General features: G+C 35.8%; 2 protein-coding genes, 2 long non-coding RNA genes and 2 pseudogenes across 7 annotated transcripts; 3 read left to right on the top strand and 3 right to left on the bottom strand.

Moving 5' to 3' along the window:
• Nucleotides 1–156,671: 156,671 nt before the first annotated feature.
• On the bottom strand, nucleotides 156,672–270,814 carry LOC126301642 (uncharacterized). 4 transcript variants are annotated; one of them, XR_007553075.1, is made up of 2 exons: nucleotides 270,733–270,814; nucleotides 156,672–157,226 (listed from the first exon to the last, which is right to left on the bottom strand). It is a non-coding gene; the product is annotated as an uncharacterized LOC126301642 (long non-coding RNA). The 4 variants fall into 4 exon arrangements; XR_007553074.1 differs by lacking the exon at nucleotides 270,733–270,814 and adding an exon at nucleotides 253,150–253,231; XR_007553073.1 differs by lacking the exon at nucleotides 156,672–157,226 and adding an exon at nucleotides 185,369–185,485.
• LOC126301631 (NADH-ubiquinone oxidoreductase chain 5-like) lies at nucleotides 191,122–192,278 on the top strand. The gene has a single exon (XM_049991709.1). It carries the CDS (start codon nucleotides 191,556–191,558, stop codon nucleotides 191,904–191,906), a length of 351 nt encoding a protein of 116 aa, XP_049847666.1. The 5' UTR covers nucleotides 191,122–191,555; the 3' UTR covers nucleotides 191,907–192,278.
• LOC126301628 (NADH-ubiquinone oxidoreductase chain 5-like) lies at nucleotides 206,679–207,762 on the bottom strand (annotated as a pseudogene).
• LOC126301630 (NADH-ubiquinone oxidoreductase chain 5-like) lies at nucleotides 216,770–233,474 on the top strand. Its single transcript, XM_049991708.1, has 2 exons — nucleotides 216,770–217,150; nucleotides 232,755–233,474. The coding sequence occupies exons 1-2, from the start codon at nucleotides 216,979–216,981 to the stop codon at nucleotides 232,931–232,933; spliced, it is 351 nt and encodes a 116-aa protein (XP_049847665.1). The 5' UTR covers nucleotides 216,770–216,978; the 3' UTR covers nucleotides 232,934–233,474.
• On the bottom strand, nucleotides 220,550–247,870 carry LOC126301646 (uncharacterized). The gene is made up of 2 exons (XR_007553078.1): nucleotides 247,762–247,870; nucleotides 220,550–221,118 (listed from the first exon to the last, which is right to left on the bottom strand). It is a non-coding gene; the product is annotated as an uncharacterized LOC126301646 (long non-coding RNA).
• LOC126301626 (NADH-ubiquinone oxidoreductase chain 5-like) lies at nucleotides 243,218–260,150 on the top strand (annotated as a pseudogene).
• Nucleotides 270,815–288,358: the final 17,544 nt, after the last annotated feature.

Here is a 288,358-nt window from a genome sequence, read left to right as displayed (position 1 = left end):
ATTGGAGTAATGTCTCAAACAGTCTATTGTTTGATCGTTCCCAGGAAGACCAGTAGCAGTTTCCGATGCACATCTGGAGGCAATCTGTAATCTGTGGACTATCTGAGTGTAGATGAAACACAGAAATTGCATCGGGATTGAAAACAACAGTCACCATGCGCACTTTCCCCCATGGGAGTATTGTCTGAAACGTTCTACCCTTTGATCGTTTCCTGTTACACCAGTAGTAGGGTCCGATGCGCATCTGGAGGCATCCTGTAAACTGTGGACTATCAGAGTGTTGATGAAACACAGAAATTGCTTCGGGATTGAATACAACAGTCACCATGCGCACTTCCCTCCATGGGAGTAATGTCTCAAACAGTCTACGCTTTGATCGTTCCCTGGAAGACCAGTAGTGGTTTCCGATGCACATCTTTAGTCATTCTGTTATCTGTGGACTATCAGAGTGTTGATAAAACACGGAAATTGAATCGGGATTGAATACAACAGTCACCATGCGCATTTTCCTCAATGGGAGTAATGTCTCAAAGAGTTTACGCTTTGATCGTTCCCTGGAAGACCAGTAGAAGTTTCCGATGGACAGCTGGAGGCATTGTGTAATCTGTGGACTATCAGAGTGTTGATGAAACACAGAAATTGCTTCGGGATTGAATACAACAGTCACCATGCGCACTTCCCTCCATGGGAGTAATGTCTCAAACAGTCTACGCTTTGATCGTTCCCTGGAAGACCAGTAGTAGTTTCCGATGCACATCTTTAGTCATTCTGTTATCTGTGGACTATCAGAGTGTTGATGAAACACAGAAACTGCATCGGGATGGAATACAACAGTCACCATGCGCACTTCCCTCCATGGGAGTAATGTCTCAAACAGTCTACGCTTTGATCGTTCCCTGGAAGGCCAGTAGTAGTTTCCGATGCATATCTGGAGGCATTCTGTAATCTGTTTACTATCAGAGTGTTGTTGAAACACAGAAATTGCATCGGGATTGAATACAACAGTCACTATGACGGACTTTCGTCCATGGGAGTAATGTCTCAAACAGTCTACGCTTTCATCGTTCCCTGGAAGACCAGTAGTAGTTTCCGATGCACATCTGGAGGCATTCTGTAATCTGTGGACCTTCAAAGTGTTGATGAAACACAGAAATTGCATCGTGATTGAATACAACAGTCACCATGCGCACTTTCCTACATGCGAGTAATGTCTCAAACTGTCATCGATTTGATCGTTCCCTGAAGAACACTAGTAGTTTCCGATGCACATCTAAAGGAATTCTGTAATTTGTTTTCTATCCCGGTGTTTATGAAACACAGAAATTGCATCGGGATTGAATACAACAGTCACCATGCGCACATTCCTCAACAGGAGTAATGTCTCAAACAGTCTACGATTTGATCGTTCCCTGGAAGACCAGTAGTTATTTCCGATGCACATCTGGTGTCATTCTGTAATCTGTGCAATATCAGAGTGTTGATGAAACACAGAAATTGCATCGGGAATGAATACAACAGTTACCATGTGCACTTTCCTCCACTGGAGTAATATCTTAAACAGTCTACGCTTTGATCGTTCCCTGGAAGACCAGTAGTAGTTTCCGATGCACATCTGGTGGCTTTCTGTAATCTGTGGACTATCAGAGTGTTGATGAAACACAGAAATTGCATCGGGATTGAGAACAACTGTCACCATTCGCACTTTCCTCCATGGGAGTAATGTCTCAAACTGTCTACGCTTTGATCGTTCCCTGGAAGAGCAGTAGTAGTTTCCGATGCACATCTGGAGGCATTCTGTAATCTGTGGACTAACTGAGTGTTGATGAAACACAGAAATTGCATCGGGATGGAATACAACAGTCACCATGCGCACTTTCTTCCACGGGAGTAATGTCTCAAACAGTCTATGCTTTGATCGTTTCCTCGAAGACCAGTAGAAGTTTCCGATTCACATCTTGAGGCATTCTGTAATCTGTGGACCTTCAAAGTGTTGATGAAACACAAAAATTGCATCGTGATTGAATACAACAGTCACCATGCGCACTTTCCTCCATGGGTGTAATGTCTCAAACAGTCTACGCCTTGATCGATCCCTGGAAGAAAAGTAGTAGTTTCCCATGCACATCTGGAGGCATTCTGTACTGTGTGGACTATCAGAGTGTTGATGAAAGACAGAAACTGTATCGGGATTGAATATAACTGCCACCATGCGCACTTTCCTCCATGGGAGTAATGTCTCAAACAGTCTACGCCATGATCGTTCCCTGGAAGAAAAGTAGTAGTTTCCCATGCACATCTGGAGGCATTCTGAAATCTGTGGACTATCAGAGTGTTGATGAAACACAGAAATTGCATCGGGATTGAATACAACAGTCACCATGCGCACTTTCCTCCATGAGAGTAATGTCTCAAACAGATTACGCTTTGATCGTTCCCTGGAAGACCAGTAGTAGTATCCGATGGACATCTGGAGCCATTCTGTAATCTGAGGACTATGAGAGTGTTGATGAACACAGAAATTGCATCGGGATTGAATACAACAGTTACCATGGGCACTTTCCCCCATGGGAGTATTGTCTCAAACAGTCTACGCTTTGATCGCTCCCTGGAAGACCAGTAGTATTCTCCGGTGCACATCTGGAGGCATTCTGTAATCTGTGGACTATCAGAATGTTGATGAAACACAGAAATTGCATCGGGATTGAATACAACAGTCACTGTCCGCACTTTCCTGCATGGGAGTAATGTCTCAAACAGTCAACGCTTTGATCGTTCCCTGGAAGACCAGTAGTAGTTTCCGATGCACATCTGGAGGCATTCTGTAATCTGTGGACCTTCAAAGTGTTGATGAAACACAGAAATTGCATCGTGATTGAATACAACAGTCAATATGCGCACTTTCCTACATGCGAGTAATATCTCAAACTGTCATCGATTTGATCGACCCCTGAAGAACAGTAGTAGTTTCCGATGCACATCTAAAGGAATTCTGTAATTTGTTTTCAATCCGGGTGTTTATGAAACACAGAAATTGCATCGGGATTGAATACAACAGTCACCATGCGCACTTTCCTCAACGGGAGTAATGTCTCAAACAGTCTACGATTTGATCGTTCCATGGAAGACCAGTAGTTATTTCCGATGCACATCTGGTGTCATTCTGTAATCTGTGCAATATCAGAGTGTTGATGAAACACAGAAATTGCATCGGGATTGAATACAACTGTTACCATGTGCACTTTCCTCCACTGGAGTAATATCTTAAACAGTCTACGCTTTGATCGTTCCCTGAAGAACAGTAGTAGTTTCCGATGCACATCTAAAGTAATTCTGTAATTTGTTTTCTATCCGGGTGTTTATGAAACACAGAAATTGCATCGGGATTGAATACAACAGTCACCATGCGCACTTTCCTCAACGGGAGTAATGTCTCAAACAGTCTACGATTTGATCGTTCCCTGGAAGACCAGTAGTTATTTCCCATGCACATCTGGTGTCATTCTGTAATCTGTGCAATATCAGAGTGTTGATGAAACACAGAAATTGCATCGGGATTGTATACAACAGTCACCATGCGCATTTTCTTCCACGGGAGTAGTGTCTCAAACAGTCTATGCTTTGATCGTTTCCTCGAAGACCAGTAGTAGTTTCCGATGCACATCTTGAGGCATTCTGTAATCTGTGGACCTTCAAAGTGTTGATGAAACACAAAAATTGCATCGTGATTGAATACAACAGTCACCATGCGCACTTTCCACCATGGGAGTAATGTCTCAAACAGTCTATGCCTTGATCGATCCCTGGAAGAAAAGTAGTAGTTTCCCATGCACATCTGGAGGCATTCTGTAATCTGTGGACTATCAGAGTGTTGATGAAACACAGAAATTGCATCGGGATTGAATACAACAGTCACCATGCGCACTTTCCTCCATGAGAGTAATGTCTCAAACAGATTACGCTTTGATCGTTCCCTGGAAGACCAGTAGTAGTATCCGATGGACATCTGGAGGCATTCTGTAATCTGAGGACTATGAGAGTGTTGATGAAACACAGAAATTGCATCGGGATTGAATACAACAGTCACTGTCCGCACTTTCCTGCATGGGAGTAATGTCTCAAACAGTCAACGCTTTGATCGTTCCCTGGAAGACCAGTAGTAGTTTCCGATGCACATCTGTAGGCATTCTGTTATCTGTTTACCATCGGAGTGGTGTTGAAACACAGAAATTGCCTCGCGATTGAATGCAACAGTCACCATTCGGACTTTCCTCCATGGGAGTAGTGTCTCAAACAGTCTACGCTTTGATCGTTCACTGGAAGACCAGTAGTGGTTTCCGATGCACATCTGGAGGCATTCTGTAATCTGTGGACTATCAGACTGTTGTTGAAACACAGAAATTGCATCAAGATTGAATACAAAAGTCACCACGCGCTCATTCCTCAATGGGAGTTATGTCTCAAACAGTCTACGGTTTGATCGTTCCCTGGAAGACCAGTAGGAGATTCCGATGCACATCTCGAGGCAATCTGTAATCCGTGGACCTTCAAAGTGTTGATGAAACACAGAATTTGCATCGGGATTTAATACATCAGTAACCATGCGCAATTTTCTCCATGGGAGTAGTGCCTCAAACAATCTTTGCTTTAATCGTTCCCTAGAAGACCAGTAGTTGTTTCCGATGCACATCTGGTGGCATTCTGTAAGCTGTGGACTATCAGAGTGTTGTTGAAACACAGAAATTGCATCGGGATTGAATACAACAGTAACCATGCGCACTTTCCTCCATGGTAGTAATATCTCAAACAGTCTACGGCTTCATCGTTCCCTGGAAGACCAGTAGAAGATTCCAATGCACATCTGGAGGCATTCTGTAATCTGTGGAGCTTCAAAGTGTTGATGAAACACAGAAATTGCATCGCGGTTTAATACAACAGTCACCAAGCGCACTTCCCTCCATGGGAGTAATACCTCAAACAGTCTATGCTTTGATCGTTCCCAGGAAGACCAGTAGTAGTTTCCGATGCACATCTGGAGTCATTCTGTAATCTGTGGACTAACTGAGTGTTGATGAAACACAGAAATTGCATCGGGATTGAATACAACAGTCACCATGCGCACTTTCCTCCATGGGAGTAATGTCTCAAACAGTCTACTCTTTTATCGTTCCCTGGAAGACCAGTAGTAGTTTGAGATGCACATCTGGAGGCATTCTGTAATCTGTGGACCTTCAAAGTGTTGATGAAACACAGAAATTGCATCGTGAGTGAATACAAGTCACCATGCGCACCTCCCTCCATGGGAGTAATGTCTCAAACAGTCTATTGTTTGATCGTTCATAGGAAGACCAGTAGCAGTTTCCGATGCACATCTAGAGGCAATCTGTAATCTATGGACTATCAGAGTGTTGATGAAACTCAGAAATTGCATCGGGATTGAATACAACAGTCACCATGCGCACTTTCCTCCGTGGGAGTAATGTCACAACAGTCTACTCTTTGATCGTTCCCAGGAAGACCAGTAGTAGTTTCAGATGCACATCTGGAGGCATTCTGTAATCTGTGGACTATCTGAGTGTTGATGAAACACAGAAATTGCATCGGGATTGAAAACAACAGTCACCATGCACACTTTCCCACATGGGAATATTGTCTGAAACGTTCTACCCTTTGATCGTTCCCTGTTAGACCAGTAGTAGGTTCCGATGCACATCTGGAGGCATTCTGTAAACTGTGGACTATCAGAGTGTTGATGAAACACAGAAATTGCATCGGGATTGAATACAACAGTCACCATGCGCACTTCCCTCCATGGGAGTAATGTCTCAAACAGTCTACGATTTGGTCGTTCCCTGGAAGACCAGTAGTAGTCTCCGATGCACATCTTTAGTCATTCTGTTATCTGTGGACTATTAGAGTGTTGATAAAACAATGAAATTGAATCGGGAATGAATACAACAGTCACCATGCGCACTTTCCTCCATGGGAGTAATGTCTCATACAGTTTACGCTTTGATCGTTCCCTGGAAGACCAGAAGAAGTTTCCGATGCACATCTGGATTCATTGTGTAATCTGTGGACTATCAGAGTGTTGATGTAACACAGAAACTGCATCGGGATGGAATACAACAGTCACCATGCGCACTTTCCTCCATGGGAGTAATGTCTCAAACAGTTTACGCTTTGATCGTTTCCTGGAAGACCAGTAGTAGTTTCCGATGCACATCTGGAGGCATTCTGTAATCTGTGGACTAAATGAGTGTTGACGAAACACAGAAATTGCCTCGGGATTGAATACAAAAGTCACCATGCGCACTTTCCTCCACGGGAGTAATGTCTTAAACAGTCTATGCTTTGATCGTTCCCTCGAAGACCAGTATTAGTTTCCGATGCACATCTGGAGGCATTCTGTAATCTGTGGACTATCAGAGTGTTGATGAAACACAGACATTGCATCGGGATTGAATACAACAGTAACCATGCGCACTTTCCTCCATGGGAGTAATATCTCAAACAGTCTACGGCTTGATCGTTCCCTGGAAGACCAGTAGAAGATTCCAATGCACATCTGGAGGCATTCTGTAATCTGTGGAGCTTCAAAGTGTTGATGAAACACAGAAATTGCATCGCGGTTTAATACAACAGTCACCAAGCGCACTTCCCTCCATGGGAGTAATACCTCAAACAGTCAATGCTTTGATCGTTCCCAGGAAGACCAGTAGTAGTTTCCGATGCACATCTGGGGTCATTCTGTAATCTGTGGACTAACTGAGTGTTGATGAAACACAGAAATTGCATCGGGATTGAATACAACAGTCACCATGCGCACTTTCCTCCATGGGAGTAATGTCTCAAACAGTCTACTCTTTTATCGTTTCCAGGAAGACCAGTAGTAGTTTTCGATGCACATCTGGAGGCATTCTGTAATCTGTGGACTAAATGAGTGTTGACGAAACACAGAAATTGCCTCGGGATTGAATACAAAAGTCACCATCCGCACTTTCCTCCACGGGAGTAATGTCTTAAACAGTCTATGCTTTGATCGTCCCTCGAAGACCAGTATTAGTTTCCGATGCACATCTGGAGGCATTCTGTAATCTGTGGACTATCAGAGTGTTGATGAAACAAAGAAATTGCATCGGGATTGAATACAACAGTAACCATGCGCACTTTCCTCCATGGGAGTAATATCTCAAACAGTCTACGGCTTGATCGTTCCCTGGAAGACCAGTAGAAGATTCCAATGCACATCTGGAGGCATTCTGTAATCTGTGGAGCTTCAAAGTGTTGATGAAACACAGAAATTGCATCGCGATTTAATACAACAGTCACCAAGCGCACTTCCCTCCATGGGAGTAATACCTCGAACAGTCTATGCTTTGATCGTTCCCTGGAAGACCAGTAGTAGTTTCCGATGCACATCTGGAGTCATTCTGTAATCTGTGGACTAACTGAGTGTTGGTGAAACACAGAAATTGCATCGGGATTGAATACAACAGTCACCATGCGCACTTTCCTCCATGGGAGTAATACCTCAAACAGTCTATGTTTGATCGTTCCCAGGAAGACCAGTAGTAGTTTCCGATGCACATCTGGAGGCATTCTGTAATCTGTGGACCTTCAAAGTGTTGATGAAACACAGACATTGCATCGTGATTGAATACAAGTCACCATGCGCACATCCCTCCATTGGAGTAATGTCTCAAACAGTCTATTGTTTGATCGTTCCCAGGAAGACCAGTAGCAGTTTCCGATGCACATCTGGAGGCAATCTGTAATCTGTGGACTATCTGAGTGTTGATGAAACACAGAAATTGCATCGGGATTGAAAACAACAGTCACCATGCGCACTTTCCCCCATGGGAGTATTGTCTGAAACGTTCTACCCTTTGATCGTTTCCTGTTACACCAGTAGTAGGGTCCGATGCGCATCTGGAGGCATCCTGTAAACTGTGGACTATCAGAGTGTTGATGAAACACAGAAATTGCTTCGGGATTGAATACAACAGTCACCATGCGCACTTCCCTCCATGGGAGTAATGTCTCAAACAGTCTACGCTTTGATCGTTCCCTGGAAGACCAGTAGTGGTTTCCGATGCACATCTTTAGTCATTCTGTTATCTGTGGACTATCAGAGTGTTGATAAAACACGGAAATTGAATCGGGATTGAATACAACAGTCACCATGCGCATTTTCCTCAATGGGAGTAATGTCTCAAAGAGTTTACGCTTTGATCGTTCCCTGGAAGACCAGTAGAAGTTTCCGATGGACAGCTGGAGGCATTGTGTAATCTGTGGACTATCAGAGTGTTGATGAAACACAGAAATTGCTTCGGGATTGAATACAACAGTCACCATGCGCACTTCCCTCCATGGGAGTAATGTCTCAAACAGTCTACGCTTTGATCGTTCCCTGGAAGACCAGTAGTAGTTTCCGATGCACATCTTTAGTCATTCTGTTATCTGTGGACTATCAGAGTGTTGATGAAACACAGAAACTGCATCGGGATGGAATACAACAGTCACCATGCGCACTTCCCTCCATGGGAGTAATGTCTCAAACAGTCTACGCTTTGATCGTTCCCTGGAAGGCCAGTAGTAGTTTCCGATGCATATCTGGAGGCATTCTGTAATCTGTTTACTATCAGAGTGTTGTTGAAACACAGAAATTGCATCGGGATTGAATACAACAGTCACTATGACGGACTTTCGTCCATGGGAGTAATGTCTCAAACAGTCTACGCTTTCATCGTTCCCTGGAAGACCAGTAGTAGTTTCCGATGCACATCTGGAGGCATTCTGTAATCTGTGGACCTTCAAAGTGTTGATGAAACACAGAAATTGCATCGTGATTGAATACAACAGTCACCATGCGCACTTTCCTACATGCGAGTAATGTCTCAAACTGTCATCGATTTGATCGTTCCCTGAAGAACACTAGTAGTTTCCGATGCACATCTAAAGGAATTCTGTAATTTGTTTTCTATCCCGGTGTTTATGAAACACAGAAATTGCATCGGGATTGAATACAACAGTCACCATGCGCACATTCCTCAACAGGAGTAATGTCTCAAACAGTCTACGATTTGATCGTTCCCTGGAAGACCAGTAGTTATTTCCGATGCACATCTGGTGTCATTCTGTAATCTGCGCAATATCAGAGTGTTGATGAAACACAGAAATTGCATCGGGAATGAATACAACAGTTACCATGTGCACTTTCCTCCACTGGAGTAATATCTTAAACAGTCTACGCTTTGATCGTTCCCTGGAAGACCAGTAGTAGTTTCCGATGCACATCTGGTGGCTTTCTGTAATCTGTGGACTATCAGAGTGTTGATGAAACACAGAAATTGCATCGGGATTGAGAACAACTGTCACCATTCGCACTTTCCTCCATGGGAGTAATGTCTCAAACAGTCTACGCTTTGATCGTTCCCTGGAAGAGCAGTAGTAGTTTCCGATGCACATCTGGAGGCATTCTGTAATCTGTGGACTAACTGAGTGTTGATGAAACACAGAAATTGCATCGGGATGGAATACAACAGTCACCATGCGCACTTTCTTCCACGGGAGTAATGTCTCAAACAGTCTATGCTTTGATCGTTTCCTCGAAGACCAGTAGAAGTTTCCGATTCACATCTTGAGGCATTCTGTAATCTGTGGACCTTCAAAGTGTTGATGAAACACAAAAATTGCATCGTGATTGAATACAACAGTCACCATGCGCACTTTCCTCCATGGGTGTAATGTCTCAAACAGTCTACGCCTTGATCGATCCCTGGAAGAAAAGTAGTAGTTTCCCATGCACATCTGGAGGCATTCTGTACTGTGTGGACTATCAGAGTGTTGATGAAAGACAGAAACTGTATCGGGATTGAATATAACTGCCACCATGCGCACTTTCCTCCATGGGAGTAATGTCTCAAACAGTCTACGCCATGATCGTTCCCTGGAAGAATAGTAGTAGTTTCCCATGCACATCTGGAGGCATTCTGAAATCTGTGGACTATCAGATTGTTGATGAAACACAGAAATTGCATCGGGATTGAATACAACAGTCACCATGCGCACTTTCCTCCATGAGAGTAATGTCTCAAACAGATTACGCTTTGATCGTTCCCTGGAAGACCAGTAGTAGTATCCGATGGACATCTGGAGCCATTCTGTAATCTGAGGACTATGAGAGTGTTGATGAACACAGAAATTGCATCGGGATTGAATACAACAGTTACCATGGGCACTTTCCCCCATGGGAGTATTGTCTCAAACAGTCTACGCTTTGATCGCTCCCTGGAAGACCAGTAGTATTCTCCGGTGCACATCTGGAGGCATTCTGTAATCTGTGGACTATCAGAATGTTGATGAAACACAGAAATTGCATCGGGATTGAATACAACAGTCACTGTCCGCACTTTCCTGCATGGGAGTAATGTCTCAAACAGTCAACGCTTTGATCGTTCCCTGGAAGACCAGTAGTAGTTTCCGATGCACATCTGTAGGCATTCTGTTATCTGTTTACCATCGGAGTGGTGTTGAATCACAGAAATTGCCTCGCGATTGAATACAACAGTCACCATTCGGACTTTCCTCCATTTGAGTAGTGTCTCAAACAGTCTACGCTTTGATCGTTCACTGGAAGACCAGTAGTGGTTTCCGATGCACATCTGGAGGCATTCTGTAATCTGTGGACTATCAGCGTGTTGTTGAAACACTGAAATTGCATCGGGATTGAATACAACAGTCACCATGCGCACTTTCCTCCATGGGAGTAATGTCTCAAACAGTCTACGCTTTGATCGTTCCCTGGAAGACCAGTAGTAGATTCCGATGCACATCTGGAGTCATTCTGTAATCTGTGGACCTTCAAAATGTTGATGAAAGGCAGAAATTGCATCGGGATTGAATACAACAGTCACCATGCGCACTTTCCTCTTTGGGAGTAATGTCTCAAAGAGGGTTCCCCTTGTTCGGTCCCTGGAAGACCACTAGTGCTTTCCGATGCACATCTGGAGGCGTTCTGTAATCTGTGGACTATCAGAGTGTTGTTGAAACACAGATATTGCATCGGGATTGAATACAAAAGTCACCATGCGCTCTTTCCTCAATGGGAGTTATGTCTCAAACAGTCTACGGTTTGATCGTTCCCTGGAAGACCAGTAGAAGATTCCGATGCACATCTCGAGGCATTCTGTAATCCGTGGACCTTCAAAGTGTTGATGAAACACAGAATTTGCATCGGGATTTAATACATCAGTAACCATGCGCAATTTTCTCCATGGGAGTAGTGCCTCAAACAATCTTCGCTTTAATCGCTCCCTAGAAGACCAGTAGTTGTTTCCGATGCACATCTGGTGGCATTCTGTAAGCTGTGGACTATCAGAGTGTTGTTGAAACACAGAAATTGCATCGGGATTGAAAACAACAGTAACCATGCGCACTTTCCTCCATGGGAGTAATATCTCAAACAGTCTACGGCTTCATCGTTCCCTGGAAGACCAGTAGAAGATTCCAATGCACATCTGGAGGATTTCTGTAATCTGTGGAGCTTCAAAGTGTTGATGAAACACAGAAATTGCATCGCGATTTAATACAACAGTCACCAAGCGCACTTCCCTCCATGGGAGTAATACCTAAAACAGTCTATGCTTTGATCGTTCCCTGGAAGACCAGTAGTAGTTTCCGATGCACATCTGGAGTCATTCTGTAATCTGTGGACTAACTGAGTGTTGATGAAACACAGAAATTGCATCGGGATTGAATACAACAGTCACCATGCGCACTTTCCTCCAAGGGAGTAATACCTCAAACAGTCTATGCTTTGATCGTTCCCAGGAAGACCAGTAGTAGTTTCCGATGCACATCTGGAGGCATTCTGTAATCTGTGGACCTTCAAAGTGTTGATGAAACACAGAAATTGCATCGTGAGTGAATACAAGTCACCATGCGCACCTCCCTCCATGGGAGTAATGTCTCAAACAGTCTATTGTTTGATCGTTCCCAGGAAGACCAGTAGCAGTTTCCGATGCACATCTTTAGTCATTCTGTTATCTGTGGACTATCAGAGTGTTGATAAAACACGGAAATTGAATCGGGATTGAATACAACAGTCACCATGCGCACTTTCCTCCGTGGGAGAAATGTCACAACAGTCTACTCTTTGATCGTTCCCAGGAAGACCAGTAGTAGTTTCAGATGCACATCTGGACTCATTCTGTAATCTGTGGACCATCTGAGTGTTGATGAAACACAGAAATTGCATCGGGATTTAAAACAACAGTCACCATGCACACTTTCCCACATGGGAATATTGTCTGAAACGTTCTACCCTTTTATCGTTCCCTGTTAGACCAGTAGTAGGTTCCGATGCACATCTGGAGGCATTCTGTAAACTGTGGACTATCAGAGTGTTGATGAAACACAGAAATTGCTTCGGGATTGAATACAACAGTCACCATGCGCACTTCCCTCCATGGGAGTAATGTCTCAAACAGTCTACGATTTGATCGTTCCCTGGAAGACCAGTAGTAGTTTCCGATGCACATCTTTAGTCATTCTGTTATCTGTGGACTATCAGAGTGTTGATAAAACACGGAAATTGAATCGGGATTGAATACAACAGTCACCATGCGCACTTTCCTCCATGGGAGTAATGTCTCAAAGAGTTTACGCTTTGATCGTGCCCTGGAAGACCAGTAGAAGTTTCCGATGCACATCTGGAGGCATTGTGTAATCTGTGGACTATCAGAGTGTTGATGAAACACAGAAACTGCATCGGGATGGAATACAACAGTCACCATGCGCACTTTCCTCCATGGGAGTAATGTCTCTAACAGTCTACGCTTTGATCGTTTCCTGGAAGACCAGTAGTAGTTTCCGATGCACATCTGGAGGCATTCTGTAATCTGTGGACTAACTGAGTGTTGACGAAACACAGAAATTGCATCGGGATTGAATACAAAAGTCACCATGCGCACTTTCCTCCACGGGAGTAATGTCTTAAACAGTCTATGCTTTGATCGTTCCCTCGAAGACCAGTATTAGTTTCCGATGCACATCTGGAGGCATTCTGTAATCTGTGGACTATCAGAGTGTTGATGAAACACAGAAATTGCATCGGGATTGAATACAACAGTAACCATGCGCACTTTCCTCCATGGGAGTAATATCTCAAACAGTCTATGGCTTGATCGTTCCCTGGAAGACCAGTAGAAGATTCCAATGCACATCTGGAGGCATTCTGTAATCTGTGGAGCTTGAAAGTGTTGATGAAACACAGAAATTGCATCGCGATTTAATACAACAGTCACCAAGCGCACTTCCCTCCATGGGAGTAATACCTCAAACAGTCTATGCTTTGATCGTTCCCTGGAAGTCCAGTAGTAGATTCCGATGCACATCTGGAGTTATTCTGTAATCTGTGGACTAACTGAGTGTTGGTGAAACACAGAAATTGCATCGGGATTGAATACAACAGTCACCATGCGCACTTTCCTCCATGGGAGTAATACCTCAAACAGTCTATGCTTTGATCGTTCCCAGGAAGACCAGTAGTAGTTTCCGATGGACGTCTGGAGGCATTCTGTAATCTGTGGACCTTCAAAGTGTTGATGAAACACAGAAATTGCATTGTGATTGAATACAAGTCACCATGCGCACATCTCTCCATTGGAGTAATGTCTCAAACAGTCTATTGTTTGATCGTTCCCAGGAAGACCAGTAGCAGTTTCCGATGCACATCTGGAGGCAATCTGTAATCTGTGAACTATCAGAGTGTATGAAACTCAGAAATTGCATCGGGATTGAATACAACAGTCACCATGCGCACTTTCCTCCGTGGGAGTAATGTCACAAACAGTCTACTCTTTGATCGTTCCCAGGAAGACCAGTAGTAGTTTCAGATGCACATCTGGAGGCATTCTGTAATCTGTGGACTATCTGAGTGTTGATGAAACACAGAATCTGCATCGGGATTGAAAACAACAGTCACCATGTGCACTTTCCCCCATGGGAGTATTGTCTGAATCGTTCTACCCTTTGATCGTTTCCTGTTAGACCAGTAGTAGGTTCCGATGCACATCTGGAGGCATTCTGTAAACTGTGGACTATCAGAGTGTTGATGAAACACAGAAATTGCTTCGGGATTGAATACAACAGTCACCATGCGCACTTCCCTCCATGGGAGTAATGTCTCAAACAGTCTACGATTTGTTCGTTCCCTGGAAGACCAGTAGTAGTTTCCGATGCACATCTTTAGTCATTCTGTTATCTGTGGACTATCAGAGTGTTGATAAAACACGGAAATTGAATCGGGATTGAATACAACAGTCACCATGCGCACTTTCCTCCATGGGAGTAATGTCTCAAAGAGTTTACGCTTTGATCGTGCCCTGGAAGACCAGTAGAAGTTTCCGATGCACATCTGGAGGCATTGTGTAATCTGTGGACTATCAGAGTGTTGATGAAACACAGAAACTGCATCGGGATGGAATACAACAGTCACCATGCGCACTTTCCTCCATGGGAGTAATGTCTCTAACATTCTACGCTTTGATCGTTTCCTGGAAGACCAGTAGTAGTTTCCGATGCACATCTGGAGGCATTCTGTAATCTGTGGACTAACTGAGTGTTGACGAAACACAGAAATTGCATCGGGATTGAATACAAAAGTCACCATGCGCACTTTCCTCCACGGGAGTAATGTCTTAAACAGTCTATGCTTTGATCGTTCCCTCGAAGACCAGTATTAGTTTCCGATGCACATCTGGAGGCATTCTGTAATCTGTGGACTATCAGAGTGTTGATGAAACACAGAAATTGCATCGGGATTGAATACAACAGTAACCATGCGCACTTTCCTCCATGGGAGTAATATCTCAAACAGTCTACGGCTTGATCGTTCCCTGGAAGACCAGTAGAAGATTCCAATGCACATCTGGAGGCATTCTGTAATCTGTGGAGCTTCAAAGTGTTGATGAAACACAGAAATTGCATCGCGATTTAATACAACAGTCACCAAGCGCACTTCCCTCCATGGGAGTAATACCTCAAACAGTCTATGCTTTGATCGTTCCCTGGAAGTCCAGTAGTAGATTCCGATGCACATCTGGAGTCATTCTGTAATCTGTGGACTAACTGAGTGTTGGTGAAACACAGAAATTGCATCGGGATTGAATACAACAGTCACCATGCGCACTTTCCTCCATGGGAGTAATACCTCAAACAGTCTATGCTTTGATCGTTCCCAGGAAGACCAGTAGTAGTTACCGATGCACGTCTGGAGGCATTCTGTAATCTGTGGACCTTCAAAGTGTTGATGAAACACAGAAATTGCATTGTGATTGAATACAAGTCACCATGCGCACATCTCTCCATTGGAGTAATGTCTCAAACAGTCTATTGTTTGATCGTTCCCAGGAAGACCAGTAGCAGTTTCCGATGCACATCTGGAGGCAATCTGTAATCTGTGGACTATCAGAGTGTTCATGAAACTCAGAAATTGCATCGGGATTGAATACACCAGTCACCATGCGCACTTTCCTCCGTGGGAGTAATGTCACAAACAGTCTACTCTTTGATCGTTCCCAGGAAGACCAGTAGTAGTTTCAGATGCACATCTGGAAGCATTCTGTAATCTGTGGACTATCTGAGTGTTGATGAAACACAGAAATTGCATCGGGATTGAAAACAACAGTCACCATGTGCACTTTCCCCCATGGGAGTATTGTCTGAATCGTTCTACCCTTTGATCGTTTCCTGTTAGACCAGTAGTAGGTTCCGATGTGCATCTGGAGGCATCCTGTAAACTGTGGACTATCAGAGTGTTGATGAAACACAGAAATTGCTTCGGGATTGAATACAACAGTCACCATGCGCACTTCCCTCCATGGGAGTAATGTCTCAAACAGTCTACGCTTTGATCGTTCCCTGGAAGACCAGTAGTAGTTTTCGATGCACATCTTTAGTCATTCTGTTATCTGTGGACTATCAGAGTGTTGATAAAACACGGAAATTGAATCGGGATTGAATACAACAGTCACCATGCGCACTTTCCTCAATGGGAGTAATGTCTCAAAGAGTTTACGCTTTGATCGTTCCCTGGAAGACCAGTAGAAGTTTCCGATGGACAGCTGGAGGCATTGTGTAATCTGTGGACAATCAGAGTGTTGATGAAACACAGAAATTGCATCGCGATTGAATACAAAAGTCACCATGCGCACTTTCCTCCATGGGAGTAATGTCTCAAACAGTGTATGCTTTTTTATCGTCCCCTCGAAGTCTAGTATTAGTTTCCGATGCACATCTGGAGGCATTCTGTAATCTGTGGACTATCAGAGTGTTGATGAAACACAGAAATTGCATCGGGATTGAATACAACAGTCACCATTCGCACTTTCCTCCACAGGAGTAATGTCTCAAACAGTCTACGCTTTGATCGTTCCCTGGAAGACCAGTAGTAGTTTCCGATGCTCATCTGGAGGCATTCTGTAATCTGTGGACTATCCGAGTGCTAATGAAACACAGAAATTGCATCGGGATTGAATACAACAGTCACCATTCGCACTTTCCTGCTTGGGAGTAATGTCTCAAAGAGGGTACCCTTTGTTCGGTCCCTGGAAGCCCAGTAGTGCTTTCCGATGCACATCTGGAGGCGTTCTCTAATCTGTGGACTATCAGAGTGTTGTTGAAACACAGAAATTGCATCGGGATTGAATACAACAGTCACCATGCGCACTTTCCTCAATGGGAGTAATGTCTCAAACAGTCTACGGTTTGATCGTTCCCTGGAAGACCAGTAGAAGATTCCGATGCACATCTCGAGGCATTCTGTAATCCGTGGACATTCAAAGTGTTGATGAAACACAGAATTTGCCTCGGGATTTAGTACATCAGTAACCATGCGCAATTTTCTCCATGGGAGTAGTGCCTCAAACAATCTTCGCTTTAATCGTTCCCTAGAAGACCAGTAGTAGTTTCCGATGCACATCTTTAGTCATTCTGTTATCTGTGGACTATCAGAGTGTTGATAGAACACGGAAATTGAATTGGGATTGAATACAACAGTCACCATGCGCACTTTCCTCAAGGGGAGTAATGTCTCAAAGAGTTTACGCTTTGATCGTTCCCTGGAAGACCAGTAGAAGTTTCCGATGCACATCTGGAGGCATTGTGTAATCTGTGGACTATCTGAGTGTTGATGAAACACAGAAATTGCATCGGGATTTAAAACAACAGTCACCATGCACACTTTCCCACGCGGGAATATTGTCTGAAACGTTCTACCCTTTGATCGTTCCCTGTTAGACCAGTAGTAGGTTCCGATGCACATCTGGAGGCATTCTGTAATCTGTGGACTAACTGAGTGTTGACGAAACACAGAAATTGCATCGGGATTGCATACAAAAGTCACCATGCGCACTTTCCTCCATGGGAGTAATGTCTCAAACAGTCTATGCGTTGATCGTTCCCTCGAAGACCAGTATTAGTTTCCGATGCACGTCTGGAAGCATTCTGTAATCTGTGGACTATCAGAGTGTTGATGAAACACAGAAATTGCATCGGGATTGAATACAACAGTCACCATGCGCACTTTCCTCAATGGGAGTAATGTCTCAAACAGTCTACGGTTTGATCGTTCCTGGAAGACCAGTAGAAGATTCCGATGCACATCTCGAGGCATTCTGTAATCTGTGGAGCTTCAAAGTGTTGATGAAACACAGAATTTGCATCGCGATTTAATACAACAGTCACCAAGCGCACTTCCCTCCATGGGAGTAATACCTCAAACAGTCTATGCTTTGATCGTTCCCAGGAAGACCAGTAGTAGTTTCCGATGCACATCTGGAGGCATTCTGTAATCTGTGGACCTTCAAAGTGTTGATGAAACACAGAAATTGCATCGCGATTGAATACAAGTCACCATGCGCATTTCCCTCCATGGGAGTAATGTCTCAAACAGTCTATTGTTTGATCGTTCCCAGGAAGACCAGTAGCAGTTTCCGATGCACGTCTGGAGGCAATCTGTAATCTGTGGACTATCAGAGTGTTGATAAAACACGGAAATTGCATCGGGATTGAATACAACAGTCACCATGCGCACTTTCCTCCATGGGAGTAATGTCTCAAAGAGTTTACGCTTTCATCGTTCCCTGGAAGACCAGTAGAAGTTTCCGATGCACATCTGGAGGCATAGTGTAATCTGTGGACTATCAGAGTGTTGATAAAACACAGAAACTGCTTCGGGATGGAATACAACAGTCACCATGCGCTCTTTCCTCCATGGGAGTAATGTCTCAAACAGTCTACGCTTTGATCGTTTCCTGGAAGACCATTAGTAGTTTCCGATGCACATCTGGAGGCATTCTGTAATCTGTGGACTAACTGAGTGTTGACGAAACACAGAAATTGCATCGGGATTAAATACAAAAGTCACCATGCGCACTTTCCTCCACGGGAGTAATGTCTCTAACAATCTATGCTTTGATCGTTCCCTCGAAGACCAGTATTAGTTTCCGATGCACATCTGGAGGCATTCTGTAATCTGTGGACTATCAGAGTGTTGATGAAACACAGAAATTGCATCGGGATTGAATACAACAGTCACCATTCGCACTTTCCTCCACAGGAGTAATGTCTCAAACAGTCTACACTTTGATCGTTCCCTGGAAGACCAGTAGTAGTTTCCAATGCACATCTGGAGGCATTCTGTAAGCTGTGGACTATCAGAGTGTTGTTGAAACACAGAAATTGCATCGGGATTGAATACAACAGTAACCATGCGCACTTTCCTCCATGGGAGTAATATCTCAAACAGTCTACGGCTTGATCGTTCCCTGGAAGACCAGTAGAAGATTCCAATGCACATCTGGAGGCATTCTGTAATTTGTGGAGCTTCAAAGTGTTGATGAAACACAGAAATTGCATCGCGATTTAATACAACAGTCACCAAGCGCACTTCCCTCCATGGGAGTAATACTTCAAACAGTCTATGCTTTGATCGTTCCCTGGAAGACCAGTAGTAGTTTCCGATGCACATCTGGAGCCATTCTGTAATCTGTGGACTAACTGAGTGTTGATGAAACAGAGAAATTGGATCGGGATTGAATACAACAGTAACCATGCGCACTTCCCTCCATGGGAGTTATGTCACAAACAGTCTACTCTTTGATCGTTCCCAGGAAGACCAGTAGTAGTTTCAGATGCACATCTGGAGGCATTCTGTAATCTGTTTACTATCAGAGTGTTGTTGAAACACAGAAATTGCATCGGGATTGAATACAACAGTCACCATTCGCACTTTCCTCCATGGGAGTAATGTCTCAAACAGTCTACGCTTTGATCGTTCACTGGAAGACCAGTAGTAGTTTCCGATGCACATCTGGAGGCATTCTGTAACCTGTTAACTATCAGAGTGTTGATGAAACACCGAAATTGCATCGGGATTGAATTCAACAGTCACCATGCGCACTTTCCTCCATGGGAGTAATGTCTCAAACAGCCTACGCTTTGACCGTTCCCTGGAAGACCAGTAGTAGCGTCCGATGCACATCTGGAGGCATTCTGTAGTCTGTGGACTAGCAGAGTGTTCTTGAAACACAGAAATTGCATCGCGATTTAATACAACAGTCACCACGCGCTATTTCCTCCATGGGAGTAATGACACAAACAGTCTATTGTTTGATCGTTCCCAGGAAGACCAGTAGCAGTTTCCGATGCACATCTGGAGGCATTATGTAATCTGTGGACTCTCTGAGTGTTGATGAAACACAGAAATTGCATCGGGTTGAAAACAACAGTCACCATGCGCACTTTCCCCCATGGGAGTATTGTCTGAAACGTCCTACCCTTTGATCGTTTCCTGTTAGACCAGTAGTAGGTTCCGATGTGCATCTGGAGGCATCCTGTAAACTGTGGACTATCAGAGTGTTAATGAAACACAGACATTGCTTCGGGATTGAATACAACAGTCACCATGCGCACTTCCCTCCATGGGAGTAATGTCTCAAACAGTCTACGCTTTGATCGTTCCCTGGAAGACCAGTAGTAGTTTCCGATGCACATCTTTAGTCATTCTGTTATCTGTGGACTATCAGAGTGTTGATAAAACACGGAAATTGAATCGGGATTGAATACAACAGTCACCATGCGCACTTTCCTCAATGGGAGTAATGTCTCAAAGAGTTTACGCTTTGATCGTTCCCTGGAAGACCAGTAGAAGTTTCCGATGGACAGCTGGAGGCATTGTGTAATCTGTGGACCATCAGAGTGTTGATGAAACACAGAAATTGCATCGCGATTGAATACAAAAGTCACCATGCGCACTTTCCTCCATGGGAGTAATGTCTCAAACAGTGTATGCTTTGATCGTCCCCTCGAAGTCTAGTATTAGTTTCCGACGCACATCTGGAGGCATTCTGTAATCTGTGGACTATCAGAGTGTTGATGAAACACAGAAATTGCATCGGGATTGAATACAACAGTCACCATTCGCACTTTCCTCCACAGGAGTAATGTCTCAAACAGTCTACGCTTTGATCGTTCCCTGGAAGACCAGTAGTAGTTTCCGATGCACATCTGGAGGCATTCTGTAATCTGTGGACTATCCGAGTGCTAATGAAACACAGAAATTGCATCGGGATTGAATACAACAGTCACCATGCGCACTTTCCTCCTTGGGAGTAATGTCTCAAAGAGGGTACCCTTTGTTCGGTCCCTGGAAGACCAGTAGTGCTTTCCGATGCACATCGCGAGGCGTTCTCTAATCTGTGGACTATCAGAGTGTTGTTGAAACACAGAAATTGCATCGGGATTGAATACAACAGTCACCATGCGCACTTTCCTCAATGGGAGTAATGTCTCAAACAGTCTACGCTTTGATCGATCCCTGGAAGACCAGTAGTAGTTTCCGATGCACATCTTTAGTCATTCTGATATCTGTGGACTATCAGAGTGTTCATAAAACACGGAAATTGAATCGGGATTGAATACAACAGTCACCATGCGCACTTTCCTCCATGGGAGTAATGTCTCAAAGAGTTTACGCTTTGATCGTTCCCTGGAAGACCAGTAGTAGTTTCCGATGCACATCTTCAGTCATTCTGTTATCTGTGGACTATCAGAGTGTTGATAAAACACGGAAATTGAATCGGGATTGAATACAACAGTCACCATGCGCACTTTCCTCAATGGGAGTAATGTCTCAAAGAGTTTACGCTTTGATCGTTCCCTGGAAGACCAGTAGAAGTTTCCGATGGACAGCTGGAGGCATTGTGTAATCTGTGGACTATCAGAGTGTTGATGAAACACAGAAATTGCATCGCGATTGAATACAAAAGTCACCATGCGCACTTTCCTCCATGGGAGTAATGTCTCAAACAGTGTATGCTTTAATCGTCCCCTCGAAGTCTAGTATTAGTTTCCGACGCACATCTGGAGGCATTCTGTAATCTGTGGACTATCAGAGTGTTGATGAAACACAGAAATTGCATCAGGATTGAATACAACAGTCACCATTCGCACTTTCCTCCATGGGAGTAATGTCTCAAACAGTCTATGCGTTGATCGTTCCCTCGAAGACCAGTATTAGTTTCCGATGCACATCTGGAGGCAATCTGTAATCTGTGGACTATCAGAGTGTTGATGAAACTCAGACATTGCATCGGGATTGAATACAACAGTCACCATGCCACTTTCCTCCGTGGGAGTAGTGTCACAAACAGTCTACTCTTTGATCGTTCCCAGGAAGACCAGTAGTAGTTTCAGATGCACATCTGGAGGCATTCTGTAACCTGTGGACTATCTGAGTGTTGATGCAACACAGAAATTGCATCGGGATTGAAAACAACAGTCACCATGCACACTTTCCCCCATGGGTGTATTGTCTGAAACGTTCTACCCTTTGATCGTTCCCTGTTAGACCAGTAGTAGGTTCCGATGCACATCTGGAGGCATTCTGTAAACTGTGGACTATCAGAGTGTTGATGAAACACAGAAATTGCTTCGGGATTGAATACAACAGTCACCATGCGCACTTCCCTCCATGGGAGTAATGTCTCAAACAGTCTACGCTTTGATCGATCCCTGGAAGACCAGTAGTAGTTTCCGATGCACATCTTTAGTCATTCTGATATCTGTGGACTATCAGAGTGTTGATAAAACACGGAAATTGAATCGGGATTGAATACAACAGTCGCCATGCGCACTTTCCTCCATGGGAGTAATGTCTCAAAGAGTTTACGCTTTGATCGTTCCCTGGAAGACCAGTAGAAGTTTCCGATGCACATCTGGAGGCATTGTGTAATCTGTGGACTATCAGAGTGTTGATGAAACACAGAAACTGCATCGGGATGGAATACAACAGTCACCATGCGCTCTTTCCTCCATGGGAGTAATGTCTCAAACAGTCTACGCTTTGATCGTTTCCTGGAAGACCATTAGTAGTTTCCGATGCACATCTGGAGGCATTCTGTAATCTGTGGACTAACTGAGTGTTGACGAAACACAGAAATTGCATCGGGATTGAATACAAAAGTCACCATGCGCACTTTCCTCCATGGGAGTAATGTCTCAAACAGTGTATGCTTTAATCGTCCCCTCGAAGTCTAGTATTAGTTTCCGACGCACATCTGGAGGCATTCTGTAATCTGTGGACTATCAGAGTGTTGATGAAACACAGAAATTGCATCAGGATTGAATACAACAGTCACCATTCGCACTTTCCTCCACAGGAGTAATGTCTCAAACAGTCTACGCTTTGATCGTTCCCTGGAAGACCAGTAGTAGTTTCCGATGCACATCTGGAGGCATTCTGTAATCTGTGGACTATCCGAGTGCTAATGAAACACAGAAATTGCATCGGGATTGAATACAACAGTCACCATTCGCACTTTCCTCCTTGGGAGTAATGTCTCAAAGAGGGTACCCTTTGTTCGGTCCCTGGAAGACCAGTAGTGCTTTCCGATGCACATCTCGAGGCGTTCTCTAATCTGTGGACTATCAGAGTGTTGTTGAAACACAGAAATTGCATCGGGATTGAATACAACAGTCACCATGCGCACTTTCCTCAATGGGAGTAATGTCTCAAACAGTCTACGGTTTGATCGTTCCCTGGAAGACCAGTAGAAGATTCCGATGCACATCTCGAAGCATTCTGTAATCCGTGGACCTTCAAAGTGTTGATGAAACACAGAATTTGCATCGGGATTTAGTACATCAGTAACCATGCGCAATTTTCTCCATGGGAGTAGTGCCTCAAACAATCTTCGCTTTAATCGTTCCCTAGAAGACCAGTAGTAGTTTCCGATGCACATCTTTAGTCATTCTGTTATCTGTGGACTATCAGAGTGTTGATAAAACACGGAAATTGAATCGGGATTGAATACAACAGTCACCATGCGCACTTTCCTCAAGGGGAGTAATGTTTCAAAGAGTTTACCCTTTGATCGTTCCCTGGAAGACCAGTAGAAGTTTCCGATGCACATCTGGAGGCATTGTGTAATCTGTGGACTATCAGAGTGTTGATGAAACACAGAAACTGCATCGGGATGGAATACAACAGTCAGCATGCGCACTTTCCTCCATGGGAGTAATGTCTCAAACAGTCTACGCTTTGATCGTTTCCTGGAAGACCAGTAGTAGTTTCCGATGCACATCTGGAGGCATTCTGTAATCTGTGGACTAACTGAGTGTTGACGAAACACAGAAATTGCATCGGGATTGCATACAAAAGTCACCATGCGCACTTTCCTCCATGGGAGTAATGTCTCAAACAGTCTATGCGTTGATCGTTCCCTCGAAGACCAGTATTAGTTTCCGATGCACGTCTGGAAGCATTCTGTAATCTGTGGACTATCAGAGTGTTGATGAAACACAGAAATTGCATCGGGATTGAATACAACAGTCACCATGCGCACTTTCCTCAATGGGAGTAATGTCTCAAACAGTCTACGGTTTGATCGTTCCTGGAAGACCAGTAGAAGATTCCGATGCACATCTCGAGGCATTCTGAAATCTGTGGAGCTTCAAAGTGTTGATGAAACACAGAAATTGCATCGCGATTTAATACAATAGTCACCAAGCGCACTTCCCTCCATGGGAGTAATACCTCAAACAGTCTATGCTTTGATCGTTCCCAGGAAGACCAGTAGTAGTTTCCGATGCACATCTGGAGGCATTCTGTAATCTGTGGACCTTCAAAGTGTTGATGAAACACAGAAATTGCATCGCGATTGAATACAAGTCACCATGCGCATTTCCCTCCATGGGAGTAATGTCTCAAACAGTCTATTGTTTGATCGTTCCCAGGAAGACCAGTAGCAGTTTCCGATGCACATCTGGAGGCAATCTGTAATCTGTGGACTATCAGAGTGTTGATGAAACTCAGACATTGCATCGGGATTGAATACAACAGTCACCATGCCACTTTCCTCCGTGGGAGTAGTGTCACAAACAGTCTACTCTTTGATCGTTCCCAGGAAGACCAGTAGTAGTTTCAGATGCACATCTGGAGGCATTCTGTAACCTGTGGACTATCTGAGTGTTGATGCAACACAGAAATTGCATCGGGATTGAAAACAACAGTCACCATGCACACTTTCCCCCATGGGTGTATTGTCTGAAACGTTCTACCCTTTGATCGTTCCCTGTTAGACCAGTAGTAGGTTCCGATGCACATCTGGAGGCATTCTGTAAACTGTGGACTATCAGAGTGTTGATGAAACACAGAAATTGCTTCGGGATTGAATACAACAGTCACCATGCGCACTTCCCTCCATGGGAGTAATGTCTCAAACAGTCTACGCTTTGATCGATCCCTGGAAGACCAGTAGTAGTTTCCGATGCACATCTTTAGTCATTCTGATATCTGTGGACTATCAGAGTGTTGATAAAACACGGAAATTGAATCGGGATTGAATACAACAGTCGCCATGCGCACTTTCCTCCATGGGAGTAATGTCTCAAAGAGTTTACGCTTTGATCGTTCCCTGGAAGACCAGTAGAAGTTTCCGATGCACATCTGGAGGCATTGTGTAATCTGTGGACTATCAGAGTGTTGATGAAACACAGAAACTGCATCGGGATGGAATACAACAGTCACCATGCGCTCTTTCCTCCATGGGAGTAATGTCTCAAACAGTCTACGCTTTGATCGTTTCCTGGAAGACCATTAGTAGTTTCCGATGCACATCTGGAGGCATTCTGTAATCTGTGGACTAACTGAGTGTTGACGAAACACAGAAATTGCATCGGGATTGAATACAAAAGTCACCATGCGCACTTTCCTCCACGGGAGTAATGTCTCTAACAATCTATGCTTTGATCGTTCCCTCGAAGACCAGTATTAGTTTCCGATGCACATCTGGAGGCATTCTGTAAACTGTGGACTATCAGAGTGTTGATGAAACACAGAAATTGCTTCGGGATTGAATACAACAGTCACCATGCGCACTTCCCTCCATGGGAGTAATGTCTCAAACAGTCTACGCTTTGATCGTTCCCTGGAAGACCGATAGTAGTTTCCGATGCACATCTTTAGCCATTCTGTTATCTGTGGACTATCAGAGTGTTGATAAAACACGGAAATTGAATCGGGATTGAATACAACAGTCACCATGCGCACTTTCCTCCATGGGAGTAATGTCTCAAAGAGTTTACGCTTTGATCGTTACCTGGAAGACCAGTAGAAGTTTCCGATGCACATCTGGAGGCATTGTGTAATCTGTGGACTATCAGAGTGTTGATGAAACACAGAAACTGCATCGGGATGGAATACAACAGTCACCATGCGCACTTTCCTCCATGGGAGTAATGTCTCAAAACAGTCTACGCTTTGATCGTTCCCTGGAAGGTCAGTAGTAGTTTCCGATGCATATCTGGAGGCATTCTGTAATCTGTTTACTATCAGAGTGTTGTTGAAACACAGAAATTGCATCGGGATTGAATACAACAGTCACCATTCGCACTTTCCTCCATGGGAGTAATGTCTCAAACAGTCTACGCTTTGATCGTACACTGGAAGACCAGTAGTAGATTCCGATGCACATTTGGAGGCATTCTGTAACCTGTTAACTATCAGAGTGTTGATGAAACACCGAAATTGCATCGGGATTGAATTCAACAGTCACCATGCGCACTTTCCTCCATGGGAGTAATGTCTCAAACAGTCTACGCTTTGACCGTTCCCTGGAAGACCAGTAGTAGCGTCCGATGCACATCTGGAGGCATTCTGTAGTCTGTGGACTAGCAGAGTGTTCTTGAAACACAGAAATTGCATCGCGATTTAATACAACAGTCACCACGCGCAATTTCCTCCATGGGAGTAATGACTCAAACAGTCTATTGTTTGATCGTTCCCAGGAAGACCAGTAGCAGTTTCCGATGCACATCTGGAGGCATTATGTAATCTGTGGACTATCTGAGTGTTGATGAAACACAGACATTGCATCGGGATTGAAAACAACAGTCACCATGCGCACTTTCCCCCATGGGAGTATTGTCTGAAACGTTCTACCCTTTGATCGTTTCCTGTTAGACCAGTAGTAGGTTCCGATGTGCATCTGGAGGCATCCTGTAAACTGTGGACTATCAGAGTGTTAATGAAACACAGAAATTGCTTCGGGATTGAATACAACAGTCACCATGCGCACTTCCCTCCATGGGAGTAATGTCTCAAACAGTCTACGCTTTGATCGTTCCCTGGAAGACCAGTAGTAGTTTCCGATGCACATCTTCAGTCATTCTGTTATCTGTGGACTATCAGAGTGTTGATAAAACACGGAAATTGAATCGGGATTGAATACAACAGTCACCATGCGCACTTTCCTCAATGGGAGTAATGTCTCAAAGAGTTTACGCTTTGATCGTTCCCTGGAAGACCAGTAGAAGTTTCCGATGGACAGCTGGAGGCATTGTGTAATCTGTGGACTATCAGAGTGTTGATGAAACACAGAAATTGCATCGCGATTGAATACAAAAGTCACCATGCGCACTTTCCTCCATGGGAGTAATGTCTCAAACAGTGTATGCTTTAATCGTCCCCTCGAAGTCTAGTATTAGTTTCCGACGCACATCTGGAGGCATTCTGTAATCTGTGGACTATCAGAGTGTTGATGAAACACAGAAATTGCATCGGGATTGAATACAACAGTCACCATTCGCACTTTCCTCCACAGGAGTAATGTCTCAAACAGTCTACGCTTTGATCGTTCCCTGGAAGACCAGTAGTAGTTTCCGATGCACATCTGGAGGCATTCTGTAATCTGTGGACTATCCGAGTGCTAATGAAACACAGAAATTGCATCGGGATTGAATACAACAGTCACCATTCGCACTTTCCTCCTTGGGAGTAATGTCTCAAAGAGGGTACCCTTTGTTCGGTCCCTGGAAGACCAGTAGTGCTTTCCGATGCACATCTCGAGGCGTTCTCTAATCTGTGGACTATCAGAGTGTTGTTGAAACACAGAAATTGCATCGGGATTGAATACAACAGTCACCATGCGCACTTTCCTCAATGGGAGTAATGTCTCAAACAGTCTACGGTTTGATCGTTCCCTGGAAGACCAGTAGAAGATTCCGATGCACATCTCGAAGCATTCTGTAATCCGTGGACCTTCAAAGTGTTGATGAAACACAGAAATTGCATCGCGATTGAATACAAGTCACCATGCGCATTTCCCTCCATGGGAGTAATGTCTCAAACAGTCTATTGTTTGATCGTTCCCAGGAAGACCAGTAGCAGTTTCCGATGCACATCTGGAGGCAATCTGTAATCTGTGGACTATCAGAGTGTTGATGAAACTCAGAAATTGCATCGGGATTGAATACAACAGTCACCATGCCACTTTCCTCCGTGGGAGTAGTGTCACAAACAGTCTACTCTTTGATCGTTCCCAGGAATACCAGTAGTAGTTTCAGATGCACATCTGGAGGCATTCTGTAACCTGTGGACTATCTGAGTGTTGATGCAACACAGAAATTGCATCGGGATTGAAAACAACAGTCACCATGCACACTTTCCCCCATGGGTGTATTGTCTGAAACGTTCTACCCTTTGATCGTTCCCTGTTAGACCAGTAGTAGGTTCCGATGCACATCTGGAGGCATTCTGTAAACTGTGGACTATCAGAGTGTTGATGAAACACAGAAATTGCTTCGGGATTGAATACAACAGTCACCATGCGCACTTCCCTCCATGGGAGTAATGTCTCAAACAGTCTACGCTTTGATCGATCCCTGGAAGACCAGTAGTAGTTTCCGATGCACATCTTTAGTCATTCTGATATCTGTGGACTATCAGAGTGTTGATAAAACACGGAAATTGAATCGGGATTGAATACAACAGTCGCCATGCGCACTTTCCTCCATGGGAGTAATGTCTCAAAGATTTTACGCTTTGATCGTTCCCTGGAAGACCAGTAGAAGTTTCCGATGCACATCTGGAGGCATTGTGTAATCTGTGGACTATCAGAGTGTTGATGAAACACAGAAACTGCATCGGGATGGAATACAACAGTCACCATGCGCTCTTTCCTCCATGGGAGTAATGTCTCAAACAGTCTACGCTTTGATCGTTTCCTGGAAGACCATTAGTAGTTTCCGATGCACATCTGGAGGCATTCTGTAATCTGTGGACTAACTGAGTGTTGACGAAACACAGAAATTGCATCGGGATTGAATACAAAAGTCACCATGCGCACTTTCCTCCACGGGAATAATGTCTCTAACAATCTATGCTTTGATCGTTCACTCGAAGACCAGTATTAGTTTCCGATGCACATCTGGAGGCATTCTGTAATCTGTGGACTATCAGAGTGTTGATGAAACACAGAAATTGCATCGGGATTGAATACAACAGTCACCATTCGCACTTTCCTCCACAGGAGTAATGTCTCAAACAGTCTACACTTTGATCGTTCCCTGGAAGACCAGTAGTAGTTTCAAATGCACATCTGGAGGCATTCTGTAAGCTGTGGACTATCAGAGTGTTGTTGAAACACAGAAATTGCATCGGGATTGAATACAACAGTAACCATGCGCACTTTCCTCCATGTGAGTAATATCTCAAACAGTCTACGGCTTGATCGTTCCCTGGAAGACCAGTGGAAGATTCCATTGCACATCTGGAGGCATTCTGTAATCTGTGGAGCTTCAAAGTGTTGATGAAACACAGAATTTGCATCGGGATTTAGTACATCAGTAACCATGCGCAATTTTCTCCATGGGAGTAGTGCCTCAAACAATCTTCGCTTTAATCGTTCCCTAGAAGACCAGTAGTAGTTTCCGATGCACATCTTTAGTCATTCTGTTATCTGTGGACTATCAGAGTGTTGATAGAACACGGAAATTGAATTGGGATTGAATACAACAGTCACCATGCGCACTTTCCTCAAGGGGAGTAATGTCTCAAAGAGTTTACGCTTTGATCGTTCCCTGGAAGACCAGTAGAAGTTTCCGATGCACATCTGGAGGCATTGTGTAATCTGTGGACTATCTGAGTGTTGATGAAACACAGAAATTGCATCGGGATTTAAAACAACAGTCACCATGCACACTTTCCCACGCGGGAATATTGTCTGAAACGTTCTACCCTTTGATCGTTCCCTGTTAGACCAGTAGTAGGTTCCGATGCACATCTGGAGGCATTCTGTAATCTGTGGACTATCTGAGTGTTGACGAAACACAGAAATTGCATCGGGATTGCATACAAAAGTCACCATGCGCACTTTCCTCCATGGGAGTAATGTCTCAAACAGTCTATGCGTTGATCGTTCCCTCGAAGACCAGTATTAGTTTCCGATGCACGTCTGGAAGCATTCTGTAATCTGTGGACTATCAGAGTGTTGATGAAACACAGAAATTGCATCGGGATTGAATACAACAGTCACCATGCGCACTTTCCTCAATGGGAGTAATGTCTCAAACAGTCTACGGTTTGATCGTTCCTGGAAGACCAGTAGAAGATTCCGATGCACATCTCGAGGCATTCTGTAATCTGTGGAGCTTCAAAGTGTTGATGAAACACAGAATTTGCATCGCGATTTAATACAACAGTCACCAAGCGCACTTCCCTCCATGGGAGTAATACCTCAAACAGTCTATGCTTTGATCGTTCCCAGGAAGACCAGTAGTAGTTTCCGATGCACATCTGGAGGCATTCTGTAATCTGTGGACCTTCAAAGTGTTGATGAAACACAGAAATTGCATCGCGATTGAATACAAGTCACCATGCGCATTTCCCTCCATGGGAGTAATGTCTCAAACAGTCTATTGTTTGATCGTTCCCAGGAAGACCAGTAGCAGTTTCCGATGCACGTCTGGAGGCAATCTGTAATCTGTGGACTATCAGAGTGTTGATAAAACACGGAAATTGCATCGGGATTGAATACAACAGTCACCATGCGCACTTTCCTCCATGGGAGTAATGTCTCAAAGAGTTTACGCTTTCATCGTTCCCTGGAAGACCAGTAGAAGTTTCCGATGCACATCTGGAGGCATAGTGTAATCTGTGGACTATCAGAGTGTTGATAAAACACAGAAACTGCTTCGGGATGGAATACAACAGTCACCATGCGCTCTTTCCTCCATGGGAGTAATGTCTCAAACAGTCTACGCTTTGATCGTTTCCTGGAAGACCATTAGTAGTTTCCGATGCACATCTGGAGGCATTCTGTAATCTGTGGACTAACTGAGTGTTGACGAAACACAGAAATTGCATCGGGATTAAATACAAAAGTCACCATGCGCACTTTCCTCCACGGGAGTAATGTCTCTAACAATCTATGCTTTGATCGTTCCCTCGAAGACCAGTATTAGTTTCCGATGCACATCTGGAGGCATTCTGTAATCTGTGGACTATCAGAGTGTTGATGAAACACAGAAATTGCATCGGGATTGAATACAACAGTCACCATTCGCACTTTCCTCCACAGGAGTAATGTCTCAAACAGTCTACACTTTGATCGTTCCCTGGAAGACCAGTAGTAGTTTCCAATGCACATCTGGAGGCATTCTGTAAGCTGTGGACTATCAGAGTGTTGTTGAAACACAGAAATTGCATCGGGATTGAATACAACAGTAACCATGCGCACTTTCCTCCATGGGAGTAATATCTCAAACAGTCTACGGCTTGATCGTTCCCTGGAAGACCAGTAGAAGATTCCAATGCACATCTGGAGGCATTCTGTAATTTGTGGAGCTTCAAAGTGTTGATGAAACACAGAAATTGCATCGCGATTTAATACAACAGTCACCAAGCGCACTTCCCTCCATGGGAGTAATACTTCAAACAGTCTATGCTTTGATCGTTCCCTGGAAGACCAGTAGTAGTTTCCGATGCACATCTGGAGCCATTCTGTAATCTGTGGACTAACTGAGTGTTGATGAAACAGAGAAATTGGATCGGGATTGAATACAACAGTAACCATGCGCACTTCCCTCCATGGGAGTTATGTCACAAACAGTCTACTCTTTGATCGTTCCCAGGAAGACCAGTAGTAGTTTCAGATGCACATCTGGAGGCATTCTGTAATCTGTTTACTATCAGAGTGTTGTTGAAACACAGAAATTGCATCGGGATTGAATACAACAGTCACCATTCGCACTTTCCTCCATGGGAGTAATGTCTCAAACAGTCTACGCTTTGATCGTTCACTGGAAGACCAGTAGTAGTTTCCGATGCACATCTGGAGGCATTCTGTAACCTGTTAACTATCAGAGTGTTGATGAAACACCGAAATTGCATCGGGATTGAATTCAACAGTCACCATGCGCACTTTCCTCCATGGGAGTAATGTCTCAAACAGCCTACGCTTTGACCGTTCCCTGGAAGACCAGTAGTAGCGTCCGATGCACATCTGGAGGCATTCTGTAGTCTGTGGACTAGCAGAGTGTTCTTGAAACACAGAAATTGCATCGCGATTTAATACAACAGTCACCACGCGCTATTTCCTCCATGGGAGTAATGACACAAACAGTCTATTGTTTGATCGTTCCCAGGAAGACCAGTAGCAGTTTCCGATGCACATCTGGAGGCATTATGTAATCTGTGGACTCTCTGAGTGTTGATGAAACACAGAAATTGCATCGGGTTGAAAACAACAGTCACCATGCGCACTTTCCCCCATGGGAGTATTGTCTGAAACGTCCTACCCTTTGATCGTTTCCTGTTAGACCAGTAGTAGGTTCCGATGTGCATCTGGAGGCATCCTGTAAACTGTGGACTATCAGAGTGTTAATGAAACACAGACATTGCTTCGGGATTGAATACAACAGTCACCATGCGCACTTCCCTCCATGGGAGTAATGTCTCAAACAGTCTACGCTTTGATCGTTCCCTGGAAGACCAGTAGTAGTTTCCGATGCACATCTTTAGTCATTCTGTTATCTGTGGACTATCAGAGTGTTGATAAAACACGGAAATTGAATCGGGATTGAATACAACAGTCACCATGCGCACTTTCCTCAATGGGAGTAATGTCTCAAAGAGTTTACGCTTTGATCGTTCCCTGGAAGACCAGTAGAAGTTTCCGATGGACAGCTGGAGGCATTGTGTAATCTGTGGACTATCAGAGTGTTGATGAAACACAGAAATTGCATCGCGATTGAATACAAAAGTCACCATGCGCACTTTCCTCCATGGGAGTAATGTCTCAAACAGTGTATGCTTTGATCGTCCCCTCGAAGTCTAGTATTAGTTTCCGACGCACATCTGGAGGCATTCTGTAATCTGTGGACTATCAGAGTGTTGATGAAACACAGAAATTGCATCGGGATTGAATACAACAGTCACCATTCGCACTTTCCTCCACAGGAGTAATGTCTCAAACAGTCTACGCTTTGATCGTTCCCTGGAAGACCAGTAGTAGTTTCCGATGCACATCTGGAGGCATTCTGTAATCTGTGGACTATCCGAGTGCTAATGAAACACAGAAATTGCATCGGGATTGAATACAACAGTCACCATTCGCACTTTCCTCCTTGGGAGTAATGTCTCAAAGAGGGTACCCTTTGTTCGGTCCCTGGAAGACCAGTAGTGCTTTCCGATGCACATCGCGAGGCGTTCTCTAATCTGTGGACTATCAGAGTGTTGTTGAAACACAGAAATTGCATCGGGATTGAATACAACAGTCACCATGCGCACTTTCCTCAATGGGAGTAATGTCTCAAACAGTCTACGCTTTGATCGATCCCTGGAAGACCAGTAGTAGTTTCCGATGCACATCTTTAGTCATTCTGATATCTGTGGACTATCAGAGTGTTCATAAAACACGGAAATTGAATCGGGATTGAATACAACAGTCACCATGCGCACTTTCCTCCATGGGAGTAATGTCTCAAAGAGTTTACGCTTTGATCGTTCCCTGGAAGACCAGTAGTAGTTTCCGATGCACATCTTCAGTCATTCTGTTATCTGTGGACTATCAGAGTGTTGATAAAACACGGAAATTGAATCGGGATTGAATACAACAGTCACCATGCGCACTTTCCTCAATGGGAGTAATGTCTCAAAGAGTTTACGCTTTGATCGTTCCCTGGAAGACCAGTAGAAGTTTCCGATGGACAGCTGGAGGCATTGTGTAATCTGTGGACTATCAGAGTGTTGATGAAACACAGAAATTGCATCGCGATTGAATACAAAAGTCACCATGCGCACTTTCCTCCATGGGAGTAATGTCTCAAACAGTGTATGCTTTAATCGTCCCCTCGAAGTCTAGTATTAGTTTCCGACGCACATCTGGAGGCATTCTGTAATCTGTGGACTATCAGAGTGTTGATGAAACACAGAAATTGCATCAGGATTGAATACAACAGTCACCATTCGCACTTTCCTCCATGGGAGTAATGTCTCAAACAGTCTATGCGTTGATCGTTCCCTCGAAGACCAGTATTAGTTTCCGATGCACATCTGGAGGCAATCTGTAATCTGTGGACTATCAGAGTGTTGATGAAACTCAGACATTGCATCGGGATTGAATACAACAGTCACCATGCCACTTTCCTCCGTGGGAGTAGTGTCACAAACAGTCTACTCTTTGATCGTTCCCAGGAAGACCAGTAGTAGTTTCAGATGCACATCTGGAGGCATTCTGTAACCTGTGGACTATCTGAGTGTTGATGCAACACAGAAATTGCATCGGGATTGAAAACAACAGTCACCATGCACACTTTCCCCCATGGGTGTATTGTCTGAAACGTTCTACCCTTTGATCGTTCCCTGTTAGACCAGTAGTAGGTTCCGATGCACATCTGGAGGCATTCTGTAAACTGTGGACTATCAGAGTGTTGATGAAACACAGAAATTGCTTCGGGATTGAATACAACAGTCACCATGCGCACTTCCCTCCATGGGAGTAATGTCTCAAACAGTCTACGCTTTGATCGATCCCTGGAAGACCAGTAGTAGTTTCCGATGCACATCTTTAGTCATTCTGATATCTGTGGACTATCAGAGTGTTGATAAAACACGGAAATTGAATCGGGATTGAATACAACAGTCGCCATGCGCACTTTCCTCCATGGGAGTAATGTCTCAAAGAGTTTACGCTTTGATCGTTCCCTGGAAGACCAGTAGAAGTTTCCGATGCACATCTGGAGGCATTGTGTAATCTGTGGACTATCAGAGTGTTGATGAAACACAGAAACTGCATCGGGATGGAATACAACAGTCACCATGCGCTCTTTCCTCCATGGGAGTAATGTCTCAAACAGTCTACGCTTTGATCGTTTCCTGGAAGACCATTAGTAGTTTCCGATGCACATCTGGAGGCATTCTGTAATCTGTGGACTAACTGAGTGTTGACGAAACACAGAAATTGCATCGGGATTGAATACAAAAGTCACCATGCGCACTTTCCTCCATGGGAGTAATGTCTCAAACAGTGTATGCTTTAATCGTCCCCTCGAAGTCTAGTATTAGTTTCCGACGCACATCTGGAGGCATTCTGTAATCTGTGGACTATCAGAGTGTTGATGAAACACAGAAATTGCATCAGGATTGAATACAACAGTCACCATTCGCACTTTCCTCCACAGGAGTAATGTCTCAAACAGTCTACGCTTTGATCGTTCCCTGGAAGACCAGTAGTAGTTTCCGATGCACATCTGGAGGCATTCTGTAATCTGTGGACTATCCGAGTGCTAATGAAACACAGAAATTGCATCGGGATTGAATACAACAGTCACCATTCGCACTTTCCTCCTTGGGAGTAATGTCTCAAAGAGGGTACCCTTTGTTCGGTCCCTGGAAGACCAGTAGTGCTTTCCGATGCACATCTCGAGGCGTTCTCTAATCTGTGGACTATCAGAGTGTTGTTGAAACACAGAAATTGCATCGGGATTGAATACAACAGTCACCATGCGCACTTTCCTCAATGGGAGTAATGTCTCAAACAGTCTACGGTTTGATCGTTCCCTGGAAGACCAGTAGAAGATTCCGATGCACATCTCGAAGCATTCTGTAATCCGTGGACCTTCAAAGTGTTGATGAAACACAGAATTTGCATCGGGATTTAGTACATCAGTAACCATGCGCAATTTTCTCCATGGGAGTAGTGCCTCAAACAATCTTCGCTTTAATCGTTCCCTAGAAGACCAGTAGTAGTTTCCGATGCACATCTTTAGTCATTCTGTTATCTGTGGACTATCAGAGTGTTGATAAAACACGGAAATTGAATCGGGATTGAATACAACAGTCACCATGCGCACTTTCCTCAAGGGGAGTAATGTTTCAAAGAGTTTACCCTTTGATCGTTCCCTGGAAGACCAGTAGAAGTTTCCGATGCACATCTGGAGGCATTGTGTAATCTGTGGACTATCAGAGTGTTGACGAAACACAGAAACTGCATCGGGATGGAATACAACAGTCAGCATGCGCACTTTCCTCCATGGGAGTAATGTCTCAAACAGTCTACGCTTTGATCGTTTCCTGGAAGACCGGTAGTAGTTTCCGATGCACATCTGGAGGCATTCTGTAATCTGTGGACTAACTGAGTGTTGACGAAACACAGAAATTGCATCGGGATTGCATACAAAAGTCACCATGCGCACTTTCCTCCATGGGAGTAATGTCTCAAACAGTCTATGCGTTGATCGTTCCCTCGAAGACCAGTATTAGTTTCCGATGCACGTCTGGAAGCATTCTGTAATCTGTGGACTATCAGAGTGTTGATGAAACACAGAAATTGCATCGGGATTGAATACAACAGTCACCATGCGCACTTTCCTCAATGGGAGTAATGTCTCAAACAGTCTACGGTTTGATCGTTCCTGGAAGACCAGTAGAAGATTCCGATGCACATCTCGAGGCATTCTGAAATCTGTGGAGCTTCAAAGTGTTGATGAAACACAGAAATTGCATCGCGATTTAATACAATAGTCACCAAGCGCACTTCCCTCCATGGGAGTAATACCTCAAACAGTCTATGCTTTGATCGTTCCCAGGAAGACCAGTAGTAGTTTCCGATGCACATCTGGAGGCATTCTGTAATCTGTGGACCTTCAAAGTGTTGATGAAACACAGAAATTGCATCGCGATTGAATACAAGTCACCATGCGCATTTCCCTCCATGGGAGTAATGTCTCAAACAGTCTATTGTTTGATCGTTCCCAGGAAGACCAGTAGCAGTTTCCGATGCACATCTGGAGGCAATCTGTAATCTGTGGACTATCAGAGTGTTGATGAAACTCAGACATTGCATCGGGATTGAATACAACAGTCACCATGCCACTTTCCTCCGTGGGAGTAGTGTCACAAACAGTCTACTCTTTGATCGTTCCCAGGAAGACCAGTAGTAGTTTCAGATGCACATCTGGAGGCATTCTGTAACCTGTGGACTATCTGAGTGTTGATGCAACACAGAAATTGCATCGGGATTGAAAACAACAGTCACCATGCACACTTTCCCCCATGGGTGTATTGTCTGAAACGTTCTACCCTTTGATCGTTCCCTGTTAGACCAGTAGTAGGTTCCGATGCACATCTGGAGGCATTCTGTAAACTGTGGACTATCAGAGTGTTGATGAAACACAGAAATTGCTTCGGGATTGAATACAACAGTCACCATGCGCACTTCCCTCCATGGGAGTAATGTCTCAAACAGTCTACGCTTTGATCGATCCCTGGAAGACCAGTAGTAGTTTCCGATGCACATCTTTAGTCATTCTGATATCTGTGGACTATCAGAGTGTTGATAAAACACGGAAATTGAATCGGGATTGAATACAACAGTCGCCATGCGCACTTTCCTCCATGGGAGTAATGTCTCAAAGAGTTTACGCTTTGATCGTTCCCTGGAAGACCAGTAGAAGTTTCCGATGCACATCTGGAGGCATTGTGTAATCTGTGGACTATCAGAGTGTTGATGAAACACAGAAACTGCATCGGGATGGAATACAACAGTCACCATGCGCTCTTTCCTCCATGGGAGTAATGTCTCAAACAGTCTACGCTTTGATCGTTTCCTGGAAGACCATTAGTAGTTTCCGATGCACATCTGGAGGCATTCTGTAATCTGTGGACTAACTGAGTGTTGACGAAACACAGAAATTGCATCGGGATTGAATACAAAAGTCACCATGCGCACTTTCCTCCACGGGAGTAATGTCTCTAACAATCTATGCTTTGATCGTTCCCTCGAAGACCAGTATTAGTTTCCGATGCACATCTGGAGGCATTCTGTAAACTGTGGACTATCAGAGTGTTGATGAAACACAGAAATTGCTTCGGGATTGAATACAACAGTCACCATGCGCACTTCCCTCCATGGGAGTAATGTCTCAAACAGTCTACGCTTTGATCGTTCCCTGGAAGACCGATAGTAGTTTCCGATGCACATCTTTAGCCATTCTGTTATCTGTGGACTATCAGAGTGTTGATAAAACACGGAAATTGAATCGGGATTGAATACAACAGTCACCATGCGCACTTTCCTCCATGGGAGTAATGTCTCAAAGAGTTTACGCTTTGATCGTTACCTGGAAGACCAGTAGAAGTTTCCGATGCACATCTGGAGGCATTGTGTAATCTGTGGACTATCAGAGTGTTGATGAAACACAGAAACTGCATCGGGATGGAATACAACAGTCACCATGCGCACTTTCCTCCATGGGAGTAATGTCTCAAAACAGTCTACGCTTTGATCGTTCCCTGGAAGGTCAGTAGTAGTTTCCGATGCATATCTGGAGGCATTCTGTAATCTGTTTACTATCAGAGTGTTGTTGAAACACAGAAATTGCATCGGGATTGAATACAACAGTCACCATTCGCACTTTCCTCCATGGGAGTAATGTCTCAAACAGTCTACGCTTTGATCGTACACTGGAAGACCAGTAGTAGATTCCGATGCACATTTGGAGGCATTCTGTAACCTGTTAACTATCAGAGTGTTGATGAAACACCGAAATTGCATCGGGATTGAATTCAACAGTCACCATGCGCACTTTCCTCCATGGGAGTAATGTCTCAAACAGTCTACGCTTTGACCGTTCCCTGGAAGACCAGTAGTAGCGTCCGATGCACATCTGGAGGCATTCTGTAGTCTGTGGACTAGCAGAGTGTTCTTGAAACACAGAAATTGCATCGCGATTTAATACAACAGTCACCACGCGCAATTTCCTCCATGGGAGTAATGACTCAAACAGTCTATTGTTTGATCGTTCCCAGGAAGACCAGTAGCAGTTTCCGATGCACATCTGGAGGCATTATGTAATCTGTGGACTATCTGAGTGTTGATGAAACACAGACATTGCATCGGGATTGAAAACAACAGTCACCATGCGCACTTTCCCCCATGGGAGTATTGTCTGAAACGTTCTACCCTTTGATCGTTTCCTGTTAGACCAGTAGTAGGTTCCGATGTGCATCTGGAGGCATCCTGTAAACTGTGGACTATCAGAGTGTTAATGAAACACAGAAATTGCTTCGGGATTGAATACAACAGTCACCATGCGCACTTCCCTCCATGGGAGTAATGTCTCAAACAGTCTACGCTTTGATCGTTCCCTGGAAGACCAGTAGTAGTTTCCGATGCACATCTTCAGTCATTCTGTTATCTGTGGACTATCAGAGTGTTGATAAAACACGGAAATTGAATCGGGATTGAATACAACAGTCACCATGCGCACTTTCCTCAATGGGAGTAATGTCTCAAAGAGTTTACGCTTTGATCGTTCCCTGGAAGACCAGTAGAAGTTTCCGATGGACAGCTGGAGGCATTGTGTAATCTGTGGACTATCAGAGTGTTGATGAAACACAGAAATTGCATCGCGATTGAATACAAAAGTCACCATGCGCACTTTCCTCCATGGGAGTAATGTCTCAAACAGTGTATGCTTTAATCGTCCCCTCGAAGTCTAGTATTAGTTTCCGACGCACATCTGGAGGCATTCTGTAATCTGTGGACTATCAGAGTGTTGATGAAACACAGAAATTGCATCGGGATTGAATACAACAGTCACCATTCGCACTTTCCTCCACAGGAGTAATGTCTCAAACAGTCTACGCTTTGATCGTTCCCTGGAAGACCAGTAGTAGTTTCCGATGCACATCTGGAGGCATTCTGTAATCTGTGGACTATCCGAGTGCTAATGAAACACAGAAATTGCATCGGGATTGAATACAACAGTCACCATTCGCACTTTCCTCCTTGGGAGTAATGTCTCAAAGAGGGTACCCTTTGTTCGGTCCCTGGAAGACCAGTAGTGCTTTCCGATGCACATCTCGAGGCGTTCTCTAATCTGTGGACTATCAGAGTGTTGTTGAAACACAGAAATTGCATCGGGATTGAATACAACAGTCACCATGCGCACTTTCCTCAATGGGAGTAATGTCTCAAACAGTCTACGGTTTGATCGTTCCCTGGAAGACCAGTAGAAGATTCCGATGCACATCTCGAAGCATTCTGTAATCCGTGGACCTTCAAAGTGTTGATGAAACACAGAAATTGCATCGCGATTGAATACAAGTCACCATGCGCATTTCCCTCCATGGGAGTAATGTCTCAAACAGTCTATTGTTTGATCGTTCCCAGGAAGACCAGTAGCAGTTTCCGATGCACATCTGGAGGCAATCTGTAATCTGTGGACTATCAGAGTGTTGATGAAACTCAGAAATTGCATCGGGATTGAATACAACAGTCACCATGCCACTTTCCTCCGTGGGAGTAGTGTCACAAACAGTCTACTCTTTGATCGTTCCCAGGAATACCAGTAGTAGTTTCAGATGCACATCTGGAGGCATTCTGTAACCTGTGGACTATCTGAGTGTTGATGCAACACAGAAATTGCATCGGGATTGAAAACAACAGTCACCATGCACACTTTCCCCCATGGGTGTATTGTCTGAAACGTTCTACCCTTTGATCGTTCCCTGTTAGACCAGTAGTAGGTTCCGATGCACATCTGGAGGCATTCTGTAAACTGTGGACTATCAGAGTGTTGATGAAACACAGAAATTGCTTCGGGATTGAATACAACAGTCACCATGCGCACTTCCCTCCATGGGAGTAATGTCTCAAACAGTCTACGCTTTGATCGATCCCTGGAAGACCAGTAGTAGTTTCCGATGCACATCTTTAGTCATTCTGATATCTGTGGACTATCAGAGTGTTGATAAAACACGGAAATTGAATCGGGATTGAATACAACAGTCGCCATGCGCACTTTCCTCCATGGGAGTAATGTCTCAAAGATTTTACGCTTTGATCGTTCCCTGGAAGACCAGTAGAAGTTTCCGATGCACATCTGGAGGCATTGTGTAATCTGTGGACTATCAGAGTGTTGATGAAACACAGAAACTGCATCGGGATGGAATACAACAGTCACCATGCGCTCTTTCCTCCATGGGAGTAATGTCTCAAACAGTCTACGCTTTGATCGTTTCCTGGAAGACCATTAGTAGTTTCCGATGCACATCTGGAGGCATTCTGTAATCTGTGGACTAACTGAGTGTTGACGAAACACAGAAATTGCATCGGGATTGAATACAAAAGTCACCATGCGCACTTTCCTCCACGGGAATAATGTCTCTAACAATCTATGCTTTGATCGTTCACTCGAAGACCAGTATTAGTTTCCGATGCACATCTGGAGGCATTCTGTAATCTGTGGACTATCAGAGTGTTGATGAAACACAGAAATTGCATCGGGATTGAATACAACAGTCACCATTCGCACTTTCCTCCACAGGAGTAATGTCTCAAACAGTCTACACTTTGATCGTTCCCTGGAAGACCAGTAGTAGTTTCAAATGCACATCTGGAGGCATTCTGTAAGCTGTGGACTATCCGAGTGCTAATGAAACACAGAAATTGCATCGGGATTGAATACAACAGTCACCATTCGCACTTTCCTCCTTGGGAGTAATGTCTCAAAGAGGGTACCCTTTGTTCGGTCCCTGGAAGACCAGTAGTGCTTTCCGATGCACATCTCGAGGCGTTCTCTAATCTGTGGACTATCAGAGTGTTGTTGAAACACAGAAATTGCATCGGGATTGAATACAACAGTCACCATGCGCACTTTCCTCAATGGGAGTAATGTCTCAAACAGTCTACGGTTTGATCGTTCCCTGGAAGACCAGTAGAAGATTCCGATGCACATCTCGAAGCATTCTGTAATCCGTGGACCTTCAAAGTGTTGATGAAACACAGAATTTGCATCGGGATTTAGTACATCAGTAACCATGCGCAATTTTCTCCATGGGAGTAGTGCCTCAAACAATCTTCGCTTTAATCGTTCCCTAGAAGACCAGTAGTAGTTTCCGATGCACATCTTTAGTCATTCTGTTATCTGTGGACTATCAGAGTGTTGATAAAACACGGAAATTGAATCGGGATTGAATACAACAGTCACCATGCGCACTTTCCTCAAGGGGAGTAATGTTTCAAAGAGTTTACCCTTTGATCGTTCCCTGGAAGACCAGTAGAAGTTTCCGATGCACATCTGGAGGCATTGTGTAATCTGTGGACTATCAGAGTGTTGACGAAACACAGAAACTGCATCGGGATGGAATACAACAGTCAGCATGCGCACTTTCCTCCATGGGAGTAATGTCTCAAACAGTCTACGCTTTGATCGTTTCCTGGAAGACCAGTAGTAGTTTCCGATGCACATCTGGAGGCATTCTGTAATCTGTGGACTAACTGAGTGTTGACGAAACACAGAAATTGCATCGGGATTGCATACAAAAGTCACCATGCGCACTTTCCTCCATGGGAGTAATGTCTCAAACAGTCTATGCGTTGATCGTTCCCTCGAAGACCAGTATTAGTTTCCGATGCACGTCTGGAAGCATTCTGTAATCTGTGGACTATCAGAGTGTTGATGAAACACAGAAATTGCATCGGGATTGAATACAACAGTCACCATGCGCACTTTCCTCAATGGGAGTAATGTCTCAAACAGTCTACGGTTTGATCGTTCCTGGAAGACCAGTAGAAGATTCCGATGCACATCTCGAGGCATTCTGAAATCTGTGGAGCTTCAAAGTGTTGATGAAACACAGAAATTGCATCGCGATTTAATACAATAGTCACCAAGCGCACTTCCCTCCATGGGAGTAATACCTCAAACAGTCTATGCTTTGATCGTTCCCAGGAAGACCAGTAGTAGTTTCCGATGCACATCTGGAGGCATTCTGTAATCTGTGGACCTTCAAAGTGTTGATGAAACACAGAAATTGCATCGCGATTGAATACAAGTCACCATGCGCATTTCCCTCCATGGGAGTAATGTCTCAAACAGTCTATTGTTTGATCGTTCCCAGGAAGACCAGTAGCAGTTTCCGATGCACATCTGGAGGCAATCTGTAATCTGTGGACTATCAGAGTGTTGATGAAACTCAGACATTGCATCGGGATTGAATACAACAGTCACCATGCCACTTTCCTCCGTGGGAGTAGTGTCACAAACAGTCTACTCTTTGATCGTTCCCAGGAAGACCAGTAGTAGTTTCAGATGCACATCTGGAGGCATTCTGTAACCTGTGGACTATCTGAGTGTTGATGCAACACAGAAATTGCATCGGGATTGAAAACAACAGTCACCATGCACACTTTCCCCCATGGGTGTATTGTCTGAAACGTTCTACCCTTTGATCGTTCCCTGTTAGACCAGTAGTAGGTTCCGATGCACATCTGGAGGCATTCTGTAAACTGTGGACTATCAGAGTGTTGATGAAACACAGAAATTGCTTCGGGATTGAATACAACAGTCACCATGCGCACTTCCCTCCATGGGAGTAATGTCTCAAACAGTCTACGCTTTGATCGATCCCTGGAAGACCAGTAGTAGTTTCCGATGCACATCTTTAGTCATTCTGATATCTGTGGACTATCAGAGTGTTGATAAAACACGGAAATTGAATCGGGATTGAATACAACAGTCGCCATGCGCACTTTCCTCCATGGGAGTAATGTCTCAAAGAGTTTACGCTTTGATCGTTCCCTGGAAGACCAGTAGAAGTTTCCGATGCACATCTGGAGGCATTGTGTAATCTGTGGACTATCAGAGTGTTGATGAAACACAGAAACTGCATCGGGATGGAATACAACAGTCACCATGCGCTCTTTCCTCCATGGGAGTAATGTCTCAAACAGTCTACGCTTTGATCGTTTCCTGGAAGACCATTAGTAGTTTCCGATGCACATCTGGAGGCATTCTGTAATCTGTGGACTAACTGAGTGTTGACGAAACACAGAAATTGCATCGGGATTGAATACAAAAGTCACCATGCGCACTTTCCTCCACGGGAGTAATGTCTCTAACAATCTATGCTTTGATCGTTCCCTCGAAGACCAGTATTAGTTTCCGATGCACATCTGGAGGCATTCTGTAAACTGTGGACTATCAGAGTGTTGATGAAACACAGAAATTGCTTCGGGATTGAATACAACAGTCACCATGCGCACTTCCCTCCATGGGAGTAATGTCTCAAACAGTCTACGCTTTGATCGTTCCCTGGAAGACCGATAGTAGTTTCCGATGCACATCTTTAGCCATTCTGTTATCTGTGGACTATCAGAGTGTTGATAAAACACGGAAATTGAATCGGGATTGAATACAACAGTCACCATGCGCACTTTCCTCCATGGGAGTAATGTCTCAAAGAGTTTACGCTTTGATCGTTACCTGGAAGACCAGTAGAAGTTTCCGATGCACATCTGGAGGCATTGTGTAATCTGTGGACTATCAGAGTGTTGATGAAACACAGAAACTGCATCGGGATGGAATACAACAGTCACCATGCGCACTTTCCTCCATGGGAGTAATGTCTCAAAACAGTCTACGCTTTGATCGTTCCCTGGAAGGTCAGTAGTAGTTTCCGATGCATATCTGGAGGCATTCTGTAATCTGTTTACTATCAGAGTGTTGTTGAAACACAGAAATTGCATCGGGATTGAATACAACAGTCACCATTCGCACTTTCCTCCATGGGAGTAATGTCTCAAACAGTCTACGCTTTGATCGTACACTGGAAGACCAGTAGTAGATTCCGATGCACATTTGGAGGCATTCTGTAACCTGTTAACTATCAGAGTGTTGATGAAACACCGAAATTGCATCGGGATTGAATTCAACAGTCACCATGCGCACTTTCCTCCATGGGAGTAATGTCTCAAACAGTCTACGCTTTGACCGTTCCCTGGAAGACCAGTAGTAGCGTCCGATGCACATCTGGAGGCATTCTGTAGTCTGTGGACTAGCAGAGTGTTCTTGAAACACAGAAATTGCATCGCGATTTAATACAACAGTCACCACGCGCAATTTCCTCCATGGGAGTAATGACTCAAACAGTCTATTGTTTGATCGTTCCCAGGAAGACCAGTAGCAGTTTCCGATGCACATCTGGAGGCATTATGTAATCTGTGGACTATCTGAGTGTTGATGAAACACAGACATTGCATCGGGATTGAAAACAACAGTCACCATGCGCACTTTCCCCCATGGGAGTATTGTCTGAAACGTTCTACCCTTTGATCGTTTCCTGTTAGACCAGTAGTAGGTTCCGATGTGCATCTGGAGGCATCCTGTAAACTGTGGACTATCAGAGTGTTAATGAAACACAGAAATTGCTTCGGGATTGAATACAACAGTCACCATGCGCACTTCCCTCCATGGGAGTAATGTCTCAAACAGTCTACGCTTTGATCGTTCCCTGGAAGACCAGTAGTAGTTTCCGATGCACATCTTCAGTCATTCTGTTATCTGTGGACTATCAGAGTGTTGATAAAACACGGAAATTGAATCGGGATTGAATACAACAGTCACCATGCGCACTTTCCTCAATGGGAGTAATGTCTCAAAGAGTTTACGCTTTGATCGTTCCCTGGAAGACCAGTAGAAGTTTCCGATGGACAGCTGGAGGCATTGTGTAATCTGTGGACTATCAGAGTGTTGATGAAACACAGAAATTGCATCGCGATTGAATACAAAAGTCACCATGCGCACTTTCCTCCATGGGAGTAATGTCTCAAACAGTGTATGCTTTAATCGTCCCCTCGAAGTCTAGTATTAGTTTCCGACGCACATCTGGAGGCATTCTGTAATCTGTGGACTATCAGAGTGTTGATGAAACACAGAAATTGCATCGGGATTGAATACAACAGTCACCATTCGCACTTTCCTCCACAGGAGTAATGTCTCAAACAGTCTACGCTTTGATCGTTCCCTGGAAGACCAGTAGTAGTTTCCGATGCACATCTGGAGGCATTCTGTAATCTGTGGACTATCCGAGTGCTAATGAAACACAGAAATTGCATCGGGATTGAATACAACAGTCACCATTCGCACTTTCCTCCTTGGGAGTAATGTCTCAAAGAGGGTACCCTTTGTTCGGTCCCTGGAAGACCAGTAGTGCTTTCCGATGCACATCTCGAGGCGTTCTCTAATCTGTGGACTATCAGAGTGTTGTTGAAACACAGAAATTGCATCGGGATTGAATACAACAGTCACCATGCGCACTTTCCTCAATGGGAGTAATGTCTCAAACAGTCTACGGTTTGATCGTTCCCTGGAAGACCAGTAGAAGATTCCGATGCACATCTCGAAGCATTCTGTAATCCGTGGACCTTCAAAGTGTTGATGAAACACAGAAATTGCATCGCGATTGAATACAAGTCACCATGCGCATTTCCCTCCATGGGAGTAATGTCTCAAACAGTCTATTGTTTGATCGTTCCCAGGAAGACCAGTAGCAGTTTCCGATGCACATCTGGAGGCAATCTGTAATCTGTGGACTATCAGAGTGTTGATGAAACTCAGAAATTGCATCGGGATTGAATACAACAGTCACCATGCCACTTTCCTCCGTGGGAGTAGTGTCACAAACAGTCTACTCTTTGATCGTTCCCAGGAATACCAGTAGTAGTTTCAGATGCACATCTGGAGGCATTCTGTAACCTGTGGACTATCTGAGTGTTGATGCAACACAGAAATTGCATCGGGATTGAAAACAACAGTCACCATGCACACTTTCCCCCATGGGTGTATTGTCTGAAACGTTCCACCCTTTGATCGTTCCCTGTTAGACCAGTAGTAGGTTCCGATGCACATCTGGAGGCATTCTGTAAACTGTGGACTATCAGAGTGTTGATGAAACACAGAAATTGCTTCGGGATTGAATACAACAGTCACCATGCGCACTTCCCTCCATGGGAGTAATGTCTCAAACAGTCTACGCTTTGATCGATCCCTGGAAGACCAGTAGTAGTTTCCGATGCACATCTTTAGTCATTCTGATATCTGTGGACTATCAGAGTGTTGATAAAACACGGAAATTGAATCGGGATTGAATACAACAGTCGCCATGCGCACTTTCCTCCATGGGAGTAATGTCTCAAAGATTTTACGCTTTGATCGTTCCCTGGAAGACCAGTAGAAGTTTCCGATGCACATCTGGAGGCATTGTGTAATCTGTGGACTATCAGAGTGTTGATGAAACACAGAAACTGCATCGGGATGGAATACAACAGTCACCATGCGCTCTTTCCTCCATGGGAGTAATGTCTCAAACAGTCTACGCTTTGATCGTTTCCTGGAAGACCATTAGTAGTTTCCGATGCACATCTGGAGGCATTCTGTAATCTGTGGACTAACTGAGTGTTGACGAAACACAGAAATTGCATCGGGATTGAATACAAAAGTCACCATGCGCACTTTCCTCCACGGGAATAATGTCTCTAACAATCTATGCTTTGATCGTTCACTCGAAGACCAGTATTAGTTTCCGATGCACATCTGGAGGCATTCTGTAATCTGTGGACTATCAGAGTGTTGATGAAACACAGAAATTGCATCGGGATTGAATACAACAGTCACCATTCGCACTTTCCTCCACAGGAGTAATGTCTCAAACAGTCTACACTTTGATCGTTCCCTGGAAGACCAGTAGTAGTTTCAAATGCACATCTGGAGGCATTCTGTAAGCTGTGGACTATCAGAGTGTTGTTGAAACACAGAAATTGCATCGGGATTGAATACAACAGTAACCATGCGCACTTTCCTCCATGTGAGTAATATCTCAAACAGTCTACGGCTTGATCGTTCCCTGGAAGACCAGTGGAAGATTCCATTGCACATCTGGAGGCATTCTGTAATCTGTGGAGCTTCAAAGTGTTGATGAAACACAGAAATTGCATCGCGATTTAATACAACAGTCACCAAGCGCACTTCCCTCCATGGGAGTAATACCTCAAACAGTCTATGCTTTGATCGTTCCCTGGAAGACCGGTAGTAGTTTCCGATGCACATCTGGAGCCATTCTGTAATCTGTGGACTAACTGAGTGTTGATGAAACAGAGAAATTGCATCGGGATTGAATACAACAGTAACCATGCGCACTTCCCTCCATGGGAGTAATGTCACAAACAGTCTACTCTTTGATCGTTCCCAGGAAGACCAGTAGTAGTTTCAGATGCACATCTGGAGGCATTCTGTAATCTGTGGACTATCTGAGTGTTGATGAAACACAGAAATTGCATCGGGATTTAAAACAACAGTCACCATGCACACTTTCCCCCATGGGAGTATTGTCTAAAACGTTCTACCCTTTGATCGTTCCCTGTTAGACCAGTAGTAGGTTCCGATGCACATCTGGAGGCATTCTGTAATCTGTGGACTATCAGAGTGTTGATGAAACACAGAAATTGCATCGGGATTGAATACAACAGTCACCATGCGCACTTCCCTCCATGGGAGTAATGTCTCAAACAGTCTACGCTTTGATCGTTCCCTGGAAGACCGATAGTAGTTTCCGATGCACATCTTTAGCCATTCTGTTATCTGTGGACTATCAGAGTGTTGATAAAACACGGAAATTGAATCGGGATTGAATACAACAGTCACCATGCGCACTTTCCTCCATGGGAGTAATGTCTCAAAGAGTTTACGCTTTGATCGTTCCCTGGAAGACCAGTAGAAGTTTCCGATGCACATCTGGAGGCATTGTGTAATCTGTGGACTATCAGAGTGTTGATGAAACACAGAAACTGCATCGGGATGGAATACAACAGTCACCATGCGCACTTTCCTCCATGGGAGTAATGTCTCAAAACAGTCTACGCTTTGATCGTTCCCTGGAAGGTCAGTAGTAGTTTCCGATGCATATCTGGAGGCATTCTGTAATCTGTTTACTATCAGAGTGTTGTTGAAACACAGAAATTGCATCGGGATTGAATACAACAGTCACCATTCGCACTTTCCTCCATGGGAGTAATGTATCAAACAGTCTACGCTTTGATCGTTCACTGGAAGACCAGTAGTAGTTTCCGATGCACATCTGGAGGCATTCTGTAACCTGTTAACTATCAGAGTGTTGATGAAACAACGAAATTGCATCGGGATTGAATTCAACAGTCACCATGCGCACTTTCCTCCATGGGAGTAATGTCTCAAACAGTCTACGCTTTGACCGTTCCCTGGAAGACCAGTAGTAGCATCCGATGCACATCTGGAGGCATTCTGTAGTCTGTGGACTAGCAGAGTGTTCTTGAAACACAGAAATTGCATCGCGATTTAATACAACAGTCACCACGCGCAATTTCCTCCATGGGAGTAATGACTCAAACAGTCTATTGTTTGATCGTTCCCAGGAAGACCAGTAGCAGTTTCCGATGCACATCTGGAGGCATTATGTAATCTGTGGACTATCTGAGTGTTGATGAAACACAGAAATTGCATCGGGATTGAAAACAACAGTCACCATGCGCACTTTCCCCCATGGGAGTATTGTCTGAAACGTTCTACCCTTTGATCGTTTCCTGTTAGACCAGTAGTAGGTTCCGATGTGCATCTGGAGGCATCCTGTAAACTGTGGACTATCAGAGTGTTAATGAAACACAGAAATTGCTTCGGGATTGAATACAACAGTCACCATGCGCACTTCCCTCCATGGGAGTAATGTCTCAAACAGTCTACGCTTTGATCGTTCCCTGGAAGACCAGTAGTAGTTTCCGATGCACATCTTCAGTCATTCTGTTATCTGTGGACTATCAGAGTGTTGATAAAACACGGAAATTGAATCGGGATTGAATACAACAGTCACCATGCGCACTTTCCTCAATGGGAGTAATGTCTCAAAGAGTATACGCTTTGATCGTTCCCTGGAAGCCCAGTAGAAGTTTCCGATGGACAGCTGGAGGCATTGTGTAATCTGTGGACTATCAGAGTGTTGATGAAACACAGAAATTGCATCGCGATTGAATACAAAAGTCACCATGCGCACTTTCCTCCATGGGAGTAATGTCTCAAACAGTGTATGCTTTAATCGTCCCCTCGAAGTCTAGTATTAGTTTCCGACGCACATCTGGAGGCATTCTGTAATCTGTGGACTATCAGAGTGTTGATGAGACACAGAAATTGCATCGGGATTGAATACAACAGTCACCATTCGCACTTTCCTCCACAGGAGTAATGTCTCAAACAGTCTACGCTTTGATCGTTCCCTGGAAGACCAGTAGTAGTTTCCGATGCACATCTGGAGGCATTCTGTAATCTGTGGACTATCCGAGTGCTAATGAAACACAGAAATTGCATCGGGATTGAATACAACAGTCACCATTCGCACTTTCCTCCTTGGGAGTAATGTCTCAAAGAGGGTACCCTTTGTTCGGTCCCTGGAAGACCAGTAGTGCTTTCCGATGCACATCTCGAGGCGTTCTCTAATCTGTGGACTATCAGAGTGTTGTTGAAACACAGAAATTGCATCGGGATTGAATACAACAGTCACCATTCGCACTTTCCTCAATGGGAGTAATGTCTCAAACAGTCTACGGTTTGATCGTTCCCTGGAAGACCAGTAGAAGATTCCGATGCACATCTCGAAGCATTCTGTAATCCGTGGACCTTCAAAGTGTTGATGAAACACAGAATTTGCATCGGGATTTAGTACATCAGTAACCATGCGCAATTTTCTCCATGGGAGTAGTGCCTCAAACAATCTTCGCTTTAATCGTTCCCTAGAAGACCAGTAGTAGTTTCCGATGCACATCTTTAGTCATTCTGTTATCTGTGGACTATCAGAGTGTTGATAAAACACGGAAATTGAATCGGGATTGAATACAACAGTCACCATGCGCACTTTCCTCAAGGGGAGTAATGTCTCAAAGAGTTTACGCTTTGATCGTTCCCTGGAAGACCAGTAGAAGTTTCCGATGCACATCTGGAGGCATTGTGTAATCTGTGGACTATCAGAGTGTTGATGAAACACAGAAACTGCATCGGGATGGAATACAACAGTCAGCATGCGCACTTTCCTCCATGGGAGTAATGTCTCAAACAGTCTACGCTTTGATCGTTTCCTGGAAGACCAGTAGTAGTTTCCGATGCACATCTGGAGGCATTCTGTAATCTGTGGACTAACTGAGTGTTGACGAAACACAGAAATTGCATCGGGATTGCATACAAAAGTCACCATGCGCACTTTCCTCCATGGGAGTAATGTCTCAAACAGTCTATGCGTTGATCGTTCCCTCGAAGACCAGTATTAGTTTCCGATGCACGTCTGGAAGCATTCTGTAATCTGTGGCCTATCAGAGTGTTGATGAAACACAGAAATTGCATCGGGATTGAATACAACAGTCACCATGCGCACTTTCCTCAATGGGAGTAATGTCTCAAACAGTCTACGGTTTGATCGTTCCTGGAAGACCAGTAGAAGATTCCGATGCACATCTCGAGGCATTCTGAAATCTGTGGAGCTTCAAAGTGTTGATGAAACACAGAAATTGCATCGCGATTTAATACAACAGTCACCAAGCGCACTTCCCTCCATGGGAGTAATACCTCAAACAGTCTATGCTTTGATCGTTCCCAGGAAGACCAGTAGTAGTTTCCGATGCACATCTGGAGGCATTCTGTAATCTGTGGACCTTCAAAGTGTTGATGAAACACAGTAATTGCATGGCGATTGAATACAAGTCACCATGCGCATTTCCCTCCATGGGAGTAATGTCTCAAACAGTCTATTGTTTGATCGTTCCCAGGAAGACCAGTAGCAGTTTCCGATGCACATCTGGAGGCAATCTGTAATCTGTGGACTATCAGAGTGTTGATGAAACTCAGAAATTGCATCGGGATTGAATATAACAGTCACCATGCCACTTTCCTCCGTGGGAGTAGTGTCACAAACAGTCTACTCTTTGATCGTTCCCAGGAAGACCAGTAGTAGTTTCAGATGCACATCTGGAGGCATTCTGTAACCTGTGGACTATCTGAGTGTTGATGCAACACAGAAATTGCATCGGGATTGAAAACAACAGTCACCATGCACACTTTCCCCCATGGGTGTATTGTCTGAAACGTTCCACCCTTTGATCGTTCCCTGTTAGACCAGTAGTAGGTTCCGATGCACATCTGGAGGCATTCTGTAAACTGTGGACTATCAGAGTGTTGATGAAACACAGAAATTGCTTCGGGATTGAATACAACAGTCACCATGCGCACTTCCCTCCATGGGAGTAATGTCTCAAACAGTCTACGCTTTGATCGATCCCTTGAAGACCAGTAGTAGTTTCCGATGCACATCTTTAGTCATTCTGATATCTGTGGACTATCAGAGTGTTGATAAAACACGGAAATTGAATCGGGATTGAATACAACAGTCGCCATGCGCACTTTCCTCCATGGGAGTAATGTCTCAAAGAGTTTACGCTTTGATCGTTCCCTGGAAGACAAGTAGAAGTTTCCGATGCACATCTGGAGGCATTGTGTAATCTGTGGACTATCAGAGTGTTGATGAAACACAGAAACTGCATCGGGATGGAATACAACAGTCACCATGCGCTCTTTCCTCCATGGGAGTAATGTCTCAAACAGTCTACGCTTTGATCGTTTCCTGGAAGACCATTAGTAGTTTCCGATGCACATCTGGAGGCAATCTGTAATCTGTGGACTAACTGAGTGTTGATGAAACAGAGAAATTGCATCGGGATTGAATACAACAGTAACCATGCGCACTTCCCTCCATGGGAGTAATGTCACAAACTACTCTTTGATCGTTCCCAGGAAGACCAGTAGTAGTTTCAGATGCACATCTGGAGGCATTCTGTAATCTGTGGACTATCTGAGTGTTGATGAAACACAGAACTTGCATCGGGATTTAAAACAACAGTCACCATGCACACTTTCCCCCATGGGAGTATTGTCTGAAACGTTCTACCCTTTGATCGTTCCTTGTTAGACCAGTAGTAGGTTCCGATGCACATCTGGAGGCATTCTGTAAACTGTGGACTATCAGAGTGTTGATGAAACACAGAAATTGCTTCGGGATTGAATACAACAGTCACCATGCGCACTTCCCTCCATGGGAGTAATGTCTCAAACAGTCTACGCTTTGATCGTTCCCTGGAAGACCGATAGTAGTTTCCGATGCACATCTTTAGTCATTCTGTTATCTGTGGACTATCAGAGTGTTGATAAAACACGGAAATTGAATCGGGATTGAATACAACAGTCACCATGCGCACTTTCCTCCATGGAAGTAATGTCTCAAAGAGTTTACGCTTTGATCGTTCCCTGGAAGACCAGTAGAAGTTTCCGATGCACATCTGGAGGCATTGTGTAATCTGTGGACTATCAGAGTGTTGATGAAACACAGAAACTGCATCGGGATGGAATACAACAGTCACCATGCGCAATTTCCTCCATGGGAGTAATGTCTCAAGCAGTCTACGCTTTGATCGTTCACTGGAAGACCAGTAGTAGTTTCCGATGCACATCTGGAGGCATTCTGTAACCTGTTAACTATCAGAGTGTTGATGAAACACCGAAATTGCATCGGGATTGAATTCAACAGTCACCATGCGCACTTTCCTCCATGGGAGTAATGTCTCAAACAGTCTACGCTTTGATCGTTCCCTGGAAGACCAGTAGTAGCGTCCGATGCACATCTGGAGGCATTCTGTAGTCTGTGGACTAGCAGAGTGTTCTTGAAACACAGAAATTGCATCGCGATTTAATACAACAGTCACCACGCGCAATTTCCTCCATGGGAGTAATGACTCAAACAGTCTACGCTTTGATCGTTCCCTGGAAGACCAGTAGTAGTGTCAGATGCACATCTGGAGGCATTCTGTAATCTGATGAGTATCTGAGTGTTGATGAAACACAGAAATTGCATCGGGATTGAAAACAACAGCCACCATGCGCACTTTCCTCCATGGGAGTAATATCTCAAACAGTCTACTCTTTGATCGTTCCCAGGAAGACCAGTAGTATTTTCCGATGCACATCTGGAGGCATTCTGTAATCTGTGGAGTATCTGAGTGTTGATGAAACACAGAAGTTGCATCGGGATTGAAAACAACAGTCACCATGCACACTTTCCCCCATGGGAGTTTTGTCTGAAACATTCTACCCTTTGATCGTTCCCTGGAAGACCAGTAGTAGCGTCCGATGCACATCTGGAGGCATTCTGTAGTCTGTGGACTAGCAGAGTGTTCTTGAAACACAGAAATTGCATCGCGATTTTATACAACAGTCACCTCGCGCAATTTCCTCCATGGGAGTAATGACTCAAACAGTCTACGCTTTGATCGTTCCCTGGAAGACCAGTAGTGGTTTCCGATGCACATCTGGAGGCATTCTGTAATCTGATGAGTATCTGAGTGTTGATGAAACACAGAAATTGCATCGGGATTGAAAACAACAGTCACCATGCGCACTTTCCTCCATGGGAGTAATGTCTCAAACAGTTTACTCTTTGATCGTTCCCAGGAAGACCAGTAGTAGTTTCCGATGTACATCTGGAGACATTCTGTAATCTGATGAGTATCTGAATGTTGATGAAACACAGAAATTGCATCGGGATTGAAAACAACAGTCACCATGCACGCTTTCCTCCACGGCAGTAATGTCTCAAACAGTCTATGCCTTGATCGTTCCCTCGAAGACCAGTAGTAGTTTCCGATGCACATCTGGCGGCATTCTGTAATCTGTGGACTATCAGAGTGTTGATGAAACACAGAAATTGCATCGGGATGGAATACAACAGTCACCATGCGCACTTTCCTCCATGGGAGTAATCTCTCAAACAGTCTACGTTTTGATCGTTTCCTGGAAGACCAGTAGTAGTTTCCGATGCACATCTGGAGGCATTCTGTAATCTGTGGACTAACTCAGTGTTGACGAAACACAGAAATTTCATCGGGACTGAATACAAAAGTCACCATGCGCACTTTCCTCCACGGGAGTAATGTCTCAAACAGTCTATGCTTTGATCGTTCCCTCGAAGACCAGTATTAGTTTCCGATGCACATCTGGAGGCAATCTGTAATCTGTGGACTATCAGAGTGTTGATGAAACACAGAAATTGCATCGGGATGGAATACAACAGTCACCATGCGCACTTTCCTCCATGGGAGTAATGTCTCAAACAGTCTACGCTTTGATCGTTTCCTGAAAGACCAGTAGTAGTTTCCGATGCACATCTGGAGGCATTCTGTAATCTGTGGACTAACTGAGTGTTGACGAAACACAGAAATTGCATCGGGACTGAATACAAAAGTCACCATGCCCACTTCCCTCCACGGGAGTAATGTCTCAAACAGTCTATGCTTTGATCGTTCCCTCGAAGACCAGTATTAGTTTCCGATGCACATCTGAAGGCAATCTGTAATCTGTGGACTATCAGAGTGTTGTTGAAACACTGAAATTGCACCGGGATTGAATACAACAGTGACCATGCGCACTTTTCTCCATGGGAGTAATATCTCAAACAGTCTACGATTTGATCGTTCCCTGGAAGACCAGTAGTAGTTTCCGATGCACATCTCGAGGCATTCTGTAATCTGTGGACCTTCAAAGTGTTGATGAAACACAGACATTGCATCGTGATTGAATACAACAGTCACCATGCGCACTTTCCTACATAGGAGTAATGTCTCAAACTGTCATCGATTTGATCGTTCCCTGCAGAACAGTAGTAATTTCCGATGCACATCTAAAGGCATTCTGTAATTTGTTTTCTATCCGGGTGTTTATGAAACACAGAAATTGCATCGGGATTGAATACAACAGTCACCATGCGCACTTTCTCTAGGGGAGTAATATCTTAAACAGTCTACGCTTTGATCGTTCCCTGGAAGACCAGTAGTAGTTTCCGATGCACATCTGGTGGCTTTCTGTAATCTGTGGACTATCAGAGTGTTGATGAAACACCGAAGTTGCATCGGGATTGAATACAACAGTCACCATTCGCACTTTCCTCCATGGAGTAATGTCTCAAACGGTCTACGCTTTGATCGTTCCCTGGAAGACCAGTAGTAGTTTCCGATGCACATCTGGAGGCATTCTGTAATCTGTGGACTAACTGAGTGATGATAAGACACAGAAATTGCATCGGGATTGAATACAACAGTCACCATGCGCACTTTCTTCCATGGGAGTAATGTCCCAAACAGTCTATGCTTTGATCGTTTCCTCGAAGACCAGTAGTAGTTACCGATGCACATCTTGAGACATTCTGTAATCTGTGGACCTTCAAAGTGTTGATGAAACACATAAATTGCATCGTGATTGAATACAACAGTCACCATGCGCACTTTCGTCCATGGGAGTAATGTCTCAAACAGTCTACGCCTTGATCGTTCCTTGGAAGAAAAGTAGTAGTTTCCCATGCACATCTGGAGGCATTCTGTAATGTGTGGACTATCAGAGTGTTGATGAAAGACAGAAATTGTATCGGGATTGAATACAACAGCCACCATGCGCACTTTCCTCCATGGGAGTAATGTCTCAAACAGTGTACGCCTTGATCGTTCCCTGGAAGAAAAGTAGTAGTTTCCCATGCACATCTGGAGGCATTCTGTAATCTGTGGACTATCAGAGTTTTGTTGAAACACAGAAATTGCATCGCTATTTAATACAACAGTCACCAAGCGTACTTTCATCTATGATAGTAATGGCTCAAACAGTCTACGCTTTGATCGTTAGCTGGAAGACCAGTAGTAGTTTCCGAAGCACATCTGTAGGCATTCTGTAATCTGTGGACTATCAGAGTGTTGATGAAACACAGAAATTGCATCGAGATTGAATACAACAGTCACCACGCGCACTTTCCTAAATGAGAGTAATGTCTCAAACAGATTACGCTTTGATCGTTCCCTGGAAGACCAGTAGTAGTATCCGATGCACATCTGGAGGCATTCTGTAATCTGAGGACTATGAGAGTGTTGATGAACACAGAAATTGCATCGGGATTGAATACAACAGTCACCATGCGCACTTTCCCCCACGGGAGTCTTGTCTCAAACAGTCTATGACTTGATCGTTCCCTCGAAGACCAGTAGTAGTTTCCGATGCACATCTGGAGGCATTGTGTAATCTGTAAACCTTCAAAGTGTTGATGAAACACAGAAGTTGCATCGTGATTGAATGCAACAGTCACCATGCGCAGTTTCCTCCATGGGAGAAATGTCTCAAACAGTCTATGCTTTGATCGTTCCAGGAAGACCAGTAGTAGTTTCCGATGCACATCTGGAGGCAATCTGTAATCTGTGGACTACCAGAGTGATGATGAAACACAGAAATTGCATCGGGATTGAATACAACAGTCACCATTCGCACTTTCCTCCATGGGAGTAATGTCTCAAACAGTCTACGTTTTGATCGTTCCCTGGAAGACCAGTAGCAGTTTCCGATGCACATCTGGAGGCATTCTGTAATCTGTGGACTATCAGAGTGTTGATGAAACACTGAAATTGCATCGGGATTGAATACAACAGTCAATATGCGCACTTTCTCCATGGGAGTAATGTCACAAACTGTCATCGATTTGATCGCTCCCTGAAGACCAGTAGTAGTTTCCGATGCACATCTGGAGGCATTCTGTAATCTGTGGTCCATCCGGGTGTTGATGAAACACAGAAATTGTATCGGCATTGAATACAACAGTCACCATGCGAACATTCCCCCATGGGAGTAATGTCTCAAACAGTCTGCGCCTTAATCTATCCCTGGAGGACCAGTAGTAGTTTCCGATGCACATCTGGAGTCACTATGTAATCTGTGGACCTTCAAAGTGTTGATGAAACACAGAAATTGCATCGTGATTGAATACAACAGTCACCATGCGCACTTTCCTCCATGGGACTAATGTCTCTAACGGTCTACGCTTTGATCGTTCCCTGGATGACCAGTAGTGGTTTCCGATGCACATCTGGAGCCATTCTGTAAACTGTGGACTATCAGAGTGTTTTTGAAACACAGAAATTGCATCGGAATTAAATACAACAGTCACCATGCGCACTTTTCCCCACGGGAGTAATGTCTCAAACAGTCTATTATTTGATCGTTCCCTCAAAGACCAGTAGTAGTTTCCGATGCACATCTGGAGTCATTATGTAATCTGTGGACCTTCAAAGTGTTGATGAAACACAGAAATTGCATCGTGATTGAATACAACAGTCACCATGCGCACTTTTCTCCATGGCAGTAATGTCTCAAACAGTCTATGCTTTGATCGTTCCCAGGAAGACCAGTGGTAGTTTCCGATGCACATCTGGAGGCATTCTGTAATCTGTGGACTACCAGAGTGATGATGAAACACAGAAATTGCATCGTGATTGAATACAACAGTCACCATGAGCACTTTCTTCCACGGGAGTAATGTCTCAAACAGTCTATGTTTTGATCGTTTCCTCGATGACCAGTAGTAGTTCCCGATTCACATCTGGAGGCATTCTGTAATCAGTGGACCTTCAAAGTGTTGATGAAACACAGAAATTGCATCGTGATTGAATACAACAGTGACCATGCTCACTTTCCTCCATGGGAGTAATGTCTCAAACAGTCTACGCTTTGATCGTTCCCTGGAAGGCCAGTAGTAGTTTCCGATGCACATCTGGAGGTATTCTGTAATCAGTGGCCTATCCGGGTGTTGATAAAAGACAGAAATTGCATCGGGATTGAATACAACAGTCCCCATGCGCACTTTCCTCCATGGGAGTAATGTGTCAAAGAGTCTACGCTTTGATCGTTCCTTGGAAGACCAGTAGTAGTTTCGATTCACATCTGGAATCATTCTGTAATCTGTGGTTCCTCAAAGTGTTGATGAAACACAGATATTGCATCGGGATTGAATACAACAGTCACCATACGCACTTTCCTCAATGGGAGTAATATCTCAAACTGTCATCGATTTGATCGTTCCCTGAAGACCAGTAGTAGTTTCCGATGCACATCTGGAGGCATTGTGTAATCTGTGGTCTATCTGGGTGTTGATGAAACACAGAAATTGCATCGGGATTGAATACAACAGTCAGAATGCGCACTTTCCACCATGGGAGTAATATCTCAAACAGTCTACGGTTTGATCGTTCCCTGGAAGACCAGTAGTTGTTTCCGATGCACATCTGGTATCATTCTGTAATCTGTGCACTATCAGAGTGTTGATGAAACACAGAAATTGCATCGGGATTGAATACAACAGTCACCATTCGCACTTTCCTCCATGGGAGTAAAGTCGCAAACAGTCTACGCTTTGATCGTTCCCTGGAAGACCAGTAGTAGTTTCCGATGCACATCAGCAGGCATTCTGAAATCTGTGGACTAACAGAGTGTTGATGAAACACAGAAATTGCATCGGGATTGAATACAACAGTCACCATACGCACTTTCTTCCACGGGAGTAATGTCTAAAACAGTCTATGCTTTGATCGTTTCCTCGAAGACCAGTAGTAGTTTCCGATGCACATCTGGAGGCATTCTGTAATCTGTGGACCTTCAAAGTGTTGATGAAACACAGAAATTGCATCGTGATTGAATACAACAGTCACCATGCGCAATTTCTTCCATGGGAGTAATACCTCAAACAGTCTATGCTTTGATCGTTCCCAGGAAGCCTAGCAGTAGTTTCCGATGCACATCTGGAGACAATCTGTAATCTGTGGACTATCAGAGTGTTGATGAAACACAGAAATTGCATCGGGATTGAAAAAAACAGTCACCATCCGCACTTTCTTCCACGGGAGTAATTTCTCAAACAGTCTATGATTTGATCGTTCCCTCGAAGACCAGTATTAGTTTCCGATGCACATCTGGAGGCAATCTGTAATCTGTGGACTATCAGAGTGTTGATGAAACACAGAAATTGCATCGGGATTGAATACAACAGTCACCATCCGCACTTTCTTCCACGGGAGTAATTTCTCAAACAGTCTATGCTTTGATCGTTTCCTCGATGACCAGTAGTAGTTTCCGATGCACATCTGGTGGCATTCTGTAATCTGTGGACTATCAGAGTGTTGATGAAACACAGAGATTGAATGGGGATTGAATACAACAGTCCCCATGCGCACTTTCCTCATGGGAGTAATGTCTCAAACAGTCTACGCTTTGATCGTTCCCTGGAAGACCAGTAGTACTTTCCGATGCACATCTGGAGGCATTCGGTAATCTGTGGACTATTAGAGTGTTGTTGAAACACAGAAATTGCACCGCGATTTAATTCAACAGACACCATGCGCACTTTCCTCCATGGGAGTAATGACTCAAACAGTCTACGCTTTGATCGTTCCCTGGAAGACCAGTAGTAGTTTCAGATGCACATCTGGAGGCATTCTGTTATCTGATGAGTATCTGAGTGTTGATGAAACACAGAAATTGCATTAGGATTGAAAACAACAGTCACTATGCGCACTTTCCTCGATGGGAGTGATGTCTCAAACAGTCTATTCTTTGATCGTTCCCAGGAAGACCAGTAGCAGTTTCCGATGCACATCTGGAGGCAACCTGTAATCTGTGGACTATCAGAGTGTTGATGAAAGACAGAAATTGCTTCGGGATTGAATACAACAGTCACCATGACCACTTTCCTCCATGGGAGTAATTCTCAAACAGTCTACGCCTTGATCGTTCCCTGGAAGACCAGTAGTAGTTTCCGATGCACATCATGAGGCATTCTGTAATCTGTGGACTATCAGAGTGTTGATGAAACACAGAGATTGAATGGGGATTGAATACAACAGTCCCCATGCGCACTTTCCTCCATGGGAGTAATGTCTCAAACAGTCTACGCTTTGATCGTTCCCTGGAAGACCAGTAGTACTTTCCGATGCACATCTGGAGGCATTCGGTATTCTGTGGACTAACAGAGTGTTGTTGAAACACAGAAATTGCACCGCGATTTAATTCAACAGACACCATGCGCTCTTTCCTCCATGGGAGTAATGACTCAAACAGTCTACGCTTTGATCGTTCCCTGGAAGACCAGTAGTAGTTTCAGATGCACATCTGGAGGCATTCTGTTATCTGATGAGTATCTGAGTGTTGATGAAACACAGAGATTGAATGGGGATTGAATACAACAGTCCCCATGCGCACTTTCCTCCATGGGAGTAATGTCTCAAACAGTCTACGCTTTGATCGTTCCCTCGAAGACCAGTAGCAGTTCCGATGCACATCTGGAGGCAATCTGTAATCTGTGGACTATCAGAGTGTTGATGAAAGACAGAAATTGCTTCGGGATTGAATACAACAGTCACCATGACCACTTTCCTCCATGGGAGTAATTCTCAAACAGTCTACGCCTTAATCGTTCCCTGGAAGACCAGTAGTAGTTTCCGATGCACATCTGGAGGCATTCTGTAATCTCTGGACTATCAGAGTGTTGATGAAACACAGAAATCGCTTCGGGATTGAATACAACAGTCACCATGCGCACTTCCCTCCATGGGAGTAATGTCTCAAAGAGTATACGCTTTGATCGTTCCCTGGAAGACCAGTAGTAGTTTCCGATGCACATCTGGAGGCATTCTGTAGTCTGTGGACGTTCAGAGTGTTGATGAAACGAAGAAATTGCATCGGGATTGAATACAACAGTGACCATGCGCACTTTCCTCCATGGGAGTAATGTCTCAAACAGTCTACGGTAGATCGTTCCCTGGAAGACCAGTAGTTGTTTCCGATGCACATCTGGTGGCATTCTGTAGTCTGTGGACTATCAGAGTGTTGTTGAAACACAGAAATTGCATCAGGATTGAATACAACAGTTAGAAACGGCACTTTCCTCCTTGGGAGTAATATCTCAGTCTACGCTTTGATCGTTCCCTGGAAGACCAGTAGTAGTTTCCGTTGCATATCTGGAGGCATTCTGTAATCTGATGATTATCTGAGTGTCGATGAAACACAGAAATTGCATTGAGATTGAATGCAACAGTCACCATGCACACTTTGCTCCATGGGAGTAATGTCTCAAGCAGTCTATTCTTTGATCGTTCCCATGAAGACCAGTAGTAGTTTCCGATGCACATCTGGAGGCAATCTGTAATCTGTGGACTATCAGAGTGTTGATGAAACTCAGACATTGCATCGGGATTGAATACAACAGTCACCATGCGCACTTTCCTCCGTGGGAGTAATGTCACAAACAGTCTACGCTTTGATCGTTCCCAGGAAGACCAGTAGTAGTTTCCGATGCACATCTTGAGGCATTCTGTAATCTGTAGACTATCTTAGTGTTGATGAAATACAGAAATTGCATCGGGATTGAAACTACAGTCATCATGCACACTTTCCCCCATGAGAGTAATGTCTCAAACATTCTATGCTTTGATCGTTCCCAGTTAGACCAGTAGTGGTTTCCGATGCACATCTGGAAGCATTCTGTAATCTGTGGACTGTCAGAGTGTCGATGAAACACAGAAATTGCTTCGGGTTTGAATACAACAGTCACTATGGGCCCTTTCCTCCATGGGAATAATGTCTCAAACAGTCTACGCTTTGATCGTTCCCTGGAAGACGAGTAGTAGTTTCCGATGCACATCTGGAGTCATTTTGTTATCTGTGGACTATCAGAGTGTTGATGAAACACAGAGATTGAATGGGGATTGAATACAACAGTCCCCATGCGCATTTTCCTCCATGGGAGTAATGTCTCAAACAGTCTACGCTTTGATCGTTCCCTGGAAGACCAGTAGTACTTTCCGATGCACATCTGGAGGCATTCTGTAATCTGTGGACTATCAGAGTGTTGATGAAACACAGAAATTGTTTCGGGATTGAATACAACAGTCACCATGCGCACTTCCCTCCATGGGAGTAATGTCTCAAAGAGTATACGCTTTGATCGTTACCTGGAAGACCAGTAGTAGTTTCCGATGCACATCTGGAGGCATTCTGTAATCTGTGGACTATCAGAGTGTTGATGAAACAAAGAAATTGCATCGGGATTGAATACAACAGTCACCATGCGCACTTTCCTCCATGGGAGTAATGTCTCAAACCGTCTGCGCATTGATCGTTCCCTGGTAGACCAATAGTAGTTTCCGATGCACATCAGGAGGCATTCTGTAATCTGTGGACTATCAGAGTGTTGATGATACACAGAAATTACATCGGGATTGAATACAACAGTCACCATGCGCACTTTCCTCCATGGGAGTAATGTCTCAAAGAGTATACGCTTTGATCGTTCCCTGGAGGACCAGTAGTAGTTTCCGATGCACATCTGGAGGCATTCTGTAATCTGTGGACATTCAGAGTGTTGATGAAACAAAGAAATTGCATCAGGATTGAATACAACTGTAAAAAAGGCCACTTTCATCCTTGGGAGTAATATCTCAGTCTACGCTTTGATCGTTCCCTGGACGACCAGTAGTAGTTTCCGATGCACATCTGGAGGCATTCTGTAATCTGATGATTATCTGAGTGTTGATGAAACACAGAAATTGCATTGAGATTGAATGCAACAGTCACCATGCACACTTTGCTCCATGGGAGTAATGTCTCAAGCAGTCTATTCTTTGATCGTTCCCAGGAAGACCAGTAGTAGTTTCCGATGCACATCTGGAGGCAATCTGTAATCTTTGGACTATCAGAGTGTTGATGTAACTCAGACATTGCATCGGGATTGAATACAACAGTCACCATGCGCACTTTCCTCCGTGGGAGTAATGTCACAAACAGTCTACGCTTTGATCGTTCCCAGGAAGACCAGTAGTAGTTTCCGATGCACATCTTGAGGCATTCTGTAATCTGTAGACTATCTTAGTGTTGATGAAATACAGAAATTGCATCGGGATTGAAACAACAGTCATCATGCACACTTTCCCCCATGAGAGTAATATCTCAAACATTCTATGCTTTGATCGTTCCCAGTTAGACCAGTAGTGGTTTCCGAAGCACATCTGGAAGCATTCTGTAATCTGTGGACTGTCAGAGTGTCGATGAAACACAGAAATTGCTTCGGGTTTGAATACAACACTCACTATGGGCACTTTCCTCCATGGGAATAATGTCTCAAACAGTCTACGCTTTGATCGTTCCCTGGAAGACGAGTAGTAGTTTCCGATGCACATCTGGAGTCATTCTGTTATCTGTGGGCTATCAGAGTGTTGATGAAACACAGAGATTGAATGGGGACTGAATACAACAGTCACCATGCGCACTTCCCTCCAAGGCAGTTATGTCTCAAACAGTTTACGCTTTGATCGTTCCCTGGAAGACCAGTAGTAGTTTCCGATGCACATCTGGAGGGAATCTGTAATCTGTGGACTATCAGAGTGTTGATGAAACTCAGAAATTGCATCGGGATTGAATACAACAGTCACCATGACCACTTTCCTCCATGGGAGTAATTCTCAAACAGTCTACGCCTTGATCGTTCCCTGGAAGACCAGTAGTAGTTTCCGATGCACATCTGGAGGCATTCTGTAATCTGTGGACTATCTGAGTGTTGATGAAACACAGAAATTGCATCGGGAATGAATACAACAGTCACCAAGCGCACTTTCCCCTATGGGAGTAATGTCTCAAACATTCTACGTTTTGATCGTTCCCTGTTAGACCAGTAGTAGTTTCCGATGCACATCTGGAGGCATTCTGTAATCTGTGGACTATCAGAGTGTTGATGAAACACAGAAATTGTTTCGGGATTGAATACAACAGTCACCATGCGCACTTCCCTCCATGGGAGTAATGTCTCAAAGAGTATACGCTTTGATCGTTACCTGGAAGACCAGTAGTAGTTTCCGATGCACATCTGGAGGCATTCTGTAATCTGTGGACCATCAGAGTGTTGATGAAACAAAGAAATTGCATCGGGATTGAATACAACAGTCACCATGCGCGTTTTCCTCCATGGGAGTAATGTCTCAAACCGTCTGCGCTTTGATCGTTCCCTGGTAGACCAATAGTAGTTTCCGATGCACATCAGGAGGCATTCTGTAATCTGTGGACTATCAGAGTGTTGATGAAACACAGAAATTACATCGGGATTGAATACAACAGTCACCATGCGCACTTTCCTCCATGGGAGTAATGTCTCAAACAGTCTACTCTTTTATCGTTCCCTGGAAGACCAGTAGTAGTTTCCGATGCACATCTGGAGGCATTCTGTAATCTGTGGACTATCAGAGTGTTGTTGAAACACAGAAATTGCAGCGGGATTGAATACAAGAGTCACCATGCGCACTTTCCTCCATGGGTGTAATGTCTCAAACAGTCTACGGTTTCATCTTCCCCTGGAAGACCAGTAGTTGTTTCCGATGCACATCAGGTGGCATTATGTAGTCTGTGGACTATCAGAGTGTTGATGAAACACAGAAATTACATCGGGATTGTATACAACAGTCACCATGCGCACTTTCCTACATGGGAGTAATGTCTCAAACAGTCTACGCTTTGATCGTTCCCTGGAAGACCAGTAGTAGTTTCCGATGCGCATCTGGAAGCATTCTGTAATCTGTGGACTATGAGAGTGTTTATGAACGCAGAAATTGCATCGGGATTGAATACAACAGTTACCATGCGCACTTTCCCCCATGGGAGTAATGTCTGAAACAGTCTATGATTTGATCGTTCCCTCGAAGACCAGTAGTAGTTTCCGATGCACATATGGAGGCATTCTGTAATCTGGGACTTTCAAAGTGTTGATGAACACAGAAATTGCACCGGGATTGAATACAACAGTCACCATGACCACTTTCCTCCATGGGAGTAATTCTCAAACAGTCTACGCCTTGATCGTTCCCTGGAAGACCAGTAGTAGTTTCCGATGCACATCTGGAGGCATTCTGTAATCTGTGGACTAACTGAGTGTTGATGAAACATAGAAATTGCATCGGGATTGAATACAACAGTCACCACGCGCACTTTCTTCCACGGGAGTAATGTCTCAAACAGTCTATGTTTTGATCGTTTCCTCGATGACCAGTAGTAGTTTCCGATGCACATCTGGAGGCATTCTGTAATCTGTGGACTATCAGAGTGTTGATGAAACACAGAAATTACATCGGGATTGAATACAACAGTCACCATTCGCACTTTCATCCATGGGAGTAATGTCTCAAACAGTCTACGCTTTGATCGTTCCCTGGAAGACCAGTAGCAGTTTCCGATGCACATCTGGAGGCTTTCTGTAATCTGTGGACTATCAGAGTGTTGATGAAGCAAAGAAATTGCATCGGGATTGAATACAACAGTCACCATGCGCACTTTCCTCCATGGGAGAAATGTCTCAAACAGTCTACGCTTTGATCGTACCCTGGAGGACCAGTAGCAGTTTCCGATGCACATCTGGAGGCATTGTGTAATCTGTGGACTATCAGAGTGTTGATGAAACACAGAAATTACATCGGGATTGAATACAACAGTCACCATGCGCACCTTCCTACATAGGAGTTATGTCTCAAACAGTCTACGATTTGATCGTTCCCTGGAAGACCAGTATTAGTTTCCGATGCTCATCTGGAAGCATTCTATAATCTGTGCACTGTCAGAGTGTTGATGAAACACAGAAATTGCATCGTGATTGAATACATCAGTCACCATGCGCACTTTCCTCCATGGGAGTAATGTCTGAAACAGTCTATGATTTGATCGTTCCCTCGAAGACCAGTAGTGGTTTCCGATGCACATCTAGAGGTATTCTGTAATCTGTGGTCTATCCGGGTGTTGATAAAAGACAGAAATTGAATCGGGATTGAATACAACAGTCACCATGCGCACTTTCCTCCATGGGAGTAATGTCTCAAACAGTCTACTCTTTTATCGTTCCCTGGAAGACCAGTAGTAGTTTCCGATGCACATCTGGAGGCATTCTGTAATCTGTGGACTATCAGAGTGTTGTTGAAACACAGAAATAGCAGCGGGATTGAATACAAGAGTCAGCATGCGCACTTTCCTCCATGGGAGTAATGTCTCAAACTGTCATCGGTTTGATCGTCCCCTGAAGACCAGTAGTAGTTTCCGATGCACATCTGGAAGCATTCGGTAATCTGTGGACTATCAGAGTGTTGCTGAAACACAGAAATTGCATCGCAATTTAATTCAACAGCCACCATTCGCTCTTTCCTCCATGAGAGTAATGACTCAAACAGTCTACGCTTTGATCGATCCCTGGAAGACCAGTCGTAGTTTCAGATTCACATCTGGAGGCATTCTGTAATCTGATGAGTATCTGAGTATTGATGAAACACAGAAAATGCATTGGGATTGAAAACAACAGTCACCATGCGCACTTTCCTCCATGGGAGTGATGTCTCAAACAGTCTATTCTTTGATCGTTCCCAGGAAGACCAGTAGCAGTTTCCGATGCACATCTGGAGGCAATCTGTAATCTGTGGACTATCAGAGTGTTGATGAAACTCAGAAATTGCATCGGGATTGAATACAACAGTCACCATGACCACTTTCCTCCATGGGAGTAATTCTCAAACAGTCTACGCCTTGATCGTTCCCTGGAAGACCAGTAGTAGTTTCCGATGCACATCTGGAGGCATTCTGTAATCTGTGGACTATCTGAGTGTTGATGAAACACAGAAATTGCATCGGGATTGAATACAACAGTCACCAAGCGCACTTTCCGCTATGGGAGTAATGTCTCAAACATTCTACGTTTTGATCGTTCCCTGTTAGACCAGTAGTAGTTTCCGATGCACATCTGGAGGCATTCTGTAATCTGTGGACTATCAGAGTGTTGATGAAACACAGAAATTGTTTCGGGATTGAATACAACAGTCACCATGCGCACTTCCCTCCATGGGAGTAATGTCTCAAAGAGTATACGCTTTGATCGTTACCTGGAAGACCAGTAGTAGTTTCCGATGCACATCTGGAGGCATTCTGTAATCTGTGGACTATCAGAGTGTTGATGAAACAAAGAAATTGCATCGGGATTGAATACAACAGTCACCATGCGCACTTTCCTCCATGGGAGTAATGTCTCAAACCGTCTGCGCATTGATCGTTCCCTGGTAGACCAATAGTAGTTTCCGATGCACATCAGGAGGCATTCTGTAATCTGTGGACTATCAGAGTGTTGATGATACACAGAAATTACATCGGGATTGAATACAACAGTCACCATGCGCACTTTCCTCCATGGGAGTAATGTCTCAAACAGTCTACTCTTTGATCGTTCCCTGGAAGACCAGTAGTAGTTTCCGATGCACATCTGGAGGCATTCTGTAATCTGTGGACTATCAGAGTGTTGTTGAAACACAGAAATTGCAGCGGGATTGAATACAAGAGTCACCATGCGCACTTTCCTCCATGGGACTAATGTCTCAAACAGTCTACGGTTTCATCTTCCCCTGGAAGACCAGTAGTTGTTTCCGATGCACATCAGGTGGCATTATGTAGTCTGTGGACTATCAGAGTGTTGATGAAACACAGAAATTACATCGGGATTGTATACAACAGTCACCATGCGCACTTTCCTACATAGGAGTAATGTCTCAAACAGTCTACGCTTTGATCGTTCCCTGGAAGACCAGTAGTAGTTTCCGATGCGCATCTGGAAGCATTCTGTAATCTGTGGACTATGAGAGTGTTTATGAACGCAGAAATTGCATCGGGATTGAATACAACAGTTACCATGCGCGCTTTCCCCCATGGGAGTAATGTCTGAAACAGTCTATGATTTGATCGTTCCCTCGAAGACCAGTAGTAGTTTCCGATGCACATATGGAGGCATTCTGTAATGTGAGACTTTCAAAGTGTTGATGAACACAGAAATTGCACCGGGATTGAATACAACAGTCACCATGACCACTTTCCTCCATGGGAGTAATTCTCAAACAGTCTACGCCTTGATCGTTCCCTGGAAGACCAGTAGTAGTTTCCGATGCACATCTGGAGGCATTCTGTAATCTGTGGACTAACTGAGTGTTGATGAAACATAGAAATTGCATCGGGATTGAATACAACAGTCACCACGCGCACTTTCTTCCACGGGAGTAATGTCTCAAACAGTCTATGTTTTGATCGTTTCCTCGATGACCAGTAGTAGTTTCCGATGCACATCTGGAGGCATTCTGTAATCTGTGGACTATCAGAGTGTTGATGAAACACAGAAATTACATCGGGATTGAATACAACAGTCACCATTCGCACTTTCATCCATGGGAGTAATGTCTCAAACAGTCTACGCTTTGATCGTTCCCTGGAAGACCAGTAGCAGTTTCCGATGCACATCTGGAGGCATTCTGTAATCTGTGGACTATCAGAGTGTTGATGAAGCAAAGAAATTGCATCGGGATTGAATACAACAGTCACCATGCGCACTTTCCTCCATGGGAGAAATGTCTCAAACAGTCTACGCTTTGATCGTACCCTGGAGGACCAGTAGTAGTTTCCGATGCACATCTGGAGGCATTGTGTAATCTGTGGACTATCAGAGTGTTGATGAAACACAGAAATTACATCGGGATTGAATACAACAGTCACCATGCGCACCTTCCTACATAGGAGTTATGTCTCAAACAGTCTACGCTTTGATCGTTCCCTGGAAGACCAGTATTAGTTTCCGATGCTCATCTGGAAGCATTCTGTAATCTGTGCACTGTCAGAGTGTTGATGAAACACAGAAATTGCATCGTGATTGAATACATCAGTCACCATGCGCACTTTCCTCCATGGGAGTAATGTCTGAAACAGTCTATGATTTGATCGTTCCCTCGAAGACCAGTAGTGGTTTCCGATGCACATCTAGAGGTATTCTGTAATCTGTGGTCTATCCGGGTGTTGATAAAAGACAGAAATTGAATCGGGATTGAATACAACAGTCACCATGCGCACTTTCCTCCATGGGAGTAATGTCTCAAACAGTCTACGCTTTGATCGTTCCCTGGAAGACCAGTAGTAGTTTCCGATGCACATCTGGAGGCATTCTGTAATCTGTGGACTATCAGAGTGTTGTTTAAACACAGAAATAGCAGCGGGATTGAATACAAGAGTCAGCATGCGCACTTTCCTCCATGGGAGTAATGTCTCAAACTGTCATCGGTTTGATCGTCCCCTGAAGACCAGTAGTAGTTTCCGATGCACATCTGGAAGCATTCTGTAATCTGTGGTCTATCCGGGTGTTGATGAAACACAGAAATTGCATTGGGATTGAATACAACAGTAACCATGCGCACTTTCCTCCATGGGAGTAATATCTCAGTCTACGCTTTGATCGTTCCCTGGAAGACCAATAGTAGTTTCCGATGAACATCTTGACGCACTCTGTAATCTGTGGACCTTCAAAGTGTTGATGAAACACAGAATTTGCCTCGGGATTGAATACAACAGTCACCATGCGCACTTTCCTCCATGGGAGTAATGTCTCAAACAGTCTACGCTTTGATTGTTGCCTGGAAGAACAGTAGTATTTTCCGATGCACATCTGGAGGCATTCTATAATCAGTGGACTATCAGAGTGTTGATGAAACACAGAAATTACATCGGGATTGAATACAACGGTCACCATGCGCACTTTCCTCCATGGGAGTAATGTCTCAATTGTCATCGATTTGATCGTTTCCTCGAAGACCAGTAGTAGTTTCCGATGCACATCTGGAAGCACTATGTAATCTGTTTTCTATCCGGGTGTTGATGAAACACAGAAAGTGTATCGGCATTGAATACAACAGTCACCAATGCGATCTTTCCTCCTTGGAGTAATGTCTCAAACAGTCTACTCCTTGATCGTTCCCTGGAGGACCAGTAGTAGTTTCCGATGCACATCTGGAGCCATTCTGTAAACTGTGGACTGAAACACAGAAATTGCATCGCGAATTAATACTACACACACCATGCGCACTTTCCTCCATGGGAGCAATGACTCAAACAGTCTACGATTTGGTCGTTCCCTGGAAGACCAGTAGTAGTTTCCGATGCACATCTGGAGGCATTCTGTAATCTGATGAATATCTGAGTGTTGATGAAACACAGATATTGCATTGGAATTGAATACAACAGTCACCATGCGCACTTTCTTCCATGGGAGTAATGTCTCAAACATTCTGCGCTTTGTTCGATCCCTGTTAGACCAGTAGTGGATTCCGATGCACAACTGGAGGCATTCTGTAATCTGTGGACTATCAGAGTGTCGATGAAACACAGAAATAGCTTCGGGATTGAATACAACAGTCACCATGCGTACTTTCCTCCATGGGAGTAATGTCTGCACAGTCTATGCTTTGATCGTTCCCTCGAAGACCAGTAGTAGTTTCCGATGCACATCTGGAGGCATTCTGTAATCTGTAGACCTTCAAAGTGTTGATGAACACAGAAATTGCATCGGGATTGAATACAACAGTCACCATTCGCACTTTCATCCATGGGAGTAATGTCTCAAACAGTCTACGCTTTGATCGCTCCCTGGAAGACCAGTAGCAGTTTCCGATGCACATCTGGAGGCATTCTGTAATCTGTGGACTATCAGAGTGTTGATGAAGCAAAGAAATTGCATCGGGATTGAATACAACAGTCACCATGCGCACTTTACTCCATGGGAGAAATGTCTCAAACAGTCTACGCTTTGATCGTACCCTGGAAGACCTGTAGTAGTTTCCGATGCACATATGGAGGCATTGTGTAATCTGTGGACTATCAGAGTGTTGATGAAACACAGAAATTACATCGGGATTGAATACAACAGTCACCATGCGCACCTTCCTACATAGGAGTTATGTCTCAAACAGTCTACGCTTTGATCGCTCCCTGGAAGACCAGTAGCAGTTTCCGATGCACATCTGGAGGCATTCTGTAATCTGTGGACTATCAGAGTGTTGATGAAGCAAAGAAATTGCATCGGGATTGAATACAACAGTCACCATGCGCACTTTCCTCCATGGGAGAAATGTCTCAAACAGTCTACGCTTTGATCGTACCCTGGAAGACCAGTAGTAGTTTCCGATGCACATATGGAAGCATTCTGTAATCTGTGGACTGTCAGAGTGTTGATGAAACACAGAAATTGCATCGTGATTGAATACAACGGTTACCATGCTCACTTTCCCCCATGGGAGTAATGTCTCATACAGTCTATGATTTGATCGTTCCCTCGAAGACCAGTAGTATTTTTCGATGCACATCTGGAGGCATTCTGTAATCTGTGGTTCATCAAAGTGTTGATGAAACCCAGAAATTGCATCGTGATTGAATACAACAGTCACCATGGGTACTTTCCTCCATGGGAGTAATGTCTCAAGCAGTCCACTCTTTTATCGTTCCCTGGAAGACCAGTAGTAGTTTCCGATGCACATCTGGAGGCATTCTGTAATCTGTGGACTATCAGAGTGTTGTTGAAACACAGAAATAGCAGCGGGATTGAATACAAGAGTCACCATGCGCACTTTCCTCCATGGGAGTAATGTCTCAAACAATCTACGGTTTCATCGTCCCTGGAAGACCAGTATTTGTTTCCGATGCACATCAGGTGGCATTCTGTAGTCTGTGGACTATCAGAGCGTTGTTGAAACACAGAAATTGCATCGGGATTGAATACAAAAGTAACCATGTGCACTTTCCTCCATGGGAGTAATATCTCAGTCTACGCTTTGATCGTTCCCTGGAAGACCAATAGTAGTTTCCGATGAACATCTTGAGGCATTCTGTAATCTGTGGACCTTCAAAGTGTTGATGAAACACAGAATTTGCCTCGGGATTGAATACAACAGTCACCATGCCCACTTTCTTCCATGGGAGTAATGTCTCAAACAGTCTACGCTTTGATCGTGCCCTGGAAGAACAGTAGTAGTTTCCGATGCACATCTGGAGGCATTCTGTAATCTGTGGACTATCAGAGCGTTGATGAAACACAGAAATTACATCGGGATTGAATACAACGGTCACCATGCGCACTTTCCTCCTTGGCAGTAATGTCTCAATTGTCATCGATTTGATCGTTCCCTAAAGACCAGTAGTAGTTTCCGATGCACATCTGGAAGCACTCTGTAATCTGTGGTCTATCCGAGTGTTGATGAAACCCAGAAAGTGTATCGGCATTGAATACAACAGTCACCAATGCGATCTTTCCTCCTTGGAGTAATGTCTCAAACAGTCTACTCCTTGATCGTTCCCTGGAGGACCAGTAGTAGTTTCCGATGCACATCTGGAGCCATTCTGTAAACTGTGGACTATCAGAGTGTTGTTGAAACACAGAAATTGAATCGCGATTTAATACAACACACACTATGTGCACGTTCCTCCATGGGAGTAATGACTCAAACAGTCTACGATTTGATCGTTCCCTGGAAGACCAGTAGTAGTTTCCGATGCACATCTGGAGGCATTCTGTATTCTGATGAATATCTGACTGTTGATGAAACACAGAAATTGCATTGGGATTGAATACAACAGTCACCATTCGCACTTTCATCCAAGGGAGTAATGTCTCAAACAGTCTACGCTTTGATCGCACCCTGGAAGACCAGTAGCAGTTTCCGATGCACATCTGGAGGCATTCTGTAATCTGTGGACTATCAGAGTGTTGATGAAGCAAAGAAATTGCATCGGGATTGAATACAACAGTCACCATGCGCACTTTCCTCCATGGGAGAAATGTCTCAAACAGTCTACGCTTTGATCGTACCCTGGAAGACCAGTAGTAGTTTCCGATGCACATATGGAGGCATTGTGTAATCTGTGGACTATCAGAGTGTTGATGAAACACAGAAATTACATCGGGATTGAATACAACAGTCACCATGCGCACCTTCCTACATAGGAGTTATGTCTAAAACAGTCTACGCTTTGATCGTTCCCTGGAAGACAAGTATTAGTTTCCGATGCTCATCTGGAAGCATTCTGTAATCTGTGGACTGTCATAGTGTTGATGAAACACAGAAATTGCATCGTGATTGAATACAACAGTTACCATGCACACTTTCCCCCATGGGAGTAATGTCTCATACAGTCTATGATTTGATCGTTCCCTCGAAGACCAGTAGTATTTTTCGATGCACATCTGGAGGCATTCTGTAATCTGTGGTTCATCAAAGTGTTGATGAAACCCAGAAATTGCATCGTGATTGAATACAACAGTCACCATGGGTACTTTCCTCCATGGGAGTAATGTCTCAAACAGTCTACTCTTTTATCGTTCCCTGGAAGACCAGTAGTAGTTTCCGATGCATATCTGGAGGCATTCTGTAATCTGTGGACTATCAGAGTGTTGTTGAAACACGGAAATAGCAGCGGGATTGAATATAAGAGTCACCATGCGCACTTTCCTCCATGGGAGTAATGTCTCAAACAGTCTACGGTTTCATCGTCCCTGGAAGACCAGTAGTTGTTTCCGATGCACATCAGGTGGCATTCTGTAGTCTGTGGACTATCAGAGTGTTGTTGAAACACAGAAATTGCATCAGGATTGAATACAAAAGTAATCATGTGCACTTTCCTCCATGGGAGTAATATCTCAGTCTACGCTTTGATCGTTCCCTGGAAGATCAATAGTAGTTTCCGATGAACATCTTGATGCATTCTGTAATCTGTGGACTATCAGAGTGTTGATGAAACACAGAAATTACATCGGGATTTAATACAACAGTCACCATGCGCACTATCCTCCATGGGAGTAATGTCTCAAACTGTCATCGGTTTGATCGTCCCCTGAAGACCAGTAGCAGTTTCCGATGCACATCTGGATGCATACTGCAATCTGTGGTCTATCCGGGTGTTGATGAAACACAGAAATTGCATTGGGATTGAATACAACAGTAACCATGCGCACTTTCCTCCATGGGAGTAATATCTCAGTCTACGCTTTGATCGTTCCCTGGAAGACCAATAGTAGTTTCCGATGAACATCTTGAGGCATTCTGTAATCTGTGGACCTTCAAAGTGTTGATGAAACACAGATTTTGCTTCGGGAATGAATACAACAGTCACCATGCGCACTTTCCTCCACGGGAGTAATGTCTCAAACAGTCTACGCTTTGATCTTTGCCTGGAAGATCAGTAGTAGTTTCCGATGCACATGTGGAGGCATTCTGTAATCTGTGGACTATCAGAGTGTTGATGAAACACAGAAATTATATCGGGATTGAATACAACGGTCACCATGTGCCCTTTCCTCCATGGGAGTAATGTCTCAATTGTCATCGATTTGAACGTTCCCTGAAGACCAGTCGTAGTTTCCGATGCACATCTGGAAGCACTCTGTAATCTGTGGTCTATCCGGGTGTTGATCAAACATAGAAAGTGTATCGCCATTGAATACAACAGTCACCAATGCGATCTTTCCTCCTTGGAGTAATGTCTCAAACAGTCTACTCCTTGATCGTTCCCTGGAGGACCAGTAGTGGTTTCCGATGCACATCTGGAGCCATTCTGTAAACTGTGGACTATCAGAGTGTTGTTGAAACACAGAAATTGAATCGCGATTTAATACAACACACACCATGTGCACTTTCCTCCATGGGAGTAATGACTCAAACAGTCTACGATTTGATCGTTCCCTGGAAGACCAGTAGTAGTTTCCGATGCACATCTGGAGGGATTCTGTAATCTGATGAATATCTGAGTGTTGATGAAACACAGAAATTGCATTGGGATTGAATACAACAGTCACCATGCGCACTTTCCTCCATGGGAGTAATATCTCAACCAGTCTACGGTTTCATCGTCCCTGGAAGACCAGTAGTTGTGTCCGATGAACATCAGGTGGCATTCTGTAGTCTGTGGACTATCAGAGTGTTGTTGAAATACAGAAATTGCATCAGGATTGAATACAACAGTAACCATGTGCACTTTCCTCCATGGGAGTAATATCTCAGTCTACGCTTTGATCGTTCCCTGGAAGACCATTAGTAGTTTCCGATGAACATCTTGAGGCATTCTGTAATCTGTTGACCTTCAACGTGTTGATGAGACACAGAATTTGCCTCGGGATTGAATACAACAGTCACCATGCGCTCTTTCCTCCATGGGAGTAATGTCTCAAACAGTCTACGCTTTGATCGTTCCCTGGAAGACCAATAGTAGTTTCCGATGCACATCTGGAGGCATTCTGTAATCTGTGGAATATCAGAGTGTTGATGAAACACAGAAAATACATCGGGATTGTATACAACAGTCACCATGCCCACTTTCCTACATAGCAGTAATGTCTCAAACAGTCTACGCTTTGATCGTTCCCTGGAAGACCAGTAGTAGTTTCCGATGCACATCTGGAAGCATTCTGTAATCTGTGGACTAACTGAGTGTTGATGAAACATAGAAATTGCATAGGGATTGAATACAACAGTCACCACGCGCACTTTCTTCCACGGGAGTAATGTCTCAAACAGTCTATGCTTTGATCGTTTCCTCGATGACCAGTAGTAGTTTCCGATGCACATCTGGAGGCATTCTGTAATCTGTGGACTATCAGAGTGTTGATGAAACACAGAAATTACATCGGGATTGAATACAACAGTCACCATTCGCACTTTCATCCATGGGAGTAATGTCTCAAACAGTCTACGCTTTGATCGCTCCCTGGAAGACCAGTAGCAGTTTCCGATGCACATCTGGAGGCATTCTGTAATCTGTGGACTATCAGAGTGTTGATGAAGCAAAGAAATTGCATCGGGATTGAATACAACAGTCACCATGCGCACTTTCCTCCATGGGAGAAATGTCTCAAACAGTCTACGCTTTGATCGTACCCTGGAAGACCAGTAGTAGTTTCCGATGCACATATGGAGGCATTGTGGAATCTGTGGACTATCAGAGTGTTGATGAAACACAGAAATTACATCGGGATTGAATACAACAGTCACCATGCGCACCTTCCTACATAGGAGTTATGTCTCAAACAGTCTACGCTTTGATCGTTCCCTGGAAGACCGGTATCAGTTTCCGATGCTCATCTGGAAGCATTCTGTAATCTGTGGACTGTCAGAGTGTTGATGAAACACAGAAATTGCATCGTGATTGAATACAACAGTTACCATGCACACTTTCCCCCATGGGAGTAATGTCTCATACAGTCTATGATTTGATCGTTCCCTCGAAGACCACTAGTATTTTTCGATGCACATCTGGAGGCATTCTGTAATCTGTGGTTCATCAAAGTGTTGATGAAACCCAGAAATTGCATCGTGATTGAATACAACAGGCACCATGGGTACTTCCCTCCATGGGAGTAATGTCTCAAACAGTCTACTCTTTTATCGTTCCCTGGAAGACCAGTAGTAGTTTCCGATGCACATCTGGAGGCATTCTGTAATCTGTGGACTATCAGAGTGTTGTTGAAACACAGAAATAGCAGCGGGATTGAATACAAGAGTCACCATGCGCACTTTCCTCCATGGGAGTAATGTCTCAAACAGTCTACGCTTTGATCGTTCCCTGGAAGAACAGTAGTAGTTTTCGATGCACATCTGGAGGCATTCTGTAATCTGTGGACTATCAGAGTGTTGATGAAACACAGAAATTACATCGGGATTGAATACAACGGTCACCATGCGCACTTTCCTCCATGGCTGTAATGTCTCAATTGTCATCGATTTGATCGTTCCCTAAAGACCAGTAGTAGTTTCCGATGCACATCTGGAAGCACTCTGTAATCTGTAGTCTATCCGAGTGTTGATGAAACCCAGAAAGTGTATCGGCATTGAATACAACAGTCACCAATGCGATCTTTCCTCCTTGGAATAATGTCTCAAACAGTCTACTCCTTGATCGTTCCCTGGAGGACCAGTAGTAGTTTCCGATGCACATCTGGAGCCATTCTGTAAACTGTGGACTATCAGAGTGTTGTTGAAACACAGAAATTGAATCGCGATTTAATACAACACACACCATGTGCACGTTCCTCCATGGGAGTAATGACTCAAACAGTCTACGATTTGATCGTTCCCTGGAAGACCAGTAGTTGTTTCCGATGCACATCTGGAGGCATTCTGTAATCTGATGAATATCTGAGTGTTGATGAAACACAGAAATTGCATTGGGATTGAATACAACAGTCACCATGCGCACTTTCCTCCATGGGAGTATTATTTCAACCAGTCTACGGTTTCATCGTCCCTGGAAGACCAGTAGTTGTTTCCGATGCCCATCAGGTGGCATTCTGTAGTCTGTGGACTATCAGAGTGTTGATGAAACACAGAAATTACATCGGGATTTAATACAACGGTCACCATGCGCACTATCCTCCATGGGAGTAATGTCTCAAACTGTCATCGGTTTGATCGTCCCCTGAAGACCAGTAGTAGTTTCCGATGCACATCTGGATGCATACTGCAATCTGTCGTCCATCCGGGTGTTGATGAAACACAGAAATTGCATTGGGATTGAATACAACAGTAACCATGCGCACTTTCCTCCATGGGAGTAATATCTCAGTCTACGCTTTGATCGTTCCCTGGAAGACCAACAGTAGTTTCCGATGAACATCTTGAGGCATTCTGTAATCTGTGGACCTTCAAAGTGTTGATGAAACACAGAATTTGCTTCGGGATTGAATACAACAGTCACCATGCGCACTTTCCTCCACGGGAGTAATGTCTCAAACAGTCTACGCTTTGATCGTTGCCTGGAAGAACAGTAGTAGTTTCCGATGCACATCTGGAGGCATTCTGTAATCTGTGGACTATCAGAGTGTTGATGAAACACAGAAATTATATCGGGATTGAATACAACGGTCACCATGCGCCCTTTCCTCCATGGGAGTAATGTCTCTATTGTCATCGATTTGAACGTTCCCTGAAGACCAGTCGTAGTTTCCGATGCACATCTGGAAGCACTCTGTAATCTGTGGTCTATCCGGGTGTTGATCAAACCCAGAAAGTGTATCGCCATTGAATACAACAGTCACCAATGCGATCTTTCCTCCTTGGAGTAATGTCTCAAACAGTCTACTCCTTGATCGTTCCCTGGAGGACCAGTAGTAGTTTCCGATGCACATCTGGAGCCATTCTGTAAACTGTGGACTATCAGTGTGTTGTTGAAACACAGAAAATGAATCGCGATTTAATACAACACATACCATGTGCACTTTCCTCCATGGGAGTATTGACTCAAACAGTCTACGATTTGATCGTTCCCTGGAAGACCAGTAGTAGTTTCCGATGCACATCTGGAGGCATTCTGTAATCTGATGAATATCTGAGTGTTGATGAAACACAGAAATTGCATTGGGATTGAATACAACAGTCACCATGCGCACTTTCCTCCATGGGAGTATTATCTCAACCAGTCTACGGTTTCATCGTCCCTGGAAGACCAGTAGTTGTTTCCGATGCCCATCAGGTGGCATTCTGTAGTCTGTGGACTATCAGAGTGTTGTTGAAACACAGAAATAGCATCAGGATTGAATACAACAGTAACCATGAGCACTTTCCTCCATGGGAGTAATATCTCAGTCTACGCTTTGATCGTTCCCTGGAAGACCATTAGTAGCTTCCGATGAACATCTTGAGGCATTCTGTAATCTGTGGACCTTCAAAGTGTTGATGAAACACAGAATATGCCTCGGGATTGAATACAACAGTCACCATGCGCACTTTCCTCCATGGGAGTAATGTCTCAAACAGTCTACTCTTTGATCGTTCCCTGGAAGAACAGTAGTAGTTTCCGATGCACATCTGGAGGCATTCTGTAATCTGTGGACTATCAGAGTGTTGATGAAACACAGAAATTACATCGGGGTTTAATACAACGATCACCATGCGCACTATCCTCCATTGGAGTAATGTCTCAAACTGTCATCGGTTTGATCGTCCCCTGAAGACCAGTAGTAGTTTCCGATGCACATCTGGATGCATACTGTAATCTGTGGTCCATCCGGGTGTTGATCAAACCCAGAAAGTGTATCGCCATTGAATACAACAGTCACCAATGCGATCTTTCCTCCTTGGAGTAATGTCTCAAACAGTCTACTCCTTGATCGTTCCCTGGAGGACCAGTAGTAGTTTCCGATGCACATCTGGAGCCATTCTGTAAACTGTGGACTATCAGAGTGTTGTTGAAACACAGAAATTGAATCGCGATTTAATACAACACACACCATGTGCACTTTCCTCCATGGGAGTAATGACTCAAACAGTCTACGATTTGATCGTTCCCTGGAAGACCAGTAGTAGTTTCCGATGCACATCTGGAGGCATTCTGTAATCTGATGAATATCTGAGTGTTGATGAAACACAGAAATAGCATTGGGATTGAATACAACAGTCACCATGCGCACTTTCCTCCTTGGGAGTAATATCTCAACCAGTCTACGGTTTCATCGTCACTGGAAGGCCAGTAGTTGTGTCCGATGCACATCAGGTGGCATTCTGTAGACTGTGGACTATCAGAGTGTTGTTGAAACACAGAAATTGCATCAGGATTGAATACAACAGTAACCATGTGCACTTTCCTCCATGGGAGTAATATCTCAGTCTAAGCTCTGATCGTTCCCTGGAAGACCATTAGTAGTTTCCGATGAACATCTTGAGGCATTCTGTAATCTGTGGACCTTCAAAGTGTTGATGAAACACAGAATTTGTCTCGGGATTGAATACAACAGTAACCATGCGCTCTTTCCTCCATGGGAGTAATGTCTCAAACAGTCTACGCTTTGATCGTTCCCTGGAAGAACTGTAGTAGTTTCCGATGCACATCTGTAGGCATTCTGTAATCTGTGGACTATCAGAGTGTCGATGAAACACAAAAATTGCTTCGGGATTGAATACAACAGTCACCATGCGTACTTTCCTCCATGGGAGTAATGTCTCAAACAGTCTACGGTTTGATCGTTCCCTGGAAGACCAATAGTAGTTTCCGATGCACATCTGGAGGCATTCTGTAATCTGTGGAATAACAGAGTGTTGATGAAACACAGAAATTACATCGGGATTGTATACAACAGTCACCATGCCCACTTTCCTAAATAGGAGTAATGTCTCAAACAGTCTACGCTTTGATCGTTCCCTGGAAGACCAGTAGTAGTTTCCGATGCACATCTGGAGGCATTCTGTAATCTGTGGACTATCAGAGTGTTGATGAAACACAGAAATTACATCGGGATTGAATACAACGGCCACCATGCGCACTTTCCTCCATGGGAGTAATGTCTCAATTGTCATCGATTTGATCGTTCCCTAAAGACCAGTAGTAGTTTCCGATGCACATCTGGAAGCACTCTGTAATCTGTGGTCTACACGGGTGTTGATGAAACCCAGAAAGTGTATCGGCATTGAATACTACAGTCACCAATGCGATCTTTCCTCCTTGGAGTAATGTCTCAAACAGTCTACTCCTTGATCGTTCCCTGGAGGACCAGTAGTAGTTTCCGATGCACATCTGGAGCCATTCTGCAAACTGTGGACTATCAGAGTGTTGTTGAAACACAGAAATTGAATCGCGATTTAATACAACACACACCATGTGCACGTTCCTCCATGGGAGTAATGACTCAAACAGTCTACTCTTTTATCGTTCCCTGGAAGACCAGTAGTAGTTTCCGATGCACATCTTTAGGCATTCTGTAATCTGATGAATATCTGAGTGTTGATGAAACATAGAAATTGCATTGGGATTGAATACAACAGTCACCGTGCGCCCTTTCCTCCATGGGAGTATTATCCCAACCAGTCTACGGTTTCATCGTCCCTGGAAGACCAGTAGTTGTTTCCGATGCCCATCAGGTGGCATTCTGTAGTCTGTGGACTATCAGAGTGTTGTTGAAACACAGAAATTGCATCAGGATTGAATACAACAGTAACCATGAGCACTTTCCTCCATGGGAGTAATATCTCAGTCTACGCTTTGATCGTTCCCTGGAAGACCATTAGTAGTTTCCGATGAACATCTTGAGGCATTCTGTAATCTGTGGACCTTCAAAGTGTTGAAGAAACACAGAATTTGCCTCGGGATTGAATACAACAGTCACCATGCGCACTTTCCTCCATGGGAGTAATGTCTCAAACAGTCTACGCTTTGATCGTTCCCTGGAAGAACAGTAGTAGTTTCCGATGCACATCTGGAGGCATTCTGTAATCTGTGGACTATCAGAGTGTTGATGAAACACAGAAATTACATCGGGATTTAATACAACGGTCACCATGCGCACTATCCTCCATGGGAGTAATGTCTCAAACTGTCATCGGTTTGATCGCCCCTGAAGACCAGTAGTAGTTTCCGATGCACATCTGGATGCATACTGTAATCTGTGGTCCATCCGGGTGTTGATGAAACACAGAAATTGCATTGGGATTGAATACAACTGTCACCATGCGCACTTTCCTCCACGGGAGTAATGTCTCAAACAGTCTACGCTTTGATCGTTGCCTGGAAGAACAGTAGTAGTTTCCGATGCACATCTGGAGGCATTCTGTAATCTGTGGACTATCAGAGTGTTGATGAAACACAGAAATTATATCAGGATTGAATACAATGGTCACCATGCGCCCTTTCCTCCATGGGAGTAATGTCTCAATTGTCATCGATTTGAACGTTCCCTGAAGACCAGTCGTAATTTCCGATGCACATCTGGATGCACTCTGTAATCTGTGGTCTATCCGGGTGTTGATGAAACCCAGAAAGTGTATCGCCATTGAATACAACAGTCACCAATGCGATCTTTCCTCCTTGGAGTAATGTCTCAAACAGTCTACTCCTTGATCGTTCCCTGGAGGACCAGTAGTAGTTTCCGATGCACATCTGGAGCCATTCTGTAAACTGTGGACTATCAGAGTGTTGTTGAAACACAGAAATTGAATCGCGATTTAATACAACACACAGCATGTGCACTTTCCTCCATGGGAGTAGTGACTCAAACAGACTACGATTTGATCGTTCCCTGGAAGACCAGTAGTAGTATCCGATGCACATCTGGAGGCATTGTGTAATCTGATGAATATCTGAGTGTTGATGAAACACAGAAATTGCATTGGGATTGAATACAACAGTGACCATGCGCACTTTCCTCCATGGGAGTAATATCTCAGTCTACGCTTTGATCGTTCCCTGGAAGACCAATAGTAGTTTCCGATGAACATCTTGAGGCATTCTGTAATCTGTGGACCTTCAAAGTGTTGATGAAACACAGAATTTGCCTCGGGATTGAATACAACAGTCATCATGCGCACTTTCCTCCACGGGAGTAATGTCTCAAACAGTCTACGCTTTGATCGTTGCCTGGAAGAACAGTAGTAGTTTCCGATGCACATCTGGAGGCATTCTGTAATCTGTGGATTATCAGAGTGTTGATGAAATACAGAAATTACATCGGGATTGAATACAACGGTCACCATGCGCCCTTTCCTCCATGGGAGTAAAGTCTCAATTGTCATCGATTTGATCGTTCCCTGAAGACCAGTCGTAGTTTCCGATGCACATCTGGAAGCACTCTGTAATCTGTGCTCTATCCGGGTGTTGATGAAACCCAGAAAGTGTATCGCCATTGAATACAACAGTCACCAATGCGATCATTCCTCCTTGGAGTAATGTCTCAAACAGTCTACTCCTTGATCGTTCCCTGGAGGACCAGTAGTAGTTTCCGATGCACATCTGGAGCCATTCTGTAAACTGTGGACTATCAGAGTGTTCTTGAAACACAGAAATTGAATCGCGATTTAATACAACACACACCATGCGCACTTTCCTCCATGGGAGTAATGACTCAAACAGTCTACGATTTGATCGTTCCCTGGAAGACCAGTAGTAGTTTCCGATGCACATCTGGAGGCATTCTGTAATCTGATGAATATCTGAGTGTTGATGAAACACAGAAATTGCATTGGGATTGAATACAACAGTCACCATGCGCACTTTCCTCCATGGGAGTAATGTCTCAAACAGTCTACGCTTTGATCGTTCCCAGGAAGACCAGCATTAGTTTCCGATGCTCATCTGGAAGCATTCTGTAATCTTTAGACTGTCAGTGTGTTGATGAAACACAGAAATTGCATCGTGATTGAATACAACAGTTACCATGCGCACTTTCCCCCATGGGAGTAATGTCTCATACAGTCTATGATTTGATCGTTCCCTCGAAGACCAGTAGTATTTTTCGATGCACATCTGGAGGCATTCTGTAATCTGTGGACCTTCAAAGAGTTGATGAAACACAGAAATTGCATCGTGATTGAATACATCAGTCACCATGCGCACTTTCCTCCATGGGAGTAATGTCTGAAACAGTGTATGATTTGATCGTTCCCTCGAAGACCAGTAACGGTTTCCGATGCACATCTAGAGGTATTCTGTAATCTGTGGTCTATCTGGGTGTTGATAAAAGACAGAAATTGCATCGGGATTGAATACAACACTCACCATGCGCACTTTCCTCCATGGGAGTAATGTCTCAAACAGTCTACGCTTTGATCGTTCCCTGGAAGACCAGTAGTAGTTTCGATTCACATCTGGAGGCATTCTGTAATCTGTGGTTCATCAAAGTGTTGATGAAACCCAGCAATTGCATCGTGATTGAATACAACAGTCACCATGGGTACTTTCCTCCATGGGAGTAATGTCTCAAACAGTCTACTCTTTGATCGTTCCCTGGAAGACCAGTAGTAGTTTCCGATGCACATCTGGAGGCATTCTGTAATCTGTGGACTATCAGAGTGTTGTTGAAACACAGAAATAGCAGCGGGATTGAATACAAGAGTCACCGTGCGCACTTTCCTCCTTGGGAGTAATGTCTCAAACAGTCTACGGTTTCATCGTCCCTGGAAGACCAGTAGTTGTTTCCGATGCACATCAGGTGGCATTCTGTAGTCTGTGGACTATCAGAGTGTTGTTGAAACACAGAAATTGCATCAGGATTGAATACAACAGTAACCATGCGCACTTTCCTCCATGGGAGTAATATCTCAGTCTACGCTTTGATCGTTCCCTGGTAGACCAATAGTAGTTTCCGATGAACATCTTGAGTCATTCTGTAATCTGTGGATCTTCAAAGTGTTGATGAAACACAGAATTTGCCTCGGGATTGAATACAACAGTCACCATGCGCACTTTCCTCCACGGGAGTAATGTCTCAAACAGTCTACGCTTTGATCGTTGCCTGGAAGAACAGTAGTAGTTTCCGATGCACATCTGGAGGCATTCTGTAATCTGCGGACTATCAGAGTGTTGATGAAACACAGAAATTACATCGGGATGAATACAACGGTCACCATGAGCTCTTTCCTCCATGGGAGTAATGTCTCAATTGTCATCGATTTGATCGTTCCCTGGAAGACCAGTAGTAGATTCCGATGCACATCTTTAGTCATTCTGTTATCTGTGGACTATCATAGTGTTGTTGAAACACAGAAATTGCATCGCGATTTAATACAACACACACCATGCGCACTTTCCTCCATAGGAGTAATGACTCAAACAGTCTTCGATTTGATCGTTCCCTGGAAGACCAGTAGTAGTTTCCGATGCACATCTGGAGGCATTCTGTAATCGGATGAATATCTGAGTGTTGATGAAACACAGAAATAGCATTGGGATTGAATACAACAGTCACCATGCGTACTTTCCTCAATGGGAGTAATGTCTCATACAGTCTACGGTTTGATCGTTCCCTGGAAGATCAATAGTAGTTTCCGATGCACATATAGAGGCATTCTGTATTCTGTGGACTATCAGAGTGTTGATGAAAAACAGAAATTACATCGGGATTGTATACAACAGTCACCATTCGCACTTTCCTACATTGGAGTAATGTCTCAAACAGTCTACGCTTTGATCGTTCCCTGGAAGACCAGTAGTAGTTTCCGATGCACATCTGGAAGCATTCTGTAATCTGTGGACTATGAGAGTGTTGATGAATACAGAAATTGCATCGGGATTGAATACAACAGTTACCATGCGCACTTTCCCCCATGTGAGTAATGTCTGAAACAGTCTATGATTTGATCGTTCCCTCGAAGACCAGTAGTAGTTTCCGATGCACATCTGGAGGCATGCTGTAATCTGTAGACCTTCAAAGTGTTGATGAAACACAGAAATTGCATCGGGATTGAATACAACAGTCACCATGACCACTTTCCTCCATGGGAGTAATTCTCAAACAGTCTACGTCTTGATCGTTCCTGGAAAACCGGTAGTAGTTTCCGATGCACATCTGGAGGCATTCTGTAATCTGTGGACTAACTGAGTGTTGATGAAACATAGAAATTGCATCGGGATTGAATACAACAGTCACCACGCGCACTTTCTTCCATGGGAGTAATGTCTCAAACAGTCTATGCTTTGATCGTTTCCTCGATGACGAGTAGTAGTTTCCAATGCACATCTGGAGGCATTCTGTAATCTGTGGACTATCAGAGTGTTGATGAAACACAGAAATTGCACCGGGATTGAATACAACAGTCACCATTCGCACTTCCTTCCATGGGAGTAATGTCTCAAACAGTCTACGCTTTGATCGTTCCCTGGAAGACCAGTAGTAGTTTCCGATGCACATCTGGAGGCATTCTGTAATCTGATGAATATCTGAGTGTTGATGAAACACAGAAATTGCATTGGGATTGAATACAACAGTCACCATGCGCACTTTCCTCCGTGGGAGTAATGTCTCAAACAGTCTACGCTTTGATCGTTCCCAGGAAGACCAGTACTAGTTTCCGATGGACATCTGGAGGCAATCTGTAATCTGTGGACTAACAGAGTGTTAATGAAACTCAGAGATTGCATCTGGATTGAATACAACAGTCACCATGGGCACTTTCCTCCGTGGGAGTAATGTCACAAACAGTCTACGCTTTGATCGTTCCCAGGAAGACCAGTAGTAGTTTCCGATGCACATCTGGAGGCATTCTGTAATCTGTGGACTATCTGAGTGTTGATGAAACTCAGAGATTGCATCTGGATTGAATACAACAGTCACCATGGGCACTTTCCTCCGTGGGAGTAATGTCACAAACAGTCTACGCTTTGATCATTCCCTGGAAGACCAGTAGTAGTTTCCGATGCACATCTGGAGGCATTCTGTAATCTGATGAATATCTGAGTGCTGATGAAACACAGAAATAGCATTGGGATTGAATACAACAGTCACCATGCGTACTTTCCTCAATGGGAGTAATGTCTCAAACAGTCTACGGTTTGATAGTTCCCTGGAAGACCAATAGCAGTTTCCGATGAACATCTAGAGGCATTCTGTAATCTGTGGACTATCAGAGTGTTGATGAAAAACAGAAATTACATCGGGATTGTATACAACAGTCACCATGCGCACTTTCCTACAGAGGAGTAATGTCTCAAACAGTCTACGTTTGGTCGTTCCCTGGAAGACCAGTAGTAGTTTCCGATGCACATCTGGAAGCATTCTGTAATCTGTGGACTATGAGAGTGTTGATGAATACAGAAATTGCATCGGGAATGAATACAACAGTTACCATGCGCACTTTCCCCCATGGGAGTAATGTCTGAAACAGTCTATGATTTGATCGTTCCCTCGAAGACCAGTAGTAGTTTCCGATGCACATCTGGAGGCATGCTGTAATCTGTAGACCTTCAAAGTGTTGATGAAACACAGAAATTGCACCGGGATTGAATACAACAGTCACCATTCGCACTTCCTTCCATGGGAGTAATGTCTCAAACAGTCTACGATTTGATCGTTCCCTGGAAGACCAGTTGCAGTTGCCGATGCACATCTGGAGGCATTCTGTAATCTGTGGACTATCAGAGTGTTGATGAAGCAAAGAAATTGCATCGGGATTGAAAACAACAGTCACCATGCGCACTTTCCTCCATGGGAGAAATGTCTCAAACAGTCTACGCTTTGATCGTACCCTGGAAGACCAGTAGTAGTTTCCGATGCACATCTGGAGGCATTGTGTAATCTGTGGACTATCAGAGTGTCGATGAAACACAGAAATTGCATCGTGATTGAATACAACAGTTACCATGCGCACTTTCCCCCATAGGAGTATTGTCTCATACTGTCTATGATTTGATCGTTCCCTAAAAGACCAGTAGTATTTTTCGATGCACATCTGGAGGCAATCTGTAATCTGTGGGCTATCAGAGTGTTGATGAAACTCAGAAATTGCATCGGGATTGAATACAACAGTCACCATTCGCAATTTCCTCCGTGGGAGTAATGTCTCAAACAGTCTACGCTTTGATCGTTCCCTGGAAAACCAGTAGTAGTTTCCGATGCACATCTGGAGGCATTCTGTAGTCTGTGGACTATCAGAGTGCTGTTGAAACACAGAAATTGCATCGGGATTTAATACAACAGTTACCATGCGCACTTGCCCCCATGGGAGGAATGTCTGAAACAGTCAATGATTTGATCGTTCCCTCGAAGACCAGTAGTAGTTTCCGATGCACAACTGGAGGCATTCTGTAATCTGTAGACCTTCAAGGTGTTGATGAAACACAGAAATTGCATCGGGATTGATTACAACAGTCACCATGACCACTTTCCTCCATATGAGTAATTCTCAAACAGTCTACGCATTGATCATTCCCTGGAAGACCAGTAGTAGTTTCCGATGCACATCTGGAGGCATTCTGTAATCTGTGGACTAACTGAGTGTTGATGAAACATAGAAATTGCATCGGGATTGAATTCAACAGTCACCACGCGCACTTTCTTCCACGGGAGTAATGTCTCAAACAGTCTATGCTTTGATCGTTTCCTCGATGACCAGTAGTAGTTTCCGATGCACATCTGAAGGCATTCTGTAATCTGTGGACTATCAGAGTGTTGATGAAACACAGAAATTGCATCGGGATTGAATGCAACAGTCACCATGCGCACTTTCCTACATAGGAGTTATGTCTCAAACAGTCTACGCTTTGATCGTTCCCTGGAAGACCAGTAGTAGTTTCCGATGCTCATCTGGAAGCATTCTGTAAACTGTGGACTGTCAGAGTGACGATGAAACACAGAAATTGCATCGTAATTGAATACAAGAGTTACCATGCGCACTTTCCCCCATGGGAGTAATGTCTCATACAGTCTATGATTTGATCGTTCACTCGAAGACCAGTAGTATTTTTCGATGCACATCTGGAGGCATTCTGTAATCTGTGGACCTTCAAAGTGTTGATGAAACACAGAAATTGCATCGTGATTGAATACATCAGTCACCATGCGCACTTTCCTCCATGGGAGTAATGTCTGAAACAGTCTATGATTTGATCGTTCCCTCGAAGACCAGTAGTAGTTTCCGATGCACATCTGGAGGTATTCTGTAATCTGTGGTCTATCTGGGTGTTGATGAAAGACAGAAATTGCATCGGGATTGAATACAACAGTCACAATGCGCCCTTTCCTCCATTGGAGTAATGTCTCAAACAGTCTACGCTTTGATCGTTCCCTGGAAGACCAGTAGTAATTTCGATTCACATCTGGAGGCAATCTGTAATCTGTGGTTCTTCAAAGTGTTGATCAAACACACACATTGCATCGGGATTGAATACAACAGTCACCATGGGTACTTTCTTCCATGGGAGTAATGTCTCAAACAGTCTACTCTTTTATCGTTCCCTGGAAGACCAGTAGTAGATTCCGATGCACATCTGGAGGCATTCTGTAATCTGTGGACTATCAGAGTGTTGTTGAAACACAGAAATTGCAGCGGGATTGAATACAAGAGTCACCATGCGCACTTTCCTCCATGGGAGTAATGTCTCAAACAGTCTACGGTTTCATCGTCCCCTGGAAGACCAGTAGTTGTTTCTGATGCACATCAGGTGGCATTCTGTAGTCTGTGGACTATCAGAGTGTTGTTGAAACACAGAAATTGCATCAGGATTGAATACAACAGTAACCATGCGCACTTTCCTCCATGGGAGTAATATCTCAGTCTACGCTTTGATCGTTCCCTGGATGACCAATAGTAGTTTCCGATGAACATCTAGAGGCATTCTGTAATCTGTGAACCTTCAAAGTGTTGATGAAACACAGAATTTGCCTCGGGATTGAATACAACAGTCACCATGCGCACTTTAACCCATGGGAGTGATGTCTCAAACAGTCTACGCTTTGATCGTTCCCTGGAAGAACAGTAGTAGTTTCCGATGCACATCTGGAGGCATTCTGTAATCTGTGGACTATCAGAGTGTTGATGAAACACAGAAATTACATCGCGATTTAATACAACACACAATATGCGTACTTTCCTCCATGGGAGTAATGACTCAAAGAGTCTACGATTTGATCGTTCCCTGGAGTACCAGTAGTAGTTTCCGATGCACGTCTTTAGGCATTCTGTTATTTGTCTACTATCAGAGTGTTAAGGAAACACAGAGATTGAATCGGGATTGAATACAACAGTCACCATGCGCACTTTCCTCCAAGGGAGTAATGTCTCAAAACAGTTTACGCTTTGATAGTTCCCTGGAAGACCAGTAGTAGTTTCCGATGAACATCTGGAGGCATTCTGTAATCTGTGGACTATCAGAGTGTTGACAAAACACAGAAACTGCATCGGGATTGAATACAACAGTCACCATGCGCACTTTCCTCCATGGGATTAATGTCTCAAACAATCTACGCTTTGATGGTTCCCAGGAAGACCAATAGTAGTTTCCGATGCACATCTGGAGGCATTCTATAATCTGTGAAGTAACTGAGTGTTGATGAAGCACAGAAATTGCATCGGGATTGAATACAACTGTCACCATGCGCACTTTCCTCCACAGGAGTAATGTCTCAAACAGTTTATGCTTTGAACGTTCCCTCGTAGGATAGTAGTAGTTTCCGATACACATCTGGAGGCATTCTGTAATCTGTGTCCTTCAAAGTGTTGATGAAACACAGAAATTACATCGTGATTGAATACAACAATCACCATGGTCACTTTCCTACATGGGAGTTATGTCTCAAGCAGTCTACGCCTTGATCGTTCGATGGAAGACCAGTAGTAGTTTCCGATGCACATCTGGAGGCATTCTGTAATCTGTGGACTATCTGAGTGTTGATGAATCACAGAAATTGCTTCGGGATTGAATACAACAGTCACCATGCGCACTTTCCTCCATTGGAGTAATGTCTCAAACACTTTACGCTTTGATCGTTCCCTGGAAGACCAGTAGTAGTGTCCGATGCACATCTGGAGGCATTCTGTAATCTGTGGACTATCAGAGTGTTGATGAAACAAAGAAATTGCATCGGGATTGAATACAACAGTCACCATGCGCACTTTCCTCCGTGGGAGTAATGTCTCATACAGTCTACGCATTGATCGTTCCATGGAAGACCAGTAGTAGTTTCTGATGCACATCTGGAGGAATTTTGTAATCTGTGGACTATAAGAGTGTTGATGAACACAGAAATTGCATCGGGATTGAATACAACAGTTACCATGCACACTTTCCTACATAGGAGTAATGTCTCAACAGTCTACGCTTTGATCGTTCCCTGGAAGACCAGTAGTAGTTTCCGATGCACGTCATTAGGCATTCTGTTATGTGTTTACTATCAGATTGTTGTTGAAACACAGAAATTGCATCGGGATTTAATACAACAGTCACCATGCGGACTTCCTTCCATGGGAGTAATGTCTCAAACAGTCAACGCTTTGATCGATCCCTGGAACACCAGTAGTAGTTTCCGAACACATCTGGAGGCATTCTGTAATCTGTGGACTATCAGAGTGTTGTTGAAACACTGAAATTGCATCGGGATTGAATACAACAGTCACCATGCGCACTTTCATCCATGGGAGTAATGTCTCAAGAAGTCTACGCTTTGATCGTTCCCTGGAAGACCAGTAGTAGTTTCCGATGCACATCTGGAGGCATTCTCTAATTTGTGGACTATCAGAGTGTTGATGAAACACAGAAATTGCATCGGGATTGAATACAACAGTCACCATGCGCACTTTCCTACATAGGAGTAATGTCTCAAACAGTCTACGCTTTGATCGTGCCCTGGAAGACCAGTAGCAGGTTCAGGTGCACAACTGAAAGAATTCTGTAATCTGTGGACTATCAGAGTGTTGATGAAACACAGAAATTGCATCGGGATTGAATACAACAGTCACCATGCGCACATACCTCCATGGGAGTAAAGTGTCAAACAGTCTACGCTTTGATCGTTCACTGGAAGACCAGTAGTAGATTCCGATGCACATCTGGAGGCATTCTGTAATCTGTGGACCTTCAAAGTGTTGACGAAACGCAGAAATTGCATCGGGATTGAATACAGCATGCACCATGCGTACATTTCTACATTGGAGTAATGTCTCAAACTGTCATCGCATTGATCATTCCCTCAAGACCAGTAGTAGTTTCCGATGCACATCTGGAGGCCTTCTGTAATCTGTGGACTATTCGAGTTCTAATGAAACACAGAAATTGCATCGGGATTGAATACAATAGTCACCATGCGTACTTTCCTCCATGGGAGTAATGTCTCAAACAGTCTAAGCTTTGATCGTTCCCTTGAAGACCAGTAGTAGTTTCGATTCACATATGGAGGCATTCTGTAATCTGTGGAGCTTCGAAGTGTTGATGAAACACAGAAATTGCATCGGGATTTAATACGACAGTCACCATGCGCACTTTCCTCCATTGGAGTAATGTCTCAAATTTTCAACGCCTTTATCGTTCCCTGGAAGACCAGTAGTGGTTTCCGATGCACGTCTGGTGGCATTCTGTAAGCTGTGGACTATCAGAGTAGTCTTGAAACACAGAAATTGCATCGGGATTGAATACAACAGTAACCGTGCGCACTTTCCTCCATGGGAGTAATATCTTAAATAGTCTACTTTTTGATCGTTCCCTGGAAAACCAGTAGTAGTTTCCGATGCACATCTCGAGGCATTCTGTAATCTGTGGACCTTCAAAGTGTTGATGAAACACAGAAAATGCATCGGGATTGAATAAACAGTCACCATGCGCACTTTCCTCCAGGGGAGTAACGTCTCAAACTGTCATCGATTTGATCGTTCCCTGAAGACCAGTAGTAGTTTCCAATGCACATCTGGAGGCATTCTGTAATTTGTGGTCTATCCGGGTGTTGATGAAACACAGAAATTGCATCGGCATTGATTACAACCGTCACCATGCGAACTTTCCTCCATGGGAGTAATGTCTCAAACAGTGTACGCCTTGATCGTTCCCTGGTAGAAAAGTAGTAGTTTCCGATGCACATCTGGAGGCATTCTGTAATTTGTGGTCTATCCGGGTGTTGATGAAACACAGAAATGGCATCGGGATTGAATACAACAGTCACCATGCGCACTTTCTTCCACGGAAGTAATGTCTCAAACAGTCTATGCTTTGATCGTTTCCTCGAAGACCAGTAGTAGTTTCCGATGCACATCTGGAGGCATTCTGTAATCTGTGGACCTTCAAAGTGTTGCTGAAACACAGAAATTGCATCGTTATTGAATACAACAGTCACCATGCGCATTTTCCTCCATGGGAGTAATACCTCAAACAGTCTACACTTTGATCGTTCCCAGGAAGACCAGTAGTGGTTTCCGATGCACATCTGGTGGCATTCTCTAATCTGTGGACTATCAGAGTTTTGATGAAACACAGACATTGCATCGGGATTGAATACAACAGCCACCATTCGCCTTTTCCTCCATGGGAGTAATGTCTCAAAGAGTCTACGGTTTGATCGTTCCCTGGAAGACCAGTAGTTGTTTCCGATGCACATCTGGTGGCGTTCTGTAATCTGTGGACTATCAGGGTGTTGATGAAACACAGAAATTGCATCGGGATTGAATAGAACGGTCACCATGCGGACTTTCCTCCATGGGAGTAATGTCTCAAACAGTCTATTCTTTGATCGTTCCCAGGAAGACCAGTAGTAGTTTCCGATGCATATCTGGAGGCAATCTGTAATCTGTGGACTATCAGAGTGTTGATGAATCACAGAAATTGCTTCGGGATTGAATACAACAGTCACCATGCGCACTTTCCTCCATGGGAGTAATGTCTCAAACAGTCTACGTTTTGATCGTTCCCTGGAGGACCAGTAGTAGTTTCCGATGCACGTCTTTAGGCATTCTGTTATCTGTTTACTATCAGAGTGTTTTTGAAACACAGAAATTGCCTCGGGATTGAATACAACAGTCACCATGCGGACTTCCCTCCATGGGAGTAATGTCTCAAACAGTCAACGCTTTGATCGATACCTGGAAGACCAGTAGTAGTTTCCGATGCACATCTGGAGATATTCTGTAATCTGTGGACTATCAGAGTGTTGTTGAAACACTGAAATTGCATCGGGATTGAATACAACAGTCACCATGCGCACTTTCATCCATGGGAGTAATGTCTCAAGAAGTTTATGCTTTGATCGTTCCCTGGAAGACCAGTAGTAGTTTCCGATGCACATCTGGAGGAATTCTGTAGTCTGTGGACTATCAGAGTGTTGATGAAACACAGAAATTGCATCGGGATTGAATACAACAGTCACCATGACCACTTTCCTCCATGGGAGTAATGTCTCAAACAGTCTACGCTTTGATCGATCCGTGGAAGACCAGTAGTAGTTTCCGATGCACATCTGGAAGCATTCTGTAATCTGTTCACTATCAGAGTGTTGTTGAAACACAGAAATTGCATCGGGATTGAATACAACAGTCACCATGCGGACTTTCCTCAATGGGAGTAACATCTCAAACAGTCTAAGCTTTGATGGTTCCCTGGAAGACCACTAGTAGTTTCCGATGCACATCTGGTGGCATTCTGTAATCTGTAGACTATCAGAGGGTTGTTGAAACACAGAAATTGCATCGGGATTGAATACAACAGTCACAATGCGCCCCTTCCTCCATGGGAGTAATGTCTCAAACAGTCTAAACTTTGATCGTTCCCTGGAAGACCAGTAGTAGTTTCGATTCACATATGGAGGCATTCTGTAAGCTGTGGACCTTCAAAGTGTTGATGAAACACAGAAATTGCATCGAGATTGAATACAACAGTCACAATGCGCACTTTCCTCCTTGGGAGTAATGTCTCAAAGAGTCTACGCTTTGATCGTTCCCTGGAAGACCAGTAGTAGATTCCGATGCACATCTGGCAGCATTCTGTAATCTGTGAACTATCAGAGTGTTGTTGAAACACAGAAATTGCAATCGGGATTGAATACAACAGTCACCATGCGCACTTTCCTCCATGGGAGTAAAGTTTCAAACAGTCTACGCTTTGATCGTTCCCTGGAAGAGGAAATTGTGCATGGTGACTGTTGCATTCAATCCCGATGCAATTTCTGTGTTTCATCAACACTCTGATAGTCCACAGATTACAGAATGCCACCAGATATACATCGGTAACTACTACTGGTCTTTCAGGGAATGATCAAAGCGTAGACTGTTTGACACACTACTTCCGTTTGGGAAAGTGCGCATGGTGACTATTGTATTCAATCCCGATGCAATTTCTGTGTTGCATCAACACTCTCACAGTCCACATATTACAGAATGAAACCAGATGTGCATCGGAAACTACTACTGGTCTCCCAGGGAACGATCAAAGCGCAAACTGTTTGAGACATTACTCCCTTGGAGGAAAGTGCGCATGGTGACTGTTGTATTCAATCCAAATGCAATTTCTCTGTTTCATCAACACTCTGATAGCCCACAGATTACAGAATGCCACCAGATGTGCATCGGAAACTACTACTGGTCTTCCAGGAAACTATTAAAGCGAGGACTCTTTCAGATATTACTCCCATGGCGGAAAGTGTGGATGGTGACTGTTGTATTCAATCCCGATGCAATTTCTGTGTTTCATCAACACTCTGATAGTCCACAGATAACTGAATGCCCCCAGATGTGCATCGGAAATTACTACTGGTCTTCCAGGGAACGATCAAATCGTAGACTGTTTGAGACATTACTCCCATGGAGGAAAGTGCGCATCGTGTCTGTTGTATTGAAACCCGATGCCATTTCTGTGTTTCATCAACAATCTGATAGTCCACAGATTACAGAATGCCCCCAGATGTGCATCGGATACTACTACTGGTCTTCCTGGGAACGATCAAAGCGTAGACTGTTTCAGACGTTACTCCATGGAGGAAATTGCGGATGGTGACTGTTGTATTCAATCCCGATGCAATTTCTGTGTTTCATCAACACTCTGATAGTCCACAGATAACAGATTGCCTCCAGAAGTGCATCGAAAACTACTACTGGTCTTCCTGGGAACGATAGAAGCGTAGACTGTACCAGACATTACTCCGATGGAGGAAATTGCGGATTGTGACTGTTGTATTCAATCCCGATGCAATTTCTGTGTTTTATCAACACTCTGATAGTCCACAGAATACAGATTGTCTCCAGATGTGCATCGGAAACTACTACTGGTCTTCTTGGGTACGATCAAAGCGTAGACTGTACCAGACATTACTCCCATTGAGGAAAGTACGGATTGTGACAGTTGTAATCACTCCCGATGCAATTTCTGTGTTTCATCAACACTTTGAAGGTCCACAGATTACAGAATGCCTCCAGATGTGCATCGGAAGCTACTACTGGTCTTCCAGGGAACGATCAAAGCGTAGACTGTTTTAGACATTATTCCCATGGAGAAAAGTGCGGATTGTGACTGTTGTATTTAATCCCGATGCAATTTCTGTGTTTCATCAAGTCTCTGATAGTCCACAGATTACAGAATGCCACCAGATGTGCAATGGAAACTACTACTGGTCTTCCAGGGAACGATAAAAGAGTAGACTGTTTGAAACATTACTCCCATGGAGGAAAGTGCCCATGGTGACTGTTGTATTCAATCCCGATGCAATTTCTGTGTTTCATCAACACTTTGAAGAACCACAGATTACAGAATGCCTCCAGATGTGAATCGAAACTACTACTGGTCTTCCAGGGAACGATCAAAGCGTAGACTGTTTGAGACATTACTCCCATGAGGGTAAGTGTGCATGGTGACTGTTGCATTCAATCCCGATACAATTTCAGTGTTTCAACAACATTCTGATAGTCCACAGATTACAGAATGCCACCAGATGTGCATCGGAAACTACTACTGGTCTAACAGGGAACGATCTTAGCGATGACAGTTTGAGACATTACTCCCATGGAGAAATGTACGCATGGTGCCTGTTGTATTCAATCCCGATGCAATTTCTGTCTTTTATCAACACCCGGATAGACCACAGATTACAGAGTACCTGAAGATGTGCATCGAAAACTACTACTGGTCTACCAGGGAACGATCAAAGCGTAGACTGTTTGAGACATTACTCCCATGGAGGGAAGTGCGCATGGTGACTGTTGTATTCAATCCCGATGCAATTTCTGTGTTCATCAACTCTCTGATAGTCCACAGATTACAGAATGCCTCCAGATGTGCATCGGAAACTACTACTGGTCTTCCAGGGAACGATCAAAGCGTAGACTGTTAGAGCCATTACTCCCTTGGAGGAAAGTGTGCATGGTGACTGTTGAATTCAATCCCGATGAAATATCTGTGTTTCATCAACACTTTGAAGGTCCACAGATTACAGAATGCCTCCAGATGTGCATCGGAAACTACTACTGGTCTTCCAGGGAACGATCAAAAGGTAGACTGTTGCAGACGTTACTCCCATGGAGGAATGTGCAGATGGTGACTGTTGTATTCAATCCCGATGCAATTTTTTGTGTTTCGTCAACACTCTGATAGTCCACAGCTTACAGAATGCCTCCAGATGTGCGTCTGAAACTACTACTGTTCTTCCAGGGAACGATCAAAGCATAGACTGTTTGAGACATTACTCCCATGGAGGAATGTGCGCATGTTGACTGTTATATTCAATCCCGATGCAATTTCTGTGTTTATCAACTCTCTGATAGTCCACAGATTACAGAATGCCTCCACATGTGCATCGGAAACTACTAATGGTCTTCAGGGAACGATCAAAGCGATGACAGTTTGAGACATTACTCCCATGGAGAAATGTACGCTTGGTGCCTGTTGTATTCAATCCCGGTGCAATTTCTGTCTTTTATCAACACCCGGATAGACCACAGATTACAGATTACCTCAAGATGTGCATCGGAAACTACTACTGGTCTTCCAGAGAACGATCAAAGTGTAGACTGTTTTAGACATTACTCCCATGGAGGAAAGTGGTCATGGAGACTGTAGTATTCAATCCCGATGTAATTTCTGTGTTTCATCAACACTCTGATAGTCCACAGATTTCAGAATGCCTCCAGATGTGCATCGGAAACTACTACTGGTCTAACAGGGAACGATCTTAGCGATGACAGTGTGAGACATTACTCCCAGGGAGAAATGTACGCATGGTGCCTGTTGTATTCAATCCCGATGCAATTTCTGTCTTTTATCAACACCCGGAGAGACCACAGATTACAGAATACCTCCAGATGTGCATCGGAAACTACTACTGGTCTTCCAGGGAACGATCAAAGCGTAGACTGTTTGAGACATTACTCCCATGGAGGAAAGTGCGCTTGGTGACTGTTGTACTCAATCCCGATGCAATTTCTGTGTTCATCAACTCTCTGATAGTCCTAAGATTACAGAATGCCTCCAGATGTGCATCGGAAACTACTACTGGTCTTCCAGGGAGCGATCAAAGCGTAAACTGTTTGAGACATTACACCCATGGGGGAAAGTGTGTATGGTGACTGTTGTATTCAATCCCGATGCAGATTCTGTGTTTCTTCAACACTCTGATAGCTCACAGGTTACAGAATGCTACCAGATGTGCATCGGAAACTACTACTGGTCTTCCAGGGAACGATTAAAGCGAGGACTGTTTCAGACATTACTCCCATGGCGGAATTTGCGGATGGTGACTGTTGTATTCAATGCCGATGCAATTTCTGTGTTTCATCCACACTCTGATAGTCCACAGATTACAGATTGTCCCCAGATGTGCATCGAAAACTATTAATGGTATTCCTGGGACCGATCAAGGCGTAGACTGTTTCAGACATTACTCCCATGGAGGAATGTGCGCATGGTGTCTGTTGTATTAAATCCCGATGCAATTTCTATGTTTCATCAACACCCTGATAGTCCACAATTTACAGATTGCCTCCAGATGTGCATCGGAAACTACTACTGGTATTCCTGGGAACGATTAGAGCGTAGACTGTTAGACACATTACTCCCATGGAGGCAAGTGTGCATGGTGACTGTTGTATTCAATCCCGATGCAATTTCTGTGTTTCATCAACACTCTGATAGTCCACAGATAACAGATTGCCTCCAGAAGTGCATCGAAAACTACTACTTGTCTTCCTGGGAACGATCAAAGCGTAGACTGTTTGAGACATTAATCCTGTGGAATAAAGTGTGCATGGTGCCTGTTGTATTCAATCCCGATGCAATTTCTGTGTTTCATCAACACTCTGATAGTCCACAGAATACAGAATGCCACCAGATGTGCATCGGAAACTAATACTGGTCTTCCAGGGAAGGATCATAGGGTAGACTGTTTCAGACGTTACTCCCATGGAGGAATGTGCGGATGGTAACTGTTGTATTGAATCCCGATGGAATTTCTGTGTTTCATCAACACTCTGATAGTCCACAGCTTACAGAATGCCTCCAGATGTGCATCGGAAACTACTACTTTTCTTCTTGGAACGATCAAAGCGTAGACTGTTTGAGACATTATTTCCATGGAGGAAAGTGCGCATGGTGACTGTTGTATTCAATCCCGAGGCAATTTCTGTGTTTCATCAACACTTTAAAGGTCCACAGATTACAGAATTCCTCAAGATGTTCACTGGAAACTACTATTGGTGTTCCAGGGAACGATCAAAGCGTAGACTGAGATACAACTCCCATGGAGGAAAGTGCGCATGGTTACTGTTGTATTCAATCCTGATGCAATTTCTGTGTTTCAACAACACTCTGATAGTCAACAGATTACAGAATGCCTCCAGATGTGCATCGGAAACTACTACTGGTCTTCCAGGGAACGATAAAAGAGTAGACTGTTTGAGACATTACTCCCATGGAGGAAAGTGACCATGGTGATTGTTGTATTCAATCCCGATGCAATTTCTGTGTTCATCAACTCTCTGATAGTCCACAGATTACAGAATGCCTCAAGATGTGCATCGGAAACTACTACTGGTCTTCAGGGAACGATCAAAGCGATGACAGTTTGAGACACTACTCCCATGTAGGAAAGTGCGCGTGGTGACTGTTGTATTCAATCCCGTTGCAATTTCTGTGTTTATCAACTCTCTGATAGTCCACAGATTACAGAATGCCTCCACATGTGCATCGGAAACTACTAATGGTCTTCAGGGAACGATCAAAGCGATGACAGTTTGAGACATTACTCCCATGGAGGAAAGTGGTCATGGTGACTGTTGTATTCAATCCGGATGTAATTTCTGAGTTTCATCAACACTCTGATAGTCCACAGATTACAGAATGCCACCAGATGTGCATCGGAAACTACTACTGGTCTAACAGGGAACGATCATAGCGATGACAGTTTGAGACATTACTCCCATGGAGAAATGTACACTTGGTGCCTGTTGTATTCAATCCCGATGCAATTTCTGTCTTTTATCAACACCCGGATAGACCACAGATTACAGAGTACCTGAAGATGTGCATCGAAAACTACTACTGGTCTTCCAGGGAACGATCAAAGCGTAGACTGTTTGAGACATTACTCCCATGGAGGGAAGTGCGCATGGTGACTGTTGTATTCAATGCCGATGCAATTTCTGTGTTCATCAACTCTCTGATAGTCCACAGATTACAGAATGCCTCCAGATGTGCATCGGTAACTACTACTGGTCTTCCAGGGAACGATCAAAGCGTAGACTGTTAGAGACATTACTCCCTTGGAGGAAAGTGTGCATGGTGACTGTTGAATTCAATCCCGATGAAATTTCTGTTTTTCATCAAAACTCTGATAGTCCACAGATTACAGATTGCCTCCAGAAGTGCATCGGAAACTACTACTGGTCTTCCAGGGAACGATCAAAAGGTAGACTGTTGCAGACGTTACTCCCATGGAGGAATGTGCAGACGGTGACTGTTGTATTCAATCCCGATGCAATTTTTTGTGTTTCGTCAACACTCTGATAGTCCACAGCTTACAGAATGCCTCCAGATGTGCGTCGGAAACTACTACTGTTCTTCCAGGAACGATCAAAGCATAGACTGTTTGAGACATTACTCCCATGGAGGAATGTGCGCATGTTGACTGTTATATTCAATCCCGATGCAATTTCTGTGTTTATCAACTCTCTGATAGTCCACAGATTACAGAATGCCTCCACATGCGCATCGGAAACTACTAATGGTCTTCAGGGAACGATCAAAGCGATGACAGTTTGAGACATTACTCCCATGGAGAAATGTACGCTTGGTGCCTGTTGTATTCAATCCCGGTGCAATTTCTGTCTTTTATCAACACCCGGATAGACCACAGATTACAGATTACCTCAAGATGTGCATCGGAAACTACTACTGGTCTTCCAGAGAACGATCAAAGTGTATACTGTTTGAGGCATTACTCCCATGGAGGAAAGTGGTCATGGTGACTGTAGTATTCAATCCCGATGTAATTTCTGTGTATCATCAACACTCTGATAGTCCACAGATTTCAGAATGCCTCCAGATGTGCATCGGAAACTACAACTGGTCTAACAGGGAACGATCTTAGCGATGACTGTGTGAGACATTACTCCCAGGGAGAAATGTACGCATGGTGTCTGTTGTATTCAATCCCGATGCAATATCTGTCTTTTATCAACACCCGGAGAGACCACAGATTACAGAATACCTCCAGATGTGCATCGGAAACTACTACTGGTCTTCCAGGGAACGATCAAAGCGTAGACTGTTTGAGACATTACTCCCATGGAGGAAAGTGCGCTTGGTGACTGTTGTATTCAATCCCGATGCAATTTCTGTGTTCATCAACTCTCTGATAGTCCTAAGATTACAGAATGCCTCCAGATGTGCATCGGAAACTACTACTGGTCTTCCAGGGAGCGATCAAAGCGTAAACTGTTTGAGACATTACACCCATGGGGGAAAGTGCGCATGGTGACTGTTGTATTCAATCCCGATGCAGATTCTGTGTTTCATCAACACTCTGATAGCTCACAGGTTACAGAATGCTACCAGATGTGCATCGGAAACTACTACTGGTCTTCCAGGGAACGATTAAAGCGAGGACTGTTTCAGACATTACTCCCATGTCGGAAATTGCGGATGGTGACTGTTGTATTCAATGACGATGCAATTTCTGTGTTTCATCCACACTCTGATAGTCCACAGATTACAGATTGTCCCCAGATGTGCATCGGAAACTATTACTGGTATTCCTGGGACCGATCAAGGCGTAGACTGTTTCAGACATTACTCCCATGGAGGAATGTGCGCATGGTGACTGTTGTATTAAATCCCGATGCAATTTTTATGTTTCATCAACACTCTGATAGTTTACAATTTACAGATTGCCTCCAGATGTGCATCGGAAACTACTACTGGTATTCCTGGGAACGATTAGAGCGTAGACTGTTAGACACATTACTCCCATGGAGGCAAGTGTGCATGGTGACTGTTGTATTCAATCCCGATGCAATTTCTGTGTTTCATCAACCCTCTGATAGTCCACAGATAACAGATTGCCTCCAGAAGTGCATCGAAAACTACTACTTGTCTTCCTGGGAACGATCAAAGCGTAGACTGTTTGAGACATTAATCCTGTGGAATAAAGTGTGCATGGTGCCTGTTGTATTCAATCCCGATGCAATTTCTGTGTTTCATCTACACTCTGATAGCCCACAGAATACAGAATGCCACCAGATGTGCATCGGAAACTAATACTGGTCTTCCAGGGAAGGATCAAAGGGTAGACTGTTTCAGACGTTACTCCCATGGAGGAATGTGCGGATGGTAACTGTTGTATTGAATCCCGATGGAATTTCTGTGGTTCATCAACACTCTGATAGTCCACAGCTTACAGAATGCCTCCAGATGTGCATCGGAAACTACTACTTTTCTTCCAAGAACGATCAAAGCGTAGACTGTTTGAGACATTATTTCCATGGAGGAAAGTGCGCTTGGTGACTGTTGTATTCAATCCCGAGGCAATTTCTGTGTTTCATCAACACTTTAAAGGTCCACAGATTACAGAATTCCTCAAGATGTTCACTGGAAACTACTATTGGTGTTCCAGGGAACGATCAAAGCGTAGACTGAGATACAACTCCCATGGAGGAAAGTGCGCATGGTTACTGTTGTATTCAATCCTGATGCAATTTCTGTGTTTCAACAACACTCTGATAGTCAACAGATTACAGAATGCCTCCAGATGTGCATCGGAAACTACTACTGGTCTTCCAGGGAACGATAAAAGAGTAGACTGTTTGAGACATTACTCCCATGGAGGAAAGTGACCATGGTGATTGTTGTATTCAATCCCGATGCAATTTCTGTGTTCATCAACTCTCTGATAGTCCACAGATTACAGAATGCCTCAAGATGTGCATCGGAAACTACTACTGGTCTTCAGGGAACGATCAAAGCGATGACAGTTTGAGACACTACTCCCATGTAGGAAAGTGCGCGTGGTGACTGTTGTATTCTATCCCGTTGCAATTTCTGTGTTTATCAACTCTCTGATAGTCCACAGATTACAGAATGCCTCCACATGTGCATCGGAAACTACTAATGGTCTTCAGGGAACGATCAAAGCGATGACAGTTTGAGACATTACTCCCATGGAGGAAAGTGGTCATGGTGACTGTTGTATTCAATCCGGATGTAATTTCTGAGTTTCATCAACACTCTGATAGTCCACAGAGTACAGAATGCCACCAGATGTGCATCGGAAACTACTACTGGTCTAACAGGGAACGATCATAGCGATGACAGTTTGAGACATTACTCCCATGGAGAAATGTACGCTTGGTGCCTGTTGTATTCAATCCCGATGCAATTTCTGTCTTTTATCAACACCCGGATAGACCACAGATTACAGAGTACCTGAAGATGTGCATCGAAAACTACTACTGGTCTTCCAGGGAACGATCAAAGCGTAGACTGTTTGAGACATTACTCCCATGGAGGGAAGTGCGCATGGTGACTGTTGTATTCAATCCCGATGCAATTTCTGTGTTCATCAACTCTCTGATAGTCCACAGATTACAGAATGCCTCCAGATGTGCATCGGTAACTACTACTGGTGTTCCAGGGAACGATCAAAGCGTAGACTGTTAGAGACATTACTCCCTTGGAGGAAAGTGTGCATGGTGACTGTTGAATTCAATCCCGATGAAATTTCTGTTTTTCATCAAAACTCTGATAGTCCACAGATTACAGATTGCCTCCAGAAGTGCATCGGAAACTTCTACTGGTCTAACAGGGAACGATCTTAGCAATGACTGTGTGAGACATTACTCCCAGGGAGAAATGTACGCATGGTGTCTGTTGTATTCAATCCCGATGCAATATCTGTCTTTTATCAACACCCGGAGAGACCACAGATTACAGAATACCTCCAGATGTGCATCGGAAACTACTACTGGTCTTCCAGGGAACGATCAAAGCGTAGACTGTTTGAGACATTACTCCCATGGAGGAAAGTGCGCTTGGTGACTGTTGTATTCAATCCCGATGCAATTTCTGTGTTCATCAACTCTCTGATAGTCCTAAGATTACAGAATGCCTCCAGATGTGCATCGGAAACTACTACTGGTCTTCCAGGGAGCGATCAAAGCGTAAACTGTTTGAGACATTACACCCATGGGGGAAAGTGCGCATGGTGACTGTTGTATTCAATCCCGATGCAGATTCTGTGTTTCATCAACACTCTGATAGCTCACAGGTTACAGAATGCTACCAGATGTGCATCGGAAACTACTACTGGTCTTCCAGGGAACGATTAAAGCGAGGACTGTTTCAGACATTACTCCCATGGCGGAAATTGCGGATGGTGACTGTTGTATTCAATGACGATGCAATTTCTGTGTTTCATCCACACTCTGATAGTCCACAGATTACAGATTGTCCCCAGATGTGCATCGGAAACTATTACTGGTATTCCTGGGACCGATCAAGGCGTAGACTGTTTCAGACATTACTCCCATGGAGGAATGTGCGCATGGTGACTGTTGTATTAAATCCCGATGCAATTTCTATGTTTCATCAACACTCTGATAGTCCACAATTTACAGATTGCCTCCAGATGTGCATCGGAAACTACTACTGGTATTCCTGGGAACGATTAGAGCGTAGACTGTATGAGACATTACTCAAATGGAGGAAAGTGCGCATGGTGACTGTTGTAATCAAACCCGATGCAATTTCTGTGTATTCATCAACACTTTGAAGGTCCACAGATTAAAGAATGCCTCCACATGTGCATCGGAAACTACTACTTGTCTTCCAGGGAGTGATCAAAGTGAAGACTGCTTGAGACATTTCTCCCATGGAGGAAAGTGCGGATGGTGACTGTTGTATTCAATCTCGATGCAATTTCTGTGTTTTATCATCACTCTGATAGTCCACAGATTACAGAATGCCACCAGGTGTACATCGGGAACTACTACTGGTATTCCTGGGACCGATCAAGGCGTAGACTGTTTCAGACATTACTCCCATGGAGGAAAGTGGTCATGGTGACTGTTGTATTCAATCCGGATGTAATTTCTGAGTTTCATCAACACTCTGATATTCCACAGATTACAGAATGCATGCAGATGTGCATCGCAAAGTTCTTCTGGTCTTCCAGGGAACGATCAAAACTTAGACTGTTTGAAACATTATTCCCATGGAGGAAAGTGTGCATGGTGACTGTTGTATTCAATCCCTATGAAATATCTGTGTTTCATCAACACTTTGAAGATCCACAGATTACAGAATGCCTCCAGATGTGCATCGGAAACTACTACTGGTCTTCCAGGGAACGATCAAAGGGTAGACTGTTTCAGACGTTACTCCCATGGAGGAATGTGCGGATGGTGACTGTTGTATTCAATCCCGATGCAATTTTTTGTGTTTCGTCAACACTCTGATAGTCCACAGCTTACAGAATGCCTCCAGATGTGCATCGGAAACTACTACTGGTCTTCCAGGGAACGATCAAAGCGTAGACTGTTTGAGAAATTAATCCTGTGGAGGAAAGTGAGCATGGTGCCTGTTGTATTCAATCCCGATGCAATTTCTGTGTTTCATCAACACTCTGATAGTCCACAGAATACAGAATGCCACCAGATGTGCATCGGAAACTACTACTGGTCTTCCAGGGAACGATCAAAGCGTAGACTGTTTGAGACATTACTCCCGTGGAGGAAAGCGTGCATGGTGACTGTTGTATTCAATCCCGATGCAATTTCTGTGTTTCATCAACACTTTGAAGGTCAACAGATTTCAGAATGCCTCCAGATATGCATCGGAAACTACTACTGGTCTTCCTGGGAACGATCAAAGCATAGACTGTTTGAGACATTACTCGAATGTAGGAAAGCGCGCATGGTGAGTGTTGTATTCAATCCCGATGCAATTTCTGTGTTTCATCAATACTCTGATACTCCTCAGATTACAGAATGACTCCAGATGTGCATCGGAAACTACTACTGGTCTTCCAGGGAACGATCAAAGCGTAGACTGTTTGAGACATTACTCCAATGGAGGAAAGTGCGCATCGAGTCTGTTGTATTCAAACCCGATGCCATTTATGTGTTTCATCAACAATCTGATAGTCCACAGATTACAGAATGCCACCAGATGTGCATCGGAAACTACTACTGGTCTTCCAGGGAACGATCAAAGCGTAGACTGTTTCAGACGTTACTCCCATGGAGGAATGTGCGGATGGTGACTGTTGTATTCAATCCCGATGCAATTTCAGTGTTTCAACAACATTATGATAGTCCACAGATTACAGAATGCCACCGAAAGTGCATCGGAAACTACTACTGGTCTTCCAGGGAACTATCAATGTGTAGACTGTTTGAGACATTACTCCCATGGAGGAAGGTGCACATGGTGACTGTTGTATTGAATCCCGAGGCAATTTCTGTGTTTCATCAACACTCTGATAGTCCACAGATAACAGATTGCCTCCAGAAGTGCATCGAAAACTACTACTGGTCTTCCTGGGAACGATCAAAGCTTAGACTGTTTGAGACATTATTCAGATGGAGGAAAGTGTGCATGGTGACCGTTGTATTCAATCCCGATGCAATTTCTGTGTTTCATCAACACTTTGAAGGTCCACAGATTACAGTATACCTCCAGATGTGCATGGGAAACTACTACTGGTCTTCCAGGGAACGATCAAAGGGTAGACTGTTTCAGACGTTACTCCCATGGAGGAATGTGCGGATTGTGACTGTTGTATTCAATCCCGATGCAATTTCTGTGTTTCATCAACACTCTGATAGTCCACAGATTACAGATTGTCTCCAGATGTGCATCGGAAACTACTACTGGTCTTCCTGGGACCGATCAACGCGTAGACCGTTTGAGACATTCCTCCCATGGAGGAAAGTGCTGATAGTGACTGTTGTATTCAATCCCGATGCAATTTCTGTGTTTCATCAACACTCTGATAGTCCACAGATTTCAGAATACCACCAGATGTACATCGGGAACTACTACTGGTCTTCCAGGGAACGATCAAAGCGTAGACTGTTTGAGAAATTAATCCTGTGGAGGAAAGTGAGCATGGTGCCTGTTGTATTCAATCCCGATGCAATTTCTGTGTTTCATCAACACTCTGATAGTCCACAGACTACAGAATGCCTCCAGATGTGCATCGGAAACTACTACTGGTCTTAAAGGGAACGATCAAAGCGTAGACTGTTAGAGACATTACTCCCATGGAGGAAAGTGTGCATGGTGACTGTTGTATTCAATCCCGATGCAATTTCTGTGTTTCATCAACACTCTGATAGTCCACAGATAACAGATTGCCTCCAGAAGTGCATCGAAAAATACTACTGGTCTTCCTGGGAACGATCAAAACTTAGACTGTTTGAGACATTATTCTCATGGAGGAAAGTGTGCATGGTGACCGTTGTATTCAATCCCGATGCAATTTCTGTGTTTCATCAACACTTTGAAGGTCCACAGATTACAGAATGCCTCCAGATGTGCATCGGAAACTACTACTGGTCTTCCAGGGACCGATCAAAGCGTAGACTGTTTGAGACATTACTCCCATGGAGGAAAGTGTGCATGGTGACTGTTGTATTCAATCCCGATGCAATTTCTGTGTTTCATCAACACTTTCAAGGTCAACAGATTACAGAATGCCTCCAGATGTGCATCGGAAACTACTACTGGTCTTCCAGGGAACGATCAAAGCGTAGACTGTTTGTGACATTACTCCCGTGGTGGAAAGTGCGGATGGTGACTGTTGTATTCAATCCCAATGCAATTTCTGCGTTAAATCAACACTCCGATAGTCCACAGATTACAGATTGCCTCCAGATATGCATCGGAAACTACTACTGGTCTTCCTGGGAACGATCAAAGCATAGACTGTTTGAGACATTACTCCCATGTAGGAAACCGCGCATGGTGACTGTTGTATTCAATCCCGATGCAATTTCTGTGTTTCATCAACACTCTGATACTCCACAGATTACAGAATGCCTCCAGATGTGCATCGGAAACTACTACTGGTCTTCCTGGGTACGATCAAAGCGTAGACTGTACCAGACATTGCTCCCATTGAGGAAAGTGCGGATTGTGACAGTTGTATTCACTCCCGATGCAATTTCTGTGTTTCATCAACACTTTGAAGGTCCGCAGATTACAGAATGCCTCCAGATGTGCATCGGAAACTCCTACTGGTCTTCCAGGGTACAATCAAAGCGTAGACTGTTTTAGTCATTACTCCCATGAAGGAATGTGCGGATGGTGACTGTTGTATTCAATCCCGATGCAATTTCTATGTTTCATCAACACTCTGATAGTCCACAATTTACAGATTGCCTCCAGATGTGCATCGGAAACTACTACTGGTATTCCTGGCAACGATTAGAGCGTAGACTGTATGAGACATTACTCAAATGGAGGAAAGTGCGCATGGTGACTGTTGTATTCAATCCCGATGCAATTTCTGTGTTTCATCAACACTCTGATAGCTCACAGGTTACAGAATGCCACCAGATGTGCATCGGAAACAACTACTGGTCTTCCAGGGAACGATTAAAGCGAGGACTGTTTCAGACATTACTCCCATGGCGGAAATTGCGGATGGTGACTGTTGTATTCAATCCCGATGCAATTTCTGTGTTTCATCAACACTCTGATAGTCCGCAGATTACAGAATGATACCAGATGTGCATCGGAAACTACTACTGGTCTTCCAGGGAACGATCAAAGCGTAGACTGCTTGAGACATTACTCCCATGGAGGGAAGTGCGCATGGTGACAGTTGTATTCAATCCCGATGCAATTTCTGTGTTTCATCAACACTCTGATAGTCCACAGATTACAGAATGATACCAGATGTGCATCGGAAACTACTACTGGTCTTCCTGGGAACGATCAAAGCTTAGACTGTTTGAGACATTATTCAGATGGAGGAAAGTGTGCATGGTGACCGTTGTATTCAATCCCGATGCAATTTCTGTGTTTCATCAACACTTTGAAGGTCCACAGATTACAGAATGCCTCCAGATGTGCATGGGAAACTACTACTGGTCTTCCAGGGAACGATCAAAGGGTAGACTGTTTCAGACGTTACTCCCATGGAGGAATGTGCGGATGGTGACTGTTGTATTCAATCCCGATGCAATTTCTGTGTTTCATCAACACTCTGATAGTCCACAGATTACAGATTGTCTCCAGATGTGCATCGGAAACTACTACTGGTCTTCCTGGGACCGATCAACGCGTAGACCGTTTGAGACATTCCTCCCATGGAGGAAAGTGCGGATAGTGACTGTTGTATTCAATCCCGATGCAATTTCTGTGTTTCATCAACACTCTGATAGTCCACAGATTACAGAATACCACCAGATGTACATCGGGAACTACTACTGGTCTTCCAGGGAATGATCAAAGCGTAGACTGTTTGACACAATACTCCCGTTTAGGAAAGTGCGCATGGTGACTATTGTATTCAATCCCGATGCAATTTCTGTGTTTAATCAACACTCTGACTGTCCACATATTACAGAATGCCACCAGATGTGCGTCGGAAACTACTACTGGTCTTCCAGGAAACGATTAAAGCGAGGACTGTTTCAGACATTACTCCCATGGCGGAAAGTGTGGATGGTGACTGTTGTATTCAATCCCGATGCAATTTCTGTGTTTCATTAACACTCTGATAGTCCACAGATAACAGAATGCCACCAGATGTGCATCGGAAACTACTACTGGTCTTCCAGGGAACGATCAAAGCGTAGACTGTTTGAGAAATTAATCCTGTGGAGGAAAGTGAGCATGGTGCCTGTTGTATTCAATCCCGATGCAATTTCTGTGTTTCATCAACACTCTGATAGTCCACAGATTACAGAATGCCTCCAGATGTGCATCGGAAACTACTACTGGTCTTAAAGGGAACGATCAAAGCGTAGACTGTTAGAGACATTACTCCCATGGAGGAAAGTGTGCATGGTGACTGTTGTATTCAATCCCGATGCAATTTCTGTGTTTCATCAACACTCTGATAGTCCACAGATAACAGATTGCCTCCAGAAGTGCATCGAAAAATACTACTGGTCTTCCTGGGAACGATCAAACCTTAGACTGTTTGAGACATTATTCCCATGGAGGAAAGTGTGCATGGTGACCGTTTTATTCAATCCCGATGCAATTTCTGTGTTTCATCAACACTTTGAAGGTCCACAGATTACAGAATGCCTCCAGATGTGCATCGGAAACTACTACTGGTCTTCCAGGGACCGATCAAAGCGTAGACTGTTTGAGACATTACTCCCATGGAGGAAAGTGAGCATGGTGACTGTTGTATTCAATCCCGATGCAATTTCTGTGTTTCATCAACACTTTGAAGGTCAACAGATTACAGAATGCCTCCAGATGTGCATCGGAAACTACTACTGGTCTTCCAGGGAACGATCAAAGCGTAGACTGTTTGTGACATTACTCCCGTGGTGGAAAGTGCGGATGGTGACTGTTGTATTCAATCCCAATGCAATTTCTGCGTTTCATCAACACTCCGATAGTCCACAGATTAAAGATTGCCTCCAGATATGCATCGGAAACTACTACTGGTCTTCCTGGGAACGATCAAAGCATAGACTGTTTGAGACATTACTCCCATGTAGGAAACCGCGCATGGTGACTGTTGTATTCAATCCCGATGCAATTTCTGTGTTTCATCAACACTCTGATACTCCACAGATTACAGAATGCCTCCAGATGTGCATCGGAAACTACTACTGGTCTTCCTGGGTACGATCAAAGCGTAGACTGTACCAGACATTGCTCCCATTGAGGAAAGTGCGGATTGTGACAGTTGTATTCACTCCCGATGCAATTTCTGTGTTTCATCAACACTTTGAAGGTCCGCAGATTACAGAATGCCTCCAGATGTGCATCGGAAACTCCTACTGGTCTTCCAGGGTACAATCAAAGCGTAGACTGTTTTAGTCATTACTCCCATGAAGGAGTGTGCGGATGGTGACTGTTGTATTCAATCCCGATGCAATTTCTATGTTTCATCAACACTCTGATAGTCCACAATTTACAGATTGCCTCCAGATGTGCATCGGAAACTACTACTGGTATTCCTGGGAACGATTAGAGCGTAGACTGTATGAGACATTACTCAAATGGAGGAATGTGCGCATGGTGACTGTTGTATTCAATCCCGATGCAATTTCTGTGTTTCATCAACACACTGATAGCTCACAGGTTACAGAATGCCACCAGATGTGCATCGGAAACAACTACTGGTCTTCCAGGGAACGATTAAAGCGAGGACTGTTTCAGACATTACTCCCATGGCGGAAATTGCGGATGGTGACTGTTGTATTCAATCCCGATGCAATTTCTGTGTTTCATCAACACTCTGATAGTCCGCAGATTACAGAATGATACCAGATGTGCATCGGAAACTACTACTGGTCTTCCAGGGAACGATCAAAGCGTAGACTGCTTGAGACATTACTCCCATGGAGGGAAGTGCGCATGGTGACAGTTGTATTCAATCCCGATGCAGTTTCTGTGTTTCATCAACACTCTGATAGTCCACAGATTACAGAATGCAACCAGATGTGCATCCGAAACTACTACTGGTCTTTCAGGGAACGATCAAAGCGTAGACTCTTTGAAACATTACTCCTGTGGAGCAAAGAGCACATGGTGCCTGTTGTATTCAATCACGATGCAATTTCTGTGTTTCATCAACACTCTGATAGTCCACAGAATACAGAATGCCACCAGATGTGCATCGGAAACTAGTACTGGTCTTCCAGGGAACGATCAAAGCGAAGACTGTTTGTGACATTACTCCCGTGGAGAAAAGTGCGCATGGTGACTGTTGTATTCAATCCCGATGCAATTTCTATGTTTCACCAACACTCTGATAGTCCAAAGATTATAGAATGCCACCAGATGTGCATCGGAAACTACTACTGGTCTTCCAGGGAACGATCAAAGCGTAGACTGTTTGTGACATTACTCCCGTGGAGGAAAGTGCGCATGGTGACTGTTGTATTCAATCCCGATGCAATTTCTGTGTTTCCTCAACACTTTAAAGGTCAACACATTACAGAATGCCTCCCGATGTGCATCTGAAACTACTACTGGTCTTCCAGGGAACGATCAAAGCGTAGACTGATTGAGACATTACTCCCGTGGTGGAATGTGCGGATGGTGACTGTTGTATTCAATCCCAATGCAATTTCTGTGTTTCATCAACACTCTGATAGTCCACAGATTACAGATTGCCTCCAGATATGCATCGGAAACTACTACTGGTCTTCCTGGGAACGGTCAAAGCATAGACTGTTTGAGACATTACTCCCGTGGAGGATAGTGTGCATGGTGACTGTTGTATTCAATCCCAATGCAATTTCTGTGTTTCATCAAAACTCAGATAGTCCACAGATTACAGAATGCCCCCAGATGTGCATCTAAAACTACTACTGGTCTTCCAGGGAACGATCAAAACTTAGACTGTTTGAAACATTATGCCCATGGAGGAAAGTGTGCATGGTGACTGTTGTATTCAATCCCTATGAAATATCTGTGTTTCATCAACACTTTGAAGGTCCACAGATTACAGAATGCCTCCAGATGTGCATCGGAAACTTCTACTAGTCTTCCAGGGAACGATCAAAGGGTAGACTGTTTCAGACGTTACTCCCATGGAGGAATGTGCGGATGGTGACTGTTGTATTCAATCCCGATGCAATTTTTTGTGTTTCGTCAACACTCTGATAGTCCACAGCTTACAGAATGCCTCCAGATGTGCATCGGAAACTACTACTGGTCTTCCAGGGAACGATCAAAGCGTAGACTGTTTGAGAAATTAATCCTGTGGAGGAAAGTGAGCATGGTGCCTGTTGTATTCAATCCCGATGCAATTTCTGTGTTTCATCAACACTCTGATAGTCCACAGAATACAGAATGCCACCAGATGTGCATCGGAAACTACTACTGGTCTTCCAGGGAACGATCAAAGCGTAGACTGTTTGAGACATTACTCCCATGGCGGAAAGTGTGGATGGTGACTGTTGTATTCAATCCCGATGCAATTTCTGTGTTTCATTAACACTCTGATAGTCCACAGATAACAGAATGCCAACAGATGTGCATCGGAAACTACTACTGGTCTTCCAGGGAACGATCAAAGCGTAGAATGTTTGAGAAATTAATCCTGTGGAGGAAAGTGGGCATGGTGCCTGTTGTATTCAATCCCAAAGCAATTTCTGTGTTTCATCAACACTCTGATAGTCCACAGATTACAGAATGCCTCCAGATGTGCATCGGGAACTACTACTGGTCTTAAAGGGAACGATCAAAGCGTAGACTGTTAGAGACATTACTCCCATGGAGGAAAGTGTGCATGGTGACTGTTGTATTCAATCCCGATGCAATTTATGTGTTTTATCAACACTCTGATAGTCCGCAGATAACAGATTGCCTCCAGAAGTGCATCGAAAACTACTACTGGTCTTCCTGGGAACGATCAAACCTTAGACTGTTTGAGACATTATTCCCATGGAGGAAAGTGTGCATGGTGACTGTTGTAGTCAATCCCGATGCAATTTCTGTGTTTCATCAACACTTTGAAGGTCAACAGATTACAGAATGCCTCCAGATGTGCGTCGGAAACTACTACTGGTCTTCCAGGGACCGGTCAAAGCGTAGACTGTTTGTGACATTACACCCGTGGTGGAAAGTGCGGATGGTGACTGTTGTATTCAATCCCAATGCAATTTCTGTGTTTCATCAACACTCTGATAGTCCACAGATTACAGATTGCCTCCAGATATGCATCGGAAACTACTACTGGTCTTCCTGGGAACGATCAAAGCATAGACTGTTTGAGACATTACTCCCATGTAGGAAACCGCGCATGGTGACTGTTGTATTCAATCCCGATGCAATTTCTGTGTTTCATCAACACTCTGATACTCCACAGATTACAGAATGCCTCCAGATGTGGATCGGAAACTACTACTGGTCATACTGGGTTCGATCAAAGCGTAGACTGTACCAGACATTGCTCCCATTGAGGAAAGTGCGGATTGTGACAGTTGTATTCACTCCCGATGAAATTTCTGTGTTTCATCAACACTTTGAAGATCCGCAGATTATAGAATGCCTCCAGATGTGCATCGGAAACTACTACTGGTCTTCCAGGGTGCAATCAAAGTGTAGACTGTTTCAGTCATTACTCCCATGAAGGAATGTGCGGATGGTGACTGTTGTATTCAATCCCGATGCAATTTCTATGTTTCATCAACACTCTGATAGTCCACAATTTACAGATTGCCTCCAGATGTGCATCGGAAACTACTACTTGTTTTCCTGGGAACGATTAGAGCGTAGACAGTATGAGACATTACTCAAATGGAGGAAAGTGCGGATGATGACTGTTGTAATCAAACCCGATGGAATTTCTGTGTTTCATCAACACTTTGAAGGTCCACAGATTACAGAATGCCTCCAGATGTGCATCGGAAACTACTACCTGTCTTCCAGTGAGCGATCAAAGTGTAGACTGCTTGAGACTTTACTCCCATGGAGGAAAGTGCGGATGGTGACTGTTGTATTCAATCTCGATGTAATTTCTGTGTTTTATCATCACTCTGATAGTCCACAGATTACAGAATGCCACTAGATGTACATCGGGAACTACTACTGGTCTTCCAGGGAACGATCAAAGCGTAGGGTATTTGCGACATTACTCCCGTGGAGGAAAGTGCGCATGGTGACTGTTGTATTCAATCCCGATGCAATTTCTGTGTTTCATCAACACTCTGATAGCTCACAGGTTACAGAATGCCACCAGATGTGCATCGGAAACAACTACTGGTCTTCCAGGGAACGATTAAAGCGAGGACTGTTTCAGACATTACTCCCATGGCGGAAATTGCGGATGGTGACTGTTGTATTCAATCCTGATGCAATTTCTGTGTTTCATCAACACTCTGATAGTCCGCAGATTACAGAATGATACCAGATGTGCATCGGAAACTACTACTGGTCTTCCAGGGAACGATCAAAGCGTAGACTGTTTGAGACATTACTCCCATGGAGGGAAGTGCGCATGGTGACTGTTGTATTCAATCCCGATGCCATTTCTGTGTTTCATCAACACTCTGATACTCCACAGATTACAGAATGCCTCCAGATGTGGATCGGAAACTACTACTGGTCATACTGGGTACGATCAAAGCGTAGACTGTACCAGACATTGCTCCCATTGAGGATAGTGCGGATTGTGACAGTTGTATTCACTCCCGATGAAATTTCTGTGTTTCATCAACACTTTGAAGGTCCGCAGATTATAGAATGCCTCCAGATGTGCATCGGAAACTACTACTGGTCTTCCAGGGTGCAATCAAAGCGTAGACTGTTTCAGTCATTTCTCCCATGAAGGAATGTGCGGATGGTGACTGTTGTATTCAATCCCGATGCAATTTCTATGTTTCATCAACACTCTGATAGTCCACAATTTACAGATTGCCTCCAGATGTGCATCGGAAACTACTACTGGTATTCCTGGGAACGATTAGAGCGTAGACAGTATGAGACATTACTCAAATGGAGGAAAGTGCGCATGGTGACTGTTGTAATCAAACCCGATGGAATTTCTGTGTTTCATCAACTCTTTGAAGGTCCACAGATTACAGAATGCCTCCAGATGTGCATCGGAAACTACTACCTGTCTTCCAGTGAGCGATCAAAGTGTAGACTGCTTGAGACTTTACTCCCATGGAGGAAAGTGCGGATGGTGACTGTTGTATTTAATCTCGATGTAATTTCTGTGTTTTATCAACACTCTGATAGTCCACAGATTACAGCATGCCACCAGATGTACATCGGGAACTACTACTGGTCTTCCAGGGAACGATCAAAGCGTAGAGTATTTGGGACATTACTCCCGTGGAGGAAAGTGCGCATGGTGACTGTTGTATTCAATCCCGATGCAATTTCTGTGTTTCCTCAACACTTTAAAGGTCAACACATTACAGAATGCCTCCCGATGTGCATCTGAAACTACTACTGGTCTTCCAGGGAACGATCAAAGTGTAGACTGATTGAGACATTACTCCCGTGGTGGAATATGCGGATGGTGACTGTTGTATTCAATCCCAATGCAATTTCTGTGTTTCATCAACACTCTGATAGTCCGTAGATTACAGATTGCCTCCAGATATGCATCGGAAACTATTACTGGTCTTCCTGGGAACGGTCAAAGCATAGACTGTTTGAGACATTACTCCCATGTAGGAAAGTGCGCATGGTGACTGTTGTATTCAATCCCGATGCAATTTCTGTGTTTCATCAACACCCTGATGCTCCACAGATTACAGAATGCCTCCAGATGTGCATCGGAAACTACTACTGGTCATCCAGGGAACGATCAAAGCGTAGACTGTTTGAGACATTACTCCCGTGGAGTATAGTGTGCATGGTGACTGTTGTATTCAATCCCAATGCAATTTCTGTGTTTCATCAAAACTCAGATAGTCCACAGATTACAGAATGCCCCCAGATGTGCATCGCAAACTACTACTGGTCTTCCAGGGAACGATCAAATCGTAGACTGTTTGAGACATTACTCCCATGGAGGAAAGTGCGCATCTTGTCTGTTGTATTCAAACCCGATGCCATTTCTGTGTTTCATCAACAATCTGATAGTCCACAGATTACAGAATGCCCCCAGATGTGCATCGGAAACTACTACTGATCTTCCTGGGAACGATCAAAGCGTAGACTGTTTCAGACGTTACTCCATGGAGGAAATTGCGGATGGTGACTGTTGTATTCAATCCCGAAGCAATTTCTGTGTTTCATCAACACTCTGATAGTCCACAGAATACAGATTGTCTCCAGATGTGCATCGAGAACTACTACTGGTCTTCCCGGGAACGATCAAAGCGTAGACTGTACCAGACATTACTCCCATTGAGGAAAGTGCGGATTGTGACAGTTGTATTCACTCCCGATGCAATTTCTGTGTTTCATCAACACTTTGAAGGTTCCCAGATTACAGAATGCCTCCAGATGTGCATCGGAAACTACTACTGGTCTTCCAGGGAACGATCAAAGCGAAGACTGTTTTAGACATTATTCCCATGGAGAAAAGTGCGGATTGTGACTGTTGTATTCAATCCCGATGCAATTTCTGTGTTTCATCAACACATGATAGTCCACAGATTACAGAATGCCACCATTTGTGCATCGGAAGCTACTACTGGTCTTCCAGGGAACGATCAAAGCGATGACAGTTTGAGACATTACTCCCATGGTGAAATGTAAGCATGGTGCCAGTTGTATTCAATCCCGAAGCAATCTCTGTTTTTTATCAACACCAGGATAGATCACAGATTACCGAATACCTCCAGATGTGCATCGGAAATTACTACTGGTCTTCCAGGGAACGATGAAAGCGTAGACTGTTTGAGACATTACTACTATGTTGGAAAGTGCGCATGGTGACTGTTGTATTCAATCCCGATGCAATTTCTGTGTTTCATCAACACTTTGAAGAACCACAGATTACAGAATGCCTCCAGATGTGAATCGATACTACTACTGGTCTTCCAGGGAACGATCAAAATGTAGACTGTTTGAGACATTACTCCCATGGAGGAAATTGCGCATGGTGACTGTTGTATTCAATCCCGATGCAATTTCAGTGTTTCAACAACATTCTGATAGTCCACAGATTACAGAATGCCACCGGATGTGCATCGGAAACTACTACTGGTCTTCCAGGGAACTATCAAAGCGTAGACTGTTTGAGACATTACTCCCATGGAGGAAGGTGCACATGGTGACTGTTGTATAGAATCCCGATGCAATTGCTGTGTTTCATCAACACTCTGATAGTCCACAGATTACAGAATGTCTTTAGATGTGCATCGGAAACTACTACAGGTCTTAAAGGGAACGATCAAATCGTAGACTGTTAGACACATTACTCCCATGGAGGAAAGTGTGCATGGTGACTGTTGTATTCAACCCCGATGCAATTTCTGTGTTTAATCAACACTTTAAAGGTCAACACATTACAGAATGCCTCCCGATGTGCATCTGAAACTACTACTGTTCTTCCAGGGAACGATCAAAGTGTAGACTGTTTGAGACATTAATCCCGTGGTGGAATGTGCGGATGGTGACTGTTGTATTCAATCCCAATGCAATTTCTGTGTTTCATCAACACTGTGATAGTCCATAGATTACAGATTGCCTCCAGATATGCATCGGAAACTATTACTGGTCTTCCTGGGAACGGTCAAAGCATAGACTGTTTGAGACATTACTCCCATGTAGGAAAGTGCGCATGGTGACTGTTGTATTCAATTCCGATGCAGTTTCTGTGTTTCATCAACACTCTGATAGTCCACAGAATACAGATTGTCTCCAGATGTGCATCGAAAACTACTACTGGTCTCCCCGGGAACGATCAAAGCGTAGACTGTACCAGACATTACTCCCATTGAGGAAAGTGCGGATTGTGACAGTTGTATTCACTCCCGATGCAATTTCTGTGTTTCATCAACACTTTGAAGGTTCCCAGATTACAGAATGCCTCCAGATGTGCATCGGAAACTACTACTGGTCTTCCAGGGAACGATCAAAGCGAAGACTGTTTTAGACATTATTCCCATGGAGAAAAGTGCGGATTGTGACTGTTGTATTCAATCCCGATGCAATTTCTGTGTTTCTTCAACACTTGATAGTCCACAGATTACAGAATGCCACCATATGTGCATCGGTAGCTACTACTGGTCTTCCAGGGAACGATCAAAGCGATGACAGTTTGAGACATTACTCCCATGGAGAAATGTAAGCATGGTGCCAGTTGTATTCAATCCCGATGCAATTTCTGTTTTTTATCAACACCCGGATAGACCACAGATTACCGAATACCTCCAGATGTGCATCGGAAATTACTACTGGTCTTCCAGGGAACAATGAAAGCGTAGGCTGTTTGAGACATTACTACTATGTAGGAAAGTGCGCATGGTGACTGTTGTATTCAATCCCGATGCAATTTCTGTGTTTCAACAACACTCTCATAGTCCACAGATTACAGAATGTCTCCAGATGTGCATCGGAAACTACTACTGGTCTTCCAGGGAACGATAAAAAAGTACACTGTTTGATACATTACTCCCATGGAGGAAAGTGCCCATGGTGACTGTTGTATTTAATCCCGATGCAATTGCTGTGTTTCATCAACACTCTGATAGTCCACAGATTACAGAATGCCTCCAGATGTGCATCGGAAACTACTACAGGTCTTTAAGGGAACGATCAAATCGTACACTGTTAGACACATTACTCCCATGGAGGAAAGTGTGCATGGTGACTGTTGTATTCAATCCCGAAGCAATTTCTCTGTTTCATCAACACTCTGATAGTCCACAGATAACAGATTGCCTCCAGAAGTGCATCGAAAACTACTAAAGGTCTTCCTGGGAACGATCAAAGCGTAGACTGTTTGAGACATTACTCCCATGGAGGAAGGTGCACATGGTGACTGTTGTAATTAATCCCGATGCAATTGCTGTGTTTCATCAACACTCTGATAGTCCACAGCTTACATAATGCCTCCAGATGTGCATCGGAAAGTACTACTGGTCTTAAAGGGAACGATCAAAGCGTAGACTGTTAGACACATTACTCCCATGGAGGAAAGTGTGCATGGTGACTGTTGTATTCCATCCCGATGCAATTTCTGTGTTTCATCAACACTCTGATAGTCCACAGATAACAGATTGCCTTCAGAAGTGCATCGAAAACTACTACAGGTCTTCCTGGGAACGATCAAAGCTTAGACTGTTTGAGACATTATTCCCATGGAGGAAAGTGTGCATGGTGACTGTTGTATTCACTCCCGATGCAATTTCTGTGTTTCATCAACACTCTGATAGTCCACAGATTACAGAATGCCACCAGATATACATCGGTAACTACTACTGGTCTTTCAGGGAATGATCAAAGCGTAGACTGTTTGACACACTACTCCCGTTTAGGAAAGTGCGCATGGTGACTATTGTATTCAATCCCGATGCAATTTCTGTGTTGCATCAACACTCTGACAGTCCACATATTACAGAATGAAACCAGATGTGCATCGGAAACTACTACTGGTCTTCCAGGGAACGATCAAAGCGTAAACTGTTTGAGACATTACTCCCTTGGAGGAAAGTGCGCATGGTGAATGTTGTATTCAATCCCGAAGCAATTTCTCTGTTTCATCAACACTCTGATAGCCCACAGATTACAGAATGCCACCAGATGTGCATCGGAAACTACTACTGGTCTTCCAGGAAACGATTAAAGCGAGGACTGTTTCTGATATTACTCCCATGGCGGAAAGTGTGGATGGTGACTGTTGTATTCAATCCCGATGCAATTTCTGTGTTTCATCAACACTCTTATAGTCCACAGATAACTGAATGCCCCCAGATGTGCATCGGAAACTACTACTGGTCTTCCAGGGAACGATCAAATCGTAGCCTGTTTGAGACATTACTCCCATGGAGGAAAGTGCGCATCGTGTCTGTTGTATTGAAACCCGATGCCATTTCTGTGTTTCATCAACAATCTGATAGTCCACTGATTACAGAATGCCCCCAGATGTGCATCGGAAACTACTACTGGTCTTACAGGGAACGATCAAAGCATAGACTGTTTGAGAATTACTCCCATGGAGGATAGTGCGCATGTTGACTGTTGTATTCAATCCCGATGCAATATCTGTGTTTCATAAACACTTTGAAGGTCCACAGATTACAGAATGCCTCCAGATGTGCATCGGAAGCTACTACTGGTCTTCCAGGGAACGATCAAAGGGTAGACTGTTTCAGACGTTACTCCCATGGAGGAATGTGCGGATGGTAACTGTTGTATTGAATCCCGATGGAATTTCTGTGTTTCATCAACACTCTGATAGTCCACAGCTTACAGAATGCCTCCAGATGTGCATCGGAAACTACTACTTTTCTTCCAGGAACGATCAAAGCGTAGACTGTTTGAGACATTATTTCCATGGAGGAAAGTGCGCATGGTGACTGTTGTATTCAATCCCGAGGCAATTTCTGTGTTTCATCAACACTTTGAAGGTCCACAGATTACAGAATTCCTCAAGATGTTCACTGGAAACTACTATTGGTGTTCCAGGGAACGGTCAAAGCGTAGACTGAGATACAACTCCCATGGAGAAATGTACGCATGGTGCCTGTTGTACTCAATCCCGATGCAATTTCTGTCTTTTATCAACACCCGGATAGACCACAGATTACAGAGTACCTAAAGATGTGCATCGAAAACTACTACTGGTCTTCCAGGGAACGATCAAAGCGTAGACTGTTTGAGACATTACTCCCATGGAGGGAAGGGCGCATGGTGACTGTAGTATTCAATCCCGATGTAATATCTGTGTTTCATCAACACTCTGATAGTCCACAGATTTCAGAATGCCTCCAGATGTGATTCGGAAACTACTACTGGTCTAACAGGGAACGATCTTATCGATGACAGTGTGAGACATTACTCCCAGGGAGATATGTACGCATGGTGCCTGTTGTATTCAATCCCGATGCAATTTCTGTCTTTTATCAACACCCGGAGAGACCACAGATTACAGAATACATCCAGATGTGCATCGGAAACTACTACTGGTCTTCCAGGGAACGATCAAAGCGTACACTGTTTGAGACATTACTCCCATGGAGAAAAGTGCGCATGGTGACTGTTGTATTCACTCCCGATGCAATTTCTGTGTTTCGTCAAACTTTGAAGGTCACAGATTACAGAATGCCTCCAGATGTGCATCGGAAACTACTACTGGTCTTCCAGGGTACAATCAAAGCGTAGACTGTTTCAGACATTACTCCCATGAAGGAATGTGCGGATGGTGACTGTTGTATTCAATCCCGATGCAATATCTATGTTTCATCAACACTCTAATAGCCCACAGATTACAGAATGCCACCAGATGTGCATCGGAAACTACTACTGGTCTTCCAGTAAACGATTAAAGCGAGGACTGTTTCAGATATTACTCCCATGGCGGAAAGTGTGGATGGTGACTGTTGTATTCAATCCCGATGCAATTTCTGTGTTTCATCAACACTCTGATGGTCCACAGTTAACTGAGTGCCCCCAGATATGCATCGGAAACTACTACTGGTCTTCCAGGGAACGATCAAATCGTAGACTGTTTGAGACATTACTCCCATGGAGGAAAGTGCGCATCGTGTCTGTATTATTGAAACCCGAAGCCATTTCTGTGTTTCATCAACAATCTGATAGTCCACAGATTACAGAACGCCCTCAGATGTGCATCGGAAACTACTACTGGTCTTCCTGGGAACGATCAAAGCGTAGACTGTTTCAGACGTTACTCCATGGAGGAAATTGCGGATGGTGACTGTTGTATTCAATCCCGATGCAATTTCTGTGTTTCATCAACACTCTGATAGTCCACAGATAACAGATTGCCTCCAGAAGTGCATCGAAAACTACTACTGGTCTTCCTGGGAATGATCAAAGCGTAGACTGTACCAGACATTACTCCCATGGAGGAAATTGCGGATGGTGACTGTTGTATTCAATCCCGATGCAATTTCTGTGTTTCATCAACACTCCGATAGTCCACAGAATACAGATTGTCTCCAGATGTGCATCGGAAACTACTACTGGACTTCTTGGGTACGATCAAAGCGTAGACTGTACCAGACATTACTCCCATTGAGGAAAGTGCGGATTGTGACAGTTGTATTCACTCCCGATGCAATTTCTGTGTTTCATCAACACTCTGAAGGTCCACAGATTACAGAATGCCTCCAGATGTGCATCGGAAGCTACTACTGGTCTTCCAGGGAACGATCAAAGCGTAGACTGTTTTAGACATTATTCCCATGGAGAAAAGTGCGGATTGTGACTGTTGTATTTAATCCCGATGCAATTTCTGTGTTTCATCAACTCTCTGATAGTCCACAGATTACAGAATGCCACCAGATGTGCAATGGAAACTACTACTGGTCTTCCAGGGAACGATAAAAGAGTAGACTGTTTGAGACATTACTCCCATGGAGGAAAGTGCCCATGGTGACTGTTGTATTCAATCCCGATGCAATTTCTGTGTTTCATCAACACTTTGAAGAACCACAGATTACAGAATGCCTCCAGATGTGAATCGAAACTACTACTGGTCTTCCAGGGAACGATCAAAGCGTAGACTGTTTGAGACATTACTCCCATGAGGGTAAGTGTGCATGGTGACTGTTGCATTCAATCCTGATGCAATTTCAGTGTTTCAAGAACATTCTGATAGTCCACAGATAACAGAATGCCTAAAGATGTGCATTGGAAACTACTGCTGGTCTTCCAGCGAACGATCAAAGCGTAGACTGTTTGAGACATTACTCCCATGGAGGAAGGCGCACATGGTGAATGTTGTATTGAATCCCGATGCAATTGCTGTGTTTCATCAACACTCTGATAGTCCACAGATTACAGAATGCCTATAGATGTGCATCTGAATCTACTACTGGTCTTAAAGGGAACGATCAAAGCGTAGACTGTTAGACACATTACTCCCATGGAGGAAAGTGTGCATGGTGACTGTTGTATTCAATCCCAATGCTATTTCTGTGTTTCATCAACACTCTGATAGTCCACAGATAACAGATTGCCTCCAGAAGTGCATCGAAAACTACTACTTGTCTTCCTGGGAATGATCAAAGCGTAGACTGTTTGAGACATTAATCCTGTGGAGGAAAGTGAGCATGGTGCCTGTTCTATTCAATCCCGATGCAATTTCTGTGTTTCATCAACACTCTGATAGTCCACAGAATACAGAATGCCACCAGATTTGCATCGGAAACTACTACTGGTCTTCCAGGGAACGATCAAAGGGTAGACTGTTTCAGACGTTACTCCCATGGAGGAATGTGCGGATGGTAACTGTTGTATTGAATCCCGATGGAATTTCTGTGTTTCATCAACACTCTGATAGTCCACAGCTACAGAATGCCTCCAGACGTGCATCGGAAACTACTACTTTTCTTCCAGGAACGATCAAAGCGTAGACTGTTTGAGTCATTATTTCCACGGAGGAAAGTGAGCATGGTGACTGTTGTATTCAATCCCGAGGCAATTTCTGTGTTTCATCAACACTTTGAAGGTCCACAGATCACAGAATTCCTCAAGATGTTCACTTGAAACAACTATTGGTGTTCCAGGGAACGGTCAAAGCGTAGACTGAGATACAACTCCCATGGAGGACAGTGCGCATGGTTACTGTTGTATTGAATCCTGATGCAATTTCTGTGTTTCAACAACACTCTGATAGTCCACAGATTACAGAATGCCACCAGATGTGCATCGGAAACTACTACTGGTCTAACAGGGAACGATCTTAGCGATGACAGTTTGAGACATTACTCCCATGGAGAAATGTACGCATGGTGCCTGTTGTATTCAATCCCGATGCAATTTCTGTGTTCATCAACTCTCTGATAGTCCACAGATTACAGAATGCCTCCAGATGTGCATCGGTAACTACTACTGGTCTTCCAGGGAACGATCAAAACTTAGACTGTTTGAAACATTATTCCTGTGGAGGAAAGTGTGCATGGTGACTGTTGTATTGAATCCCGATGAAATATCTGTGTTTCATCAACACTTTGAAGCTCCACAGATTACAGAATGCCTCCAGATGTGCATCGGAAACTACTACTGGTCTTCCAGGGAACGATCAAAGGGTAGACTGTTTCAGACGTTACTCCCATGGAGGAATGTGCAGATGGTGGCTGTTGTATTCAATCCCGATGCAATTTTTTGTGTTTCGTCAACACTCTGATAGTCCACGGCTTACAGAATGCCTCCAGATGTGCGTCGGAAACTACTACTGTTCTTCAAGGGAACGATCAAACCGTAGACTGTTTGAGACATTACTCCCATGGAGGAATGTGCGCATGTTGACTGTTGTATTCAATCCCGATGCAATTTCTGTGTTTATCAACTCTCTGATAGTCCACAGATTACAGAATGCCTCCACATGTGAATCGGAAACTACTAATGGTCTTCAGGGAACGATCAAAACGATGACAGTTTGAGACATTACTCCCATGGAGAAATGTACGCTTGGTGCCTGTTGTATTCAATCCCGGTGCCATTTCTGTCTTTTATCAACACCCGGATAGACCACAGATTACAGATTACCTCAAGATGTGCATCGGAAACTACTACTGGTCTTCCAGGGAACGATCAAAGTGTAGACTGTTTGAGACATTACTCCCATGGAGGAAAGTGGTCATGGTGACTGTAGTATTCAATCCCGATGTAATTTCTGTGTTTCATCAACACTCTGATAGTCCACAGATTTCAGAATGCCTCCAGATGTGCATCGGTAGCTACTACTGGTCTTCCAGGGAACGATCAAAGCGATGACAGTTTGAGACATTACTCCCATGGAGAAATGTAAGCATGGTGCCAGTTGTATTCAATCCCGATGCAATTTCTGTTTTTTATCAACACCCGGATAGACCACAGATTACCGAATACCTCCAGATGTGCATCGGAAATTACTACTGGTCTTCCAGGGAACAATGAAAGCGTAGGCTGTTTGAGACATTACTACTATGTAGGAAAGTGCGCATGGTGACTGTTGTATTCAATCCCGATGCAATTTCTGTGTTTCAACAACACTCTCATAGTCCACAGATTACAGAATGTCTCCAGATGTGCATCGGAAACTACTACTGGTCTTCCAGGGAACGATAAAAAGGTACACTGTTTGATACATTACTCCCATGGAGGAAAGTGCCCATGGTGACTGTTGTATTTAATCCCGATGCAATTTCTGTGTTTCATCAACACTTTGAAGAACCACAAATTACAGAATGCCTCCAGATGTGAATCGATACTACTACTGGTCTTCCAGGGAACGATCAAAATGTAGACTGTTTGAGACATTACTCCCATGGAGGAAATTGCGCATGGTGACTGTTGTATTCAATCCCGATGCAATTTCAGTGTTTCAACAACATTCTGATAGTCCACAGATTACAGAATGCCACCGGATGTGCATGGGAAACTACTACTGGTCTTCCAGGGAACTATCAAAGCGTAGACTGTTTGAGACATTATTCCCATGGAGGAAGGTGCACATGGTGACTGTTGTATTGAATCCCGATGCAATTGCTGTGTTTCATCAACACTCTGATAGTCCACAGATTACAGAATGCCTCCAGATGTGCATCGGAAACTACTACAGGTCTTTAAGGGAACGATCAAATCGTACACTGTTAGACACATTACTCCCATGGAGGAAAGTGTGCATGGTGACTGTTGTATTCAATCCCGAAGCAATTTCTCTGTTTCATCAACACTGCTGATAGTCCACAGATAACAGATTGCCTCCAGAAGTGCATCGAAAACTACTAAAGGTCTTCCTGGGAACGATCAAAGCGTAGACTGTTTGAGACATTACTCCCATGGAGGAAGGTGCACATGGTGACTGTTGTAATCAATCCCGATGCAATTGCTGTGTTTCATCAACACTCTGATAGTCCACAGATTACATAATGCCTCCAGATGTGCATCGGAAACTACTACTGGTCTTAAAGGGAACGATCAAAGCGTAGACTGTTAGACACATTACTCCCATGGAGGAAAGTGTGCATGGTGACTGTTGTATTCCATCCCGATGCAATTTCTGTGTTTCATCAACACTCTGATAGTCCACAGATAACAGATTGCCTTCAGAAGTGCATCGAAAACTACTACAGGTCTTCCTGGGAACGATCAAAGCTTAGACTGTTTGAGACATTATTCCCATGGAGGAAAGTGTGCATGGTGACTGTTGTATTCACTCCCGATGCAATTTCTGTGTTTCATCAACACTCTGATAGTCCACAGATTACAGAATGCCACCAGATATACATCGGTAACTACTACTGGTCTTTCAGGGAATGATCAAAGCGTAGACTGTTTGACACACTACTCCCGTTTAGGAAAGTGCGCATGGTGACTATTGTATTCAATCCCGATGCAATTTCTGTGTTGCATCAACACTCTGACAGTCCACATATTACAGAATGAAACCAGATGTGCATCGGAAACTACTACTGGTCTTCCAGGGAACGATCAAAGCGTAAACTGTTTGAGACATTACTCCCTTGGAGGAAAGTGCGCATGGTGAATGTTGTATTCAATCCCGAAGCAATTTCTCTGTTTCATCAACACTCTGATAGCCCACAGATTACAGAATGCCACCAGATGTGCATCGGAAACTACTACTGGTCTTCCAGGAAACGATTAAAGCGAGGACTGTTTCTGATATTACTCCCATGGCGGAAAGTGTGGATGGTGACTGTTGTATTCAATCCCGATGCAATTTCTGTGTTTCATCAACACTCTTATAGTCCACAGATAACTGAATGCCCCCAGATGTGCATCGGAAACTACTACTGGTCTTCCAGGGAACGATCAAATCGTAGCCTGTTTGAGACATTACTCCCATGGAGGAAAGTGCGCATCGTGTCTGTTGTATTGAAACCCGATGCCATTTCTGTGTTTCATCAACAATCTGATAGTCCACTGATTACAGAATGCCCCCAGATGTGCATCGGAAACTACTACTGGTCTTACAGGGAACGATCAAAGCATAGACTGTTTGAGAATTACTCCCATGGAGGATAGTGCGCATGTTGACTGTTGTATTCAATCCCGATGCAATTTCTGTGTTTCATAAACACTTTGAAGGTCCACAGATTACAGAATGCCTCCAGATGTGCATCGGAAGCTACTACTGGTCTTCCAGGGAACGATCAAAGGGTAGACTGTTTCAGACGTTACTCCCATGGAGGAATGTGCGGATGGTAACTGTTGTATTGAATCCCGATGGAATTTCTGTGTTTCATCAACACTCTGATAGTCCACAGCTTACAGAATGCCTCCAGATGTGCATCGGAAACTACTACTTTTCTTCCAGGAACGATCAAAGCGTAGACTGTTTGAGACATTATTTCCATGGAGGAAAGTGCGCATGGTGACTGTTGTATTCAATCCCGAGGCAATTTCTGTGTTTCATCAACACTTTGAAGGTCCACAGATTACAGAATTCCTCAAGATGTTCACTGGAAACTACTATTGGTGTTCCAGGGAACGGTCAAAGCGTAGACTGAGATACAACTCCCATGGAGAAATGTACGCATGGTGCCTGTTGTATTCAATCCCGATGCAATTTCTGTCTTTTATCAACACCCGGATAGACCACAGATTACAGAGTACCTAAAGATGTGCATCGAAAACTACTACTGGTCTTCCAGGGAACGATCAAATCGTAGACTGTTTGAGACATTACTCCCATGGAGGGAAGGGCGCATGGTGACTGTAGTATTCAATCCCGATGTAATATCTGTGTTTCATCAACACTCTGATAGTCCACAGATAACAGATTGCCTCCAGAAGTGCATCGAAAACTACTACTGGTCTAACAGGGAACGATCTTATCGATGACAGTGTGAGACATTACTCCCAGGGAGATATGTACGCATGGTGCCTGTTGTATTCAATCCCGATGCAATTTCTGTCTTTTATCAACACCCGGAGAGACCACAGATTACAGAATACATCCAGATGTGCATCGGAAACTACTACTGGTCTTCCAGGGAACGATCAAAGCGTACACTGTTTGAGACATTACTCCCATGGAGAAAAGTGCGCATGGTGACTGTTGTATTCACTCCCGATGCAATTTCTGTGTTTCGTCAAACTTTGAAGGTCACAGATTACAGAATGCCTCCAGATGTGCATCGGAAACTACTACTGGTCTTCCAGGGTACAATCAAAGCGTAGACTGTTTCAGACATTACTCCCATGAAGGAATGTGCGGATGGTGACTGTTGTATTCAATCCCGATGCAATATCTCTGTTTCATCAACACTCTAATAGCCCACAGATTACAGAATGCCACCAGATGTGCATCGGAAACTACTACTGGTCTTCCAGTAAACGATTAAAGCGAGGACTGTTTCAGATATTACTCCCATGGCGGAAAGTGTGGATGGTGACTGTTGTATTCAATCCCGATGCAATTTCTGTGTTTCATCAACACTCTGATAGTCCACAGTTAACTGATTGCCCCCAGATATGCATCGGAAACTACTACTGGTCTTCCAGGGAACGATCAAATCGTAGACTGTTTGAGACATTACTCCCATGGAGGAAAGTGCGCATCGTGTCTGTATTATTGAAACCCGAAGCCATTTCTGTGTTTCATCAACAATCTGATAGTCCACAGATTACAGAACGCCCTCAGATGTGCATCGGAAACTACTACTGGTCTTCCTGGGAACGATCAAAGCGTAGACTGTTTCAGACGTTACTCCATGGAGGAAATTGCGGATGGTGACTGTTGTATTCAATCCCGATGCAATTTCTGTGTTTCATCAACACTCTGATAGTCCACAGATAACAGATTGCCTCCAGAAGTGCATCGAAAACTACTACTGGTCTTCCTGGGAATGATCAAAGCGTAGACTGTACCAGACATTACTCCCATGGAGGAAATTGCGGATGGTGACTGTTGTATTCAATCCCGATGCAATTTCTGTGTTTCATCAACACTCCGATAGTCCACAGAATACAGATTGTCTCCAGATGTGCATCGGAAACTACTACTGGACTTCTTGGGTACGATCAAAGCGTAGACTGTACCAGACATTACTCCCATTGAGGAAAGTGCGGATTGTGACAGTTGTATTCACTCCCGATGCAATTTCTGTGTTTCATCAACACTCTGAAGGTCCACAGATTACAGAATGCCTCCAGATGTGCATCGGAAGCTACTACTGGTCTTCCAGGGAACGATCAAAGCGTAGACTGTTTTAGACATTATTCCCATGGAGAAAAGTGCGGATTGTGACTGTTGTATTTAATCCCGATGCAATTTCTGTGTTTCATCAACTCTCTGATAGTCCACAGATTACAGAATGCCACCAGATGTGCAATGGAAACTACTACTGGTCTTCCAGGGAACGATAAAAGAGTAGACTGTTTGAGACATTACTCCCATGGAGGAAAGTGCCCATGGTGACTGTTGTATTCAATCCCGATGCAATTTCTGTGTTTCATCAACACTTTGAAGAACCACAGATTACAGAATGCCTCCAGATGTGAATCGAAACTACTACTGGTCTTCCAGGGAACGATCAAAGCGTAGACTGTTTGAGACATTACTCCCATGAGGGTAAGTGTGCATGGTGACTGTTGCATTCAATCCTGATGCAATTTCAGTGTTTCAAGAACATTCTGATAGTCCACAGATAACAGAATGCCTAAAGATGTGCATTGGAAACTACTGCTGGTCTTCCAGCGAACGATCAAAGCGTAGACTGTTTGAGACATTACTCCCATGGAGGAAGGCGCACATGGTGAATGTTGTATTGAATCCCGATGCAATTGCTGTGTTTCATCAACACTCTGATAGTCCACAGATTACAGAATGCCTATAGATGTGCATCGGAATCTACTACTGGTCTTAAAGGGAACGATCAAAGCGTAGACTGTTAGACACATTACTCCCATGGAGAAAAGTGTGCATGGTGACTGTTGTATTCAATCCCAATGCTATTTCTGTGTTTCATCAACACTCTGATAGTCCACAGATAACAGATTGCCTCCAGAAGTGCATCGAAAACTACTACTTGTCTTCCTGGGAACGATCAAAGCGTAGACTGTTTGAGACATTAATCCTGTGGAGGAAAGTGAGCATGGTGCCTGTTCTATTCAATCCCGATGCAATTTCTGTGTTTCATCAACACTCTGATAGTCCACAGAATACAGAATGCCACCAGATTTGCATCGGAAACTACTACTGGTCTTCCAGGGAACGATCAAAGGGTAGACTGTTTCAGACGTTACTCCCATGGAGGAATGTGCGGATGGTAACTGTTGTATTGAATCCCGATGGAATTTCTGTGTTTCATCAACACTCTGATAGTCCACAGCTACAGAATGCCTCCAGACGTGCATCGGAAACTACTACTTTTCTTCCAGGAACGATCAAAGCGTAGACTGTTTGAGTCATTATTTCCATGGAGGAAAGTGCGCATGGTGACTGTTGTATTCAATCCCGAGGCAATTTCTGTGTTTCATCAACACTTTGAAGGTCCACAGATCACAGAATTCCTCAAGATGTTCACTTGAAACAACTATTGGTGTTCCAGGGAACGGTCAAAGCGTAGACTGAGATACAACTCCCATGGAGGACAGTGCGCATGGTTACTGTTGTATTGAATCCTGATGCAATTTCTGTGTTTCAACAACACTCTGATAGTCCACAGATTACAGAATGCCACCAGATGTGCATCGGAAACTACTACTGGTCTAACAGGGAACGATCTTAGCGATGACAGTTTGAGACATTACTCCCATGGAGAAATGTACGCATGGTGCCTGTTGTATTCAATCCCGATGCAATTTCTGTGTTCATCAACTCTCTGATAGTCCACAGATTACAGAATGCCTCCAGATGTGCATCGGTAACTACTACTGGTCTTCCAGGGAACGATCAAAACTTAGACTGTTTGAAACGTTATTCCCATGGAGGAAAGTGTGCATGGTGACTGTTGTATTGAATCCCGATGAAATATCTGTGTTTCATCAACACTTTGAAGCTCCACAGATTACAGAATGCCTCCAGATGTGCATCGGAAACTACTACTGGTCTTCCAGGGAACGATCAAAGGGTAGACTGTTTCAGACGTTACTCCCATGGAGGAATGTGCAGATGGTGGCTGTTGTATTCAATCCCGATGCAATTTTTTGTGTTTCGTCAACACTCTGATAGTCCACGGCTTACAGAATGCCTCCAGATGTGCGTCGGAAACTACTACTGTTCTTCAAGGGAACGATCAAAGCGTAGACTGTTTGAGACATTACTCCCATGGAGGAATGTGCGCATGTTGACTGTTGTATTCAATCCCGATGCAATTTCTGTGTTTATCAACTCTCTGATAGTCCACAGATTACAGAATGCCTCCACATGTGCATCGGAAACTACTAATGGTCTTCAGGGAACGATCAAAACGATGACAGTTTGAGACATTACTCCCATGGAGAAATGTACGCTTGGTGCCTGTTGTATTCAATCCCGGTGCCATTTTTGTCTTTTATCAACACCCGGATAGACCACAGATTACAGATTACCTCAAGATGTGCATCGGAAACTACTACTGGTCTTCCAGGGAACGATCAAAGTGTAGACTGTTTGAGACATTACTCCCATGGAGGAAAGTGGTCATGGTGACTGTAGTATTCAATCCCGATGTAATTTCTGTGTTTCATCAACACTCTGATAGTCCACAGATTTCAGAATGCCTCCAGATGTGATTCGGAAACTACTACTGGTCTAACAGGGAACGATCTTAGCGATGACAGTGTGAGACATTACTCCCAGGGAGAAATGTACGAATGGTGCCTGTTGTATTCAATCCCGATGCAATTTCTGTCTTTTATCAACACCCGGAGAGACCACAGATTACAGAATACCTCCAGATGTGCATCGGAAACTACTACTGGTCTTCCAGGGAACGATCAAAGCGTACACTGTTTGAGACATTACTCCCATGGAGAAAAGTGCGCTTGGTGACTGTCGTATTCAATCCCGATGCAATTTCTGTGTTCATCAACTCTCTGATAGTCCTAAGATTACAGAATGCCTCCAGATGTGCATCGGAAACTACTACTGGTATTCCTGGGACCGATCAAGTCGTAAACTGTTTCAGACATTACTCCCATGGAGGAATGTGCGCATGGTGACTGTTGTATTCACTCCCGATGCAATTTCTGTGTTTCGTCAAACTTTGAAGGTCACAGATTACAGAATGCCTCCAGATGTGCATCGGAAACTACTACTGGTCTTCCAGGGTACAATCAAAGCGTAGACTGTTTCAGACATTAGTCCCATGAAGGAATGTGCGGATGGTGACTGTTGTATTAAATCCCGATGCAATTTCTACGTTTCATCAACACTCTGATAGTCCACAATTTACAGATTGCCTCCAGATGTGCATCGGAAACTACTACTGGTATTCCTGGGAACGATTAGAGCGTAGACTGTATGAGACATTACTCAAATGGAGGAAAGTGCGCATGGTGACTGTTGTAATCAAACCCGATGCAATTTCTGTGTTTCATCAACACTTTGAAGGTCCACAGATTAAAGAATGCCTCCAGATGTGCATCGGAAACTACTACTTGTCTTCCAGGGAGCGATCAAAGTGAAGACTGCTTGAGACATTACTCCCATTTAGGAAAGTGCGGATGGTGACTGTTATATTCAATCTCGATGCAATTTCTGTGTTTTATCATCACTCTGATAGTCCACAGATTACAGAATGCCACCAGATGTACATCGGGAACTACTGCTGGTATTCCTGGGACCGATCAAGGCGTAGATTGTTTCAGACGTTACTCCCATGGAGGAAAGTGGTCATGGTGACTGTTGTATTCAATCCGGATGTAATTTCTGAGTTCATCAACACTCTGATAGTCCACAGATTACAGAATGCCTCCAGATGTGCATCGGAAACTACTACTGGTGTAACAGGGATCGATCTTAGCGATGACAGGTTGAGACATTACTCCCATGGAGAAATGTACGCATGGTGCCTGTTGTATTCAATCCCGATGCAATTTCTGTCTTTTATCAACACCCGGATAGACCACAGATTACAGAGTACCTAAAGATGTGCATCGAAAACTAGTACTGGTCTTCCAGGGAACGATCAAAGCGTAGACTGTTTGAGACATTACTCCCATGGAGGGAAGTGCGCATGGTGACTGTTGTATTCAATCCCGATGCAATTTCTGTGTTCATCAACTCTCTGATAGTCCACAGATAACAGAATGCCTCCAGATGTGCATCGGTAACTACTACTGGTCTTCCAGGGAACGATCAAAGCGTAGACTGTTAGAGACATTACTCCCTTGGAGGAAAGTGTGCATGGTGACTGTTGAATTCAATCCCGATGCAATTTCAGTTTTTCATCAACACTCTGATAGTCCACAGATTACAGATTGCCTCCAGAAGTGCATCGAAAACTACTACTGGTCTTCCAGGGAACGATCAAAACTTAGACTGTTTGAAACATTATTCCCATGGAGGAAAGTGTGCATGGTGACTGTTGTATTCAATCCCTATGAAATATCTGTGTTTCATCAACACTTTGAATGTCCACAGATTACAGAATGCCTCCAGATGTGCATCGGAAACTACTACTGGTCTTCCAGGGAACGATCAAATGGTAGACTGTTTCACACGTTACTCCCATGGAGGAATGTGCGGATGGTGACTGTTGTATTCAATCCCGATGCAATTTTTTGTGTCTCGTCAACACTCTGATAGTACACAGCTTACAGAATGCCTCCAGATGTGCATCGGAAACTACTACTGTTCTTCCAGGGAACGATCAAATCGTAGACTGTTTGAGACATTACTCCCATGGAGGAATGTGCGCATGTTGACTGTTGTATTCAATCCCGATGCAGTTTCTGTGTTTATCAACTCTCTGATAGTCCACAGATTACAGAATGCCTCCACATCTGCATCGGAAACTACTAATGGTCTTTAGGGAACGATCAAAGCGATGACAGTTTGAGACATTACTCCCATGGTGAAATGTACGCTTGGTGCCTGTTGTATTCAATCCCGGTGCAATTTCTGTCTTTTATCAACACCCGGATAGACCACAGATTACAGAATACCTCAAGATGTGCATCCGAAACTACTAGTGGTCTTCCAGAGAACGATCAAAGCGTAGACTGTTTGAGACATTACTCCCATGGAGGAAAGTGGTCATGGTGACTGTAGTATTCAATCCCGATGTAATTTCTGTGTTTCATCAACACTCTGATAGTCCACAGATTTCAGAATGCCTCCAGATGTGCATCGGAAACTACTACTGGTCTAACAGGGAACGATCTTAGCGATGACAGTTTGAGACATTACTCCCAGGGAGAAATGTACGCATGGTGCCTGTTGTATTCAATCCCGATGCAATTTCTGTCCTTTATCAACACCCGGAGAGACCACAGATTACAGAATACCTCCAGATGTGCATCGGAAACTACTACTGGTCTTCCAGGGAACGATCAAAGCGTAGACTGTTTGAGACATTACTCCCATGGAGGAAAGTGCGCATGGTGACTGTTGTATTCAATCCCGATGCAATTTCTGTGTTCATCAACTCTCTGATAGTGCTAAGATTACAGAATGCCTCCAGATGTGCATCGGAAACTACTACTAGTCTTCCAGGGAGCGATCAAAGCGTAAACTGTTTGAGACATTACACCCATGGGGGAAAGTGCGCATGGTGACTGTTGTATTCAATCCCGATGCAATTTCTGTGTTTCATCCACACTCTGATGGTCCACAGATTACAGATTGTCCCCAGATGTGCATCGGAAACTACTACTGGTATTCCTGGGACCGATCAAGGCGTAGACTGTATCAGACATTACTCCCATGGAGGAAAGTGCGCATGGTGACTGTTGTATTCCCTCCCGATGCAATTTCTGTGTTTCGTCAATCTTTGAAGGTCACAGATAACAGAATGCCTTCAGATGTGCATCGGAATCTACTACTGGTCTTCCAGGGTACAATCAAAGCGTAGACTGTTTCAGACATTACTCCCATTAAGGATTGTGCGGATGGTGCCTGTTGTATTCAATCCCGATGCAATTTCTGTCTTTTATCAACACCCGGATAGACCACAGATTACAGAGTACCTAAAGATGTGCATCGAAAACTAGTACTGGTCTTCCAGGGAACGATCAAAGCGTAGACTGTTTGAGACATTACTCCCATGGAGGGAAGTGCGCATGGTGACTGTTGTATTCAATCCCGATGCAATTTCTGTGTTCATCAACTCTCTGATAGTCCACAGATAACAGAATGCCTCCAGATGTGCATCGGTAACTATACTGGTCTTCCAGGGAACGATCAAAGCGTAGACTGTTAGAGACATTACTCCCTTGGAGGAGAGTGTGCATGGTGACTGTTGAATTCAATCCCGATGCAATTTCAGTTTTTCATCAACACTCTGATAGTCCACAGATTACAGATTGCCTCCAGAAGTGCATCGAAAACTACTACTGGTCTTCCAGGGAACGATCAAAACTTAGACTGTTTGAAACATTATTCCCATGGAGGAAAGTGTGCATGGTGACGGTTGTATTCAATCCCTATGAAATATCTGTGTTTCATCAACACTTTGAAGGTCCACAGATTTCAGAATGCCTCCAGATGTGCATCGGAAACTACTACTGGTCTTCCAGGGAACGATCAAAGTTTAGACTGTTTCACACGTTACTCCCATGGAGGAATGTGCGGATGGTGACTGTTGTATTCAATCCCGATGCAATTTTTTGTGTTTCGTCAACACTCTGATAGTCCACAGCTTACAGAATGCCTCCAGATGTGCATCGGAAACTACTACTGTTCTTCCAGGGAACGATCAAATCGTAGACTGTTTGAGACATTACTCCCATGGAGGAATGTGCGCATGTTGACTGTTGTATTCAATCCCGATGCAATTTCTGTGTTTATCAACTCTCTGATAGTCCACAGATTACAGAATGCCTCCACATCTGCATCGGAAACTACTAATGGTCTTCAGGGAACGATCAAAGCGATGACAGTTTGAGACATTACTCCCATGGTGAAATGTACGCTTGGTGCCTGTTGTATTCAATCCCGGTGCAATTTCTGTCTTTTATCAACACCCGGATAGACCACAGATTACAGAATACCTCAAGATGTGCATCGGAAACTACTACTGGTCTTCCTGAGAACGATCAAAGCGTAGACTGTTTTAGACATTACTCCCATGGAGGAAAGTGGTCATGGTGACTGTAGTATTCAATCCCGATGTAATTTCTGTGTTTCATCAACACTCTGATAGTCCACAGATTTCAGAATGCCTCCAGATGTGCATCGGAAACTACTACTGGTCTAACAGGGAACGATCTTAGCGATGACAGTTTGAGACATTACTCCCAGGGAGAAATGTACGCATGGTGCCTGTTGTATTCACCCCGAAGCAATTTCTGTCTTTTATCAACACCCGGAGAGACCACAGATTACAGAATACCTCCAGATGTGCATCGGAAACTACTACTGGTCTTCCAGGGAACGATCAAAGCGTAGACTGGTTGAGACATTACTCCCATGGAGGAAAGTGCGCATGGTGACTGTTGTATTCAATCCCGATGCAATTTCTGTGTTCATCAACTCTCTGATAGTGCTAAGATTACAGAATGCCTCCATATGTGCATCGGAAACTACTACTAGTCTTCCAGGGAGCGATCAAAGCGTAAACTGTTTGAGACATTACACCCATGGGGGAAAGTGCGCATGGTGACTGTTGTATTCAATCCCGATGCAATTTCTGTGTTTCATCAACACTCTGATAGCTCACAGGTTACAGAATGCTACCAGATGTGCATCGGAAACTACTACTGGACCTCCAGGGAACGATTAAAGCGAGGACTGTTTCAGACATTACTCCCATGGCGGAAATTGCGGATGGTGACTGTTGTATTCAATGCCGATGCAATTTCTGTGTTTCATCCACACTCTGATGGTCGACACATTACAGATTGTCCCCAGATGTGCATCGGAAACTACTACTGGTATTCCTGGGACCGATCAAGGCGTAGACTGTTTCAGACATTACTCCCATGGAGGAAAGTGCGCATGGTGACTGTTGTATTCCCTCCCGATGCAATTTCTGTGTTTCGTCAAACTTTGAAGGTCACAGATTACAGAATGCCTCCAGATGTGCATCGGAAACTACTACTGGTCTTCCAGGGTACAATCAAAGCGTAGACTGTTTCAGACATTACTCCCATTAAGGATTGTGCGGATGGTGACTGTTGTATTAAATCCCGATGCAATTTCTATGTTTCATCAACACTCTGATAGTCCACAATTTACAGATTGCCTCCAGATGTGCATCGGAAACTACTACTGGTATTCCTGGGAACGATTAGAGCGTAGACTGCATGAGACATTACTTAAATGGAGGAAAGTGCGCATGGTGACTGTTGTAATCAAACCCGATGCAATTTCTGTGTTTCATCAACACTTTGAAGGTCCACAGATTACAGAATGCCTCCAGATGTGCAACTGAAACTACTACTGGTCTTCCAGGGAACGATCAAAGCGTAGACTGTTTGAGACATTACTCCCGTGGTGGAAACTGCGGATGGTGACTGTTGTATTCAATCCCAATGCAATTTCTGTGTTTCATCAACACTCTGATAGTCCACAGAATGCAGAATGCCACCAGATGTGCATCGGAAACTACTACTGGTCTTCTAGGGAACGATCAAAGCGTAGACTCTTTGAGACATTACTCCCGTTGAGAAAAGTGCGCATGGTGACTGTTGTATTCAATCCCGATGCAATTTCTATGTTTCATCAACACTCTGATAGTCCAAAGATTATAGAATGCCACCAGATGTGCATCGGAAACTACTACTTGTCTTCCAGGGAACGATCAAAGCGTAGACTATTTGAGACATTACTCACGTTGAGGAAAGTGCGCATGGTGAAAGTTGTATTCAATCCCTATGCAATTTCTGCGTTTCATCAACACTTTGAAGGTCAACAGATTACAGAATGCCTCCAGATGTGCATCGGAAACTACTACTGGTCTTCCAGGGAACGATCAAAGCGTAGACTGTTTGAGACATTACTCCCGTGGTGGAAACTGCGGATGGTGACTGTTGTATTCAATCCCAATGCAATTTCTGTGTTTCATCAACACTCTGATAGTCCACAGATTACAGATTTCCTCCAGATATGCATCGGAAACTACTACTGGTCTTCCTATGAACGGTCAAAGCATAGACTGTTTGAGACATTACTCCCATGTAGGAAAGTGCGCATGGTGACTGTTGTATTCAATCCAGATGCAATTTCTGTGTTTCAACAACACTCTGATGATCCACAGATTACAGAATGCCTCCAGATTTGCATCGGAAACAACTACTGGTCATGCAGGGAACGATCAAGGCGTAGACTATTCAGACGTTACTCCCATGGAGGAAATTGCTGATGGTGACTGTTGTATTCAATCCCGATGCAATTTCTGTGTTTCATCAACACTCTGATTGTCCACAGAATACAGATTGTCTCCAGATGTGGATCGGAAACTACTACTGGTCATCCAGGGAACGATCAAAGCGTAGACTGTTTGAGACATTACTCCCTTGGAGGAAAGTGCTCATGGTGACTGTTGTATTCATTCCCGATGCAATTTCTGTGTTTCATCAACACTCTGATAGTCCACAGATTACAGAATGCCTCCAGATGTGCATCGGAAACTACTACTGGTCTTCCATGGAACGATCAAAGCGTAGACTGTTTCAGACGTTACTCCCATGGAGGAAATTGCGGATGGTGACTGTTGTATTCAATCCCGATGCAATTTCTGTGTTTCATCAACACTCTGATAGTCCACAGAATACAGATTGTCTCCAGATGTGCATCGGAAACTACTACTGGTCTTCTTGGGTACGATCAAAGCGTAGACTGTCCCAGACATTACTCCAATTGAGGAAAGTGAGGATTGTGACAGTTGTATTCACTCCCGATGCAATTTCTGTGTTTCATCAACACTTTGAAGGTCCACAGATTACGGAATGCCTCCAGATGTGCATCGGAAACTACTACTGGTCTTCCAGGGAACGATCAAAGCGTAGACTCTTTTAGACATTATTCCCATGGAGAAAAGTGCGGATTGTGACTGTTGTATTTAATCCCGATGCAATTTCTGTGTTTCATCAACACTCTGATAGTCCACAGACAACAGATTGCCTACAGAAGTGCATCGAAAACTACTCTTGGCCTTCCTGGGAACGATCAAAGCGTTGACTGTTTGAGACATTACTCACGTTGAGGAAAGTGCGCATGGTGACTGTTGTATTCAATCCCTATGCAATTTCTGCGTTTCATCAACACTTTGAAGGTCAACAGATTACAGAATGCCTCCAGATGTGCATCGGAAACTACTACTGGTCTTCCAGGGAACGATCAAAGCGTAGACTGTTTGAGACATTACTCCCGTGGTGGAAACTGCGGATGGTGACTGTTGTATTCAATCCCAATGCAATTTCTGTGTTTCATCAACACTCTGATAGTCCACAGAATGCAGAATGCCACCAGATGTGCATCGGAAACTACTACTGGTCTTCTAGGGAACGATCAAAGCGTAGACTGTTTGAGACATTACTCCCGTTGAGAAAAGTGCGCATGGTGACTGTTGTATTCAATCCCGATGCAATTTCTATGTTTCATCAACACTCTGATAGTCCAAAGATTATAGAATGCCACCAGATGTGCATCGGAAACTACTACTGGTCTTCCAGGGAACGATCAAAGCGTAGACTATTTGAGACATTACTCACGTTGAGGAAAGTGCGCATGGTGACTGTTGTATTCAATCCCTATGCAATTTCTGCGTTTCATCAACACTTTGAAGGTCAACAGATTACAGAATGCCTCCAGATGTGCATCGGAAACTACTACTGGTCTTCCAGGGAACGATCAAAGCGTAGACTGTTTGAGACATTACTCCCGTGGTGGAAACTGCGGATGGTGACTGTTGTATTCAATCCCAATGCAATTTCTGTGTTTCATCAACACTCTGATAGTCCACAGATTACAGATTTCCTCCAGATATGCATCGGAAACTACTACTGGTCTTCCTATGAACGGTCAAAGCATAGACTGTTTGAGACATTACTCCCATGTAGGAAAGTGCGCATGGTGACTGTTGTATTCAATCCAGATGCAATTTCTGTGTTTCAACAACACTCTGATGATCCACAGATTACAGAATGCCTCCAGATTTGCATCGGAAACAACTACTGGTCATGCAGGGAACGATCAAGGCGTAGACTATTCAGACGTTACTCCCATGGAGGAAATTGCTGATGGTGACTGTTGTATTCAATCCCGATGCAATTTCTGTGTTTCATCAACACTCTGATTGTCCACAGAATACAGATTGTCTCCAGATGTGGATCGGAAACTACTACTGGTCATCCAGGGAACGATCAAAGCGTAGACTGTTTGAGACATTACTCCCTTGGAGGAAAGTGCTCATGGTGACTGTTGTATTCATTCCCGATGCAATTTCTGTGTTTCATCAACACTCTGATAGTCCACAGATTACAGAATGCCTCCAGATGTGCATCGGAAACTACTACTGGTCTTCCATGGAACGATCAAAGCGTAGACTGTTTCAGACGTTACTCCCATGGAGGAAATTGCGGATGGTGACTGTTGTATTCAATCCCGATGCAATTTCTGTGTTTCATCAACACTCTGATAGTCCACAGAATACAGATTGTCTCCAGATGTGCATCGGAAACTACTACTGGTCTTCTTGGGTACGATCAAAGCGTAGACTGTCCCAGACATTACTCCAATTGAGGAAAGTGAGGATTGTGACAGTTGTATTCACTCCCGATGCAATTTCTGTGTTTCATCAACACTTTGAAGGTCCACAGATTACGGAATGCCTCCAGATGTGCATCGGAAACTACTACTGGTCTTCCAGGGAACGATCAAAGCGTAGACTGTTTTAGACATTATTCCCATGGAGAAAAGTGCGGATTGTGACTGTTGTATTTAATCCCGATGCAATTTCTGTGTTTCATCAACACTCTGATAGTCCACAGACAACAGATTGCCTACAGAAGTGCATCGAAAACTACTCTTGGCCTTCCTGGGAACGATCAAAGCGTTGACTGTTTGAGACATTACTCACGTTGAGGAAAGTGCGCATGGTGACTGTTGTATTCAATCCCTATGCAATTTCTGCGTTTCATCAACACTTTGAAGGTCAACAGATTACAGAATGCCTCCAGATGTGCATCGGAAACTACTACTGGTCTTCCAGGGAACGATCAAAGCGTAGACTGTTTGAGACATTACTCCCGTGGTGGAAACTGCGGATGGTGACTGTTGTATTCAATCCCAATGCAATTTCTGTGTTTCATCAACACTCTGATAGTCCACAGATTACAGATTTCCTCCAGATATGCATCGGAAACTACTACTGGTCTTCCTATGAACGGTCAAAGCATAGACTGTTTGAGACATTACTCCCATGTAGGAAAGTGCGCATGGTGACTGTTGTATTCAATCCAGATGCAATTTCTGTGTTTCAACAACACTCTGATGATCCACAGATTACAGAATGCCTCCAGATGTGCATCGGAAACAAGTACTGGTCATGCAGGGAACGATCAAAGCGTAGACTATTCAGACGTTACTCCCATGGAGGAAATTGCTGATGGTGACTGTTGTATTCAATCCCGATGCAATTTCTGTGTTTCATCAACACTCTGATTGTCCACAGAATACAGATTGTCTCCAGATGTGGATCGGAAACTACTACTGGTCATCCAGGGAACGATCAAAGCGTAGACTGTTTGAGACATTACTCCCTTGGAGGAAAGTGCTCATGGTGACTTTTGTATTCATTCCCGATGCAATTTCTGTGTTTCACCAACACTCTGATAGTCCACAGATTACAGAATGCCTCCAGATGTGCATCGGAAACTACTACTGGTCTTCCATGGAACGATCAAAGCGTAGACTGTTTCAGACGTTACTCCCATGGAGGAAATTGCGGATGGTGACTGTTGTATTCAATCCCGATGCAATTTCTGTGTTTCATCAACACTCTGATAGTCCACAGAATACAGATTGTCTCCAGATGTGCATCGGAAACTACTACTGGTCTTCTTGGGTACGATCAAAGCGTAGACTGTCCCAGACATTACTCCAATTGAGGAAAGTGCGGATTGTGACAGTTGTATTCACTCCCGATGCAATTTCTATGTTTCATCAACACTTTGAAGGTCCACAGATTACGGAATGCCTCCAGATGTGCATCGGAAACTACTACTGGTCTTCCAGGGAACGATCAAAGCGTAGACTGTTTTAGACATTATTCCCATGGAGAAAAGTGCGGATTGTGACTGCTGTATTTAATCCCGATGCAATTTCTGTGTTTCATCAACTCTCTGATAGTCCACAGATTACAGAATGCCTCCAGATGTGGATCGGAAACTGCTACTGGTCTTCCAGGGAACGATAAAAGAGTACACTGTTTGAGACATAACTCCAATGGAGGAAAGTGACCATGGTGACTGTTGTATTTAATCCCGATGCAATTTCTGTGTTCCATCAACACTTTGAAGAACCACAGATTACAGAATGCCTCCAGATGCGAATCTAAACTACTACTGGTCTTCCAGGGAACGATCAAAGCGTAGACTGTTTGAGACATTATTCCCATGGAGGAAGGTGCACATGGTGACAGTTGTATTGAATCCCGATGCAATTTCTGTGTTTCATCAACACTCTGATAGTCCACAGATTACAGAATGCCTCCAGATGTGCATCGGAAACTACTACTGGTGTTAAAGCGAACTATCAAAGCGTAGACTGTTAGAGACATTACTCCCATGGAAGAAAGTGTGCATGGTGACTGTTGTATTCAATCCCGATGCAATTTCTGTGTTTCATCAACACTCTGATAGTCCACAGATAACAGATTGCCTCCAGAAGTGCATCTAAAACTACTCTTGGCCTTCCTGGGAACGATCAAAGCGTTGACTGTTTGAGACATTACTCCCATGGAGGAATGTGCGGATGGTGACTGTTGTATTCAATCCCGATGCAATTTCTGTGTTTCATCAACACTCTGATAGTCCACAGATTACAGATTGTCTCCAGATGTGCATCGGAATGTACTACTGGTCTTCCTGGGACCGATCAACGCGTAGACCGTTTGAGACATTCCTCCCATGGAGGAAAGTGCGGATGGTGACTGTTGTATTCAATCCCGATGCAATTTCTGTGTTTCATCAACACTCTGATAGTCCACAGAATACAGATTGTCTCCAGATGTGCATCGGAAACTACTACTGGTCTTCTTGGGTACGATCAAAGCGTAGACTGTACCAGACATTACTCCCATTGAGGAAAGTGCGGATTGTGACAGTTGTATTCACTCCCGATGCAATTTCTGTGTTTCATCAACACTTTGAAGGTCCACAGATTACAGAATGCCTCCAGATGTGCATCGGAAACTACTACTGGTCTTCCAGGGAACGATCAAAGCGTAGACTGTTTTAGACATTATTCCCATGGAGAAAAGTGCGGATTGTGACTGTTGTAATTAATCCCGATGCAATTTCTGTGTTTCATCAACTCTCTGATAGTCCACAGATTACAGAATGCCACCAGATGTGCAATGGAAACTACTACTGGTCTTCCAGGGAACGATAAAAGTGTAGACTGTTTGAGACATTACTCCCATGGAGGAAAGTGCCCATGGTGACTATTGTATTCAATCCCGATGCAATTTCTGTGTTTCATCAACACTTTGAAGAACCACAGATTACAGAATGCCTCCAGATGTGAATCGAAACTACTACTGGTCTTCCAGGGAACGATCAAAGCTTAGACTGTTTGAGACATTACTCCCATGGAGGAAAGTGCGCATGGTGACTATTGTATTCAATCCCGATGCAATTTCTGTTTTTCATTAGCACTCGGATAGTCCACAGATTACAGAAGGCCTCCAGATGTGCATCGGAAACTACTACTGGTCTTGAGGGAATGATCAATGCGATGACAGTTTGAGACATTACTCCAATGTAGAAATGTACGCATGGTGCATGCTGTATTCAATCCCGATGCAATTTCTGCGTTTCGTCAACACTTTGAAGGTGTCTTAATTTAATAAAATTAATATTTATTACATTTGATAATGATATAATTATTATTTTGATCATTTCAGGGGTTAGTTTATTTAAAATACCGGTTTTGGGGACCGATGATGGAAGCTTTTCCACCTCTGAAGTTTTAAAAGTGGGGGCTGGACTTATTTCCGGTTTACAAGACCGGCGTTTTTTTTAAACTATTAAAACTAATGTTTATATTCTCTATTTTTACTTCTTTATTGATTTATTTTGCTGGTGTTTATGTTTTTTCTTCTAAATGTAAACATTTATTAATGGTTCTTTTGAGATTAGAATATATTGTTCTTTCTTTATTTATGTTAGTTATTGTTTTTCTTATTGAGTTTGATTATGATTATTTTTTTCCTGTTATTTTTTTAGTTTTTTCTGTTTGTGAGGGTGCTTTAGGTCTTTCTATTTTAGTTTCAATAATTCGTTCTCATGGTAATGATTTTTTTAATTCTTTTGGTTTATCTTTATGTTAAAGTATTTATTTATAACTATTTTTTTGATCCCTCTTTGTTTATTAAATAATTGTTGATGGTTGGTTCATTCTTTAATGTTTCTGTCTGGTTTTGTTTTTATAATTTGTGTTTATTCATATGCTGATTTGAATATAATTAGATATTATTTTGGTATTGATTATTTTTCTTTTAGTTTAATTTTACTTAGTTTTTGGATTTGTTCTTTAATAATCACTGCTAGAGGTTCAGTTTATTTAAGTTCATATCATTCTAATTTTTTTGTTTTTATCGTTTTGATTTTAATAATTATGCTTTATTGTTCATTTGCTACATTAAGTCTTCTTTCTTTTTATATTTTTTTTGAGGCTAGATTAGTTCCTACTTTACTTTTAATTTTGGGTTGGGGTTATCAACCTGAGCGTTTACAGGCTGGTGTTTATTTAATTTTTTATACTTTGGTTGCTAGATTACCTTTATTATTAGTTTTATTATTAGTTTTATGATTTTTCTAATACTTTATATTTTCCTTTATTGGTTGATTTTGGTTCTTATTATTTTATGTATTATGTATTTATAATTTTGGCTTTTTTAGTTAAGATACCTATGTTTTTGGTTCATTTATGACTTCCTAAGGCTCATGTAGAGGCCCCTATTTCAGGTAGAATAATTCTTGCTGGTGTTTTATTAAAGTTAGGTGGTTATGGTATTTTTCGTGTTATAAAGGTTATTTCTTATTTGGGTTTAAAGTTTAATTATTTTTGATTGTCTTTAGGTTTATCTGGGGGTGTTATTGTAAGATTTATTTGTTTTCGTCAGGTTGATTTAAAGTCTTTAATTGCATATTCTTCTGTTGCTCATATAAGAATGGTTATTGGTGGATTGATGACTATGAATTGATGAGGTTGTGTAGGTTCTCTTTCTCTAATGGTTGGTCATGGTTTATGTTCTTCTGGTTTATTTTGTTTATCTAATATTATTTATGAACGTTTAGGTAGACGAAGATTATTAATTAACAAGGGTATAATTAATTTGATGCCAAGAATGGCTTTATGATGATTTCTTTTAAGATCATCAAATATGGCTGCTCCTCCTTCTTTAAATTTGGTAGGTGAAATTAGATTATTAAATAGAATTATATCTTGATCTTCTTTTAGATTCTTTGCTTTGATTTTTTTATCTTTTTTTAGAGCTGTTTATACTTTGTATATATATTCTTCTTCTCAGCATGGGAATTATTATTCTGGTGTTTATACTTGTTCTCTTGGTTATTTTCGTGAATATCATCTTTTACTTTTACATTGATTGCCTTTAAATATTCTCTGTTTAAAGGGTGAATATTTCTTTGTTTAGTTTGCTTAAGTATTTTAATTAAAAATATTGTTTTGTGGAATCAATGATATGAAGTTTTTCATCTTAGGCCGTGAATTTATTTTCTATTAGTTCTTTGAGTTTTTTTTCTTTGTTTATTTCGAGAACTATAATTTTTATTTTAGGTATTTATTATTTAATAATTGATTATAGAGTTTTTGTTGAGTGAGAGCTTTTCAATTTAAATGGTTCTATAGTTGTTATAACTTTAATTTTGGATTGAATATCTCTTATTTTTATATCTTTTGTTATATATATTTCTTCTTTGGTTATTTATTATAGAGAGGATTATATATCTGGTGAAAAGAATATAAATCGTTTTATTATTATTGTTTTAATATTTATTCTTTCTATAGGTTTTTTAATTATTAGTCCTAATTTAATTAGAATTTTATTAGGTTGAGATGGTTTAGGTTTAGTTTCTTATTGTTTAGTTATTTATTATCAAAATGTAAAATCTTATAGTGCTGGTATATTAACTGCACTTTCTAATCGTATTGGTGATGTTGCTATTTTAATTTCTATTGCATGAATGTTAAATTTTGGTGGTTGAATTTATATTTATTATTATGATTTTATTTCTAATTCTTTTGAAATAAAGCTCATTACTATATTAATTGTTTTAGCAGCTATAACTAAGAGAGCTCAGATTCCTTTCTCTTCATGACTTCCTGCTGCTATAGCAGCTCCTACTCCTGTTTCTGCTTTAGTTCATTCTTCTACTCTTGTTACTGCTGGTGTTTATTTATTAATTCGTTTTAGACCAATATTGGATACTTATAATTGTGGTTGATTTTTACTTTTAATTGGTTGTATAACTATATTTATGGCTGGATTGGGCGCTAATTTTGAGTTTGATTTAAAGAAGATTATTGCTCTTTCTACTTTAAGACAACTTGGTTTAATAATAAGAATTTTGGCTATAGGTTATCCAAAGCTTGCATTTTTTCATTTATTGGCTCATGCTTTATTTAAGGCATTATTATTTATATGTGCAGGTACAATAATTCATAATTTGAAGGATTCTCAGGATATTCGTTTTATAGGATCAATTGTTAATTTCATACCTTTAGCTTCAGTTTGTTTTAATGTTTCTAGTTTATCTTTGTGTGGAATACCTTTTTTAGCGGCATTTTATTCAAAGGATTTAATTCTTGAGATGGTTTGTTTAAGATGACTTAATTGTTTAATTTTTTTTCTTTATTTTTTTTCTACTGGTTTAACTGCTTCTTATTCTTTTCGTTTGTTTTATTATTCAATATCTGGTGATAATAATTTTTATTCTAGATTTTCTTTTGATGATAAGGGTTATTATATTTCATTTGGAATAATTGGTCTATTGTTTGTTGCTGTTTTTGGTGGTAGTCTTTTATCTTGATTAATTTTTCCTATTCCTCATGTGATTGCTTTACCTTATTATTTAAAGTTTTTAACTATTACAGTTGTTATTTTAGGTGCTTATTTAGGTTATCTTATTTCTAATTTTGATTTTTCTCATAATTTATTTTCTTTAAGTATACTTTCTTTTGTTAGATTTGCTGGTTCTATATGATTTATACCTTTTCTTTCAACTAAGTTTATTAGATATATTCCTTTAAAAATAGGTTATTATTCATCTAAGTCATTTGATAATGGTTGAGGTGAATTACTTGGTGGTCAAGGTTTATATAGATTATTTATTTATTTAATTGGTTATATTCAAGGTTGATATGATTCTAATTTCAAGATTTATCTTTTAACTTTTATTTTTTGAATATTTATTTTGGTAATATTGTTTTTCGTTTACTTAAATAGCTTATAATTAGAGCGTGACACTGAAGATGTTAAGGAAGTATTTTTAATTTTAAGTAATTATAAATATAGATATATTATTTTTACAGTGAAAATGTAATGTTTTATTTAAACTATATAAATTTTAGAAATGTTAACGGAGTTTAACCGCTAATAAAAAAAGTTAGCAGCTTTCATATTGGCTTTACATTTCCTTAATTGGAACTATTATAGTTCAATTATATTATTAACAGTAATACGCCTCTTTTTGGCTTCAATTAATAAGAATAAGGGTAGTACATACCAATCTTCCAGGTCGAAACTGACTGCAATATTTCGCTTCTTATTCTATTTAAGGTTGATTGATAATATCAATACTTTTTGAATGCAACCCAAATGTTATATTTAACTACAACCCTTTATTCTGCTCATTGTAATGCTCCTTGGTTTCATTCATGGTATAGTCCTCCTAATAGAACTAGAATAAAAAATATTGTTGATACTGTTCAGATTATAATGTCTGAAGTTTTAAAAATAATTACAATTGGTAGAATTAGTGCAATTTCTACATCAAAAATTAAAAAGATTACTGCGATTAGGAAGAATCGTATTGAGAATGGTATTCGTGCTGATCTTTTTGGATCAAACCCACATTCAAATGGTGATCTTTTTTCTCGATCAATAATTAATTTTTTTTGATAGTGTTGTTGCCAGGATTATAACAATTATTGGAATAATAAATCTAATGAAAACTCTTGTTGATAGAATTAGAATTGTTTTTCTTGATTTATATCAAGCTTTCTGATTGGAAGTCAAATGTACTATTTATACTAGAAAAACAATTATCTACCTCATCAATAAATAGAGATATATAAGAATAATCATACTACGTCTACGAAGTGTCAGTATCATGCTGCTGCTTCAAATCCAAAGTGATGTCTTGGTGAAAATTGATTTATTGAGTGTCGAAGTAGACATGTTTAAAAAAAGATTGTTCCAATAATTACGTGTAAACCATGGAATCCTGTTGCAACAAAGAATGTTGATCCATAAACTGCATCTGCAATGGTAAAAGGTGCTTCTCAATATTCATATGCTTGAAGTATTGTAAAGTATAGTCCTAATAACACTCTGAAGAATAATCCTTGTAGTGCTTGAGTATGATTAGATTCCATTAAACTATGATGTGCTCATGTTACTGTTACTCCTGATGCTAAAAGAATAGCTGTATTAAGTAATGGAATTTGTATAGGGTTAAAGGGTTGAATTCCTATTGGAGGTCATAGTATTCCTAGTTCAATTGTTGGTGCTAATCTTCTTCTAAAGAATGCTCAAAAAAAAAAGAAACGAAAAATAATACCTCTGATGCAATAAATAAAATTATTCCTCATCGTAATCCAATTGATACAAATCCTGTATGTAATCCTTGATATGTTCCTTCTCGTACTACATCTCGTCATCATTGAATTATAGTTAGTAGGGTAATTCCAAATCCAATTATGAATAAGTTAATATTAAATAGGTGGAATCATTTTGCTAGTCCTGATACTAGGACTATTGCTCCAATTGCTCCTGTTAATGGTCAAGGTCTATAGTCTACTAAGTGGAATGGGTGGTTTGAGTGAGTTGTTAACATAGGTTTAATATACTTCTCTAGAATATAGAGTTCTTAGAATTGAGAAAACATAGGCTTGAATTATTGCTACTGCTGATTCTAGAATTAATAGAAGTATTTGTCCAATAATTAGTAATGAGATTAAGTTTATTGCTATAGATGGTCCTGTGTTTCCTAATAAGGTTAATAACAAGTGTCCTGCAATTATATTTGCTGCCAACCGTACTGCTAATGTACCTGGTCGAATAACATTACTAATTGTTTCAATTAGTACTATAAATGATATTAATGCAGGCGGTGTACCTTGTGGTACAAGGTGTGTAAATATATGATTAGTATGGTTAATTCATCCAAATAATATAAATCTTAGCCATATAGGTAGGGCAATTGCAAATGTTAATGCTAAATGTCTTGTTCTAGTAAAAATATAAGGGAATAATCCTATGAAATTGTTAAATAATATTATAATAAAAATTGAGATGAAAATGAATGTTGTTCCATTAAATGATTTTGGTCCAAGAAGTGTTTTAAATTCATTACGTAAGGTTAAAATTAGTTTATTTCAGATAATGTTAATTCGTGATGGTGTAAGTCAAAATAGTGATGGGATTAATAATAGTCCTAGAAATGTTCTAGTTCAATTTAATGATAAATTAAAGATGTTAGTTGATGGGTCAAATGTTGAGAATAGATTTGTTATCATTTTCAATTTAAGTTTTTTATTTCAATTGTTCCTTTTTCTGCTCTTTTAATAAGGTTAGGTTTAAATGAGAAGAAGTTTATTTGATTAAACAAGATTAATGTAGCTGAAAATATAATGAATAGTGAGAATCATATAAGAGGGGATATTTGAGGGATTTGGATATAATTTCCCCATCAGAAGTAGTCGTTAATTTACTATTATTTGGTTTAAGAGACCATTACTTACTTTCAGTCATCTGATGAATTTCAAGGTGTACTAATTTTTTTTAGTTACTTTAGATTGACACTCTAATGTTATTTATTTTAACTAACTCCTTAAATTATCTTAGATAATCACTTAATAAATAAATTTACTGAAGTTCTTTCAATTACAATTGGTATAAATCTGTGGTTTGCTACACAGATTTCTGAGCATTGTCCAAAGAATAATCCAGGTCGATTTATTGTGAATGTTCCTTGATTTAACCGACCTGGCGTTGCATCAATTTTAACCCCTAATGCAGGAACTGCTCATGAGTGTAGAACATCTGCTGCTCTTGTTAATACTCTTACTTCTGTATTTATTGGTAGGATTGTTCGGTTATCTACATCTAGTAGTCGGAATCCATCATTTTCTAGGTCTTGTTCTGGTGTTATATAAGTGTCAAATTCTACGTCTATGAAGTCTGAATATTCATATCTTCAATATCATTGTCGTCCAATGGTTTTAATTGTCATTATTGCATCTACTGAATCATCAAGTAAATATAATAGTCGTAATGATGGAAGGGCAATAAAAATTAATGTAATTGCTGGTAAAGCTGTTCAGATTGTTTCAATTAAATGTCCATGAAGTATATTACGGTTAGTATAGGCAATAAATAATATATAACTTAGGGCATAACCTACAATTACTGTAATTAATAATAATACGACCATAGTATGATCATGAAAGAATGATAATTGCTCCATTAATGGTGAAGCTCCATCTTGAAGAGATAAATTTGATCATGTTGCCATTAATAAATATTTTCTAATAAAAGGTCAAACCTTTATTTGTAGAGCTTAAATCTACTGCACTAATCTGCCATATTAGAATCTAGAGATTAATGGTAATTCTGAGTAACTATGTTCTGCAGGAGGGTTATTTTGTAGTCATTCTGTTGATCTTCTTATGTTAGCTCTAAATATAATTGCTCGGTTTGTAATCATTCTTTCTCATATAATTACAATGAATATAATGATTCCTACAATAGAAATTGTAGACCCAATTCTTGATACTACGTTTCATGATGTATATGCGTCTGGGTAGTCAGAGTATCGTCGAGGTATTCCTGCTAATCCTAGGAAGTGTTGAGGAAAGAATGTTAAATTTACTCCAATGAATATAATTGTAAATTGGATTTTTAATCATGTATTATTTATAGTTAATCCTGTAAATAGTGGATATCATTGAATGACACCTCCTATAATTGCAAATACTGCTCCTATAGATAATACATAATGAAAGTGGGCTACTACATAATATGTATCATGTAATACAATATCAAGTGATGAATTTGCTAATACTAATCCTGTTAATCCACCAATTGTAAATAGGAAAATAAATCCTAGAGCTCATAATAATGGTGGATTGTACTTGAATTTAGTTCCATATAATGTAGCTAATCATCTAAATACCTTAATTCCTGTAGGTACAGCAATAATTATTGTTGCTGATGTAAAATATGCTTGTGTGTCAACATCCATTCCTACTGTAAATATATGATGTGCTCATACAATAAATCCTATTAGTCCAATTGATAGTATAGCATAAATTATACCTAATGTTCCAAATGATTCAATTTTTCCTCTTTCTTGACATACAATATGTGAAATAATTCCGAACCCCGGTAGAATTAAAATATAAACTTCTGGGTGTCCAAAGAATCAAAATAGATGTTGATATAGAATTGGGTCACCCCCTCCTGCAGGGTCAAAGAATGATGTATTTAAATTTCGATCTGTTAATAATATAGTAATAGCTCCTGCTAAAACTGGAAGTGAAAGAAGGAGAAGTAATGCTGTAATAGCTACAGATCATACAAATAAAGGTGTTTGATCTAAAGTTATACTTTCTGATCGTATATTAATTGCTGTTGTAATGAAATTCACTGCACCAAGAATAGATGATACACCTGCTAAGTGCAGTGAAAAAATAGCTAGATCTACAGGTGCACCCCCGTGTGCAATAGCTCCTGCTACAGGAGGGTAAACTGTTCATCCTGTACCAGCACCATTATCTACTATAGAAGATGTAAGAAGAAGGGTTAGTGAAGGTGGTAGTAATCAAAAACTTATATTATTTATTCGTGGAAATGCTATATCTGGTGCACCAATTATTAGTGGAACAAGTCAATTACCAAATCCACCAATTATAATAGGTATTACTATAAAGAAAATTATTACGAATGTGTGAGCTGTAATAATAACATTATAAATCTGGTCATCCCCAATTAGAGATCAGGGGTTGGCCAAGTTCAGCACGAATAAGTATTCTTATTGATGTTCCTACTATTCCTGCTCATGCTCCAAATATGAAGTATAAAGTACCAATGTCCTTATGGTTTGTTGAGAATAATCATTTTTGCGGTAAGATGGCTGAATTTTAGGTGGTAGACTGTAAATCTACTTATGAGATGTTTTCTCTCTTATCATATTTAGGTCTTATATTCAATTATGATTCTAGACTGCAATTCTAGAGGTGTAAAATTTTACTAAGGCCTAAAAGATTATTCTTTTAATTATAACTTTGAAGGTTATTAGTTTGATTAACTTAAGTCCTTAGTATAATGAAATTAAGGTTGATGTTGAAATCAATCCTATTGTTGAAATTATTACTGTTATAGGAAGAATGATTCTTGATTTTTGGGACTTTATCTTTATAGATCACGAATTTTCTGTGTATGATATAATTAGAGCTGAGAATCTAATACGTATATAGTAGTAGAGTGTAATTGTAGTTAATACAACTATAATAGTTATAATAGTTGTTATATTGTTTTCTATTAATGATTGTATTACAATTCATTTTGGTAAGAATCCAAGGAATGGTGGTAGTCCACCTAAAGATAATAAAGATAAGAATATTATGAATTTAATTTCGGTTTTTATATTTCTGGCTGAATAAATTTGATTTATGAAAAATAAATTTATTTGCTTAAATAATAAAACTATAATTAATCTTAATAGTGAGTAAATAATGAAGTATAGTTCTCAGATGTTTTCTCTGACTGTTAATGATCTAATTATTCAACCTAGATGTCTGATTGATGAATATGCTAAAAGTTGTCGTAAGGATGTTTGATTTAAACCTCCTATTGCCCCAATAATAATTCTTAAGATAATAATTGTTCAAATAAAAGTTCTTAATTGAATACAATAAGATAAGACCATTATTGGGGCGATTTTTTGTCATGTTATTAATGTTAAACAATTATTTCATCTTGATGCTCCTATAACTTCTGGAAATCAGAAATGGAAAGGTGCAGCTCCAATCTTTAATAATAGTCTAGATCTAATTATTATTGATGGGATAAATTCTGTTTCCCATCCCATGGGATATTTTATTTGAATCAGCAAAATTGAAAATAATAATATTGTCGATGCTATTGCTTGGACAATAAAATATTTAATTGATGATTCATTTATTATTATATTTTTATTTCTTGTTAGGAGCGGAATAAATGAAAGTAAGTTGATCTCAAGTCCTATTCAAACCCCAAATCAGGAATTTGATGAAATGGACAGGATCGTTCCTATCATTAATGTTGATAGGAAGAGAAGTTTTGTAGAGTTGTTGGTCATTAAAAAGGAGAGGATTGATACCTCTATAAATGGGGTATGAACCCATTAGCTTGTTTAGCTTACCTTTTTACATTAAGGTGTATGATGCACGTTAGTTTTTGATACTAAAGGAGGTAGTTTAATTCTATCTTATGTAATTTTAATGAAGGTAATTTTATTTACTTTATTTACCCTATCAAGGTAACCCTTTAATCAGGCACTTCATTTATTTAATATATAAATCGAAAGTTTTTTTTTGAAATTCTTTTATGTATTATTTTGTTTAATTAGGATTAATTTATCCTGCTCATTTTATTTTATATATATATATATATATAATAAATAATTTATATTAATATATTACATTTAATTGAAATTAAAGTATTATAAGTTCATCTTACCATTATCAATTGATTATTTTAATGCAATTATTTACCTAGGATTATAGCTACTTATGTTTTTAGCTTAAAATAGGTTATTATAATATAATATATATAATAATATGTAATTTAATATTTAATATTATTATAATTGGATATAATAAATAAAATTATTAATTTAAATATAAAATATTATAATTAATATAAATAATTATATTAATTATAATAATATAATTATGTAAATTATCTATAATTAGATTATTTAACTAATATATATGAAAGTTAACTTAATATAAAAAAGAATTCATATTAATAACATATTATATTAAATTACATAATTGTATAAAATATATTTATTATATTATTTAATCTTTCTTTATTTATTAGTGAAAAGAAAGATTAAATAAGAAAGAATATAATACATTTATTGCTATACATGTTCCATATTAATCTTTAATTATATATAATAGAGAAGTTGTTGTGGTCATACATAGGGGCGTTTCTTTTTTTTTGTTAATGTTTGTGGTTTTTTTCTTTTTTTTCTTTAAATATTTGAATCTTTTATTTTTTCCTGAATTAATAGATTTAAAATTTTCTTATTTTTTATTTTTAAAAGTTTTATTCTTGCTTGTTTATTCACTTTTTCTTTGTATTATATGTAAGTTTTGTTAGACTAAATGTTCTTTTTGCAGTAATTTGATTTAATTATCAAGTGATTTTGGATTTAGCAATTGATTTAGTATCGGCATAATTCGTGCCAGCAGCCGCGGTTATACGATTGATACAAGTGAATATTATTGGTTAAAACTGTTGTTTATATTATTAGGGTTGAAATATAAATTTGTAAGGTGAAATGTTAAAATTTATTTGTGGCCCTTTTTATGAATCTGTGAAATTTAAATAATAAACTAGGATTAGATACCCTATTATTTTAAATGTTAATTATATTTACCAGGGTACTATTAGTTAAGGTCTTTAAACCCAAAGAATTTGGCGGTATCTCATTCCATTCAGAGGAACCTACCCCATGATTGATAATACACGATTTACTCTACTTAATTTATTTGTTTGTATATCTCCGTTATCAGAGAATCTTTTTAGAGTTATAATTCTCAAGATTTATAATTATAAAATATTTCAGGTCAAGGTGCAGCTTATAGTTAAGAGGAGGTGGGTTACAATAGATTTTTGTTTATAACGGATTTGATAGTGAAATACTGTTAATGAAGGTGGATTTGATAGTAATTTAATTTATTTAATTTAACTGATATTGGCTCTGAGATGTGTACACATCGCCCGTCGCTCTCATTATTGATTATTCTATTTTATTTTAAAGTAGCTTCAATTTAGATGAGATAAGTCGTAACATAGTAGATGTACTGGAAAGTGTATCTAGGAAGAGTTTCAAGATATAACTTATTAGTAAAGTGTTTCATTTACACTGAAAATTTTTCTGTGCAAATCAGGATATGTTGATTATTTATTTTATTATATTTATTTTTTGTTTATTTAATTATTTAATATAAATAATTTTATTGTATTTTTGTCTTAGTATATTTTATAGAATTGATTTTTTAAATTATAGTTTATTGGTAATGTAAGTGTTTTATGAAATATTATTTTAAATTTTTTTAAGTAGATTTTATTTATTGTACCTTTTGTATCAGGGTTTATCAAAATTTTAGTATTTATTTTACTTGCCTCTATTTGGGTTGATTTATAAATAATTTATAGTTAATGTATCATAATTATTATTAAATTATTTATAGAAATGAGATGTTAATCGTTTCCCAAGATATCTAGTTTCTTAAGAAAAAATTTAATTTTTTTAATTTATTTGTTTTTATTTAATTTTTTAAGTAAAAATATTAACTTATTTATTCTTTAAGGGATAAGCTTTGAAGTTAATAACCTATAATTTATTTTATAGAAATATAATAGTAAGCTTTAAACCAGCTATCTTTAAGATTACGTTTTAGTTCATTATTTTTTATTTTGATTTTATAAATATTTTAGGTTTTTTATTAAGATTATTAATTTAATTTTAAAATTTTTGTAATAATGATAGAATTAGTATATTTATTTGTATGAAATTTTTACCTTGTGAACTTATTATAAGGAACTAGGCAAAATTGATTTCCGAGTGTTTATCAAAAACATGTCCTCTTGTTTATATTTTGAGGTCTGGCCTGCTCACTGAGCGTATTTTTAAAGAGCCGCGGTATTTTGACCGTGCAAAGGTAGCATAATCATTAGTCTCTTAATTAGTGGCTGGAATGAATGGCTTGACGAGAAATCAACTGTCTCTTAATAAATTTTTGAATTTAACTTTTGAGTCAAAAGGCTTAAATTCTTCTTTAGGACGAGAAGACCCTATAGAGCTTGACATTTTACTTTTATATAGTTTTTTGTTTGTCTTTCTATATTTAATGATGATGTTTTGTTGGGGTGACATGAAAATAGATAAACTCTTCATTATTATATCATTTATTTATGTTTGTTATTTTGATCCATAATTTATGATCATAAGATTAAGTTACCTTAGGGATAACAGCGTAATTGTTTTTGAGAGCTCATATCGACAAAGCAGATTGCGACCTCGATGTTGGATTAAGAAAAATTTTGGGTGCAGGAGCCCAATGATTAGGTCTGTTCGACCTTTAAATTCTTACATGATCTGAGTTCAGACCGGCGTGAGCCAGGTCGGTTTCTATCCTAAGATTGTTAATCCATATTAGTACGAAAGGACCATATGGTTAAAATATTTTTTGTTATATTGATTAATATTAATTTATTTACTATTTTGACAGATTAATGTGTTGAATTTAGAATTCATTTATGTAGATTTTTTCTACAAATAGTATTTATCCTTTATGATTTATTTATATTTATTTTGAATTTTCTTTTATTGGTTATTTGTGTTTTAATTAGTGTTGCCTTTTTAACTTTATTAGAGCGTAAGGTTTTAGGTTATATTCAGATTCGAAAGGGTCCAAATAAGGTAGGTTTTGTTGGAATTCCTCAGCCATTTAGAGATGCTATTAAGTTAATTTGTAAGGAGCAGCCAATTCCTATTATATCTAATTACCTACTTTATTATTTTTCCCCTGTTTTTAATTTAATGAATTCTTTAGCCGTTTGAGTAATTTTTCCTTATTTAACTTATATGTGTTCTTTTTCTTATGGATTTTTATTTTTTTTTATGATGTACTAGATTAGGTGTTTATACTGTTATAATTGCTGGTTGATCTTCTAATTCAAATTATTCATTATTAGGTTCTCTTCGTTCTGTTGCTCAAACAATTTCTTATGAAGTTAGTTTAGCTTTAATTTTATTGTCTTTAATTATTTTAATTGGTAGTTTTAATATGTTTGATTTTATAAACTATCAGCTTTATTGTTGATTTATTATTATTTCTTTTCCTTTAGCTTTAGCTTGTTTTGCTTCTTGCTTAGCTGAAACTAATCGTACTCCTTTTGATTTTGCTGAAGGGGAATCTGAGTTAGTTTCAGGATTTAATATTGAGTATGGTGCGGGTGGTTTTACTTTAATTTTTTTAGCTGAATATACTAGAATTGTCTTCATAAGAATGTTATTGGCTTTAATTTTTTTGGGCGGTGATTTTTATTCTTTTATATTTTTTATTAAGCTTGCTATTATATCTTTTGGTTTTATTTGGGTTCGTGGAACATTACCACGGTTCCGTTATGATAAATTAATGTACTTGGCTTGAAAAAGTTTTTTACCTTTATCTTTGAATTTTTTATTTTCTTTGTTGGTTTAAAGATTTTATTTATCTCATTTGTTTAGTGAAATTTTTTGAGAAAAGTTAATAGAAGAGTTAAACTTCTAATTTTATGTTTTCAAAACATATGCTTTTCCTAAGCTAATTAACTTTATTCCTTAATTAATTTATCTCATGCGTTTGCGACATGGACATTAATTAAGAAATATGTGAAGTAAATAATTGTTAAGATTTGACCTGTTATAATATAAGGTTCTTCAACAGGTCGTTTACCAATTCACGTTAGTAAGCATACAACAACTACTATAATTCAGAATAAAATTTGATTAATAGGGTAAAATTGAATGCCTCGGAATGGTGTTTTATTATAAAATGGTAAAATTATTAAGATTCTAATTTATAAAAATAATGCAATAACACCTCCTAACTTATTAGGGATAGATCGTAGAATTGCATATGCAAATAGGAAATATCATTCTGGTTGAATGTGAACTGGTGTTACTAATGTGTTGGCAGGTACAAAGTTATCTGGATCTCCTAATAGGTAAGGATTAATTAAACATAGTATAATTAATAATGATGTTATTATTACAAATGTAATAGAATCCTTAAAGGTAAAGTATGGATGGAATGGAATTTTTTCAATATCTCCATTTAATCCAAGAGGATTATTAGATCCTGTTTGGTGAAGAAAAAATAAATGAATTGCTGCTATAGCAGCAATAATAAATGGTAATACAAAATGGAATGTGAAGAATCGATTTAATGTTGCATTATCAACAGCGAATCCTCCTCATACTCATTGGACTAAATCTGTTCCTAAGTATGGGATTGCTGATAATAAATTAGTAATTACTGTTGTACCTCAAAAAGATATTTGGCCTCAGGGTAAGACATATCCTATAAATGCAGTTGCTATAACTAAAAATAAAATCACTGTACCAATTATTCAGGTATGTATATATATATAAGATCCATAGTAAATTCCCCGTCCTACATGTAAGTAAATACAAATAAAAAATATAGATGCTCCATTTGCGTGTAAGGTTCGGATAATTCAACCATTATTTACGTCTCGGCAGATGTGTACTACACTACTGAATGCTATTTCAATATTTGATGTATAATGTATAGCTAAAAATAGTCCAGTTACGATTTGAATTACCAAACATAACCCTAATAGAGATCCAAAATTTCATCAAAATGAAATATTTGTTGGGGCAGGTAAGTCAATTAAAGAGTTATTAATAATTTTAATTAAAGGATGTCTTAATCGTAAGGGTTTATTCATTAGTAATTATCTTATTTTACGAATAGGTCCCTGATTAATATTGGTGATTTTAACAACTGCTAGTAGTGCTAAAAATAAATGAATTATTATTATTATTGTAATAATGAATGTTGGTCTATTATATAATTTTTCTAAAGATATTGTTATTTCTTGATAATTGATTGAATTATCTATATTTATAGTTTCAGTGTTTTTGAAAAAGTCTATAAATATAGATATATCTAGAATAATTAATATTAATATGATAAATACTCACATTATTAATGTAATAATTATAGTGATTGATTTAGGCTGAAATATTTCGTTTGATGCAATTCTTGTAATGTAAATAAATAATACTAGTATACCACCAAGAAATGTTAAAAATAAAATATATGATAATCAATATCTTTCTATTATTGTTCCTGTTATTAATCCAACTAGGAAGGTTTGAAGGATAATAAAAAGCATTATTGATATTGGGTGTCTTAATTTAATAAAATTAATATTTATTACATTTGATAATGATATAATTATTATTTGATCATTTCAGGGGTTAGTTTATTTAAAATACCGGTTTTGGGGACCGATGATGGAAGCTTTTCCACCTCTGAAGTTTTAAAAGTGGGGGCTGGACTTATTTCCGGTTTACAAGACCGGCGTTTTTTTTAAACTATTAAAACTAATGTTTATATTCTCTATTTTTACTTCTTTATTGATTTATTTTGCTGGTGTTTATGTTTTTTCTTCTAAACGTAAACATTTATTAATGGTTCTTTTGAGATTAGAATATATTGTTCTTTCTTTATTTATGTTAGTTATTGTTTTTCTTATTGAGTTTGATTATGATTATTTTTTTCCTGTTATTTTTTTAGTTTTTTCTGTTTGTGAGGGTGCTTTAGGTCTTTCTATTTTAGTTTCAATAATTCGTTCTCATGGTAATGATTTTTTAATTCTTTTGGTTTATCTTTATGTTAAAGTATTTATTTATAACTATTTTTTTGATCCCTCTTTGTTTATTAAATAATTGTTGATGGTTGGTTCATTCTTTAATGTTTCTGTCGGGTTTTGTTTTTATAATTTGTGTTTATTCATATGCTGATTTGAATATAATTAGATATTATTTTGGTATTGATTATTTTTCTTTTAGTTTAATTTTACTTAGTTTTTGGATTTGTTCATTAATAATCACTGCTAGAGGTTCAGTTTATTTAAGTTCATATCATTCTAATTTTTTTGTTTTTATGGTTTTGATTTTAATAATTATGCTTTATTGTTCATTTGCTAGATTAAGTCTTCTTTCTTTTTATATTTTTTTTGAGGCTAGATTAGTTCCTACTTTACTTTTAATTTTGGGTTGGGGTTATCAACCTGAGCGTTTGCAGGCTGGTGTTTATTTAATTTTTTATACTTTGGTTGCTAGATTACCTTTATTACTAGTTTTATTTAAGGTTTATGATTTTTCTAATACTTTATATTTTCCTTTATTGGTTGATTTTGGTTCTTATTATTTTATGTTTTATGTATTTATAATTTTGGCTTTTTTAGTTAAGATACCTATGTTTTTGGTTCATTTATGACTTCCTAAGGCTCATGTAGAGGCCCCTATTTCAGGTAGAATAATTCTTGCTGGTGTTTTATTAAAGTTAGGTGGTTATGGTATTTTTCGTGTTATAAAGGTTATTTCTTATTTGGGTTTAAAGTTTAATTATTTTTGATTGTCTTTAGGTTTATCTGGGGGTGTTATTGTAAGATTTATTTGTTTTCGTCAGGTTGATTTAAAGTCTTTAATTGCATATTCTTCTGTTGCTCATATAAGAATGGTTATTGGTGGATTGATGACTATGAATTGATGAGGTTGTGTAGGTTCTCTTTCTCTAATGGTTGGTCATGGTTTATGTTCTTCTGGTTTATTTTGTTTATCTAATATTATTTATGAACGTTTAGGTAGACGAAGATTATTAATTAACAAGGGTATAATTAATTTGATGCCAAGAATGGCTTTATGATGATTTCTTTTAAGATCATCAAATATGGCTGCTCCTCCTTCTTTAAATTTGGTAGGTGAAATTAGATTATTAAATAGAATTATATCTTGATCTTCTTTTAGATTCTTTGCTTTGATTTTTTTATCTTTTTTTAGAGCTGTTTATACTTTGTATATATATTCTTATTCTCAGCATGGGAATTATTATGTTCTTCACAGTGTTATTAGGACTATACTTTACAATACTTCAAGCATATGAATATTGAGAAGCACCTTTTACCATTGCAGATGCAGTTTATGGATCAACAATCTTTGTTGCAACAGGATTCCATGGTTTACACGTAATTATTGGTACAATCTTTTTATCAACATGTCTACTTCGACACTCAATAAATCAATTTTCACCAAGACATCACTTTGGATTTGAAGCAGCAGCATGATACTGACACTTCGTAGACGTAGTATGATTATTCTTATATATCTCTATTTATTGATGAGGTAGATAATTGTTTTTCTAGTATAAATAGTACATTTGACTTCCAATCAGAAAGCTTGATATAAATCAAGAAAAACAATTCTAATTCTATCAACAAGAGTTTTCATTAGATTTATTATTCCAATAATTGTTATAATCCTGGCAACAACACTATCAAAAAAATTAATTAATGATCGAGAAAAAAGTTCACCATTTGAATGTGGGTTTGATCCAAAAAGATCAGCACGAATACCATTCTCAATACGATTCTTCCTAATCGCAGTAATCTTTTTAATTTTTGATGTAGAAATTGCACTAATTCTACCAATTGTAATTATTTTTAAAACTTCAGACATTATAATCTGAACAGTATCAACAATATTTTTTATTCTAGTTCTATTAGGAGGACTATACCATGAATGAAACCAAGGAGCATTACAATGAGCAGAATAAAGGGTTGTAGTTAAATATAACATTTGGGTTGCATTCAAAAAGTATTGATATTATCAATCAACCCTAAATAGAATAAGAAGCGAAATATTGCAGTCAGTTTCGACCTGGAAGATTGGTATGTACTACCCTTATTCTTATTAATTGAAGCCAAAAAGAGGCGTATTACTGTTAATAATATAATTGAACTATAATAGTTCCAATTAAGGAAATGTAAAGCCAATATGAAAGCTGCTAACTTTTTATATTAGCGGTTAAACTCCGTTAACATTTCTAAAATTTATATAGTTTAAATAAAACATTACATTTTCACTGTAAAAATAATATATCTATATTTATAAATACTTAAAAGTAAAAATACTTCCTTAACATCTTCAGTGTCACGCTTTAATTATAAGCTATTTAAGTAAACGAAAAACAATATTACCAAAATAAATATTCAAAAAATAAAAGTTAAAAGATAAATCTTGAAATTAGAATCATATCAACCTTGAATATAACCAATTAAATAAATAAATAATCTATATAAACCTTGACCACCAAGTAATTCACCTCAACCATAATCAAATGACTTAGATGAATAATAACCTATTTTTAAAGGAATATATCTAATAAACTTAGTTGAAAGAAAAGGTATAAATCATATAGAACCAGCAAATCTAACAAAAGAAAGTATACTTAAAGAAAATAAATTATGAGAAAAATCAAAATTAGAAATAAGATAACCTAAATAAGCACCTAAAATAACAACTGTAATAGTTAAAAACTTTAAATAATAAGGTAAAGCAATCACATGAGGAATAGGAAAAATTAATCAAGATAAAAGACTACCACCAAAAACAGCAACAAACAATAGACCAATTATTCCAAATGAAATATAATAACCCTTATCATCAAAAGAAAATCTAGAATAAAAATTATTATCACCAGATATTGAATAATAAAACAAACGAAAAGAATAAGAAGCAGTTAAACCAGTAGAAAAAAAATAAAGAAAAAAAATTAAACAATTAAGTCATCTTAAACAAACCATCTCAAGAATTAAATCCTTTGAATAAAATGCCGCTAAAATAAGTATTCCACACAAAGATAAACTAGAAACATTAAAACAAACTGAAGCTAAAGGTATGAAATTAACAATTGATCCTATAAAACGAATATCCTGAGAATCCTTCAAATTATGAATTATTGTACCTGCACATATAAATAATAATGCCTTAAATAAAGCATGAGCCAATAAATGAAAAAATGCAAGCTTTGGATAACCTATAGCCAAAATTCTTATTATTAAACCAAGTTGTCTTAAAGTAGAAAGAGCAATAATCTTCTTTAAATCAAACTCAAAATTAGCGCCCAGTCCAGCCATAAATATAGTTATACAACCAATTAAAAGTAAAAATCAACCACAATTATAAGTATCCAATATTGGTCTAAAACGAATTAATAAATAAACACCAGCAGTAACAAGAGTAGAAGAATGAACTAAAGCAGAAACAGGAGTAGGAGCTGCTATAGCAGCAGGAAGTCATGAAGAGAAAGGAATCTGAGCTCTCTTAGTTATAGCTGCTAAAACAATTAATATAGTAATGAGCTTTATTTCAAAAGAATTAGAAATAAAATCATAATAATAAATATAAATTCAACCACCAAAATTTAACATTCATGCAATAGAAATTAAAATAGCAACATCACCAATACGATTAGAAAGTGCAGTTAATATACCAGCACTATAAGATTTTACATTTTGATAATAAATAACTAAGCAATAAGAAACTAAACCTAAACCATCTCAACCTAATAAAATTCTAATTAAATTAGGACTAATAATTAAAAAACCTATAGAAAGAATAAATATTAAAACAATAATAATAAAACGATTTATATTCTTTTCACCAGATATATAATCCTCTCTATAATAAATAACCAAAGAAGAAATATATATAACAAAAGATATAAAAATAAGAGATATTCAATCCAAAATTAAAGTTATAACAACTATAGAACCATTTAAATTGAAAAGCTCTCACTCAACAAAAACTCTATAATCAATTATTAAATAATAAATACCTAAAATAAAAATTATAGTTCTCGAAATAAACAAAGAAAAAAAACTCAAAGAACAAATAGAAAATAAATTCACGGCCTAAGATGAAAAATTTCATATCATTGATTCCACAAAACAATATTTTTAATTAAAATACTTAAGCAAACTAAACAAAGAAATATTCACCCTTTAAACAGAGAATACTTAAAGGCAATCAATGTAAAAGTAAAAGATGATATTCACGAAAATAACCAAGAGAACAAGTATAAACACCAGAATAATAATTCCCATGCTGAGAATAAGAATATATATACAAAGTATAAACAGCTCTAAAAAAAGATAAAAAAATCAAAGCAAAGAATCTAAAAGAAGATCAAGATATAATTCTATTTAATAATCTAATTTCACCTACCAAATTTAAAGAAGGAGGAGCAGCCATATTTGATGATCTTAAAAGAAATCATCATAAAGCCATTCTTGGCATCAAATTAATTATACCCTTGTTAATTAATAATCTTCGTCTACCTAAACGTTCATAAATAATATTAGATAAACAAAATAAACCAGAAGAACATAAACCATGACCAACCATTAGAGAAAGAGAACCTACACAACCTCATCAATTCATAGTCATCAATCCACCAATAACCATTCTTATATGAGCAACAGAAGAATATGCAATTAAAGACTTTAAATCAACCTGACGAAAACAAATAAATCTTACAATAACACCCCCAGATAAACCTAAAGACAATCAAAAATAATTAAACTTTAAACCCAAATAAGAAATAACCTTTATAACACGAAAAATACCATAACCACCTAACTTTAATAAAACACCAGCAAGAATTATTCTACCTGAAATAGGGGCCTCTACATGAGCCTTAGGAAGTCATAAATGAACCAAAAACATAGGTATCTTAACTAAAAAAGCCAAAATTATAAATACATAAAACATAAAATAATAAGAACCAAAATCAACCAATAAAGGAAAATATAAAGTATTAGAAAAATCATAAACCTTAAATAAAACTAATAATAAAGGTAATCTAGCAACCAAAGTATAAAAAATTAAATAAACACCAGCCTGCAAACGCTCAGGTTGATAACCCCAACCCAAAATTAAAAGTAAAGTAGGAACTAATCTAGCCTCAAAAAAATTTAAAAAGAAAGAAGACTTAATCTAGCAAATGAACAATAAAGCATAATTATTAAAATCAAAACCATAAAAACAAAAAAATTAGAATGATATGAACTTAAATAAACTGAACCTCTAGCAGTGATTATTAAAGAACAAATCCAAAAACTAAGTAAAATTAAACTAAAAGAAAAATAATCAATACCAAAATAATATCTAATTATATTCAAATCAGCATATGAATAAACACAAATTATAAAAACAAAACCCGACAGAAACATTAAAGAATGAACCAACCATCAACAATTATTTAATAAACAAAGAGGGATCAAAAAAATAGTTATAAATAAATACTTTAACATAAAGATAAACCAAAAGAATTAAAAAAATCATTACCATGAGAACGAATTATTGAAACTAAAATAGAAAGACCTAAAGCACCCTCACAAACAGAAAAAACTAAAAAAATAACAGGAAAAAAATAATCATAATCAAACTCAATAAGAAAAACAATAACTAACATAAATAAAGAAAGAACAATATATTCTAATCTCAAAAGAACCATTAATAAATGTTTAAGTTTAGAAGAAAAAACATAAACACCAGCAAAATAAATCAATAAAGAAGTAAAAATAGAGAATATAAACATTAGTTTTAATAGTTTAAAAAAAACGCCAGTCTTGTAAACCGGAAATAAGTCCAGCCCCCACTTTTAAAACTTCAGAGGTGGAAAAGCTTCCATCATCGGTCCCCAAAACCGGTATTTTAAATAAACTAACCCCTGAAATGATCAAAATAATAATTATATCATTATCAAATGTAGTAAATATTAATTTTATTAAATTAAGACACCCAATATCAATAATGCTTTTTATTATCCTTCAAACCTTCCTAGTTGGATTAATAACAGGAACAATAATAGAAAGATATTGATTATCATATATTTTATTTTTAACATTTCTTGGTGGTATACTAGTATTATTTATTTACATTACAAGAATTGCATCAAACGAAATATTTCAGCCTAAATCAATCACTATAATTATTACATTAATAATGTGAGTATTTATCATATTACTATTAATTATTCTAGATATATCTATATTTATAGACTTTTTCAAAAACACCGAAACTATAAATATTGATAATTCAATCAATTATCAAGAAATAACAATATCTTTAGAAAAATTATATAATAGACCAACATTCATTATTACAATAATAATAATAATTTATTTATTTTTAGCACTACTAGCAGTTGTTAAAATCACCAATATTAATCAGGGACCTATTCGTAAAATAAGATAATTACTAATGAATAAACCCTTACGATTAAGACATCCTTTAATTAAAATTATTAATAACTCTTTAATTGACTTACCTGCCCCAACAAATATTTCATTTTGATGAAATTTTGGATCCGTATTAGGGTTATGTTTGGTAATTCAAATCGTAACTGGACTATTTTTAGCTATACATTATACATCAAATATTGAAATAGCATTCAGTAGTGAAGTACACATCTGCCGAGACGTAAATAATGGTTGAATTATCCGAAACTTACACGCAAATGGAGCATCTATATTTTTTATTTGTATTTACTTACATGTAGGACGGGGAATTTACTATGGATCTTATATATATATATATATACATACCTGAATAATTGGTACAGTGATTTTATTTTTAGTTATAGCAACTGCATTTATAGGATATGTCTTACCCTGAGGCCAAATATCTTTTTGAGGTACAACAGTAATTACTAATTTATTATCAACAATCCCATACTTAGGAACAGATTTAGTCCAAGGAGTATGAGGAGGATTCGCTGTTGATAATGCAACATTAAATCGATTCTTCACATTCCATTTTGTATTACCATTTATTATTGCTGCTATAGCAGCAATTCATTTATTTTTTCTTCACCAAACAGGATCTAATAATCCTCTTGGACTAAATGGAGATATTGAAAAAATTCCATTCCATCCATACTTTACCTTTAAGGATTCTATTACATTTGTAATAATAACATCATTATTAATTATACTATGTTTAATTAATCCTTGCCTATTAGGAGATCCAGATAACTTTGTACCTGCCAACCCATTAGTAACACCAGTTCACATTCAACCAGAATGATATTTCCTATTTGCATATGCAATTCTACGATCTATCCCTAATAAGTTAGGAGGTGTTATTGCATTATTTTTATCAATTAGAATCTTAATAATTTTACCATTTTATAATAAAACACCATTCCGAGGCATTCAATTTTACCCTATTAATCAAATTTTATTCTGAATTATAGTAGTTGTTGTATGCTTACTAACGTGAATTGGTAAACGACCTGTTGAAGAACCTTATATTATAACAGGTCAAATCTTAACAATTATTTACTTCACATATTTCTTAATTAATGTCCATGTCACAAACGCATGAGATAAATTAATTAAGGAATAAAGTTAATTAGCTTAGGAAAAGCATATGTTTTGAAAACATAAAATTAGAAGTTTAACTCTTCTATTAACTTTTCTCAAAAAATTTCACTAAACAAATGAGATAAATAAAATCTTTAAACCAACAAAGAAAATAAAAAAATTCAAAGATAAAGGTAAAAAACTTTTTCAAGCTAAGTACATTAATTTATCATAACGGAACCGTGTTAATGTTCCACGAACCCAAATAAAACCAAAAGATATAATAGCAAGCTTAATAAAAAATATAAAAGAATAAAAATCACCGCCCAAAAAAATTAAAGCCAATAACATCCTTATGAAGACAATTCTAGTATATTCAGCTAAAAAAATTAAAGTAAAACCACCCGCACCATACTCAATATTAAATCCTGAAACTAACTCAGATTCCCCTTCAGCAAAATCAAAAGGAGTACGATTAGTTTCAGCTAAGCAAGAAGCAAAACAAGCTAAAGCTAAAGGAAAAGAAATAATAATTAATCAACAATAAAGCTGATAGTTTATAAAATCAAACATATTAAAACTACCAATTAAAATAATTAAAGACAATAAAATTAAAGCTAAACTAACTTCATAAGAAATTGTTTGAGCAACAGAACGAAGAGAACCTAATAATGAATAATTTGAATTAGAAGATCAACCAGCAATTATAACAGTATAAACACCTAATCTAGTACAACATAAAAAAAATAAAAATCCATAAGAAAAAGAACACATATAAGTTAAATAAGGAAAAATTACTCAAACGGCTAAAGAAATCATTAAATTAAAAACAGGGGAAAAATAATAAAGTAGGTAATTAGATATAATAGGAATTGGCTGCTCCTTACAAATTAACTTAATAGCATCTCTAAATGGCTGAGGAATTCCAACAAAACCTACCTTATTTGGACCCTTTCGAATCTGAATATAACCTAAAACCTTACGCTCTAATAAAGTTAAAAAGGCAACACTAATTAAAACACAAATAACCAATAAAAGAAAATTCAAAATAAATATAAATAAATCATAAAGTATCAATACTATTTGTAGAAAAAATCTACATAAATGAATTCTAAATTCAACACATTAATCTGTCAAAATAGTAAATAAATTAATATTAATCAATATAACAAAAAATATTTTAACCATATGGTCCTTTCGTACTAATATGGATTAACAATCTTAGGATAGAAACCGACCTGGCTCACGCCGGTCTGAACTCAGATCATGTAAGAATTTAAAGGTCGAACAGACCTAATCATTGGGCTCCTGCACCCAAAATTTTTCTTAATCCAACATCGAGGTTGCAATCTGCTTTGTCGATATGAGCTCTCAAAAACAATTACGCTGTTATCCCTAAGGTAACTTAATCTTATGATCATAAATTATGGATCAAAATAACAAACATAAATAAATGATATAATAATGAAGAGTTTATCTATTCTTCATGTCACCCCAACAAAACATCATCATTAAATATAGAAAGACAAACAAAAAACTATATAAAAGTAAAATGTCAAGCTCTATAGGGTCTTCTCGTCCTAAAGAAGAATTTAAGCCTTTTGACTCAAAAGTTAAATTCAAAAATTTATTAAGAGACAGTTGATTTCTCGTCAAGCCATTCATTCCAGCCACTAATTAAGAGACTAATGATTATGCTACCTTTGCACGGTCAAAATACCGCGGCTCTTTAAAAATACGCTCAGTGAGCAGGCCAGACCTCAAAATATAAACAAGAGGACATGTTTTTGATAAACAGGCGGAAATCAATTTTGCCTAGTTCCTTATAATAAGTTCACAAGGTAAAAATTTCATACAAATAAATATACTAATTCTATCATTATTACAAAAATTTTAAAATTAAATTAATAATCTTAATAAAAAACCTAAAATATTTATAAAATCAAAATAAAAAATAATGAACTAAAACGTAATCTTAAAGATAGCTGGTTTAAAGCTTACTATTATATTTCTATAAAATAAATTATAGGTTATTAACTTCAAAGCTTATCCCTTAAAGAATAAATAAGTTAATATTTTTACTTAAAAAATTAAATAAAAACAAATAACTTTAAAAAATTAAATTTTTTCTTAAGAAACTAGATATCTTGGGAAACGATTAACATCTCATTTCTATAAATAATTTAATAATAATTATGATACATTAACTATAAATTATTTATAAATCAACCCAAATCGAGACAAGTAAAATAAATACTAAAATTTTGATAAACCCTGATACAAAAGGTACAATAAAAAAAATCTACTTAAAAAAATTTAAAATAATATTTCATAAAACACTTACATTACCAATAAACTATAATTTAAAAAATCAATTCTATAAAATTTACTCAGACAAAAATACAATAAAATTATTTATATTAAATAATTAAATAAACAAAAAATAAATATAATAAAATAAATAATCAAGATATCCTGATTTGCACAGAAAAATTTTCAGTGTAAATGAAACACTTTACTAATAAGTTATATCTTGAAACTCTTCCTAGATACACTTTCCAGTACATCTACTATGTTACGACTTATCTCATCTAAATTGAAGCTACTTTAAAATAAAATAGAATAATCAATAATGAGAGCGACGGGCGATGTGTACACATCTCAGAGCCAATATCAGTTAAATTAAATAAATTAAATTACTATCAAATCCACCTTCATTAACAGTATTTCACTATCAAATCCGTTATAAACAAAAATCTATAAGCTATAAGCTAACTATAAGCTGCACCTTGACCTGAAATATTTTATAATTATAAATCTTGAGAATTATAACTCTAAAAAGATTCTCTGATAACGGAGATATACAAACAAATAAATTAAGTAGAGTAAATCGTGTATTATCAATCATGGGGTAGGTTCCTCTGAATGGAATGAGATACCGCCAAATTCTTTGGGTTTAAAGACCTTAACTAATAGTACCCTGGTAAATATAATTAACATTTAAAATAATAGGGTATCTAATCCTAGTTTATTATTTAAATTTCACAGATTCATAAAAAGGGCCACAAATAAATTTTAACATTTCACCTTACAAATTTATATTTCAACCCTAATAATATAAACAACTGTTTTAACCAATAATATTCACTTGTATCAATCGTATAACCGCGGCTGCTGGCACGAATTATGCCGATACTAAATCAATTGCTAAATCCAAAATCACTTGATAATTAAATCAAATTACTGCAAAAAGAACATTTAGTCTAACAAAACTTACATATAATACAAAGAAAAAGTGAATAAACAAGCAAGAATAAAACTTTTAACAATAAAAAATAAGAAAATTTTAAATCTATTAATTCAGGAAAAAATAAAAGATTCAAATATTTAAAGAAAAAAAAGAAAAAAACCACAAACATTAACAAAAAAAAAAGAAACACCCCTATGTATGACCACAACAACTTCTCTATTATATATGATTAAAGATTAATATGGAACATGTATAGCAATAAATGTATTATATTCTTTCTTATTTAATCTTTCTTTTCACTAATAAATAAAGAAAGATTAAATAATATAATAAATATATTTTATACTATTATGTAATTTAATATAATATGTTATTAATATGAATTCTTTTTTTATATCAAGTTAACTTTCATATATATTAGTTAAATAATCTAATTATAGATAATTTACATAATTATATTATTATAATTAATATAATTATTTATATTAATTATAATATTTTATATTTAAATTAATAATTTTTTTTATTATATCCAATTATAATAATATTAAATATTAAATTACATATTATTATATATATTATATTATAATAACCTATTTTAAGCTAAAAACATAAGTAGCTATAATCCTAGGTAAATAATTGCATTAAAATAATCAATTGATAATGGTAAGATGAACTTATAATACTTTAATTTCAATTAAATGTAATATATTAATATAAATTATTTAATATATATATATATATATATAAAAAATAAAATGAGCAGGATAAATTAATCCTAATTAAACAAAATAATACATAAAATTATTTAAAAAAAAAACTTTCGATTTATATATTAAATAAATGAAGTGCCTGATTAAAGGGTTACCTTGATAGGGTAAATAAAGTAAATAAAATTACCTTCATTAAAATTACATAAGATAGAATTAAACTACCTCCTTTAGTATCAAAAACTAACGTGCATCATACACCTTAATGTAAAAAGGTAAGCTAAACAAGCTAATGGGTTCATACCCCATTTATAGAGGTATCAATCCTCTCCTTTTTAATGACCAACAACTCTACAAAACTTCTCTTCCTATCAACATTAATGATAGGAACGATCCTGTCCATTTCATCAAATTCCTGATTTGGGGTTTGAATAGGACTTAAGATCAACTTACTTTCATTTATTCCGCTCCTAACAAGAAATAAAAATATAATAATAAATGAATCATCAATTAAATATTTTATTGTCCAAGCAATAGCATCGACAATATTATTATTTTCAATTTTGCTGATTCAAATAAAATATCCCATGGGATGGGAAACAGAATTTATCCCATCAATAATAATTAGATCTAGACTATTATTAAAGATTGGAGCTGCACCTTTCCATTTCTGATTTCCAGAAGTTATAGGAGCATCAAGATGAAATAATTGTTTAACATTAATAATATGACAAAAAATCGCCCCAATAATGGTCTTATCTTATTGTATTCAATTAAGAACTTTTATTTGAACAATTATTATCTTAAGAATTATTATTGGGGCAATAGGAGGTTTAAATCAAACATCCTTACGACAACTTTTAGCATATTCATCAATCAGACATCTAGGTTGAATAATTAGATCATTAACAGTCAGAGAAAACATCTGAGAACTATACTTCATTATTTACTCACTATTAAGATTAATTATAGTTTTATTATTTAAGCAAATAAATTTATTTTTCATAAATCAAATTTATTCAGCCAGAAATATAAAAACCGAAATTAAATTCATAATATTCTTATCTTTATTATCTTTAGGTGGACTACCACCATTCCTTGGATTCTTACCAAAATGAATTGTAATACAATCATTAATAGAAAACAATATAACAACTATTATAACTATTATAGTTGTATTAACTACAATTACACTCTACTACTATATACGTATTAGATTCTCAGCTCTAATTATATCATACACAGAAAATTCGTGATCTATAAAGATAAAGTCCCAAAAATCAAGAATCATTCTTCCTATAACAGTAATAATTTCAACAATAGGATTGATTTCAACATCAACCTTAATTTCATTATACTAAGGACTTAAGTTAATCAAACTAATAACCTTCAAAGTTATAATTAAAAGAATAATCTTTTAGGCCTTAGTAAAATTTTACACCTCTAGAATTGCAGTCTAGAATCATAATTGAATATAAGACCTAAATATGATAAGAGAGAAAACATCTCATAAGTAGATTTACAGTCTACCACCTAAAATTCAGCCATCTTACCGCAAAAATGATTATTCTCAACAAACCATAAGGACATTGGTACTTTATACTTCATATTTGGAGCGTGAGCAGGAATAGTAGGAACATCAATAAGAATACTTATTCGTGCTGAACTTGGCCAACCCGGATCTCTAATTGGGGATGACCAGATTTATAATGTTATTATTACAGCTCACGCATTCGAAATAATTTTCTTCATAGTAATACCTATTATAATTGGTGGATTTGGTAATTGACTTGTTCCACTAATAATTGGTGCACCAGATATAGCATTTCCACGAATAAATAATATAAGTTTTTGATTACTACCACCTTCACTAACCCTTCTTCTTACATCTTCTATAGTAGATAATGGTGCTGGTACAGGATGAACAGTTTACCCTCCTCTAGCAGGAGCTATTGCACACGGGGGTGCATCTGTAGATCTAGCTATTTTTTCACTGCACTTAGCAGGTGTATCATCTATTCTTGGTGCAGTGAATTTCATTACAACAGCAATTAATATACGATCAGAAAGTATAACTTTAGATCAAACACCTTTATTTGTATGATCTGTAGCTATTACAGCATTACTTCTCCTTCTTTCACTTCCAGTTTTAGCAGGAGCTATTACTATATTATTAACAGATCGAAATTTAAATACATCATTCTTTGACCCTGCAGGAGGGGGTGACCCAATTCTATATCAACATCTATTTTGATTCTTTGGACACCCAGAAGTTTATATTTAAATTCTACCGGGGTTCGGAATTATTTCACATATTGTATGTCAAGAAAGAGGAAAAATTGAATCATTTGGAACATTAGGTATAATTTATGCTATACTATCAATTGGACTAATAGGATTTATTGTATGAGCACATCATATATTTACAGTAGGAGTGGATGTTGACACACGAGCATATTTTACATCAGCAACACTAATTATTGCTGTACCTACAGGAATTAAGGAATTTAGATGATTAGCTACATTATATGGAACTAAATTCAAGTTCAATCCACCATTATTATGAGCTCTAGGATTTATTTTCCTATTTACAATTGGTGGATTAACAGGATTAGTATTAGCAAATTCATCACTTGATATTGTATTACATGATACATATTATGTAGTAGCCCACTTTCATTATGTATTATCTATAGGAGCAGTATTTGCAATTATAGGAGGTGTCATTCAATGATATCCACTATTTACAGGATTAACTATAAATAATACATGATTAAAAATCCAATTTATAATTATATTCATTGGAGTAAATTTAACATTCTTTCCTCAACACTTCCTAGGATTAGCAGGAATACCTCGACGATACTCTGACTACCCAGACGCATATACATCATGAAACGTAGTATCAAGAATTGGGTCTACAATTTCTATTGTAGGAATCATTATATTCATTGTAATTATATGAGAAAGAATGATTACAAACCGAGCAATTATATTTAGAGCTAACATAAGAAGATCAACAGAATGACTACAAAATAACCCTCCTGCAGAACATAGTTACTCAGAATTACCATTAATCTCTAGATTCTAATATGGCAGATTAGTGCAGTAGATTTAAGCTCTACAAATAAAGGTTTGACCTTTTATTAGAAAATATTTATTAATGGCAACATGATCAAATTTATCTCTTCAAGATGGAGCTTCACCATTAATGGAGCAATTATCATTCTTTCATGATCATACTATGGTCGTATTATTATTAATTACAGTAATTGTAGGTTATGCCCTAAGTTATATATTATTTATTGCCTATACTAACCGTAATATACTTCATGGACATTTAATTGAAACAATCTGAACAGCTTTACCAGCAATTACATTAATTTTTATTGCCCTTCCATCATTACGACTATTATATTTACTTGATGATTCAGTAGATGCAATAATTACAATTAAAACCATTGGACGACAATGATATTGAAGATATGAATATTCAGACTTCATAGACGTAGAATTTGACACTTATATAACACCAGAACAAGACCTAGAAAATGATGGATTCCGACTACTAGATGTAGATAACCGAACAATCCTACCAATAAATACAGAAGTACGAGTATTAACAAGAGCATCAGATGTTCTACACTCATGAGCAGTTCCTGCATTAGGGGTTAAAATTGATGCAACGCCAGGTCGGTTAAATCAAGGAACATTCACAATAAATCGACCTGGATTATTCTTTGGACAATGCTCAGAAATCTGTGGAGCAAACCACAGATTTATACCAATTGTAATTGAAAGAACTTCAGTAAATTTATTATTTAAGTGATTATCTAAGATAATTTAAGGAGTTAGTTAAAATAAATAACATTAGAGTGTCAATCTAAAGTAAGTAAAAAAAATTAGTACACCTTGAAATTCATCAGATGACTGAAAGTAAGTAATGGTCTCTTAAACCAAATAATAGTAAATTAACGACTACTTCTGATGGGGAAATTATATCCAAATCCCTCAAATATCCCCTCTTATATGATTCTCACTATTCATTATTTTTTCAGCTACATTAATCTTGTTTAATCAAATAAACTTCTTCTCATTTAAACCTAACCTTATTAAAAGAGCAGAAAAAGGAACAATTGAAATAAAAAACTTAAATTGAAAATGATAACAAATCTATTCTCAACATTTGACCCATCAACTAACATCTTTAATTTATCATTAAATTGAACTAGAACATTTCTAGGACTATTATTAATCCCATCACTATTTTGACTTACACCATCACGAATTAACATTATCTGAAATAAACTAAATTTAACCTTACATAATGAATTTAAAACACTTCTTGGACCAAAATCATTTAATGGAACAACATTCATTTTCATCTCAATTTTTATTATAATATTATTTAACAATTTCATAGGATTATTCCCTTATATTTTTACTAGAACAAGACATTTAGCATTAACATTTGCAATTGCCCTACCTATATGGCTAAGATTTATATTATTTGGATGAATTAACCATACTAATCATATATTTACACACCTTGTACCACAAGGTACACCGCCTGCATTAATATCATTTATAGTACTAATTGAAACAATTAGTAATGTTATTCGACCAGGTACATTAGCAGTACGGTTGGCAGCAAATATAATTGCAGGACACTTATTATTAACCTTATTAGGAAACACAGGACCATCTATAGCAATAAACTTAATCTCATTACTAATTATTGGACAAATACTTCTATTAATTCTAGAATCAGCAGTAGCAATAATTCAAGCCTATGTTTTCTCAATTCTAAGAACTCTATATTCTAGAGAAGTATATTAAACCTATGTTAACAACTCACTCAAACCACCCATTCCACTTAGTAGACTATAGACCTTGACCATTAACAGGAGCAATTGGAGCAATAGTCCTAGTATCAGGACTAGCAAAATGATTCCACCTATTTAATATTAACTTATTCATAATTGGATTTGGAATTACCCTACTAACTATAATTCAATGATGACGAGATGTAGTACGAGAAGGAACATAACAAGGATTACATACAGGATTTGTATCAATTGGATTACGATGAGGAATAATTTTATTTATTGCATCAGAGGTATTATTTTTCGTTTCTTTTTTTTGAGCATTCTTTAGAAGAAGATTAGCACCAACAATTGAACTAGGAATACTATGACCTCCAATAGGAATTCAACCCTTTAACCCTATACAAATTCCATTACTTAATACAGCTATTCTTTTAGCATCAGGAGTAACAGTAACATGAGCACATCATAGTTTAATGGAATCTAATCATACTCAAGCACTACAAGGATTAATCTTCACAGTGTTATTAGGACTATACTTTACAATACTTCAAGCATATGAATATTGAGAAGCACCTTTTACCATTGCAGATGCAGTTTATGGATCAACATTCTTTTTTGCAACAGGATTCCATGGTTTACACGTAATTATTGGAACAATCTTTTTATCAACATGTCTACTTCGACACTCAATAAATCAATTTTCACCAAGACATCACTTTGGATTTGAAGCAGCAGCATGATACTGACACTTCGTAGACGTAGTATGATTATTCTTATATATCTCTATTTATTGATGAGGTAGATAATTGTTTTTCTAGTATAAATAGTACATTTGACTTCCAATCAGAAAGCTTGATATAAATCAAGAAAAACAATTCTAATTCTATCAACAAGAGTTTTCATTAGATTTATTATTCCAATAATTGTTATAATCCTGGCAACAACACTATCAAAAAAATTAATTAATGATCGAGAAAAAAGATCACCATTTGAATGTGGGTTTGATCCAAAAAGATCAGCACTAATACCATTCTCAATACGATTCATCCTAATCGCAGTAATCTTTTTAATTTTTGATGTAGAAATTGCACTAATTCTACCAATTGTAATTATTTTTAAAACTTCAGACATTATAATCTGAACAGTATCAACAATATTTTTTATTCTAGTTCTATTAGGAGGACTATACCATGAATGAAACCAAGGAGCATTACAATGAGCAGAATAAAAGTAAAAATACTTCCTTAACATCTTCAGTGTCACGCTCTAATTATAAGCTATTTACGTAAACGAAAAACAATATTACCAAAATAAATATTCAAAAAATAAAAGTTAAAAGATAAATCTTGAAATTAGAATCATATCAACCTTGAATATAACCAATTAAATAAATAAATAATCTATATAAACCTTGACCACCAAGTAATTCACCTCAACCATAATCAAATGACTTAGATGAATAATAACCTATTTTTAAAGGAATATATCTAATAAACTTAGTTGAAAGAAAAGGTATAAATCATATAGAACCAGCAAATCTAACAAAAGAAAGTATACTTAAAGAAAATAAATTATGAGAAAAATCAAAATTAGAAATAAGATAACCTAAATAAGCACCTAAAATAACAACTGTAATAGTTAAAAACTTTAAATAATAAGGTAAAGCAATCACATGAGGAATAGGAAAAATTAATCAAGATAAAAGACTACCACCAAAAACAGCAACAAACAATAGACCAATTATTCCAAATGAAATATAATAACCCTTATCATCAAAAGAAAATCTAGAATAAAAATTATTATCACCAGATATTGAATAATAAAACAAACGAAAAGAATAAGAAGCAGTTAAACCAGTAGAAAAAAATAAAGAAAAAAAATTAAACAATTAATTCATCTTAAACAAACCATCTCAAGAATTAAATCCTTTGAATAAAATCCCGCTAAAAAAGGTATTCCACACAAAGATAAACTAGAAACATTAAAACAAACTGAAGTTAAAGGTAAGAAATTAATAATTGGTCCTATAAAACGAATATCCTGAGAATCCTTCTAATTATGAATTATTGAACCTGACATATAAATAATAATGCCTTAAATAAAGCATTAGCCAATAAATGAAAAAATGCAAGCTTTGGATAACCTATAGCCAAAATTCTTATTATTAAACCAAGTTGTCTTAAAGTAGAAAGAGCAATAATCTTCTTTAAATCAAACTCAAAATTAGCGCCCAATCCAGCCATAAATATAGTTATACAACCAATTAAAAGTAAAAATCAACCACAATTATAAGTATCCAATATTGGTCTAAAACGAATTAATAAATAAACACCAGCAGTAACAAGAGTAGAAGAATGAACTAAAGCAGAAACAGGAGTAGGAGCTGCTATAGCAGCAGGAAGTCATGAAGAGAAAGGAATCTGAGCTCTCTTAGTTATAGCTGCTAAAACAATTAATATAGTAATGAGCTTTATTTCAAAAGAATTAGAAATAAAATCATAATAATAAATATAATTTCAACCACCAAAATTTAACATTCATGCAATAGAAATTAAAATAGCAACATCACCAATACGATTAGAAAGTGCAGTTAATATACCAGCACTATAAGATTTTACATTTTGATAATAAATAACCAAACAATAAGAAACTAAACCTAAACCATCTCAACCTAATAAAATTCTAATTAAATTAGGACTAATAATTAAAAAACCTATTGAAAGAATAAATATTAAAACAATAATAATAAAACGATTTATATTCTTTTCACCAGATATATAATCATCTCTATAATAAATAACCAAAGAAGAAATATATATAACAAAAGATATAAAAATAAGAGATATTCAATCCAAAATTAAAGTTATAACGACTATAGAACCATTTAAATTGAAAAGCTCTCACTCAACAAAAACTCTATAATCAATTATTAAATAATAAATACCTAAAATAAAAATTATAGTTCTCGAAATAAACAAAGAAAAAAAACTCAAAGAACAAATAGAAAATAAATTCACGGCCTAAGATGAAAAACTTCATATCATTGATTCCACAAAACAATATTTTTAATTAAAATACTTAAGCAAACTAAACAAAGAAATATTCACCCTTTAAACAGAGATTATTTAAAGGCATCAATGTAATAGTAAAAGATGATATTCACGAAAATAACCAAGAGAACAAGTATAAACACCAGAATAATAATTCCCATGCTGAGAATAAGAATATATATACAAAGTATAAACAGCTCTAAAAAAAGATAAAAAAATCAAAGCAAAGAATCTAAAAGAATATCAAGATATAATTCTATTTAATAATCTAATTTCACCTACCAAATTTAAAGAAGGAGGAGCAGCCATATTTGATGATCTTAAAAGAAATCATCATAAAGCCATTCTTGGCATCAAATTAATTATACCCTTGTTAATTAATAATCTTCGTCTACCTAAACGATCATAAATAATATTAGATAAACAAAATAAACCAGAAGAACATAAACCATGACCAACCATTAGAGAAAGAGAACCTACACAACCTCATCAATTCATAGTCATCAATCCACCAATAACCATTCTTATATGAGCAACAGAAGAATATGCAATTAAAGACTTTAAATCAACCTGACGAAAACAAATAAATCTTACATTAACACCCCCAGATAAACCTAAAGACAATCAAAAATAATGAAACTTTAAACCCAAATAAGAAATAACCTTTATAACACGAAAAATACCATAACCACCTAACTTTAATAAAACACCAACAAGAATTATTCTACCTGAAATAGGGGCCTCTACATGAGCCTTAGGAAGTCATAAATGAACCTAAAACATAGGTATCTTAACTAAAAAAGCCAAAATTATAAATACATAAAACATAAAATAATAAGAACCAAAATCAACCAATAAAGGAAAATATAAAGTATTAGAAAAATCATAAACCTTAAATAAAACTAATAATAAAGGTAATCTAGCAACCAAAGTATAAAAAATTAAATAAACACCAGCCTGCAAACGCTCAGGTTGATAACCCCAACCCAAAATTAAAAGTAAAGTAGGAACTAATCTAGCCTCAAAAAAAATATAAAAAGAAAGAAGACTTAATCTAGCAAATGAACAATAAAGCATAATTATTAAAATCAAAACCATAAAAACAAAAAAATTAGAATGATATGAACTTAAATAAACTGAACCTCTAGCAGTGATTATTAAAGAACAAATCCAAAAACTAAGTAAAATTAAACTAAAAGAAAAATAATCAATACCAAAATAATATCTAATTATATTCAAATCAGCATATGAATAAACACAAATTATAAAAACAAAACCCGACAGAAACATTAAAGAATGAACCAACCATCAACAATTATTTAATAAACAAAGAGGGATCAAAAAAATAGTTATAAATAAATACTTTAACATAAAGATAAACCAAAAGAATTAAAAAAATCATTACCATGAGAACGAATTATTGAAACTAAAATAGAAAGACCTAAAGCACCCTCACAAACAGAAAAAACTAAAAAAATAACAGGAAAAAAATAATCATAATCAAACTCAATAAGAAAAACAATAACTAACATAAATAAAGAAAGAACAATATATTCTAATCTCAAAAGAACCATTAATAAATGTTTACGTTTAGAAGAAAAAACATAAACACCAGCAAAATAAATCAATAAAGAAGTAAAAATAGAGAATATAAACATTAGTTTTAATAGTTTAAAAAAAACGCCGGTCTTGTAAACCGGAAATAAGTCCAGCCCCCACTTTTAAAACTTCAGAGGTGGAAAAGCTTCCATCATCGGTCCCCAAAACCGGTATTTTAAATAAACTAACCCCTGAAATGATCAAAATAATAATTATATCATTATCAAATGTAATAAATATTAATTTTATTAAATTAAGACACCCAATATCAATAATGCTTTTTATTATCCTTCAAACCTTCCTAGTTGGATTAATAACAGGAACAATAATAGAAAGATATTGATTATCATATATTTTATTTTTAACATTTCTTGGTGGTATACTAGTATTATTTATTTACATTACAAGAATTGCATCAAACGAAATATTTCAGCCTAAATCAATCACTATAATTATTACATTAATAATGTGAGTATTTATCATATTAATATTAATTATTCTAGATATATCTATATTTATAGACTTTTTCAAAAAAACCGAAACTATAAATATTGATAATTCAATCAATTATCAAGAAATAACAATATCTTTAGAAAAATTATATAATAGACCAACATTCATTATTACAATAATAATAATAATTTATTTATTTTTAGCACTACTAGCAGTTGTTAAAATCACCAATATTAATCAGGGACCTATTCGTAAAATAAGATAATTACTAATGAATAAACCCTTACGATTAAGACATCCTTTAATTAAAATTATTAATAACTCTTTAATTGACTTACCTGCCCCAACAAATATTTCATTTTGATGAAATTTTGGATCCGTATTAGGGTTATGTTTGGTAATTCAAATCGTAACTGGACTATTTTTAGCTATACATTATACATCAAATATTGAAATAGCATTCAGTAGTGTAGTACACATCTGCCGAGACGTAAATAATGGTTGAATTATCCGAACCTTACACGCAAATGGAGCATCTATATTTTTTATTTGTATTTACTTACATGTAGGACGGGGAATTTACTATGGATCTTATATATATATACATACCTGAATAATTGGTACAGTAATTTTATTTTTAGTTATAACAAGAAATAAAAATATAATAATAATGAATCATCAATTAAATATTTTATTGTCCAAGCAATAGCATCGACAATATTATTCTTTTCAATTTTGCTGATTCAAATAAAATATCCCATGGGATGGGAAACAGAATTTATCCCATCAATAATAATTAGATCTAGACTATTATTAAAGATTGGAGCTGCACCTTTCCATTTCTGATTTCCAGAAGTTATAGGAGCATCAAGATGAAATAATTGTTTAACATTAATAACATGACAAAAAATCGCCCCAATAATGGTCTTATCTTATTGTATTCAATTAAGAACTTTTATTTGAACAATTATTATCTTAAGAATTATTATTGGGGCAATAGGAGGTTTAAATCAAACATCCTTACGACAACTTTTAGCATATTCATCAATCAGAAATCTAATTATATTAATTATAATAATATAATTATGTAAATTATCTATAATTAGATTATTTAACTAATATATATGAAAGTTAACTTAATATAAAAAAAAGAATTCATATTAATAACATATTATATTAAATTACATAATTGTATAAAATATATTTATTATATTATTTAATCTTTCTTTATTTATTAGTGAAAAGAAAGATTAAATAAGAAAGAATATAATACATTTATTGCTATACATGTTCCATATTAATCTTTAATTATATATAATAGAGAAGTTGTTGTGGTCATACATAGGGGCGTTTCTTTTTTTTTTGTTAATGTTTCTGGTTTTTTTCTTTTTTTTCTTTAAATATTTGAATCTTTTATTTTTTCCTGAATTAATAGATTTAAAATTTTCTAATTTTTTATTTTTAAAAGTTTTATTCTTGCTTGTTTATTCACTTTTTCTTTGTATTATATGTAAGTTTTGTTAGACTAAATGTTCTTTTTGCAGTAATTTGATTTAATTATCAAGTGATTTTGGATTTAGCAATTGATTTAGTATCGGCATAATTCGTGCCAGCAGCCGCGGTTATACGATTGATACAAGTGAATATTATTGGTTAAAACAGTTGTTTATATTATTAGGGTTGAAATATAAATTTGTAAGGTGAAATGTTAAAATTTATTTGTGGCCCTTTTTATGAATCTGTGAAATTTAAATAATAAACTAGGATTAGATACCCTATTATTTTAAATGTTAATTATATTTACCAGGGTACTATTAGTTAAGGTCTTTAAACCCAAAGAATTTGGCGGTATCTCATTCCATTCAGAGGAACCTACCCCATGATTGATAATACACGATTTACTCTACTTAATTTATTTGTTTGTATATCTCCGTTATAAGAGAATCTTTTTAGAGTTATAATTCTCAAGATTTATAATTATAAAATATTTCAGGTCAAGGTGCAGCTTATAGTTAAGAGGAGGTGGGTTACAATAGATTTTTGTTTATAACGGATTTGATAGTGAAATACTGTTAATGAAGGTGGACTTGATAGTAATTTAATTTATTTAATTTAACTGATATTGGCTCTGAGATGTGTACACATCGCCCGTCGCTCTCATTATTGATTATTCTATTTTATTTTAAATTAGCGTCAATTTAGATGAGATAAGTCGTAACATAGTAGATGTACTGGAAAGTGAATCTAGGAAGAGTTTCAAGATATAACTTATTAGTAAAGTGTTTTATTTACACTGAAAATTTTTCTGTGCAAATCAGGATATCTTGATTATTTACTTTATTATATTTATTTTTTGTTTATTTAATTATTTAATATAAATAATTTTATTGTATTTTTGTCTTAGTATATTTTATAGAATTGATTTTTTAAATTATAGTTTATTGGTAATGTAAGTGTTTTATGAAATATTATTTTAAATTTTTTTAAGTAGATTTTATTTATTGTACCTTTTGTATCAGGGTTTATCAAAATTTTAGTATTTATTTTACTTGTCTCGATTTGGGTTGATTTATAGTTAATGTATCATAATTATTATTAAATTATTTATAGAAATGAGATGTTAATCGTTTCCCAAAATATCTAGTTTCTTAAGAAAAAATTTAATTTTTTAAAGTTATTTGTTTTTATTTAATTTTTTAAGTAAAAATATTAACTTATTTATTCTTTAAGGGATAAGCTTTGAAGTTAATAACCTATAATTTATTTTATAGAAATATAATAGTAAGCTTTAAACCAGCTATCTTTAAGATTACGTTTTAGTTCATTATTTTTTTTTTTGATTTTATAAATATTTTAGGTTTTTTATTAAGATTATTAATTTAATTTTAAAATTTTTGTAATAATGATAGAATTAGTATATTTATTTGTATGAAATTTTTACCTTGTGAACTTATTATAATGAACTAGGCAAAATAGATTTCCGCCTGTTTATCAAAAACATGTCCTCTTGTTTATATTTTGAGGTCTGGCCTGCTCACTGAGCGTATTTTTAAAGAGCCGCGGTATTTTGACCGTGCAAAGGTAGCATAATCATTAGTCTCTTAATTAGTGGCTGGAATGAATGGCTTGACGAGAAATCAACTGTCTCTTAATAAATTTTTGAATTTAACTTTTGAGTCAAAAGGCTTAAATTCTTCTTTAGGACGAGAAGACCCTATAGAGCTTGACATTTTACTTTTATATAGTTTTTTGTTTGTCTTTCTATATTTAATGATGATGTTTTGTTGGGGTGACATGAAGAATAGATAAACTCTTCATTATTATATCATTTATTTATGTTTGTTATTTTGATCCATAATTTATGATCATAAGATTAAGTTACCTTAGGAATAACAGCGTAATTGTTTTTGAGAGCTCATATCGACAAAGCAGATTGCGACCTCGATGTTGGATTAAGAAAAATTTTGGGTGCAGGAGCCCAATGATTAGGTCTGTTCGACCTTTAAATTCTTACATGATCTGAGTTCAGACCGGCGTGAGCCAGGTCGGTTTCTATCCTAAGATTGTTAATCCATATTAGTACGAAAGGACCATATGGTTAAAATATTTTTTGTTATATTGATTAATATTAATTTATTTACTATTTTGACAGATTAATGTGTTGAATTTAGAATTCATTTATGTAGATTTTTTCTACAAATAGTATTGATACTTTATGATTTATTTATATTTATTTTGAATTTTCTTTTATTGGTTATTTGTGTTTTAATTACTGTTGCCTTTTTAACTTTATTAGAGCGTAAGGTTTTAGGTTATATTCAGATTCGAAAGGGTCCAAATAAGGTAGGTTTTGTTGGAATTCCTCAGCCATTTAGAGATGCTATTAAGTTAATTTGTAAGGAGCAGCCAATTCCTATTATATCTAATTACCTACTTTATTATTTTTCCCCTGTTTTTAATTTAACGATTTCTTTAGCCGTTTGAGTAATTTTTCCTTATTTAACTTATATGTGTTCTTTTTCTTATGGATTTTTATTTTTTTTATGTTGTACTAGATTAGGTGTTTATACTGTTATAATTGCTGGTTGATCTTCTAATTGAAATTATTCATTATTAGGTTCTCTTCGTTCTGTTGCTCAAACAATTTCTTATGAAGTTAGTTTAGCTTTAATTTTATTGTCTTTAATTATTTTAATTGGTAGTTTTAATATGTTTGATTTTATAAACTATCAGCTTTATTGTTGATTTATTATTATTTCTTTTCCTTTAGCTTTAGCTTGTTTTGCTTCTTGCTTAGCTGAAACTAATCGTACTCCTTTTGATTTTGCTGAAGGGGAATCTGAGTTAGTTTCAGGATTTAATATTGAGTATGGTGCGGGTGGTTTTACTTTAATTTTTTTAGCTGAATATACTAGAATTGTCTTCATAAGAATGTTATTGGCTTTAATTTTTTTGGGCGGTGATTTTTATTCTTTTATATTTTTTATTAAGCTTGCTATTATATCTTTTGGTTTTATTTGGGTTCGTGGAACATTACCACGGTTCCGTTATGATAAATTAATGTACTTAGCTTGAAAAAGTTTTTTACCTTTATCTTTGAATTCTTTTATTTTCTTTGTTGGTTTAAAGATTTTATTTATCTCATTTGTTTAGTGAAATTTTTTGAGAAAAGTTAATAGAAGAGTTAAACTTCTAATTTTATGTTTTCAAAACATATGCTTTTCCTAAGCTAATTAACTTTATTCCTTAATTAATTTATCTCATGCATTTGCGACATGGACATTAATTAAGAAATATGTGAAGTAAATAATTGTTCAGATTTGACCTGTTATAATATAAGGTTCTTCAATAGGTCGTTTACCAATTCACGTTAGTAAGCATACAACAACTACTATAATTCAGAATAAACTTTGATTAATAAGGTAAAATTGAATGCCTCGGAATGGTGTTTTATTATAAAATGGTAAAATTATTAAGATTCTAATTGATAAAAATAATGCAATAACACCTCCTAACTTATTAGGGATAGATCGTAGAATTGCATATGCAAATAGGAAATATCATTCTGGTTGAATGTGAACTGGTGTTACTAATGGGTTGGCAGGTACAAAGTTATCTGGATCTCCTAATAGGTAAGGATTAATTAAACATAGTATAATTAATAATGATGTTATTATTACAAATGTAATAGAATCCTTAAAGGTAAAGTATGGATGGAATTTAATTTTTTCAATATCTCCATTTAGTCCAAGAGGATTATTAGATCCTGTTTGGTGAAGAAAAAATAAATGAATTGCTGCTATAGCAGCAATAATAAATGGTAATACAAAATGGAATGTGAAGAATCGATTTAATGTTGCATTATCAACAGCGAATCCTCCTCATACTCATTGGACTAAATCTGTTCCTAAGTATGGGATTGCTGATAATAAATTAGTAATTACTGTTGCACCTCAAAAAGATATTTGGCCTCAGGGTAAGACATATCCTATAAATGCAGTTGCTATAACTAAAAATAAAATCACTGTACCAATTATTCAGGTATGTATATATATATAAGATCCATAGTAAATTCCCCGTCCTACATGTAAGTAAATACAAATAAAAAATATAGATGCTCCATTTGCGTGTAAGGTTCGGATAATTCAACCATTATTTACGTCTCGGCAGATGTGTACTACACTACTGAATGCTATTTCAATATTTGATGTATAATGTATAGCTAAAAATAGTCCAGTTACGATTTGAATTACCAAACATAACCCTAATAGGGATCCAAAATTTCATCAAAATGAAATATTTGCTGGGGCAGGTAAGTCAATTAAAGAGTTATTAATAATTTTAATTAAAGGATGTCTTAATCGTAAAGGTTTATTCATTACTAATTATCTTATTTTACGAATAGGTCCCTGATTAATATTGGTGATTTTAACAACTGCTAGTAGTGCTAAAAATAAATAAATTATTATTATTATTGTAATAATGAATGTTGGTCTATTATATTATTTTTCTAAAGATATTGTTATTTCTTGATAATTGATTGAATTATCAATATTTATAGTTTCGGTGTTTTTGAAAAAGTCTATAAATATAGATATATCTAGAATAATTAATATTAATATGATAAATACTCACATTATTAATGTAATAATTATAGTGATTGATTTAGGCTGAAATATTTCGTTTGATGCAATTCTTGTAATGTAAATAAATAATACTAGTATACCACCAAGAAATGTTAAAAATAAAATATATGATAATCAATATCTTTCTATTATTGTTCCTGTTATTAATCCAACTAGGAAGGTTTGAAGGATAATAAAAAGCATTATTGATATTGGGTGTCTTAATTTAATAAAATTAATATTTATTACATTTGATAATGATATAATTATTATTTTGATCATTTCAGGGGTTAGTTTATTTAAAATACCGGTTTTGGGGACCGATGATGGAAGCTTTTCCACCTCTGAAGTTTTAAAAGTGGGGGCTGGACTTATTTCCGGTTTACAAGACCGGCGTTTTTTTTAAACTATTAAAACTAATGTTTATATTCTCTATTTTTACTTCTTTATTGATTTATTTTGCTGGTGTTTATGTTTTTTCTTCTAAACGTAAACATTTATTAATGGTTCTTTTGAGATTAGAATATATTGTTCTTTCTTTATTTATGTTAGTTATTGTTTTTCTTATTGAGTTTGATTATGATTATTTTTTTCCTGTTATTTTTTTAGTTTTTTTCTGTTTGTGAGGGTGCTTTAGGTCTTTCTATTTTAGTTTCAATAATTCGTTCTCATGGTAATGATTTTTTTAATTCTTTTGGTTTATCTTTATGTTAAAGTATTTATTTATAACTATTTTTTGATCCCTCTTTGTTTATTAAATAATTGTTGATGGTTGGTTCATTCTTTAATGTTTCTGTCGGGTTTTGTTTTTATAATTTGTGTTTATTCATATGCTGATTTGAATATAATTAGATATTATTTTGGTATTGATTATTTTTCTTTTAGTTTAATTTTACTTAGTTTTTGGATTTGTTCTTTAATAATCACTGCTAGAGGTTCAGTTTATTTAAGTTCATATCATTCTAATTTTTTTGTTTTTATGGTTTTGATTTTAATAATTATGCTTTATTGTTCATTTGCTAGATTAAGTCTTCTTTCTTTTTATATTTTTTTTTGAGGCTAGATTAGTTCCTACTTTACTTTTCATTTTGGGTTGGGGTTATCAACCTGAGCGTTTGCAGGCTGGTGTTTATTTAATTTTTTATACTTTGGTTGCTAGATTACCTTTATTATTAGTTTTATTTAAGGTTTATGATTTTTCTAATACTTTATATTTTCCTTTATTGGTTGATTTTGGTTCTTATTATTTTATGTTTTATGTATTTATAATTTTGGCTTTTTTAGTTAAGATACCTATGTTTTTGGTTCATTTATGACTTCCTAAGGCTCATGTAGAGGCCCCTATTTCAGGTAGAATAATTCTTGCTGGTGTTTTATTAAAGTTAGGTGGTTATGGTATTTTTCGTGTTATAAAGGTTATTTCTTATTTGGGTTTAAAGTTTAATTATTTTTGATTGTCTTTAGGATTATCTGGGGGTGTTATTGTAAGATTTATTTGTTTTCGTCAGGTTGATTTAAAGTCTTTAATTGCATATTCTTCTGTTGCTCATATAAGAATGGTTATTGGTGGATTGATGACTATGAATTGATGAGGTTGTGTAGGTTCTCTTTCTCTAATGGTTGGTCATGGTTTATGTTCTTCTGTTTTATTTTGTTTATCTAATATTATTTATGAACGTTTAGGTAGACGAAGATTATTAATTAACAAGGGTATAATTAATTTGATGCCAAGAATGGCTTTATGATGATTTCTTTTAAGATCATCAAATATGGCTGCTCCTCCTTCTTTAAATTTGGTAGGTGAAATTAGATTATTAAATAGAATTATATCTTGATCTTCTTTTAGATTCTTTGCTTTGATTTTTTTATCTTTTTTTAGAGCTGTTTATACTTTGTATATATATTCTTATTCTCAGCATGGGAATTATTATTCTGGTGTTTATACTTGTTCTCTTGGTTATTTTCGTGAATATCATCTTTTACTTTTACATTGATTGCCTTTAAATATTCTCTGTTCAAAGGGTGAATATTTCTTTGTTTAGTTTGCTTAATTATTTTAATTAAAAATATTGTTTTGTGGAATCAATGATATGAAGTTTTTCATCTTAGGCCGTGAATTTATTTTCTATTTGTTCTTTGAGTTTTTTTTCTTTGTTTATTTCGAGAACTATAATTTTTATTTTAGGTATTTATTATTTAATAATTGATTATAGAGTTTTTGTTGAGTGAGAGCTTTTCAATTTAAATGGATCTATAGTTGTTATAACTTTAATTTTGGATTGAATATCTCTTATTTTTATATCTTTTGTTATATATATTTCTTCTTTGGTTATTTATTATAGAGAGGATTATATATTTGGTGAAAAGAATATAAATCGTTTTATTATTATTGTTTTAATATTTATTCTTTCTATAGTTTTTTTAATTATTAGTCCTAATTTAATTTGAATTTTATTAGGTTGAGATGGTTTAGGTTTAGTTTCTTATTGTTTAGTTATTTATTATCGAAATGTAAAATCTTATAGTGCTGGTATATTAACTGCACTTTCTAATCGTATTGGTGATGTTGCTATTTTAATTTCTATTGCATGAATGTTAAATTTTGGTGGTTGAAATTATATTTATTATTATGATTTTATTTCTAATTCTTTTGAAATAAAGCTCATTACTATATTAATTGTTTTAGCAGCTATAACTAAGAGAGCTCAGATTCCTTTCTCTTCATGACTTCCTGCTGCTATAGCAGCTCCTACTCCTGTTTCTGCTTTAGTTCATTCTTCTACTCTTGTTACTGCTGGTGTTTATTTATTAATTCGTTTTAGACCAATATTGGATACTTATAATTGTGGTTGATTTTTACTTTTAATTGGTTGTATAACTATATTTATGGCTGGATTGGGCGCTAATTTTGAGTTTGATTTAAAGAAGATTATTGCTCTTTCTACTTTAAGACAACTTGGTTTAATAATAAGAATTTTGGTTATAGGTTATCCAAAGCTTGCATTTTTTCATTTATTGGCTCATGCTTTATTTAAGGCATTATTATTTATATGTGCAGGTTCAATAATTCATAATTTGAAGGATTCTCAGGATATTCGTTTTATAGGACCAATTGTTAATTTCATACCTTTAACTTCAGTTTGTTTTAATGTTTCTAGTTTATCTTTGTGTGGAATACCTTTTTTAGCGGGATTTTATTCAAAGGATTTAATTCTTGAGATGGTTTGTTTAAGATGAATTAATTGTTTAATTTTTTTTCTTTATTTTTTTTCTACTGGTTTAACTGCTTCTTATTCTTTTCGTTTGTTTTATTATTCAATATCTGGTGATAATAATTTTTATTCTAGATTTTCTTTTGATGATAAGGGTTATTATATTTCATTTGGAATAATTGGTCTATTGTTTGTTGCTGTTTTTGGTGGTAGTCTTTTATCTTGATTAATTTTTCCTATTCCTCATGTGATTGCTTTACCTTATTATTTAAAGTTTTTAACTATTACAGTTGTTATTTTAGGTGCTTATTTAGGTTATCTTATTTCTAATTTTGATTTTTCTCATAATTTATTTTCTTTAAGTATACTTTCTTTTGTTAGATTTGCTGGTTCTATATGATTTACACCTTTTCTTTCAACTAAGTTTATTCGATATATTCCTTTAAAAATAGGTTATATTCATCTAAGTCATTTGATTATGGTTGAGGTGAATTACTTGGTGGTCAAGGTTTATATAGATTATTTATTTATTTAATTGGTTATATTCAAGGTTGATATGATTCTAATTTCAAGATTTATCTTTTAACTTTTATTTTTTGGATATTTATTTTGGTAATATTGTTTTTCGTTTACTTAAATAGCTTATAATTAGAGCGTGACACTGAAGATGTTAAGGAAGTATTTTTACTTTTAAGTATTTATAAATATAGATATATTATTTTTACAGTGAAAATGTAATGTTTTATTTAAACTATATAAATTTTAGAAATGTTAACGGAGTTTAACCGCTAATATAAAAAGTTAGCAGCTTTCATATTGGCTTTACATTTCCTTAATTGGAACTATTATAGTTCAATTATATTATTAACAGTAATACGCCTCTTTTTGGCTTCAATTAATAAGAATAATGGTAGTACATACCAATCTTCCAGGTCGAAACTGACTGCAATATTTCGCTTCTTATTCTATTTAAGGTTGATTGATAATATCAATACTTTTTGAATGCAACCCAAATGTTATATTTAACTACAACCCTTTATTCTGCTCATTGTAATGCTCCTTGGTTTCATTCATGGTATAGTCCTCCTAATAGAACTAAAATAAAAAATATTGTTGATACTGTTCAGATTATAATGTCTGAAGTTTTAAAAATAATTACAATTGGTAGAATTAGTGCAATTTCTACATCAAAAATTAAAAAGATTACTGCGATTAGGAAGAATCGTATTGAGAATGGTATTCGTGCTGATCTTTTTGGATCAAACCCACATTCAAATGGTGATCTTTTTTCTCGATCATTAATTAATTTTTTTGATAGTGTTGTTGCCAGGATTATAACAATTATTGGAATAATAAATCTAATGAAAACTCTTGTTGATAGAATTAGAATTGTTTTTCTTGATTTATATCAAGCTTTCTGATTGCAAGTCAAATGTACTATTTATACTAGAAAAACAATTATCTACCTCATCAATAAATAGAGATATATAAGAATAATCATACTACGTCTACGAAGTGTCAGTATCATGCTGCTGCTTCAAATCCAAAGTGATGTCTTGGTGAAAATTGATTTATTGAGTGTCGAAGTAGACATGTTGATAAAAAGATTGTTCCAATAATTACGTGTAAACCATGGAATCCTGTTGCAACAAAGAATGTTGATCCATAAACTGCATCTGCAATGGTAAAAGGTGCTTCTCAATATTCATATGCTTGAAGTATTGTAAAGTATAGTCCTAATAACACTGTGAAGAATAATCCTTGTAGTGCTTGAGTATGATTAGATTCCATTAAACTATGATGTGCTCATGTTACTGTTACTCCTGATGCTAAAAGAATAGCTGTATTAAGTAATGGAATTTGTATAGGGTTAAAGGGTTGAATTCCTATTGGAGGTCATAGTATTCCTAGTTCAATTGTTGGTGCTAATCTTCTTCTAAAGAATGCTCAAAAAAAAGAAACGAAAAATAATACCTCTGATGCAATAAATAAAATTATTCCTCATCGTAATCCAATTGATACAAATCCTGTATGTAATCCTTGATATGTTCCTTCTCGTACTACATCTCGTCATCATTGAATTATAGTTAGTAGGGTAATTCCAAATCCAATTATGAATAAGTTAATATTAAATAGGTGGAATCATTTTGCTAGTCCTGATACTAGGACTATTGCTTCAATTACTCCTGTTAATGGTCAAGGTCTATAGTCTACTAAGTGGAATGGGTGGTTTGAGTGAGTTGTTAACATAGGTTTAATATACTTCTCTAGAATATAGAGTTCTTAGAATTGAGAAAACATAGGCTTGAATTATTGCTACTGCTGATTCTAGAATTAATAGAAGTATTTGTCCAATAATTAGTAATGAGATTATGTTTATTGCTATAGATGGTCCTGTGTTTCCTAATAAGGTTAATAATAAGTGTCCTGCAATTATATTTGCTGCCAACCGTACTGCTAATGTACCTGGTCGAATAACATTACTAATTGTTTCAGTTAGTACTATAAATGATATTAATGCAGGCGGTGTACCTTGTGGTACAAGGTGTGTAAATATATGATTAGTATGGTTAATTCATCCAAATAATATAAATCTTAGCCATATAGGTAGGGCAATTGCAAATGTTAATGCTAAATGTCTTGTTCTAGTAAAAATATAAGGGAATAATCCTATGAAATTGTTAAATAATATTATAATAAAAATTGAGATGAAAATGAATGTTGTTCCATTAAATGATTTTGGTCCAAGAAGTGTTTTAAATTCATTATGTAAGGTTAAATTTAGTTTATTTCAGATAATGTTAATTCGTGATGGTGTAAGTCAAAATAGTGATGGGATTAATAATAGTCCTAGAAATGTTCTAGTTCAATTTAATGATAAATTAAAGATGTTAGTTGATGGGTCAAATGTTGAGAATAGATTTGTTATCATTTTCAATTTAAGTTTTTTATTTCAATTGTTCCTTTTTCTGCTCTTTTAATAAGGTTAGGTTTAAATGAGAAGAAGTTTATTTGATTAAACAAGATTAATGTAGCTGAAAATATAATGAATAGTGAGAATCATATAAGAGGGGATATTTGAGGGATTTGGATATAATTTCCCCATCAGAAGTAGTCGTTAATTTACTATTATTTGGTTTAAGAGACCATTACTTACTTTCAGTCATCTGATGAATTTCAAGGTGTACTAATTCTTTTTAGTTACTTTAGATTGACACTCTAATGTTATTTATTTTAACTAACTCCTTAAATTATCTTAGATAATCACTTAATAAATAAATTTACTGAAGTTCTTTCAATTACAATTGGTATAAATCTGTGGTTTGCTCCACAGATTTCTGAGCATTGTCCAAAGAATAATCCAGGTCGATTTATTGTGAATGTTCCTTGATTTAACCGACCTGGCGTTGCATCAATTTTAACCCCTAATGCAGGAACTGCTCATGAGTGTAGAACATCTGATGCTCTTGTTAATACTCGTACTTCTGGAGTGCAGGCTTTCATGGCCGGAATAGTCTTCAGTTAAAACTTCCGGGCTGAGAGGCCATGGTCGATGTATAATATTTCCACCTGACGTTTCGTCTCCAGTTGCGGGAGACATCTTCCGAGGTCGTCCGGCTACTGCCACTGAGGCTCCAGGTACTCTCGCATTTTGTTGAACACCGAAGATTATCACAAGAAGATTAGTGACCTTTTGGATCCCACTACGTATAAAAAGCTTCAGAAGGATCCTACAAACAAAATTTTGAGAAATACCAATCAACTGGTAAAACAATCTTCTCTTTCTTCGGATGATAAAAAACAACTCTGCAAAACGGAAGCTTATCCTCCCAGGCTATATGGACTCCCGAAGGTACATAAAGCACAGGTACCGTTAAGACCGATTGTGAGTGCTATAGGATCTCCAACACAAGAGGTGGCCAGATATCTCGCCTGCTTGCTGCAACCATACATTGGCAGAACTGACAGTTATATTAAAAACTCGGCACATTTTATTGAAAAACTGAGGGAGATTAACGTTAGCTCAAGTGATATTCTTGTGAGCTTCGATGTAGTGTCATTGTTCACCATGGTGCCTGTAAACGAAGCTATTTCATATATAGCAGATATTTTCCCGACTGACTTAGTGGCTTTATTTAGACACTGCCTGACGACAACTTATTTCCAGTACAACAACGAGTTTTACGAACAGATCGACGGGGTGGCGATGGGAAGCCCTCTCAGCCCAGCAGTTGCCAATTTATTTATGGAGATCTTCGAACAGCGAGCGCTGCAGACTGCCAGTAAAAAGCCAGCTAAATGGTACCGCTATGTTGATGACACATTTGTAGTGTGGACTCATGGTGAAGAAGAGCTGGATGTCTTCTTGGTGCACCTGAACAGTATTAACCCGAAGATACAGTTTACGATGGAGAAAGAGAGCAACGGTCAACTCAATTTCCTGGATGTGTCGGTAATTAAACGGGTGGATGGGACGCTGGGCCACAAGGTATATAGAAAGAACACTCACACGGATCGATACCTCCACAAGGAATCAAACCATCATCCTAGGCAAAAGAGAGGTGTCATGAAAACCTTGGTGGACAGAGCCAACAAAATCTGCGAGCCGGCTTACTTGCAAGACGAATTATATCACTTACGTTCGGCCTTCATGAAAAACGGATATACCAGCAAGGAAATTGATCGAGCGCTCCATCAAAGGAGAAAAGAAGCCAGAATTCCAGAGCAACAACGGTCACCTACTGGAAAAGTTTTCTTACCGTTCATTAATAAAGTCACGGACCGCATCGGCAAAGTTTTGGCTAAACATGGGATCGAAACTATCTTCAGACCCACCAAGAAGATTAAGGAATATTTAAGAACTGCAAAAGACGCTCGACACCCCCTAGCAACACCTGGGGTATACAAAATTCCATGCAGTTGTGGACAAGTATACATTGGAACAACAAAAAGAAGTGTAAACACCCGCTTAGCCGAACATAAGAGAAACTGTCGCTTAGGACACATCGAAAAATCGGCCGTAGCTGAGCATGTTTTTCGAGATGGGAACCACGAAATTAAATTTAATGAGACTAGCGTTCTAGCACGAACATCCCATTATCATGCACGCATGTATAGGGAAGCAATAGAGATCCACAAACACCACAACAATTTTAATAGAAAAGAGGAAGTTTTAAAATTGGACAAAATATGGATGTCGACGTTGCGCAAGAAGAATGACAATCGATTACTCTTAATCGAGAATAATGACGCCTCCAAAGATAGGCATACTGTCGGCATCACGTGACGAATGGTGGTGCCCTCTATGCGCTCTATAAATGCGAGAGTACCTGGAGCCTCAGTGGCAGTAGCCGGACGACCTCGGAAGATGTCTCCCGCAGCTGGAGACGAAACGTCAGGTGGAAATTTTATACATCGACCACGGCCTCTCAGCCCGGAAGTTTTAACTGAAGACTCGTACTTCTGTATTTATTGGTAGGATTGTTCGGTTATCTACATCTAGTAGTCGGAATCCATCATTTTCTAGGTCTTGTTCTGGTGTTATATAAGTGTCAAATTCTACGTCTATGAAGTCTGAATATTCATATCTTCAATATCATTGTCGTCCAATGGTTTTAATTGTAATTATTGCATCTACTGAATCATCAAGTAAATATAATAGTCGTAATGATGGAAGGGCAATAAAAATTAATGTAATTGCTGGTAAAGCTGTTCAGATTGTTTCAATTAAATGTCCATGAAGTATATTACGGTTAGTATAGGCAATAAATAATATATAACTTAGGGCATAACCTACAATTACTGTAATTAATAATAATACGACCATAGTATGATCATGAAAGAATGATAATTGCTCCATTAATGGTGAAGCTCCATCTTGAAGAGATAAATTTGATCATGTTGCCATTAATAAATATTTTCTAATAAAAGGTCAAACCTTTATTTGTAGAGCTTAAATCTACTGCACTAATCTGCCATATTAGAATCTAGAGATTAATGGTAATTCTGAGTAACTATGTTCTGCAGGAGGGTTATTTTGTAGTCATTCTGTTGATCTTCTTATGTTAGCTCTAAATATAATTGCTCGGTTTGTAATCATTCTTTCTCATATAATTACAATGAATATAATGATTCCTACAATAGAAATTGTAGACCCAATTCTCGATACTACGTTTCATGATGTATATGCGTCTGGGTAGTCAGAGTATCGTCGAGGTATTCCTGCTAATCCTAGGAAGTGTTGAGGAAAGAATGTTAAATTTACTCCAATGAATATAATTGTAAATTGGATTTTTAATCATGTATTATTTATAGTTAATCCTGTAAATAGTGGATATCATTGAATGACACCTCCTATAATTGCAAATACTGCTCCTATAGATAATACATAATGAAAGTGGGCTACTACATAATATGTATCATATAATACAATATCAAGTGATGAATTTGCTAATACTAATCCTGTTAATCCACCAATTGTAAATAGGAAAATAAATCCTAGAGCTCATAATAATGGTGGATTGAACTTGAATTTAGTTCCATATAATGTAGCTAATCATCTAAATACCTTAATTCCTGTAGGTACAGCAATAATTATTGTTGCTGATGTAAAATATGCTCGTGTGTCAACATCCATTCCTACTGTAAATATATGATGTGCTCATACAATAAATCCTATTAGTCCAATTGATAGTATAGCATAAATTATACCTAATGTTCCAAATGATTTAATTTTTCCTCTTTCTTGACATACAATATGTGAAATAATTCCGAACCCCGGTAGAATTAAAATATAAACTTCTTGGTGTCCAAAGAATCAAAATAGATGTTGATATAGAATTGGGTCACCCCCTCCTGCAGGGTCAAAGAATGATGTATTTAAATTTCGATCTGTTAATAATATAGTAATAGCTCCTGCTAAAACTGGAAGTGAAAGAAGGAGAAGTAATGCTGTAATAGCTACAGATCATACAAATAAAGGTGTTTGATCTAAAGTTATACTTTCTGATCGTATATTAATTGCTGTTGTAATGAAATTCACTGCACCAAGAATAGATGATACACCTGCTAAGTGCAGTGAAAAAATAGCTAGATCTACAGATGCACCCCCGTGTGCAATAGCTCCTGCTAGAGGAGGGTAAACTGTTCATCCTGTACCAGCACCATTATCTACTATAGAAGATGTAAGAAGAAGGGTTAGTGAAGGTGGTAGTAATCAAAAACTTATATTATTTATTCGTGGAAATGCTATATCTGGTGCACCAATTATTAGTGGAACAAGTCAATTACCAAATCCACCAATTATAATAGGTATTACTATAAAGAAAATTATTACGAATGCGTGAGCTGTAATAATAACATTATAAATCTGGTCATCCCCAATTAGAGATCCGGGTTGGCCAAGTTCAGCACGAATAAGTATTCTTATTGATGTTCCTACTATTCCTGCTCATGCTCCAAATATGAAGTATAAAGTACCAATGTCCTTATGGTTTGTTGAGAATAATCATTTTTGCGGTAAGATGGCTGAATTTTAGGTGGTAGACTGTAAATCTACTTATGAGATGTTTTCTCTCTTATCATATTTAGGTCTTATATTCAATTATGATTCTAGACTGCAATTCTAGAGGTGTAAAATTTTACTAAGGCCTAAAAGATTATTCTTTTAATTATAACTTTGAAGGTTATTAGTTTGATTAACTTAAGTCCTTAGTATAATGAAATTAAGGTTGATGTTGAAATCAATCCTATTGTTGAAATTATTACTGTTATAGGAAGAATGATTCTTGATTTTTGGGACTTTATCTTTATAGATCACGAATTTTCTGTGTATGATATAATTAGAGCTGAGAATCTAATACGTATATAGTAGTAGAGTGTAATTGTAGTTAATACAACTATAATAGTTATAATAGTTGTTATATTGTTTTCTATTAATGATTGTATTACAATTCATTTTGGTAAGAATCCAAGGAATGGTGGTAGTCCACCTAAAGATAATAAAGATAAGAATATTATGAATTTAATTTCGGTTTTTATATTTCTGGCTGAATAAATTTGATTTATGAAAAATATATAGGAGGTATATATTTATAATAATATTAAATATTAAATTACATATTATAATATATATTATATTATAATAACCTATTTTAAGCTAAAAACATAAGTAGCTATAATCCTAGGTAAATAATTGCATTAAAATAATCAATTGATAATGGTAAGATGAACTTATAATACTTTAATTTCAATTAAATGTAATATATTAATATAAATTATTTATTATATATATATATATAAAAATAAAATGAGCAGGATAAATTAATCCTAATTAAACAAAATAATACATAAAAGAATTTCAAAAAAAAACTTTCGATTTATATATTAAATAAATGAAGTGCCTGATTAAAGGGTTACCTTGATAGGGTAAATAAAGTAAATAAAATTACCTTCATTAAAATTACATAAGATAGAATTAAACTACCTCCTTTAGTATCAAAAACTAACGTGCATCATACACCTTAATGTAAAAAGGTAAGCTAAACAAGCTAATGGGTTCATACCCCATTTATAGAGGTATCAATCCTCTCCTTTTTAATGACCAACAACTCTACAAAGCTTCTCTTCCTATCAACATTAATGATAGGAACGATCCTGTCCATTTCATCAAATTCCTGATTTGGGGTTTGAATAGGACTTGAGATCAACTTACTTTCATTTATTCCGCTCCTAACAAGAAATAAAAATATAATAATAAATGAATCATCAATTAAATATTTTATTGTCCAAGCAATAGCATCGACAATATTATTATTTTCAATTTTGCTGATTCAAATAAAATATCCCATGGGATGGGAAACAGAATTTATCCCATCAATAATAATTAGATCTAGACTATTATTAAAGATTGGAGCTGCACCTTTCCATTTCTGATTTCCAGAAGTTATAGGAGCATCAAGATGAAATAATTGTTTAACATTAATAACATGACAAAAAATCGCCCCAATAATGGTCTTATCTTATTGTATTCAATTAAGAACTTTTATTTGAACAATTATTATCTTAAGAATTATTATTGGGGCAATAGGAGGTTTAAATCAAACATCCTTACGACAACTTTTAGCATATTCATCAATCAGACATCTAGGTTGAATAATTAGATCATTAACAGTCAGAGAAAACATCTGAGAACTATACTTCATTATTTACTCACTATTAAGATTAATTATAGTTTTATTATTTAAGCAAATAAATTTATTTTTCATAAATCAAATTTATTCAGCCAGAAATATAAAAACCGAAATTAAATTCATAATATTCTTATCTTTATTATCTTTAGGTGGACTACCACCATTCCTTTGATTCTTACCAAAATGAATTGTAATACAATCATTAATAGAAAACAATATAACAACTATTATAACTATTATAGTTGTATTAACTACAATTACACTCTACTACTATATACGTATTAGATTCTCAGCTCTAATTATATCATACACAGAAAATTCGTGATCTATAAAGATAAAGTCCCAAAAATCAAGAATCATTCTTCCTATAACAGTAATAATTTCAACAATAGGATTGATTTCAACATCAACCTTAATTTCATTATACTAAGGACTTAAGTTAATCAAACTAATAACCTTCAAAGTTATAATTAAAAGAATAATCTTTTAGGCCTTAGTAAAATTTTACACCTCTAGAATTGCAGTCTAGAATCATAATTGAATATAAGACCTAAATATGATAAGAGAGAAAACATCTCATAAGTAGATTTACAGTCTACCACCTAAAATTCAGCCATCTTACCGCAAAAATGATTATTCTCAACAAACCATAAGGACATTGGTACTTTATACTTCATATTTGGAGCATGAGCAGGAATAGTAGGAACATCAATAAGAATACTTATTCGTGCTGAACTTGGCCAACCCGGATCTCTAATTGGGGATGACCAGATTTATAATGTTATTATTACAGCTCACGCATTCGTAATAATTTTCTTTATAGTAATACCTATTATAATTGGTGGATTTGGTAATTGACTTGTTCCACTAATAATTGGTGCACCAGATATAGCATTTCCACGAATAAATAATATAAGTTTTTGATTACTACCACCTTCACTAACCCTTCTTCTTACATCTTCTATAGTAGATAATGGTGCTGGTACAGGATGAACAGTTTACCCTCCTCTAGCAGGAGCTATTGCACACGGGGGTGCATCTGTAGATCTAGCTATTTTTTCACTGCACTTAGCAGGTGTATCATCTATTCTTGGTGCAGTGAATTTCATTACAACAGCAATTAATATACGATCAGAAAGTATAACTTTAGATCAAACACCTTTATTTGTATGATCTGTAGCTATTACAGCATTACTTCTCCTTCTTTCACTTCCAGTTTTAGCAGGAGCTATTACTATATTATTAACAGATCGAAATTTAAATACATCATTCTTTGACCCTGCAGGAGGGGGTGACCCAATTCTATATCAACATCTATTTTGATTCTTTGGACACCCAGAAGTTTATATTTTAATTCTACCGGGGTTCGGAATTATTTCACATATTGTATGTCAAGAAAGAGGAAAAATTGAATCATTTGGAACATTAGGTATAATTTATGCTATACTATCAATTGGACTAATAGGATTTATTGTATGAGCACATCATATATTTACAGTAGGAGTGGATGTTGACACACGAGCATATTTTACATCAGCAACACTAATTATTGCTGTACCTACAGGAATTAAGGAATTTAGATGATTAGCTACATTATATGGAACTAAATTCAAGTTCAATCCACCATTATTATGAGCTCTAGGATTTATTTTCCTATTTACAATTGGTGGATTAACAGGATTAGTATTAGCAAATTCATCACTTGATATTGTATTACATGATACATATTATGTAGTAGCCCACTTTCATTATGTATTATCTATAGGAGCAGTATTTGCAATTATAGGAGGTGTCATTCAATGATATCCACTATTTACAGGATTAACTATAAATAATACATGATTAAAAATCCAATTTACAATTATATTCATTGGAGTAAATTTAACATTCTTTCCTCAACACTTCCTAGGATTAGCAGGAATACCTCGACGATACTCTGACTACCCAGACGCATATACATCATGAAACGTAGTATCAAGAATTGGGTCTACAATTTCTATTGTAGGAATCATTATATTCATTGTAATTATATGAGAAAGAATGATTACAAACCGAGCAATTATATTTAGAGCTAACATAAGAAGATCAACAGAATGACTACAAAATAACCCTCCTGCAGAACATAGTTACTCAGAATTACCATTAATCTCTAGATTCTAATATGGCAGATTAGTGCAGTAGATTTAAGCTCTACAAATAAAGGTTTGACCTTTTATTAGAAAATATTTATTAATGGCAACATGATCAAATTTATCTCTTCAAGATGGAGCTTCACCATTAATGGAGCAATTATCATTCTTTCATGATCATACTATGGTCGTATTATTATTAATTACAGTAATTGTAGGTTATGCCCTAAGTTATATATTATTTATTGCCTATACTAACCGTAATATACTTCATGGACATTTAATTGAAACAATCTGAACAGCTTTACCAGCAATTACATTAATTTTTATTGCCCTTCCATCATTACGACTATTATATTTACTTGATGATTCAGTAGATGCAATAATTACGATTAAAACCATTGGACGACAATGATATTGAAGATATGAATATTGAGACTTCATAGACGTAGAATTTGACACTTATATAACACCAGAACAAGACCTAGAAAATGATGGATTCCGACTACTAGATGTAGATAACCGAACAATCCTACCAATAAATACAGAAGTACGAGTATTAACAAGAGCATCAGATGTTCTACACTCATAAGCAGTTCCTGCATTAGGGGTTAAAATTGATGCAACGCCAGGTCGGTTAAATCAAGGAACATTTACAATAAATCGACCTGGATTATTCTTTGGACAATGCTCAGAAATCTGTGGAGCAAACCACATATTTATACCAATTGTAATTGAAAGAACTTCAGTAAATTTATTTATTAAGTGATTATCTAAGATAATTTAAGGAGTTAGTTAAAATAAATAACATTAGAGTGTCAATCTAAAGTAACTAAAAAAAATTAGTACACCTTGAAATTCATCAGATGATTGAAAGTAAGTAATGGTCTCTTAAACCAAATAATAGTAAATTAACGACTACTTCTGATGGGGAAATTATATCCAAATCCCTCAAATATCCCCTCTTATATGATTCTCACTATTCATTATATTTTCAGCTACATTAATCTTGTTTAATCAAATAAACTTCTTCTCATTTAAACCTAACCTTATTAAAAGAGCAGAAAAAGGAACAATTGAAATAAAAAACTTAAATTGAAAATGATAACAAATCTATTCTCAACATTTGACCCATCAACTAACATCTTTAATTTATCATTAAATTGAACTAGAACATTTCTAGGACTATTATTAATCCCATCACTATTTTGACTTACACCATCACGAATTAACATTATCTGAAATAAACTAAATTTAACCTTACATAATGAATTTAAAACACTTCTTGGACCAAAATCATTTAATGGAACAACATTCATTTTCATCTCAATTTTTATTATAATATTATTTAACAATTTCATAGGATTATTCCCTTATATTTTTACTAGAACAAGACATTTAGCGTTAACATTTGCAATTGCCCTACCTATATGGCTAAGATTTATATTATTTGGATGAATTAACCATACTAATCATATATTTACACACCTTGTACCACAAGGTACACCGCCTGCATTAATATCATTTATAGTACTAATTGAAACAATTAGTAATGTTATTCGACCAGGTACATTAGCAGTACGGTTGGCAGCAAATATAATTGCAGGACACTTATTATTAACCTTATTAGGAAACACAGGACCATCTATAGCAATAAACTTAATCTCATTACTAATTATTGGACAAATACTTCTATTAATTCTAGAATCAGCAGTAGCAATAATTCAAGCCTATGTTTTCTCAATTCTAAGAACTCTATATTCTAGAGAAGTATATTAAACCTATGTTAACAACTCACTCAAACCACCCATTCCACTTAGTAGACTATAGACCTTGACCATTAACAGGAGCAATTGGAGCAATAGTCCTAGTATCAGGACTAGCAAAATGATTCCACCTATTTAATATTAACTTTTTCATAATTGGATTTGGAATTACCCTACTAACTATAATTCAACGATGACGAGATGTAGTACGAGAAGGAACATATCAAGGATTACATACAGGATTTGTATCAATTGGATTACGATGAGGAATAATTTTATTTATTGCATCAGAGGTATTATTTTTCGTTTCTTTTTTTTGAGCATTCTTTAGAAGAAGATTAGCACCAACAATTGAACTAGGAATACTATGACCTCCAATAGGAATTCAACCCTTTAACCCTATACAAATTCCATTACTTAATACAGCTATTCTTTTAGCATCAGGAGTAACAGTAACATGAGCACATCATAGTTTAATGGAATCTAATCATACTCAAGCACTACAAGGATTATTCTTCACAGTGTTATTAGGACTATACTTTACAATACTTCAAGCATATGAATATTGAGAAGCACCTTTTACCATTGCAGATGCAGTTTATGGATCAACATTCTTTGTTGCAACAGGATTCCATGGTTTACACGTAATTATTGGAACAATCTTTTTATCAACATGTCTACTTCGACACTCAATAAATCAATTTTCACCAAGACATCACTTTGGATTTGAAGCAGCAGCATGATACTGACACTTCGTAGACGTAGTATGATTATTCTTATATATCTCTATTTATTGATGAGGTAGATAATTGTTTTTCTAGTATAAATAGTACATTTGACTTCCAATCAGAAAGCTTGATATAAATCAAGAAAAACAATTCTAATTCTATCAACAAGAGTTTTCATTAGATTTATTATTCCAATAATTGTTATAATCCTGGCAACAACACTATCAAAAAAATTAATTAATGATCGAGAAAAAAGATCACCATTTGAATGTGGGTTTGATCCAAAAAGATCAGCACGAATACCATTCTCAATACGATTCTTCCTAATTGCAGTAATCTTTTTAATTTTTGATGTAGAAATTGCACTAATTCTACCAATTGTAATTATTTTTAAAACTTCAGACATTATAATCTGAACAGTATCAACAATATTTTTTATTCTAGTTCTATTAGGAGGACTATACCATGAATGAAACCAAGGAGCATTACAATGAGCAGAATAAAGGGTTGTAGTTAAATATAACATTTGGGTTGCATTCAAAAAGTATTGATATTATCAATCAACCTTAAATAGAATAAGAAGCGAAATATTGCAGTCAGTTTCGACCTGGAAGATTGGTATGTACTACCCTTATTCTTATTAATTGAAGCCAAAAAGAGGCGTATTACTGTTAATAATATAATTGAACTATAATAGTTCCAATTAAGGAAATGTAAAGCCAATATGAAAGCTGCTAACTTTTTATATTAGCGGTTAAACTCCGTTAACATTTCTAAAATTTATATAGTTTAAATAAAACATTACATTTTCACTGTAAAAATAATATATCTATATTTATAAATACTTAAAAGTAAAAATACTTCCTTAACTTCTTCAGTGTCACGCTCTAATTATAAGCTATTTAAGTAAACGAAAAACAATATTACCAAAATAAATATTCAAAAAATAAAAGTTAAAAGATAAATCTTGAAATTAGAATCATATCAACCTTGAATATAACCAATTAAATAAATAAATAATCTATATAAACCTTGACCACCAAGTAATTCACCTCAACCATTATCAAATGACTTAGATGAATAATAACCTATTTTTAAAGGAATATATCTAATAAACTTAGTTGAAAGAAAAGGTATAAATCATATAGAACCAGCAAATCTAACAAAAGAAAGTATACTTAAAGAAAATAAATTATGAGAAAAATCAAAATTAGAAATAAGATAACCTAAATAAGCACCTAAAGTAACAACTGTAATAGTTAAAAACTTTAAATAATAAGGTAAAGCAATCACATGAGGAATAGGAAAAATTAATCAAGATAAAAGACTACCACCAAAAACAGCAACAAACAATAGACCAATTATTCCAAATGAAATATAATAACCCTTATCATCAAAAGAAAATCTAGAATAAAAATTATTATCACCAGATATTGAATAATAAAACAAACGAAAAGAATAAGAAGCAGTTAAACCAGTAGAAAAAAAATAAAGAAAAAAAATTAAACAATTAATTCATCTTAAACAAACCATCTCAAGAATTAAATCCTTTGAATAAAATCCCGCTAAAAAAGGTATTCCACACAAAGATAAACTAGAAACATTAAAACAAACTGAAGTTAAAGGTATGAAATTAACAATTGATCCTATAAAACGAATATCCTGAGAATCCTTCAAATTATGAATTATTGAACCTGCACATATAAATAATAATGCCTTAAATAAAGCATGAGCCAATAAATGAAAAAATGCAAGCTTTGGATAACCTATAGCCAAAATTCTTATTATTAAACCAAGTTGTTTTAAAGTAGAAAGAGCAATAATCTTCTTTAAATCAAACTCAAAATTAGCGCCCAATCCAGCCATAAATATAGTTATACAACCAATTAAAAGTAAAAATCAACCACAATTATAAGTATCCAATATTGGTCTAAAACGAATTAATAAATAAACACCAGCAGTAACAAGAGTAGAAGAATGAACTAAAGCAGAAACAGGAGTAGGAGCTGCTATAGCAGCAGGAAGTCATGAAGAGAAAGGAATCTGAGCTCTCTTAGTTATAGCTGCTAAAACAATTAATATAGTAATGAGCTTTATTTCAAAAGAATTAGAAATAAAATCATAATAATAAATATAATTTCAACCACCAAAATTTAACATTCATGCAATAGAAATTAAAATAGCAACATCACCAATACGATTAGAAAGTGCAGTTAATATACCAGCACTATAAGATTTTACATTTTGATAATAAATAACTAAACAATAAGAAACTAAACCTAAACCATCTCAACCTAATAAAATTCTAATTAAAGTAGGACTAATAATTAAAAAACCTATAGAAAGAATAAATATTAAAACAATAATAATAAAACGATTTATCTTCTTTTCATCTGATATATAATCCTCTCTATAATAAATAACCAAAGAAGAAATATATATAACAAAAGATATAAAAATAAGAGATATTCAATCCAAAACTAAAGTTATAACAACTATAGAACCATTTAAATTGAAAAGCTCTCACTCAACAAAAACTCTATAATCAATTATTAAATAATAAATACCTAAAATAAAAATTATAGTTCTCGAAATAAACAAAGAAAAAAACTCAAAGAACAAATAGAAAATAAATTCACGGCCTAAGATGAAAAACTTCATATCATTGATTCCACAAAACAATATTTTTAATTAAAATACTTAAGCAAACTAAATAAAGAAATATTCACCCTTTAAACAGAGAATATTTAAAGGCAATCAATGTAAAAGTAAAAGATGATATTCACGAAAATAACCAAGAGAACAAGTATAAACACCAGAATAATAATTCCCATGCTGAGAATAAGAATATATATACAAAGCATAAACAGCTCTAAAAAAAGATAAAAAAATCAAAGCAAAGAATCTAAAAGAAGATCAAGATATAATTCTATTTAATAATCTAATTTCACCTACCAAATTTAAAGAAGGAGGAGCAGCCATATTTGATGATCTTAAAAGAAATCGTCATAAAGCCATTCTTGGCATCAAATTAATTATACCCTTGTTAATTAATAATCTTCGTCTACCTAAACGTTCATAAATAATATTAGATAAACAAAATAAAACAGAAGAACATAAACCATGACCAACCATTAGAGAAAGAGAACCTACACAACCTCATCAATTCATAGTCATCAATCCACCAATAACCATTCTTATATGAGCAACAGAAGAATATGCAATTAAAGACTTTAAATCAACCTGACGAAAACAAATAAATCTTACAATAACACCCCCAGATAAACCTAAAGACAATCAAAAATAATTAAACTTTAAACCCAAATAAGAAATAACCTTTATAACACGAAAAATACCATAACCACCTAACTTTAATAAAACACCAGCAAGAATTATTCTACCTGAAATAGGGGCCTCTACATGAGCCTTAGGAAGTCATAAATGAACCAAAAACATAGGTATCTTAACTAAAAAAGCCAAAATTATAAATACATAAAACATAAAATAATAAGAACCAAAATCAACCAATAAAGGAAAATATAAAGTATTAGAAAAATCATAAACCTTAATTAAAACTAGTAATAAAGGTAATCTAGCAACCAAAGTATAAAAAATTAAATAAACATCAGCCTGCAAACGCTCAGGTTGATAACCCCAACCCAAAATTAAAAGTAAAGTAGGAACTAATCTAGCCTCAAAAAAAATATAAAAAGAAAGAAGACTTAATCTAGCAAATGAACAATAAAGCATAATTATTAAAATCAAAACCATAAAAACAAAAAAATTAGAATGATATGAACTTAAATAAACTGAACCTCTAGCAGTGATTATTAAAGAACAAATCCAAAAATTAAGTAAAATTAAACTAAAAGAAAAATAATCAATACCAAAATAATATCTAATTATATTCAAATCAGCATATGAATAAACACAAATTATAAAAACAAAACCCGACAGAAACATTAAAGAATGAACCAACCATCAACAATTATTTAATAAACAAAGAGGGATCAAAAAAATAGTTATAAATAAATACTTTAACATAAAGATAAACCAAAAGAATTAAAAAAATCATTACCATGAGAACGAATTATTGAAACTAAAATAGAAAGACCTAAAGCACCCTCACAAACAGAAAAAACTAAAAAAATAACAGGAAAAAAATAATCATAATCAAACTCAATAAGAAAAACAATAACTAACATAAATAAAGAAAGAACAATATATTCTAATCTCAAAAGAACCATTAATAAATGTTTACATTTAGAAGAAAAAACATAAACACCAGCAAAATAAATCAATAAAGAAGTAAAAATAGAGAATATAAACATTAGTTTTAATAGTTTAAAAAAAACGCCGGTCTTGTAAACCGGAAATAAGTCCAGCCCCCACTTTTAAAACTTCAGAGGTGGAAAAGCTTCCATCATCGGTCCCCAAAACCGGTATTTTAAATAAACTAACCCCTGAAATGATCAAAATAATAATTATATCATTATCAAATGTAATAAATATTAATTTTATTAAATTAAGACACCCAATATCAATAATGCTTTTTATTATCCTTCAAACCTTCCTAGTTGGATTAATAACAGGAACAATAACAGAAAGATATTGATTATCATATATTTTATTTTTAACATTTCTTGGTGGTATACTAGTATTATTTATTTACATTACAAGAATTGCATCAAACGAAATATTTCAGCCTAAATCAATCACTATAATTATTACATTAATAATGTGAGTATTTATCATATTAATATTAATTATTCTAGATATATCTATATTTATAGACTTTTTCAAAAACACCGAAACTATAAATATTGATAATTCAATCAATTATCAAGAAATAACAATATCTTTAGAAAAATTATATAATAGACCAACATTCATTATTACAATAATAATAATAATTCATTTATTTTTAGCACTACTAGCAGTTGTTAAAATCACCAATATTAATCAGGGACCTATTCGTAAAATAAGATAATTACTAATGAATAAACCCTTACGATTAAGACATCCTTTAATTAAAATTATTAATAACTCTTTAATTGACTTACCTGCCCCAACAAATATTTCATTTTGATGAAATTTTGGATCCCTATTAGGGTTATGTTTGGTAATTCAAATCGTAACTGGACTATTTTTAGCTATACATTATACATCAAATATTGAAATAGCATTCAGTAGTGTAGTACACATCTGCCGAGACGTAAATAATGGTTGAATTATCCGAACCTTACACGCAAATGGAGCATCTATATTTTTTATTTGTATTTACTTACATGTAGGACGGGGAATTTACTATGGATCTTATATATATATACATACCTGAATAATTGGTACAGTGATTTTATTTTTAGTTATAGCAACTGCATTTATAGGATATGTCTTACCCTGAGGCCAAATATCTTTTTGAGGTGCAACAGTAATTACTAATTTATTATCAGCAATCCCATACTTAGGAACAGATTTAGTCCAATGAGTATGAGGAGGATTCGCTGTTGATAATGCAACATTAAATCGATTCTTCACATTCCATTTTGTATTACCATTTATTATTGCTGCTATAGCAGCAATTCATTTATTTTTTCTTCACCAAACAGGATCTAATAATCCTCTTGGACTAAATGGAGATATTGAAAAAATTCCATTCCATCCATACTTTACCTTTAAGGATTCTATTACATTTGTAATAATAACATCATTATTAATTATACTATGTTTAATTAATCCTTACCTATTAGGAGATGCAGATAACTTTGTACCTGCCAACCCATTAGTAACACCAGTTCACATTCAACCAGAATGATATTTCCTATTTGCATATGCAATTCTACGATCTATCCCTAATAAGTTAGGAGGTGTTATTGCATTATTTTTATCAATTAGAATCTTAATAATTTTACCATTTTATAATAAAACACCATTCCGAGGCATTCAATTTTACCCTATTAATCAAATTTTATTCTGAATTATAGTAGTTGTTGTATGCTTACTAACGTGAATTGGTAAACGACCTGTTGAAGAACCTTATATTATAACAGGTCAAATCTGAACAATTATTTACTTCACATATTTCTTAATTAATGTCCATGTCGCAAATGCATGAGATAAATTAATTAAGGAATAAAGTTAATTAGCTTAGGAAAAGCATATGTTTTGAAAACATAAAATTAGAAGTTTAACTCTTCTATTAACTTTTCTCAAAAAATTTCACTAAACAAATGAGATAAATAAAATCTTTAAACCAACAAAGAAAATAAAAAAATTCAAAGATAAAGGTAAAAAACTTTTTCAAGCTAAGTACATTAATTTATCATAACGGAACCGTGGTAATGTTCCACGAACCCAAATAAAACCAAAAGATATAATAGCAAGCTTAATAAAAAATATAAAAGAATAAAAATCACCGCCCAAAAAAATTAAAGCCAATAACATTCTTATGAAGACAATTCTAGTATATTCAGCTAAAAAAATTAAATTAAAACCACCTGCACCATACTCAATATTAAATCCTGAAACTAACTCAGATTCCCCTTCAGCAAAATCAAAAGGAGTACGATTAGTTTCAGCTAAGCAAGAAGCAAAACAAGCTAAAGCTAAAGGAAAAGAAATAATAATAAATCAACAATAAAGCTGATAGTTTATAAAATCAAACATATTAAAACTACCAATTAAAATAATTAAAGACAATAAAATTAAAGCTAAACTAACTTCATAAGAAATTGTTTGAGCAACAGAACGAAGAGAACCTAATAATGAATAATTTGAATTAGAAGATCAACCAGCAATTATAACAGTATAAGCACCTAATCTAGTACAACATAAAACAATATTTCTGTGCAAATCAGGATATCTTGATTATTTATTTTATTATATTTATTTTTTGTTTATTTAATTATTTAATATGAATAATTTTATTGTATTTTTTTGAGAAAAGTTAATAGAAGAGTTAAACTTCTAATTTTATGTTTTCAAAACATATGCTTTTCCTAAGCTAATTAACTTTATTCCTTAATTAATTTATCTCATGCGTTTGCGACATGGACATTAATTAAGAAATATGTGAAGTAAATAATTGTTAAGATTTGACCTGTTATAATATAAGGTTCTTCAACAGGTCGTTTACCAATTCACGTTAGTAAGCATACAACAACTACTATAATTCAGAATAAAATTTGATTAATAGGGTAAAATTGAATGCCTCGGAATGGTGTTTTATTATAAAATGGTAAAATTATTAAGATTCTAATTGATAAAAATAATGCAATAACACCTCCTAACTTATTAGGGATAGATCGTAGAATTGCATATGCAAATAGGAAATAACATTCTGGTTGAATGTGAACTGGTGTTACTAATGGGTTGGCAGGTAAAAAGTTATCTGCATCTCCTAATAGGTAAGGATTAATTAAACATAGTATAATTAATAATGATGTTATTATTACAAATGTAATAGAATCCTTAAAGGTAAAGTATGGATGGAATGGAATTTTTTCAATATCTCCATTTAGTCCAAGAGGATTATTAGATCCTGTTTGGTGAAGAAAAAATAAATGAATTGCTGCTATAGCAGCAATAATAAATGGTAATACAAAATGGAATGTGAAGAATCGATTTAATGTTGCATTATCAACAGCGAATCCTCCTCATACTCATTGGACTAAATCTGTTCCTAAGTATGGGATTGCTGATAATAAATTAGTAATTACTGTTGCACCTCAAAAAGATATTTGGCCTCAGGGTAAGACATATCCTATAAATGCAGTTGCTATAACTAAAAATAAAATCACTGTACCAATTATTCAGGTATGTATATATATATAAGATCCATAGTAAATTCCCCGTCCTACATGTAAGTAAATACAAATAAAAAATATAGATGCTCCATTTGCGTGTAAGGTTCGGATAATTCAACCATTATTTACGTCTCGGCAGATGTGTACTACACTACTGAATGCTATTTCAATATTTGATGTATAATGTATAGCTAAAAATAGTCCAGTTACGATTTGAATTACCAAACATAACCCTAATAGGGATCCAAAATTTCATCAAAATGAAATATTTGCTGGGGCAGGTAAGTCAATTAAAGAGTTATTAATAATTTTAATTAAAGGATGTCTTAATCGTAAGGGTTTATTCATTAGTAATTATCTTATTTTACGAATAGGTCCCTGATTAATATTGGTGATTTTAACAACTGCTAGTAGTGCTAAAAATAAATAAATTATTATTATTATTGTAATAATGAATGTTGGTCTATTATATTATTTTTCTAAAGATATTGTTATTTCTTGATAATTGATTGAATTATCAATATTTATAGTTTCGGTGTTTTTGAAAAAGTCTATAAATATAGATATATCTAGAATAATTAATATTAATATGATAAATACTCACATTATTAATGTAATAATTATAGTGATTGATTTAGGCTGAAATATTTCGTTTGATGCAATTCTTGTAATGTAAATAAATAATACTAGTATACCACCAAGAAATGTTAAAAATAAAATATATGATAATCAATATCTTTCTATTATTGTTCCTGTTATTAATCCAACTAGGAAGGTTTGAAGGATAATAAAAAGCATTATTGATATTGGGTGTCTTAATTTAATAAAATTAATATTTATTACATTTGATAATGATATAATTATTATTTTGATCATTTCAGGGGTTAGTTTATTTAAAATACCGGTTTTGGGGACCGATGATGGAAGCTTTTCCACCTCTGAAGTTTTAAAAGTGGGGGCTGGACTTATTTCCGGTTTACAAGACCGGAGTTTTTTTTAAACTATTAAAACTAATGTTTATATTCTCTATTTTTACTTCTTTATTGATTTATTTTGCTGGTGTTTATGTTTTTTCTTCTAAACGTAAACATTTATTAATGGTTCTTTTGAGATTAGAATATATTGTTCTTTCTTTATTTATGTTAGTTATTGTTTTTCTTATTGAGTTTGATTATGATTATTTTTTTCCTGTTATTTTTTTAGTTTTTTCTGTTTGTGAGGGTGCTTTAGGTCTTTCTATTTTATTTTCAATAATTCGTTCTCATGGTAATGATTTTTTTAATTCTTTTGGTTTATCTTTATGTTAAAGTATTTATTTATAACTATTTTTTTGATCCCTCTTTGTTTATTAAATAATTGTTGATGGTTGGTTCATTCTTTAATGTTTCTGTCGGGTTTTGTTTTTATAATTTGTGTTTATTCATATGCTGATTTGAATATAATTAGATATTATTTTGGTATTGATTATTTTTCTTTTAGTTTAATTTTACTTAGTTTTTGGATTTGTTCTTTAATAATCACTGCTAGAGGTTCAGTTTATTTAAGTTCATATCATTCTAATTTTTTTGTTTTTATGGTTTTGATTTTAATAATTATGCTTTATTGTTCATTTGCTAGATTAAGTCTTCTTTCTTTTTATATTTTTTTTGAGGTTAGATTAGTTCCTACTTCACTTTTAATTTTGGGTTGGGGTTATCAACCTGAGCGTTTGCAGGCTGGTGTTTATTTAATTTTTTATACTTTGGTTGCTAGATTACCTTTATTATTAGTTTTATTTAAGGTTTATGATTTTTCTAATACTTTATATTTTCCTTTATTGGTTGATTTTGGTTCTTATTATTTTATGTTTTATGTATTTATAATTTTGGCTTTTTTAGTTAAGATACCTATGTTTTTGGTTCATTTATGACTTCCTAAGGCTCATGTAGAGGCCCCTATTTCAGGTAGAATAATTCTTGCTGGTGTTTTATTAAAGTTAGGTGGTTATGGTATTTTTCGTGATATAAAGGTTATTTCTTATTTGGGTTTAAAGTTTAATTATTTTTGATTGTCTTTAGGTTTATCTGGGGGTGTTATTGTAAGATTTATTTGTTTTCGTCAGGTTGATTTAAAGTCTTTAATTGCATATTCTTCTGTTGCTCATATAAGAATGGTTATTGGTGGATTGATGACTATGAATTGATGAGGTTGTGTAGGTTCTCTTTCTCTAATGGTTGGTCATGGTTTATGTTCTTCTGGTTTATTTTGTTTATCTAATATTATTTATGAACGTTTAGGTAGACGAAGATTATTATTTAACAAGGGTATAATTAATTTGATGCCAAGAATGGCTTTATGATGATTTCTTTTAAGATCATCAAATATGGCTGCTCCTCCTTCTTTAAATTTGGTAGGTGAAATTAGATTATTAAATAGAATTATATCTTGATATTCTTTTAGATTCTTTGCTTTGATTTTTTTATCTTTTTTTAGAGCTGTTTATACTTTGTATATATATTCTTATTCTCAGCATGGGAATTATTATTCTGGTGTTTATACTTGTTCTCTTGGTTATTTTCGTGAATATCATCTTTTACTTTTACATTGATTGCCTTTAAATATTCTCTGTTTAAAGGGTGAATATTTCTTTGTTTAGTTTGCTTAAGTATTTTAATTAAAAATATTGTTTTGTGGAATCAATGATATGAAGTTTTTCATCTTAGGCCGTGAATTTATTTTCTATTTGTTCTTTGAGTTTTTTTCTTTGTTTATTTCGAGAACTATAATTTTTATTTTAGGTATTTATTATTTAATAATTGATTATAGAGTTTTTGTTGAGTGAGAGCTTTTCAATTTAAATGGTTCTATAGTTGTTATAACTTTAATTTTGGATTGAATATCTCTTATTTTTATATCTTTTGTTATATATATTTCTTCTTTGGTTATTTATTATAGAGAGGATTATATATCTGGTGAAAAGAATATAAATCGTTTTATTATTATTGTTTTAATATTTATTCTTTCTATAGGTTTTTTAATTATTAGTCCTAATTTAATTAGAATTTTATTAGGTTGAGATGGTTTAGGTTTAGTTTCTTATTGTTTAGTTATTTATTATCAAAATGTAAAATCTTATAGTGCTGGTATATTAACTGCACTTTCTAATCGTATTGGTGATGTTGCTATTTTAATTTCTATTGCATGAATGTCAAATTTTGGTGGTTGAAATTATATTTATTATTATGATTTTATTTCTAATTCTTTTCAAATAAAGCTCATTACTATATTAATTGTTTTAGCAGCTATAACTAAGAGAGCTCAGATTCCTTTCTCTTCATGACTTCCTGCTGCTATAGCAGCTCCTACTCCTGTTTCTGCTTTAGTACATTCTTCTAAACTTGTTACTGCTGGTGTTTATTTATTAATTCGTTTTAGACCAATATTGGATACTTATAATTGTGGTTGATTTTTACTTTTAATTGGTTGTATAACTATATTTATGGCTGGATTGGGCGCTAATTTTGAGTTTGATTTAAAGAAGATTATTGCTCTTTCTACTTTAAGACAACTTGGTTTAATAATAAGAATTTTGGCTATAGGTTATCCAAAGCTTGCATTTTTTCATTTATTGGCTCATGCTTTATTTAAGGCATTATTATTTATATGTGCAGGTTCAATAATTCATAATTTGAAGGATTCTCAGGATATACGTTTTATAGGATCAATTGTTAATTTCATACCTTTAACTTCAGTTTGTTTTAATGTTTCTAGTTTATCTTTGTGTGGAATACCTTTTTTAGCGGGATTTTATTCAAAGGATTTAATTCTTGAGATGGTTTGTTTAAGATGAATTAATTGTTTAATTTTTTTCTTTATTTTTTTTCTACTGGTTTAACTGCTTCTTATTCTTTTCGTTTGTTTTATTATTCAATATCTGGTGATAATAATTTTTATTCTGGATTTTCTTTTGATGATAAGGGTTATTATATTTCATTTGGAATAATTGGTCTATTGTTTGTTGCTGTTTTTGGTGGTAGTCTTTTATCTTGATTAATTTTTCCTATTCCTCATGTGATTGCTTTACCTTATTATTTAAAGTTTTTAACTATTACAGTTGTTATTTTAGGTGCTTATTTAGGTTATCTTATTTCTAATTTTGATTTTTCTCATAATTTATTTTCTTTAAGTATACTTTCTTTTGTTAGATTTGCTGGTTCTATATGATTTATACCTTTTCTTTCAACTAAGTTTATTAGATATATTCCTTTAAAAATAGGTTATTATTCATCTAAGTCATTTGATTATGGTTGAGGTGAATTACTTGGTGGTCAAGGTTTATATAGATTATTTATTTATTTAATTGGTTATATTCAAGGTTGATATGATTCTAATTTCAAGATTTATCTTTTAACTTTTATTTTTTGAATATTTATTTTGGTAATATTGTTTTTCGTTTACTTAAATAGCTTATAATTAGAGCGTGACACTGAAGATGTTAAGGAAGTATTTTTACTTTTAAGTATTTATAAATATAGATATATTATTTTTACAGTGAAAATGTAATGTTTTATTTAAACTATATAAATTTTAGAAATGTTAACGGAGTTTAACCGCTAATATAAAAAGTTAGCAGCTTTCATATTGGCTTTACATTTCCTTAATTGGAACTATTATAGTTCAATTATATTATTAACAGTAATACGCCTCTTTTTGGCTTCAATTAATAAGAATAAGGGTAGTACATACCAATCTTCCAGGTCGAAACTGACTGCAATATTTCGCTTCTTATTCTATTTAAGGTTGATTGATAATATCAATACTTTTTGAATGCAACCCAAATGTTATATTTAACTACAACCCTTTATTCTGCTCATTGTAATGCTCCTTGGTTTCATTCATGGTATAGTCCTCCTAATAGAACTAGAATAAAAAATATTGTTGATACTGTTCAGATTATAATGTCTGAAGTTTTAAAAATAATTACAATTGGTAGAATTAGTGCAATTTCTACATCAAAAATTAAAAAGATTACTGCGATTAGGAAGAATCGTATTGAGAATGGTATTCGTGCTGATCTTTTTGGATCAAACCCACATTCAAATGGTGATCTTTTTTCTCGATCATTAATTAATTTTTTTGATAGTGTTGTTGCCAGGATTATAACAATTATTGGAATAATAAATCTAATGAAAACTCTTGTTGATAGAATTAGAATTGTTTTTCTTGATTTATATCAAGCTTTCTGATTGGAAGTCAAATGTACTATTTATACTAGAAAAACAATTATCTACCTCATCAATAAATAGAGATATATAAGAATAATCATACTACGTCTACGAAGTGTCAGTATCATGCTGCTGCTTCAAATCCAAAGTGATGTCTTGGTGAAAATTGATTTATTGAGTGTCGAAGTAGACATGTTGATAAAAAGATTGTTCCAATAATTACGTGTAAACCATGGAATCCTGTTGCAACAAAGAATGTTGATCCATAAACTGCATCTGCAATGGTAAAAGGTGCTTCTCAATATTCATATGCTTGAAGTATTGTAAAGTATAGTCCTAATAACACTGTGAAGAATAATCCTTGTAGTGCTTGAGTATGATTAGATTCCATTAAACTATGATGTGCTCATGTTACTGTTACTCCTGATGCTAAAAGAATAGCTGTATTAAGTAATGGAATTTGTATAGGGTTAAAGGGTTGAATTCCTATTGGAGGTCATAGTATTCCTAGTTCAATTGTTGGTGCTAATCTTCTTCTAAAGAATGCTCAAAAAAAAGAAACGAAAAATAATACCTCTGATGCAATAAATAAAATTATTCCTCATCGTAATCCAATTGATACAAATCCTGTATGTAATCCTTGATATGTTCCTTCTCGTACTACATCTCGTCATCATTGAATTATAGTTAGTAGGGTAATTCCAAATCCAATTATGAATAAGTTAATATTAAATAGGTGGAATCATTTTGCTAGTCCTGATACTAGGACTATTGCTCCAATTGCTCCTGTTAATGGTCAAGGTCTATAGTCTACTAAGTGGAATGGGTGGTTTGAGTGAGTTGTTAACATAGGTTTAATATACTTCTCTAGAATATAGAGTTCTTAGAATTGAGAAAAAACAGGCTTGAATTATTGCTACTGCTGATTCTAGAATTAATAGAAGTATTTGTCCAATAATTAGTAATGAGATTAAGTTTATTGCTATAGATGGTCCTGTGTTTCCTAATAAGGTTAATAATAAGTGGCCTGCAATTATATTTGCTGCCAACCGTACTGCTAATGTACCTGGTCGAATAACATTACTAATTGTTTCAATTAGTACTATAAATGATATTAATGCAGGCGGTGTACCTTGTGGTACAAGGTGTGTAAATATATGATTAGTATGGTTAATTCATCCAAATAATATAAATCTTAGCCATATAGGTAGGGCAATTGCAAATGTTAATGCTAAATGTCTTGTTCTAGTAAAAATATAAGGGAATAATCCTATGAAATTGTTAAATAATATTATAATAAAAATTGAGATGAAAATGAATGTTGTTCCATTAAATGATTTTGGTCCAAGAAGTGTTTTAAATTCATTATGTAAGGTTAAATTTAGTTTATTTCAGATAATGTTAATTCGTGATGGTGTAAGTCAAAATAGTGATGGGATTAATAATAGTCCTAGAAATGTTCTAGTTCAATTTAATGATAAATTAAAGATGTTAGTTGATGGGTCAAATGTTGAGAATAGATTTGTTATCATTTTCAATAAAGTTTTTTATTTCAATTGTTCCTTTTTCTGCTCTTTTAATAAGGTTAGGTTTAAATGAGAAGAAGTTTATTTGATTAAACAAGATTAATGTACCTGAAAATATAATGAATAGTGAGAATCATATAAGAGGGGATATTTGAGGGATTTGGATATAATTTCCCCATCAGAAGTAGTCGTTAATTTACTATTATTTGGTTTAAGAGACCATTACTTACTTTCAGTCATCTGATGAATTTCAAGGTGTACTAATTTTTTTTAGTTACTTTAGATTGACACCCTAATGTTATTTATTTTAACTAACTCCTTAAATTATCTTAGATAATCACTTAATAAATAAATTTACTGAAGTTCTTTCAATTACAATTGGTATAAATCTGTGGTTTGCTCCACAGATTTCTGAGCATTGTCCAAAGAATAATCCAGGTCGATTTATTGTGAATGTTCCTTGATTTAACCGACCTGGCGTTGCATCAATTTTAACCCCTAATGCAGGAACTGCTCATGAGTGTAGAACATCTGATGCTCTTGTTAATACTCGTACTTCTATATTTATTGGTAGGATTGTTCGGTTATCTACATCTAGTAGTCGGAATCCATCATTTTCTAGGTCTTGTTCTGGTGTTATATAAGTGTCAAATTCTACGTCTATGAAGTCTGAATATTCATATCTTCAATATCATTGTCGTCCAATGGTTTTAATTGTAATTATTGCATCTACTGAATCATCAAGTAAATATAATAGTCGTAATGATGGAAGGGCAATAAAAATTAATGTAATTGCTGGTAAAGCTGTTCAGATTGTTTCAATTAAATGTCCATGAAGTATATTACGGTTAGTATAGGCAATAAATAATATATAACTTAGGGCATAACCTACAATTACTGTAATTAATAATAATACGACCATAGTATGATAATGAAAGAATGATAATTGCTCCATTAATGGTGAAGCTCCATCTTGAAGAGATAAATTTGATCATGTTGCCATTAATAAATATTTTCTAATAAAAGGTCAGACCTTTATTTGTAGAGCTTAAATCTACTGCACTAATCTGCCATATTAGAATCTAGAGATTAATGGTAATTCTGAGTAACTATGTTCTGCAGGAGGGTTATTTTGTAGTCATTCTGTTGATCTTCTTATGTTAGCTCTAAATATAATTGCTCGGTTTGTAATCATTCTTTCTCATATAATTACAATGAATATAATGATTCCTACAATAGAAATTGTAGACCCAATTCTTGATACTACGTTTCATGATGTATATGCGTCTGGGTAGTCAGAGTATCGTCGAGGTATTCCTGCTAATCCTAGGAAGTGTTGAGGAAAGAATGTTAAATTTACTCCAATGAATATAATTGTAAATTGGATTTTTAATCATGTATTATTTATAGTTAATCCTGTAAATAGTGGATATCATTGAATGACACCTCCTATAATTGCAAATACTGCTCCTATAGATAATACATAATGAAAGTGGGCTACTACATAATATGTATCATGTAATACAATATCAAGTGATGAATTTGCTAATACTAATCCTGTTAATCCACCAATTGTAAATTGGAAAATAAATCCTAGAGCTCATAATAATGGTGGATTGAACTTGAATTTAGTTCCATATAATGTAGCTAATCATCTAAATACCTTAATTCCTGTAGGTTCAGCAATAATTATTGTTGCTGATGTAAAATATGCTCGTGTGTCAACATCCACTCCTACTGTAAATATATGATGTGCTCATACAATAAATCCTATTAGTCCAATTGATAGTATAGCATAAATTATACCTAATGTTCCAAATGATTCAATTTTTCCTCTTTCTTGACATACAATATGTGAAATAATTCCGAACCCCGGTAGAATTAAAATATAAACTTCTGGGTCTCCAAAGAATCAAAATAGATGTTGATATAGAATTGGGTCACCCCCTCCTGCAGGGTCAAAGAATGATGTATTTAAATTTCGATCTGTTAATAATATAGTAATAGCTCCTGCTAAAACTGGAAGTGAAAGAAGGAGAAGTAATGCTGTAATAGCTACAGATCATACAAATAAAGGTGTTTGATCTAAAGTTATACTTTCTGATCGTATATTAATTGCTGTTGTAATGAAATTCACTGCACCAAGAATAGATGATACACCTGCTAAGTGCAGTGAAAAAATAGCTAGATCTACAGATGCACCCCCGTGTGCAATAGCTCCTGCTAGAGGAGGGTAAACTGTTCATCCTGTACCAGCACCATTATCTACTATAGAAGATGTAAGAAGAAGGGTTAGTGAAGGTGGTAGTAATCAAAAACTTATATTATTTATTCGTGGAAATGCTATATCTGGTGCACCAATTATTAGTGGAACAAGTCAATTACCAAATCCACCAATTATAATAGGTATTACTATAAAGAAAATTATTACTAATGCGTGAGCTGTAATAATAACATTATAAATCTGGTCATCCCCAATTAGAGATCCGGGTTGGCAAAGTTCAGCACGAATAAGTATTCTTATTGATGTTCCTACTATTCCTGCTCATGCTCCAAATATGAAGTATAAAGTACCAATGTCCTTATGGTTTGTTGAGAACAATCATTTTAGCGGTAAGATGGCTGAATTTTAGGTGGTAGACTGTAAATCTACTAATGAGATGTTTTCTCTCTTATCATATTTAGGTCTTATATTCAATTATGATTCTAGACTGCAATTCTAGAGGTGTAAAATTTTACTAAGGCCTAAAAGATTATTCTTTTAATTATAACTTTGAAGGTTATTAGTTTGATTAACTTAAGTCCTTAGTATAATGAAATTAAGGTTGATGTTGAAATCAATCCTATTGTTGAAATTATTACTGTTATAGGAAGAATGATTCTTGATTTTTGGGACTTTATCTTTATAGATCACGAATTTTCTGTGTATGATATAATTAGAGCTGAGAATCTAATACGTATATAGTAGTAGAGTGTAATTGTAGTTAATAGAACTATAATAGTTATAATAGTTGTTATATTGTTTTCTATTAATGATTGTATTACAATTCATTTTGGTAAGAATCCTAGGAATGGTGGTAGTCCACCTACAGATAATAAAGATAAGAATATTATGAATTTAATTTCGGTTTTTATATTTCTGGCTGAATAAATTTGATTTATGAAAAATAAATTTATTTGCTTAAATAATAAAACTATAATTAATCTTAATAGTGAGTAAATAATGAAGTATAGTTCTCAGATGTTTTCTCTGACTGTTAATGATCTAATTATTCAACCTAGATGTCTGATTGATGAATATGCTAAAAGTTGTCGTAAGGATGTTTGATTTAAACCTCCTATTGCCCCAATAATAATTCTTAAGATAATAATTGTTCAAATAAAAGTTCTTAATTGAATACAATAAGATAAGACCATTATTGGGGCGATTTTTTGTCATGTTATTAATGTTAAACAATTATTTCATCTTGATGCTCCTATAACTTCTGGAAATCAGAAATGGAAAGGTGCAGCTCCAATCTTTAATAATAGTCTAGATCTAATTATTATTGATGGGATAAATTCTGTTTCCCATCCCATTGGATATTTTATTTGAATCAGCAAAATTGAAAATAATAATAATTCGATGCTATTCCTTGGACAATAAAATATTTAATTGATGATTCATTTATTATTATAATTTTATTTCTTGTTAGGAGCGGAATAAATGAAAGTAAGTTGATCTCAAGTCCTATTCAAACCCCAAATAAGGAATTTGATGAAATGGACAGGATCGTTCCTATCATTAATGTTGATAGGAAGAGAAGTTTTGTAGAGTTGTTGGTCATTAAAAAGGAGAGGATTGATACCTCTATAAATGGGGTATGAACCCATTAGCTTGTTTAGCTTACCTTTTTACATTAAGGTGTATGATGCACGTTACTTTTTGATACTAAAGGAGGTAGTTTAATTCTATCTTATGTAATTTTAATGAAGGTAATTTTATTTACTTTATTTACCCTATCAAGGTAACCCTTTAATCAGGCACTTCATTTATTTAATATATAAATCGAAAGTTTTTTTTGAAATTCTTTTATGTATTATTTTGTTTAATTAGGATTAATTTATCCTGCTCATTTTATTTTTTATATATATATATATAATAAGTAATTTATATTAATATATTACATTTAATTGAAATTAAAGTATTATAAGTTCATCTTACCATTATCAATTGATTATTTTAATGCAATTATTTACCTAGGATTATAGCTACTTATGTTTTTAGCTTAAAATAGGTTATTATAATATAATATATATAATAATATGTAATTTAATATTTAATATTACTATAATTGGATATAATAAATAAAATTATTAATTTAAATATAAAATATTATAATTAATATAGATAATTATATTAATTATAATAATATAATTATGTAAATTATCTATAATTAGATTATTTAACTAATATATATGAAAGTTAACTTAATATAAAAAAAGAATGCATATTAATAACATATTATATTAAATTACATAATTGTATAAAATATATTTATTATATTATTTAATCTTTCTTTATTTATTAGTGAAAAGAAAGATTAAATAAGAAAGAATATAATACATTTATTGCTATACAAGTTCCATATTAATCTTTAATTATATATAATAGAGAAGTTGTTGTGGTCATACATAGGGGCGTTTCTTTTTTTTTTGTTAATGTTTGTGATTTTTTTCTTTTTTTTTCTTTAAATATTTGAATCTTTTATTTTTTCCTGAATTAATAGATTTAAAATTTTCTTATTTTTTATTTTTAAAAGTTTTATTCTTGCTTGTTTATTCACTTTTTCTTTGTATTATATGTAAGTTTTGTAAGACTAAATGTTCTTTTTGCAGTAATTTGATTTAATTATCAAGTGATTTTGGATTTAGCAATTGATTTAGTATCGGCATAATTCGTGCCAGCAGCCGCGGTTATACGATTGATACAAGTGAATATTATTGGTTAAAACAGTTGTTTATATTATTAGGGTTGATATATAAATTTGTAAGGTGAAATGTTAAAATTTATTTGTGGCCCTTTTTATGAATCTGTGAAATTTAAATAATAAACTAGGATTAGATACCTTATTATTTTAAATGTTAATTATATTTACCAGGGTACTATTAGTTAAGGTCTTAAAACCCAAAGAATTTGGCGGTATCTCATTCCATTCAGAGGAACCTACCCCATGATTGATAATACACGATTTACTCTACTTAATTTATTTGTTTGTATATCTCCGTTATCAGAGAATCTTTTTAGAGTTATAATTCTCAAGATTTATAATTATAAAATATTTCAGGTCAAGGTGCAGCTTATAGTTAAGAGGAGGTGGGTTACAATAGATTTTTGTTTATAACGGATTTGATAGTGAAATACTGTTAATAAAGGTGGATTTGATAGTAATTTAATTTATTTAATTTAACTGATATTGGCTCTGAGATGTGTACACATCGCCCGTCGCTCTCATTATTGATTATTCTATTATATTTTAAAGTAGCTTCAATTTAGATGAGATAAGTCGTAACATAGTAGATGTACTGGAAAGTGTATCTAGGAAGAGTTTCAAGATATAACTTATTAGTAAAGTGTTTCATTTACACTGAAAATTTTTCTGTGCAAATCAGGATATCTTGATTATTTATTTTATTATATTTATTTTTTGTTTATTTAATTATTTAATATAAATAATTTTATTGTATTTTTGTCTTAGTATATTTTATAGAATTGATTTTTTAAATTATAGTTTATTGGTAATGTAAGTGTTTTATGAAATATTATTTTAAATTTTTTTAAGTAGATTTTATTTATTGTACCTTTTGTATCAGGGTTTATCAAAATTTTAGTATTTATTTTACTTGTCTCAATTTGGGTTGATTTATAAATAATTTATAGTTAATGTATCATAATTATTATTAAATTATTTATAGAAATGAGATGTTAATCGTTTCCCAAGATATCTAGTTTCTTAAGAAAAAATTTAATTTTTTAAAGTTATTTGTTTTTATTTAATTTTTTAAGTAAAAATATTAACTTATTTATTCTTTAAGGGATAAGCTTTGAAGTTAATAACCTATAATTTATTTTATAGAAATATAATAGTAAGCTTTAAACCAGCTATCTTTAAGATTACGTTTTAGTTCATTATTTTTTATTTTGATTTTATAAATATTTTAGGTTTTTTATTAAGATTATTAATTTAGTTTAAAATTTTTGTAATAATGATAGAATTAGTATATTTATTTGTATGAAATTTTTACCTTGTGAACTTATTATAAGGAACTAGGCAAAATTGATTTCCGCCTGTTTATCAAAAACATGTCCTCTTGTTTATATTTTGAGGTCTGGCCTGCTCACTGAGCGTATTTTTAAAGAGCCGCGGTATTTTGACCGTGCAAAGGTAGCATAATCATTAGTCTCTTAATTAGTGGCTGGAATGAATGGCTTGACGAGAAATCAACTGTCTCTTAATAAATTTTTGAATTTAACTTTTGAGTCAAAAGGCTTAAATTCTTCTTTAGGACGAGAAGACCCTATAGAGCTTGACATTTTACTTTTATATAGTTTTTTGTTTGTCTTTCTATATTTAATTATGATGTTTTGTTGGGGTGACATGAAGAATAGATAAACTCTTCATTATTATATCATTTATTTATGTTTGTTATTTTGATCCATAATTTATGATCATAAGATTAAGTTACCTTAGGGATAACAGCGTAATTGTTTTTGAGAGCTCATATCGACAAAGCAGATTGTGACCTCGATGTTGGATTAAGAAAAATTTTGGGTGCAGGAGCCCAATGATTAGGTCTGTTCGACCTTTAAATTCTTACATGATCTGAGTTCAGACCGGCGTGAGCCAGGTCGGTTTCTATCCTAAGATTGTTAACCCATATTAGTACGAAAGGACCATATGGTTAAAATATTTTTTGTTATATTGATTAATATTAATTTATTTACTATTTTGACAGATTAATGTGTTGAATTTAGAATTCATTTATGTAGATTTTTTCTACAAATAGTATTGATACTTTATGATTTATTTATATTTATTTTGAATTTTCTTTTATTGGTTATTTGTGTTTTAATTAGTGTTGCCTTTTTAACTTTATTAGAGCGTAAGGTTTTAGGTTATATTCAGATTCGAAAGGGTCCAAATAAGGTAGGTTTTGTTGGAATTCCTCAGCCATTTAGAGATGCTATTAAGTTAATTTGTAAGGAGCAGCCAATTCCTATTATATCTAATTACCTACTTTATTATTTTTCCCCTGTTTTTAATTTAATGATTTCTTTAGCCGTTTGAGTAATTTTTCCTTATTTAACTTATATGTGTTCTTTTTCTTATGGATTTTTATTTTTTTTTATGTTGTACTAGATTAGGTGTTTATACTGTTATAATTGCTGGTTGATCTTCTAATTCAAATTATTCATTATTAGGTTCCCTTCGTTCTGTTGCTCAAACAATTTCTTATGAAGTTAGTTTAGCTTTAATTTTATTGTCTTTAATTATTTTAATTGGTAGTTTTAATATGTTTGATTTTATGAACTATCAGCTTTATTGTTGATTTATTATTATTTCTTTTCCTTTAGCTTTAGCTTGTTTTGCTTCTTGCTTAGCTGAAACTAATCGTACTCCTTTTGATTTTGCTGAAGGGGAATCTGAGTTAGTTTCAGGATTTAATATTGAGTATGGTGCAGGTGGTTTTACTTTAATTTTTTTAGCTGAATATACTAGAATTGTCTTCATAAGAATGTTATTGGCTTTAATTTTTTTGGGCGGTGATTTTTATTGTTTTATATTTTTTATTAAGCTTGCTATTATATCTTTTGGTTTTATTTGGGTTCGTGGAACATTACCACGGTTCCGTTATGATAAATTAATGTACTTAGCTTGAAAAAGTTTTTTACCTTTATCTTTGAATTTTTTTATTTTCTTTGTTGGTTTAAAGATTTTATTTATCTCATTTGTTTAGTGAAATTTTTTGAGAAAAGTTAATAGAAGAGTTAAACTTCTAATTTTATGTTTTCAAAACATATGCTTTTCCTAAGCTAATTAACTTTATTCCTTAATTAATTTATCTCATGCGTTTGCGACATGGACATTAATTAAGAAATATGTGAAGTAAATAATTGTTAAGATTTGACCTGTTATAATATAAGGTTCTTCAACAGGTCGTTTACCAATTCACGTTAGTAAGCATACAACAACTACTATAATTCAGAATAAAATTTGATTAATAGGGTAAAATTGAATGCCTCGGAATGGTGTTTTATTATAAAATGGTAAAATTATTAAGATTCTAATTGATAAAAATAATGCAATAACACCTCCTAACTTATTAGGGATAGATCGTAGAATTGCATATGCAAATAGGAAATATCATTCTGGTTGAATGTGAACTGGTGTTACTAATGGGTTGGCAGGTACAAAGTTATCTGGATCTCCTAATAGGTAAGGATTAATTAAACATAGTATAATTAATAATGATGTTATTATTACAAATGTAATAGAATCCTTAAAGGTAAAGTATGGATGGAATGGAATTTTTTCAATATCTCCATTTAGTCCAAGAGGATTATTAGATCCTGTTTGGTGAAGAAAAAATAAATGAATTGCTGCTATAGCAGCAATAATAAATGGTAATACAAAATGGAATGTGAAGAATCGATTTAATGTTGCATTATCAACAGCGAATCCTCCTCATACTCATTGGACTAAATCTGTTCCTAAGTATGGGATTGCTGATAATAAATTAGTAATTACTGTTGCACCTCAAAAAGATATTTGGCCTCAGGGTAAGACATATCCTATAAATGCAGTTGCTATAACTAAAAATAAAATCACTGTACCAATTATTCAGTTATGTATATATATAAGATCCATAGTAAATTCCCCGTCCTACATGTAAGTAAATACAAATAAAAAATATAGATGCTCCATTTGCGTGTAAGGTTCGGATAATTCAACCATTATTTACGTCTCGGCAGATGTGTACTACACTACTGAATGCTATTTCAATATTTGATGTATAATGTATAGCTAAAAATAGTCCAGTTACGATTTGAATTACCAAACATAACCCTAATAGGGATCCAAAATTTCATCAAAATGAAATATTTGTTGGGGCAGGTAAGTCAATTAAAGAGTTATTAATAATTTTAATTAAAGGATGTCTTAATTGTAAGGGTTTATTCATTAGTAATTATCTTATTTTACGAATAGGTCCCTGATTAATATTGGTGATTTTAACAACTGCTAGTAGTGCTAAAAATAAATAAATTATTATTATTATTGTAATAATGAATGTTGGTCTATTATATAATTTTTCTAAAGATATTGTTATTTCTTGATAATTGATTGAATTATCAATATTTATAGTTTCGGTGTTTTTGAAAAAGTCTATAAATATAGATATATCTAGAATAATTAATATTAATATGATAAATACTCACATTATTAATGTAATAATTATAGTGATTGATTTAGGCTGAAATATTTCGTTTGATGCAATTCTTGTAATGTAAATAAATAATACTAGTATACCACCAAGAAATGTTAAAAATAAAATATATGATAATCAATATCTTTCTATTATTGTTCCTGTTATTAATCCAACTAGGAAGGTTTGAAGGATAATAAAAAGCATTATTGATATTGGGTGTCTTAATTTAATAAAATTAATATTTATTACATTTGATAATGATATAATTATTATTTTGATCATTTCAGGGGTTAGTTTATTTAAAATACCGGTTTTGGGGACCGATGATGGAAGCTTTTCCACCTCTGAAGTTTTAAAAGTGGGGGCTGGACTTATTTCCGGTTTACAAGACTGGCGTTTTTTTTAAACTATTAAAACTAATGTTTATATTCTCTATTTTTACTTCTTTATTGATTTATTTTGCTGGTGTTTATGTTTTTTCTTCTAAACGTAAACATTTATTAATGGTTCTTTTGAGATTAGAATATATTGTTCTTTCTTTATTTATGTTAGTTATTGTTTTTCTTATTGAGTTTGATTATGATTATTTTTTTCCTGTTATTTTTTTAGTTTTTTCTGTTTGTGAGGGTGCTTTAGGTCTTTCTATTTTAGTTTCAATAATTCGTTCTCATGGTAATGATTTTTTTAATTCCTTTGGTTTATCTTTATGTTAAAGTATTTATTTATAACTATTTTTTTGATCCCTCTTTGTTTATTAAATAATTGTTGATGGTTGGTTCATTCTTTAATGTTTCTGTCGGGTTTTGTTTTTATAATTTGTGTTTATTCATATGCTGATTTGAATATAATTAGATATTATTTTGGTATTGATTATTTTTCTTTTAGTTTAATTTTTCTTAGTTTTTGGATTTGTTCTTTAATAATCACTGCTAGAGGTTCAGTTTATTTAAGTTCATATCATTCTAATTTTTTTGTTTTTATGGTTTTGATTTTAATAATTATGCTTTATTGTTCATTTGCTAGATTAAGTCTTCTTTCTTTTTATATTTTTTTTGAGGCTAGATTAGTTCCTACTTTACTTTTAATTTTGGGTTGGGGTTATCAACCTGAGCGTTTGCAGGCTGGTGTTTATTTAATTTTTTATACTTTGGTTGCTAGATTACCTTTATTATTAGTTTTATTTAAGGTTTATGATTTTTCTAATACTTTATATTTTCCTTTATTGGTTGAGTTTGGTTCTTATTATTTTATGTTTTATGTATTTATAATTTTGGCTTTTTTAGTTAAGATACCTATGTTTTTGGTTCATTTATGACTTCCTAAGGCTCATGTAGAGGCCCCTATTTCAGGTAGAATAATTCTTGCTGGTGTTTTATTAAAGTTAGGTGGTTATGGTATTTTTCGTGTTATAAAGGTTATTTCTTATTTGGGTTTAAAGTTTAATTATTTTTGATTGTCTTTAGGTTTATCTGGGGGTGTTATTGTAAGATTTATTTGTTTTCGTCAGGTTGATTTAAAGTCTTTAATTGCATATTCTTCTGTTGCTCATATAAGAATGGTTATTGGTGGATTGATGACTATGAATTGATGAGGTTGTGTAGGTTCTCTTTCTCTAATGGTTGGTCATGGTTTATGTTCTTCTGGTTTATTTTGTTTATCTAATATTATTTATGAACGTTTAGGTAGACGAAGATTATTAATTAACAAGGGTATAATTAATTTGATGCCAAGAATGGCTTTATGATGATTTCTTTTAAGATCATCAAATATGGCTGCTCCTCCTTCTTTAAATTTGGTAGGTGAAATTAGATTATTAAATAGAATTATATCTTGATGTTCTTTTAGATTCTTTGCTTTGATTTTTTATCTTTTTTAACACGCGATCTAGTGTTGTATATATATTCTTATTCTCAGCATGGGAATTATTATTCTGGTGTTTATACTTGTTCTCTTGGTTATTTTCGTGAATATCATCTTTTACTTTTACATTGATTGCCTTTAAATATTCTCTGTTTAAAGGGTGAATATTTCTTTGTTTAGTTTGCTTAAGTATTTTAATTAAAAATATTGTTTTGTGGAATCAATGATATGAAGTTTTTCATCTTAGGCCGTGAATTTATTTTCTATTTGTTCTTTGAGTTTTTTTTCTTTGTTTATTTCGAGAACTATAATTTTTATTTTAGGTATTTATTATTTAATAATTGATTATAGAGTTTTTGTTGAGTGAGAGCTTTCCAATTTAAATGGTTCTATAGTTGTTATAACTTTAATTTTGGATTGAATATTTCTTATTTTTATATCTTTTGTTATATATATTTCTGCTTTGGTTATTTATTATAGAGAGGATTATATATCTGGTGAAAAGAATATAAATCGTTTTATTATTATTGTTTTAATATTTATTCTTTCTATAGGTTTTTTAATTATTAGTCCTAATTTAATTAGAATTTTATTAGGTTGAGATGGTTTAGATTTAGTTTCTTATTGTTTAGTTATTTATTATCAAAATGTAAAATCTTATAGTGCTGGTATATTAACTGCACTTTCTAATCGTATTGGTGATGTTGCTATTTTAATTTCTATTGCATGAATGTTAAATTTTGGTGGTTGAAATTATATTTATTATTATGATTTTATTTCTAATTCTTTTGAAATAAAGCTCATTACTATATTAATTGTTTTAGCAGCTATAACTAAGAGAGCTCAGATTCCTTTCTCTTCATGACTTCCTGCTGCTATAGCAGCTCCTACTCCTGTTTCTGCTTTAGTTCATTCTTCTACTCTTGTTACTGCTGGTGTTTATTTATTAATTCGTTTTAGACCAATATTGGATACTTATAATTGTGGTTGATTTTTACTTTTAATTGGTTGTATAACTATATTTATGGCTGGATTGGGCGCTAATTTTGAGTTTGATTTAAAGAAGATTATTGCTCTTTCTACTTTAAGACAACTTGGTTTAATAATAAGAATTTTGGCTATAGGTTATCCAAAGCTTGCATTTTTTCATTTATTGGCTCATGCTTTATTTAAGGCATTATTATTTTTATGTGCAGGTTCAATAATTCATAATTTGAAGGATTCTCAGGATATTCGTTTTATAGGATCAATTGTTAATTTCATACCTTTAACTTCAGTTTGTTTTAATGTTTCTAGTTTATCTTTGTGTGGAATACCTTTTTTAGCGGGATTTTATTCAAAGGATTTAATTCTTGAGATGGTTTGTTTAAGATGAATTAATTGTTTAATTTTTTTTCTTTATTTTTTTTCTACTGGTTTAACTGCTTCTTATTCTTTTCGTTTGTTTTATTATTCAATATCTGGTGATAATAATTTTTATTCTAGATTTTCTTTTGATGATAAGGGTTATTATATTTCATTTGGAATAATTGGTCTATTGTTTGTTGCTGTTTTTGGTGGTAGTCTTTTATCTTGATTAATTTTTCCTATTCCTCATGTGATTGCTTTACCTTATTATTTAAAGTTTTTAACTATTACAGTTGTTATTTTAGGTGCTTATTTAGGTTATCTTATTTCTAATTTTGATTTTTCTCATAATTAATTTTCTTTAAGTATACTTTCTTTTGTTAGATTTGCTGGTTCTATATGATTTATACCTTTTCTTTCAACTAAGTTTATTAGATATATTCCTTTAAAAATAGGTTATTATTCATCTAAGTCATTTGATTATGGTTGAGGTGAATTACTTGGTGGTCAAGGTTTATATAGATTATTTATTTATTTAATTGGTTATATTCAAGGTTGATATGATTCTAATTTCAAGATTTATCTTTTAACTTTTATTTTTTGAATATTTATTTTGGTAATATTGTTTTTCGTTTACTTAAATAGCTTATAATTAGAGCGTGACACTGAAGATGTTAAGGAAGTATTTTTACTTTTAAGTATTTATAAATATAGATATATTATTTTTACAGTGAAAATGTAATTTTTTATTTAAACTATATAAATTTTAGAAATGTTAACGGAGTTTAACCGCTAATATAAAAAGTTAGCAGCTTTCATATTGGCTTTACATTTCCTTAATTGGAACTATTATAGTTCAATTATATTATTAACAGTAATACGCCTCTTTTTGGCTTCAATTAATAAGAATAAGGGTAGTACATACCAATCTTCCAGGTCGAAACTGACTGCAATATTTCGCTTCTTATTCTATTTAAGGTTGATTGATAATATCAATACTTTTTGAATGCAACCCAAATGTTATATTTAACTACAACCCTTTATTCTGCTCATTGTAATGCTCCTTGGTTTCATTCATGGTATAGTCCTCCTAATAGAACTAGAATAAAAAATATTGTTGATACTGTTCAGATTATAATGTCTGAAGTTTTAAAAATAATTACAATTGGTAGAATTAGTGCAATTTCTACATCAAAAATTAAAAAGATTACTGCGATTAGGAAGAATCGTATTGAGAATGGTATTCGTGCTGATCTTTTTGGATCAAACCCACATTCAAATGGTGATCTTTTTTCTCGATCATTAATTAATTTTTTTGATAGTGTTGTTGCCAGGATTATAACAATTATTGGAATAATAAATCTAATGAAAACTCTTGTTGATAGAATTAGAATTGTTTTTCTTGATTTATATCAAGCTTTCTGATTGGAAGTCAAATGTACTATTTATACTAGAAAAACAATTATCTACCTCATCAATAAATAGAGATATATAAGAATAATCATACTACGTCTACGAAGTGTCAGTATCATGCTGCTGCTTCAAATCCAAAGTGATGTCTTGGTGAAAATTGATTTATTGAGTGTCGAAGTAGACATGTTGATAAAAAGATTGTTCCAATAATTACGTGTAAACCATGGAATCCTGTTGCAACAAAGAATGTTGATCCATAAACTGCATCTGCAATGGTAAAAGGTGCTTCTCAATATTCATATGCTTGAAGTATTGTAAAGTATAGTCCTAATAACACTGTGAAGAATAATCCTTGTAGTGCTTGAGTATGATTAGATTCCATTAAACTATGATGTGCTCATGTTACTGTTACTCCTGATGCTAAAAGAATAGCTGTATTAAGTAATGGAATTTGTATAGGGTTAAAGGGTTGAATTCCTATTGGAGGTCATAGTATTCCTAGTTCAATTGTTGGTGCTAATCTTCTTCTAAAGAATGCTCAAAAAAAAGAAACGAAAAGTAATACCTCTGATGCAATAAATAAAATTATTCCTCATCGTAATCCAATTGATACAAATTCTGTATGTAATCCTTGATATGTTCTTTCTCGTACTACATCTCGTCATCATTGAATTATAGTTAGTAGGGTAATTCCAAATCCAATTATGAATAAGTTAATATTAAATAGGTGGAATCATTTTGCTAGTCCTGATACTAGGACTATTGCTCCAATTGCTCCTGTTAATGGTCAAGGTCTATATTCTACTAAGTGGAATGGGTGGTTTGAGTGAGTTGTTAACATAGGTTTAATATACTTCTCTAGAATTTAGAGTTCTTAGAATTGAGAAAACATAGGCTTGAATTATTGCTACTGCTGATTCTAGAATTAATAGAAGTATTTGTCCAATAATTAGTAATGAGATTAAGTTTATTGCTATAGATGGTCCTGTGTTTTCTAATAAGGTTAATAATAAGTGTCCTGCAATTATATTTGCTGCCAACCGTACTGCTAATGTACCTGGTCGAATAACATTACTAATTGTTTCAATTAGTACTATAAATGATATTAATGCAGGCGGTGTACCTTGTGGTACAAGGTGTGTAAATATATGATTAGTATGGTTAATTCATCCAAATAATATAAATCTTAGCCATATAGGTAGGGCAATTGCAAATGTTAATGCTAAATGTCTTGTTCTAGTAAAAATATAAGGGAATAATCCTATGAAATTGTTAAATAATATTATAATAAAAATTGAGATGAAAATGAATGTTGTTCCATTAAATGATTTTGGTCCAAGAAGTGTTTTAAATTCATTATGTAAGGTTAAATTTAGTTTATTTCAGATAATGTTAATTCGTGATGGTGTAAGTCAAAATAGTGATGGGATTAATAATAGTCCTAGAAATGTTCTAGTTCAATTTAATGATAAATTAAAGATGTTAGTTGATGGGTCAAATGTTGAGAATAGATTTGTCATCATTTTCAATTTAAGTTTTTTATTTCAATTGTTCCTTTTTCTGCTCTTTTAATAAGGTTAGGTTTAAATGAGAAGAAGTTTATTTGATTAAACAAGATTAATGTAGCTGAAAATATAATGAATAGTGAGAATCATATAAGAGGGGATATTTGAGGGATTTGGACATAATTTCCCCATCAGAAGTAGTCGTTAATTTACTATTATTTGGTTTAAGAGACCATTACTTACTTTCAGTCATCTGATGAATTTCAAGGTGTACTAATTTTTTTTAGTTACTTTAGATTGACACTCTAATGTTATTTATTTTAACTAACTCCTTAAATTATCTTAGATAATCACTTAATAAATAAATTTACTGAAGTTCTTTCAATTACAATTGGTATAAATCTGTGGTTTGCTCCACAGATTTCTGAGCATTGTCCAAAGAATAATCCAGGTCGATTTATTGTGAATGTTCCTTGATTTAACCGACCTGGCGTTGCATCAATTTTAACCCCTAATGCAGGAACTGCTCATGAGTGTAGAACATCTGATGCTCTTGTTAATACTCGTACTTCTGTATTTATTGGTAGGATTGTTCGGTTATCTACATCTAGTAGTCGGAATCCATCATTTTCTAGGTCTTGTTCTGGTGTTATATAAGTGTCAAATTCTACGTCTATGAAGTCTGAATATTCATATCTTCAATATCATTGTCGTCCAATGGTTTTAATTGTAATTATTGCATCTACTGAATCATCAAGTAAATATAATAGTCGTAATGATGGAAGGGCAATAAAAATTAATGTAATTGCTGGTAAAGCTGTTCAGATTGTTTCAATTAAATGTCCATGAAGTATATTACGGTTAGTATAGGCAATAAATAATATATAACTTAGGGCATAACCTACAATTACTGTAATTAATAATAATACGACCATAGTATGATCATGAAAGAATGATAATTGCTCCATTAATGGTGAAGCTCCATCTTGAAGAGATAAATTTGATCATGTTGCCATTAATAAATATTTTCTAATAAAAGGTCAAACCTTTATTTGTAGAGCTTAAATCTGCTGCACTAATCTGCCATATTAGAATCTAGAGATTAATGGTAATTCTGAGTAACTATGTTCTGCAGGAGGGTTATTTTGTAGTCATTCTGTTGATCTTCTTATGTTAGCTCTAAATATAATTGCTCGGTTTGTAATCATTCTTTCTCATATAATTACAATGAATATAATGATTCCTACAATAGAAATTGTAGACCCAATTCTTGATACTACGTTTCATGATGTATATGCGTCTGGGTAGTCAGAGTATCGTCGAGGTATTCCTGATAATCCTAGGAAGTGTTGAGGAAAGAATGTTAAATTTACTCCAATGAATATAATTGTAAATTGGATTTTTAATCATGTATTATTTATAGTTAATCCTGTAAATAGTGGATATCATTGAATGACACCTCCTATAATTGCAAATACTGCTCCTATAGATAATACATAATGAAAGTGGGCTACTACATAATATGTATCATGTAATACAATATCAAGTGATGAATTTGCTAATACTAATCCTGTTAATCCACCAATTGTAAATAGGAAAATAAATCCTAGAGCTCATAATAATGGTGGATTGAACTTGAATTTAGTTCCATATAATGTAGCTAATCATCTAAATACCTTAATTCCTGTAGGTACAGCAATAATTATTGTTGCTGATGTAAAATATGCTCGTGTGTCAACATCCATTCCTACTGTAAATATATGATGTGCTCATACAATAAATCCTATTAGTCCAATTGATAGTATAGCATAAATTATACCTAATGTTCCAAATGATTCAATTTTTCCTCTTTCTTGACATACAATATGTGAAATAATTCCGAACCCCGGTAGAATTAAAATATAAACTTCTGGGTGTCCAAAGAATCAAAATAGATGTTGATATAGAATTGGGACACCCCCTCCTGCAGGGTCAGAGAATGATGTATTTAAATTTCGATCTGTTAATAATATAGTAATAGCTCCTGCTAAAACTGGAAGTGAAAGAAGGAGAAGTAATGCTGTAATAGCTACAGATCATACAAATAAAGGTGTTTGATCTAAAGTTATACTTTCTGAAGGTATATTAATTGCTGTTGTAATGAAATTCACTGCACCAAGAATAGATGATACACCTGCTAAGTGCAGTGAAAAAATAGCTAGATCTACAGATGCACCCCCGTGTGCAATAGCTCCTGCTAGAGGAGGGTAAACTGTTCATCCTGTACCAGCACCATTATCTACTATAGAAGATGTAAGAAGAAGGGTTAGTGAAGGTGGTAGTAATCAAAAACTTATATTATTTATTCGTGGAAATGCTATATCTGGTGCACCAATTATTAGTGGAACAAGTCAATTACCAAATCCACCAATTATAATAGGTATTACTATAAAGAAAATTATTACGAATGCGTGAGCTGTAATAATAACATTATAAATCTGGTCATCCCCAATTAGAGATCCGGGTTGGCCAAGTTCAGCACGAATAAGTACTCTTATTGATGTTCCTACTATTCCTGCTCATGCTCCAAATATGAAGTATAAAGTACCAATGTCCTTATGGTTTGTTGAGAATAATCATTTTTGCGGTAAGATGGCTGAATTTTAGGTGGTAGACTGTAAATCTACTTATGAGATGTTTTCTCTCTTATCATATTTAGGTCTTATATTCAATTATGATTCTAGACTGCAATTCTAGAGGTGTAAAATTTTACTAAGGCCTAAAAGATTATTCTTTTAATTATAACTTTGAAGGTTATTAGTTTGATTAACTTAAGTCCTTAGTATAATGAAATTAAGGTTGATGTTGAAATCAATCCTATTGTTGAAATTATTACTGTTATAGGAAGAATGATTCTTGATTTTTGGGACTTTATCTTTATAGATCACGAATTTTCTGTGTATGATATCATTAGAGCTGAGAATCTAATACGTATATAGTAGTAGAGTGTAATTGTAGTTAATACAACTATAATAGTTATAATAGTTGTTATATTGTTTTCTATTAATGATTGTATTACAATTCATTTTGGTAAGAATCCAAGGAATGGTGGTAGTCCACCTAAAGATAATAAAGATAAGAATATTATGAATTTAATTTCGGTTTTTATATTTCTGGCTGAATAAATTTGATTTATGAAAAATAAATTTATTTGCTTAAATAATAAAACTATAAATAATCTTAATAGTGAGTAAATAATGAAGTATAGTTCTCAGATGTTTTCTCTGACTGTTAATGATCTAATTATTCAACCTAGATGTCTGATTGATGAATATGCTAAAAGTTGTCGTAAGGATGTTTGATTTAAACCTCCTATTGCCCCAATAATAATTCTTAAGATAATAATTGTTCAAATAAAAGTTCTTAATTGAATACAATAAGATAAGACCATTATTGGGGCGATTTTTTGTCATGTTATTAATGTTAAACAATTATTTCATCTTGATGCTCCTATAACTTCTGGAAATCAGAAATGGAAAGGTGCAGCTCCAATCTTTAATAATAGTCTAGATCTAATTATTATTGATGGGATAAATTCTGTTTCCCATCCCATGGGATATTTTATTTGAATCAGCAAAATTGAAAATAATAATATTGTCGATGCTATTGCTTGGACAATAAAATATTTAATTGATGATTCATTTATTATTATATTTTTATTTCTTGTTAGGAGCGGAATAAATGAAAGTAAGTTGATCTCAAGTCCTATTCAAACCCCAAATCAGGAATTTGATGAAATGGACAGGATCGTTCCTATCATTAATGTTGATAGGAAGAGAAGTTTTGTAGAGTTGTTGGTCATTAAAAAGGAGAGGATTGATACCTCTATAAATGGGGTATGAACCCATTAGCTTGTTTAGCTTACCTTTTTACATTAAGGTGTATGATGCACGTTAGTTTTTGATACTAAAGGAGGTAGTTTAATTCTATCTTATGTAATTTTAATGAAGGTAATTTTATTTACTTTATTTACCCTATCAAGGTAACCCTTTAATCAGGCACTTCATTTATTTAATATATAAATCGAAAGTTTCTTTTGAAATTCTTTTATGTATTATTTTGTTTAATTACGATTAATTTATCCTGCTCATTTTATTTATTATATATATATATATAATAAATAATTTATATTAATATATTACATTTAATTGAAACTAAAGTATTATAAGTTCATCTTACCATTATCAATTGATTATTTTAATGCAATTATTTACCTAGGATTATAGCTACTTATGTTTTTAGCTTAAAATAGGTTATTATAATATAATATATATAATAATATGTAATTTAATATTTAATATTATTATAATTGGATATAATAAATAAAATAATTAATTTAAATATAAAATATTATAATTAATATAAATAATTATATTAATTATAATAATATAATTATGTAAATTATCTATAATTAGATTATTTAACTAATATATATGAAAGTTAACTTAATATAAAAAAAGAATTCATATTAATAACATATTATATTAAATTACATAATTGTATAAAATATATTTATTATATTATTTAATCTTTCTTTTTTTGAAATATTTGTTGGGGCAGGTAAGTCAATTAAAGAGTTATTAATAATTTTAATTAAAGGATGTCATAATCGTAAGGGTTTATTCATTAGTAATTATCTTATTTTACGAATAGGTCCCTGATTAATATTGGTGATTTTAACAACTGCTAGTAGTGCTAAAAATAAATAAATTATTATTATTATTGTAATAATGAATGTTGGTCTATTATATAATTTTTCTAAAGATATTGTTATTTCTTGATAATTGATTGAATTATCAATATTTATAGTTTCGGTGTTTTTGAAAAAGTCTATAAATATAGATATATCTAGAATAATTAATATTAATATGATAAATACTCACATTATTAATGTAATAATTATAGTGATTGATTTAGGCTGAAATATTTCGTTTGATGCAATTCTTGTAATGTAAATAAATAATACTAGTATACCACCAAGAAATGTTAAAAATAAAATATATGATAATCAATATCTTTCTATTATTGTTCCTGTTATTAATCCAACTAGGAAGGATTGAAGGATAATAAAAAGCATTATTGATATTGGGTGTCTTAATTTAATAAAATTAATATTTATTACATTTGATAATGATATAATTATTATTTTGATCATTTCAGGGGTTAGTTTATTTAAAATACCGGTTTTGGGGACCGATGATGGAAGCTTTTCCACCTCTGAAGTTTTAAAAGTGGGGGTGGACTTATTTCCGGTTTACAAGACCGGCGTTTTTTTTTAAACTATTAAAACTAATGTTTATATTCTCTATTTTTACTTCTTTATTGATTTATTTTGCTGGTGTTTATGTTTTTTCTTCTAAACGTAAACATTTATTAATGGTTCTTTTGAGATTAGAATATATTGTTCTTTCTTTATTTATGTTAGTTATTGTTTTTCTTATTGAGTTTGATTATGATTATTTTTTTCCTGTTATTTTTTTAGTTTTTTCTGTTTGTGAGGGTGCTTTAGGTCTTTCTATTTTAGTTTCAATAATTCGTTCTCATGGTAATGATTTTTTTAATTCTTTTGGTTTTTCTTTATGTTAAAGTATTTATTTATAACTATTTTTTTTATCCCTCTTTGTTTATTAAATAATTGTTGATGGTTGGTTCATTCTTTAATGTTTCTGTCGGGTTTTGTTTTTATAATTTGTGTTTATTCATATGCTGATTTGAATATAATTAGATATTATTTTGGTATTGATTATTTTTCTTTTAGTTTAATTTTACTTAGTTTTTGGATTTGTTCTTTAATAATCACTGCTAGAGGTTCAGTTTATTTAAGTTCATATCATTCTAATTTTTTTGTTTTTATGGTTTTGATTTTAATAATTATGCTTTATTGTTCATTTGCTAGATTAAGTCTTCTTTCTTTTTATATTTTTTTTGAGGCTAGATTAGTTCCTACTTTACTTTTAATTTTGGGTTGGGGTTATCAACCTGAGCGTTTGCAGGCTGGTGTTTATTTAATGTTTTATACTTTGGTTGCTAGATTACCTTTATTATTAGTTTTATTTAAGGTTTATGATTTTTCTAATACTTTATATTTTCCTTTATTGGTTGATTTTGGTTCTTATTATTTTATGTTTTATGTATTTATAATTTTGGCTTTTTTAGTTAAGATACCTATGTTTTTGGTTCATTTATGACTTCCTAAGGCTCATGTAGAGGCCCCTATTTCAGGTAGAATAATTCTTGCTGGTGTTTTATTAAAGTTAGGTGGTTATGGTATTTTTCGTGTTATAAAGGTTATTTCTTATTTGGGTTTAAAGTTTAATTATTTTTGATTGTCTTTAGGTTTATCTGGGGGTGTTATTATAAGATTTATTTGTTTTCGTCAGGTTGATTTAAAGTCTTTAATTGCATATTCTTCTGTTGCTCATATAAGAATGGTTATTGGTGGATTGATAACTATGAATTGATGAGGTTGTGTAGGTTCTCTTTCTCTAATGGTTGGTCATGGTTTATGTTCTTCTGGTTTATTTTTTTTATCTAATATTATTTATGAACGTTTAGGTAGACGAAGATTATTAATTAACAAGGGTATAATTAATTTGATGCCAAGAATGGCTTTATGATGATTTCTTTTAAGATCATCAAATATGGCTGCTCCTCCTTCTTTAAATTTGGTAGGTGAAATTAGATTATTAAATAGAATTATATCTTGATCTTCTTTTAGATTCTTTGCTTTGATTTTTTTATCTTTTTTTAGAGCTGTTTATACTTTGTATATATATTCTTATTCTCAGCATGGGAATTATTATTCTGGTGTTTATACTTGTTCTCTTGGTTATTTTCGTGAATATCATCTTTTACTTTTACATTGATTGCCTTTAAATATTCTCTGTTTAAAGGGTGAATATTTCTTTGTTTAGTTTGCTTAAGTATTTTAATTAAAAATATTGTTTTGTGGAATCAATGATATGAAGTTTTTCATCTTAGGCCGTGAATTTATTTTCTATTTGTTCTTTGAGTTTTTTTTCTTTGTTTATTTCGAGAACTATAATTTTTATTTTAGGTATTTATTATTTAATAATTGATTATAGAGTTTTTGTTGAGTGAGAGCTTTTCAATTTAAATGGTTCTATAGTTGTTATAACTTTAATTTTGGATTGAATATCTCTTATTTTTATATCTTTTGTTATATATATTTCTTCTTTGGTTATTTATTATAGAGAGGATTATATATCTGGTGAAAAGAATATAAATCGTTTTATTATTATTGTTTTAATATTTATTCTTTCTATAGGTTTTTTAATTATTAGTCCTAATTTAATTAGAATTTTATTAGGTTGAGATGGTTTAGGTTTTGTTTCTTATTGTTTAGTTATTTATTATCAAAATGTAAAATCTTATAGTGCTGGTATATTAACTGCACTTTCTAATCGTATTGGTGATGTTGCTATTTTAATTTCTATTGCATGAATGTCAAATTTTGGTGGTTGAAATTATATTTATTATTATGATTTTATTTCTAATTCTTTTGAAATAAAGCTCATTACTATATTAATTGTTTTAGCAGCTATAACTAAGAGAGCTCAGATTCCTTTCTCTTCATGACTTCCTGCTGCTATAGCAGCTCCTACTCCTGTTTCTGCTTTAGTTCATTCTTCTACTCTTGTTACTGCTGGTGTTTATTTATTAATTCGTTTTAGACCAATATTGGATACTTATAATTGTGGTTGATTTTTACTTTTAATTGGTTGTATAACTATATTTATGGCTGGATTGGGCGCTAATTTTGAGTTTGATTTAAAGAAGATTATTGCTCTTTCTACTTTAAGACAACTTGGTTTAATAATAAGAATTTTGGCTATAGGTTATCCAAAGCTTGCATTTTTTCATTTATTGGCTCATGCTTTATTTAAGGCATTATTATTTATATGTGCAGGTTCAATAATTCATAAGTTGAAGGATTCTCAGGATATTCGTTTTATAGGATCAATTGTTAATTTCATACCTTTAACTTCAGTTTGTTTTAATGTTTCTAGTTTATCTTTGTGTGGAATACCTTTTTTAGCGGGATTTTATTCAAAGGATTTAATTCTTGAGATGGTTTGTTTAAGATGAATTAATTGTTTAATTTTTTTTCTTTATTTTTTTTCTACTGGTTTAACTGCTTCTTATTCTTTTCGTTTGTTTTATTATTCAATATCTGGTGATAATAATTTTTATTCTAGATTTTCTTTTGATGATAAGGGTTATTATATTTCATTTGGAATAATTGGTCTATTGTTTGTTGCTGTTTTTGGTGGTAGTCTTTTATCTTGATTAATTTTTCCTATTCCTCATGTGATTGCTTTACCTTATTATTTAAAGTTTTTAACTATTACAGTTGTTATTTTAGGTGCTTATTTAGGTTATCTTATTTCTAATTTTGATTTTTCTCATAATTTATTTTCTTTAAGTATACTTTCTTTTGTTAGATTTGCTGGTTCTATATGATTTATACCTTTTCTTTCAACTAAGTTTATTAGATATATTCCTTTAAAAATAGGTTATTATTCATCTAAGTCATTTGATTATGGTTGAGGTGAATTACTTGGTGGTCAAGGTTTATATAGATTATTTATTTATTTAATTGGTTATATTCAAGGTTGATATGATTCTAATTTCAAGATTTATCTTTTAACTTTTATTTTTTGAATATTTATTTTGGTAATATTATTTTTCGTTTACTTAAATAGCTTATAATTAGAGCGTGACACTGAAGATGTTAAGGAAGTATTTTTACTTTTAAGTATTTATAAATATAGATATATTATTTTTACAGTGAAAATGTAATTTTTTATTTAAACTATATAAATTTTAGAAATGTTAACGGAGTTTAACCGCTAATATAAAAAATTAGCAGCTTTCATATTGGCTTTACATTTCCTTAATTGGAACTATTATAGTTCAATTATATTATTAACAGTAATACGCCTCTTTTTGGCTTCAATTAATAAGAATAAGGGTAGTACATACCAATCTTCCAGGTCGAAACTGACTGCAATATTTCGCTTCTTATTCTATTTAAGGTTGATTGATAATATCAATACTTTTTGAATGCAACCCAAATGTTATATTTAACTACAACCCTTTATTCTGCTCATTGTAATGCTCCTTGGTTTCATTCATGGTATAGTCCTCCTAATAGAACTAGAATAAAAAATATTGTTGATACTGTTCAGATTATAATGTCTGAAGTTTTAAAAATAATTACAATTGGTAGAATTAGTGCAATTTCTACATCAAAAATTAAAAAGATTACTGCGATTAGGAAGAATCGTATTGAGAATGGTATTCGTGCTGATCTTTTTGGATCAAACCCACATTCAAATGGTGATCTTTTTTCTCGATCATTAATTAATTTTTTTGATAGTGTTGTTGCCAGGATTATAACAATTATTGGAATAATAAATCTAATGAAAACTCTTGTTGATAGAATTAGAATTGTTTTTCTTGATTTATATCAAGCTTTCTGATTGGAAGTCAAATGTACTATTTATACTAGAAAAACAATTATCTACCTCATCAATAAATAGAGATATATAAGAATAATCATACTACGTCTACGAAGTGTCAGTATCATGCTGCTGCTTCAAATCCAAAGTGATGTCTTGGTGAAAATTGATTTATTGAGTGTCGAAGTAGACATGTTGATAAAAAGATTGTTCCAATAATTACGTGTAAACCATGGAATCCTGTTGCAACAAAGAATGTTGATCCATAAACTGCATCTGCAATGGTAAAAGGTGCTTCTCAATATTCATATGCTTGAAGTATTGTAAAGTATAGTCCTAATAACACTGTGAAGAATAATCCTTGTAGTGCTTGAGTATGATTAGATTCCATTAAACTATGATGTGCTCATGTTACTGTTACTCCTGATGCTAAAAGAATAGCTGTATTAAGTAATGGAATTTGTATAGGGTTAAAGGGTTGAATTCCTATTGGAGGTCATAGTATTCCTAGTTCAATTGTTGGTGCTAATCTTCTTCTAAAGAATGCTCAAAAAAAAGAAACGAAAAATAATACCTCTGATGCAATAAATAAAATTATTCCTCATCGTAATCCAATTGATACAAATCCTGTATGTAATCCTTGATATGTTCCTTCTCGTACTACATCTCGTCATCGTTGAATTATAGTTAGTAGGGTAATTCCAAATCCAATTATGAAAAAGTTAATATTAAATAGGTGGAATCATTTTGCTAGTCCTGATACTAGGACTATTGCTCCAATTGCTCCTGTTAATGGTCAAGGTCTATAGTCTACTAAGTGGAATGGGTGGTTTGAGTGAGTTGTTAACATAGGTTTAATATACTTCTCTAGAATATAGAGTTCTTAGAATTGAGAAAAAACAGGCTTGAATTATTGCTACTGCTGATTCTAGAATTAATAGAAGTATTTGTCCAATAATTAGTAATGAGATTAAGTTTATTGCTATAGATGGTCCTGTGTTTCCTAATAAGGTTAATAATAAGTGTCCTGCAATTATATTTGCTGCCAACCATACTGCTAATGTACCTGGTCGAATAACATTACTAATTGTTTCAATTAGTACTATAAATGATATTAATGCAGGCGGTGTACCTTGTGGTACAAGGTGTGTAAATATATGATTAGTATGGTTAATTCATCCAAATAATATAAATCTTAGCCATATAGGTAGGGCAATTGCAAATGTTAATGCTAAATGTCTTGTTCTAGTAAAAATATAAGGGAATAATCCTATGAAATTGTTAAATAATATTATAATAAAAATTGAGATGAAAATGAATGTTGTTCCATTAAATGATTTTGGTCCAAGAAGTGTTTTAAATTCATTATGTAAGGTTAAATTTAGTTTATTTCAGATAATGTTAATTCGTGATGGTGTAAGTCAAAATAGTGATGGGATTAATAATAGTCCTAGAAATGTTCTAGTTCAATTTAATGATAAATTAAAGATGTTAGTTGATGGGTCAAATGTTGAGAATAGATTTGTCATCATTTTCAATTTAAGTTTTTTATTTCAATTGTTCCTTTTTCTGCTCTTTTAATAAGGTTAGGTTTAAATGAGAAGAAGTTTATTTGATTAAACAAGATTAATGTAGCTGAAAATATAATGAATAGTGAGAATCATATAAGAGGGGATATTTGAGGGATTTGGATATAATTTCCCCATCAGAAGTAGTCGTTAATTTACTATTATTTGGTTTAAGAGACCATTACTTACTTTCAGTCATCTGATGAATTTCAAGGTGTACTAATTTTTTTTAGTTACTTTAGATTGACACTCTAATGTTATTTATTTTAACTAACTCCTTAAATTATCTTAGATAATCACTTAATAAATAAATTTACTGAAGTTCTTTCAATTACAATTGGTATAAATCTGTGGTTTGCTCCACAGATTTCTGAGCATTGTCCAAAGAATAATCCAGGTCGATTTATTGTGAATGTTCCTTGATTTAACCGACCTGGCGTTGCATCAATTTTAACCCCTAATGCAGGAACTGCTCATGAGTGTAGAACATCTGATGCTCTTGTTAATACTCGTACTTCTGTATTTATTGGTAGGATTGTTCGGTTATCTACATCTAGTAGTCGGAATCCATCATTTTCTAGGTCTTGTTCTGGTGTTATATAAGTGTCAAATTCTACGTCTATGAAGTCTGAATATTCATATCTTCAATATCATTGTCGTCCAATGGTTTAATTGTAATTATTGCATCTACTGAATCATCAAGTAAATATAATAGTCGTAATGATGGAAGGGCAATAAAAATTAATGTAATTGCTGGTAAAGCTGTTCAGATTGTTTCAATTAAATGTCCATGAAGTATATTACGGTTAGTATAGGCAATAAATAATATATAACGTAGGGCATAACCTACAATTACTGTAATTAATAATAATACGACCATAGTATGATCATGAAAGAATGATAATTGCTCCATTAATGGTGAAGCTCCATCTTGAAGAGATAAATTTGATCATGTTGCCATTAATAAATATTTTCTAATAAAAGGTCAAACCTTTATTTGTAGAGCTTAAATCTACTGCACTAATCTGCCATATTAGAATCTAGAGATTAATGGTAATTCTGAGTAACTATGTTCTGCAGGAGGGTTATTTTGTAGTCATTCTGTTGATCTTCTTATGTTAGCTCTAAATATAATTGCTCGGTTTGTAATCATTCTTTCTCATATAATTACAATGAATATAATGATTCCTACAATAGAAATTGTAGACCCAATTCTTGATACTACGTTTCATGATGTATATGCGTCTGGGTAGTCAGAGTATCGTCGAGGTATTCCTGCTAATCCTAGGAAGTGTTGAGGAAAGAATGTTAAATTTACTCCAATGAATATAATTGTAAATTGGATTTTTAATCATGTATTATTTATAGTTAATCCTGTAAATAGTGGATATCATTGAATGACACCTCCTATAATTGCAAATACTGCTCCTATAGATAATACATACTGAAAGTGGGCTACTACATAATATGTATCATGTAATACAATGTCAAGTGATGAATTTGCTAATACTAATCCTGTTAATCCACCAATTGTAAATAGGAAAATAAATCCTAGAGCTCATAATAATGGTGGATTGAACTTGAATTTAGTTCCATATAATGTAGCTAATCATCTAAATTCCTTAATTCCTGTAGGTACAGCAATAATTAGTGTTGCTGATGTAAAATATGCTCGTGTGTCAACATCCACTCCTACTGTAAATATATGATGTGCTCATACAATAAATCCTATTAGTCCAATTGATAGTATAGCATAAATTATACCTAATGTTCCAAATGATTCAATTTTTCCTCTTTCTTGACATACAATATGTGAAATAATTCCGAACCCCGGTAGAATTAAAATATAAACTTCTGGGTGTCCAAAGAATCAAAATAGATGTTGATATAGAATTGGGTCACCCCCTCCTGCAGGGTCAAACAATGATGTATTTAAATTTCGATCTGTTAATAATATAGTAATAGCTCCTGCTAAAACTGGAAGTGAAAGAAGGAGAAGTAATGCTGTAATAGCTACAGATCATACAAATAAAGGTGTTTGATCTAAAGTTATACTTTCTGATCGTATGTTAATTGCTGTTGTAATGAAATTCACTGCACCAAGAATAGATGATACACCTGCTAAGTGAAGTGAAAAAATAGCTAGATCTACAGATGCACCCCCGTGTGCAATAGCTCCTGCTAGAGGAGGGTAAACTGTTCATCCTGTACCAGCACCATTATCTACTATAGAAGATGTAAGAAGAAGGGTTAGTGAAGGTGGTAGTAATCAAAAACTTATATTATTTATTCGTGGAAATGCTATATCTGGTGCACCAATTATTAGTGGAACAAGTCAATTACCAAATCCACCAATTATAATAGGTATTACTATAAAGAAAATTATTATGAATGCGTGAGCTGTAATAATAACATTATAAATCTGGTCATCCCCAATTAGAGATCCAGGTTGGCCAAGTTCAGCACGAATAAGTATTCTTATTGATGTTCCTACTATTCCTGCTCATGCTTCAAATATGAAGTATAAAGTACCAATGTCCTTATGGTTTGTTGAGAATAATCATTTTTGCGGTAAGATGGCTGAATTTTAGGTGGTAGACTGTAAATCTACTTATGAGATGTTTTCTCTCTTATCATATTTAGGTCTTATATTCAATTATGATTCTAGACTACAATTCTAGAGGTGTAAAATTTTACTAAGGCGTAAAAGATTATTCTTTTAATTATAACTTTGAAGGTTATTAGTTTGATTAACTTAAGTCCTTAGTATAATGAAATTAAGGTTGATGTTGAAATCAATCCTATTGTTGAAATTATTACTGTTATAGGAAGAATGATTCTTGATTTTTGGGACTTTATCTTTATAGATAACGAATTTTCTGTGTATAATATAATTAGAGCTGAGAATCTAATACGTATATAGTAGTAGAGTGTAATTGTAGTAAATACAACTATAATAGTTATAATAGTTGTTATATTGTTTTCTATTAATGATTGTATTACAATTCATTTTGGTAAGAATCCAAGGAATGGTGGTAGTCCACCTAAAGATAATAAAGATAAGAATATTATGAATTTAATTTCGGTTTTTATATTTCTGGCTGAATAAATTTGATTTATGAAAAATAAATTTATTTGCTTAAATAATAAAACTATAATTAATCTTAATAGTGAGTAAATAATGAAGTATAGTTCTCAGATGTTTTCTCTGACTGTTAATGATCTAATTATTCAACCTAGACGTCTGATTGATGAATATGCTAAAAGTTGTCGTAAGGATGTTTGATTTAAACCTCCTATTGCCCCAATAATAATTCTTAAGATAATAATTGTTCAAATAAAAGTTCTTAATTGAATACAATAAGATAAGACCATTATTGGGGCGATTTTTTGTCATGTTATTAATGTTAAACAATTATTTCATCTTGATGCTCCTATAACTTCTGGAAATCAGAAATGGAAAGGTGCAGCTCCAATCTTTAATAATAGTCTAGATCTAATTATTATTGATGGGATAAATTCTGTTTCCCATCCCATGGGATATTTTATTTGAATCAGCAAAATTGAAAATAATAATATTGTCGATGCTATTGCTTGGACAATAAAATATTTAATTGATGATTCATTTATTATTATATTTTTATTTCTTGTTAGGAGCGGAATAAATGAAAGTAAGTTGATCTCAAGTCCTATTCAAACCCCAAATCAGGAATTTGATGAAATGGACAGGATCGTTCCTATCATTAATGTTGATAGGAAGAGAAGTTTTGTAGAGTTGTTGGTCATTAAAAAGGAGAGGATTGATACCTCTATAAATGGGGTATGAACCCATTAGCTTGTTTAGCTTACCTTTTTACATTAAGGTGTATGATGCACGTTAGTTTTTGATACTAAAGGAGGTAGTTTAATTCTATCTTATGTAATTTTAATGAAGGTAATTTTATTTACTTTATTTACCCTATCAAGGTAACCCTTTAATCAGGCACTTCATTTATTTAATATATAAATCGAAAGTTTTTTTTTGAAATTCTTTTATGTATTATTTTGTTTAATTAGGATTAATTTATCCTGCTCATTTTATTTTTTTTATATATATATATAATAAATAATTTATATTAATATATTACATTTAATTGAAATTAAAGTATTATAAGTTCATCTTACCATTATCAATTGATTATTTTAATGCAATTATTTACCTAGGATTATAGCTACTTATGTTTTTAGCTTAAAATAGGTTATTATAATATAATATATATAATAATATGTAATTTAATATTTAATATTATTATAATTGGATATAATAAATAAAATAATTAATTTAAATATAAAATATTATAATTAATATAAATAATTATATTAATTATAATAATATAATTATGTAAATTATCTATAATTAGATTATTTAACTAATATATATGAAAGTTAACTTATTATAAAAAAAAGAATTCATATTAATAACATATTATATTAAATTACATAATCGTATAAAATATATTTATTATATTATTTAATCTTTCTTTATTTATTAGTGAAAAGAAAGATTAAATAAGAAAGAATATAATACATTTATTGCTATACATGTTCCATATTAATCTTTAATTATATATAATAGAGAAGTTGTTGTGGTCATACATAGGGGCGTTTCTTTTTTTTTTGTTAATGTTTGTGGTTTTTTTCTTTTTTTTCTTTAAATATTTGAATCTTTTATTTTTTCCTGAATTAATAGATTTAAAATTTTCTTATTTTTTATTTTTAAAAGTTTTATTCTTGCTTGTTTATTCACTTTTTCTTTGTATTATATGTAAGTTTTGTTAGACTAAATGTTCTTTTTGCAGTAATTTGATTTAATTATCAAGTGATTTTGGATTTAGCAATTGATTTAGTATCGGCATAATTCGTGCCAGCAGCCGCGGTTATACGATTGATACAAGTGAATATTATTGGTTAAAACAGTTGTTTATATTATTAGGGTTGAAATATAAATTTGTAAGGTGAAATGTTAAAATTTATTTGTGGCCCTTTTTATGAATCTGTGAAATTTAAATAATAAACTAGGATTAGATACCCTATTATTTTAAATGTTAATTATATTTACCAGGGTACTATTAGTTAAGGTCTTTAAACCCAAAGAATTTGGCGGTATCTCATTCCATTCAGAGGAACCTACCCCATGATTGATAATACACGATTTACTCTACTTAATTTATTTCTTTGTATATCTCCGTTATCAGAGAATCTTTTTAGAGTTATAATTCTCAAGATTTATAATTATAAAATATTTCAGGTCAAGGTGCAGCTTATAGTTAAGAGGAGGTGGGTTACAATAGATTTTTGTTTATAACGGATTTGATAGTGAAATACTGTTAATGAAGGTGGATTTGATTTATTTAATTTAACTGATATTGGCTCTGAGATGTGTACACATCGCCCGTCGCTCTCATTATTGATTATTCTATTTTATTTTAAAGTAGCTTCATTTTGATGAGATAAGTCGTAACATAGTAGATGTACTGGAAAGTGTATCTAGGAAGAGTTTCAAGATATAACTTATTAGTAAAGTGTTTCATTTACACTGAAAATTTTTCTGTGCAAATCAGGATATCTTGATTATTTATTTTATTATATTTATTTTTTGTTTATTTAATTATTTAATATAAATAATTTTATTGTATTTTTGTCTTAGTATATTTTATAGAATTGATTTTTTAAATTATAGTTTATTGGTAATGTAAGTGTTTTATGAAATATTACTTTAAATTTTTTTAAGTAGACTTTATTTATTGTACCTTTTGTATCAGGGTTTATCAAAATTTTAGTATTTATTTTACTTGTCTCGATTTGGGTTGATTTATAAATAATTTATAGTTAATGTATCATAATTATTATTAAATTATTTATAGAAATGAGATGTTAATCGTTTCCCAAGATATCTAGTTTCTTAAGAAAAAATTTAATTTTTTAAAGTTATTTGTTTTTATTTAATTTTTTAAGTAAAAATATTAACTTATTTATTCTTTAAGGGATAAGCTTTGAAGTTAATAACCTATAATTTATTTTATAGAAATATTATAGTAAGCTTTAAACCAGCTATCTTTAAGATTACGTTTTAGTTCATTATTTTTTATTTTGATTTTATAAATATTTTAGGTTTTTTATTAAGATTATTAATTTAATTTTAAAATTTTTGTAATAATGATAGACTTAGTATATTTATTTGTATTAAATTTTTACCTTGTGAACTTATTATAAGGAACTAGGCAAAATTGATTTCCGCCTGTTTATCAAAAACATGTCCTCTTGTTTATATTTTGAGGTCTGGCCTGCTCACTGAGCATATTTTTAAAGAGCCGCGGTATTTTGACCGTGCAAAGGTAGCATAATCATTAGTCTCTTAATTAGGGCTGGAATGAATGGCTTGACGAGAAATCAACTGTCTCTTAATAAATTTTTGAATTTAACTTTTGAGTCAAAAGGCTTAAATTCTTCTTTAGGACGCGAAGACCCTATAGAGCTTGACATTTTACTTTTATATAGTTTTTTGTTTGTCTTTCTATATTTAATGATGATGTTTTGTTGGGGTGACATGAAGAATAGATAAACTCTTCATTATTATATCATTTATTTATGTTTGTTATTTTGATCCATAATTTATGATCATAAGATTAAGTTACCTTAGGGATAACAGCGTAATTGTTTTTGAGAGCTCATATCGACAAAGCAGATGCGACCTCGATGTTGGATTAAGAAAAATTTTGGGTGCAGGAGCCCAATGATTAGGTCTGTTCGACCTTTCAATTCTTACATGATCTGAGTTCAGACCGGCGTGAGCCAGGTCGGTTTCTATCCTAAGATTGTTAATCCATATTAGTACGAAAGGACCATATGGTTAAAATATTTTTTGTTATATTGATTAATATTAATTTATTTACTATTTTGACAGATTAATGTGTTGAATTTAGAATTCATTTATGTAGATTTTTTCTACAAATAGTATTGATACTTTATGATTTATTTATATTTATTTTGAATTTTCTTTTATTGGTTATTTGTTTTTTAATTAGTGTTGCCTTTTTAACTTTATTAGAGCGTAAGGTTTTAGGTTATATTCAGATTCGAAAGGATCCAAATAAGGTAGGTTTTGTTGGAATTCCTCAGCCATTTAGAGATGCTATTAAGTTAATTTGTAAGGAGCAGCCAATTCCTATTATATCTAATTACCTACTTTATTATTTTTCCCCTGTTTTTAATTTAATGATTTCTTTAGCCGTTTGAGTATTTTTTCCTTATTTAACTTATATGTGTTCTTTTTCTTATGGATTTTTATTTTTTTATGTTGTACTAGATTAGGTGTTTATACTGCTATAATTGCTGGTTGATCTTCTAATTCAAATTATTCATTATTAGGTTCTCTTCGTTCTGTTGCTCAATCAATTTCTTATGAAGTTAGTTTAGCTTTAATTTTATTGTCTTTAATTATTTTAATTGGTAGTTTTAATATGTTTGATTTTATAAACTATCAGCTTTAATGTTGATTTATTATTATTTCTTTTCCTTTAGCTTTAGCTTGTTTTGCTTCTTGCTTAGCTGAAACTAATCGTACTCCTTTTGATTTTGCTGAAGGGGAATCTGAGTTAGTTTCAGGATTTAATATTGAGTATGGTGCGGGTGGTTTTACTTTAATTTTTTTAGCTGAATATACTAGAATTGTCTTCATAAGAATGTTATTGGCTTTAATTTTTTTGGGCGGTGATTTTTATTCTTTTATATTTTTTATTAAGCTTGCTATTATATCTTTTGGTTTTATTTGGGTTCGTGGAACATTGCCACGGTTCCGTTATGATAAATTAATGTACTTAGCTTGAAAAAGTTTTTTACCTTTATCTTTGAATTTTTTTATTTTCTTTGTTGGTTTAAAGATTTTATTTATCTCATTTGTTTAGTGAAATTTTTTGAGAAAAGTTAATGGAAGAGTTAAACTTCTAATTTTAAGTTTTCAAAACATACGCTTTTCCTAAGCTAATTAACTTTATTCCTTAATTAATTTATCTCATGCGTTTGCGACATGGACATTAATTAAGAAATATGTGAAGTAAATAATTGTTAAGATTTGACCTGTTATAATATAAGGTTCTTCAACAGGTCGTTTACCAATTCACGTTAGTAAGCATACAACAACTACTATAATTCAGAATAAAATTTGATTAATAGGGTAAAATTGAATGCCTCGGAATGGTGTTTTATTATAAAATGGTAAAATTATTAAGATTCTAATTGATAAAAATAATGCAATAACACCTCCTAACTTATTAGGGATAGATCGTAGAATTGCATATGCAAATAGGAAATATCATTCTGGTTGAATGTGAACTGGTGTTACTAATGGGTTGGCAGGTACAAAGTTATCTGGATCTCCTAATAGGTAAGGATTAATTAAACATAGTATAATTAATAATGATGTTATTATTACAAATGTAATAGAATCCTTAAAGGTAAAGTATGGATGGAATGGAATTTTTTCAATATCTCCATTTAGTCCAAGAGGATTATTAGATCCTGTTTGGTGAAGAAAAAATAAATGAATTGCTGCTATAGCAGCAATAATAAATGGTAATACAAAATGGAATGTGAAGAATCGATTTAATGTTGCATTATCAACAGCGAATCCTCCTCATACTCATTGGACTAAATCTGTTCCTAAGTATGGGATTGCTGATAATAAATTAGTAATTACTGTTGCACCTCAAAAAGATATTTGGCCTCAGGATAAGACATATCCTATAAATGCAGTTGCTATAACTAAAAATAAAATCACTGTACCAATTATTCAGGTATGTATATATATATAAGATCCATAGTAAATTCCCCGTCCTACATGTAAGTAAATACAAATAAAAAATATAGATGCTCCATTTGCGTGTAAGGTTCGGATAATTCAACCATTATTTACGTCTCGGCAGATGTGTACTACACTACTGAATGCTATTTCAATATTTGATGTATAATGTATAGCTAAAAATAGTCCAGTTACGATTTGAATTACCAAACATAACCTTAATAGGGATCCAAAATTTCATCAAAATGAAATATTTGTTTAGGCAGGTAAGTCAATTAAAGAGTTATTAATAATATTAATTAAAGGATGTCTTAATTGTAAGGGTTTATTCATTAGTAATTATCTTATTTTACGAATAGGTCCCTGATTAATATTGGTGATTTTAACAACTGCTAGTAGTGCTAAAAATAAATGAATTATTATTATTATTGTAATAATGAATGTTGGTCTATTATATAACTTTTCTAATGATATTGTTATTTCTTGATAATTGATTGAATTATCAATATTTATAGTTTCGGTGTTTTTGAAAATGTCTATAAATATAGATGTATCTAGAATAATTAATATTAATATGATAAATACTCACATTATTAATGTAATAATTATAGTGATTGATTTAGGCTGAAATATTTCGTTTGATGCAATTCTTGTAATGTAAATAAATAATACTAGTATACCACCAAGAAATGTTAAAAATAAAATATATGATAATCAATATCTTTCTATTATTGTTCCTGTTATTAATCCAACTAGGAAGGTTTGAAGGATAATAAAAAGCATTATTGATATTGGGTGTCTTAATTTAATAAAATTAATATTTATTACATTTGATAATGATATAATTATTATTTTGATCATTTCAGGGGTTAGTTTATTTAAAATACCGGTTTTGGGGACCGATGATGGAAGCTTTTCCACCTCTGAAGTTTTAAAAGTGGGGGCTGGACTTATTTCCGGTTTACAAGACCGGTGTTTCTTTTAAACTATTAAAACTATTGTTTATATTCTCTATTTTTACTTCTTTATTGATTTATTTTGCTGGTGTTTATGTTTTTTCTTCTAAATGTAAACATTTATTAATGGTTCTTTTGAGATTAGAATATATTGTTCTTTCTTTATTTATGTTAGTTATTGTTTTTCTTATTGAGTTTGATTATGATTATTTTTTTCCTGTTATTTTTTTAGTTTTTTCTGTTTGTGAGGGTGCTTTAGGTCTTTCTATTTTAGTTTCAATAATTCGTTCTCATGGTAATGATTTTTTTAATTCTTTTGGTTTATCTTTATGTTAAAGTATTTATTTATAACTATTTTTTTGATTCCTCTTTGTTTATTAAATAATTGTTAATGGTTGGTTCATTCTTTAATGTTTCTGTTGGGTTTTGTTTTTATAATTTGTGTTTATTCATATGCTGATTTGAATATAATTAGATATTATTTTGGTATTGATTATTTTTCTTTTAGTTTAATTTTACTTAGTTTTTGGATTTGTTCTTTAATAATCACTGCTAGAGGTTCAGTTTATTTAAGTTCATATCATTCTAATTTTTTTGTTTGTATGGTTTTGATTTTAATAATTATGCTTTATTGTTCATTTGCTAGATTAAGTCTTCTTTCTTTTTATATTTTTTTTGAGGCTAGATTAGTTCCTACTTTACTTTTAATTTTGGGTTGGGGTTATCAACCTGAGCGTTTGCAGGCTGGTGTTTATTTAATTTTTTATACTTGGTTGCTAGATTACCTTTATTATTAGTTTTATTATTAGTTTTATGATTTTTCTAATACTTTATATTTTCCTTTATTGGTTGATTTTGGTTCTTATTATTTTATGTTTTATGTATTTATAATTTTGGTTTTTTTAGTTAAGATACCTATGTTTTTGGTTCATTTATGACTTCCTAAGGCTCATGTAGAGGCCCCTATTTCAGGTAGAATAATTCTTGCTGGTGTTTTATTAAAGTTAGGTGGTTATGGTATTTTTCGTGTTATAAAGGTTATTTCTTATTTGGGTTTAAAGTTTAATTATTTTTGATTGTCTTTAGGTTTATCTGGGGGTGTTATTGTAAGATTTATTTGTTTTCGTCAGGTTGATTTAAAGTCTTTAATTGCATATTCTTCTGTTGCTCATATAAGAATGGTTATTGGTGGATTGATGACTATGAATTGATGAGGTTGTGTAGGTTCTCTTTCTCTAATGGTTGGTCATGGTTTATGTTCTTCTGGTTTATTTTGTTTATCTAATATTATTTATGAACGTTTAGGTAGACGAAGATTATTAATTAGCAAGGGTATAATTAATTTGATGCCAAGAATGGCTTTATGATGATTTCTTTTAAGATCATCAAATATGGCTGCTCCTCCTTCTTTAAATTTGGTAGGTGAAATTAGATTATTAAATAGAATTATATCTTGATCTTCTTTTAGATTCTTTGCTTTGATTTTTTTATCTTTTTTTAGAGCTGTTTATACTTTGTATATATATTCTTATTCTCAGCATGGGAATTATTATTCTGGTGTTTATACTTGTTCTCTTGGTTATTTTCGTGAATATCATCTTTTACTTTTACATTGATTGCCTTTAAATATTCTCTGTTTAAAGGGTGAATATTTCTTTGTTTAGTTTGCTTAAGTATTTTAATTAAAAATATTGTTTTGTGGAATCAATGATATGAAGTTTTTCATCTTAGGCCGTGAATTTATTTTCTATTTGTTCTTTGAGTTTTTTTTCTTTGTTTATTTCGAGAACTATAATTTTTATTTTAGGTATTTATTATTTAATAATTGATTATAGAGTTTTTGTTGAGTGAGAGCTTTTCAATTTAAATGGTTCTATAGTTGTTATAACTTTAATTTTGGATTGAATATCTCTTATTTATATATCTTTTGTTATATAAATTTCTTCTTTGGTTATTTATTATAGAGAGGATTATATATCTGGTGAAAAGAATATAAATCGTTTTATTATTATTGTTTTAATATTTATTCTTTCTATAGGTTTTTTAATTATTAGTCCTAATTTAATTAGAATTTTATTAGGTTGAGATGGTTTAGGTTTAGTTTCTTATTGTTTAGTTATTTATTATAAAAATGTAAAATCTTATAGTGCTGGTATATTAACTGCACTTTCTAATCGTATTGGTGATGTTGCTATTTTAATTTCTATTGCATGAATGTCAAATTTTGGTGGTTGAAATTATATTTATTATTATGATTTTATTTCTAATTCTTTTCAAATAAAGCTCATTACTATATTAATTGTTTTAGCAGCTATAACTAAGAGAGCTCAGATTCCTTTCTCTTCATGACTTCCTGCTGCTATAGCAGCTCCTACTCCTGTTTCTGCTTTAGTTCATTCTTCTACTCTTGTTACTGCTGGTGTTTATTTATTAATTCGTTTTAGACCAATATTGGATACTTATAATTGTGGTTGATTTTTACTTTTAATTGGTTGTATAACTATATTTATGGCTGGATTGGGCGCTAATTTTGAGTTTGATTTAAAGAAGATTATTGCTCTTTCTACTTTAAGACAACTTGGTTTAATAATAAGAATTTTGGCTATAGGTTATCCAAAGCTTGCATTTTTTCATTTATTGGCTCATGCTTTATTTAAGGCACTATTATTTATATGTGCAGGTTCAATAATTCATAATTTGAAGGATTCTCAGGATATTCGTTTTATAGGATCAATTGTTAATTTCATACCTTTAACTTCAGTTTGTTTTAATGTTTCTAGTTTATCTTTGTGTGGAATACCTTTTTTAGCGGGATTTTATTCAAAGGATTTAATTCTTGAGATGGTTTGTTTAAGATGAATTAATTGTTTAATTTTTTTTCTTTATTTTTTTTCTACTGGTTTAACTGCTTCTTATTCTTTTCGTTTGTTTTATTATTCAATATCTGGTGATAATAATTTTTATTCTAGATTTTCTTTTAATGATAAGGGTTATTATATTTCATTTGGAATAATTGGTCTATTGTTTGTTGCTGTTTTTGGTGGTAGTCTTTTATCTTGATTAATTTTTCCTATTCCTCATGTGATTGCTTTACCTTATTATTTAAAGTTTTTAACTATTACAGTTGTTATTTTAGGTGCTTATTTAGGTTATCTTATTTCTAATTTTGATTTTTCTCATAATTTATTTTCTTTAAGTATACTTTCTTTTGTTAGATTTGCTGGTTCTATATGATTTATACCTTTTCTTTCGACTAAGTTTATTAGATATATTCCTTTAAAAATAGGTTATTATTCATCTAAGTCATTTGATTATGGTTGAGGTGAATTACTTGGTGGTCAAGGTTTATATAGATTATTTATTTATTTAATTGGTTATATTCAAGGTTGATATGATTCTAATTTCAAGATTTATCTTTTAACTTTTATTTTTTGAATATTTATTTTGGTAATATTGTTTTTCGTTTACTTAAATAGCTTATAATTAGAGCGTGACACTGAAGATGTTAAGGAAGTATTTTTACTTTTAAGTATTTATAAATATAGATATATTATTTTTACAGTGAAAATGTAATGTTTTATTTAAACTATATAAATTTTAGAAATGTTAACGGAGTTTAACCGCTAATATAAAAAGTTAGCAGCTTTCATATTGGCTTTACATTTCCTTAATTGGAACTATTATAGTTCAATTATATTATTAACAGTAATACGCCTCTTTTTGGCTTCAATTAATAAGAATAAGGGTAGTTCATACCAATCTTCCAGGTCGAAACTGACTGCAATATTTCGCTTCTTATTCTATTTAAGGTTGATTGATAATATCAATACTTTTTGAATGCAACACAAATGTTATATTTAACTACAACCCTTTATTCTGCTCATTGTAATGCTCCTTGGTTTCATTCATGGTATAGTCCTCCTAATAGAACTAGAATAAAAAATATTGTTGATACTGTTCAGATTATAATGTCTGAAGTTTTAAAAATAATTACAATTGGTAGAATTAGTGCAATTTCTACATCAAAAATTAAAAAGATTACTGCGATTAGGAAGAATCGTATTGAGAATGGTTTTCATGCTGATCTTTTTGGATCAAACCCACATTCAAATGGTGATCTTTTTTCTCGATCATTAATTAATTTTTTTGATAGTGTTGTTGCCAGGATTATAACAATTATTGGAATAATAAATCTAATGAAAACTCTTGTTGATAGAATTAGAATTGTTTTTCTTGATTTATATCAAGCTTTCTGATTGGAAGTCAAATGTACTATTTATACTAGAAAAACAATTATCTACCTCATCAATAAATAGAGATATATAAGAATAATCATACTACGTCTACGAAGTGTCAGTATCATGCTGCTGCTTCAAATCCAAAGTGATGTCTTGGTGAAAATTGATTTATTGAGTGTCGAAGTAGACATGTTGATAAAAAGATTGTTCCAATAATTACGTGTAAACCATGGAATCCTGTTGCAACAAAGAATGTTGATCCATAAACTGCATCTGCAATGGTAAAAGGTGCTTCTCAATATTCATATGCTTGAAGTATTGTAAAGTATAGTCCTAATAACACTGTGAAGAATAATCCTTGTAGTGCTTGAGTATGATTAGATTCCATTAAACTATGATGTGCTCATGTTACTGTTACTCCTGATGCTAAAAGAATAGCTGTATTAAGTAATGGAATTTGTATAGGGTTAAAGGGTTGAATTCCTATTGGAGGTCATAGTATTCCTAGTTCAATTGTTGGTGCTAATCTTCTTCTAAAGAATGCTCAAAAAAAAGAAACGAAAAATAATACCTCTGATGCCATAAATAAAATTATTCCTCATCGTAATCCAATTGATACAAATCCTGTATGTAATCCTTGATATGTTCCTTCTCGTACTACATCTCGTCATCATTGAATTATAGTTAGTAGGGTAATTCCAAATCCAATTATGAATAAGTTAATATTAAATAGGTGGAATCATTTTGCTAGTCCTGATACTAGGACTATTGCTCCAATTGCTCCTGTTAATGGTCAAGGTCTATAGTCTACTAAGTGGAATGGGTGGTTTGAGTGAGTTGTTAACATAGGTTTAATATACTTCTCTAGAATATAGAGTTCTTAGAATTGAGAAAACATAGGCTTGAATTATTGCTACTGCTGATTCTAGAATTAATAGAAGTATTTGTCCAATAATTAGTAATGAGATTAAGTTTATTGCTATAGATGGTCCTGTGTTTCCTAATAAGGTTAATAATATGTGTCCTGCAATTATATTTGCTGCCAACCATACTGCTAATGTACCTGGTCGAATAACATTACTAATTGTTTCAATTAGTACTATAAATGATATTAATGCAGGCGGTGTACCTTGTGGTACAAGGTGTGTAAATATATGATTAGTATGGTTAATTCATCCAAATAATATAAATCTTAGCCATATAGGTAGGGCAATTGCAAATGTTAATGCTAAATGTCTTGTTCTAGTAAAAATATAAGGGAATAATCCTATGAAATTGTTAAATAATATTATAATAAAAATTGAGATGAAAATGAACGTTGTTCCATTAAATGATTTTGGTCCAAGAAGTGTTTTAAATTCATTATGTAAGGTTAAATTTAGTTTATTTCAGATAATGTTAATTCGTGATGGTGTAAGTCAAAATAGTGATGGGATTAATAATAGTCCTAGAAATGTTCTAGTTCAATTTAATGATAAATTAAAGATGTTAGTTGATGGGTCAAATGTTGAGAATAGATTTGTTATCATTTTCAATTTAAGTTTTTTATTTCAATTGTTCCTTTTTCTGCTCTTTTAATAAGTTTAGGTTTAAATGAGAAGAAGTTTATTTGATTAAACAAGATTAATGTAGCTGAAAATATAATGAATAGTGAGAATCATATAAGAGGGGATATTTGAGGGATTTGGATATAATTTCCCCATCAGAAGTAGTCGTTAATTTACTATTATTTGGTTTAAGAGACCATTACTTACTTTCAGTCATCTGATGAATTTCAAGGTGTACTAATTTTTTTTAGTTACTTTAGATTGACACTCTAATGTTATTTATTTTAACTAACTCCTTAAATTATCTTAGATAATCACTTAATAAATAAATTTACTGAAGTTCTTTCAATTACAATTGGTATAAATCTGTGGTTTGCTCCACAGATTTCTGAGCATTGTCCAAAGAATAATCCAGGTCGATTTATTGTGAATGTTCCTTGATTTAACCGACCTGGCGTTGCATCAATTTTAACCCCTAATGCAGGAACTGCTCATGAGTGTAGAACATCTGATGCTCTTGTTAATACTCGTACTTCTGGAGTGCAGGCTTTCATGGCCGGAATAGTCTTCAGTTAAAACTTCCGGGCTGAGAGGCCATGGTCGATGTATAAAATTTCCACCTGACGTTTCGTCTCCAGTTGCGGGAGACATCTTCCGAGGTCGTCCGGCTACTGCCACTGAGGCTCCAGGTACTCTCGCATTTTGTTGAACACCGAAGATTATCACAAGAAGATTAGTGACCTTTTGGATCCCACTACGTATAAAAAGCTTCAGAAGGATCCTACAAACAAAATTTTGAGAAATACCAATCAACTGGTAAAACAATCTTCTCTTTCTTCGGATGATAAAAAACAACTCTGCAAAACGGAAGCTTATCCTCCCAGGCTATATGGACTCCCGAAGGTACATAAAGCACAGGTACCGTTAAGACCGATTGTGAGTGCTATAGGATCTCCAACACAAGAGGTGGCCAGATATCTCGCCTGCTTGCTGCAACCATACATTGGCAGAACTGACAGTTATATTAAAAACTCGGCACATTTTATTGAAAAACTGAGGGAGATTAACGTTAGCTCAAGTGATATTCTTGTGAGCTTCGATGTAGTGTCATTGTTCACCATGGTGCCTGTAAACGAAGCTATTTCATATATAGCAGATATTTTCCCGACTGACTTAGTGGCTTTATTTAGACACTGCCTGACGACAACTTATTTCCAGTACAACAACGAGTTTTACGAACAGATCGACGGGGTGGCGATGGGAAGCCCTCTCAGCCCAGCAGTTGCCAATTTATTTATGGAGATCTTCGAACAGCGAGCGCTGCAGACTGCCAGTAAAAAGCCAGCTAAATGGTACCGCTATGTTGATGACACATTTGTAGTGTGGACTCATGGTGAAGAAGAGCTGGATGTCTTCTTGGTGCACCTGAACAGTATTAACCCGAAGATACAGTTTACGATGGAGAAAGAGAGCAACGGTCAACTCAATTTCCTGGATGTGTCGGTAATTAAACGGGTGGATGGGACGCTGGGCCACAAGGTATATAGAAAGAACACTCACACGGATCGATACCTCCACAAGGAATCAAACCATCATCCTAGGCAAAAGAGAGGTGTCATGAAAACCTTGGTGGACAGAGCCAACAAAATCTGCGAGCCGGCTTACTTGCAAGACGAATTATATCACTTACGTTCGGCCTTCATGAAAAACGGATATACCAGCAAGGAAATTGATCGAGCGCTCCATCAAAGGAGAAAAGAAGCCAGAATTCCAGAGCAACAACGGTCACCTACTGGAAAAGTTTTCTTACCGTTCATTAATAAAGTCACGGACCGCATCGGCAAAGTTTTGGCTAAACATGGGATCGAAACTATCTTCAGACCCACCAAGAAGATTAAGGAATATTTAAGAACTGCAAAAGACGCTCGACACCCCCTAGCAACACCTGGGGTATACAAAATTCCATGCAGTTGTGGACAAGTATACATTGGAACAACAAAAAGAAGTGTAAACACCCGCTTAGCCGAACATAAGAGAAACTGTCGCTTAGGACACATCGAAAAATCGGCCGTAGCTGAGCATGTTTTTCGAGATGGGAACCACGAAATTAAATTTAATGAGACTAGCGTTCTAGCACGAACATCCCATTATCATGCACGCATGTATAGGGAAGCAATAGAGATCCACAAACACCACAACAATTTTAATAGAAAAGAGGAAGTTTTAAAATTGGACAAAATATGGATGTCGACGTTGCGCAAGAAGAATGACAATCGATTACTCTTAATCGAGAATAATGACGCCTCCAAAGATAGGCATACTGTCGGCATCACGTGACGAATGGTGGTGCCCTCTATGCGCTCTATAAATGCGAGAGTACCTGGAGCCTCAGTGGCAGTAGCCGGACGACCTCGGAAGATGTCTCCCGCAGCTGGAGACGAAACGTCAGGTGGAAATTTTATACATCGACCACGGCCTCTCAGCCCGGAAGTTTTAACTGAAGACTCGTACTTCTGTATTTATTGGTAGGATTGTTCGGTTATCTACATCTAGTAGTCGGAATCCATCATTTTCTAGGTCTTGTTCTGGTGTTATATAAGTGTCAAATTCTACGTCTATGAAGTCTGAATATTCATATCTTCAATATCATTGTCGTCCAATGGTTTTAATTGTAATTATTGCATCTACTGAATCATCAAGTAAATATAATAGTCGTAATGATGGAAGGGCAATAAAAATTAATGTAATTGCTGGTAAAGCTGTTCAGATTGTTTCAATTAAATGTCCATGAAGTATATTACGGTTAGTATAGGCAATAAATAATATATAACTTAGGGCATAACCTACAATTACTGTAATTAATAATAATACGACCATAGTATGATCATGAAAGAATGATAATTGCTCCATTAATGGTGAAGCTCCATCTTGAAGAGATAAATTTGATCATGTTGCCATTAATAAATATTTTCTAATAAAAGGTCAAACCTTTATTTGTAGAGCTTAAATCTACTGCACTAATCTGCCACTTAGAATCTAGAGATTAATGGTAATTCTGAGTAACTATGTTCTGCAGGAGGGTTATTTTGTAGTCATTCTGTTGATCTTCTTATGTTAGCTCTAAATATAATTGCTCGGTTTGTAATCATTCTTTCTCATATAATTACAATGAATATAATGATTCCTACAATAGAAATTGTAGACCCAATTCTCGATACTACGTTTCATGATGTATATGCGTCTGGGTAGTCAGAGTATCGTCGAGGTATTCCTGCTAATCCTAGGAAGTGTTGAGGAAAGAATGTTAAATTTACTCCAATGAATATAATTGTAAACTGGATTTTTAATCATGTATTATTTATAGTTAATCCTGTAAATAGTGGATATCATTGAATGACACCTCCTATAATTGCAAATACTGCTCCTATAGATAATACATAATGAAAGTGGGCTACTACATAATATGTATCATGTAATACAATATCAAGTGATGAATTTGCTAATACTAATCCTGTTAATCCACCAATTGTAAATAGGAAAATAAATCCTAGAGCTCATAATAATGGTGGATTGAACTTGAATTTAGTTCCATATAATGTAGCTAATCATCTAAATACCTTAATTCCTGTAGGTACAGCAATAATTATTGTTGCTGATGTAAAATATGCTCGTGTGTCAACATCCATTCCTACTGTAAATATATGATGTGCTCATACAATAAATCCTATTAGTCCAATTGATAGTATAGCATAAATTATACCTAATGTTCCAAATGATTCAATTTTTCCTCTTTCTTGACATACAATATGTGAAATAATTCCGAACCCCGGTAGAATTAAAATATAAACTTCTGGGTGTCCAAAGAATCAAAATAGATGTTGATATAGAATTGGGTCACCCCCTCCTGCAGGGTCAAACAATGATGTATTTAAATTTCGATCTGTTAATAATATAGTAATAGCTCCTGCTAAAACTGGAAGTGAAAGAAGGAGAAGTAATGCTGTAATAGCTACAGATCATACAAATAATGGTGTTTGATCTAAAGTTATACTTTCTGATCGTATATTAATTGCTGTTGTAATGAAATTCACTGCACCAAGAATAGATGATACACCTGCTAAGTGCAGTGAAAAAATAGCTAGATCTACAGATGCACCCCCGTGTGCAATAGCTCCTGCTAGAGGAGGGTAAACTGTTCATCCTGTACCAGCACCATTATCTACTATAGAAGATGTAAGAAGAAGGGTTAGTGAAGGTGGTAGTAATCAAAAACTTATATTATTTATTCGTGGAAATGCTATATCTGGTGCACCAATTATTAGTGGAACAAGTCAATTACCAAATCCACCAATTATAATAGGAATTACTATAAAGAAAGTTATTACGAATGCGTGAGCTGTAATAATAACATTATAAATCTGGTCATCCCCAATTAGAGATCCGGGTTGGCCAAGTTCAGCACGAATAAGTATTCTTATTGATGTTCCTACTATTCCTGCTCATGCTCCAAATATGAAGTATAAAGTACCAATGTCCTTATGGTTTGTTGAGAATAATCATTTTTGCGGTAAGATGGCTGAATTTTAGGTGGTAGACTGTAAATCTACTTATGAGATGTTTTCTCTCTTATCATATTTAGGTCTTATATTCAATTATGATTCTAGACTGCAATTCTAGAGGTGTAAAATTTTACTAAGGCCTAAAAGATTATTCTTTTAATTATAACTTTGAAGGTTATTAGTTTGATTAACTTAAGTCCTTAGTATAATGAAATTAAGGTTGATGTTGAAATCAATCCTATTGTTGAAATTATTACTGTTATAGGAAGAATGATTCTTGATTTTTGGGACTTTATCTTTATAGATCACGAATTTTCTGTGTATGATATAATTAGAGCTGAGAATCTAATACGTATATAGTAGTAGAGTGTAATTGTAGTTAATACAACTATAATAGTTATAATAGTTGTTATATTGTTTTCTATTAATGATTGTATTACAATTCATTTTGGTAAGAATCCAAGGAATGGTGGTAGTCCACCTAAAGATAATAAAGATAAGAATATTATGAATTTAATTTCGGTTTTTATATTTCTGGCTGAATAAATTTGATTTATGAAAAATAAATTTATTTGCTTAAATAATAAAACTATAATTAATCTTAATAGTGAGTAAATAATGAAGTATAGTTCTCAGATGTTTTCTCTGACTGTTAATGATCTAATTATTCAACCTAGATGTCTGATTGATGAATATGCTAAAAGTTGTCGTAAGGATGTTTGATATAAACCTCCTATTGCCCCAATAATAATTCTTAAGATAATAATTGTTCAAATAAAAGTTCTTAATTGAATACAATAAGATAAGACCATTATTGGGGCGATTTTTTGTCATATTATTAATGTTAAACAATTATTTCATCTTGATGCTCCTATAACTTCTGGAAATCAGAAATGGAAAGGTGCAGCTCCAATCTTTAATAATAGTCTAGATCTAATTATTATTGATGGGATAAATTCTGTTTCCCATCCCATTGGATATTTTATTTGAATCAGCAAAATTGAAAATAATAATATTGTCGATGCTATTGCTTGGACAATAAAATATTTAATTGATGATTCATTTATTATTATATTTTTATTTCTTGTTAGGAGCGGAATAAATGAAAGTAAGTTGATCTCAAGTCCTATTCAAACCCCAAATCAGGAATTTGATGAAATGGACAGGATCATTCCTATCATTAATGTTGATAGGAAGAGAAGTTTTGTAGAGTTGTTGGTCATTAAAAAGGAGAGGATTGATACCTCTATAAATGGGGTATAAACCCATTAGCTTGTTTAGCTTACCTTTTTACATTAAGGTGTTTGATGCACGTTAGTTTTTGATACTAAAGGAGGTAGTTTAATTCTATCTTATGTAATTTTAATGAAGGTAATTTTATTTACTTTATTTACCCTATCAAGGTAACCCTTTAATCAGGCACTTCATTTATTTAATATATAAATCGAAAGTTTTTTTTTGAAATTCTTTTATGTATTATTTTGTTTAATTAGGATTAATTTATCCTGCTCATTTTATTTTTTTTATATATATATATAATAAATAATTTATATTAATATATTACATTTAATTGAAATTAAAGTATTATAAGTTCATCTTACCATTATCAATTGATTATTTTAATGCAATTATTTACCTAGGATTATAGCTACTTATGTTTTTAGCTTAAAATAGGTTATTATAATATAATATATATAATAATATGTAATTTAATATTTAATATTATTATAATTGGATATAATAAATAAAATTATTAATTTAAATATAAAATATTATAATTAATATAAATAATTATATTAATTATTATAATATAATTATGTAAATTATCTATAATTAGATTATTTAACTAATATATATGAAAGTTAACTTAATATAAAAAAAAGAATTCATATTAATAACATATTATATTAAATTACATAATCGTATAAAATATATTTATTATATTATTTAATCTTTCTTTATTTATTAGTGAAAAGAAAGATTAAATAAGAAAGAATATAATACATTTATTGCTATACATGTTCCATATTAATCTTTAATTATATATAATAGAGAAGTTGTTGTGGTCATACATAGGGGCGTTTCTTTTTTTTTGTTAATGTTTGTGGTTTTTTTCTTTTTTTTCTTTAAATATTTGAATCTTTTATTTTTTCCTGAATTAATAGATTTAAAATTTTCTTATTTTTTATTTTTAAAAGTTTTATTCTTGCTTGTTTATTCACTTTTTCTTTGTATTATATGTAAGTTTTGTTAGACTAAATGTTCTTTTTGCAGTAATTTGATTTAATTATCAAGTGATTTTGGATTTAGCAATTGATTTAGTATCGGCATAATTCGTGCCAGCAGCCGCGGTTATACGATTGATACAAGTGAATATTATTGGTTAAAACAGTTGTTTATATTATTAGGGTTGAAATATAAATTTGTAAGGTGAAATGTTAAAATTTATTTGTGGCCCTTTTTATGAGTCTGTGAAATTTAAATAATAAACTAGGATTAGATACCCTATTATTTTAAATGTTAATTATATTTACCAGGATACTATTAGTTAAGGTCTTTAAACCCAAAGAATTTGGCGGTATCTCATTCCATTCAGAGGAACCTACCCCATGATTGATAATACACGATTTACTCTACTTAATTTATTTCTTTGTATATCTCCGTTATCAGAGAATCTTTTTAGAGTTATAATTCTCAAGATTTATAATTATAAAATATTTCAGGTCAAGGTGCAGCTTATAGTTAAGAGGAGGTGGGTTACAATAGATTTTTGTTTATAACGGATTTGATAGTGAAATACTGTTAATGAAGGTGGATTTGATAGTAATTTAATTTATTTAATTTAACTGATATTGGCTCTGAGATGTGTACACATCGCCCGTCGCTCTCATTATTGATTATTCTATTTTATTTTAATGTAGCTTCATTTTGATGAGATAAGTCGTAACATAGTAGATGTACTGGAAAGTGTATCTAGGAAGAGTTTCAAGATATAACTTATTAGTAAAGTGTTTCATTTACACTGAAAATTTTTCTGTGCAAATCAGGATATCTTGATTATTTATTTTATTATATTTATTTTTTGTTTATTTAATTATTTAATATAAATAATTTTATTGTATTTTTGTCTTAGTATATTTTATAGAATTGATTTTTTAAATTATAGTTTATTGGTAATGGAAGTGTTTTATGAAATATTACTTTAAATTTTTTTAAGTAGACTTTATTTATTGTACCTTTTGTATCAGGGTTTATCAAAATTTTAGTATTTATTTTACTTGTCTCGATTTGGGTTGATTTATAAATAATTTATAGTTAATGTATCATAATTATTATTAAATTATTTATAGAAATGAGATGTTAATCGTTTCCCAAGATATCTAGTTTCTTAAGAAAAAATTTAATTTTTTAAAGTTATTTGTTTTTATTTAATTTTTTAAGTAAAAATATTAACTTATTTATTCTTTAAGGGATAAGCTTTGAAGTTAATAACCTATAATTTATTTTATAGAAATATTATAGTAAGCTTTAAACCAGCTATCTTTAAGGTTACGTTTTAGTTCATTATTTTTTATTTTGATTTTATAAATATTTTAGGTTTTTTATTAAGATTATTAATTTAATTTTAAAATTTTTGTAATAATGATAGACTTAGTATATTTATTTGTATTAAATTTTTACCTTGTGAACTTATTATAAGGAACTAGGCAAAATTGATTTCCGCCTGTTTATCAAAAACATGTCCTCTTGTTTATATTTTGAGGTCTGGCCTGCTCACTGAGCATATTTTTAAAGAGCCGCGGTATTTTGACCGTGCAAAGGTAGCATAATCATTAGTCTCTTAATTAGGGCTGGAATGAATGGCTTGACGAGAAATCAACTGTCTCTTAATAAATTTTTGAATTTAACTTTTGAGTCAAAAGGCTTAAATTCTTCTTTAGGACGCGAAGACCCTATAGAGCTTGACATTTTACTTTTATATAGTTTTTTGTTTGTCTTTCTATATTTAATGATGATGTTTTGTTGGGGTGACATGAAGAATAGATAAACTCTTCATTATTATTTCATTTATTTATGTTTGTTATTTTGATCCATAATTTATGATCATAAGATTAAGTTACCTTAGGGATAACAGCGTAATTGTTTTTGAGAGCTCATATCGACAAAGCAGATTGCGACCTCGATGTTGGATTAAGAAAAATTTTGGGTGCAGGAGCCCAATGATTAGGTCTGTTCGACCTTTCAATTCTTACATGATCTGAGTTCAGACCGGCGTGAGCCAGGTCGGTTTCTATCCTAAGATTGTTAATCCATATTAGTACGAAAGGACCATATGGTTAAAATATTTTTTGTTATATTGATTAATATTAATTTATTTACTATTTTGACAGATTAATGTGTTGAATTTAGAATTCATTTATGTAGATTTTTTCTACAAATAGTATTGATACTTTATGATTTATTTATATTTATTTTGAATTTTCTTTTATTGGTTATTTGTTTTTTAATTAGTGTTGCCTTTTTAACTTTATTAGAGCGTAAGGTTTTAGGTTATATTCAGATTCGAAAGGATCCAAATAAGGTAGGTTTTGTTGGAATTCCTCAGCCATTTAGAGATGCTATTAAGTTAATTTGTAAGGAGCAGCCAATTCCTATTATATCTAATTACCTACTTTATTATTTTTCCCCTGTTTTTAATTTAATGATTTCTTTAGCCGTTTGAGTAATTTTTCCTTATTTAACTTATATGTGTTCTTTTTCTTATGGATTTTTATTTTTTTATGTTGTACTAGATTAGGTGTTTATACTGCTATAATTGCTGGTTGATCTTCTAATTCAAATTATTCATTATTAGGTTCTCTTCGTTCTGTTGCTCAAACAATTTCTTATGAAGTTAGTTTAGCTTTAATTTTATTGTCTTTAATTATTTTAATTGGTAGTTTTAATATGTTTGATTTTATAAACTATCAGCTTTAATGTTGATTTATTATTATTTCTTTTCCTTTAGCTTTAGCTTGTTTTGCTTCTTGCTTAGCTGAAACTAATCGTACTCCTTTTGATTTTGCTGAAGGGGAATCTGAGTTAGTTTCAGGATTTAATATTGAGTATGGTGCGGGTGGTTTTACTTTAATTTTTTTAGCTGAATATACTAGAATTGTCTTCATAAGAATGTTATTGGCTTTAATTTTTTTGGGCGGTGATTTTTATTCTTTTATATTTTTTATTAAGCTTGCTATTATATCTTTTGGTTTTATTTGGGTTCGTGGAACATTGCCACGGTTCCGTTATGATAAATTAATGTACTTAGCTTGAAAAAGTTTTTTACCTTTATCTTTGAATTTTTTTATTTTCTTTGTTGGTTTAAAGATTTTATTTATCTCATTTGTTTAGTGAAATTTTTTGAGAAAAGTTAATGGAAGAGTTAAACTTCTAATTTTAAGTTTTCAAAACATACACTTTTCCTAAGCTAATTAACTTTATTCCTTAATTAATTTATCTCATGCGTTTGCGACATGGACATTAATTAAGAAATATGTGAAGTAAATAATTGTTAAGATTTGACCTGTTATAATATAAGGTTCTTCAACAGGTCGTTTACCAATTCACGTTAGTAAGCATACAACAACTACTATAATTCAGAATAAAATTTGATTAATAGGGTAAAATTGAATGCCTCGGAATGGTGTTTTATTATAAAATGGTAAAATTATTAAGATTCTAATTGATAAAGATAATGCAATAACACCTCCTAACTTATTAGGGATAGATCGTAGAATTGCATATGCAAATAGGAAATATCATTCTGGTTGAATGTGAACTGGTGTTACTAATGGGTTGGCAGGTACAAAGTTATCTGGATCTCCTAATAGGTAAGGATTAATTAAACATAGTATAATTAATAATGATGTTATTATTACAAATGTAATAGAATCCTTAAAGGTAAAGTATGGATGGAATGGAATTTTTTCAATATCTCCATTTAGTCCAAGAGGATTATTAGATCCTGTTTGGTGAAGAAAAAATAAATGAATTGCTGCTATAGCAGCAATAATAAATGGTAATACAAAATGGAATGTGAAGAATCGATTTAATGTTGCATTATCAACAGCGAATCCTCCTCATACTCATTGGACTAAATCTGTTCCTAAGTATGGGATTGCTGATAATAAATTAGTAATTACTGTTGCACCTCAAAAAGATATTTGGCCTCAGGGTAAGACATATCCTATAAATGCAGTTGCTATAACTAAAAATAAAATCACTCTACCAATTATTCAGGTATGTATATATATATAAGATCCATAGTAAATTCCCCGTCCTACATGTAAGTAAATACAAATAAAAAATATAGATGCTCCATTTGCGTGTAAGGTTCGGATAATTCAACCATTATTTACGTCTCGGCAGATGTGTACTACACTACTGAATGCTATTTCAATATTTGATGTATAATGTATAGCTAAAAATAGTCCAGTTACGATTTGAATTACCAAACATAACCCTAATAGGGATCCAAAATTTCATCAAAATGAAATATTTGTTTAGGCAGGTAAGTCAATTAAAGAGTTATTAATAATATTAATTAAAGGATGTCTTAATTGTAAGGGTTTATTCATTAGTAATTATCTTATTTTACGAATAGGTCCCTGATTAATATTGGTGATTTTAACAACTGCTAGTAGTGCTAAAAATAAATGAATTATTATTATTATTGTAATAATGAATGTTGGTCTATTATATAACTTTTCTAAAGATATTGTTATTTCTTGATAATTGATTGAATTATCAATATTTATAGTTTCGGTGTTTTTGAAAATGTCTATAAATATAGATGTATCTAGAATAATTAATATTAATATGATAAATACTCACATTATTAATGTAATAATTATAGTGATTGATTTAGGCTGAAATATTTCGTTTGATGCAATTCTTGTAATGTAAATAAATAATACTAGTATACCACCAAGAAATGTTAAAAATAAAATATATGATAATCAATATCTTTCTATTATTGTTCCTGTTATTAATCCAACTAGGAAGGTTTGAAGGATAATAAAAAGCATTATTGATATTGGGTGTCTTAATTTAATAAAATTAATATTTATTACATTTGATAATGATATAATTATTATTTTGATCATTTCAGGGGTTAGTTTATTTAAAATACCGGTTTTGGGGACCGATGATGGAAGCTTTTCCACCTCTGAAGTTTTAAAAGTGGGGGCTGGACTTATTTCCGGTTTACAAGACCGGTGTTTCTTTTAAACTATTAAAACTATTGTTTATATTCTCTATTTTTACTTCTTTATTGATTTATTTTGCTGGTGTTTATGTTTTTTCTTCTAAATGTAAACATTTATTAATGGTTCTTTTGAGATTAGAATATATTGTTCTTTCTTTATTTATGTTAGTTATTGTTTTTCTTATTGAGTTTGATTATGATTATTTTTTTCCTGTTATTTTTTTAGTTTTTTCTGTTTGTGAGGGTGCTTTAGGTCTTTCTATTTTAGTTTCAATAATTCGTTCTCATGGTAATGATTTTTTTAATTCTTTTGGTTTATCTTTATGTTAAAGTATTTATTTATAACTATTTTTTTGATCCCTCTTTGTTTATTAAATAATTGTTAATGGTTGGTTCATTCTTTAATGTTTCTGTTGGGTTTTGTTTTTATAATTTGTGTTTATTCATATGCTTATTTGAATATAATTAGATATTATTTTGGTATTGATTATTTTTCTTTTAGTTTAATTTTACTTAGTTTTTGGATTTGTTCTTTAATAATCACTGCTAGAGGTTCAGTTTATTTAAGTTCATATCATTCTAATTTTTTTGTTTGTATGGTTTTGATTTTAATAATTATGCTTTGTTGTTCATTTGCTAGATTAAGTCTTCTTTCTTTTTATATTTTTTTTGAGGCTAGATTAGTTCCTACTTTACTTTTAATTTTGGGTTGGGGTTATCAACCTGAGCGTTTGCAGGCTGGTGTTTATTTAATTTTTTATACTTGGTTGCTAGATTACCTTTATTATTAGTTTTATTATTAGTTTTATGATTTTTCTAATACTTTATATTTTCCTTTATTGGTTGATTTTGGTTCTTATTATTTTATGTTTTATGTATTTATAATTTTGGTTTTTTTAGTTAAGATACCTATGTTTTTGGTTCATTTATGACTTCCTAAGGCTCATGTAGAGGCCCCTATTTCAGGTAGAATAATTCTTGCTGGTGTTTTATTAAAGTTAGGTGGTTATGGTATTTTTCGTGTTATAAAGGTTATTTCTTATTTGGGTTTAAAGTTTAATTATTTTTGATTGTCTTTAGGTTTATCTGGGGGTGTTATTGTAAGATTTATTTGTTTTCGTCAGGTTGATTTAAAGTCTTTAATTGCATATTCTTCTGTTGCTCATATAAGAATGGTTATTGGTGGATTGATGACTATGAATTGATGAGGTTGTGTAGGTTCTCTTTCTCTAATGGTTGGTCATGGTTTATGTTCTTCTGGTTTATTTTGTTTATCTAATATTATTTATGAACGTTTAGGTAGACGAAGATTATTAATTAGCAAGGGTATAATTAATTTGATGCCAAGAATGGCTTTATGATGATTTCTTTTAAGATCATCAAATATGGCTGCTCCTCCTTCTTTAAATTTGGTAGGTGAAATTAGATTATTAAATAGAATTATATCTTGATCTTCTTTTAGATTCTTTGCTTTGATTTTTTTATCTTTTTTTAGAGCTGTTTATACTTTGTATATATATTCTTATTCTCAGCATGGGAATTATTATTCTGGTGTTTATACTTGTTCTCTTGGTTATTTTCGTGAATATCATCTTTTACTTTTACATTGATTGCCTTTAAATATTCTCTGTTTAAAGGGTGAATATTTCTTTGTTTAGTTTGCTTAAGTATTTTAATTAAAAATATTGTTTTGTGGAATCAATGATATGAAGTTTTTCATCTTAGGCCGTGAATTTATTTTCTATTTGTTCTTTGAGTTTTTTTTCTTTGTTTATTTCGAGAACTATAATTTTTATTTTAGGTATTTATTATTTAATAATTGATTATAGAGTTTTTGTTGAGTGAGAGCTTTTCAATTTAAATGGTTCTATAGTTGTTATAACTTTAATTTTGGATTGAATATCTCTTATTTATATATCTTTTGTTATATATATTTCTTCTTTGGTTATTTATTATAGAGAGGATTATATATCTGGTGAAAAGAATATAAATCGTTTTATTATTATTGTTTTAATATTTATTCTTTCTATAGGTTTTTTAATTATTAGTCCTAATTTAATTAGAATTTTATTAGGTTGAGATGGTTTAGGTTTAGTTTCTTATTGTTTAGTTATTTGTTATAAAAATGTAAAATCTTATAGTGCTGGTATATTAACTGCACTTTCTAATCGTATTGGTGATGTTGCTATTTTAATTTCTATTGCATGAATGTCAAATTTTGGTGGTTGAAATTATATTTATTATTATGATTTTATTTCTAATTCTTTTCAAATAAAGCTCATTACTATATTAATTGTTTTAGCAGCTATAACTAAGAGAGCTCAGATACCTTTCTCTTCATGACTTCCTGCTGCTATAGCAGCTCCTACTCCTGTTTCTGCTTTAGTTCATTCTTCTACTCTTGTTACTGCTGGTGTTTATTTATTAATTCGTTTTAGACCAATATTGGATACTTATAATTGTGGTTGATTTTTACTTTTAATTGGTTGTATAACTATATTTATGGCTGGATTGGGCGCTAATTTTGAGTTTGATTTAAAGAAGATTATTGCTCTTTCTACTTTAAGACAACTTGGTTTAATAATAAGAATTTTGGCTATAGGTTATCCAAAGCTTGCATTTTTTCATTTATTGGCTCATGCTTTATTTAAGGCATTATTATTTATATGTGCAGGTTCAATAATTCATAATTTGAAGGATTCTCAGGATATTCGTTTTATAGGATCAATTGTTAATTTCATACCTTTAACTTCAGTTTGTTTTAATGTTTCTAGTTTATCTTTGTGTGGAATACCTTTTTTAGCGGGATTTTATTCAAAGGATTTAATTCTTGAGATGGTTTGTTTAAGATGAATTAATTGTTTAATTTTTTTTCTTTATTTTTTTTCTACTGGTTTAACTGCTTCTTATTCTTTTCGTTTGTTTTATTATTCAATATCTGGTGATAATAATTTTTATTCTAGATTTTCTTTTAATGATAAGGGTTATTATATTTCATTTGGAATAATTGGTCTATTGTTTGTTGCTGTTTTTGGTGGTAGTCTTTTATCTTGATTAATTTTTCCTATTCCTCATGTGATTGCTTTACCTTATTATTTAAAGTTTTTAACTATTACAGTTGTTATTTTAGGTGCTTATTTAGGTTATCTTATTTCTAATTTTGATTTTTCTCATAATTTATTTTCTTTAAGTATACTTTCTTTTGTTAGATTTGCTGGTTCTATATGATTTATACCTTTTCTTTCAACTAAGTTTATTAGATATATTCCTTTAAAAATAGGTTATTATTCATCTAAGTCATTTGATTATGGTTGAGGTGAATTACTTGGTGGTCAAGGTTTATATAGATTATTTATTTATTTAATTGGTTATATTCAAGGTTGATATGATTCTAATTTCAAGATTTATCTTTTAACTTTTATTTTTTGAATATTTATTTTGGTAATATTGTTTTTCGTTTACTTAAATAGCTTATAATTAGAGCGTGACACTGAAGATGTTAAGGAAGTATTTTTACTTTTAAGTATTTATAAATATAGATATATAATTTTTACAGTGAAAATGTAATGTTTTATTTAAACTATATAAATTTTAGAAATGTTAACGGAGTTTAACCGCTAATATAAAAAGTTAGCAGCTTTCATATTGGCTTTACATTTCCTTAATTGGAACTATTATAGTTCAATTATATTATTAACAGTAATACGCCTCTTTTTGGCTTCAATTAATAAGAATAAGGGTAGTTCATACCAATCTTCCAGGTCGAAACTGACTGCAATATTTCGCTTCTTATTCTATTTAAGGTTGATTGATAATATCAATACTTTTTGAATGCAACACAAATGTTATATTTAACTACAACCCTTTATTCTGCTCATTGTAATGCTCCTTGGTTTCATTCATGGTATAGTCCTCCTAATAGAACTAGAATAAAAAATATTGTTGATACTGTTCAGATTATAATGTCTGAAGTTTTAAAAATAATTACAATTGGTAGAATTAGTGCAATTTCTACATCAAAAATTAAAAAGATTACTGCGATTAGGAAGAATCGTATTGAGAATGGTATTCGTGCTGATCTTTTTGGATCAAACCCACATTCAAATGGTGATCTTTTTTCTCGATCATTAATTAATTTTTTTGATAGTGTTGTTGCCAGGATTATAACAATTATTGGAATAATAAATCTAATGAAAACTCTTGTTGATAGAATTAGAATTGTTTTTCTTGATTTATATCAAGCTTTCTGATTGGAAGTCAAATGTACTATTTATACTAGAAAAACAATTATCTACCTCATCAATAAATAGAGATATATAAGAATAATTATACTACGTCTACGAAGTGTCAGTATCATGCTGCTGCTTCAAATCCAAAGTGATGTCTTGGTGAAAATTGATTTATTGAGTGTCGAAGTAGACATGTTGATAAAAAGATTGTTCCAATAATTACGTGTAAACCATGGAATCCTGTTGCAACAAAGAATGTTGATCCATAAACTGCATCTGCAATGGTAAAAGGTGCTTCTCAATATTCATATGCTTCAAGTATTGTAAAGTATAGTCCTAATAACACTGTGAAGAATAATCCTTGTAGTGCTTGAGTATGATTAGATTCCATTAAACTATGATGTGCTCATGTTACTGTTACTCCTGATGCTAAAAGAATAGCTGTATTAAGTAATGGAATTTGTATAGGGTTAAAGGGTTGAATTCCTATTGGAGGTCATAGTATTCCTAGTTCAATTGTTGGTGCTAATCTTCTTCTAAAGAATGCTCAAAAAAAAGAAACGAAAAATAATACCTCTGATGCCATAAATAAAATTATTCCTCATCGTAATCCAATTGATACAAATCCTGTATGTAATCCTTGATATGTTCCTTCTCGTACTACATCTCGTCATCATTGAATTATAGTTAGTAGGGTAATTCCAAATCCAATTATGAATAAGTTAATATTAAATAGGTGGAATCATTTTGCTAGTCCTGATACTAGGACTATTGCTCCAATTGCTCCTGTTAATGGTCAAGGTCTATAGTCTACTAAGTGGAATGGGTGGTTTGAGTGAGTTGTTAACATAGGTTTAATATACTTCTCTAGAATATAGAGTTCTTAGAATTGAGAAAACATAGGCTTGAATTATTGCTACTGCTGATTCTAGAATTAATAGAAGTATTTGTCCAATAATTAGTAATGAGATTAAGTTTATTGCTATAGATGGTCCTGTGTTTCCTAATAAGGTTAATAATATGTGCCTGCAATTATATTTGCTGCCAACCATACTGCTAATGTACCTGGTCGAATAACATTACTAATTGTTTCAATTAGTACTATAAATGATATTAATGCAGGCGGTGTACCTTGTGGTACAAGGTGTGTAAATATATGATTAGTATGGTTAATTCATCCAAATAATATAAATCTTAGCCATATAGGTAGGGCAATTGCAAATGTTAATGCTAAATGTCTTGTTCTAGTAAAAATATAAGGGAATAATCCTATGAAATTGTTAAATAATATTATAATAAAAATTGAGATGAAAATGAATGTTGTTCCATTAAATGATTTTGGTCCAAGAAGTGTTTTAAATTCATTATGTAAGGTTAAATTTAGTTTATTTCAGATAATGTTAATTCGTGATGGTGTAAGTCAAAATAGTGATGTGATTAATAATAGTCCTAGAAATGTTCTAGTTCAATTTAATGATAAATTAAAGATGTTAGTTGATGGGTCAAATGTTGAGAATAGATTTGTTATCATTTTCAATTTAAGTTTTTTATTTCAATTGTTCCTTTTTCTGCTCTTTTAATAAGGTTAGGTTTAAATGAGAAGAAGTTTATTTGATTAAACAAGATTAATGTAGCTGAAAATATAATGAATAGTGAGAATCATATAAGAGGGGATATTTGAGGGATTTGGATATAATTTCCCCATCAGAAGTAGTCGTTAATTTACTATTATTTGGTTTAAGAGACCATTACTTACTTTCAGTCATCTGATGAATTTCAAGGTGTACTAATTTTTTTTAGTTACTTTAGATTGACACTCTAATGTTATTTATTTTAACTAACTCCTTAAATTATCTTAGATAATCACTTAATAAATAAATTTACTGAAGTTCTTTCAATTACAATTGGTATAAATCTGTGGTTTGCTCCACAGATATCTGAGCATTGTCCAAAGAATAATCCAGGTCGATTTATTGTGAATGTTCCTTGATTTAACCGACCTGGCGTTGCATCAATTTTAACCCCTAATGCAGGAACTGCTCATGAGTGTAGAACATCTGATGCTCTTGTTAATACTCGTACTTCTGGAGTGCAGGCTTTCATGGCCGGAATAGTCTTCAGTTAAAACTTCCGGGCTGAGAGGCCATGGTCGATGTATAAAATTTCCACCTGACGTTTCGTCTCCAGTTGCGGGAGACATCTTCCGAGGTCGTCCGGCTACTGCCACTGAGGCTCCAGGTACTCTCGCATTTTGTTGAACACCGAAGATTATCACAAGAAGATTAGTGACCTTTTGGATCCCACTACGTATAAAAAGCTTCAGAAGGATCCTACAAACAAAATTTTGAGAAATACCAATCAACTGGTAAAACAATCTTCTCTTTCTTCGGATGATAAAAAACAACTCTGCAAAACGGAAGCTTATCCTCCCAGGCTATATGGACTCCCGAAGGTACATAAAGCACAGGTACCGTTAAGACCGATTGTGAGTGCTATAGGATCTCCAACACAAGAGGTGGCCAGATATCTCGCCTGCTTGCTGCAACCATACATTGGCAGAACTGACAGTTATATTAAAAACTCGGCACATTTTATTGAAAAACTGAGGGAGATTAACGTTAGCTCAAGTGATATTCTTGTGAGCTTCGATGTAGTGTCATTGTTCACCATGGTGCCTGTAAACGAAGCTATTTCATATATAGCAGATATTTTCCCGACTGACTTAGTGGCTTTATTTAGACACTGCCTGACGACAACTTATTTCCAGTACAACAACGAGTTTTACGAACAGATCGACGGGGTGGCGATGGGAAGCCCTCTCAGCCCAGCAGTTGCCAATTTATTTATGGAGATCTTCGAACAGCGAGCGCTGCAGACTGCCAGTAAAAAGCCAGCTAAATGGTACCGCTATGTTGATGACACATTTGTAGTGTGGACTCATGGTGAAGAAGAGCTGGATGTCTTCTTGGTGCACCTGAACAGTATTAACCCGAAGATACAGTTTACGATGGAGAAAGAGAGCAACGGTCAACTCAATTTCCTGGATGTGTCGGTAATTAAACGGGTGGATGGGACGCTGGGCCACAAGGTATATAGAAAGAACACTCACACGGATCGATACCTCCACAAGGAATCAAACCATCATCCTAGGCAAAAGAGAGGTGTCATGAAAACCTTGGTGGACAGAGCCAACAAAATCTGCGAGCCGGCTTACTTGCAAGACGAATTATATCACTTACGTTCGGCCTTCATGAAAAACGGATATACCAGCAAGGAAATTGATCGAGCGCTCCATCAAAGGAGAAAAGAAGCCAGAATTCCAGAGCAACAACGGTCACCTACTGGAAAAGTTTTCTTACCGTTCATTAATAAAGTCACGGACCGCATCGGCAAAGTTTTGGCTAAACATGGGATCGAAACTATCTTCAGACCCACCAAGAAGATTAAGGAATATTTAAGAACTGCAAAAGACGCTCGACACCCCCTAGCAACACCTGGGGTATACAAAATTCCATGCAGTTGTGGACAAGTATACATTGGAACAACAAAAAGAAGTGTAAACACCCGCTTAGCCGAACATAAGAGAAACTGTCGCTTAGGACACATCGAAAAATCGGCCGTAGCTGAGCATGTTTTTCGAGATGGGAACCACGAAATTAAATTTAATGAGACTAGCGTTCTAGCACGAACATCCCATTATCATGCACGCATGTATAGGGAAGCAATAGAGATCCACAAACACCACAACAATTTTAATAGAAAAGAGGAAGTTTTAAAATTGGACAAAATATGGATGTCGACGTTGCGCAAGAAGAATGACAATCGATTACTCTTAATCGAGAATAATGACGCCTCCAAAGATAGGCATACTGTCGGCATCACGTGACGAATGGTGGTGCCCTCTATGCGCTCTATAAATGCGAGAGTACCTGGAGCCTCAGTGGCAGTAGCCGGACGACCTCGGAAGATGTCTCCCGCAGCTGGAGACGAAACGTCAGGTGGAAATTTTATACATCGACCACGGCCTCTCAGCCCGGAAGTTTTAACTGAAGACTCGTACTTCTGTATTTATTGGTAGGATTGTTCGGTTATCTACATCTAGTAGTCGGAATCCATCATTTTCTAGGTCTTGTTCTGGTGTTATATAAGTGTCAAATTCTACGTCTATGAAGTCTGAATATTCATATCTTCAATATCATTGTCGTCCAATGGTTTTAATTGTAATTATTGCATCTACTGAATCATCAAGTAAATATAATAGTCGTAATGATGGAAGGGCAATAAAAATTAATGTAATTGCTGGTAAAGCTGTTCAGATTGTTTCAATTAAATGTCCATGAAGTATATTACGGTTAGTATAGGCAATAAATAATATATAACTTAGGGCATAACCTACAATTACTGTAATTAATAATAATACGACCATAGTATGATCATGAAAGAATGATAATTGCTCCATTAATGGTGAAGCTCCATCTTGAAGAGATAAATTTGATCATGTTGCCATTAATAAATATTTTCTAATAAAAGGTCAAACCTTTATTTGTAGAGCTTAAATCTACTGCACTAATCTGCCATATTAGAATCTAGAGATTAATGGTAATTCTGAGTAACTATGTTCTGCAGGAGGGTTATTTTGTAGTCATTCTGTTGATCTTCTTATGTTAGCTCTAAATATAATTGCTCGGTTTGTAATCATTCTTTCTCATATAATTACAATGAATATAATGATTCCTACAATAGAAATTGTAGACCCAATTCTCGATACTACGTTTCATGATGTATATGCGTCTGGGTAGTCAGAGTATCGTCGAGGTATTCCTGCTAATCCTAGGAAGTGTTGAGGAAAGAATGTTAAATTTACTCCAATGAATATAATTGTAAATTGGATTTTTAATCATGTATTATTTATAGTTAATCCTGTAAATAGTGGATATCATTGAATGACACCTCCTATAATTGCAAATACTGCTCCTATAGATAATACATAATGAAAGTGGGCTACTACATAATATGTATCATGTAATACAATATCAAGTGATGAATTTGCTAATACTAATCCTGTTAATCCACCAATTGTAAATAGGAAAATAAATCCTAGAGCTCATAATAATGGTGGATTGAACTTGAATTTAGTTCCATATAATGTAGCTAATCATCTAAATACCTTAATTCCTGTAGGTACAGCAATAATTATTGTTGCTGATGTAAAATATGCTCGTGTGTCAACATCCATTCCTACTGTAAATATATGATGTGCTCATACAATAAATCCTATTAGTCCAATTGATAGTATAGCATAAATTATACCTAATGTTCCAAATGATTCAATTTTTCCTCTTTCTTGACATACAATATGTGAAATAATTCCGAACCCCGGTAGAATTAAAATATAAATTTCTGGGTGTCCAAAGAATCAAAATAGATGTTGATATAGAATTGGGTCACCCCCTCCTGCAGGGTCAAACAATGATGTATTTAAATTTCGATCTGTTAATAATATAGTAATAGCTCCTGCTAAAACTGGAAGTGAAAGAAGGAGAAGTAATGCTGTAATAGCTACAGATCATACAAATAATGGTGTTTGATCTAAAGTTATACTTTCTGATCGTATATTAATTGCTGTTGTAATGAAATTCACTGCACCAAGAATAGATGATACACCTGCTAAGTGCAGTGAAAAAATAGCTAGATCTACAGATGCACCCCCGTGTGCAATAGCTCCTGCTAGAGGAGGGTAAACTGTTCATCCTGTACCAGCACCATTATCTACTATAGAAGATGTAAGAAGAAGGGATAGTGAAGGTGGTAGTAATCAAAAACTTATATTATTTATTCGTGGAAATGCTATATCTGGTGCACCAATTATTAGTGGAACAAGTCAATTACCAAATCCACCAATTATAATAGGTATTACTATAAAGAAAGTTATTACGAATGCGTGAGCTGTAATAATAACATTATAAATCTGGTCATCCCCAATTAGAGATCCGGGTTGGCCAAGTTCAGCACGAATAAGTATTCTTATTGATGTTCCTACTATTCCTGCTCATGCTCCAAATATGAAGTATAAAGTACCAATGTCCTTATGGTTTGTTGAGAATAATCATTTTTGCGGTAAGATGGCTGAATTTTAGGTGGTAGACTGTAAATCTACTTATGAGATGTTTTCTCTCTTATCATATTTAGGTCTTATATTCAATTATGATTCTAGACTGCAATTCTAGAGGTGTAAAATTTTACTAAGGCCTAAAAGATTATTCTTTTAATTATAACTTTGAAGGTTATTAGTTTGATTAACTTAAGTCCTTAGTATAATGAAATTAAGGTTGATGTTGAAATCAATCCTATTGTTGAAATTATTACTGTTATAGGAAGAATGATTCTTGATTTTTGGGACTTTATCTTTATAGATCACGAATTTTCTGTGTATGATATAATTAGAGCTGAGAATCTAATACGTATATAGTAGTAGAGTGTAATTGTAGTTAATACAACTATAATAGTTATAATAGTTGTTATATTGTTTTCTATTAATGATTGTATTACAATTCATTTTGGTAAGAATCCAAGGAATGGTGGTAGTCCACCTAAAGATAATAAAGATAAGAATATTATGAATTTAATTTCGGTTTTTATATTTCTGGCTGAATAAATTTGATTTATGAAAAATAAATTTATTTGCTTAAATAATAAAACTATAAATAATCTTAATAGTGAGTAAATAATGAAGTATAGTTCTCAGATGTTTTCTCTGACTGTTAATGATCTAATTATTCAACCTAGATGTCTGATTGATGAATATGCTAAAAGTTGTCGTAAGGATGTTTGATTTAAACCTCCTATTGCCCCAATAATAATTCTTAAGATAATAATTGTTCAAATAAAAGTTCTTAATTGAATACAATAAGATAAGACCATTATTGGGGCGATTTTTTGTCATGTTATTAATGTTAAACAATTATTTCATCTTGATGCTCCTATAACTTCTGGAAATCAGAAATGGAAAGGTGCAGCTCCAATCTTTAATAATAGTCTAGATCTAATTATTATTGATGGGATAAATTCTGTTTCCCATCCCATGGGATATTTTATTTGAATCAGCAAAATTGAAAATAATAATATTGTCGATGCTATTGCTTGGACAATAAAATATTTAATTGATGATTCATTTATTATTATATTTTTATTTCTTGTTAGGAGCGGAATAAATGAAAGTAAGTTGATCTCAAGTCCTATTCAAACCCCAAATCAGGAATTTGATGAAATGGACAGGATCGTTCCTATCATTAATGTTGATAGAAAGAGAAGTTTTGTAGAGTTGTTGGTCATTAAAAAGGAGAGGATTGATACCTCTATAAATGGGGTATAAACCCATTAGCTTGTTTAGCTTACCTTTTTACATTAAGGTGTTTGATGCACGTTAGTTTTTGATACTAAAGGAGGTAGTTTAATTCTATCTTATGTAATTTTAATGAAGGTAATTTTATTTACTTTATTTACCCTATCAAGGTAACCCTTTAATCAGGCACTTCATTTATTTAATATATAAATCGAAAGTTTTTTTTTGAAATTCTTTTATGTATTATTTTGTTTAATTAGGATTAATTTATCCTGCACATTTTATTTTTTTATATATATATATAATAAATAATTTATATTAATATATTACATTTAATTGAAATTAAAGTATTATAAGTTCATCTTACCATTATCAATTGATTATTTTAATGTAATTATTTACCTAGGATTATAGCTACTTATGTTTTTAGCTTAAAATAGGTTATTATAATATAATATATATAATAATATGTAATTTAATATTTAATATTATTATAATTGGATATAATAAATAAAATTATTAATTTAAATATAAAATATTAGAATTAATATAATTATTTATATCCAATAGGAATTCAACCCTTTAACCCTATACAAATTCCATTACTTAATACAGCTATTCTTTTAGCATCAGGAGTAACAGTAACATGAGCACATCATAGTTTAATGGAATCTAATCATACTCAAGCACTACAAGGATTATTCTTCACAGTGTTATTAGGACTATACTTTACAATACTTCAAGCATATGAATATTGAGAAGCACCTTTTACCATTGCAGATGCAGTTTATGGATCAACATTCTTTGTTGCAACAGGATTCCATGGTTTACACGTAATTATTGGAACAATCTTTTTATCAACATGTCTACTTCGACACTCAATAAATCAATTTTCACCAAGACATCACTTTGGATTTGAAGCAGCAGCATGATACTGACACTTCGTAGACGTAGTATGATTATTCTTATATATCTCTATTTATTGATGAGGTAGATAATTGTTTTTCTAGTATAAATAGTACATTTGACTTCCAATCAGAAAGCTTGATATAAATCAAGAAAAACAATTCTAATTCTATCAACAAGAGTTTTCGTTAGATTTATTATTCCAATAATTGTTATAATCCTGGCAACAACACTATCAAAAAAATTAATTAATGATCGAGAAAAAAGATCACCATTTGAATGTGGGTTTGATCCAAAAAGATCAGCACGAATACCATTCTCAATACGATTCTTCCTAATCGCAGTAATCTTTTTAATTTTTGATGTAGAAATTGCACTAATTCTACCAATTGTAATTATTTTTAAAACTTCAGACATTATAATCTGAACAGTATCAACAATATTTTTTATTCTAGTTCTATTAGGAGGACTATACCATGAATGAAACCAAGGAGCATTACAATGAGCAGAATAAAGGGTTGTAGTTAAATATAACATTTGTGTTGCATTCAAAAAGTATTGATATTATCAATCAACCTTAAATAGAATAAGAAGCGAAATATTGCAGTCAGTTTCGACCTGGAAGATTGGTATGTACTACCCTTATTCTTATTAATTGAAGCCAAAAAGAGGCGTATTACTGTTAATAATATAATTGAACTATAATAGTTCCAATTAAGGAAATGTAAAGCCAATATGAAAGCTGCTAACTTTTTATATTAGCGGTTAAACTCCGTTAACATTTCTAAAATTTATATAGTTTAAATAAAACATTACATTTTCACTGTAAAAATAATATATCTATATTTATAAATACTTAAATGTAAAAATACTTCCTTAACATCTTCAGTGTCATGCTCTAATTATTAGCTATTTAAGTAAACGAAAAACAATATTACCAAAATAAATATTCAAAAAATAAAAGTTAAAAGATAAATCTTGAAATTAGAATCATATCAACCTTGAATATAACCAATTAAATAAATAAATAATCTATATAAACCTTGACCACCAAGTAATTCACCTCAACCATAATCAAATGACTTAGATGAATAATAACCTATTTTTAAAGGAATATATCTAATAAACTTAGTTGAAAGAAAAGGTATAAATCATATAGAACCAGCAAATCTAACAAAAGAAAGTATACTTAAAGAAAATAAATTATGAGAAAAATCAAAATTAGAAATAAGATAACCAAAATAAGCACCTAAAATAACAACTGTAATAGTTAAAAACTTTAAATAATAAGGTAAAGCTATCACATGAGGAATAGGAAAAATTAATCAAGATAAAAGACTATAACCAAAAACAGCAACAAACAATAGACCAATTATTCCAAATGAAATATAATAAAACTTATCATCAAAAGAAAATCTAGAATAAAAATTATTATCACCAGATATTGAATAATAAAACAAACGAAAAGAATAAGAAGCAGTTAAACCAGTAGAAAAAAAATAAAGAAAAAAATCAAACAATTAATTCATCTTAAACAAACCATCTCAAGAATTAAATCCTTTGAATAAAATCCCGCTAAAAAAG

This window comes from Schistocerca gregaria, unplaced genomic scaffold (assembly GCF_023897955.1).
Source record: "Schistocerca gregaria isolate iqSchGreg1 unplaced genomic scaffold, iqSchGreg1.2 ptg000077l, whole genome shotgun sequence".
Lineage (NCBI taxonomy): Eukaryota > Metazoa > Arthropoda > Insecta > Orthoptera > Acrididae > Schistocerca > Schistocerca gregaria.
The sequence above is the reverse complement of the archived record's forward strand: the minus strand, read 5'-3'. Positions and strand labels throughout refer to the sequence as shown.

Bases quoted from the DNA above. Each gene is read 5' to 3' on its own strand.
- LOC126301631 (XM_049991709.1), top strand. From the start codon at position 191,556: ATGGCTGGATTGGGCGCTAATTTTGAGTTTGATTTAAAGAAGATTATT.
- LOC126301630 (XM_049991708.1), top strand. From the start codon at position 216,979: ATGGCTGGATTGGGCGCTAATTTTGAGTTTGATTTAAAGAAGATTATT. The intron at 217,151-232,754 runs GTTCAATAATTC...TTTTATGTGCAG, and splicing joins ATTATTATTTATATGTGCAG to GTTCAATAATTCATAATTTG.